The sequence below is a fragment of the Tachypleus tridentatus genome, chromosome 10, assembly GCF_004210375.1.
Source record: "Tachypleus tridentatus isolate NWPU-2018 chromosome 10, ASM421037v1, whole genome shotgun sequence".
Classification (NCBI taxonomy): Eukaryota; Metazoa; Arthropoda; class Merostomata; order Xiphosura; family Limulidae; genus Tachypleus; species Tachypleus tridentatus.
In genome coordinates, this window is record NC_134834.1 from 101,099,404 (window position 1) to 101,387,761 (window position 288,358).

The 288,358-nt window shown below is 33.4% G+C and overlaps 2 protein-coding genes across 7 annotated transcripts; one reads left to right on the top strand and one right to left on the bottom strand.

Moving 5' to 3' along the window:
* Positions 1-22,842: 22,842 nt before the first annotated feature.
* Positions 22,843-167,817, top strand: mv (lysosomal-trafficking regulator mauve). Of its 4 annotated transcripts, none has more exons than XM_076462861.1 (56): positions 22,843-23,000; positions 27,874-27,980; positions 30,097-30,182; positions 33,425-33,617; positions 38,646-38,727; positions 50,352-53,026; positions 57,720-57,881; positions 59,021-59,156; positions 64,603-64,811; positions 67,100-67,166; positions 69,201-69,310; positions 69,933-70,371; positions 73,110-73,248; positions 78,628-78,763; positions 79,357-79,513; positions 80,655-80,842; positions 83,819-83,946; positions 85,051-85,204; positions 87,843-88,016; positions 89,997-90,278; positions 90,528-90,741; positions 91,612-91,692; positions 93,003-94,490; positions 99,041-99,183; positions 100,289-100,458; positions 100,772-100,901; positions 103,374-103,474; positions 105,971-106,060; positions 109,627-109,712; positions 110,952-111,083; positions 112,349-112,654; positions 113,597-113,682; positions 116,507-116,581; positions 118,862-118,993; positions 120,829-120,996; positions 121,553-121,629; positions 121,923-122,111; positions 122,508-122,653; positions 123,408-123,513; positions 125,515-125,576; positions 127,722-127,765; positions 128,603-128,755; positions 132,065-132,309; positions 135,108-135,174; positions 136,200-136,356; positions 137,318-137,458; positions 138,401-138,618; positions 140,629-140,787; positions 142,058-142,247; positions 143,173-143,309; positions 143,879-143,977; positions 144,896-145,035; positions 148,143-148,240; positions 156,580-156,730; positions 158,965-159,036; positions 162,814-167,817. In XM_076462861.1, the coding sequence occupies exons 2-56, from the start codon at positions 27,903-27,905 to the stop codon at positions 162,932-162,934; spliced, it is 11,769 nt and encodes a 3,922-aa protein (XP_076318976.1). In that variant the 5' UTR covers positions 22,843-23,000; positions 27,874-27,902; the 3' UTR covers positions 162,935-167,817. The 4 variants fall into 4 exon arrangements, with proteins under 4 accessions (XP_076318976.1, XP_076318977.1, XP_076318978.1 ...); XM_076462862.1 differs by having other exon boundaries at positions 22,885-23,039; XM_076462860.1 differs by having other exon boundaries at positions 22,954-23,000; positions 27,858-27,980.
* Positions 167,818-175,660: 7,843 nt separating this feature from the next.
* Positions 175,661-187,241, bottom strand: LOC143229967 (uncharacterized). Of its 3 annotated transcripts, none has more exons than XM_076462865.1 (2): positions 187,023-187,241; positions 175,661-178,193 (listed from the first exon to the last, which is right to left on the bottom strand). In XM_076462865.1, exon 2 carries the CDS (start codon positions 178,142-178,144, stop codon positions 177,776-177,778), a length of 369 nt encoding a protein of 122 aa, XP_076318980.1. In that variant the 5' UTR covers positions 178,145-178,193; positions 187,023-187,241; the 3' UTR covers positions 175,661-177,775. The 3 variants fall into 3 exon arrangements, 2 of the variants coding, with proteins under 2 accessions (XP_076318980.1, XP_076318979.1); XM_076462864.1 differs by having other exon boundaries at positions 175,661-178,221; positions 187,023-187,210; XR_013016142.1 differs by lacking the exon at positions 175,661-178,193 and adding an exon at positions 183,506-184,747 and having other exon boundaries at positions 187,023-187,210.
* Between the last annotated feature and the right edge of the window lie 101,117 nt (positions 187,242-288,358).

A 288,358-nucleotide genomic window follows, 5' to 3' on the forward strand; every position in this document is an offset into this window, starting at 1 on the left:
ACATTAAATCAGTGCAGAGCTGATCATCGAGTCAGTATTCTGAAACATTAAATCAGTGCAGAGCTAGTCATCGAGTCAGTATTCTGAAACATTAAATCAGTGCAGAGCTAGTCATCGAGTCAGTATTCTGAAACATTAAATCAGTGCAGAGCTAGTCATCGAGTCAGTATTCTGAAACATTAAATCATTGCAGAGCTAGTCATCGAGTCAGTATTCTGAAACATTAAATCAGTGCAGAGCTAGTCATCGAGTCAGTATTCTGAAACATTAATTTAATGTGGAGCTATACATCATGTCAACGTCCTTGAATATTAAATGTCCAAAGTTTTAGTGATTTAAGTTGCACTTTAATTGTTTTCAAAGAAAAGTCCATGTCTTTTGTTCAGCAAGGTCAAAGTAGTTAAACTCCTGATATAATTAACGTAAGTTAAATATACTACAATCCTTCGTTAAACGTTTTGTGACCTATGAAAACCTATTAGAGAACTCCGACAGTGGGACATGAGAGATAAATTGAGACTTCCGTGCTACGTGTATGTTAGATGTATTGCCAAGTAGCAGGGCATTACGAATAGTTCTAAAGTTGAAGAAAGTAGTGCAACAAATATATTTAATCTTTAAAACGTTAAGATATTAATTATAGATGAGAGAAAAGCGCGAAATAAAAGTCGTTTATATTCTGTACTTAACAGTTGCATCTTACTAATTTAGATTGGGAAACATGAAATAATAAATGTTAAATTGCACTCTTGTGCAAATTAATTGAAACAAATAGTCATTTTACAATATTTTTAGCATGGCGGCAGATGCAGGCTCGCTAGACCCGCTGATTTCCTTTAATAGTCATTTTTTCACACAGATGGCGTCATTAGCTGTGTTTTGCAGTACGGTCGATCTATTTTTGGGATACATGACGAAATTTTGAGGAATATTACGACATTCGAAATTACGTTAGAAGGGCAAGGAAACCAGTCGAAAAACAACTTCCTACCAACTCGAAGAAAAAACGGTATCAATGGCGCCTGAAATACAAGAACAATGGAGAAAGGTGTTATTTAGTGATGAGACTCATTTCTTTGTACAGGGTCAAAGAAGTCTGCATGTTCGCAGATCCCCAGGTGAGAAACTTTGAGGATCTCACATCAATCAGTTCATAAAACATCCCTTGAAAAAGATGTTTTGGGGCTTTTTCAGCTATTATGGCGTCGGAGGCTTACATATCGTAGAAGGTATGATGCGAAGACCACAGTACATCGAAGTTTTGCAGAGAAGAGTCGTTCCAGAATTGAAAAAGAAATTTCTAGATGGATCTGGCAATTTTGGGCAAGATCTGGCTCCGTGCCACACATCGAAACTTGTGAAGAATTTTATGACTACAACGCGAATAAAGGTGCTGGACTGGCGTGTAAACTCTCCAGACTTAAATCCTATTGAAAATCTTTGGGTGATTTGTAAAGGAGAACTTTGGGGAAAAGACTGTACTACGAAAGATAAGCTGATTGAGGCATGGTACCGCGATCCAAAAATTGGTAAAGATTCCAGTCAACTCGTGGACTCGATGCCAAAGCGGATTAATCATCTTCTGAAAAATAAAGGCAGTCATATCATGTATTAATTTGTGAGTAATTTTTGGATTCTCAGAAATAAAACGTAAAAAATTGAAAAAATCGTAAATTTTCGTCTTGTTTCAATAAATTTGCAGAAGTGTGAACATTTAACATTGAGTTATCTTATAAAGAAAGTAACGGTTCTTAAGGTGGAGAAGTTACGTCCTCAACTAATGTGTAACCGTTCTTAAAGTTATCTCCTCAACTAACGTGTAACTATTCTTAAAGTTACCTCCTCAACAGCCTCCCGCTAGTACAGCGGTATGTCTTCGGATTTACAACGCAAAATCAGGGGTTCGATTCCCCTTGGTGGGCTCAGCAGATAGCCTGACGTGGCTTTGCTAAAACACACACACCTCAACTGACGTGTAACCGTTCTTAAAGTTACCTCCTTAACTAACGTTCACTCTCACTTTAAAATAAGCGATAAACTCTCCCTGGGGCATCATAAAACTTCTCAGTAAAGAGACCACTATCTCCTATATAACTGGCTCTGTGGTACAGCGATCTGAAAAAATAAATGTTGTATTAAAGAAACATAAATTTTAAATAAAGGTTTAAGTTTTGCGGGTGGTAACAAAACTATCTTTGTAATAAAGTTTATGGATGTCCGATAGACTTTTTGGCGCAGATAGCCTAGTTGCTTTGTGCCATAAAACGCCTAAATCTACCCAACCTAGAGACTACCAGAGGACAAACTTACGAGGTGGAAAAAAAAAAACGGTATTTTTTGGACTATTGGTTAAAATGAATGGACGTAAGTTCAGAGACCATGATTTATTGTGAACCTTCTCCTGTGTTCATGCAACTACATCAGCAACCTCGTTGTACAAAATCTCAAAACTGTCAGCTTTTTATTAAATATGTTTTGCTACAGGACTGTGTTCTGAAGAGTACGATGAGATACTACTGTAGAAAAACGCAGCAGTTAACAAAGGATATTGACAGAGCAGTTAACAAATAGGCATGCGATAGTATTTTAATAAAAGTGTAAGAAAATTAATTTTACCCTCTGTACTTAATTTACCTTGTAAATGTTTATTATTTAAAAATAATAGAAACAATAAACATTTTACCCTAAATAAAGTAGATAATTTATTGGAATAAAGCTAAATATATTACGATTAAGGAGGAACATGTGTGAATTTTAAGTAACAGAAAAATGAATGTTTACTAGTATTTAATCCATGAGCATGGTAGTGTTTAGTATGCAAACAATCGTTGCCACAGTCAATATGTGGTGCTTACAATACCTTGGAAAGTTAAGTTACAGCTTTATTTGAACACCTAATAGCCATTATCGAATGCTTTATAACTTGTGAAACTTCCAATATTATTGAAAAGTGTTACTTTAATGGAGAACTTGGAACTAACTAATTCGCCAAAGCATTCAGCTTTCCTTTCCCACGCTAGTCAAAACATGGGTGAACTTTTCGCAGTGGCTTTAGCACGACCGAATATCACTTGGGACAGGCTTAGACAATTGTAGTTGTACTTGAAAGTATTTTACGTAGGATTAGAACAAATTAATCTATGATACCTTTTTCTTCTACTCATTGCCTATATTTTTGTACACCAGCAGAACGAAGCGTGAGGCGCGCGTGTACGAGATTCGAATTTCTAACTTATCAAGATATCTACCAGTCTACTATCAAATTGAAATTATTTCAGGCAGGATTAAAGTAAATTTACCTTAGAGACTTTAGGCATGGTTAAATATAGTAATAAAAAAGATTTGACCTCCAGAGTCCAAAACTGTTATTAGATTTCAAATTTCTGTAAAAGAAATGACTGGGCTATGAAAAAAGTTTGAACTTGAAGAAAATCAGAACAAATTCGGATCCATTCTATGAACCATGATGCAGAGGCTGAAAACATCAACATTCTAGTGTAACGATGTTAGAATGACCCGTTGAAGTTAGTTTCTTATAGAAATATGATGTTCCTTAAAAAGCTTTAATTGTACGATGAAACAAGAATTACCAGCCAATAATAGATGAACATTAAAATACTAGAACGTGTAGCATATTCAATGATTTGAATACCATTCAAATAGTGATTTTAAGGAGTCAAACCCTATACTGTGTATGAAGTTTATTACGTATTATAATTTAATATGTTACGTATTACGATGTCAAACAACTGGAATTTTAATCTAGGTGAATTGAATTTCAATATGTATCAAATTTATGATACTTGCCATCAAGATTGAAACACGCAATTTTCTTCCTTACGACAAATATATTTTAATATTAAAAAAATACAATTTATAATAACGATGACGGTTCATACAAAAAATTAATACAAATAATTATTTATATATAAATATTTTACAAATTCACAAACAATATTCAATATTCTATCTGGTCTCGAATTTAATATTTTATTAACGGTCTAGGGAATGCTAGCTAGCTCTGTTATTATTTGGCCTAACGCGGTTTACAAGCTCACTTTTTACCGAGTAAGAAATACTAAGTTCCGAAGTTAATTCTCTGAAATTGAATGGTTCGTAATGCTCTAAATCTTAAAATGTTTCTGATCAAGTTTTGAAATTTACCAACTAATAAGCATTAATCACAATTATAACTTCCGAGACTTATACTAACATGTCTGTAGTTGACAAAACAATAATATTCTGTTCTCTCTCTCGGTTTATAAAGTTTAAGGTGAGATTCTCGAAGGTTGGACAATGTTCGAAGATACACTAACGTTTGCGTAAAACAAATATTATTGATTTGATTCTTACTCTCGAGAATCTTTTAAAAATTTAGAGAACAGGCGGAACTTGCGCCATACACATCCAACAATGTACGTCACATGCATCAAACTGAAACAAACTTATGTATTAAAATAAACGTATAACAGTAAATCCGTTGCAAGTGAAGCAGTAAAAAAAAAATAACCATAATATTAAATTCTGTTACACACGTTCATCTAATACGGTAACTTTCAGAAACGAGAAAAACATCATAAGAAACAAATAATAAAAGCATTTTATAAATGTAAAATGATGTAGGGATGGCAGTGTCTCAAAGAAGACAAACATGAATATGGGAATTATACAGTCATATATTTTTAATATGTTCTTTCCTAACTGTAGGTTCCTTAACATTGAGTCTCAAGAAGTCAAGTTGTGAAAGTTTTTTGGTTTTGTACATTCATCCCCATGTTGTTTCTGTACTTTTTGGCATTGCCCTTACATCACACTTAAATGTTGCAAAATGAAAGAAAAAAGTCCCGTAAATATGTACAAATGAAAATGTACACAGTCTCAAGGCGCAGTATAAAAGATTAGTGTAAAAGACAAAAAAGGTAAGACTGGGAACAGTGATACACATGATATGGTTGCTTGTTTGTTGTTAAAAACAAAGCTTCACAATTGACAATATTGTGTCCACGAAACCCAGTTGTTGTTGTTGTTTTTGGAATTTCGCTCAAAGCTACTCGAGGGCTATCTGTGCTAGCCGTCCCTAATTTAGCAGTATAAGACTAGAGGGAAGGCAGCTAGTCATCACCACCCACCGCCAACTCTTGGGCTACTCTTTTACCAACGAATAGTGGGATTGACCGTAACATTATAACGCCCCCACGGCTAGTAGGGGCGAGCATGTTTTGCACGACTCGGGCGCGAACCCGCGACCCTCAGATTACGAAGCGCACGCCTTAACGCGCTAGGACCCAGTTATTAAAACTGAAGAGTTACCATTGATCTACTGCGGGAGTTACTCGAAATGTTTCTAGATTTTACACATGTTCGTGAAATATGACATCGTAACATGAACAATGTAAGAAACAACTTTCATTCTCACAATTCTATCTGGTAAATTACTGAGGAAATTGTATTTTGAAAGTGGGGACAATCTCATTTTAAATGTTTATTGTATGACATTAAACGTTGGTTTTCTTTAGACATCTGTGTTATTTAAAGCTAAGAATAAAGAAAATATAATATGTATTTACAAAATAATTTGTGAATTCAAAAATAGGTCAGACTAAAAGGAATCTAAAATACAGAATAAATGAAGGTTTGGTTTTGAATTTCGCGCAAAGCTGCACGGGGGCTAACTGCGCTAGCCGTCCCAAATTTAGCAGTGTTAGACTGGAGGGAAGGCAGCTAGTCACCACCACCCACCGCCAACTCTTGGGTTACTCTTTTACCAACCAATAGGGTGATTATACCACTACCAGAAATATTTGTGTGGGTAAAAGAATTGAAGAAAAATAATACTGTACTAAACAAGGGCGAGGTTATTAACGGAGTTGAATGTATGTAGGTGACATGATAATCTGTCAAAAACACGCGGATTAAAACGTCGCGTGACTGAACGTGCGTTACGAACACTGTGTTAATCATGTGATTTATACTCCTGAAGATGACGACACTTACAGTGTACGTCAGATGGTAGATCTAATAAAATGTCTTTTCTTGTGTAAACAGTGAAAGTAAAAGTCATTTTAATCGTACTTATTTAGGCACAAGTGTCTAAAATATACTAACACTTCAGTATCTCGGCTGTAAGTCCGAAAACTAGCTAAAAAACACTAAACATCTAATTTTGATACCCGTGCAGGGAACAACACTGGTAGTCCATTGTGTACTTTTGTGCTTAAAAATAAACAAACCAAGATAATTCTTATGCGTTATTTGGTTAAAGTTGTAATGCAAAAACACGTTACTAAGGAAAACTCTACTCATCTATGTGGACAATATCTTATCTCTCACTATTTCCTATCACACTGAATCGTGTTATAAACTACGATTTCTTATCACCAAAAGATTAAAGGCATCTGATTATAGAAAGCAGTTCGAAAAAATTATTTTCCCAGTGGATTAGCCATAAGTTTATTTGACTTAAAATGCTAAAATCTAGGGTTTGATCCCACGTGTTAGAGTACAAAAAAACCTATTGTGTAGCTTTGCGATAAATCTGTTTGTAGTAAATCATGAAATACACAATGGGCTATCTATGCTGTGCCCATCATGGGTACGGATATCAATATTCGGTTTCTAGTGTTGTAAGTTCACTTGGAGTACTTTGTGATAAAAAAAATCAATAAACTGTTTACATTCATAACCATATATTTTGGGCATAACCGTTGTGGTTATGAAAATGTGGTAATCTCAAGGTGAAAAAGAGCACATAGTATCCGCAAACAATAAGGCTTGATGTCTAGTGAAAAGTCCAGTTAGTTGTTACACCTGGAAATATTGGAGGTAAAAAAGAATGCCGACGGAAGAGTATTCACTTTGAAAGAATCAGTGGTGTAGAGGAAAATTTGTTACTACGTCTCAAAACGGAAACAACCCTCACCGCAGATCAGGTAAAATGTGACTTAAGAAACACCAAAAATTCACAATACACACTTTCTCTGTAGCTGACCAATCAGAAAACAGGCTGTAGAATGAAATATTTCTGCTATACGAAACACCTGTGAGTAGAGTCTGAGAACTACAGCTTGAGTAGAAGATACAATGTAATACAGCTTTTTGACTAGACACTCTACAAAGAAAGTAACAGTGCTGGGTGAATTTAGTACACATAGTAAATCAGATATAACCTGTTCTGAGTCAGAACATATAAATTAAAACGTTATAAGAAACAGGAGAGAATTTATTATCAATCTCTGGAAAATTTCTTTCTCTTACATTAGGTTTGTGTTTTTTCGTTAGAGCAAAGCCACATCGGGCTATCTGCTCACCCCACTGAGGAGAATCGAACTCCTGATTTTAGCGTTGTAAATCCGAAGACATACTGCTGTACTAGCGGGGGGCACATTAGGTTTGTCCTCGGAAATATATTTAACACCAGACAGGTCACTTCGCCGGAGAAGGCACAAAATGATAACATACAACACGAACCACGCATAGAAACACATCAACTACTAAGCTACAGGGCCCGGCATGGCTGGGTGGGTTAAGGCGTTTGACTCGTAATCTGAGGGTCGCAGATTCGAATCCCCGTCGCACCACACATGCTCGTCCTTTCAGCCGTAGAGGCGTTATCATGTGACGTTCAATCCGCTATTCGTTGGTAAAAGAGTAGCCCAAGAGTTGGCGGCAAGTGGTGATCACTAGCTGCCTTCCCTCTAGTCTTGCACTGCTAAATTATGGACGGCTAGCGCAGATAGCCCTCTAGTAGCTTTGTGTGAAATTTAAACAAAACAAAAACAAACTAAACAACGGACCTCGACTAACGCCCCACACAAAACTGTAGCTCTATACAACATATATATGGCCTCCGAAACACTTCCCCACACAAAACTATGGCTCTATACAACATATATATGGCCTCCGAAACACTTCCTTACACAAAACTATGGCTCTATACAACATATATATGGCCTCCGAAACACTTCCCCACACAAAACTGTGGCTCTATACAACATATATATGGCCTCCGAAACACTTCCCCACACAAAACTGTGGCTCTATACAACATATATATGGCCTCCGAAACACTTTAAAACAATCTCTAATAAAAGCTTCATTTGAAAAAAAAAACTAATGGTTTCTTATGTTTTTTCTTATTTCAACACAAAACAGGAAAAATAAATATCTGGAACTTGTCTTGTAAAAGTGGGTTTTCTCGGGGTATTGTCATTCTTACCCACTCCCACAGCAAATACAAATACACTTGTATTTACAGATCCCACGTGAATCTGATTACTAAAATATTATTAATTATTCTGTCGAACGTTCGTCGCCTTGCTTCTTCACTACAACGTCACGTTAATGGTCATCTATGCTCATCCTCTTTACCCTGGACCCAGTAACCTTTTATCTGCCTCACTCTCTCTTTTTTTTTTAAATACCACTAGTAAAAAGTAAAACCAACCTCTCCAAGGAAGCTTAAAAATAACTCACGAAAATAAAAAAAGTTACCCCTAGGGGGCGAAGGAGGACATAATATCCCCGACCACCTTAGTTGAGTAAAGTTTCTTTCATTTAAAAACTAAATTCCTGACACAAAATTATTATTATTTTTTGGAACCATGCGTACACTGATCAAAACTATATATAGTTCGTTTCATATGAGATGGCCGATTGTAAAGGTAAAAATTAAAACGCCATATTTTTAACAAACACCAATTTTTATTAATCCAAATGTGCTTCATTTGATGCAATGTTTTTCTCTAATAAGACACTAATGAAAATATTCCGTCTCTATAAAACTCGGTCGTTTCAGAGACAATAAAATCTTCAAAGGTTTTAACTATAGTTTCCTGATTCTTCAATGTTTTGTTCTAGAAAAAACAACTCCAAGTGCCGAAAAAGGGATAAACATTTGGAAACAGATCAGGTGATTATGATGGATGGTCCAAAATTTCATGTTTCAACTCCCTCACATTTGAAATGGTGGTTTGGGAGGTTTGGAGTGTTGCAGCAGAATTAGTCCATGCCTGTTCACCAATGATGGCTGTTTGGTGGTTAATTTTCTATGCAATTTATTAGTTTGTTGGCAGTAAAATCTTACTGTAATTATTTCACCTGATTACAAAGAGGTGTAATAGATAATTCCCTCTGCGTAGCACCATATTATCACCACAACTTTTGTGGGTGCAAATGCGGTCTTGGCGCATGTCTTGGATTCACTTGCATCTAACCACTGTCCTGATCCCTTCCGGCTGTCGAATGGGATCCACTTCTCTCAGCAGATAACAATTCGCTTCAAGAATTGCTCCCTCTTGTTCATAACCAGTTTCTGCCCTTCCGTCAATTCGTGGAGAATCCATTTGTCCAATTCTTTAACCTTCCCGATTGTAGCCAGGTGACGAGGATATTTCCACTGGGAACTTGTAAGTCTGCTGCAAGTGTCGTTTGTAGGCTAGCTTCCACAATAGCTCTTAATCTTTCTTCATTCACAGCAGATTGAGGCCTTTCTGGGATTCATATCATCAGAATAAAATTTCTGGAACCAACGCCGAATAGTCCGTTGAGAAGTAGTTCCTTTTCCAAACGCCATATTGATGTTTTTAGAGCCCCTCGACTGAATATTTTTATAATTTGAATTTATACAAAAAAGTAGTTTCAATTTTTTTGAAGGTTGGCTTGGCCACGTGGTTAAGGCGCTCGAGTCGTAATCTGAGGGTCGCTGGTTCGAATTCCCGTCGCACCAACCGTGCTCGCCCTTTCAGCTGTGAGAGCGTTATAATGTGACGTTCAATCAACTATTCGTTGGTAAAAGAGTAGTCCAAGAGTTGGCGGTGAATGGTGATCACTAGCTGCCTTCTATCTAGTCTTACACTGCTAAATTAGGGATGGCTAGTGCAGATAGCCCTCGTGTAGCTTTGTGTGAAATTCAAAACAAACAAACAAACAAGAGACTGATTGTACAGCTTTATTCAGTGTGTGTGTGTGGACCTTTTGATAAAAGAAATGAAAAGATAGCCTTCGTGTAGCTTTGCGCAAAATTGAAAAAACAAACAATTATTCTGAAGGCATCATCTTTTATAGGGTTCCAAAGAAACACAAAAAAAAATTATCATCAAACTTGGCATGATAGACAAACGAAAAGCATGGCACTCTCGTCAATAATGAATAGCATACAGTCAAATGACTGTATCCAAGTTATCCTAATCGCAGTCACTATTCAACAAAGCGAAAGTCGGCCCTTTCATATGAAACGACCTAATAAAAACACCCTCGCTGTCACAGCTCACTAGCTGCAGGGTTAACATTTAGTCAAACAAAGCGTAAGTCCTTCAGAAATCAAAATCACACTAACAAATCCCTCTGAAATTTTAAGAAAAAACCTTTATATATATATAAAACACAGTAGCAAAAAACATTCAAAACCTACAACATAAAAATGGAAACCCTTCACAGATACAAAACAAAGTGGCTAAAACCATTCAAAACCGATAATACAAAAATGCAAACCCCTTATGTGGAACATACATATTAATAACCAAATGCAAGTCTATCGTTTCATCACAAATGACGTATGAGGTGATAAAATAAAAGCTTTAAATACAAAATATCCAGGACAAAAGAATAGATAAATTATGTAACAAAATACCAAAAACAAAGTTTGTGTAATAAGTAATTAACAAAATAAAATCGATAAATTAGACAACAAAATGCAGCTCGTACCACAGCAAGTCATACAAAGTAAATTACCATGACAGTTGTCAATTAATTTTTTTTTTAATTTCGCGCAAGGCTAAACAAGGGCTATCTAGGCTAACCATTTCTAATTTAGCAGTGTAAGACTAGAGGGAAAGCAGCTAGTCATCACCACTCACTTCCAGTTCTTGGGCTACTCGTTTACCAAAGAATAGTGGGATTGACAATCACATTATAACTCCCCCGTTGCTGAAAGGGCGAGCGTGTTTGGTGCAACTGCGAATAGAACCCGCGACCCTCGGATTACGAGTCAAGTGCCTTAACCATCTGCGCATGCCGGACCCAATCAAGAGATGAACAACAACTCCAAATGCATAACTTGTCATACTATAATAAGAAAAACGTTTTAATAAATATAGGACATCAAATGTAAAATACATATTTTAAGTGCATTCAAAATTATTTAAACCTAACGTAAGATTGGAAACCCTTTCTATTCAAAATCACACGGAAAAGTATTTGCAAAATATAAAAAAATTAACATACGTTGGCAAATGCAAATAAAAAATACAAAATTTTGAAGGTCGTATATATATATATACATATATATAATTACAAACTCAAATTTACATATACATGACCCCTCAGTGGTCCAGCGGTATGACGGCAGACGTACACTGTTAGAAACAGGGTTTCGATACTCTGTTGGCAGAGAACAAATAGTCCACAGATACAACCATTAAGATGTTTGCTACATTACAAACAAATTGTAATTTGTACACAGTTTAAATGGTTGTCGTAGCTGTTGGCATACATCCTATGACAAATGTTTTGCTGCACGAAACGCCCTCTGACGAGGTACATGTAGTCTTTGTCTTATTATCCTTGGACTTCAGCTACATAGACCACAAAGGTTTCACTTGGCTTGCTCTTTCTCTGAAAGAAACTGGCTTGACAACTGACAAGTTGGACATCCTGGCTCATCTGAAACTATGATTTCTAATTCAGTCGTCGGAACTTCTAATACCGACTTATTAATTGGTATTTTCTGATGCTCTGGAATCTAGAGGATTAACCTTATACATCCATTTGCATCAGCATGTGTCTTCGCATATGAAGTCTCAAGTGTGGTAAGCAATGTCACAAATTTTAAAACACTTGAAAAGAAATAACTCATCATTAGTTTCTTCCATTATTCAGTAACGGTATGAATAAGTTTCTATACCGAGAATACAGGACTGAAATAAATCCAAACTGCCAAAAGGCTTAAGAACTGGAACATGGTTAGGAAACATCACAATTGAAAATACGAGTTAGAAAAATTAGGACTTCTCAGAAGAAAACTAGTTAAAGAGCGTGGGTTAAGGTAGTAATATACTAATTATGAAAACACTTCATCCTAAAAATTGCTCTAAAACTGAAAAACGCAAATACGAAAATAAACCCGTGACCAAGCTCTAAGTCTGCAAGCTTATGTGTGCTCATAGTTAATCTGTCAATAGAACATGGTTCTACTAATTTGGTCAATGTAGGTATATTTGAGTCTCTAGCTTGACCTGAACCTGAACCGTGCTGTCCAATGCCCCGCACCTATTCTGTAGCCGTGCCAAAGTCCCTACACTGCCATCTGGTTCACATGGAGCCAGAACATAGGTCCAGTGAGAAAGAATTTTTAAGTGTAGGACTGCGCAGTAGATACACACAGTAGTGACTGATTTCGATCAAGCTCTGCCCTAAATCTCCTAACAATGAAGACTCGTTAGTTTTACTTTCAACTTTCCTTAGCTACAAGTTCAGTATAGAAGGGAATGACCACACTTCACATGAATGTGTTACTTCGTACCTCTACTGTCATACACACGTTCTGCACTATAACTAGTTTTTTAATGTAAAATTCTTACAGATATACTCAGGAAACCGTGTTGTTTATAAATATTTCAGTCTGAATGATCAGAAATACTTTACATAGTCAAACACCGAGTGCACCAAGTTTACATTTGTTATGCTTAGTGTTTATGAATCTTACTTTCCCCAGCCACACTTAGCTCGTATTAACTGAATTTTATTATCTACATATAAAAGTCAAAATCTCTATTTGCCTGCTTGTCTCTGTATGAAACTCAAAATATCTTTGTTTGATTGCTAACTTGCTTATTCGCTTCTTTCACTGCGCAGGCAAACTTCCTTCATTTGACGGTTTGTTTGTTTTTTGAATTTCGCGCAAAACTACACGAGGGCTTTCTGCACTAGCCGTCCCTAATTTAGCAGTGTAAGACTAAAGGGAAGGCAGCTTGTCATCACCACCCACCGCCAACTCTTGGACTACTCTTTTACCAATGAATAGTGGAATTGACCGTCACTTTGTAACGTCCCCCCGGCGGAAGTGGCGAGCATGTTTGGTGTAACGGGGAATCGAACCCATGACCCTCAGATTACGACGCGAGTATCTTAACCACGTGGCCATGTCGGGTCTCACTTGAAAGTACGCATTTTTTTTTCGTAGATACACACGTCTATCATATGCTAGCCGAACCGGTAATTTTATCGTTAACATATACATTACACGGATAAATCCTACGCAAACATGACATTTTTTGATAACTTCAAGATAACATTTAACTTAGAATATACCTATTGAGTTATAGATCACTAACTATACATCCACTAATCTATCACACATTTAACCCCACATACACAAAACAAATATATGCAGAATTAGAATGTTGTGCGAGTAAAAGCAAACAATAGGCCTAGCCTATTAAAAAAAATATGTTATTAGCCATAAATAATACGTGAAAATAGAACGGTTAAATTATAATACTTAATGTGTTCAACGAGTTTAAATTCAAGTTACTGTAACTGGTGGAGCTCTAGCATGGAGTGGAAGATTTGTCGAACCTGGTGGAGCTCTAGCATGGGGTGGAAGATTTGTCGAACCTGGAAATTGTTTTTGTTTGTTTTTGCATTAGGATAAATAAAGATATTTAGTTATAGAATTTTGTTTTGAATTTCACGCAAAGTTACACCAAGGTTATCTGTGCTAGCCGTCCCTAATTTAGCTGTACAAGAATAGAGAAAAGGCAGCTTGTCATCACCACCCACCGCCAACGCTTAAGCTAGTCTTTTACCAACGAGTCACACCATAACGCCCCCACGGCTGAGAGGGCGAGCATGTTTGGAGTGACGAGTCTTCGAACCCGCGGACTGCGATTCGATTGCCATACCCACCTGGCCATGCCGGGACATTTAGTTATAAGTGATTAAATATACATCTACTAATAAATTATATATTTAACCTCGCACACAAAATAAATTTGTGCAGAATTAGAATGTTGTGTGTGAAAAAAGAAAACAGTAGGCCTGGCCTATAAAATAATATTTTGTTTTCTACTATAAAATAAACTACGTGAAAACAGTAATGTAAGCATTATAATACTATATTATATTATATTATATTATATTATATTATATTATATTATATTATATTATATTATATTATATTATATTATATTATATTATATTATATTATATTATATTATATTATATTATATTATAATACTCACTGTGTACATAATATTACATACATGTTAACGTTAGAAATTTTAATGTATGAAGAAGGATAGAGCTGGATTCAGTTCCCTAGAAAGGTTACTCGTATGTGCATAAGGAAACTAAAATATTCTTCACAATGGTCTATTTATTTTTGCCAGTGAAGGAAAAACAACAACAATAATAAAAATTCGTTCATAAGGAAGCCCCAATTTTAAAAAGGTTCGTAGTTTATTTTCAAAAGTCAAACCTGAGGTGTTTTCCCCACAGATTATTTTTACCTATCGAATATATGGAATGAGAAAAACAGAATTTAAAGTTTTCAATACTTCTAACTTTCACTATGTATTTATTCACAAAATTTGGCAGTATTTCATTTAATATTATAACTCTTTAATATATACCAAAAAATCATATTTTTTACTGAAGTGCTTCTAATAAAATAAAGATTTGTCCATAAATATATTGAGTATTTGTTTTGATTAGCCTGTGTACAAAGTAATTTTCATGTTAAAATTAAAAATACTTTTCCTTAACTCAAAAATCTCAAACTTCCTTTTTGTAATTCCCAAGACCTCTTACATACAATCAAATTGAGTTATATTTCTGTACAATTTAATAATTTGTACCTTCTCTTTCGAATCTAAATTCAAAACGGAAATTGTAAATCTGACCAACGTCGTAACCACAATAAAAAAATCGAAATAAATCCAAGTTACTCTTTTTTCTTTCCAAATGATTTCATATTGTAATATAAAACCACATTCGTTTATTCTAATTATATATAAGTTTTAAACAGTATACATCTACTTGTAATAAAATTTATTTGTTTTATTGCCCTTTGAACCGTGACTCACTACTGTCCGTGTGCTAAAAAGCTGTGAATCACTCGTGGAACGCTCAGCTCACGTTACGCTATCGAATTACATTACTCATGAGTGCTGTATTAGTTGTAGCACTCATTATAACGCCCCCACGGCTGAAAGGGAGAGCAAGTTTGGTGCGACTGGGATTTGAACCTATGATCCTTAGATTACGAGTCGAGTTCCTTAAACGGCCCGGCATTGCCACGTGGTTAAGGTGCTCGACTCGTAATCTAAGGATCATAGGTTCAAATCCCAGTCGCACCAAACTTGCTCTCCCTTTCAGCCGTGGGGGCGTTATAATGTGACGGTCAATCCCACTATTCGTTAGTAAAAGAGCAGCCCAAAATTTTTATCAAATCTTTTTTTTTTTCGTTCTCGGTTGTTGAAGAGAGTTAATCCTATTTTTTTTTAAATACTTCTTCTAGTGTTGAAAAATAATAATTTTTATTTAATCAAATAATGTTCTAAATAATATAGACTAATAACACACAAAATATAAAAATTATCTTACCGCTCAAAATTTTTCTGGCTTTCTAGCCTCGCGACAACAGTTTTTACAAACACGTCCAAGTTAGTTGTTAACTTTTCCCAGAGGAACGATATTCGTACTCTGAGTGAAATTGACATTTAACCATTCAGAACACAACCTAATGCAAAACGTCAATTAGCAGATGAAAACCAGGATGGATAGGGTTAACAAGCGTGTGTGTATGACATTACCATAGTAACCTACGTGGGATGTTAATAGTCATGGCCCAGTGCTAACATCTGTGACTGGTGACACTCAACAGTGTCTTACACGCTCTTACAAATAATTATTTCCTGGCTTAATTTAGATGAACTAGACTATTCAACCAAAATGTTCAACGGCAGAATGATCTGACATAGCTTGGAAGTTAGGACATTCGACAATCTGGAAGTCGCAACTTTGAATCTCTTCTTCAAACATGCTCGCCCTTTCAGCCTGGGGCATTATAAGTGATGGCTAATCCCACTTTTGGTTGATAAAGGCTCAAGAGTTGTTGGTGGTGATGTTGACTAGTTGCCTTCCCTTTAGTCTATCATTTCTAAACTAGGCTAATTCAGTTAGTCCTTGATCAGCTCTGCGTGAAATTCCAAAACTAGTAAACAAACTCCTTGCTTTGCTCGAATTAATATTAATTCAACACGCACCTTCTACATTAATACAGCTTCAACTTAGCCGTGGTTAAAACCGTGGTCTTTCAAGACACCATATCATCGTACAAGTTGACCAGCTTTTGTTGTTTGCCTTTTTCTCAAAGTGAATAATGATTACTGTTAACATTTATAGTCACCCAGTCCACTTTCTATGCTCACAGAGAATGAAGCTTCCCCACTGCAGAGTCATGCATAGTTTTCTCTCGAGAACACAGTGACCGGTACAGAAAAACTGACGCTACACTGATGTGGATCTATCATTTTATAAGAGAAATCACTAAATGCTAGGAAAGCAAACCTATTTCGTCGATTTTCCAATCACAAGCTTTCCTAGTACCCCCAGTGACATAGCAGACATATACTACCAGAAACCAGGATGTTCCAGGGCTACAATCGCCATGACACTACCAAATCAAGTTCCAAAATTTAGCTGACTGGTCAAATATCGGCCAGTAAAGAAACCAATGGACAATGACAGAAAAGTAACCATGAGTGACATATCAGATCCAGTTTACAATAATTTCTAAAGTGAATTAATGAAATACTGAAGAACAAACATTGAATGGCAACCCAGCTCAGAGCCATGACAGTTATTTAGGTTAATAGCTGCATTATCCCATAGTTTTGGAGAGACACACCAGAAGGAAATATTCGGATCAAGATTTGCAGAGTATTTGGAAAGATTTATCCAATTATTTTACCTAGATTATCGTCGTGAAAAAAGAATGGATTCCTTGACACATCACCAACTTATAATAAAAGAGGAAGGTATAACAGTTAGACTGTAAAGTATAAGTACATACTAATAATTATTTATCTAATGATTATTTATAGCGAGGCTCAGAAAATCGGCTGCCTATTTACTTGAGGTACGCCTCGTTTCCCTTTGAATCAATCCTACATCAAAGTTCCAACTCCAATATCTAAGATAAAACGTTTTGTAACTTTTTTCTGCTTCAATGACGTCAGTCTATTGCTAACAAGCTCACGCCTTGTCTTTCACTCACGCTTTCTCACAACTGTGGGAGTGTTGATTAATCTTTTAACTCTGGAACGTTCCACTCCCTCTATCTCTATTAAACAAGAGTTGTTATGCAACTTCCCTTGCTCTGCATTGCATAATATCATTTCTTATAATGCTTTTTCATGCCTTGCTTGAACTTTGCATAAAGAATGCATGTTTTCCTTAATTTCTGAAATATATGGCGTGTAGTTACTGCTTAAATATTCCTAAATGTTTCAATTGTACTAAAAAGCATCAATTATTTGTTTTACAGAATGCAGAAGGACAGGCGACTCAAGTCAACAGTCATCCATCATGATAGTCTTTGGAAGTATGCCATTGAGAAATCGATCATTTGGAGAACTCCAGAGAAGAATTTATTAGTGGAAACTCAATCTGCTGAAGAGTCAGGGATTCTTGTCTTCCATGAGATCATTAAAAATAGAACCACTAAAGTATTTACACAACTGCTTATCTAAGGAGATCCCCCAGTGAAAGAAAAGCATGTGATGACAAGGAAAAAGACGTATACCATTTGTATACCATATATTTGGCCCGTCATGGCCAGGGGGGTTAAGGCGTTCGACTCGTAATCTGAGGGTCGCGGGTTCGAATCCCGGTCGCACCAAACATGCCCGCCCTTTAAGCCGTGGGGGCGTTATAATGTTACTTTCAATCCCACTATTCTTTGGTAAAAGAGTAGCCCAAGAGTTGGCGGTGGGTGGTGATGACTAGCTACCTTCTCTCTAGCCTTACACTGCTAAATTAGGGATGGCTAGCGCAGATAGCCCTCGTGTAGCTTTGCGCGAAATTCAAAAATAAACCAGAACCACATATCTAGTTAGAGAAAACCACCAAAAATATAATTTTGGTGCCCTTGTTTTTGGCAATGTTTTCAGCCACAGTTCCATTAAAATGTCATGAGGTTTAGCCAGCTTAGGAGATTTAAAGTGTAACTGATTTAATATTACATATTTATTTTAATATCTATGTTTGTTTCAGTTTAATATACATTCAGAGATACATCTAACTTATCTTGTTAAATGTGTATCGCAAAAGTCCCGCCTGTTCTCTAAATCTGTAAAAGATTCTGTGACGTAAGAATCAATAATATATGTTTTACCTTGCTGTTAAATGAATTTTTGAAATTCTCGCCTAAATATTATAAATAAATCGACGCTCTAAGAGACAGTTTTCAGATTATTGTTGGGTTTGCCACAGTCAGTATACTATAAGCCTCGGAAGGTATAACTGTGTGTGTTTTATTGTTGTGTTTTTAATTTCGCGTAAAGCTGCACGAGAGTTATCTACGCTAGCCGTCTCTAATATAGCAGCGTGAAACTAGAGAGAAGGCAACTAGTTATCATCGCCTACACCAACGCTTAGAATTCTCTTCTACTAACGAATAGTGGGACTGACTTGACTGTCACATTATTTAGCCCCCACGGCTGAAAGGGTGAACATGTTTGGTGTGACGGAGATTCGAACCTGCAATTCTCAGATTGCGAGTTGAGCGCCCTGACCACCTGGCCATGCTGGACCACTATGACTGCGATAAACACTTATCAATCGAGAAACTACAGATAACTGACTAGGAACGTTTATAGATTTCGAACATTACACAGCTTTCAACTTCAGAGAATTAACTTCGGACATTAGATTTCTTTCTCGCTGAAAAAGTGTTGTTGAGCCTTGAATAGGCATAACTGCAATCCTCAGCAGAGGGAACGGCTAATAAAAAAATGTATTAAGCCTCTACAACGTAGATTCTCTTTTCAATTTTCTATTTTCCGTCAACTTTAAAAATAATCATCAACACATATATAGAAACTAAATCTATAATTCTAGCACAGCAGGCTCGCCTAAAGGTTATATGTAAGTGTCAGATGAATTTACGTATCAAAATAGAATTAATTTGCTCATAGTGAACCGTCGATAAAATATTCAATTCCAAACCATATAGGCTCCCAGTGGCACAGCGGTATGTCTATGGACTCACGCCGCTAGAAACCGTATTTCGATACTCGTAGAGCATAGACAGCTCCTTGTGTAACCTTGTGCTCAATTATCAAGAATCCATCAATGAAACAGACCAACTAAAAAACTCGACATTGTTTATAAGTTTATACAACTTTTGTATATCAATCATTTTTTTTATAATAGCTGTTATTATAAATTGTATTATTGTTTGTATATTAACATATATTTGTGTTAAGAAATAAAATTGTTTGTATCAATCTTATTGGTATATATCACGAATTTCATACATATCGACATTCAATTAATTTTTAAATTAAAATTAAAATATCAGGCTATTTGAAATCATAATACATAACATAAGAAATTGAAGACTCTTCGGGGATAAATTATAATACGCAACAAGGGCAATTCTAAATTTAAATTCTAATCTAGCAATGCAAAACAAAGTTAATAACTAAAATATAGTAGTAAACAATAAGTAAACATAAAAATAAATTACGTTAGATATATTGTTATAACCAGTTTTGCTAATAAAAGCAACAATAAATAAAATAGTATGCCTTAGTTTGGTAACGATCGACTCGTATTTCGAAAATTACGTGTTCGAATCCCCGTCATACCAAACATGCTCGCTCTTTCAGTCGTGAGGGCAATATAAAGTATCAGTCAGTCCCACTATTTATTGGTAAACGAGTAGCTTAAGAGTTAGCAACGGGCGATAATGACTAGCTGCCTCCTATTTAGTCTTACATTGCTATATAAGAAAACGCTAGCGCAGAGAGCTCTCTTGTAGCTTTACGCATAAAAAACAACAAAACAAACAAACGAATTGACTCAGAAAGTTAATTTACCAGAGTTATTAAATAAATGGCTTTCAAACTGTTGACGAAATACCCCTTTGAATTTTGCTGAAAGGAATAGTAGTGTAAATTGAATTATTTACGATAATAAACAAACTATTAAGACAACAATGATAAATATCAATTTTCTCTTTGAAAGCATTACACTAATTTCTTAGCAAAAAAGCCGCTATTTGGGAGACTATTTGCGCAACTAATTGTAATATTCATATCTCATTGAACAAAATTTTAGAAAAAGTGAACACTTTTTAATGATTTTTTTATTTTAGGAAATGCTGCATGGGAAAAGTTTTCGGGTTGCGCTCTTTAACCATACGCAACTTATTGCATCAGATAATTCAATACACAAAGCTTAAAAAATTCATAAATTTGATTATTATAAACTTTAATGCTGTGTATATTAAAAGTTATACTGTTTATTGAAATATAACGTATTTTTTAAAACAACAGAACTCCAGTTTTTCACATAACTCCAGTTTTTCAGTATAACATTTAAAAACTACATTAATAAAGATATAATGAAACCCTCATGCACAGTACTAATGAAAGTCGTGTTCTTGTTCTGAGAAGAGCACTTTTATTTAAAATTATGTGCTATTATAACGAATATTTGTTTGTTTGTAGTTAGGCACGAAGCTATATAATGGGTAACTTGTGCTATGCCCACCATAATATCGAAGCCCTTTTTATAACTTTATAAACCCATAGACATAATTATAAATGCTTCTTTGTTTGTTTTTGAATTTCGCGCAAAGCTACTCGAGGGCTATCCTAGGTAGCCGTCCCTAATTTAACAGTGTAAAACTAGAAGGAAGGCAGCTAGTCACTATTACTCACCGCCAACTCTTGGGCTACTCTTTTACCAACGAATAGGGGGATTAATAGTCACATTATAACACCCCACGGCTGAAAAGGCGAGCATGTTTGGTGCGAAGGAGATGCCAACCCGCGACCCTCAGATTACGAGTCGCACGCCTGAACTCACCTGGCCATGCCGGGCCATCATAATTATAAAAAAGTTGTCATTGCACAAATGAATTGTTTGAAGCTTGAATACCCGAAGTGTGAAATTTGTTTATGGAATTTTATTTGTATGCCACTCAATAGATGGTGTGCCACATTGTATTTACTATTTCGGTCACTTACACACACACACACACACACGCTACGTCCATTATAGTAAGATCTTTTTAATTTATTTCATATAATTATCTGTCAGAATTGACAGATTATTAGTTGTAACACCAGCGATAAACTTCTATTTGTATAGTGTTTTACGTAGTCTTGATATCCAAAATAATTTGGGAATCACATTGTAAGACTTAATACCATGTACATCAAAGTTGGATTAAACTGTAATATGTTTGTTTGCGACGATATCTTTATTAATGTTAACTACTTGCTCGATAGTTTTAATTTGTTCAAATTAAACCTTAGTTATTTACATACAGTTTTAATATAAAATTAAAACAAACTCCTCAGCTGCTTTATCTGTGGGAGTAGTGACATATCTGCTATGTAAATAATCTAGTTTCTCCGTGAAACAGAGTTAAGTCTACGTAACGGACTTTCAACGATAAAATTCAGAGTTCGATTTCGGGGACACAGCAAATTGCCCAAAGTGCATTTTTACTAAAACAAACAAAACTAAATAATCTAAACAATCGATCAATAATTTTATTTTTTCACTCATGACACATAAGATGTTGCTAAAAGTGAAATTCTTTAAGTGCGTTTTGTGTTTATTGATTATGTTTTAAACTTTATTTATCCAATTTCTGAATGGCGCTGCTCTTATACTCTCCTTTTTAATCCATCTAAGTTAAAATTTAATGAATGATGTAATAATTAACTTTTTTGTGATTTCATTTAATTTTTGGACATTCCTGGAATTTTGGACATTTACTCATAAATAGTTGTAAATCTTCCTTTGTCGTAATATTAAGGTAAACTTAGAGAATAAACGTAAGGGGTTGTTTTACATTCATTTAGTGTTTGTTTGTTTGTTTTGAATTTCGCGAAAAGCTTTGTTTGTTTGTTTGTTTTGGAATTTCGCACAAAGCTACTCGAGGGCTATTTGTGCTAGCCGTCCCTAATTTAGCAGTGTAAGACTAGAGGGAAGGCAGCTAGTCATCACCACCCACCGCCAACTCTTGGGCTACTCTTTTACCAACGAATAGTGGGATTGACCGTCACATTATACACCCCCACGGCTGGGAGGGCGAGCATGTTAGGTGCGACTGAGATTCGACCCCGCAACCCTCAGACGAAGAAGGTCGGAACGTTGTTCGCTCCTCAATTAGTGGCTTCTCTACCCATTACAGGCGTTTTTTAAATGTGTAACCATGTGTATTTTGCCTTTTTGGGGTAGGTATTTCTGCTGCTTTAGTGATACACTCAGTTATTACTTGACAATGTCATCTGTCTTGTGGACACAATGCAATTGATATTGTCGAAGTTGCCAGTAATTCACTTTGGTTTGGTTTTAGGCTTCGCGTTATTTTCACCAAATCATTTAAATTTTAAAAGTACCCGCCTAATGAAAGAACTCATTATTGATAGCGAATTATGGTTGTGAAAAACAAAAAGAGAACCCAATCACGCAAAACAAACTAACGATATTTGACTTTTTTTTTTAAGCATACCTTGGTCTTCTACAAGTGTAGATTATTTTAAAAGTTTATAGTTTCAAAATGAGGCAAACTCTGCTAAACCATTGCTTTTCAATGAGATGGTAAAAGTCACATGACTTCATCGGGTCTAGGGTGTTGCTTCTTTTTAGGCTTACGCGCTGGTTCTATGACGTGATAGTGGTATTGAAGTAGAGCGTGTGCATTTCAGTTGTCGCGTGATCTGTGTAACTCCTGGGAGTAGTAAATGGAGCTCAATGTAAGTCTCATGTGGTCGTTTTATGGATTTGTATTGTAGGTGAGTTTAAAGATTAAAGTGAAATAAGTGTACTGTTAGATTTGAGAAGGGATATTTTGATGTTACTCTAATAGCGTGAGCATAGGATAGTGTTAACCATACGATAAATGAAATAGTAGCTGATATTATACGTAGTAATTATATTATTTATTAATAAATGTGAAATAAACTCTTCATTATTGATTTGGCTTTGCAGAAGTCATAAAATCTAATCTTTTATCTTTGTTTTTAATAGAGAATTATTAGGCTGTGACGGTTCACATAGTTTTAATGTCTCACTGACTAATCCGTTTTCTACTTTGTGTTCGTTTGTGAAAAGTGACAAATGATAAAATGAATAGGATTTTCGTTCTTATAGTGTCTGCTTAAGTTTTCCATCCTTTTTGTATAATGTAAGCTTTTCCTATCGTCCTTTGGAACCTTAATTTTTTCCCTTATTATACAAATATAGAATTTAATTAGATTTTGTTTTTAAAGGCTGTTATAAACTTTTATGAAGGACTTTATTTGATTTGTTTTTATGTTATTAGGGTTTTGTGTTAACTAGTGATAAAGTATATTGGAAGTAAAATAGTTGGAGACTGAAATACAGTAAATGTAAGTGATAGTAACTTTTTTAAAAAATACTTTCATGCAAAATATTTTTGTGGAAAAGATTTTCTTGATAATAAAAATTTGCCATGTTACTTTCAGTATGTTGAAACATTGTTATGTATCTATCTTGGTATAAATTGCTATAATTTAGACTTTTCCCATGTATCATTTTCATCTGTTTAGCTAGTAGATGGATGGATGACCTTCTTAGACCAAATGTATTGGTTTGGTTATTCTGCTTGTTTTTATCTCAGCTGTCAGTGTGGTTTTTAATTGTTGGGTCAATTATTATCACAAGTCTCTGGCTATGTATTTGGTTTTATAACTGAGAGATATCAGTTGGGTTGTTTTCTACTGTTTTGAAGTGGTAAACTTACTGTAAAGTTTTTCATACTTTGGCCTAAAGTTTGTATAAATATACCATACTGATGAAGTAAGTGCAATTACCATATCCACTAATGCTTCTTATGGTTTTATAATGAATGTTTTGTTCAATAAAGTGAGTTCTCTTCCAGTTATATAAACTCATTTTTGTCCCTGAAATATGCATAATTTTCAGTTGTATTTTTAACCATTGAGGACAGGAATTTCATTGTAGTTTTTTGCCATTAAACAATTTTCCCAGTGTTCTTAACCAACTTACTGCATCAGTAATATCTAGTACTCTGTGCTGTCAGTACCATTTCTATAAATATAGAATTGTGAGGGACACAAGTTTTAACTTCAGGAATACCATTAGTCAAACTTGTATATTCTGAAACAAAACTGATTTTATTAACTTTTTAGTTATTTTGTTCTGTATTTTTAATTTTCACACTTCAGTAAACAGATAAGACTGAATCCATCATTCATTCTCTCTTTTTGTTTTACTCTGTTAAATATTTGAATTGTAGAAAATTCCAATACTCCATATTATAAATGTGCAAACTTAATGCATTCCCACTTAAGATTTCACATGCTGTTTGTCTGAAAACAATACATTTCTAGGTAGGTCCATGAAATACAATGCAGTGTATGTCTTAATATGTAAATAATTTATGATATCATTGTACCACTACTGTGTATCTTGAACACTAAGTTTTGAAATAATGTGGATTTTCATGGTAACTTGCAGGAGGCTGAATCATTATAAATAGTGACCATATCATTGTATTTCTATTATGACCATTTAGTACCAGCTACGTAGTTATTATTTGTCTAGTTTAGAAATCATAGTTAGTATAGATAACTTTGTTTAGAAATCATAGTTAGTATAGATAGCTTTGTTTAGAAATCATAGTTAGTATAGATAGCTTTGTTTAGAAATCATAGTTAGTATAGATAGCTTTGGGAGAATTAAACATCAATATTGAATTGTTAACAGAAATCAAATTTGGTTTTTGACAGTTTTTAATTCTGAAACAAATGTGCTTCATGAAAACTTTTATTTGTAATGTGAATACTTGTTTCCTGGTAACCACTGTCAATTACACAGCAAATATGACATTCATTATTACTGACTGGTGTTTGTTTCTAAACTGTTTGCATGTATGGTTGTAATGGGCTTGATGACTGGTCACAGTTGGCCTGATGAGCTTTCATTCAGTGAGGTGCATTCAGGACATTCATTGCTGTTGTTATCAATGTATTTGTATCTTTAGTGAGAATGTGGTAGCTGACTGTCACGCTGCTGTTGTTACCACTGTATTTGTATCTTTAGTGAGAATGTGGTAGCTGGCTGTCACGCTGCTGTTGTTACCACTGTATTTGTATCTTTAGTGAGAATGTGGTAGCTGGCTGTCACGCTGCTGTTGTTACCACTGTATTTGTATCTTTAGTGAGAATGTGGTAGCTGGCTGTCACGCTGCTGTTGTTACCACTGTATATGTATCTTTAGTGAGAATGTGGTAGCTGGCTGTCACGCTGCTGTTGTTACCACTGTATTTGTATCTTTAGTGAGAATGTGGTAGCTGCTTGTCACGCTGCTGTTGTTACCACTGTATTTGTATCTTTAGTGAGAATGTGGTAGCTGCTTGTCACGCTGCTGTTGTTACCACTGTATTTGTATCTTTAGTGAGAATGTGGTAGCTGCTTGTCACGCTGCTGTTGTTACCACTGTATTTGTATCTTTAGTGAGAATGTGGTAGCTGACTGTCACGCTGCTGTTGTTACCACTGTATTTGTATCTTTAGTGAGAATGTGGTAGCTGACTGTCACGCTGCTGTTGTTACCACTGTATTTGTATCTTTAGTGAGAATGTGGTAGCTGACTGTCACGCTGCTGTTGTTACCACTGTATTTGTATCTTTAGTGAGAATGTGGTAGCTGACTGTCACGCTGCTGTTGTTACCACTGTATTTGTATCTTTAGTGAGAATGTGGTAGCTGACTGTCACGCTGCTGTTGTTACCACTGTATTTGTATCTTTAGTGAGAATGTGGTAGCTGGCTGTCATGCTGCGGTTGTTACCACTGTATTTGTATCTTTAGTGAGAATGTGGAAGCTGGCTGTCATGCTGCTGTTGTTACCACTGTATTTGTATCTTTAGTGAGAATGTGGAAGCTGGCTGTCACGCTGCTGTTGTTACCACTGTATTTGTATCTTTAGTGAGAATGTGGAAGCTGGCTGTCACGCTGCTGTTGTTACCACTGTATTTGTATCTTTAGTGAGAATGTGGAAGCTGGCTGTCACGCTGCTGTTGTTACCACTGTATTTGTATCTTTAGTGAGAATGTGGTAGCTGGCTGTCACGCTGCTGTTGTTACCACTGTATTTGTATCTTTAGTGAGAATGTGGTAGCTGGCTGTCACGCTGCTGTTGTTACCACTGTATTTGTATCTTTAGTGAGAATGTGGTAGCTGGCTGTCACGCTGCTGTTGTTACCACTGTATTTGTATCTTTAGTGAGAATGTGGTAGCTGGCTGTCCGCTGCTGTTGTTACCACTGTATTTGTATCTTTAGTGAGAATGTGGTAGCTGGCTGTCACGCTGCTGTTGTTACCACTGTATTTGTATCTTTAGTGAGAATGTGGAAGCTGGTTGTCACGCTGCTGTTGTTACCACTGTATTTGTATCTTTAGTGAGAATGTGGAAGCTGGCTGTCACGCTGCTGTTGTTACCACTGTATTTGTATCTTTAGTGAGAATGTGGTAGCTGGCTGTCACGCTGCTGTTGTTACCACTGTATTTGTATCTTTAGTGAGAATGTGGTAGCTGGCTGTCACGCTGCTGTTGTTACCACTGTATTTGTATCTTTAGTGAGAATGTGGTAGCTGGCTGTCACGCTGCTGTTGTTACCACTGTATTTGTATCTTTAGTGAGAATGTGGTAGCTGGCTGTCACGCTGCTGTTGTTACCACTGTATTTGTATCTTTAGTGAGAATGTGGTAGCTGTTACAATGATTTTTGTTATACTCTAGTGAAAGTGTGATAGTTGTCACAATGCAACGTTAATTGTGGTCTTGTCTGAAGATGCTGTGGGTGCTACTGTATTACTGCAAAGTCCAGATATTATTTAAGTTTGTTAAAATTAATGCTTTAAAATATTTAATTTTTGTGTATAACAAAGCAAGCGAACTCCAACTTTACTGTTAGATATATATATATATTTGTAATAAAAAATACTATATGGTTTTCTGTTATTAATGTTATATAGCATTAATATATAATGGTATGTCCTTGTTTAGAAAAGGTAAAATTATGTAATATAAATGTGCAAAAATTCATTTTTAATGGTTTTAATGAGTCTTAATTCAGCTATTTGTAATAAATATAAATGTTTAAAGTATTAACACAAGTTATTATCACAATAAAAAGAAACATTTTTTAAATTTATTGGACAGGAAATAATTAAATCACTTATTTTGACATTTGTATATCATAAATAGGTTGACTGATACATTTGTAGTATCTTCCCTGTATAAGACTTTCTTTACTGTACGAGTTTATTTTGTACTCGTGGAGATCCAGATATTAGTGTGAAAGATTGGAGTTATAATGACAGTTTGTTGTAATGTGCTTTCTTACTTTTACTTTTGTTTTTCATTTTCTTCTCTAAAATTAAATAAGTGTATCTAAGGTTTGGATGATTTGTCAGATTCCTACTTTTGATGCAATGTTTTATGACTTGTAGTGTTTTACTTAACCCTTAAATGGCAGTCGCCATCAGTTGATGCTGCTTCCTACATGCTTTGCTGTTTAACAGTTAAACAATTAGTGTGTATGTGTAACCTGGACCTTTCTAATTAAAGGTGATTTCTATAATAGACAATCGTATAGTGGATTTTTTCCTTAAAATGGATGAAAAGACATTTGACAAAGAACTAACTGATGCATGGGAGTGTTTTCTCAGTTCTCCATCTTCAAACGAAGAGGTACGACAGTTTTTTATGTATGTGTTTGTAGGTAGAAATAATAAAACAATTTGTTCTGTGATCTTCAGCCTTATAATACATAAGGACTTTCATAAGTGTTTAACTTGTTGGCTCTTGAGTATATTTTCCTGATACTTTGAACTAGTCTTTTTTAAGGCAGAGCATATATGTAGCTATTGTGTCCCAGCCAATAAGTGGTCCTTTAAAAAAAAAAAAAACGCAACTCACTGGTGGGTCCTGCGAGTCTTACTGAAAAACTGTCACGATTCAGAAGTGGGTCGTGTGGGAGCCAACATGTTAAACATAGAATTTGACACCAATATATATTTATCATAGAATATAGCTGTTAATTGTATAAAATGCTTATTAAGTAAATGTGTATTCTATGTTTTTGATGTTTAAGTATTTTTGATTTATTATTTACATAGTTGTGAATTTATAATTGAAGTAATGTTAAGTGCATGGAGACCAAAATTACTAGTAAGAAGCAGCCTTATAAGACTATCAATCACATATGGTAAATCAGATATTTGTTTTGTGGGAGGCTTGGGAATGTGGATAAGTTGACTGTTTTTGAATTTTAGGTTAAATTTTTGAGTGTATGCACTAGTTAACGTACCACTATCTCGTGGTAAGTGGAAGTGTACAGAGAAATGTTTCATTACTGGCACCTACGTAATGCATTACAGAACAATCTATTTTATTCTTCAGGTATCAGTAAGCTTTAGTTCTATTTGTTGAAAATCTTGTTTCTTTCAGGCTAATTTCATATGATGTTTATTCTAATAAACTGTATTTTCTCTGAATTACAAATTGATTAAGTTAAACTAGTAACTTGTGATTTTTAAACTCCAACATTTTGAGGAATTTTTACTATCAGTTCATGGATTCAAGGTTCTATAATGGCTGTTTTTCAGCTCAACAGTAGGTTATTTGTCCACATACAGTATACAACTGTTGAGTTTTAAAAGTCTGGATGTAGTTTCTGTTTATCTAATCTTGTGGATGAGTACCCTTTATTCCTTTCACCCAGACTTACTTGGACCATCTTTGGAATAGGAGTATTCTGGTCACTGTAGCCTCAAGATTATTCTGTTTCCTTGTTTATTGAAACAAGTGTAGGTTTACAAAGCCACAGATGTATGGAGAATATTTTACTGATTAGTTGTTTTGCAAATAACCGTGATGGCCTTGGCCACTTTTATTCAGTGTGTATCATAAATTTACACAATTTTTTTTTTTTTTTTTTTTTTACAAGTTTCTATAGTATGATACTTTAATATTGTTAGCTTATAGGAGCTTTAAATATGCTTAAACTGTTTCTTTACTTTTTAGTATTTTCTGAATGTGGTTAATCTTTGTAATCTATAGATATATATTTTCCAAGCACAATAATTTCTTATTTTGTATGTTTATCATTCCTTTACATTGGTGAGTTTCTGTATGTGTTGTGTTAAGCCCTCAGTTATTTCTAGACTAAAAATTAAAGCTTTTGTGTTTACCTGGACAGTAATTGTTGTCTTGTTCACAAATGGGTGATGCCTGAGTGAACATCTAGACAATGCACTTTGTGGGACTAACAAAAGGGCAATATTGAGATGTGTAGTTAATGTGAAAAAGCTTGAGATAATTTAATGTAGTAGATTTTGGTAGAAGTTATTGAAAATCCAGATGTATTCATATTGGGCATGTTACTATTCATGTATAGTACTTGGAAACTTGTATTAGGATTCATTGCATGGTAATTAATATTAATTTTTACAAGTCTCGTTCGGCAGTCTGAATTTTGTTTAAAAACTTTAGGCCCTCAAGTGTTTGTTTACATAATATTATGAACTGCAGGCTATACCATGTTTATAAAATTGGAAGGAATTCAAAATTGCTTCAGTGAATAACGTATGACCTGATGTTTTTTTAAAGGAAGTAGCTCGTATTTAGAAATGGGTTTTATTGCTTAGTCTGTCTCCCTTTTTAGTTAGTTCTAGCTGTAAATTCTGTTTTCTTATCCAAGATATTCTCATTGATAAACCTGTAGATAAACTTGACTTTTAGAGATGCATGTGTAATTGGTAATGTGTACCAGACAATATTTTGAGATAGTCGTATCACTTTTCAGGAAAGAAGCCACCTTCTAGATATCTTTTTAACCAAATTTATATGGATTGAAGAAAATGGTGGAAGGCATGAAGATGCACGTATGTGGTAAGCAATTAATTGTTGAAGATTCCATGTTGAAGGGTGTAAGATAAATATATATGTACTGGGAATTCAATTGGTAAGTTATAAAGCTGTTTCATGCATGCATGTATCTTCACTATGTGTACTGCAAGGTTAGAATTGTTGGATAAACTTTTTATTTAAGCCAAACCAATGGGCTAGGTAAAGTGAATTGCTGTGACTATGAGGTCAAGAAAAATAAACAACTCAAAATTTGATCTAACATTGAGTGCAGAGGAAGGTAAGGTATTTTAGTGGCCACCAAGTTGAATAAAATATATTGGTGACACTTTTTATGAACTGAGAGACCAAATAATCTATTTGGTGTTTATTTAGTAAGATTTGTTTGTAACCTCTTAAGAGTACTTAATATGTAATGTTTCAGGCTGCAAACTGTAGTAGGAAATCATAAGTATATAGTATATATATATATATACAGTATGAGTCTTTTTAAGTTATTTTTTCTCTTGTCTCTTTCTCTTAGTACTTAATGTGCTAAGCCTTGATTTTATATTTTATCAGTGTCACTGGATATTTTCTTAAAATGGTTTTCATAATTTTGTAACTTTCTTGTTCATAACAGAAACTTTTTAAAAACATTAAATAACCTGTTGTCATAAAGCTTAAGTTGATTTCTTGGTGTAGTGTAGACTGTGAAAGTAGATGTATTATAAGCAGTATCTCATTACCATTACTGGTGTTGTGTGAATGATGAAATGTGTTACGAGTAGTTTCTTGTTACCATTACTGGTAATATTGGTCATGTAGATGGTAAAAGCAGATGTGTTATGAGCAGTGTCTTGTTACCACTGCTGTCTGTAACTGTTTAAGAACCTTAATTTCATTATCCTTGGTTGGATCAGTTAAGTGTGATATATCTGGCTTCTTTAATGATGTAGATGTTGTTTATGTTGAATTACTTGTGTAAATCCTGACTTAATTATTAAAAGTAATGGTATACTTTTATGTTGATAAAATAACATTTAAAACTAATCTTTATTCTGATGAAAATTAAAACTAGGATGCATTTTCATTATTACAGACAAAATGAATAAGTTTGTATCTTTAACTTTTATTTTCCTTAACTTACTGACAAATAGTGGTTAATTAATGCTGAAATACTGCAGCAAAAGCAAACCTATGGCTTAACTTATGGGTAGGATTTACTTTGTAATTACTGTGAGAATTTGTTGAATATTTGATCTAAAAAAAAGTTCTAACACTGTGAAACCTAATATATTTTATGCTTAGATACTTTAATAAAGTATCACTTTGATCTACCTTTTAAAATAATGATCCATTTTTCTATCTAAAAGAACATTGCAGGAGTCTTTAGGATGATCCTTTCCATTGAATGATGGCTTTTTTTTTTTTTTTGTCCTTGGAATGAATGAGAATTTTCTGAAATTAATTTTCCCTTCTTCACAGGGAAATATGAAATGAAAAATTTTGTTTGTTTGTCGTCATGTGATTAATTTTTACATGAACTGAAAAAAATCTTGTTCCCTTCTTTTCCCATTGCAAGGGTGGGTGTGGCTTTTCTGATGGTTACAAAACACCTCAGTGTAACTGAGGGGACATTGGTTATGTCCTGTTACAAAAAAAATTGCTTTGCACTTTTGAGCCATAGGTGAGCTATAAAAGTAACAGTCAAATTCCACTATTCTTTCAGACTAGAGTAGCCCAAGATGGTATTGACTAAATACTTTCATTCTAGTTTAGCAATTCAAAATTAAGGATACCTTTTGTGTATGACTTAATCTAAAAATTATAAAGAAAACTAATGGTCTGGTTAATGCTCAACTTTGTGTGTCCAAGCAAAGTTTCATAAATGATTAAGCTTCTCTCTTGTCCACTGTTTTACTCTATAAATGTTTTTAAATTTGTAAGTAGTATTTCAGTTAAGTGATTTTTCTGGCAGTTTCCAAAATCTTTACCTAGTCCATCTAAGTGCATTGTGTTACTTTCTCTTCCTTTAAAACTAACTAGCAAAATTCTCAATGTACAGTGAGATAGTCTTAATTATGGAATAGTGAACAGTACCATTTTTTCTGGTTTAAATGGATTTTTTTTCTCTTGATTAATGGTTGTTATTTTCACATCTCTTTCAATTAATATTAGTTTTATTACTGTAGTTCCTATCTACTGTCACAATGGCAGGTCAGGTCATTAGCATGTAGCATAACTGTTATCAAAGTGTGTGACCTACATGATCTTTCTGATGTGTGTGTGTGTGTGTGTGTGTGTAAAATAGGCTAGCACAATTTAAGTTTGCAGGAAAGTTGCTTAAAAATTGCACAGCTTTCAAATACATCTTTTAGAACACACAAAATATTGGATACAATAATACAATCTCCCAAATTACTATTATTTATCTAGCTTTTTGATTTAAGTTAAGTACAGGCTAAACATTTCTGTTTTGAGCAATGGCATTAGTCTGCACATACTGATATTTTGAGCTGTCGGCTTTGATTGCCAAAAATAAGCAGACATCATCAAATTCAAATTCTTCAGAATATTTTGTGTTGGTTAAAAACATCTACAAAGAAGTAAAGTGTGTGAGTAAATCAGTGATAAATGAGTACTGTGGTGAATGTAATAATTTTTTGTTTTCAGTGTTTGTAATTTTTCTTTCTAACTGGATGGACATTCTGAAACCTGAAAGTAGTGGAGAAAAAGCATTAAAAAATGCGTTATGACACAGTGAAACAAAAACCAAGGATTTCTTTCTAAGTTTAATAAATTAAAACTTATAATTGGAAGTTTTGTATCTCTCGTGTCAAAATGCCATAATAATTGACATACGTTGATAACAAGGATTAAAATGTAAATGTGTAAAAAACAAAGTCATGATGTAGCTGGTTGAGATAATAGGGTTAAGAAATGGATAAACTTTGATAAAATGGGAGAGTTTCTAGGTTAGTTTTATTCTTCATAGCATGGATGCTTGGAATTTAGAAAGGTAACTTTCTATTTTAATAGTTCTGTTCAGGAATTGTTAAACATAACATACTTTGTCAATGTTTTAAAATATTGTTACTTGGTATTCATTCTGTTCTTTTGTTTCTTCCTGTCTTAAGTTTTCCTTAAAATTAGTCTAGTGGCTGTGAGCATAACTTTAAGTTCGTTTTTAGGTCCATTGTGTATATGTAAGTGTAGTTCTTATACTGTTACTAATTTTATTCTACTTTCAAACTTGTTTCTGAAATGTGTGTTGTGATTTACAGCGATTGGACAAGTATAGCCAATATCCTGGCCCACTATTTTCTAACGGACATTAACAAGGCTTGTCATAAGGTCAAAGATGAGAGTACACCTTCAGAGGATAGCGAGGACAATGAAGTGGAACCCTTGAGGATATATTTGTTGCAAGAGAGAGGGTGGAGAATTGTCAGAGTTTTGAAAAGCATTGGTGTCAAGGTATGACAGTTTTATTGTGATTTAAGTCTGATCCTATGATATCCTATGTTTGGAGGCATCAGTGGTATCTTTCTTTTAATGTAATAATTAAAATCTTTTGGAACTGGAACATGTGTTACGGTTGTTTTATGAATTAAATTGAAGTTTTTTGTTTATTTAGAAGGTAATAGTTTTAATAATGTGAATTTTTTTTGTACACAAGTAAATAAATGTTAAGTATTTGTTATATCTGTTAATTCACAAAGTTTGTCTTGGACTCTGACAAGTTGGAGTGTAAGGTGATGTCCGTGTTAAAAAAAAATAATGTAGTTCATTGTACAGTTTGCCATTTGTATTTGCTTAACTTATGGAATTTCCAAAATATACATCTACAGTTATTCAGTATCCCTGTAAACTGTATTTACTATCCTCAACCATAAACTGTTGTTAAATTAACAATGTAGAGTGTCATGAGTAGTTTATCACTAGCATCAAATGCATAATATGATGTTAAGTGGCATTTCAAATAATTGTTGAGCCTTCCTGCATCTTGTACGCCACTTACAGTTTTCTACTTTCTAGAAACTTGACCACTCTTATGTATGAGACCTGTATACTTCGAAAAGCTACTGCTTGTCTCGCAACTGAAGGTATTTGTAAAACCACAAATCTGAACCTGAAATAGGAGTTAGTCATTCACATGGCAGTGGTGTTTGTAGAAAGTATTGAAACTACCATAAAGTTTCAGGAAATGTGGAATAGTTTTAGAACTACTGTCAGATGCAACTTTTCCAAACTATATATTTTTTAGAAGTTAAATTTTGCACAGCATGAAAGAAATTTTTAAAATGGGTGCAGCATTTCATATGTGGTTCATTCTTAACTACACAAGTTTTAGCAAGATAGGTTTTTATATTTAAATCTTTTTAGCAGTCTGACGTATTTAACTTGGAGATCAAAAGTGGTTACTTATGCATGTTTATATAAATCTGTGTGAATTTACAGATTAGTTTTTTCTATTAAGCTATGAGTAAATAAAGTGAATAAACATGAACATGTAAAATTTTGTGAAAGATTTGTTTAACCTGTTGACTGCCAAGTATTTCAGCTGCTACAATACAACTCTAATGTTTCTTTATTTTGTAACTTTTTTCGTGATGCTATTTTGGATCGAAAGTGAAACAATTTGTAAGTAGGTCAAATGCATGTATGGTACTGACATCTATCGTTGAAGTTAGGTATTATTGAGAACAAATTAACTCGTCCGTGGCACCGTGTTACCAATCGGCTCGGACAAGTTATCTCATCTTCAGCACTGAACAGGTTAATGTGAGTAATGTTTGGGAAATAATACTCGGAGATAGAGATGTCTAGGTAGTTTTAATAACACTCGGAGATGGAGATGTCTAGGTGGTTTTAATAACACTCGGAGATGGAGATGTCTAGGTGGTTTTAATAACACTCGGAGATGGAGATGTCTAGGTGGTTTTAATAACACCGGAGATGGAGATGTCTAGGTGGTTTTAATAACACTCGGAGATGGAGATGTCTAGGTGGTTTTAATAACACTCGGAGATGGAGATGTCTAGGTGGTTTTAATAACACTCGGAGATGGAGATGTCTAGGTGGTTTTAATAACACTCGGAGATGGAGATGTCTAGGTGGTTTTAATAACACTCGGAGATGGAGATGTCTAGGTGGTTTTAATAACACCGGAGATGGAGATGTCTAGGTGGTTTTAACACTCGGAGATGGAGATGTCTAGGTGGTTTAATAACACTTTCGGAGATGGAGATGTCTAGGTGGTTTTAATAACACCGGAGATGGAGATGTCTAGGTGGTTTTAATTACACTCGAGATGGAGATGTCTAGGTGGTTTTAATTACACTTTCGGAGATGGAGATGTCTAGGTGGTTTTAATAACACTCGGAGATGGAGATGTCTAGGTGGTTTTAATAACACTCGGAGATGGAGATGTCTAGGCGGTTTTAATAACACTCGGAGATTGAGATGTCTAGGCGGTTTTAATTATGCAGTGGTTTAAATTTATTAAAAATGCATAAAAAGAAAATGGAAAGTAGGGATCGTTGGTTGTTTGTAAAATTACTGAAAGAAGTACCAAAAATAAATGTTGCAATAAAAATTTGTGAAAGTAAAATAGTACTAGTTGAATACAATTGTATCACTGTACATGTTTGTGTACTTTTTATTGTAGTATTTATTGTGTTAGATGCTTCTTATAAGAGTTGTATGAATAACTGATGTTACCAACTCTTTTAAAGTTTTTCTATTTATTTGTTCAGTTTATATATAAATATCCATGTAATGAACATGTCCCTAAACTTCCTTGATAGCTATAACTTTTACAAGGCCTAACGTCACAATTACACATTTATACAATTCAGTGCTTGCTTTGGGTTACAAACGAGAGTATAAGGCTGTCATACTGTAGATTATGTATTGTAAATTTATGACTCTAGTCTTAATTCTTGATTATTTTTGTAACAGAATCCTCATTTCATGTTTTTAATATTCGTGTTTAATTGTTGTTATACCTGTATAAAATATACTTCACCTTTAGAAATCCTCGTGTCTATCCGTCAGCATGTAGCACCGCTGGGTTTAAGGTATTTAAGTATGTATGTGACATGTTTACCATTTATAATTATGTAAGCTAGAGAAATCATGCAGAGATAGTTAACTGTCTGGACTCTATCCCCAACCAATATCTTCTTAGATGAAAAAGTTGCTGTTTTTAGAATAGTTTGAATTAATGCTAGAAATGTTATGACTTTTTTGTGTATTATTACTATATATGCACATGATATATTGTAACCAATACTTTGGAGAGTTTTTTACTTAGGGATTCAGTAAACTTTTTTTTTTGGCATTTGAATTATTTGGAAACCTTTTTCAACCCCATACCGGTAAGTAATACCAAAGTTAATATTAAATCTTCTGATTTTGTTTCTTCACATGTTCATGAAGTTTGGAAGGGAGATTTGAGTGTTATATTAACCTGACAATCAATTTGTCCTATTTCTACTATGTAAAGGTCTGGAAAGTTTAATGTTTTTTAATTTTCATTCTACAGGTGCAAATGAATCTACTTGTTAAGTTTGTGCTGGTCTTTTTCAGATTTGATATAGGTATTCTTATATTTTCTGTATAAGATAGTGTGTATGATTAGTTTTCCTTTGTTCTGCTAAGTGTTTGAGTTTCTTTCCAAATACGTCTTTCCTTTTAATTTTTTTTTCAATTCAAAATAGTTTGTGCAACTACTATAATATGGAAATTGTTCATGTTAGTACAAAATGTATCTCAGGATGCCTGGTATGGGTATTAAAACTTTTATTAAAATAAAGCAGAGAACAACGTTTTGACCTTCTTAAACTCTGCGTTAACCTGGAGATGACCAAAGAAGGTTGAAATATTATCTACTTTATTTTAATAAAAGTTTTAATACCTGTACCAGCCATCTTGAGATGCATTTTTACTTCAAGTAGATTTCTTGTGATCATGTTTTATTGAGTTGATTATGCAACAACTTTATTGATGTTTTCTTTGTATATAGTGTTTGCTAAATTTAGGAGACTTCATAGAATGTTTAGTTTGATAGATTACATAATTAGAAAATCAGCTTAGGGGATTTCTACTAAGTGTTTTCTTTATGAACTTCAGTGGTGAAGTCTTTTGGGAGGGGGGATTTGTATAATGTTAATAAATAATTTGTCATGGAGTTGTGTGCTTATTCAACTGTAAATTGTAAGTTTGTGTGTTGGTTGTTTGTGTTAATTTTTGTATATTTATCTGAGGCAGAACTGAAGCTTGTATGAGGAATTGATGATGGCACTTGTTTTTCTGTGCAGTGTAAGCAAAGTGGCCAAAATACCTGGTAATGTTTGAAAATTGCTAGTGACTAAACTGTATTACTAATTAATGAACCATGAATTTTCAACATGCATGCATTGTTCTCTTAAATGTATGAACAATAGTTGTGCTCTTTGAAATGTATAGAGATTTTTTTTGTACAAATGAAATGTATTCTTGATTTTGTGGTACATTAAGTAATAAATGCATTCATGTGTATTCATGTTTAAAAACAAGGAAATTGTTTTACAAATTAATAATGGCAAGGTTTGTTTAACATTCTGTATACATAGAGGGACACTTAGTGTTCTGTTTAGACATACAATTAAAATGTAGATTGTTTTATACACTTGTAAGAATGTAAAGGTAGACAAACACTTTTTCTTAAAATGTGTTTTGTGCTCAGTGCTATGAGAAATTTCCTTGTTTCAATTGAAAACCTGTTGGGTTTCTTCCATGTAAAAAGTAAGTCTTTGTCCTGTTTTGTGTATAATTCTAAATTTTACATACAAGTAGTTTACACTTATTAGAAATGTTTTTTGATTTTAAGGTGTAAAAGTCTATACCCATGTATTGAAGAAAATGTTTGTTTGCAAATACATTATTTATTTGTTCTATACACGTGGGGAGAATATTTTAAGTATTGTTTCATGGATCTAATTTTACATAGGAAAAAATGTGTTTTTATGTACCCACAGAGAATCTTTTCTGTTATAGTAGTGTCTTTATAGAAATATTTGTTTCTGTCATCTGTAATAACTACAAAGATGTTTTTCTGCTTATGTTTTATTGGTGACACATCCAAAGGATACAATTGGCAAGGAAACTAAAAGCAAGCTTATTCTATCAAATATGCATGGAAATATGAGTATTTCATCTCAGAAATAACTCTTTTAAAATAGAAATTTGAGCATGTCTGTGATCAATATGTATGTGATGATGCAAAGAATAACTGACTGTTAGTGTTATTTGTTTAGTGTGTGGGAAAATATTGCTATCACACGTCCTTATTTTATAATTCCCAAGGGAATGACCGACTTTGTTAGTATTATCCACATATTGCAATTTGGGGCAACATTTGTTACCAAATCATTTATATATTGTATTCTGACATTTATTTTTACTCATTAAAACATTTTGATTGTTTCTTCCATTCAGTAGTTATCAAAACTTTTTCAGAACCTTGTATGTGGTAAAGAGCTGGCTGCCTTGTTCATCTCGCTTCTTCCTCTGTGTTTCAAGTTTCCAGTAGAGCAGACAGGTGGGTTTTCAGATTCTTTATATAAAACAGCCCTAACTGTTGTTTAACTACACTATCTAATCTGATGCTAGATATGCATTTTACAGAACAGTTGTAGTGCTGATATGAATTAGAGAAAACTAAACACTCGGTTTTGTTTTTTATTTCTTTTCATAGTTCAACTTCTCTTTCAACTTATCAGCTTTCATAGATCTTTTTGAGTTGAAAAATCTTAGTGAATATTTTTCTTTTTTGTGTGTTCAAAATAATGATGGTAACTTTCAATGAATTGTCACATTTTGTTATCATTTTGTTTGTAAATGGAAAGTCGGTTAAAAACAACAACAAACCAGCATATTTTTATGTATATTGACCACATTTCTATCATTTGAGATGCATGTATCCTGTCTAGACAAAATAGGAGATCTCTTATTTCATATAAGATGGTTTTTGTTTTCTTTCTAACAAACTTTATTGTTTTAATTCATGCTTGGCTACTTGTGGATGATGGAATATTTATTTGGTTAAAAATATTTCTTCAATGATTTCAAAGTAACTTAAAGTACTTGGAAAGTCTGTGAAGAGATACAGTTCATAGGGTGGATGTAACTTGTAAACATTCCAAAAATGATCAGGGTGTATCAGATGTTTCATTATTTTTTGTTTGGACAAATGTGAAGATGATAGTCCTGTAAAGGAGATATTCTTTATGTAGTAATGCAAGCTAGGTGGCTGCGATGATGGGAAATAGTTTCATGTATTAATGTGAAAGTTATTTTACACCTAGGAAGACTTCCAGTCTTCAGATTCCAACACTTTTGGTACTGCTTCGGAGATTGATATACATGACAACTGCCACTGTTTGGTTTTTAGTTATGAACATTTTAATAATTTAAAGTAATGTCAAATAGGATATTTATGGGTAGGTATACTTCTTTAACTAAAAGCTGTGCTATGATGCACACGTGCATCTATTTTTATATTTTGTTATGGTTCTTGTAGTATGTTTCAAATGTATAAGAAGGGTAAACAGTAGTCATGGGAATATGATGTCACCATGTCTATGGATCTTTGAAGGAGAATTATTGTTACCCATTTTATAAAAGCCAAACAGAAAATATTTCCAAAATTAAGAAAACGTAAAAATCAAGTAAAGTTTTTAAAGTCCCTTATTCCAGTGCCCTCACACCAGACCTGACTCCAATATAATACATTTTCCTCGTGCTTTTAGTTGATGCACACGTACATTGATGGTATTTGCTAACCTGCCTTTGGATGCACATGTTTGTTTCGTAGCAGAGAGAATGTGTTAATTATCTTAATGACTATATTTTAGTGAGCTACCTGTTGTTATTGAATATTTAAGTATTCATTTATAAGTCTTAACAGCTGGAGCTTAGTGATAAGTCTATTTGCAGTTGATAGTCACAATGTAAATCTCTGAACTGACAATGTTTACTTATCAGTAACATTAAACTATCTATAAAATAAGTCAATTTTGAGTTATGTAACAGTTTTTTCCGAGTGTTTGTACACTTTGATCGTAAAGGTAGGCTTAGTAATGTTAGTCTCCTTCCAGATGGCTAGGGATCAGATGGCGTGTCATTCTGTTTGAGATCAGATGGCGTGTCATCCTGTCTGTAGATTTACTTTAAAGATTTTATTAAACTACTATTTTATGAATGTCTAGATTTAGCATAAAACTGTAGTTCTTATTCAAATATAATGTTATGCATTGCTTAATTTTTAAATTTAAAAGTAAATATATTTAAAAAAAAGGAAGCTAAGTGTATTGATGTTTGTGCTACATATATCTTCTGTTTTCAGTCTGGTTAAATTGACATTCACATTACAATGCTTAGTCTTTTACAAATTGGAAACTCAAATTACCAATATTGACAAGCTAAAATATGAACAATGAACTTCTTACATTCTCTGTTTATATCATTCTACCTACTGAAACTGCCACAATGGATCTCGCTCACCTCTTCCATTTTTGAAAGTACTTCTCTATGTACATTTGCTTTGTTCCATTGTATGTTTTATAATAAATCTCAATTTTTCCCCATGTGATTTTCTTAGCCTATTTGATGCAGAAAGTTTCCATGACTACATTCTTTCCAGACTTGTTTATTTTAATTTTTTTAGTTATAGGCTTTAAAATATAATTATTGCACTTTAATTCCATTTGTTTGTTTTTTATCTTGCAATTCCTATTCCACATTTCTAAATTAATTTTTATTGATGTTTCTTAAATGTGCATTAGTCAGTTTATGGAGATTAAACTTTAAGCTGCAAATGTATGTGTGCATTCAATTGAATATTACAAGTTCTTCAACAGTAAACTGCTGCATTGGGTTTTATTTTTCACCCAACTAACACTGAACTTCTTCAAATTAAATAAGAAATGTACAACGAAGAATATAGTTATTCTCAAAGGACTCTTGCAGTAAAAAATTGTATCATATCACATTATTTAGTAAGAGATTACCATCAGTTTCAACAGTGTAATGTGACAAAAGTTGAGCAGCAGCAAAGCATTCTTATTAAAATAGAACAGTTTCTTTAAAGACAGTACAACACAGGTTAATGCAGTGTAAACACACTCAGTAGTGTGGTTATGCACTCACAATTTCAGCTAAGTATAAAACAAACCTTAGAAAGAATGACATACAGCAGAAAATATTGGGAACTTTTCACATGGCAGTTTCCATTTCATGAGCTAGAAAATGCACTAGAGGTAGTTTTCAACTGATTTATTATTAGGAAAACATCATTGTTTGTTTTTGCTATTTATGTGAATTACTTAAATTTCGCAGCATGCCTAATTCCTATGTGATCTCATATCGTGGTAGATATCACTGGTTAAAAAAAAAACTAGTGTAGTTCTAATAGGGATAGCCCCCTGCTAATATAGCGGTATGTCTACAGATTTACAACGCTACAATTAGGGGTTCGATTCCTCTCGGTGGGCTCAGCAGGTAGCCCGATGTGGCTTTGCTATAAAAAAAAAAATAAAAAAAAAATACACACACTAGTAGGGATATATAGTTTGAGCAAACTGTCAGTAGTAAATCTCCAGGCTTGTTTGCTTACTTTGTCATGATTTACTATTGGTAGATTTAAGTTCTGTTTCTAATTGTATGTTGACATTTTAATGCACACCAATGAGCAAATGTCTGTAGTAAGATAAAAGAAATGAAAAAACTCTTAAGCACATAAAAAAATTTGAGCAGTAGAAAAGCAGCCTCTTCAGATAAAACAAGTAAAACCTCTCTTTTTAAATTGCATATTTTTAAAGTAATTTTTTACTTATAAAGGTGGCTTTGTCTCGGACTTCATGTAAATACCATTAAACATGAGTTAAAAAAAAAAAAAGCAGACTAGAATATAACATCTCTTATGTATTTATTACCACATTAATGAACTTTCAGTAAGATAATCAGTGCTTTACATAATATATCTAAAGGTTTTTGTGCAGAAGACCCCAATGATTTCGTTGTAAGTTTGTGAATTAATAACTTTAATATGAACAAATGGGTAAATTATGGTTTTGTCAAACAATTGTGAAATCACTTATTTTTCAGTGTGTGGGTATGTATGTAATGCATGGTAACTGAAATTGTATTTTACGAAATATTGGTATGCTAATATGGTAGGCCAGTTTTATGTATTCATTATGTATACTATGTGATTTAGAACTTGCACTCAGTGGCTGCTTTATCAGGTATGTCTGCTCTTGAACACAAGTAGCCAAAAAGGAAATTGTGGCTGCAACTCAGTATATAAGATATTCAGATTTGGTTAAGAGGTTCATTTGTTATTTGACCAAACATTAGAATGGGAAAGATGCATAATCCAAGCAACATTGACCATGAAATGATTGTTGGTGTCAGGTGTGATGTTTCCAGTATCTTGGAAGCTGCTGACCCACTGATGGGAAGGCCACAGATCCTCAAATAAACCACTCTTTGCTACAGTGGTGAGTAGAAGGGCATTTCTGAACAAACAATGCATTGAGACTTGGGGTGGATGGGCTACAGCAGTAGAAGACCATGCCAGGTTCCACTCCTGTCAGCTAAGAACAGGAAGATGAGGCTAAAGAGGGCATGGGATAATCAAAACTGGATAATTAATGATTGGAAAAGCATTGCCTGGTTTAATGAATCACTATTTCTGCTGTAACATGCAGAAGGTAGGGTCAGAATTTGACATAAATAGCATGGATCCATCCTGCTTTATCAACAATACTGGCAGTGGTGTAATGGTGTAGGATATGTTTTCATGGCACATTTAGGCCTCTTAATACCAACTGAGCATCAGTTGAATGCCACAGCATACCTGAGCATTGTTGCTGACAATGTGTATCCCTTTATGAACACAGTCTACCTGTTTTCCAGTGGCTGCTACCATAAGGATAATGCACCATGTCACATAGCACGTATCATCTCAAACTGGTTCCATGAACATGACAGTAACTCTAGTGCACTATAATGGCCTTACACATTCCCTAGATATCAATCCAATAGAGCACATTTGAGATGAGCACCTTGTTGAATCTATGCTGCAATAATTTCAGGCTGTTCTCCAGGCAAAAGGGGCCCTACCCAGAACTAGATAGATGTACATAATGTTAATCAGATATGGCTTAACCTTTTTGCAGTATGTATGATTATAATATACATGAGTTTATGTATATGTTTACACATGTTAAGTATTTATGCTAACATTTTATGCAGTATGTGCATCTTCACAGAATTTGGTAAGATATTTAGTGAAGATCAAGTACACAAAAGTCAGATTCATTTAACCTACTGGACTGATTGATTGTTATGATTACAAAATATATTCATCCCAAAAAATATCAAATGTTATTTGTGTAATCTCTAAAACATTCTAAATACATTTGAAATGTTTCTTTTCAGTAAGAATTTATATTTTATTTTCAGTGCTCTAACCATGTGAGGGGGTAGGTCTGTCAACTTGACCAACCTTGTAACCATCATAAGAGAATTAGCAAATATAATTTTTTTTTTTTAATTGTGCTACAATAAATAGAAATTATAACATGAAAATACAAATATTTAGTCTTAGGTTGCTTAAATGCCATAATGTTATATATTTAATTTGATTATTGACCTTTCAGTCATGCCTTGCTAATATAAGATGATTTGCATTGGCAAGGTGCATGTATAGTCATGTTATGTATCCTATGATATAAAATTGACCTTTTGTGTATACAAAGTGACCCTTTTTTTGGCTGTTTTACTTTTAGTGGACTAGTGTTTTGTAACACTGTCAGATTTCAGTTGTTATATTAAACACAGATTATTACTATTTAGAAATAAATTATTAAACTTGTTTTTCTTTAGAGAAATGTAGAACAATAAAGAGGTAAAGCAAACACTTCTCTTCTAGCTTTGACCCTTGAACTTGTTGCTGGATGAAGGTTGTTAAGCCTCTTAAAATTTTGCACGTGGAGGATATCAAACAACTTTTTTATTTTGTTTTTATACTCATAGTTCAGTAACAAAAACAAAACAACTATACTTGTACCATAGATTTCCTTTAATTTAATAAGCTTAATAACTAATATTTAGGTAAAAAAAACCAACAAACTTTGAGCAGACTAAAGACAATTTACTTCCTTGAAATCTTGGTTTGAAAGAATGTTAACCATTTAACAGATTGAAATAGTTGAGAAAAATTACTAGGGGGACATTCTAAGCTGTTGATTGATTATTCATGTTATATATAAAAGTATGTAGAAGGGACCATTTCAGAAAATGGAAAAACCGAGTGGGGAAGGTAACTGTATTCAGTAAATAAAGTAATGCACTGTTGGCCAAAATCTTAAGGCCAATGAATATAAAGAAAAATATACATTTTGTGCTGTGAGACTCAGCCATTTATTTGAGCAGAGCTTCAAAATATGAATATAAGAAAAGGGAAAATAAAAATAAACTTTTTTAGTATTTAATAGGAAAAATGTTAACACTATAAAATTAGCCTAAATACCAGCTGGTCAAAAGTTTAAGACCATACCAAAAAAAAGTCCTAAACAGGGTAGGAAATGCCCAACAAGAGGTCTCAATAGTGAGTTGCACGGTCATCATTGCAAATAACTTCAAACATTTGCTTTGGCATGGTCGGTATAAGCGTTTGCAGAAGGCTGGCTGGAATGTTATTCCAAGTGTTGAAGATGGCTTCACGAAGATCATGCACTGTTTAGAATTGACGTCCATTTCTATAGACTTCCCTTGCCATTCACCCCCAAACATTTTCAATGGAGTTCAGTTTGGGCGAACACGCTGGATGGTCCAAAAGAATCATGTTATTCGCCATGAAAAAGTTCTTTGTTCTGCGGGCATTGTGGAAGGCAGCATTGTCCTGCTGAAAGATCCAGCTATTTCCACATGAGTGAGGGCCTTCAGTCAATAAGGATGCTCTCTCCAACATGCCAATGTAGCCAGCTGTTGTTTGCGCCCTGTATAACCTGAAGTTCCATTGTTCCATGGAAGGAGAAAGCACCCCAGATCATGGTGGAACCTCCTACACTGTGTCATGTAGTGAATGTCTCCAGTGGGTTATCCTTATCATGCCAGTAACATTGGAAGCCATCTGGACCATCCAGGTTAAACTTTTTAACATCAAAGAACAAAAGATTTTTCCACTTTTCTACATCTCATGTTTGGTGCTTCTCAGCAAAGTTTAGTCGAGCTGTTTCTTGGTGTGGAAGGAGGCGTTGCCTTTGAAGATGTTTGTGGTTTTTAAAGTATTTCTATCGTAGATGCTGTCTTATTGTTTTTGATCTGCATTCTGCATCCATAAGAACCTTAATCTGGTTCAACGATCAGCTGGTGTCTCACCTGAAAACTTGTCGAATTTTCCTTCTCAATGCTGGAGACATTTTCTTGGGTCGACCACTTGAAATTCTTGTTCCATATCCCTCAGGGTCTTTTAAGAAATTTGCAAAAGCAGTTTTACTATGCCCATTCTCACCAACCATGGCACATTGAGAGAGACCTTGCTTTTGCAGCTCGACAGTTTTGCCACGTTCAAACTGTCAACTTTTTTAGCCTTTGTCATGTTTTTACCCAATGCAACACAGGAGATGTCAGTGGGAGATGTTGACAACGCTAATGCTTGAACACAAATGACTAAATTTCGTTACGTGTTTACTGATTAATGCTTCATTTCAATATGGTCTTAAACTTTTGACCAGCTAGTTTTTAGGGTAATTTCATAGTGTTCACATTTTCCCTATTAAATGCAACAAGTTTTTTATTTTCCCTTATTTTTCTCTTTCGAAGCTCTACTCAAATAAGTGGTTCAGTCTAACAATGCAAAATGCATATTTTTTCTTTATGTTCATTGGCCTTAAGATTTTGGTCAGCAATGTAGCTCAGCAAATATAAAATATTTTATATTATAGCCTGTCAATATCTAATTTTAGTTCCTAATATGTACAAACTATAGACATTGTATTTTGAAATCACGAACATGTAATTTGAACCAGTGCTGCATTTAACATACCATGTCACAAAAACTTGATAGTTATTTTAGCATTTACTTTTAAATTAAGAATTTAACTTGTATAGTATTGAAGTTTGAATTATAATTTACAGTTTGATACTAAATATATTTAAACAAATTCGTAAAATAGTTCAATAAAATTTTGAAAGCAAGTTGACAAACATGATGAAATGGCCTTTTGACCTATGACACTTCACAACAATTGTTTTGAAAAGTGTTGCTTCCTGAAAAGTTTTTGCTGATTGTGACAGGTACTTGGTAGGTATGCACAAATATAGTTTTGGTTTTGCTTCATCACGTAGGAACTCTGAGAAATACAGTTAACTGTTTACCGGCAATAATGTATTTAATTGCGTTTATGTTTCTAATATGCTGTTAAGTTCAACATAACCAAAATGTGTTTTGCTCCTGATTTTTGTTTGCAACGTGGTGCACTGGACATTGAATACAGTGTCCAACAGTAGTCAGCAAGTATTGATGGATTCCAGTTGCCCTGATATGGTTTTCCCATTGTAGCAATGTCCTGGTGAAACCTTTTACCATGTTGATCACTGACAGCACCGAGATTTGCGGAGAAGAAGTCCAAGTGTGAGTGGAGGAAATGAATCTTGAGTGACATGTTGCACTTCATTGTTTTGTATGCTTTGAGAAGTTTGTCTACAAGCTGAATGTAATGTGGGGCTCTGTAAAGTTTCATACCTGGAGACAGCAAACACCATTCCTGCAGTCTCGAACCCAGCAATTCAGCTTTTGCTTTTGACAGACCTAAATCTCTGACCAGATATTTTAATTCTGACTGCTATGAGATGTGGATCATCTGAGGAGCACGGTTCAAAATCCAGATCAATGTCACTGCCAGTTCCCTGCATTGCAGTTTCTTCATCTGGTTCGTCTAAGGTCCATTCCTCTGGTGGTTTCGGAATTGGAAGACTATTGTCACGTGGCACGGGTCTCATCGCTGAAGGCAGATTAGTGTATTCAATTGACTTCTTGTTTTTGGCAGAGAACCAGACACATTAGTCAAACAGAAGTAACAGTCCGTCACATGGTCTTTCTGTTCTCGCCATATCATTGGGACAGCAAACAGCATTGTCTTTTGAGTGCCTCTGAGCCAAGCTCTCAGACAGACAGAACATGTTGCACAACAAACGTAAGGCGCCCATTCCTGGTCTTGATCACCAATTTTACAGTTGAAGTAGAGATGATATGCTTTCTTCACAAGAGCAGTCTTTGAGCGTCTCTGATGAACAAGCGTATACTCGCCACAAATATAGCAGAATGTATAGCAGTTGTTACAACATTAACAAATCATATTAACCGACACCAGTCGTCCTGTAAAACGTGTGTAACATCTAATTTACTTGTTACAGTGCAACTGAGGCAATGCTATGTTCTGAAACAATACGTACACACTATAAGGTCTACATTAATCCAATGAGCAGCATCTGTGAATGCAAGCCACTTTTATAGCCTGCTGAGACAGTGTCAAGCTGGCTCTGGCCTGCCTGGGCTGCATACTTCCACAGAACAGCTTCCAACCTGGCCTGATTTCATGCCTGGACATGCCCAGACTGCGCAAAACATTGTTCGTAGGTCTCTTACAGAAACGAAAATTTTTGGACACATATACAAGAAAAAACATGATAAAACTGAAGATTTCGATGAAATGGTACATGGTGGGCAAATTTGGATGTGAATTTCGTGATCAGTGGCCAAAAATCTATAAGGAACAGCCAGCAGTGTTCAAGAAGCAAAAACTGTTGTGCAGTGTGACCTATCATGAAAAAGCTAGGTGTCAGAAGAAATTGATGAATGTGTATACTGGTATTGCATTTAAGCTATTTAGAAAAGCAAGTTTTGGTTTTCTGTTACAATTTGCAGTCAATTTAAAATGGAAAAAGGGGTTATTTATACTTAATTTTTTTATGGCAATTATGAGGTTAGTCAAATTGTCCATCCTTATATCCAGTAAAACTTGTCTAAGGCAGAATTGCATGGGACTGAGTACGATTTCCAGCTTAAGCGGGTTTTCTGGCTTAGACGGTCAACATGCATTTCCTCAATTACATGAGTTTTGAGTGGAACATTATACTTGCTTGACTCTAGATGTTTGTGAATAAAATTATTGTACTGTTTATGTAATATTTATTAGAATAAGAACAAAAATAGACATTCAAAATATACACAAGTTCACAAAATCTTAATTTATTTGAGGAAAGTGCCCAATTTCAAATGTTTCATTTTTTAATGGGCTTTCTCATGCCGTTAAAACAGAATGCCAATTCTGCATCCTTTTCATAAAATTCATTTTTCCCCTTCATTTCTGCATACAATTTGATAGAGTTAATATAACTTAACACTGGCGATGAAGTAGGAATTTCTATTTCCTCACTATCTTTTCCATTTGTTCATCTTCTGAATCTCTCACACTGTTACCATCTTGAGATTCTATTATAGATTATAAATCAGTTTCTGTTAAAACATTCTTGTCAACGTTCACAAAACTTTCCGCGTTCACAGAATCATCTGCTTCAATCTTCTCAGAGTCTGGATTTCACTAGAATCGTCACGACAAACAACTTCTCCACAATATCCGCCATTATCAAGAATAAATCCACAGTTTCGAAACCAATTTATTACATATTCATTTTCTACGTATTTGACTGAATGATTTAAAAATGCAATTGTGTCTAACATGTCAATTTTCATGGTCATTTCAGATGCTCTCTTACAGTTGTCCATGTTTGTAATACTATGCTGAAGCATCAGTTTTCTGTATTTCAATTTTATACACTGTATAATTCCATTATCTAGTGTCTGTAGAACTAATGTTATACAGGAAGGTAGAAAGACTAAATGAACATATGAAAGTTGAACTTTTGGGTGACAAGTTGCAATATTTAGGAAAAATAGAATATTCCTATTTTCTTGTTCCATTACTTTGTTTAATTTGTTCAAAAATTCCTCAAATATAACACTTGTCATCCTTGCTTTATTATGTGCTTTCCATTCCACAGGAAGTTTATTCTTAAATTTTTCAAACTGTACGGATTTTCACTTTTACCTTTTACCCATGGTTTCTCTAGTTTTCCATCTGCAAATGCAATCAAAAGTAGTCAATCATTCTTTCTGATAGCAACCTCCTGAATAATGAAAGAATATATTTAACCAATACGTATTGTAACAAAATGTCTGAGAATTTATTAATATTTAATCAAAAACATTTTTTCTGCCTTACTCAGGTTCTAATTGTACTTGTTGAAAGATGAGGTAGGTGAAAGATTTCTGTCCATGTAACACAAGTTCTACCATATAAAGGGCCTTTTATGAGAAAAATTTTAAGATAATGCTTCAAAATGTTTATTTCTGGCTTGTACAGGTTTCTGCCCTATGCATTTTCTGGCTTAGACAGGATTTACTGTAGTTAAGGTTTAGAGAAAATCAGATTAACTTTCTATTTGAAATAAGTGTTATTAATAAAATCAAAATTACCATTTAAACTGTGTATGTGATACACTTGTTCTCCATTAATTTATCAGTTTAAATCTAAAAACAAACATTTTGATGAATTTTCATACTTGTTTTATTATGATTTTTAATGAGATTGTAAATCTTTTGGTACTTTGTAGGTGAAACATATTAAAGTACAAAAATGTTCCATACCTCTTTTGTTGTTGTTTTCACCTTAATTAGTCTTCAGAGCAAATGAGCAGTTTTACAAGATTGGGAATAAGTCACACTTTAAGAGTGAAGATACTGAATGTTTTCTTAAACCTGATGGTTAAATATAAAATTCCCAGAAACCTTATGATACAAGATAGTCTCTGTAGTCACTTTTCTCCAAGAAAAAACTGAGGGTGAAGTATGATCAGTAATAACTGTTAATATTTGTATCATTACCTAAAATCTGAGAATTATGTAAATTGTAAAACCACATTTTTAATCCAGTAAGAAAAATATAAAGTAGTTAATGAGGATAATGTATTTTTATTTCCCTAAATTTGAATATTGATTAGTTGAAGGAACTGCAGCTGTGAATACATGTATAAAGAGTTTTAAATTTTACTAAAATATAACGTAATGAAACTTTTCTTTTTTAATTGTTTTAGAATGTCAGTGGTCTTTGTCTGATGTAGAAGATTTGGAGTTTTGTTTCAAGACTTACCAGCAAACCAGAAGTTTAAATGACAGTTTGATCAGAAAACAGTGGAAATCCTTAAAAATAAAACCTGTTCATGTGAAAAACCTTCATAAAAAGAGATTCTTGTGCAAAAAAAATACTTGCACCAAAAAACCAGGTGACTGTTCCTCTTCAGAATCTGAGGAAGAAGATGAAACTGTGATAAGCTCTTTGACTTGTCGAACAACATCACAAAAGGTTGCTCTTTGTAAACATTCTGTTGACTTTGATTACTTTTCAAAACCATATGCTGAATCAGAAATTGAAATGTGGCTTCAAAGTGCTCATAATGAGACATTAAATTATCAGGAAGAGGATCGGGGGTTTGTGGATGTACTTAAACGAAAGGTTTCTGTGATTGTATTCTGTGATAATATCTTGAATATCTTGCAGCAGATTTGCTTAAGTGAAAAGTGCCAGCTTTGGAACCACCACTCAAGTGCAACAGTGGAAGTCTTTCCTTTTGCGTTAGAAACACTCCAATCTATATATAAGGGGACATTTTTACCAAGTAGTTGGACATCTGAAAATGTTCACCAAATCCAAAAACATTTATTGAGAATTTTATTTACCTGTGCAGAATCCTTTATTGTTTCCAAAGGGTGTCAAGAACCCTTTGATGACAGTGCAACTGTGAAGTCACTCTTGTCATGTGTGAAGGATTTGCTTCTAGATGTTGAAGGTGAAGCAGCTGAAAACTGTCATCAAAATCAACAACATGCACATGTGTCATTTACTGTAGAATTTTGTTATGAAGTAATGTGTGGAATCTTCCTTTTTATACTTTCACTAATAGAGACTACATCTGCATTGCAGAACTTTGCCAGATTAGTCTGTTTGATAAGAACTCTTTCAGAGGGCAGTGTAACTGCTATATGCTGTAAGATTATTACAAGTTTAGAATCTCAGATGGATAAGGACAAAATTGATAAGTTGATTTTCCATATTCGAGAAGTTGTGTTATCTTTGAAAAGAATCAAACTGCTTCATGTTCATCAGACTACATGTAGTAGTCGAAGGCACCACAACTGTGATCTTTCCTCTTCACTTTATCATCATGATGATGTCATTGGATTTCACATTAATCACAGTATTACTAACATGTCTCCCCTCTGCTGCATTGCTACTGTAAATTATCTTCTCCTATACATCTTCAATGCTGCACAGGATGAGAAAACTATGTTGACTGTTTTACAATCAATAGGCAAAGTGGGAATTTGTTGTTGTTTAAATGTTACTAAAGTGTGGCAGCTACTTCTTTCTAAGCTTTCAAGCCAGTCTCATTGGGTTCAAGTTGCAATTTTCTCCCTGATGGAAAGGCACTTAATTTGTCAGCTTGGTGGATCAAACATTAGTGAACAAAATCTTTGTAATGTATGCTGGGATAGAGTGCATGTAAAGTTGAAAGATCAGAGCTATCAAGTGGGAAGTGAACTACTTAACTTTAACAGTGCTCATTATATAGGTGAAAGTATTATTGAAGACCACACATCTGAGCTAGAGAACCCGTGGTTCATTGTTGAAATGTACAAAAACTTGTTGGAACTGAGCAACATGGAGCTCACAGTTTTAATTACAAAACATCTGTTGTACTTGGTTAAAACTGGTACCGAAGTTCTGAAACAGCAAATCTTTTTACAAGTTGTTCTGCCTTTGTTTCTGAATGCAGATGTTACAGTCCACTACACTGTGAGTACATCACTCAAAAAACAAAACATCATTCTTGAATGTTGTATGTTAGCTCTTCCTTTTCTCTTGAGAGCTCAAAAGACTGTCTGTATATTCCGGGAGACTGGGTGTTTACGTAAGTTATGCTGTTTACTTCAAGTGCCAGCTTTCAGGCATATGGCATTGCAAGCTTTAGAGGTAATCATCATCTTGGAAACAGAACCTTCCATAGATCAAAGTACTAGCAAAAGTTTGGACCAAACCAGTTCTCAGTTAAAGTTAAATGAATTTACAGCTTTTTTAGCATTCCAAGAGGTTTTAGCTCATTACAATGTTCAGTTTCTAAAAGAATCTGCCAGAGTCTTTTCAGCAGAGAATCATTCTGAGGAGCAGCTGCAGTCGTTGAAAACTGCTTGGTTAAATTTACCAGAGTTGGAAAAAGAAAATGTTTTGACTGAAGACTATTCTAGTAATAATGATACAGAAGAAGGCTTAGTAACTAAACCAGATGAGCAATTATCGGTTTTATCAGCAGAATTTCATGAGGGAGAGCATTCATCTTTAGACAGTGTGAAACATAAGACTAAAATAAGTGATAATGGGACTCTTAGACATGCAGAAAACTTTCAAATCAAAAGTTTAAAGAACTTGGCATTTGTTTGTGATCTCTGGTCAACATGTCACCATCTGGTCCAGAAGAGTTTGATATATAGAGAATGTCTTCAGTCTCATCCTGTTGCTTGTATGAGCTACAATCTTCTGGTTGCCACTATTCAAGAATTCATTGAAAGTACCTGTAATGAAAGAAAACCTAACTTCACATCTCCTGTTTCATCTACAAATAGATTATGGAAAAAGTACTTGGCTAACCTCATTGAGACACTTCTGTCAGTTAGTCTCCACTTGGGTCCCATAAAGTTGCAAGACACTGATAAGGTAAATTTACTTATGTATAGAACAGTTAGATACATTAATGTGTTCTAATGTTTGATATGAAGACCTTAAAATATTTCTAAATTACTTCAGCAGCATCAGTAGAACATGTTTTTTAGGTAACCAATTTAAGTTGGTTGTAATTAAAATTGTTAGAATTACTTTTCAAAGCTTTTGTAAGGCTACAGGTCTTGGGTGTAAATGGCACTGTTTGTTTCTTCTGCAGTTTTCTTTTTTGCCAGCTCTCAAACAGAGGCATCTCCACAAAGCAGTACCTCTTGTTACACTTTGTGTTTTATGACTTTGCTATTTATCATCTACTTTGTTAAAGATAACCATCATTGACTGCTTCAAAACTTTTCACTACAAATGTTTGGAACTTGGACTCCACTTTTTGCAAGTTTTGTCCTAAAATAATTTTGTTCTTTTGGAAAGAGTAAACACTGTGGACCAAGACCTCATTTTCCTCTTTATTAAGTTCTTGTTTGATATAGCAGAAATGTAGGCTGTGGCAGACTGGAAAAACAAAACATTATTCTATTGCTGCATTGTCACATAGGCTTTCTAGGATATGGACAGATTTTGAAGGACAGTGTTTCAGAAACTGGCTGATTGTGTATGTTGTGAGGTTGTTTCTAGATTAATGGCTGTTCCATATATACTCTTTTCATATTTTTAACATGTTCTCAGACTATTTTGAGCTATCCCCTCCAATCTTTTTTATTAACTTGTTCAGTACTGACCTTTCTGTAATTTAGTGACTGAAGACTTTTTCTTGTCAGCCATCTTTGGGTTGGTTCTGCTTTAAGCCATTTTGTGTTTCATCTGATTTTGAGGCCTTTTCTTAGGAGCTTTAGGTATTTATTATTACTAATCTTTGATGCCAAAATATGACCTAAATTGTTTAAATGGGTAGTTATTTAAAAAAATAAATAAATTAGGAGTTTATCTTTGGTTGGGTTCCATTTTAGTGATGATGAAAAGTGGCTGGTATGGGTATTAACACTTACTTATAAGTCAGAGAACATTCCAACCTTCGTAGATCATCTTCATTTTTTAACCTGGAGGTCGAAACATTGTTTTCTGCTATATTAGTAAAAGTGTTAATACCCATACGAGCTGTCCTGAGATACATGGGTTCCCTTTTGTTTTTTCCAAATTGTGGTTTGTTTTGTTAATGTGTTGTAGTGGTTTGGATTGCTGCTAAGTCTTCTGTAAATCTGTCCCTCATATCTTGTAGTAGGAGTATTGTCTCTGTGGGACTTCAGATAGAGTAGATTTAATAATTAATAGACTGAAACTGCCTTTTGAAAGAGAAGGAAACAGTGTTTCAATATTTTTAATGAGATCTTGTGTAGTGTTTCATGAAGGTAAGTGTGGCATTTGTAGAGCATAACTCCAAAGTGGAATATGAAATTTTAGACAAAGCTCACCAGTGAAAGAGCAAACTAAGGGAAGGTATCTTTATCAAACTGAACCAACCTAGGTTTAACAGGCACAATTTCCACATCACTGACCTGTGGATACCCACTTTCAACATACTGTATATATAATATATTTGTCTTACCTTCAACCCCTGGAGCTTTAACTTTATCACATAATAAACCAAATAAACTGATAGTTTTAGGACGTTCTGTTCTATTGCCATATGTGTTTTGAAGAACATGTTTAAATGTTATGTGAATTATTCTTTGGAGAACCAATGTAAGAACAAAAAACACAACTTTATTCTTTGGAGAACCAATGCAAGAACAAAAAACACAACTTTATTCTTTGGAGAACCAATGTAAGAACAAAAAAAACACAACCTTTACACTAAAATGGAAATGGCCTAAAGACCAGTGTAAATCTTAAGGTTTGTAATTTTAGTGTCTTTTTTTTGTTGCATATTTTTTAACAAAGACAACTCTAATGCAAAAGTTAGGAAATTCTTAGGTTACATAAGATAAGTGGCCAAGCAACATGTGATATAACTTTATCCAGAGCTTTCTGGGTGATTTGTGATTCTCTTTCTAGATGTCCAATGAGCAATAGCACAATGTTAAATGAAAGCAGATGTAATATAGCTGGGAGCCTGTAATTCTAGTGAGGGAGAGAAGATATTTTTTGTTTTCAAATTTTGCTACAGTTAGTGTTAGGTTACAGAATTTTACAATTTTACTGAAGAAAAGCTATTGAAGGAGGCTTTTGAGGTTGTGGAAATGAAATGTGAAAACTATAAGACAAGTATTTTCATTTTGAGCATAACAATTTCTTATTCTCACTGACTATACAGAAAACATTGTTAATAAAGTACCTTATTAAAGATTTGTCTGAATTTAAATGTACATTGTAAAAAGTTCTGTAATGTTTTCTAAACACTTGCCAACTTTTGTGGAGATACATTTGGTAAATCTAGAGTTATGTAGTGGTTACTGGATTGGTCAGATGGTAAATCTGGAGTTATGTAGTGGTTACTGGATTGGTCAGATGGTAAATCTGGAGTTATGTAGTGGTTACTGGATCGGTCAGATGGTAAATCTGGAGTTATGTAGTGGTTACTGGATCGGTCAGATTGACTAATTCACTGGCATGGGGTTAAATAAATTTCTTATTTTCTTTGCCCCCTGATGATGAATAATTATTATAATTATCTGTGAGCATGAGAGATAAATCATGACTAGTATAAACTTGTATCCATTCACACATGATTGTTAAATGTGTGGCCACAATTCTATCATCCAGGTTCTCTTAAGTGTGGAGATATGTTCTTAAAACAATTGTGTGCAGTTAAATTTATGTTTGTGCATTTTATAACTCAAAGATTTAAGGAAGCTTATTAATACATGGTATGAAGTATTCTGAGAAACTTGTTTTTTCCACATTCTCAACACTTGGTGTATAAAAAATTGTGTTCTGTTTTGACAAACCTACAAGACATGAAACCTTCTTTCTTAATGTCTGCCGAAACTGAAACCTAAAAACTAGTATGATTTAAAATAATGCTGTACCATTGTTGTAGGCTAATATCGCTCATGCTATCAGTGATAGAGCACTTCCACAACACATCAGCTAAATGTTAAGTGTGAACACCAGGAGGCTACATTGCTAATTGTTGAGAAACTACATTGAGGGTTAATTTTCTTGACCTTGATATCTAATTCCATTTTTGAAATTATAGACCTTAAAATTGTGTAGAACAGTGACACACAAAGGAAAAAAAACTGTAAATAATATCCTGACGTTATATACGATAGTTAGACTTTTTCTAGAAATTTGAAAAGTTAAGAAATTAGTGAGTAAAAATAACATTGAATGTAAAATATGTTTAAATCACTTAAACATTAATAATAACACAGAAATTATGAAGTATTCTTTCCTGATAGGGGGCTGAAGGCTACATGGAAGGGTAACCTGTTTTAACTTTTGTACCATTATACAATAGTGTGTTGTTAGTCAGTAGACTCTGAAATGATGTCACGTAAGACAATATTAGTATTTGAACTGTTAGATGAATCATGAAAAGAATTGTACACTGCAGGCTATAACACAGCATGACATATGAACTTGAAAAACAAGAAGTGAAATATCTATTTTTCTTAATTTTGGTTTTATTTATTTTTGAAACAAGACACTTTTCGGATCTGTGAAAGTGCATCTGATTCAGCTTCCTATGTAGGAAGAATGTAGTAGCAACAGAAATGAATTTTTAGTACATTATGTATTTTAAAGATCTTTTTTTCTCTAACTCTTCAATCAAAATAATAATTTAATTCAGGAGTGGGCTTTTCACCATTAATAAAAACAAAGGTTTGTCCAATAATGTCAAATTTAACCATTTATTTCAATTTTAAGCAAAATTTTGTACATGCATTTAATGTAAATAATATTGAAATTATGACATTGGACATCTTCCTACACACACACACACACACACACACACACACACACACACACACACACACACACACACACACTTTTTAATGTCATTATTATGAAGTTGAATTGGAAATTAAACTATCCTTGCTGTTGGCTGCATGAACTTGAAAGATGGCGTAATACAATGTGACATTACTTGCCTATGAGAGTTTCAGCAGGTGAGAAGCTGTTATTGGTTAAACTTGTGTATTATGTTAATTTATAAAATGTAAAAATAAGAGAAAATAAGGTAAGAAATATTAGTCTGATACATTAAATACTAAAAATAAGAGAAAACAAGGTAAGAAATATTAGTCTGATACATTAAATACTAAAAATAAGAGAAAACAAGGTAAGAAATATTAGTCTGATACATTAAATACTAAAAATAAGAGAAAACAAGGTAAGAAATATTAGTCTGATACATTAAATACAACTTTTTATTTATTTTTATTGAATACTAAAGTCATTTCGAACTCAGTTAGAAGGAATATATTTAAGTACATCTAATATGTGTATATTTATGATATCTATTGCATGTTTTATAATATTTGGTGTTATTTAACAAATTTATGAACTTACAAAAAATAACTGGCCAGTCGAGTGGTTATTTTGACATAATTGACTGACTTGCTAACCTTAGTGTAAATTTATAAAGTTTCCTGATCTGAAAATTCCTATTTACTATTTTACTTATGTAGCAGATAAGTTTTGACAGCTTATTTGTTACTTTTGTGAAAAGCTTTTAAACTGATAACTTACTGTGTGGTAAATATTACCAATTTATGAACTGTTGTAGATTCTTTCCCAAGAGGATATGTTGGATTCCCTGAAGCACTATTTATTAAAATTCTCTGGCAATGATGCTAAGGACCTCAGGATGTTGTATGAAACACTTATACATTGTGCAATGGAAAGTCTGGATGTCTTGTATAAAACTGAGAGAATGACAACTAGAAGTGTAAGATTTTTATTTTTTTTCAACAGAAAATGAAATTGCAGAATTTTTTATTTTTGTTTTACAAGAAATATGCATTTGGTTTACAGGCTAAAACATTGTGTAACAGAAGTTTTAGTTAAGTAATTGAAGCAATTTAAATAAAGGTATTTCAGTGATGCTTTTTTGTTGCTTTGGGAAAATTATTAATATTGGTTAATCTATTTAATATTGCATTTTTATATTTATTTTTACAGTTTTCATTTTCAGTGTATTGAGTTGTTTTTGATTTTTCAGAACATTAAAGTTAATTATTGGTATTAGAAAGTGTTCATTTGAAACTGAAAAGTACTTTATCTTTATAACCATACTGTAATGGGACATAATTTAGTTACAATATTGTGAGACATTTCTTGTAAAAGGTATGGCTTTTGTACTGATTTGTTTATGGTAACTTGAAAAAAAACTAAGTTTTTATACTTTTTAGATAAATTTGTAAAGACTTCAACATTTTATACTTGTATTAATTGGTTCTTAATTTGGCTTTTTAGATAACTAGGCATTAAAAACTGCTTTTCTAAAGCTAAATTGATTGTAAAAGGAATAATGATGAGTGGTTTAGGGTTAAGAAGTGCTAGAACAATCTGCTGCACGACTGTGTAATGTAAGATTCATTTGGAATAATGGAGATGTGGTGTTCTGGCCAATCAACTTCCACCCCACTACAATGTTGATAATGACGAACATGAAATACGTTGTAACATGAAATTGTCATGTTGATAATGACAAACATGAAATACGTTGTAACATGAAATTGTCATGTTGATAATGACGAACATGAAATACGTTGTAACATGAAATTGTCATGTTGATAATGACGAACATGAAATACGTTGTAACATGAAATTGTCATGTTGATAATGGCGAACATGAAATACGTTGTAACATGAAATTGTCATGTTGATAATGGCGAACATGAAATACGTTGTAACATGAAATTGTCATGTTGATAATGACGAACATGAAATACGTTGTAACATGAAATTGTCATGTTGATAATGACGAACATGAAATACGTTGTAACATGAAATTGTCATAGTTTATATATCTTGCCTGAGCTGCTGGTGTATTGTAAATGCATTACTTTAAAAATCTGTGAGTAGGAAACATCACCTGTCCACAGTATGGAACATGAAGGGCTTGATATGTTGTCTTCCTTGGATGATACTACCAACAGTGAATTGGAAGACTCTGATGGCTATGAAGCTGATATTGAGCACCAAATTTTCAATCCAGTCTGTAAGTATACTGATTTTTTTATATATGTTTGGAAAGGCTCCTTGTAAGTAAGATATTAATGAGGAAGCTACTTGTGTCAGCTGAAGGGAATAAGTGTGTCCATACCCTGTTATAATGGCATAAATTTGAAACATGTAACTACTGTGAGATAGAATAAGTTAAATATTTACATTGAATTAGAGTGAATAAAGTGGTGTTAGAAGTAATTCATAATTCCATATGAATTTGAGTAGAAAATTCTACAAAGAGTAACTGAATCTTAATGGTAAGTGCAGAAGACGTTTGAACAACCACATATCTGGGAATTTTTAAAAAAATGTTTAATGTTATTTTATTTCCTGAAAACATTTTAAATCAAGTTATTTGTCTGATAATTAAAGAAAATTTCAAGATATCACTGATACTTATTTAAGAATTAACTTCAATCCTCACAATAGGTAGATTGAAGTGCATACCATGATCTTGTACAGAGTTAATTTCAAAAGTAATTAGGCCACTTAATTAATCAATTTATATAAATAAACTTAGCATCAAAATGTAGTAAAATAAAATGTTAATATTACACAAGATTTTTTAAATTCCTTCATTTTATAAGGAAATATTTTTAACCCTATGACTATTGACAACTAATTTGTTTTGTAGGTAACATTACCCTTGTCATATTTTATTTCAAAAAATAAAATTAGTGGATGAAAGAATTTTTAAAATGTGACAATGTTCCCTAGAATATGTACTTGCAGAAAACATAATATTTAATTTTTACTTGTTTTGCTACACCTAATAAAAATTCATTATTTCATTTAGTTATTTGCACTTGAACTCTGAATAGTTTACCAGCAAGGTGACTTGTATTATCTTAGTCTTCACACATCACTTTATGTAATCTCTAGAACATTATAAATATCAAGTTTTGTTAAGGTAAACACACTGTGGGATTAAATGTTGAAAATTAACAATTAGAAATATATACACATCTTTGTAGGAATCCACAAGGATAATTATGATTTTCTTATTTAATCTCACACCTTTCTGTTAGATTATTTAACTTTGATGTCCATACATTAACTGGTGCCTGCAGAACTTTTAAAAGGTATCATCTGCAAGCATAAAATTTTGTTTATATTTTAAAATCCACAAGACAAGTTTAATAAAATTTGTTAAACCATTCAAATGATTTTTAAGATGGACCAATACATTTTTAATTAAAATGTACAAGTAAGAGTTAAATACAGTTTAAATGTCTAATTATAGCATATTCAGGGAAACAATCACCATGTGCTACAGTTGATCAAGCAGACAACTATACAAACAGCAGTTACATGTACATAGTAATGAAATCTACATGCCAATTTGAAATTAACTGTTAATATAGTATAGTGCAAACTGAGATCTTTCTAATGACTATATGAGGTCTGTTCAATAAATATGTGGACTGTTTGAATTGCGCGGCTCCAGTTGGTTCCAGGGAATCCGCTTGGTGTCGTTAGGTTTGCACAGATCAGCTGATTACGACGCAACTTCCCGATTGCAGATATCTTCATTTGTGTATTACCTACGCGGTTTTAAGTGAAGTGCGATTTTTTTCGTTTGGCGGATTTCAGAATGAATGACCTGAAGGAGCAACGACTTGCTGTGAAATTTTGTGTTAAACTTGGAAAATCTGCGACTGAAACTATGCTTAACACGGCTTACGGTGATGTTGCTATGAAGCGTACGGCATGTTTCAAGTGGCATGAACGTTTAAGGATGGTCGACAGTCCATTGAAGATGATGAGCGTCCTGGACGTCCTTCCACGTCAACTGATGACCCACACGTCAACAAAATCAACACCCTGGTGCGGGCAAATCGACATCTGACTGTCATGGAGCTTGCTGAAGAGTGTGGGATATCAGTTGGATCTTGTTATGAGATTTCAACCGAAAAATTGAAGATGCACCTTGTTGCTGCGAAATTCAGCCCTCAGAACTCGTGAGTTTTTGGCCAAACACTCGATCACTGTTCTTCCCCACCCACCCCCTACTCACCTGACCTTGTTCCTTGCGATTTTTTCTTGTTTTCCAAACTCAAAAGACCCTTGAAAGGAAGAAGATTTGAGACGATTCCCGAGATTAAGGCAAATGCGACGAAATAGCTGGAGGACATTACAAAAGAAGCATACCAGGACTGTTTCAACAAGTGGAAACACCATTGGGATAACTGTGTGCGTTGGGGAGGAGAGTACTTTGAAGGGGTCCCAGACCTGTAACTTCTAAATAAAGTACATTTTGTTTTATGACGTCAGTCTGCATATTTTTTGAACAGACCTCGTATACACTTGGGTCAGTTAATTACATCTACTCAAGGCAAACTACAGAAAATTTCATGGCAACTGTCAAGGATGAGAAGATTTGCATCTTATCAAGTTAATACAGTTTTAGGAATTTAGATCTCAAATGTCAGTTGCACACACACAGTTGCCATGTAGAAGAAGCTTGGTTTTATTGCTAGCTCATTCAGCTACTGATATTTAGATGTTTCCAAGTGTAGATCACATGATATGAGAGCTGTAGTTTTAAATATTTTTGGAAAGGTGTTCTTTGAAACAAAGTAACTAAACGCTTGATAAGATTTTGAATTATAGCATACCTTGTAATCTTACTTTCACTGAAATGTGTTTGTTGTGAAGTGGTGTCTTGAATGTATCGCTGTGTGTTTGTTGTAAAGTGGTGTCTTGAATGTATCGCTGTGTGTTTGTTGTAAAGTGGTGTCTTGAATGTATCGCTGTGTGTTTGTTGTAAAGTGGTGTCTTGAATGTATCGCTGTGTGTTTGTTTAAAGTGGTGTCTTGAATGTATCGCTGTGTGTTTGTTGTAAAGTGGTGTCTTGAATGTATCGCTGTGTGTTTGTTGTAAAGTGGTGTCTTGAATGTATCGCTGTGTGTTTATTGTAAAGTGGTGTCTTGAATGTATCGCTGTGTGTTTGTTGTAAAGTGGTGTCTTAACATATTGGTGATTATTATATTCTTTTTGATTTTCTCATGACTGGCATTAGTGATGTTGAGTTGAATTCTCTGAAACTGATGTAAATCTGATTAGTTGTTGGAGGTCTGAAGAAAATCAGATTGCAAATTATAAGACAAAAATTGTGTTATGAAATGTGAAATACTGTTGTCAAGCCTTAAATACAAATTGTAGAATGTAACACAGCACATTATTTCAAATACTGTTGTGAAGCCTTAAATACAAATTGTAGAATATAACATTATTTGTTTTGTAATCTTTCTTAGTGCATGACATTTATTAATGTACAAGTTTAGGTAGAAGATTATTAAAGAGGTTTGAAATGGTGTTTAAAGTAAAATTAAACATTTTACTCTGCAATATGCATTTCATCCACAAGTGTTATAAATTTTGTTTGAATTTCAAATTGCCCTTTGACACTGTCTTAGAATAATAGATAGGATTCTGAAAATCCAGTGCCAGGGAGATTAACATTTGCAGATCACAAGGAAATGGTGCAATGTGTTGGCTCTGTGATTCATTTGTTATGGGCTTGCACCAGAGAGAATGTGCAAGTTGCGTTGCAGTTCATCTGGTGCTGTTTGTCACATGGCTGTATTCTAACTTGCTAAGACTTTTGACTCACCTAACGTACGAGATGAAAATGTAGTTTGCAAATACTTTCATTTAATGAGTTTCAAACCTGTAAAATTTTTACATTTAAAAATATTTAATTTGTTCCCACACTCTAGTCTTCAAGCATCTTAATTCTGTACTAGTTTTATCCTTAAAATTACTACAGATGAACTTGGACATGATACTTATTCAAAAGTTGAACCCTCTATCAAAGAATCATGGTTTCAACTTTTGAATAAGTATCATGTCCAACTGTCAAGGATGAGAAGATTTGCATCTTATCAAGTTAATACAGTTGTAGGAATTTAGATCTCAAATGTCAGTTGCACACACACAGTTGCCATGTAGAAGAAGCTTGGTTTTATTGCTAGCTCATTCAGCTACTGATATTTAGATGTTTCCAAGTGCAGAGCACATGATATGAGAGCTGTAGTTTTAAATATTTTTGGAAAGGTGTTCTTTGAAACAAAGTAACTAAACGCTTGATAAGATTTTGAATTATAGCATACCTTGTAATCTTACTTTCACTGAAATATATTTATTGTAAATATATTTATTTTTCTCTCAAATATTGAAACAAGTGATAAATTTACATTTCAGTATGTGGTCTGATAATGAAAATGCAAGTTTTAATGAAGACTGTGTATCCATATAATGCATCCCAGTGTGAATGAGGGCTGATAGGAGTTTGTGTGTGGGTTCTATATAAAGTAATTTGTGAATTACAGTGTGAAGTTTATTATACAGATAGTCATGTTATATTTTTGGTTATTTCAGTATAAATGTAACATTGTAATTTAAACACTTAACGACCCGTGAAGTATTGTAAACTAGGGGATAAAATTCTTATTCAAATTACTGGTGGAAAACCATGGTAACAATGATTCTTACCACAAATACTAGACCTAATGGTTTATAACATATTAGTCTTTCTTGCAGATGAAACTGTTGGTATAGTTCCACCAAACATTACAATGTATTTTTGACATCAGAATGTCGGGTTGTTCTTGTCATCCATCCAATGGACACAAACATACCGTGTCAGTATGTTCTTGTGTTCTGTCCAGTGGATGTTTTACTGTTCAGAAATATTTTCCTCATTCTTTCTCATCTTAGGAAGGAGGATAAATAATGCAATTTTAATTTAATTGTAGTGAATATGACATTTGGCTTGGATTATATTTCTTTACATATATATTAAATTTAATGTAACTTGTTTTAGATGTATTTTTTTAATATACAAGGGATCCTAGTTCTGACTTGGCATTGCAGTGAAACTTGTATTATTTATTTGAATAAAAAATATTCTTCTATTGCAAAATCAATGGTGTTAGGTGCCCAAACTGTTTTTTCTATGGGGAATGGGTAGTAACACTGAGTTACAGCAAATTATGTAATTTTATTTTACGATGCATCAGTCAGTATGGAAAGGTAATATTAGCAGTAACAAGAGTCAATATTGATGGTATTGGTTCTTCCTAATTCTAGATATATTTTCTGTAATTGACTATGTATTTTCTAATTACAATATTTTTAAATTCAGTTGTGCCTTTTAAAAAGAAAAATTCAAAATTGAGTATTGAAAAATACTGTTAGAGAATATTTGGAATAGTCCTAAAGTGTTTTTTTTCTCCTTAAACAAAAATTTTGATGCAAAAGAATCTATCATAATTTTTGAGTGATCATGAAACTGACATTGTGATTTGTATTGTATATTAGAGGGAAGATTGTTATAACTAGCAGATTAGTGTATTGCTAATCTAGGCTTGGTTTAATCAGGATAAAATTTTGGAGTGTCTGAAAAGGAATTAGTGAGAATAATTATCTTTCAGTGAGAAAATCAGCAACTATAAGCAAGAAACTGGATACCGGTTGCAACAGTTTAGTAATGAGGGTTATTTTAGACATGTTACTCTACTATCATAATAACCCAGGTAAAATGTACAGTTCAGACTATGTTGAGGTTGCAGCCTATGTCATTCAGAGACTTACCACCATGTGTCAAACCCAGAGTGGGACCTGTTCAGTCCTGTATAAACAGGTATGATACTTTGCTAATAATTGGAAATGTTGTGAATGTTCTTTCATTTTGTATATTTCTTGCATCTTAATATTGAATACAAGCTAAAATACCTGTTTAATTGATGGAGATTGTATAAACAAAGATAAAATAATGCAAGTTGAACAGCAATAGAGTATTTTTAAAGTCCTAACTGAAACATAAACTTTAAGTTTAAAAATTCTAACAAAGCTTCTTTAAACATTTTCAGTTTTTTTTCTGTTTGCCAAGAGATAATGATTTTGTAGTGATCTTTCTCTTGGATATCCAACATTTCACTGTCCATTACTTCACTGAGAATTATAGTTGTTTGAGAAATGGTTTCATGCTTTAGAAAATATTGAATATTTTAAATAGTTGAGGTTAAAGTTGTCAACCTACTAAGATTGTTTAAGATTAACTTGAGATTAATTAACCAACAGGCTTTACAAAAAACGGTTAAGTTCAATATTGACCCTATTAGGACCTTACCCATAACTCAGTGTTTACATAACTTTTGAGATTGGCTCAAGTAGGCTCGGAGCAATTATTGTGCGAACAAACATGCGTTTTGTTTTCTCTTTTTCTCATATATTAAGAAACCATATATTAATATAACAATAGGTAGACAAACAATGATTTATAAGCATAAGAGAAGTTTAGTTGAATATGGAATGTATATTTCAGGGAACATTGGTCTGTTGGATCAGCACTAATTAATACAAGATTTATGTTGCAGTACAAAGATGATGTATTTTAAAGACAGCTGATGTGGGTATTAATAAAGTACAGAACAACATTTGACCTTCTTAGGGTCATCCTCAGGTTAACAGAGAGCTTGAAACTGTCATTTCTGGGCACATCTTAGGGATAAGAGTGTAAACAGCTACAGGTTTGTAATATCTTACTGCAAAGCCCTGTACAGTCTTGTAGTTTATTCACACATTTGTCCCTGTTTGTGATATCTTGCTACAAAGCCCTGTACAGTCTTGTAGTCATTCACACACTTGTCCCTAAGACACGTGCCCAGTAATAGTCACTTGCAAATTTTGTTGACCTGAAGATGACTTAAGAAGGTTAAAATGTCATTCTGTATTTTATTTTAAAGTTTTAATACCTATACTAGCCATTTTTAAAATACATTTACTTCAACTAGGTTTCTCATGATCATGAAAGACAGTGATTAAATGTGACAAAAATGGTATCAGCAGGTTGCACATTATAGATAGGTCAAGTCTGGTTGAGTGCATGAGTGGTGAATGGTTGAGTATTGCTGCAGCTATTGTCATGGTTTAATGAGATTATTTGCTTTGAATTCTGTAGTTTCTAAACATTCTTGTTTAGTTTTGAGTTGGTGTAGAAGAATTTCATCCTAAAGTTGTGACCTGTTTCATGATGTTGATATATTTAGGTAGATAACTGGAATTCACTTATGTATGTCATCTTGGTGTTTTTTTTACATCTTATTTCTAAGGAACATGACATTTTTCCTGTGTCTCTTTCCACATACACACTGGGATACTGTATATGCCCTGGTTTTTTTGCTTTTTAAATTTTATTTTAATTATAAATCTTTCACACTACATAGAAATATGTTAATTTTGTGTGAAGGTGTGAATACAGTTGTTACATCAACGCCTAAGTTGTTTAAAAAAAACTAGTAATTTCTCTAGCAGTATTTGTCACAAAAGGGGAACAAAACAATTTATTAATATTATTGTTGGTTGGCCAACAGTTAGAGTTAATATAGCAAATGTAAGTAGATGGAGTGTCATAAGAATGTAAAATAACCACTAGTATGTTTCGTAGTAAACAGGATACAAAGGGCTCTTGTAGGTAAAATACATTTAAAGAGATATACTGAGTACGATAGATTGACTTGACGGTAGGATTAAATGAACCCAACGTGATATGCTGGAAAGTTAAGTGGTGTGAAGTGAGATGTGATGGACAGGTTCAATTGATATTTGTAGTGTACCAGTAAAAGAACACAACAGTTTGCTAACAGTGTTGGCATTATCAATCATGTTCCAAGATTTGTACTTACTGGAATAAAATTGTTGGATTGTAAGGAGGAATGCATTGAAATATTATACAGACTGAGATATCTCTTCTGGAACATGACAGGATAAAGTAGTATTAGTAGAAGTGTATACAATAAGGGAACTTAATTGTGAAAGGAAGATTTTCTGTTTAGAATGTAAAGTGTGTTTGTTTTGTAAATAAAAGCAAATGTGTGAAATCAATGAAAATTATTTATATTGTAACTTCACAGTTTATTTATATTTTAGGGTATCATTTCTGTCATCTGTGAAGGATTTAAAGATGTGTTGACTTCTTCAAGTTCAGTGTTGAAAGGTAATTCTGGAAACTATTCATTTATAGTTGTATGTTGAGATGTATCACATGTTAGCGATAACATTGTGTGCTGAACAGGTTTACATTACCAAAATACAATTGTTTAATTACTATAATGTAACAGTGAAGTGAGAGTAATTTGCAGAAGTGGGTATTTCAGAACATTTTGGTGAAAGTTATTATATAAACATTAATATAGCAGCTGTGACACCTTCCATACTAAAGTTTTGAAAAATTAGGATTATTAAAAAATATTGCATTGTTTAACCACTTTCTAAAAATGTATAATGAACATGGTAAACTTGTGTTATGGTGAACATGACAGATTGAATAACATTGACAGCCATTAAATAGTTTTGATGGAATTGTTTAACCTAACATTTGAAGGAAAGTAACATATAGTTCTCAGTAGTACTACATTGAAGGAGTGCTTATTCAAACATTTGTCTACTCTTCTTTCCATCTGAAATTACCTTTTCCATATACATAATTTGAAAAGAAACTAAAACTTCAGCAAATTTATGTTGTGAGAAACAAACTTTTGCTTTGTTTCTCCAGAGGTTTCATCATGTAGTGGAGAATTGTAATTGGATGCTAGGTATGCATGTACAGTATTTATTTAGAAGGTGTTATACAGAAAAGGTTCTGTCCAGATTTGATGTAATACTACAGAATATTTTTTGGGAAAAAATAATTCGCTAAGGTATGTGTGCTATTCTAGGATTGTTTACATCAGATTATAAACATCATTAATGTGAAGGTGCTGCCATGCTAGGATGAAGGTGTTGCCATGCTAGGATCACTTGCTGAAAGTTAATGTCAGTATTGATCTGCATGTCCACAAAATGTCGAAAGTACATTGGAAGTTTAAGTAGTAGAATAGAAGACCTTGTATGGTACTTCCACATTTATTAAATAGGAAATGTTGGAGGTGAAAATGGCAACAAAAATTCAATAAGCCTTATTTATTGGGCCTCAATATTCAGCTTTTCAGGCAGCTCTCTAGTTTAAGAAATACTATTGGTTAATTTGCTGCACAAGGATCTTTCTTGAACTACGAAGATGGTGCTGGACTGCTCTGTATTTTAAGGAGTGCTGATTTCAACACCATCCACAAACTGACCCCATGAAATAGTGCAGCTTGCTCTTTTGCACAAACTGCTTATCTTAATTTTTAGTATAATTGTTTTGGAGATTGTATAAGTAGCAAGTAATCCATTAAAAACATTTTTATCCAAGAAACTTCTGGGTGAAAGGCTAAATTTTAGTGGAGATGTTTAAAAATATTTTTTGTACAGTTTGGTATTTCCTACTTTACAGAGTTGAATGTGGGTCCTGTTGGAGCCACATTTATATGAAAGAAGCATATTTAACAGTATGTCCAACAATTTCAGCATACAACTAGCTTGACCTTGCAGTACCACATAATGTAGAACTGACACAGACTGAAGTGCCTTGGTTTATGTAGTTGCTACTGCAGCATTGGAGAATATACAGAGCTTAGTTCATTCTCTTGCCAAGAAATCCTCATGAGGATCATCTCTTGTTGAACAAATTTAAAGTTCATTAGGCAAGATGGTTTACTACATTACCATCACCAGCTTCTCTTGTATAGTATAAAGTTCCACCAGAAAATAGTAATTGTGTTGGGGTACTGTGGAATATGTTTATTAAGAAGGAAATGAAAGTAAACCAGGATGTTTCAGGGTAAAAGTAAACACATGATATTGTAGGCAGATTTGTGTAAGACAGTAGCACTAACATGCAGAGTTTTGGTGTTTTATAGGTTAACACAACTTATAAAGGTGGGTTAGACTACTTGTACAGCATCAGCAAAAAGCAGATGTGAGAGTATTGTTAGTACTAGTATAGGCTTACTTGAATTTAACATTTCTGTATCTTCCATACATACATGTATACCCATGTCTCTCTTGAAAACAGTTTCTTTTTCCTAAAGTTTTATGTCTCTACAAGTGACTGTAAATGAATAATTGTGAACATGTTTCAGTGATATTGTGCTGTTCTTGGTTGCAGATTTTCAGAGTGCTCTAGTTGATCTGTTGGCTTTTGTAGGACAGTATTGGCTATCTGCAGATGAACTCCAGAAGCTGATTGACCTTTTTAAAATGGAGACTGCTCCTGTGGTATTTGACTTTTGTAATTATGAAATAAAGATCTATTTTTCTAAAATTATACAAGTTGCTTTGTAAAGCATTAAGTTCACTGAGTTGAAGTGTGTATAATCATAGTTTTTGAATGGATTTACCTTGTAAAAGGCACCATGTGAATACACATTTGGTGCACTAATTGTTGAAATGTTTGAAATCTATGATGAGGGATTATTACAATCGGTGCAATGTGGTTTCTTTATGCTTGCTTTTAAAACACTTGAGAATTAATTATTAACAATATTAACTCAGTAATACCAAATTATTTAACAGTGCTTTTGTTGTTATATCATACTTTAAAAAGAAGTTTGTAGTATGTCTCTCTCTCTCTCTCTTTGTGTCATAGAATGTCTATACGTGTCACTGGAGGACTTTCATCACAAGTAATGATTTTTCTATAATTATTGAATTTGGAAGCTACATAAAGCTTTGTAGCAGCCACAGTTCTCAACATAAACTTTGCAGATTTAGTTACAATTTTTTGTGCAGTTTTATAATTTTATAAATATTTTAAACTTTTTATTTTATTATTTTAGCAAGAACTTACAAAAGCGTTTTGAAAAAATTCCATTTTTGTATTTTCCTTTTTTTTTTTCAGAGTGTTATCTTAAAGGGCTTAAAGAAATTATTTGAAAACCTTCCAATTCAGCCATCATATTTCTTGAGCTTCCCAAACCCCATCTTTATACCAGCCTTGGAATGTGCTAACAACAGTACCAATGGTAATGAATCGTATTTCATCAACACAGCATACCCAGAATCGAGCCACACTTCAGATCTGTCTGTTGACTTGCCTCGATTAATGCATGCCCAGTTCATGAATCTCCAAAATCAAGGTGATCAATGCAAAACAATGTCAGCATGGTCTGTGGCTGGAGCAGTTCTTCCTTTGTCCCAAGAAAATATTTGGTCTCCACGTACTAAAGGATTTTCTTTTGTGACTTGGCTTGCTGTTTCACCAATGGGTGGTGTAAGAAACAAACGTAATGAAGGTCACAGTATAGGCAATAACCCTGGCCATGTGGCTTTAAGGACAGGTATTTATTAATTCAAACATTATAGAAAGTAATAAATTTTGAAGTTTGTAGAGTAGACTAGACCAAGAATTAAAAAGAAGCCAATTTTGTGTACTTTACATTTTTTATCCAGTTTTTGGGGATTTAACTCTTTCCCCACAAGTCCATTACAGGTTTTATTCTATAACTTTTAACCCTTTTGCAATAGGTCAAAGTCAAATGAGATGACATTGCCTTTAATTCCATATTTTATTGAATTACTCTTTTATTAATATATATCAATTTTGGAATGAAGTTGTAGATAATTCAAACTTTAATATTATTCATGAGTTAATTTCTTAATTTAAAAGTAAATATTAAAAGAATGTATCTAAATATAAATTTTAGCAAGTTGTATGGTATGTTAATGCAGTACTGTTTAAAATTAGATGTTTGATTTCAAAATACTGAGTATGTAGTTTTGTTCACATTAGGAACTCAAATTACTAATATTAACAAGCTAGGATATAAAATAACCTTGTATTTCTATTTTGCTGAGATATGGTTTATGTACTGGATTGAACACAGTAGCCCCATTCATCTCTTTCCATTTTTTTAAATGGTTCTTTGTATACACTTACTTTGTGTATGAATAACCAATTAAAAGCTTGCAATACCCCCTAGTGGTTTTCTCAACCATTTTAATCTGTGAAAAAGCTACCACATTCTTTCAAACCAAGAATTCAAGAAGGTAGGTTGTGTTTTTAGTCTAGAAGTTTCACGTTTCTTAAAATCTAAATACATCTTGGTTACTAAGCTTAATGTATTATAGTGGAATTCTATGGTGTCAGTGTAATTATTTTGGTTATTTAACTAATATGTGAAGGCATGTATGTATATAAACCTAAAAAAACAAGTTTGACATACTCCATGTACAAAATTTTAGAAGGTTTAGCAACTTGTGTCCAGCAGCAACTGAATTTAAAGGCCATAGCTAGAAAAGATAGCTGTTTACATTATTTATTGTTCTATATTTCAAGAAATACAAGTTTAACCTATAACTGTGTAATGTATAATAATTGAAATGTGTATTACTAAATACCTGCCCCCTGCTAGTACAGCAGTATGTCTTTGGATTCACAACTCTAAAATCAGGGGTTTGATTTCCCTTGGTGGGCTCAGCAGATAGCCTGATGTGGCTTTGTTATAAGAAAACACACACATACTAAATACCAGTAGACCAAAATGCAGCTAAGTTAGGGAAGATTAAATGTCAGTTTTATATTATAGGATATGTAACATGCGTGCATGTGCACTGTCAGTGCAAGTTATGTAATGTTAGCTAGGCATGACTGGAAGATCAATAAATGTATATTGCGAGATTTAAGCTACTTCGACTAAACATTTGTATTTTCATGTTATACTATGTGGTCTTTCTAGCACAAAACAAACATAATTTATATTCACTTAATTTTTGTCATGATAATTAAGAGGTTGGTTAACTAACAGACCACACACAGTATAGAAAATAAAATAGTCTTACTGAAAACAAACATTTGAAATGTAATTAGGAGGTTTTAGAGATTATGCAAATAATGTTTATCATTAAACAAACTATTGTCCCAAAAATTTCAATATTAAATCACTTTGAACTGAGGCTAGTAATAACACTATTTTCATGAACAAATCTTTAAACAAAACATTCATCCACCCGAAGTGAAAGTCTCAGATTCAATTATATAAAACCTCATCCATGCATCATTCTAGCAACTTGAGCTACTGTATTAACCCCGTGACAAACTCTTTTAAATTCTAGATTTTAGTAATTATTACACTGACATATTTTTAACTTCATTAAGAAAAGATAACTAACAGCCACTAGAGAACATTCGATTTGACTTTAGTAATAGTAGTAGATATGATTAAGATGCATTAAATTTTCTTGCACATTTTCTCTAAAAGAAAGATACTGTATTTCTAAGGTGCATTCCGTATGTTCACCTTGTAACTTATTTATTACTTTTTCCTTGAATTTTATATTGCACGTTTTGCAAATTCAAAGCAAGTAAATTAATTTTTCTTTGGAACTGTTGTGTACCATATCTGTTGCAACCAGGAATTTATTGGGGTGATCAAGATATTAGAACTTCTATATTAATTTTATATTCAATATTTCATATTTTTTTTAATGTAACTTGTAAAATATGCCCTTCACCATTGTTAATAGTTTGAAGTTAAGTGTTCAATAAATTATTTCAGTATTGTGTTAATGAACAGTCACCATTTCATCAGAAGGAAAGTAATTTTACATTAGATATCTTGAGTTTTTGGCCTGTAGGCAACAGATAATTAATTGTACTTTAATTTTCAATTAATATCAGATTTTTAATTATGAACTATTTTTATTTTGTAGATCAAACTAAAACAAACTTAACTGTTTTGTTTCTTACAATCCAATTTATGAGATTTATAAGCTTGAAAGTCAGTTTGATTTATTAAAGAACAACTTTCTAATGTTTCTTTTCTCTCAGACGTTTTGTAAATAATGGTTTTGAATGTTTTATATTAAAATGGCATACAATAGCTTTGTTGCAGTTAATAAAATAATTATGGATTTAGTTTCTTTTCACAGATTAAATTAGAATTTTGTAGCACATCCATTCCACAGTACTTGAGGATTAGATGTATGTTTTTAGTAGTATAAAAATGCTTGGATGAGAACAAATGTTTAGAATTGTCCAGACTTAAATTTTAGCTTAAACCTTCATTTGTTCTTGTAGAAAATTTTTCAGACACTGACAGTGTAGAGGTAAAGTGGGAACCAACAGAAGACAAGGTGTTGCATGTCCTTTCTGTGTCATCAGATTTGCTGCTGTTCGAGATGTGGGTGACTCCAGAACGAGGAGATTTAATTTTCAGGTGTTCTAACATGTATTTTTCTGACACATAAAACTAAGCTGAGCAAAATTATTATTTTCTGAACTTTATTTTGTTGTGTATGTAGTTTGTCTTATGGTTAACAATAGCCTAGTATGTTTTGAAACATCACAAACGACAAACAAGATTCAATTTTGAATAAGTGTAGATAGGTTAGTTAATCTTGTAGAGTAAACACAAGTACAATTAGGCTTAACACTGGAAACTTTGGGTAATAAAAATATAACAACTAAAAGTTCAAGGTTAGCCTTCTTCCTGCTATGAAGTTCCTTTAACTTTGGGTGGAAAACTAACATAAAGTTTTGCTTCTCAGGGAAATATTAAAGGCTTTGAGTTAGTTAATCATGTGGCTAAACTGAGTTTGCCTATATATAATATAATGGTAAAAATGTGTGAAAATAACTGGTTACTCAAAGGGAGCTTTGAGTGGTTGGAGTATGTTAATGATATATCTTAATTCTATGTATAAGGACTTAATCATTTTGACCACCCCTGTAACTATGAAACAAGACTTACTATAACTGGATGTATTAAGTGTATCTTCTGGAGATTTGGTAAATTTTTACATATACAATTGAATTCTAGTGTTTACTACAAATACATTTTTAATAAAGTTTTCTTACTAGAGATTTGTTTATGAACTTAAATCTTTTATTGAAACAGTTATTGTGAAAGATTATTCATTTTTAAAATAAAAACATTTATATTTTAGTTTCTGATTTCATTTGCATAACGTGTAGAACCTCGTAAATTAAGTTTCTGTATGGAAAATGCTATATTTTGTCTGTTGTTAAAGTTGAAAAATATGAAATAAAAGGGCCATAGATTTTATCAGACAATTACAATTATTTATTCAACATTTCTGCAGTAGCTTTCTTCTTGAGTGCAGGAAATTTTGAACAAAGCAATATTCCAGGTTATGTCACGTTGATAGTTAATTACATGTAATCTTCATGCTTATCTTAGCCCTAGGCTGTTTTGTACTTGAGTGCCTGCTTTTATAAGCCTTGTCTCTGTAACTGTTTGTAGTCCAAAATTTAACTTGTTTGGTTTTCATATATTGGACACTAAAATACCTCAAAACCACTAATGTATCTGGTTTTCTAACTAAGCTAATTAAAAAAAACAAGAACAAAAGAACAAACTTTAGAAGACTGACTTCAGTCTGCATGCCTCAAGATCTTTTAAAAGCATGTGGAGTTGGAGTTTCTGTGATAAGTAAAACTTACTAATAATTTAAAATGGTTAGTATCCTGTCTGTTAGTATCCATAACTGGTGTAACTAATTAGGGGACACCCTAAAACCCATGTTGGGAGGGGGGATCTTGCAGAAGAGTGTAGTCCCTGTAAATAGGGAAGTAGAGAATTCGGGTTTGTTAAAGTATTTCATACAGGAGTTAATAAAATTAAAACTTAGTTTGCATAAAATTCTGAATAGTAAAGAACATGTCAATGCCAAATTTATTAAAGTGTACTCCAAATAATGTAATTCAACTTTTGAATAACTGTAGAAAAAAGTTATGCACACTTTGACCCCAAACCCCACCTATATATCTAGTATTAATCTCCTACTAACTATTGAATATACTGTAGGAGAAATAAAATGGTAAATGAAATTTATTATTATTATGGAGTCTAAGCAATGTACCAAGTTTTTACAGTTGAATGCTTCCTTGACACGTGTAATGTCTGTGTAAGATTATCATGATAATTGACTTGTTACAGGCTGCTAATTGTTTAACTTTACCATTACATAATTGTTGATCTTTGGACCTTTCCAGCACTGGATGGCAGTAATAAAAGTTTCTGTGATTCTATTTATTGACAATTGTACATAAACAATACTCTTCTGTAACTATAGGTTTTATAATTCCAAATGAAAATTCAACTAATGTGGTTAAACCCTTTCATGTTGGGTAGGTCAAAGTACACATCTAAACCTTTTACAGGCTTGCATTCAGATTTTGATTAAACTACTTCAGTTTAATGCCAAGGCTATTCATATACATTAATAATGTGGCCATTAAATGTAAGTTTTAAGTTCTTAATTTCCTATGGAAAAATAAATAAACAATCCATTACATAACAATTTTGACATTTGGTCTTTAGGTTTTCCATCTTTTCTAGTTTAATTACTACCCCTCTCTAAGTATAAAATTAATACAAGTTACTTGTTATAATAGTTTTCATAGCCTTCAATCTTATTTGGTTACATAAACTAGACAATCTTGTTATTCTTATCTGTAATGTCCTCTTACATGAATTGTCACTAGTTCTCATTTGGCTGCATAAACTAGAAAATCTTGTTATTCCTATCTGTCATGTCCTCTTACATGAATTGTCACTAGTTCTCATTTGGCTACATAAACTAGAAAATCTTGTTATTCCTATCTGTCATGTCCTCTTACATGAATCGTCACTAGTTTTCATTTGGCTGCATAAACTAGAAAATCTTGTTATTCCTATCTGTCATGTCCTCTTACATGAATCGTCACTAGTTCTCATTTGGCTGCATAAAATAGAAAATCTTGTTATTCCTATCTGTCATGTCCTCTTACATGAATCGTCACTAGTTCTCATTTGGTTACATAAACTAGAAAATCTTGTTATTCCTATCTGTCATGTCCTCTTACATGAATCGTCACTAGTTCTCATTTGGTTACATAAACTAGAAAATCTTGTTATTCCTATCTGTCATGTCCTCTTACATGAATCGTCACTAGTTCTCATTTGGTTACATAAACTAGAAAATCTTGTTATTCCTATCTGTCATGTCCTCTTACATGAATCGTCACTAGTTCTCATTTGGTTACATAAACTAGAAAATCTTGTTATTCCTATCTGTCATGTCCTCTTACATGAATCGTCACTAGTTCTCATTTGGTTACATAAACTAGAAAATCTTGTTATTCCTATCTGTCATGTCCTCTTACATGAATCGTCACTAGTTCTCATTTGGTTACATAAACTAGAAAATCTTGTTATTCCTATCTGTCATGTCCTCTTACATGAATCGTCACTAGTTCTCATTTGGTTACATAAACTAGAAAATCTTGTTATTCCTATCTGTCATGTCCTCTTACATGAATCGTCACTAGTTCTCATTTGGTTACATAAACTAGAAAATCTTGTTATTCCTATCTGTCATGTCCTCTTACATGAATCGTCACTAGTTCTCATTTGGTTACATAAACTAGAAAATCTTGTTATTCCTATCTGTCATGTCCTCTTACATGAATCGTCACTAGTTCTCATTTGGTTACATAAACTAGAAAATCTTGTTATTCCTATCTGTCATGTCCTCTTACATGAATCGTCACTAGTTCTCATTTGGTTACATAAACTAGAAAATCTTGTTATTCCTATCTGTCATGTCCTCTTACATGAATCGTCACTAGTTCTCATTTGGTTACATAAACTAGAAAATCTTGTTATTCCTATCTGTCATGTCCTCTTACATGAATCGTCACTAGTTCTCATTTGGTTACATAAACTAGAAAATCTTGTTATTCCTATCTGTCATGTCCTCTTACATGAATCGTCACTAGTTCTCATTTGGTTACATAAACTAGAAAATCTTGTTATTCCTATCTGTCATGTCCTCTTACATGAATCGTCACTAGTTCTCATTTGGCTACATAAACTAGAAAATCTTGTTATTCCTATCTGTCATGTCCTCTTACATGAATCGTCACTAGTTCTCATTTGGCTACATAAACTAGAAAATCTTGTTATTCCTATCTGTCATGTCCTCTTACATGAATCGTCACTAGTTCACATTTGGTTACATAAACTAGAAAATCTTGTTATTCCTATCTGTCATGTCCTCTTACATGAATCGTCACTAGTTCACATTTGGTTACATAAACTAGAAAATCTTGTTATTCCTATCTGTCATGTCCTCTTACATGAATTCACTAGTTCACATTTGGTTACATAAACTAGAAAATCTTGTTATTCCTATCTGTCATGTCCTCTTACATGAATCGTCACTAGTTCACATTTGGTTACATAAACTAGAAAATCTTGTTATTCCTATCTGTCATGTCCTCTTACATGAATCGTCACTAGTTCACATTTGGTTACATAAACTAGAAAATCTTGTTATTCCTCTATCATTTATAATCAGTCAAAAGCCAAAGTTTTGGTCTGTCAAATGATGTACAGAAAATTATCTGCTTTATTTGAAGTTCATGCTGTAATACCCACCAGAAATGCATAAAGGACATAAGCTGTCTTTTTTTAATAGCTCTTATTTCATAATTAGAAAGCAAAAAAATGTGGTGCCTGAAACACATTGTTTATTGTTCTTTGGTGCATTAATTAACTAAATTTATTGTGATAATAATACCATTAATATATTAAAAGAAAAAAATTAGGGTGAAATTGTGACAGTCAACAACAAAAAAAAAAACTGATTTTTATTCTGTATTTATTGTTATAAAAGTAACTAAAACACAATTAGAAACTTGTCAGGCTAGGTTAAGCAAGATAAATTCAAGGTACGTTTGTGAAAAGCTTGTAACATAAACATTTATCTCGCATTTATCTAGAGTGATTTTTAACTTGTATGGTTGGCTTATTAATTAGAAATAGTTCAAAAGGCAATAAAACAAATGTAAGTATAAATATAGATGTATACTCTTACAATCTTTTAGTTATTTTAGGGTAAACAATTGTTGTTTTCTGTTGCAATTTCCAGTCTTTCCAGAGGGAAAGAGAGGGTTAATTAAAATTTTCTTTCCTGGCAGTTACAAGGTCAATCAAACTGACTGACCCTGTATAAAGGTATGGTATGAAAAGTAACATAACTTAAGTTTTTCTGACATAAAATATTTAGAATGTCTTGGGATTACACTAATGAAATTTGAAAGTTTTCAGGTGAAAGGCATTTCTTTATTCTTAACATGAAAATCGCTTTTTGTTAGAGTAAGTGAACACTCTCACACCATTCAATTATGGACAGTTTTTTAATAAAAATATTTAATTAAAAATTATTTTTTGTCTATTGAAAGCTTGCCAGATTTATTGGAGATACATTAAGAATTTCCTGTTGCAGTTATACGATGTGGCTTCAAGTTCAGATAAAATACACGTGTGTTGTAATTGGGTTAAGGAACTTTAATTTTTTAATAAATTATAAAACAAATGCAGTAACTTAATTCTTTGCAAGTATAACCTAACCCACAAGGTTTCTCTGAATGATCTCGTTAAACAATATGCTGTGAATAATTTTCTGTGAAGAGTTGTTTTCTATCATTTGTTAAAAATATTTAGTTTTGTATCTCAAACTATAAATTTTCCAAGTTTCCACATGGATGCTGAATGTGATGTGACTTCACAAGTTCTTTATTTAAACAGAATCACAAATGCTACAAGTCAGAGTTACTTGTGTTTGGCTGAGGGTACTTGTAGACGTCTCCTAAAACCTGAAAGATGGCATTGTGTTGGAGTAAATTGTAAAGAAACAAGTGTTCGAAAGACTTCAAATGTTGTAGTAAGTAATTTGGTGTTTCGTGTTTTAATCATGAACATCAGTGTACCAAAGAGGATTTATTGCACTTTGGAGAGTATTTCTCTAGGGAACGATTAAACTGGCGAGTGTTTCTCTTGGAATGTTTGAAACCTAACCAGTTAAGAATAATACTGCTGTTGGAATTCATTCTGTAAAAGAGACCATTTATGATTGGAGAATTTTTGAGGAATGGCTTTTTTCTTATGTTTTGAGTTTTGATTTTTTTATCAATGTCTCTTGCCAAAAGTTTTTAATTTTCTTATCTTTAGATCTAATGATATTTCACCATAAAAATAGCTGACTTGTTTTGGATTCAAGTTCTTATTAACATGAAATCACATATTTTTTTAATCCTGTGAATAATAGTCAAATCTAATGTTTTATTGTAAAAGGTTTAATGATGTGTGATTCAGTTTGTTGATCAGCTTGGTTTTGTAGTGTTCAGTGGTATGTGTTTCCAGGTTTCATTTATTATGTATGAATCTCTTAATATCTTTAAATTTTAATTTGTTTTTATCTAGCTAGAATTTTTTCTATTTAGAATGTGCATTTTATTAAAACACTGATTTCTCTAGATCTCTATATTTGTTGATGGATATCAAGAGAAAAACTTGTCGCTGAATTTCAAAAATCCAGGGAATAAAAAAAACCAAACTTCATGTATTCTCTTGGGACATTCAGTAGAGGTCACTGACAGGATCCTGGGACTTGGTACACTCATGCTATTTAAAGGTATCTACTACCTTGTGGTAAACACCCAGTGAGTGTTTGTCTTGCTTCTTAAAAATGTTTGATTTACTAATTTTTGTGTTTTTATTTTATTGATGGTAAATTTTCTGAGGATGTTTAAACCTCAAACTTTCTTTGGAACCACCGACCTCTTCTTCTTCTTTTGTGTCAGTATTTTTAATTCATTACATTTAAAGACTTTAGATGGTTTTTTGGTATTTCTTTCCCAATACTGGCTTCCTTACTTTTATCACAGGACTGCAATTTCTCATATATTTCAGCACATTGACTAATTTTGGCTTGTCAAACACTATTGATTGTGTAAATATTTTTGTTTGTAAAGAATAAAAGCTGAAATTTTAAATCTGCTTAGAAAACAGATAAATAATTGATAAATAACGTGATGAGAATTTTAAAAATTAAGTGTTTAAACTATTAGCTACTAGAGGGCACTAGGCACAACATTTGCACAGCTATAACAAATGTTCAAAGTGACTCCCATTCAGGTGCAGCATTGCTTTTATGTATAACAGAATGTGATACACACCTGTCTAAATTCCATCAGTTGAATGTTACTTGATTTTGTATGTTTCCTGGTATGTTAGTATGGCAGGCATTTAACAGTAAATCAAAGCTTAGGGATTGTGCTGATTGATAAATGCTTGCTGGTTGAAATCGTGTCTCAGTAATGTCATGACAGTTCGTGTGTTTCATTCAAAACTTTTTTGTATATACACACGTGTGCATGCATGCATTTATTCTAGTGGAAAAATCTGGATGTGTTACATGCTGTTTCCATGCTGATTTGAAAATTGAATTATAATGCCTCATGAGAATTTTTTAGTACTTGAATTGCAATTTCTACCATCTCATTACTTCGTCTACCAGATGTTATAGCTCTGTGGTGCTTAGGTTAAGTAACTTTGCAATAACCGGAAATAGGATAATGTAGACAGTTCCTGAATGTCTTCACATTCATATATAGTGATATGATATGGATGTTTCCTGAATGTGTTCACACTATTATATACATACATAATTTAAAATGTACACACTTGTTTGTTCATTTATGAAATACTTGTACATTCAATAGTGATAAAATAGTTTTTGAGGAATTGTATTTAATTTTATATATTTGTTATAGATGTAGTTATGACAAAAGAACTGAGTTTTCACCTGTCCAGCCTAGGACCTGACTTTACTAGTCTAACAGACTGTGAATTGGGAAATGAAGTCTGGTGTCCTCCACATTGTGCATCCCAGCTTGTCCATTCTGGTCTCAGTCAAGAGATATTAAGTGGTTTAAAGATGCCATCTCTAAGACCTTTACAGGTTTGTATTATATTGTAGTGCTTTAAACTTGTATGTAACATATTTATTTATTCTACTTTTGTTTTAGGAGGACTGTTGTATGCAAGTCTGCACGCATGGAACTATAAATCTTTCCATAACCATGTTGACGTAAAATATCTTTGCTTGGTAGATGGCTTAGAAAGAGGAAAGTATGTTTTGTAGAGTACTGTTAGTCGACTACACCTAGCTAAAAGTCCAGGTTAATGTTTTTATCTCTGTGTGTAGATCTTTTATCAGGTTATAAACAAAATTTACTCTAGGTTACTCTTAATGTCTTTGTAACCATATACACTGATATGTCCATTTGCAACTGTAATTATCTGATTCAGTCTTAGCATAGCACTAAAGCAGAATTGACTTGTAATAATGATCATCTTGTGTCACAGATAATGGTGTACCTGGTCGGGGTGTCTACACAAACATATAGTTGGTTTGAAATAGTTTCACATTTTGTTGCTAATTATCATTCAAAACATTGGTGTGATTAACTGGTTAAAACAACTGATGCAGATTTAAATTAAAAGCACTATGTTATTCACAAAATGGTCATGATAACTCTGACAAAGTTATAGAATGTTATGAAATACAATGAGAGTATGAGACTGATCAATAATTGATTTAACTCTTAACATGGCCTTTGTTGATATATCTAACTATGTGACCTCTTTTGAATTCATTTAGTCTTTATGTATAATACTTAGTTTTAATATAGTATATAAATCATTTAGTCTTTATGTATAATACTTAGTTTTAATATAGTATATAAATCATTTAGTCTTTATGTATAATACTTAGTTTTAATATAGTATATAAATCATTTAGTCTTTATGTATAATACTTAGTTTTAATATAGTATATAAATCATTTAGTCTTTATGTATAATACTTAGTTTTAATATAGTATATAATTCATTTAGTCTTTATGTATAATACTTAGTTTTAATATAGTATATAAATCATTTAGTCTTTATGTATAATACTTAGTTTTAATATAGTATATAAATCATTTAGTCTTTATGTATAATACTTAGTTTTAATATAGTATATAAATCATTTAGTCTTTATGTATAATACTTAGTTTTAATATAGTATATAAATCATTTAGTCTTTATGTATAATACTTAGTTTTAATATAGTATATAAATCATTTAGTCTTTATGTATAATACTTAGTTTTAATATAGTATATAAATCATTTAGTCTTTATGTATAATACTTAGTTTTAATATAGTATATAAATCATTTAGTCTTTATGTATAATACTTAGTTTTAATATAGTATATAAATCATTTAGTCTTTATGTATAATACTTAGTTTTAATATAGTATATAAATCATTTAGTCTTTATGTATAATACTTAGTTTTAATATAGTATATAAATCATTTAGTCTTTATGTATAATACTTAGTTTTAATATAGTATATAAATCATTTAGTCTTTATGTATAATACTTAGTTTTAATATAGTATATAAATCATTTAGTCTTTATGTATAATACTTAGTTTTAATATAGTATATAAATCATTTAGTCTTTATGTATAATACTTAGTTTTAATATAGTATATAAATCTTCACAAAATTTGACAGTCTTTCAATTAATATCAAATTTTCACGTACAAAAAAAAAATCATTTTTAGTGAGGTATTTTTAAGAAAATGAAGATTTGCCCATGAATATATTGAGTATTTCTTTAGAATATTTTCTATGCGAAATAATTTTCACGTTAAGATTTAAATAATTTTTCTCATCTTAAAAATTAAATTTTTCTTTGTGTAACACAGTTCATGATTTTCTGTAATATTTAACAGATTATATATAATCTCAAAATGGAATTGGTAGATTTCACTGACCTTGTAATCACCCCCAAGAAATGCACCATTATGTTGTAAATCAGTGGGAGATGCATCGCTCTTGTTACTGTAACACATTACCCACGAACTATATGACAATCTGTATGCCTCATGAGATATTTATTTTACCTAATCTAGTCTTAACCAACTTAATTCCTAATTATACATTTTAGTTGGCTTTATAATTATAAATGAAGAATAAATGTGATAAACAAGAAATAAACCAAAAATAATATACTAATAATATGCAAAAAGTAGACACATTCCTTTACCTCTCAATTTAACTGGTTTACTAACTATGCAACAAGTCATTACAGATCTATTCTTTACTTTCCCATAGCAACAGTGTCGATAATTTAGAATGAAACTGATGTTTAACCATTCAGAACGTAATTCATTATTTAGTAGGAGAAAACTGACTTCCTATTGGTTAAAGGTAATATATAATCAAATGAAAGAGAACTATTGATGAATTATAAAAGAGAATATGACAGGTGGGCGTGGCAGGTTTTTCAATTTTGTTTGGTTACAAAGCTGTCGACTGGAAGATTGTATATTAAATTCTCTCAGCATTGTTGGTTTTATATAGAGTAATTTACATTTAATTTTAATACTTGTTTGAAGGGTGGTAAAGAAGAGGGAAGATGACATACTAACAAAGTATTGTGTGTGGCACTAGAGGAAATTGAGGATATTCTTTATTTCCTCTTAGATTAAAAACTTGTATTATTAAAATATGGATTATTAACTATGGTTTTATGCTATTCTAATTTGTATAATTTTGAGTGTAATATATCAGAGCCTTTGTGTTATGCAGTGAAGGATATCTATGGTAATAGGGACAGTTTTTGCAACAGTGAACACTGTTGTTATATCTAATATTACAATTATAGAAATTGTTTGTTTATTTTTATTCATTGTAAATTAAATTGTTTAAAACAATCAAGTAAATGTTTTGTATTTTTCTGAAGAGAGAAAAATGACAAATTATGATTTGTTTCTGACAAGTTGGTATTGAACATGGAGAATGATGTAATAATGTAATTTTTGAACTGACTTGTGCTCCTTATTTTATTTCAGCATTTATTTTAATTATCCATATTTTAGGAGGCTTTATTAGCAGTGTATGTTACGAAGAATCCAAACACCTTTCTACTATATCCTCATGTTGTGGGGTCATCTGGGTCAATTCTTCAGCCCCTGAGTTCATTTTCACTGGCATCTGCAGGATTCAGGTTTGTAATGTTTATCACAGTTATGTAGGGGAATGAATTTATGAAATAAATTTTTATAATCTATAGCAGTATGTCCTTTGCAAATAGTAAAGGTAAAATCTTGTAGGTTTTATTCCTATCATCCAATTTTTAAAATATGAAAGATATAAATTCAGATAACAATTATTTCTGTTTAAAGAAAATTAATACTGTGCAAGTTTTCTCTTCTACCTTCTATAAAGTTCATAGTCAGTTGTAGTATTTTGTGTTCCTTTAGAAACAGACTATACAAATCAAATCTTGATCAACCTAAGGATAAAACTATTTACATGTCAAGCAAATAAATTTTAACTTTGGAATGTGTTTTGCTTTTTGTAATGTTCAGTTTCATAAACACACACACACACACACACACACACACACACACACACACACACACACACACAGAGAGAGAGACAGACAGACAGACAGAGAGAGAGAGAGAGAGAAGCTGTCTGCTCATCCCAAAACCTAAAAGAACCACCATGATTGATCAGGTTTTACTACCTGCTTGTTGAATAAGTTGTTGTGAGAGAGAATTGTCTACAATGACAACATTTAAGCATATGCTACAATCTCTTTACAAAGCCATTACAATCACATTTCTAATCTCGCTAACTATAAGATAATTTGTTCTGTTTGAAAACATCAGATATATCAGAATTAGTAATTTATATTTATGATTACTATAACTGGTCTACAGAGTGAGTGTAACGTTTGTGTTAGATTTCCACTAATTCCAGCTTTTTTTACTCATAATTACTGCACTTCTGTAAAGGCTATGAAAATACTTGGGTGATAAGCACTATACTAGTAAACATCTCTAAAATAAGCTGTTTCTAATTACTGTTTAATATTTCATCTCTAGCTTTTCTTACAACTTTATGATGAACAGACTGATTTAACATTGTTAGTTGGCTTACAAACACTGCCAGAGTCTCAGTTTATCAGCAGATTGACACATTTCACTAACATGTCAGTAAAATGTACTAGCTAATATTTAGTAGATATTACTTTAACTAGTATTTTGTATTCTATAAACTTAATACTTGTATGTACTAATATGAGTAAAATATTTATGAACAGGGTTGTGTCTGAAGACCAGCGCTCATCCCAGCAACAGCCAATCCAGAAAAAAGTTATTGCTTTTGTTAGATTAGAACCGACTTGTAAGCACAGTTTGCATTTCACAGTTACTCAACTAGGGGGAACAGCAGTCTTCATCTTTCTTCTTGCAAGAGTAAGTTTTTAATAATCTCTTAGGTTAGTTTATACTGCAGAAATTAGCATACAATAATTGCAAGGAAAGTTGCACATTATTTCAGTAGTATTGTAATAGACTATTTCATCACAAAGTAACTGCAGTTCCAAAATTATTTAGCAAATAGCTTTGCTTTAAGAATGAATGTAAACTAAACACATGTTGCTGTTTTTCCCCCAAGGTTGATTATATTAAGAAATAATTTATTGTAAGTTACCTGATAACTGCAACCTAACTAAAAATTGGAATAACATACATCAAGACATTTTTGATACAACTCTAATTTTTAGGCAGTGTTATGTCAATGTAAATTCACTGCTTTGAGGAAGGGTGCATAATCGCTCTTTTTGAAGTAAAATATTGCTGTGTTTATATCAGAAAGATGTATTCAGATAGGAAATGTAAAATTTTCGAGAAGAAAAATATGTGTAATAGTGTTGAAAAACAAAGGAACATGGATCAACATTGTGAACAGAAAAATTAAGAAATAGATCTTTCACAGTTCACATTAAAGCTAAGTAAAGTAAAATAGAAATTTATGAAAACTAAGATCAGTCGTAAAAACCATTCACTGATCTAGGTAGTAGCATGCAACATAATCAAGAAAAATCTGAACAACATGGTACAAGATCCTGTTATACACTGCTAGACAAAATCTTAAGGTCAGTGAACTTAAATAAAAAATATGCAGTTTGCGTTGTTAGACTCAACCACTTATTTGAGGAGAGCTTCGAAAGATGAAAATAAGAACAGGGAAAATAAAAATAAAAAACTTTTATAGCATTTAATAGGGAAAATGTGAACATTATGAAATCAGCCTAAATACTAACTGGTGAAAAGTTTAAGACCATACCAAAAAGAAGTCCTAAACAGTAGTGAGTTGCACGGCTGTCATTGCGAATAACTGCAAACATTTGTTTTGGCATGGTCGGTATAAGCGTTTGCAGAAAGCTGGCTGGAATGTTATTCCAAGTGAAGATGGCTTCACGAAGATCATGTACTGTTTGGAATTGACGTCCATTTCTATAGACTTCCTTGCCATCCATCCCCAAACATTATCAGTGGGGTTCAGTTCAGGCAAACATGCTGGATGGTCCAAAGAAATCACGTTATTCACCATTAAAAAAGTCCTTTGTCTTTGTGGATTGCAGCATTGTCCTGCTGAAAGATCCAATCATTTCCTCACAAGCGAGGGCCTTCAGTCAATAAGGATGCTCTCTCCAACATGCCAATGTGGCTAGTTGCTGTTTGATGCCCCTTTACAACCTGAAGTTCCATTGTTCCATGGAAGGAGAAAGCACCCCAGATCATGGTGGAACCTCCTACACTGTGTCGTGTAGTGAATGTCTCCGGTGGGTTATCCTTATCATGCCAGTAACGTTGTAAGCCATCTGGACCATCCAGGTTAAACTTTTTAACATCAAAGAACAAAAGATTTTTCCACTTTGCTGAGAAGCACCAAACATGAGATGTAGAAAAGTTTAACCGAGCTGTTTCTTGGTGTGAAAGAAGGCGTGGCCTTTGAAAACGTTTACGGTTTTTAAAGCCTTTCTCTCGTAGGTGCCGTCTTATTGTTCTTGACCTGCATTCTGCATCCGTAAGGGCCTTAATCTGGTTTGACGATCGGTTGGTGTCTTGCCGGACAACCAGTCGAATCCCCCTGCTCAACACCAACAAAATTTTCTTGGGCCGACCACTTGAAATTCTCATTCCGTATCCCTCAAGGTCTTTTAAGAAATTTGCAACAGCAGCTTTACTATGCCCAATCTTACAAACAATGGCACTTTGAGAGAGATCTTTCTTTTGCAGCTCAACAATTCTGCCACATTCAAACTCTGTCAACTTTTTAGCCTTTGCCATGTTTTAACCCAGTGTAACACAGGAGATGTCAGCGGGAGATGTTGACAAGGCTAATGCTTGAACACAAATGACTAAATTTCTTTACATGTTTACTGAGTAACGCTTTGTCTCAGTATGGTCTTGAACTTTTGACCAGCTAGTATTTAGGCTAATTTCATAGTGTTCACATTTTCCCTATTAAATGCAAAAAAGGTTTTTTTAGTTTTATTTTTCTTGTTGTCATCTTTTGAAGCTCTACTCAAATAAGTGGTTGAGTCTAACAACTCAAAATGCATATTTCTTTGTTTATGTTCATTGGTTGGCAGTATACCTCCCATTCCACTGTCTCGTACTTTAAGCAGCTGGTGAATGAAATGGGTATTTATCCTATCCTATAGGAGGATGCACATTTTATTATTACTTGGTATATGACATGCAATTTGATACTATTATAAATTAAATATATTTAGGAATGGTATGTAACACATTTTTGAAGCAAAATATTCATGCACTTGGACCATAAGTGTGTGTTCAGATGGTACCAGTCAAGCAGCTGGATGTAGTGCATATGGAATTTAGTATCAGTCTGTAGAAATGGGTGAAGGAAACTGTCTTTTGTGCACTAGGGGAATTATGTAAAGTTTAGATTGTGGAGTGGTGAGCTTTGGGCATGACAACTTTTATATTTTTCGTCAATTTACTCAACCCATTGTTTAACTGATGCATCATTTAGGTGTGAAATTAAACAGTAAAATGCAAGATTTATATTTCATTTCAGGTGGTTGAAGTTTCTGATGATGAAGCTACACATGCTGCAGCCCTGGAGCTACTCCTTCAAACAATTTCCAAACATCAGTGTTATAGAAAACAGTTTTGTGATGTTGATGGAATGCAACTTCTGAAAAGAGTATTGTCAAGTAGAAAGTGTAAAAGTGGATATCTCATGTTGCACGTTAGTATTTCATGGAATTCTCTTATTAACTGTTGTGATGTCAGTGAAAAATGGTGTAAGGGCCAACATGATAAGTAGAGTAATGAATGACTTATTAGAAGAATAAAGGAAAGAGATGAAGTCTGGGTTAGAAATTTAAATAAAATATTTTTTTCTGATAATCATGAGTAGCACACTTGCATGTGCATGTTTAATCACTGAAATAGGAGGTTAGACTAAATACTAAGACCTCTCATACAGAGATGTAACTGGTGTGGGAGGGGGGGATTTCTTACCCAGCGTCAGGTAGCTCAGAAAACAATAAATCCCAAAATCAGGGTTCAAACTTTGCAGCAGACACAGCGAGATAACCCCTCCCCAGTTATATGGCTTTACAGTAAAACAAAAGTAATATAAGCCATTAGAATTTTATCAGCAGTAAAATGTATGAGATTCTTATGGTGTCATATTATGTTTCTCTAAGGTTAACTTTTATGGGTGTTTTATTGAATAAATACTAGTTTAAAGATAAACTTTGACTTTTGCATATAAGAAAATATTTACTTAATAGTAATTTCTTATGTACAGTTTAATATAAATACTTGGAGCAGTGAAATGTGGTAAAGAAACTATCACAATTTTCTGGCTTTTTGCCTGAGACAAAAGCTGTTAAAACTGCATCTAAGCTTGTAGTTGTGTTCCTTGCAGGAATCGAGCTTTAACTAGAAGTAAAATTGACAATTTTTTCTGTAGAAAGCAATAATACATCATTTGATAGATTAAAATCTTGGGTTTCTGTTGGTTGTAAATAATATAATACTGAGTGAGAGTGAAAACTCAGTTTCTGAAGAAGTGTGGCAGGAATGGTCTGGTTGCCTATTTTGTTACGTTAACCAAATAAGATTGAAGGCTATAAAAATTATGTATTGTTTCAACAATGAAAATATTGTAAGTGATTTACAGTAAATTTTATACTTCTTGGATGGGTGGTAAATTGAATATGTAATTCCTTGAGTAACTGTGAAGATTTTCATGCTAGATGAAATTAAAGATGTTTTTCAGTATTACCTTATAAATGTAAGGACCTAAAACTTTTATACTATTAAACTATGGATTATTAGCTATGTTTTATTGCTGAATTTATTGATATGAAATAAGGTAGTTTGAGTTCTGAATGTAATTTGCCAAAACCACCTGAGGTGCAGAAATGGATAACTAGCAAGAAGGTTAAGTTGTACTAAATTTTATACTTTAGCCAAATTTTAAAATTTGTGCTTTGTCATTCATTTTGGTAATATGACCAACTCATTCAGTGATTTTAAAACAGTAAAACTAAGTATAAACAGATGCTAAAACTATTCAGGATAAACTTACTTTCTAGAAGGTCTGCAGATTGTAAGAAGTATAATTTAAGTTGTTGTTTTTAACATAGCCTACTTGACTAACCTTGCAATCACTGATACTATACAAAAAAAATATTCCTACAGGAAAGAAAATTATTTTTTTATTTTGGAAGTTTTGGAGGTTATGCAAATGATATTTGATAATTTTCAGAAAGAGAATTGTTAATCCAAACATGAAAATCACTTTGTGCTTGAACTGGTTAAAACTTTGACTCTCTATATTTATGGATAAGTTGTTAGTAAAAATTAAATTACAAATCAGATTTTTAATGTACAAAAGACATAATATTAATGAAAAAGTAACTTTTAATACATTGTTTATCTTCACAAAATTAATGTGGAAAATCTTATTGTTACATTGAGGTTACAAGATTGGTCACATTGACCCAATTTGAAAATGTAAAGAATCAGATATGTTCCATGGAGGGCTGAAAGTTTTTAACTTGTAATAAGTTGTAAGTATCAGTGCAGTAACTTTCTGTTCAGAGCAGGGAAAAGGGAATTACTTCAATAAACAAATTCATTTAACTGTGTAAATACTTAAAGTACTGATAGTCAGGGAAAAATCTTGGCATTCTATAATTTTTATTTTTTGCAGGTTTTTGTGAGTGCATGTGTTAATATTCCTGTGACAGAAGTGGAAAGACTCGCAGGTTCTGTTGCTGTTGATCAACATTCAGATGCTCTCATAGTTGATCCCGAACTTTTTGCTACAGCAGTTTCGGTTTGGTCTGTATGGGAGAAAATTAATGAGAATGTGTTGAAAATGTTCCTTGCTGTAATGGAAGTTCTTGTAAGAGAAAGACACCCACACCAGATGTTCAACATCAACCAGATGCTGTCTGTACAAATTTTTGATAAACTCTTGTTAATGTTGAAGGTAGGAAGCAACCACTTGCAGAGATGGGTAAATTAGTTTAGCTGTGAATATTGGAAAATATCCAATTTGTATATCAAAACTTGTGAAACATTTAGTTTTTGTTTGTAGTTTCTTAAAATGAAAAATATATATTACCCAAGTCAATTTGAATATCAAATTTTGAGGTTTAGAAATTCTCATCTTTTCTTTATTTGTTCAATGATGTAATTTATTAGAATGTTTTATTTTATTTGCTTTTTCTCAACACAGGAAAAGTTTATACATCTAGAGAATGGGAGATTATCAGTGGATGCTGTAAATTCAATGACAAGTGTTATCTGTTACTTATTGGGAAGCCCACCAGACTTGGTGTTGCTTACCTCCTTGTGTGACTGTATACTTCTCTTGCACAGAGCTACAAGTACTTATGTCTGCCATGCTAGGGCATCATTTTATTTCCTTATATCTCCTCATGCACGATCTCGTAAGTAGATTACCTGAGAAACATTTTCAGCTTCCCATTCTTTTCATAATATAAATCAATTTTGCAGTTGTCCTCTGAAGATTATTTCACTTTTTGTACAAGTTTAAGTCTAAAATTGCATGACCTAAAGGCTGACAGTGTTAAGTCACTTTGTTCTGCAGCAGACCATGGTTAGTTTTTATGAATATAAAGTAAAACATGTTACAGGATGGATTTTGCTCATTACTAAGTTTTGTCAACCAAGCTAGACTCATGTCAAAAATTTTGTTTTACATTTTAGCTACTTTTTGTTTTTTAATAAGTATTCTTTTTAAAAAAGAAATGAGTTAAATGAGTCTTGTTTAGCTGTTGACTCAATGACTTTAACCTTTCTTTTGTATATCAGTGATACTACAATATTAAATAATTTATTAAACACTACAGGAGAGGTCTAGTTTAATTTTATTTTATTGCATTATGAAATAATGGTTATAAAAAAATTTTATTTGTCTGAGCAATGACAACCTTATAATTGGTAATTTATGTTAAGTTTAGTAATTCTTGGAGAGGTGGTAAATAAATTAGACAAGAGAGAATATCTAGATAGCAAATGCCAATTTTTTACACTGGGGAAAATTGAAATTATTTTGTTATTGCCTTGTAAAATTAAGAACTTATTTAATGTTAACTTGGATTATTAGCTACATTTTTATGCCATGTTTATATGCTATGATAAGAAAGTAGTTTAACTTTTGAATGTAACTTGCTAAAACCTTGTACATGCAAAAAATGATGCCCATTCCTAGAGTTAAATTATATATTTCTGAGGCCTAATATCTTCAGATTTGCCAACTATTTTCCTGTATGAACAAAAGCTAATTTTTTATTTAGGATGCACAGTTCCTATAACAGAAAAGAAAACAGTTTTAAGATCTGGTTCAACTACTGCTTCTTCAAGTCAAGTGGACTTAGGTAGTGAAACAAGTTGTTGTTTTTACTTTATTTTATGTAAACTTTGGTATTGTTAACAGAACATCTTGGACATCAGAAATTTAAACATGAATTTGTGTAAACTGTCAACTAGACATACAAGTTTGAATGTAGTAGAAACAGCTAAATAACAGTTGAGATTGATTATTTTCATGTTTCATTAAATAAAAGGAGAATTATGCAGTGTTTTCTAAATATCAGCTTTATTTATGAAGAAGTCTAGCATGGTTGGCAGACATTGTAGTATGTTTTCTTATTAAGGTTTTACTATTTCTGGGAGGAAAAGTTTCTCTGGTGGCAATCTCAAGTTAAAGATTCTTTTTTGTTGTTAGCAGTTCTGTATGTAATAACTGTAATCAGTTATTTCTGCCTTATTTAGTTTTTATGTTTTTTAAATTATTCTTCTTACTTAGTTCACATAAACGTGTATAACATACATTTGTTTACTCATTTTACAATAGAAAAGAATCACTCTATGAAATAAGAATCAATCAGTATTGCAATTAATCCAAATGACAGCTGGTGGTAGTTGTGTTTGTAGAGAGAAAATAAGTGGCTTCAGACAGTTGTTTGTCAGTTCTTTGTATTGAGTGTTAAAAGATGCAAAAAGTTATTTAATGTGACACAAAATGTGGACCTCTAATAGTAGTGAATGATATAAACAACATCTGTAATGCAAAGATTAATGGTTATTATTACATGGTATGGTTTGAGCACTTTTCTGTATTTTTATTTGTGGAACAGCCATAACAATTGAACTACAAAAGTTATCTTTAGATTCTCCTAATTTTCCTCCATGTCTTTGGAAATTATATAAACATCAATCCATTCTCATCATCTGTTTTTATCTTGTTGTTTTCAGGTATTATGGGAATATCATTTCTTATCTTTTGAAATTTTCTGTATTTTCAATTAGCAATTTTTTTTAGTTTTTGTATTAAATATTTTGGCTGACTTAACCAGCTGTGAATCTTTTTTCTACTACTTTTGTTTCTTGTTTCTTCCCAATAAATTCTGAAGTTGTCTTTTTATGTTTTGATTTTATGATCTATGTTGGTTATTAACCATTCACTTACCACTCTGTTCTGGAAGGTAGCTTCTACCTTGAGATTCTTCTCTAGTCTTTTTCTTTTTTAAAATGTACATTACCAACTTTTAAGGATGTTTTTCTACTTGTTATATTTCACTTCCATCTTTGTTTTTTTTTTAGTACAGGAAAAGGGAAATATTGCTATTTTAAATTTTGTGACTGAAAACACAGGCACATGAGTACTTTGATACTGCATTTTCAGATGTAAAGGAAAGACAAATAAAGGCAGACAGAAGTAGCAACTTTGTTAAGAACTCCTCTGAAGCTCAACAGCTAACGAGTTCAAGTGAGCATTTATCAGCAGTTTGTGGTACTGCTCAGTCTAAGAAGCTGAGGAAGGCCCTTACAAACTTGAGAATAAAACAAAGTTCCACTGGAATGGAAATGTACAGAGAACATGTTGTGGGTGATTCTAAAACTGAAGTTTATCAACAACAAACAATTCAGAAATCTGAAAAAGGCCATCAGAAGCAAATTCAAGATGACAGTAGAAAAGAGGACCATCAGAAGGATGTGACACAAGACACTAAAAAGGAATGCTATCAGGAGAGTGTTTCAGATGATTCTAAAAGGATAGGGTATGACAAATACATTTCAGGTGATTTTGAGAAAGAAAGCAAGCAAGAAAATATTTCAGAAGATTCTGAACAGGAAGATTATCAGGAACAGGTGATGCAATATCCAGAAAAGAGAAGTTACCAAGAAATTACAAATAAAATTTCTCTCTCAGAAGCTTATGATGATCAAATAACTCAGCATTGTGAAATGGATAGTCCTAAGAATCATGAAGAATTAGTATCTGGAGTTGAGAATTATCAAGTTAATCAGTATGAAAATGATGAGAAATGGAAATTGGAGAAAGAGGGTCACAATGAAATTATAAATTGGTGTTGTGAAGCAGAAGGTGAAGATATTCAGAGTAAAAGTCAGATTCAACAGTCTGAAGACAGGGTTTATGGTCATTTTGAAGAAGAAAAACTCCAATCTCTTGGCGAAGGTCTACCTTTAGAAGCCAAAGAAGTTTCTAGTTTGGATATATTTCAGAAGGCTTCTGATAATTTGTCTGTTGAAGATGTCATACAAGATAAAAGTCCTGCTTCAGAGATTATTGAAGATTTAAATTTTGATTCTCTTTTCACTGCTACTTGGCTAGATAATAAGAATAATAATTTGATAGGTGGTGGAATATTTGGAACAAGCTCCTTGTCAGCAGTAACTGGTACAGATGATCTGCTTATTGAACCACCTAGTCTCAAAGAACAAAAACCTAAGGAAGATAGTGACATGCATGAATATAAAGTTTTTACAAAGACAGAGTCAAAGCATTTAAAAGATTGTGAAGTTAAGACTTCTGAGAGAGATGTTGTTACAAAAGGCCTGGAAAGAGAAGAAGGAAATGGAAATACAGAAAATACTGTTTTGGTAGAAAAGTCTAAAAAGTGTGAAACAGATCAGAAGTCCATCACTACACTATTAAATGAATTTACTGATTTAATGGTTGCTCAAAACAACTGGACATTGGCTGAGAGTGATATTATAAAGAATGAAGATGACCAAATGTCTATAGGATCTAGTGTAGAGATAATTTCTGAACCTGAATCTATAGATGATCAAATTGGGGAATGGGAAGTAATTTCAGATGTAGAAGAGAGTGACTCTGATTTTGATGGCCTAACAGTTGTGTGTGTAGGTAAGTTTTGTTCTGCTTCAAGCAAAATCAGAATGTTAAGATTTGTATTATGGCCTTAAATAATTTTGGAGGTTTAGAAAAGTAGCCACTACTGATATTTTAACTTTTTCACACCATAGCTTTTAATGTTTTGTATACTTTTATGAAATCTGAGATTTCTGCATATAATATAGGTCTTTTGTACACTGTAAATCACATTCCTAATTGAGTATTCTTGTTAATGAATTTTCCAGTGGATGTATAACACTGCACAACAAAGTTTTTGCTTCTTGAGCACTGTTGGGTGTTCCTTGTAGATTTTTGGCTGCTGATCATGAAAATCGCATCCAAATTTGCCTATCAATTACTGTTTCATTGAAATCTTCAGTTTCACCAGGACTTTGCTACAATGGGAAAACAATATCAGGGCAACTGGAATTCGTCAATGCTTGCTGACTACTGTTGGACACTGCAACGTGATGCACCGGACATTGAATACAAACAAAAAACAGGAGCAAAACACTTTTATGTTAAACTTATTATAAACTTAGCTTATTATAAACATAAATGCAATTAAATGCATTATTGCTGGTAAACAGTTAACTGTCTCTTCTGAGTTTTTACGTGATGAAGCAAAACCAAAACTATTTGTGCAAACCCACCAGGTACCTGTCAGTCAGCAAAAACTTTTCAAGAAGCAAAACTATTAAAAAACATTATTGTGCAGTGTAATCATTGTTTACTTTTTTTTTCTTTCAAGGATGACTTCACATTGTAACATAGAACTACAATTGTTTATCCTAACTGTCTGTCTATATTTGTACTTAATTTTATTCTGTTATTACCCTTTGAATTGTTTACTTCATAATCTTGCCACTAGTTGTAAATCACATGTGTAGCTCATATTACAAGATTATTAATAAGTTAAGGGAAAATGGAGATAAAGTACTGAAACAAGATAGGCAGCTTAAAGTGAAAAAACAACCACATAAAATTAAAGGTTTATAGTTTGAGTCAATAACAAGTCTTAATTTTGACTCCACGTGTAAAACTGTGATACTTTGTTAACTTAAAAAGGGGAAAATAAGAGTTTTCTTAATAATATGAAGAGCTTAAATAGTACTAGATATCTTAATTGTTAATTAAAACCAGCACAATAAAACAATAATTAACTTCATAGAAAATATGCATTAGAAGGGATCTCAAAAAATTCATTTTGAATCTCAGTTGTCACATTAGTCACAACAGTCTATAGTAATGCCTTCCAAATTCTGGCTGTGATAAGGATTCTGCTGAGTTACAAATGGATTTAGATCACTTAGTGAGTTATGCATGTAAATGGGAGATGGGTTTTAATTATAATAAATGTACGATAATGCATGTTGGTTATCATAATCTGAAATATAAATATAATTTGGATGGGAATAACCTTAACAGTGTTATGAAGAAAATGGATTTTTGTTGTAATAGTTTATTAGTCTCTTAAGCCATCCAAGTAGTGTGCTATTGCTAGTGGTAGGGCAAATAGGATTTTAAGTTGTATGTCCAGAAATATTGAATACAAGACCAAAACAAATTTTCATTTGTATAGGTCACTGGTTAGGCTATATTTGGTGTATTGTGTTCAGTCTTGAGCCATAGGAAAAACCTTTTAATTGCTGGAAAGTGTTCAGATGAGGGTTACTAAAATTGCACCTGGGATGGAGGGGTTTGTCATAGGAGAAGAGGCTGGAACCCCTCAAATTTTCTTCTTGAAGAAAGAAGAGTTAAGGGGGATCTAATTGAGGTGCTTTAGATTGTAAAGGGAATTGATGCATCGTAAGAAACAGTGAGAATAGCAAGACTATGGGACACGTAATAAACAGTGAGAATAGCAAGACTATGGGACACACGTAGATTTTGGTAGGATAGGAGTCATCACACACACGTAAATTTTGGTAGGATTGGAGTCATCTGACACACGTAAATTTTGGTAGGATAGGAGTCATCTGACACACGTAAATTTTGGTAGGATTGGAGTCATCTGGCACACGTAAATTTTGGTAGGATAGGAGTCATCTGGCACACGTAAATTTTGGTAGGATAGGAGTCATCTGGCACACGTAAATTTTGGTAGGACAGGAGTCATCTGGCACACGTAAATTTTGGTAGGACAGGAGTCATCTGGCACACGTAAATTTTGGTAGGACAGGAGTCATCTGGCACACGTAAATTTTGGTAGGACAGGAGTCATCTAACACACGTAAATTTTGGTAGGACAGGAGTCATCTGGCACACGTAAATTTTGGTAGGATAGGAGTCATCTGGCACACGTAAATTTTGGTAGGATAGGAGTCATCTGGCACACGTAAATTTTGGTAGGATAGGAGTCATCTGGCACGTAAATTTTGATAGGATAGGAGTCATCTGGCACGTAAATTTTGGTAGGATAGGAGTCATCTGGCACGTAAATTTTGGTAGGATAGGAGTCATCTGACACGTAAATTTTGGTAGGATAGGAGTCATCTGGCACGTAAATTTTGGTAGGATAGGAGTCATCTGCACGTAAATTTTGGTAGGATAGGAGTCATCTGACACACGTAAATTTTGGTAGGATAGGAGTCATCTGACACACAAATTTTGGTAGGATTGGAGTCATCTGACACACGTAAATTTTGGTAGGATAGAGTCATCTGACACACGTAAATTTTGGTAGGATAGGACTCATTTTCAGCTAAAACAGTTTTATTTTTCTGACAGGGTGGTTGGCTTTCAGAATTGTTTTCCTTTTGATGTTTTGTAAAGGCTGTAAATGTATGAGTTTGAGACATAAATATATGAATGATAAGGAATGGCTTTAAATTTAGTTAGTTTTTTTGTGGAATGGCCCAGATGGACCAACAAGTAACATATGAACGATAAGGGCTGGCTTTAAATTTAGTTAGTTTTTTTGTGGAATGGACCAGATGGACCAACAAGTACCATGCTGTCTTAAAACATTGTTAAATGTTTAGTGAAATTATTTCATTAAAAATCCTGATTTTTTTTTCATCCACAAAATACTTCACCCTGGAATTCCTGCATTTAAGTTTTTAATCCTGAACACCAGCTAGTATAAGGTTGTAGACTCATGCTGGTATTCTAGGGTTAAGCTAGTATAAGGTTGTAGACTCGTGCTGGCATTCTAGGGTTGCTAGTATAATTCGTGCTGGCATTCTAGGGTTAGCTAGTATAAGGTTGTAGACTCATGCTGGCATTCTAGGGTTAAGCTAGTATAAGGTTGTAGACTCGTGCTGGCATTCTAGGGTTAAGCTAGTATAAGGTTGTAGGCTCGTGCTGGCATTCTAGGGTTGAGCTAGTATAAGGTTGTAGGCTCGTGCTGGCATTCTAGGGTTGAGCTAGTATCAGGTTGTAGACTCGTGCTGGCATTCTAGGGTTGAGCTAGTATAAGGTTGTAGACTCGTGCTGGCATTCTAGGGTTGAGCTAGTATAAGGTTGTAGACTCGTGCTGGCATTCTAGGGTTGAGCTAGTATAAGGTTGTAGACTCGTGCTGGCATTCTAGGGTTGAGCTAGTATAAGGTTGTAGACTCGTGCTGGCATTCTAGGGTTGAGCTAGTATAAGGTTGTAGACTCGTGCTGGCATTCTAGGGTTGGAGCTAGTATAAGGTTGTAGACTCGTGCTTTCATTCTAGGGTTGAGCTAGTATAAGGTTGTAGACTCGTGCTTTCATTCTAGGGTTGAGCTAGTATAAGGTTGTAGACTCGTGCTTTCATTCTAGGGTTGAGCTTACTGAAGCTTGAAAAATATTGTAATGCTACACAAAACATTTTAGAAGCTATGGTATGGAAACTTTTAAAGGTTAAATTGAGGTTATGAACATGGCTGATTCAGATGTGTCCCAGAAAGAGAATTAGTGTCATTTGATAGATTAACATTTTAGCTTTCTATTAGTATAAACAATATGATTTAAAATGTAAGAGATATATAATCAATTTGTGAAATAAAGAATGACAGGTGAGTGTGTCAGATTCTCCACTTTGATTCTCCACGTCATAATTTTCTTAGGAAGGGAGATTGAGGATTTATTAAAATATTTCCTTATAACATTACAAACCTAAAATTTATATAATATTAAAATTTGATACATGAGCTACATTTTGATGCTAACATTATTTGCATAAATTGATAATAAAGTAGTTTAATTAAATGTTAAAAGTAACTAAGGTTCTAGAATGTGCACTTTGCTCTATCCATAGTTAAGAGGGTTAAGAGCTTTCAGTAAGTAATTAGTTGTGTTGACATCTTAACAGATTTAGACAAGTGTAATTGTGTTTGCTTTTTCTCAATTCATAAATTATGTCCATCACTTGAACTTTGCAGAATGAAATTTTTCACTTAAAATTTCCTGGCACAAGTTAATGTAAAAAATACAAGAAATTAGTTTACTTCAACAAAATTTGTAAAAATATAATTTAGCCAGCAAAGAGTTAATGTACACTTCTTTTGTAATTTTTATAATAGAACAGGTTATTAGTTTTTATTTCTTAATAGAAAAGAAAAAGTGATACTTTGTTTTTTAATTATTTTCTAGGATTGTTGAATCTTTTAGAAGACGTGATACTTACCATCCCGGAGTCACTGGTGTCTCAGGTTTTAGGAAATATTATACGACCTGATATGTTAATTGTTCTGGCTCACCACAGAAGTGGGTATATTCGCTCAACAGTTGTGAAGGTTAGATTTTTCAATTCTCTTATCATATGTTTTGATGTTTTAACTTGCAAGTATTCACCTTCCTTTTTTGTTCCTATTTACTTCATGTCTAAATACACAACTTTTCCTCTTTCTGTTATTTTGCAGTATTTAAAAGAACAAATGAATGAAAGTAAAGACTATAAAATGTTAGCCATACTTGTATCTGTTATCCTGAGCATGCAAGGCCTTTTAACCAATACCAGGGCTTATCAATCTTCCTGGGTTACAACAGACATGTAAGACCTAACAGTCTGTGATGACGAGAAAACCACAACGTTTCAACCTTCTTCAGTCATTGTCATGTGAACCTGACGATGACCGAAGGAGGTCCAAACATTGTTCCCTCCTCTACATATTGCTTTCTCTATCCATACCATCCATTTTTACATATATGACCTAACAGCTTGACATACTATGCTTTGAGTGGAAATGTCTTTCAAGAATGAAGTAACAGATTTTGAGGGAAGAATAATAGCAAGGGTATCTATAACCAAGATTGTTTAAAGTAAGAGATAAAAATCATAAGGATCTCTGTACAACAAACTACTTTATAAAGGGAAACAATTAGTATAGGCTAGAGTTCAGTGTGTAATTTGGAACAGTGGTGAAGGTTGTTTGGTTAGATTTTTCAATACTCTAATTGGATGGTTCAAATGACCTTTCTTAAAGAAAGGGTGAAAACTAGTCATTTCAAAAACATCCTCGAAGACTAAGTTCATACCAGGACTGCCACTTTTATCAATCGTGATCTTTAGAAATGACAGTGTACGCACAGTCCAAATATATTGTAGATTTATTTACATGTAAATCGTTAAATAAAAAGTCAAATTCAAGATTTAATGAAAATCAGTTTATGCTGTGGTAAATAGTTTTTTTAAAAGTTTTAATTAGATTTTAGTATGTGCTTTCTAAACAGTGACAACTCAATTGAACATCTTATAAAAGTAGGACAAAATGGAAACTTGTTTCTTGTTAACCCTGATTTTTGTCACTAACTTAGAATTTGCTATGATGTCCATTGTGGAACTAGTTTGACCTTGTTTGTTCAACTGTTTTTGAATTTAATTAGCACTTTATTATTCAGGTGATAAGTGCATACCTTCAGACAGCATTTGATGAACAAATAAATGGATTTTTGAAAATGAAGGGCTTCCACCTTCTTGCAAACCAACTTCATCAGTACAGTGTTACATCAGGGTTAGTGGACGCTTGTTTCACCCTATTAATTGGCAGAAATTTCACTTTTGATGGGGAGTAAGTACAAATACATTGAAGACAATTTTTGATTTCAACTTAGAACTTAAATGTTGTTTGCTTAGTTTGTAAATGTTATAATTGGTATTTATATCATATTTCTGTTGTTCTAATGTGTTATTCACACTAATCTTAGTTGTTGCACTTGTAGCGTGTGCATCACAATTGTTTAATTTTTATATTATACTTGTATCTTATACCACATTCTCCACAAGATTTTAATAAATGTTGTAATGGGAGAGATATTTTTAACAAAAGTTCAAAATCGTCAAATAAACAAAGGTTTGATAGTTTGCTGTAACTGTTCTTACAGATTTCAGTTAACCCTTCCATTACAACTTAATTCAGTCCAATTGATGGCTTGTGTTCCATTGATGGCTCTTCTTCCTAACTGTGCCTCAGATACTCCACTGTGTCATAATGTTATTTATGGAATATCAAAGGTAATTAGTGTTCAGCACTATCGTAAACTTGTAGTTTACTTTATTCTATTTACAGTTTTTATATCTTTATAGTATTACATTATAGTTTACATTATAAACTATGTAAACATCTGTTACTTTCAACTTTTGATGATAGACGAAAAAAAATAATCTTATCACACTTTAAACAGTGAGGAAATATTTATCATGTTATTTAACTTGTGATAACCGATATTTGCAAGGAAATAGTTTGCTGTGGCAGAATTAGATCATATGATTTAGTATAAATTATGTTACTGTTTTCATATCTAAGTTTATATGTGCTGTAATACTGTTTTCATATCTAAGTTTATATGTGCTGTAATACTGTTTTCATATCTAAGTTTATATGTGCTGTAATACTGTTTTCATATCTAAGTTTATATGTGCTGTAATACTGTTTTCATATCTAAGTTTATATGTGCTGTAATACTGTTTTCATATCTAAGTTTATATGTGCTGTAATACTGTTTTCATATCTAAGTTTATATGTGCTGTAATACTGTTTTCATATCTAAGTTTATATGTGCTGTAATACTGTTTTCATATCTAAGTTTATATGTGCTGTAATACTGTTTTCATATCTAAGTTTATATGTGCTGTAATACTGTTTTCATATCTAAGTTTATATGTGCTGTAATACTGTTTTCATATCTAAGTTTATATGTGCTGTAATACTGTTTTCATATCTAAGTTTATATGTGCTGTAATACTGTTTTCATATCTAAGTTTATATGTGCTGTAATACTGTTTTCATATCTAAGTTTATATGTGCTGTAATACTGTTTTCATATCTAAGTTTATATGTGCTGTAATACTGTTTTCATATCTAAGTTTATATGTGCTGTAATACTGTTTTCATATCTAAGTTTATATGTGCTGTAATACTGTTTTCATATCTAAGTTTATATGTGCTGTAATACTGTTTTCATATCTAAGTTTATATGTGCTGTAATACTGTTTTCATATCTAAGTTTATATGTGCTGTAATACTGTTTTCATATCTAAGTTTATATGTGCTGTAATACTGTTTTCATATCTAAGTTTATATGTGCTGTAATACTGTTTTCATATTTAAGTTTATATGTGCTGTAATACTGTTTTCATATTTAAGTTTATATGTGCTGTAATACTGTTTTCATATTTAAGTTTATATGTGCTGTAATACTGTTTTCATATCTAAGTTTATATGTGCTGTAATACTGTTTTCATATCTAAGTTTATATGTGCTGTAATACTGTTTTCAGATCTAAGTTTATATGTGCTGTAATACTGTTTTCAGATCTAAGTTTATATGTGCTGTAATACTGTTTTTCAGATCTAAGTTTATATGTGCTGTAATACTGTTTTCAGATATCTAAGTTTATATGTGCTGTAATACTGTTTTCAGATCTAAGTTTATATGTGCTGTAATACTGTTTTTTTCATTATCTAAGTTTATATGTGCTGTAATACTGTTTTCAGATCTAAGTTTATATGTGCTGTAATACTGTTTTTTCAGATCTAAGTTTATATGTGCTGTAATACTGTTTTCAGATCTAAGTTTATATGTGCTGTAATACTGTTTTCAGATCTAAGTTTATATGTGCTGTAATACTGTTTTCAGATCTAAGTTTATATGTGCTGTAATACTGTTTTCAGATCTAAGTTTATATGTGCTGTAATACTGTTTTTCAGATCTAAGTTTATATGTGCTGTAATACTGTTTTCAGATCTAAGTTTATATGTGCTGTAATACTGTTTTCAGATCTAAGTTTATATGTGCTGTAATACTGTTTTCAGATCTAAGTTTATATGTGCTGTAATACTGTTTTCAGTTATCTAAGTTTATATGTGCTGTAATACTGTTTTCAGTATCTAAGTTTATATGTGCTGTAATACTGTTTTCATTATCTAAGTTTATATGTGCTGTAATACTGTTTTCATATCTAAGTTTATATGTGCTGTAATACTGTTTTCATATCTAAGTTTATATGTGCTGTAATACTGTTTTCATATCTAAGTTTATATGTGCTGTAATACTGTTTTCATATCTAAGTTTATATGTGCTGTAATACTGTTTTCATATCTAAGTTTATATGTGCTGTAATACTGTTTTCATATCTAAGTTTATATGTGCTGTAATACTGTTTTCATATTTAAGTTTATATGTGCTGTAATACTGTTTTCATATTTAAGTTTATATGTGCTGTAATACTGTTTTCATATCTAAGTTTATATGTGCTGTAATACTGTTTTCATATCTAAGTTTATATGTGCTGTAATACTGTTTTCGTATCTAAGTTTATATGTGCTGTAATACTGTTTTCGTATCTAAGTTTATATGTGCTGTAATACTGTTTTCATATCTAAGTTTATATGTGCTGTAATACTGTTTTCATATCTAAGTTTATATGTGCTGTAATACTGTTTTCATATCTAAGTTTATATGTGCTGTAATATTTTCTTCTGCAGGTGTGTCAGCACTCGTCCTCCGACTTGAGAACATTACTGGAAAATGGACTAGCTGAGAGTGTGTGTAACTTGATTGTAGAAATCGGTCATTCTGAGCCAAGGTAAGAAATGCTAGGTGTTGGATGTACAAAACTGTTTAGCATAAGAGTTATTGTTTTTCATTTAGTGGTATGTAATGATTATTTAATTGTCATAACAATGGTGGCTAAAGTTAATTATATTAAAAGTGATAGTTGTGACAAATTATAGTACACAACTCTATAAAAGTTGTAAGTTGTGTGTGTAGTTGTTATGAGTTGACTTCGTGGGAGCGTTCAAAGAAAAACCCACTTTCACTAAGCATGTGCCAAATGATCAACCTGTCATTAACAGGTATAAATCATGAAACTTAGGTTAAGGTTATTTGTAACTTAAGTGGCTTGTGAATCAATATTCTTAAAATTTTCAGTCAGTTAAAAGGTATCTGCTCCAGGAGGCTATGATTTGAGAGTATTCTTGTATTTGTAAGGCGCAGTTGTAATAACAAAATACTAACTTTAATAAATGTTCTATCAAGTGTGCTATGACTAAAAATTAATTTGGGTAATTGAGTAGTGAGTCTGTGGGCTATTTTAATTGTCTATTATGAAGGTTTTACAACTCTTTAAATTGATAGTGTGACATATTACCATATTCAAATAAAGGTCTAATACAAGCACAATAGACAGTAATGACTATTCTGACACTACAACCTTTATCATGATACACCCTAAGTAATTGATTCTGTTACTTGTTTTCATAATGATCTCTTTAAATCTGTTGAATTCCAAGGTTTAACTTTCATTTTAGAATAGGATTACTGCTATGTAGTGAACTTAATGTTAACCTTATTTCATCCATCTGTGCTGTTAGAGCGAAGATATCCCTCTTGTCACATTTCTTTACAAAAATAAAAGTAGTGAGTGAAAATGTTTGAAATTTGACAAAAAATTTTCAAACTGTATGTAGTTTCAGAAAACAAAATATTTAGCTATTTTTCTAATAATAAACATTTTCATTTAGTTTATTTGCTCTTGGACTAAAAACTTTCAAATTATTCAATGAAGTATAAAAATACTGTTTTTAATCTTAGTTTCAACATTTCATATGTTTTATTTCTAACACTCTGTAAGTGAATATAGTTTTTTGATTAAGGTAAATATTTCTATCTTATTTTTCATTTTTTATACTATATCATTAACTTTGTCATCAATGTACAGTACAATTGAATGTTTAAAATTAACAAATGGAAATATGTACATACCTTTCAATTCTTTATATTTGTCCACTAGAATACTTGTATTTTCCTTTTCTTTAATTTCCTGTCTTTATCTTTTAATTTATTCTTTATGTAAATTTTCCTTTTAAACTATTTGTCTATCATATTTTATGCCTACACGTTATCTGATGCCGCAGACTTTATGAAGCTATTTTGGCAGGCCCCCTGTTGCCTAAACAAGGAACTTGTGCATGCCATTTTGTTTATATTTTATTTCAAAATCCAGATGACAAGTTAAACTTCTTAAAATTAAGTAACTCAAATGTGGATTTGAGAACATACAAAATATATATTTAAAATATAAACATATGACCTGAATAAGTCAATGCCAACCTTGGGCTATATCAATTTCTTTGGGAGACACGTGCAACCTTTTGACAAAATATTTGTTCAGTGTTTACCACTGTTAAACTTTGAAATGGATAAAAAGTTTGTGTATTTAAATATGTTTGAACCTTTTAACTCTGCATTTTAAAATCTAACTAAAACATAATTAACTAAAACATTACAGTAGGCTTGAAATACAATTTGGCTGTCTTTATATTATATTCAGGTAAGAAACCACTGTGTGCTATAGTCATTCAAATAGATAATATGAATGACAGTTACATGTACACAGTAAGGAAACTGCATGTCAATTTCAAATTAACTGTAGGTAGTGTGTAAACGGAAATCTTTCTAATGACTACATTCACTTCTGTCAACTAACGACATCTACATTTTACATCTCAAAATAATGTATAAAAGTTAGGTATAAAGGGTTGAGAAACTTGTTTCCCATACATGTTATTTTCTAGATATGTACATTGCTAAAGTCTATTGTTTTGAAACAAAGTAATTAACATAAAAATTCAAATAACATACATTATAATACAATTCAAGTTTCAATTTTATTGACACATATTCATAGTTAAGTGGTTTCATTAAATTCTAAATGTCATGCGAGTACCACATGCAGACTTTAATTTTTAAATTGGCACCAAAAGTTATATGTTTAACTAATTTCTTTTGATAAATGTATAGTCCTTGTGAATGTGCAGCAAGTTGGTTTGCACATTCACAATTTAAATCAAATTTATATAGTTATGAATATTAAAACTTTCTATAACAATTGTTCATTGGTGTGGTTTTAGTGGCATAGTTAGACCTATTTCAGTGACAGCTAGAATAAAATTCCACATACATAATGGCACTTGTTACTTAAGAATTGTATATCCTTTTTTGCTGTAATTAGCTTATCTGAACTTTTAAAACTTGAATTGCAATATTTGCATGTAATCCTGTTTTATACTGGGTTTAGACCAACCGATGTAGAGTGTGTTTGTGAACAAGATCTTCTCAAGGATGATGTCTTCCAGCTCCTTCATCTTATAGCTTCAACTCTTTTTGGGTAAGGTACAATGTTATTCTCTTTATTTGATATTTGAATAAGTACTTCCTGACTCGTGTATTTATTTTTGTTTTTGTAATTGGGCAAATTGTAACTAATTGTTTTAATGATATACCTTGTATAGAGTCTTGTAATTATTTGCAATGCTTCATGCTGATTCAATACTACAATAAGCTAGTCATCAAACACACAGGGAAAGTGAATGAAGACACAAGACTACATCTTGATGAAAAGGTAATCCAATAATCAAAATGCATCAATATAAGACATGAAATGATCCTACAACCTGGTGCTTTTGAAAGGTGGACCTTTTGTCTTCAGGATAAAAAAGTGAATGGTGGTGTAACTGAATCTATGATATATAGATGAGTGACTTTGTAGAGGTCATCTGGGCTTCCAGGAAGCTTTTGTTCATTGTACTGTTGTGTGTGTTGTTTCTGGTGCCACATGATTGTAAATGAGTGTTTGGTCCTGAATAAAGTCAACTTTTGAAAAGTGCTCAATTAATATTTTTATCATTTAATATTAAAACTTTTTAACTTTTAATACCATATGTCTTGTATCCATGATGTTAGAAAAATACATAGGTTCAAGGAAAGAGATTGGTAAATGGATAATTTGTTTCCAAAGGTGGTATAATAGCTTTCTATTATGCTGCATATTATTGTTTAAGGGTACTCTATTTGTTTGCAATTGGTGTTACTACAGTTGCCAGTTGTAGTATGCATGCAGAATTTGAAGTATTCAAAGTGCCACTGAATTCATGACTTAACATTTGTTAGCCGAAGTTGAACAACTTTATTTGATAAAGCTGTTTGTGATGCATACTTCACTGACAAGATTAGCTTTTCTCTTTGTGCTGCTCTCTATTTTCAAACATTTTTGAATGCACGCTACAAGCCTTCAACATTCCTTTTGTTGGACTCAAGTTCCAACTTGCGTATATCACTGTCACTTCTCTCAGTAAGAGTACTACAATCATGTGACTCCCCCTATACATCACTAGCATGTGAAGTTTGGCTATACTGAAGTGCAGATGTTTTTGTTTAGAACAGTTATTACCTACAAAGGGCTCAACTTTTCTAATATATGTAAAAACGGCTGGTTTGGGTTGAAAATCTTTTTATGTAGAGAAGCGAACAACGTTTTAACCTTCTTTGGTCATTGGCAGGTTCACAAAGAAAGAAAGAAGTAACTGACCAGTAGCTGACCACATGTTTTAAGAGGGCTGTGTAAATTGTCTGAACCCAAACCAGCCGTTTTTACATATTTTTCTCTACAAGTGGGTTTTCTCGTCATCACTGATTAACTTTTCTTAATTTTGTTCAAATTAACTTCATTTCCATCTTCAGTCTTTAATTTTATTAACTTTGTTTCATTTCTCCAAATATTTGTATTAATCCTACCTATGCCCTGATTTCCATCCCTTCTTCCAATTTTAGGTTGTTTTGTGGTAAATCCTCGGGGCTTATGAAGGTGTTTCCCCCTCTTCTTTTCAACTGTTGCCTACAGATTGCTTAGCTATGGTCCCTATATACATGGTTGACTTCTCTTTAGTGTTTTTTTTGCAAGAAATCTAGAATTTAGTGTTTTTTTCAGGTGTGGCTCAAAGTTCTATTTCCTGACCTCAACGTTTCTGGTCTTGTCTATAACAATTTCCTGTGATACCAATGTATGCTGTCTTTAGCAGCAGTATGTAGTTTTTTTACCTTCCTTCTCCACACGATCCCTGGCCAAGCCAATGTTTATCTTACACAGTCCTTGTTCTCCTGCCTGATGTGTGATATACCTTCTCCATGAAGGTTTTACTGGTGCCAGTTTACCCATTGTGGAATTTTATACTGTTTTAGGGCCTTCTCAGTTTGCTTCCTTGCCATCTGTTTTTATCAAATGTGCCCTCATGTGACACTCGTATCCTGCAATCTGTGCATCCACAGACAACTGGCTTCTTGCCATTTCCAAATGGGAAGTTCTGCTGGTCAGCTCCATCTGATAGCTGTGCTGGCGGGATGATTGATCAGTTTGGAGAGGTCCTTTCATCCTCCACATTACTTTGTACATCTCTGTTTGTTTTTTAAATACCTATTTTGGCAGGTCTCTATCCTCTTTTCTTGGATTCCATTTTATGGAGCTGGTTGTGTGTGGACTGCCCTATCTGCTACAGATAGGAAACCAGTACTTTCCTACTGGTTAAGTTCTATGGCTTTAGGGGTGGTGATCACCTCTGACACTTGCCAGAGCTGGGCTCAAGTTTGCCTCAGTAGACCCTTCATGATGAGTGAACTTTACAGGGGATACTTTGGATGCTCCTATTCATCTTGCTTCCCAATTGCTTGTTGGTTTTATTGGTGTTGGACAAGACCCATATGTTGATGGAAGGCCTGCTTCCTTCTCTGTAGCCCGAGTTACATCTATTTGTGGATGTTTCCTTTTAAAGTTAGGGCGTAATGTTTATTGCCAAAAGGTTTCAGGTTATTGGTCTTTGTAGAAGATTTCTCTCCATTCCTCTCAAATTCCTGCTGTTCTTTGTGCTTTGGATAATTTTTCAGCTTGTATACAGGTAAGAAGCATTCTAATATTTCTACTAGGTGGCTTCTATCAATCACCCAGGGGACACGAGATCCCATTTCCTGTGTTTTTGCACTACAAGTCTATGTGCACGTGCATGCACACAAAATACTCATAATCCTTACTAAAACTCCATCAAATTTGATGAAGATACACATGCTATATCAAAAGTTAAAGTACATGATGTGTGCAAAAGTGCAGATGAACTTGTGCATATTATACCAAGCCTGTCATGAAAGGGTTAAGGTGTGTCCTTCAGATGCTTTTGGGGAAAATACACCTGTGTTTCTCCCACACACATTCTATCCTTCAATTCATTTGTGGGGTTCAAGCTAATCTTGTGAGAACAGAGAGTACCCTATTAGAAGTTATAATTTTTCTAAAGGAAGTTATATTATTGCTCAGTACTTTGCAAGGTTATTATACCTGCTAAAGTTTTAATTGTTCAGATTGGTTTTTAAATACACTCTTATAAAGCTTTGACTTGTACTTTATAATAATAATGTCATTGAAATATGTATAAAGTGAAGTGGCTTAATTAAAAGTTTGAATATAAGTGGTAACATGCACAAAAAGGGGATTAAAAGTGCCATCGTTATCACATGGTTAATGCCCTTATTTCACCATTTTGTTTTCACTTTTATATTTTGACAGATTTTTTTTCTACCTGTTTATGTTCAGGAGAGTTAAGGTGACCAAAACTACAGTACTTAGCATGTCATATTACAAAACCCATATCATGACAAGTGGGAATACCCTGTTATTGTCACTGACTTAGACTGATCATTACTGATTTTGCTCGAGATTGTTGTATTCTTCTATAAGCATTTTATAATGTGGGTTTTTGTTTTATAATTCATTTTGTATCTCTCAGCATCCCATATCATAAATTACTTACTGTTTAATGCTGATTTTGCTATTTAACCTCTTATTTGTTATTTTTGTGGTTGAAAGGCAGAGTTTGTAGATATTTAGTATATTTTCCTTTTCCTTTCTAGTGGGATTGGAGCTGCTAGTATTCATATGTATTTTGATCTCTTGACACTACTCTATTCTGTTGAGCAGCAGTCACAAAAACAGTGTGGTAAGTAATATTCTGTTGAATGTCAGCCACTATATTCACATGGTAAATAATCATTTTGTAAGATGTAAGCCATAGAAATGGTCTGGTTATTTGTTGTATTCTGAATGTCAGCCACAAGAAGTGTTTCAAGTTTTAATTACAACTTTCTGTTCATAATCTTTCAGTTTGGTTTATTTCAAAATATTTCAGGTTAGTAAGACAGGTTGTTATTTCCTTGTATTTATAATCACTGTTGCTTGAGTTTTGCAGACAGTAAATGCTTGCAAAGAATGTACTCACTTAAGAATAATTAGTTTTAGTATTTCTGCTTGTGTTGTTCAATCACATATTAAAATATCTATTTAGTACTTCTAATACAGGTGAATTTCACTTGTTCTACATCCATAAAGGAGGTATACTGTAATGTTTTCAAATGTACATGTGTTCATGAAATTTTGCAGGTTATCAGTGAACATTACAGATCAAAACTGCTAGAAACAATACATTTTGTAAGATTTAATTTACATGCTAAATGTTCAGTGACAGTGGGAAAGTAAAGTGTTCATAGCTAAAATAAAGAATTTTGTTGTCTATACAGTTAATTATTGTTGTATTGAGGGGTTTAATTGAGTAAAATAATGAAGTTACATCTTTGATATTAAGGATCAGTAGTATTAGAAATGTCTCTAGAGGTAAATTATAAGTTATTTTTACTTTTCATGTCAGATGTTTAATTTTATTTATTATGCTTGGCTCTTTGGTCCTGTAAACATTCATAAATATGAACATTGTGATTCTAAACAAGGAACAGGAATTCAACATGATGACAGTATTTAAAACAAAATCAAGAGCTGCTTGCTATCTTAGATACAACAAAATATTCACTACATGAGAAGAGTCTAAAAGTTGTATGTTAATGCCAAGTAAAATTTATTTTAGGAATGTCTATTTCAGAAATAAACACCTAACATACCTCTAAGTGCAATATTTCTATAAGTTAGGTGTAGTATGTCCAGAATTTTAGTATTTTGCTTCCAAAACAAGGTAATATTTTACTATTTGTCAGTTTTACTCAGAAAAGATGAGTTTCTGGATAAGACATTTTTTTTTTTATACCAGTTAAATGTTTTTTCTTCCAGAAAATTTTGTAAAACCCTGCAAAGTTTTGACAGATTTCAAAAATGTAGGTGTACTTGTGTGTATGAATGTCTTATTTGAATTAGTTTCATTTAAGTCTGATATAAAATTCTATTTTTTCAGGTTCACAGATGGGATGTGTTCAGTTACTGAGAGAATGCCAATGTGTAGTCTTCCAGGCAGCTTTAGACTTTGTTTACCTTTACACTAATGTCCTAGCCAGTCATTCATCTGATGAAAAATTAGCTAAAACTGGTAAAAACAATGTTTTGTAAGATTTAATCTGCATATTAAGCATGCTCAGTGACAGTGGGAGTATATAGTGTTATATAGCTAAAATAAAGAACTTTGTCCATACAGTAAATTCTTATCAGGGGTTTCAATAAGTAGAAAATAACTTTCACATCTTTTATAATTTACCTCAAAAGATTTGGAGGCATTTGTAATATTGGGAAGACCACTTATTCTTATTACCAATAAGTTTTATTTTGTGGAATCTATCATTTGATGCAAAATTATGCTGGGCTATTTTGTTCTGTTATTTGTAAGAGGTAATGCTAGTTCAGCATTGTACATGTATATGCGAGTTTTTTTGTATTTCCAATTAGTAACAAAGTTGGGTTTATCGGTTCCCTTTCAGCAGATGCCAGAGATTGTTTTTATTAGTATTATAATTGATCAAAATCTTGTTACTTTTCAATAAACAATAAGATATACAATGTAAAGTATCGTTCTAATCAGTCGGGTATGACATCATTCATTGTTTAACTGGTCAGTGAAGGCAGTTAATGTTGTACACTTATTTTTCAGTATTTGTTAGCTATCCTTTTGTAGATACAGATTAGAATTCCAAAGTGATGGCTGGAATTATTTCACCCTGCAAAACTCTGGTATTAAAGTAATGAATGTTTGTTGGAAACTATATTTGATTCTCTTGTTAAGGTTTCTGTAATGTTGGAAGCATTTCAAAAAGGTTTTTGCATCCTTTTTGTAAACATAGATTTTGTTTTATAATGAAATCTTTTGTGTACAGACTTTATGGTATCACCTACTTCCTTAGTATTGGATAACAAATTTTTTTCATCAAACAGTTAAAAACATGAAAGAAACTTGCTCTAAACATTTTAATGTAGTTAAAAATTTGACTTCATAAGAATTGTAAATGTTTGTTTACGGATGACATTTCTCAGCAATGCAGGTTTTTTTTTTTGTCACTATTGTAAAAGACTTAAGTTTTTATACCTCCATTTTATGATTTACACCATTCAGTATAGCACTCAGATAAACTATAGTAAATAACTAACTTGTAAATCATCTGAAGCACAGAACACCTTGTATCATCTGTATATACCCCTGATGAACCAGTGGATGATGACTTGTAGCACATTGTTTCATTTCTCTGAAAGGGCATCTCTCCCAGTTCATGGAGATTCCTGGGCTAAATAATGTGGTATATGTAGGTAGCTTGTTATGGACAACATGAGTTTTACTGTTTAACTTGGTTTTGATTTTTATTACAGGAAGCAGGACAGCTGAAGCATTTTTTAGTTTAATGACCATTTTACCGGAAAGCTTGAACCCATATTCTATACGAACACCAGGTGAGATAGACTATCCTGCATCAGTTTTACCATCACTGTCACTAAGTGTTCAGGATATGAATTCCTCCATAATGCCGTATTCAGACAATAGGCGGTTTTCTTTAGGTGGTGCATCTCCTACAAGTAAACAAAAATCCACAACAGGAAAGGAGCTTGGTGTCACAGATGCTACTGACCGTTTTCGTCGGATGTTGATCAGAGCATCAGATTTTGTGATTTATAGAGGTGGGAAGTAGTCAAGTAAACCTAAGATATTAAAAACTTGTTGTAATCTTGTAATTGACACTGACAGGGCAGATTGTTTTACTTCTTTGTAATTGACACTTTGACAGATTGTTTTTCTTCTTTGTACCACTTAAATTTTAAGAAAATGCTGAAAGCTTGTTGTTTTTTGAAAGATAGTTTCCTTTGCATAAAAAACACTTAACTTTTAAATTCAGAAAATTTGTTTTAGGAAAGAGCAAATAATATATATTAAAATGTGTATATTTCATTTTTTACTGAACACAAAATTATATAAACTCCTTTTAAAGGAAAATTTTCATTTGTTCTTGAACATAAGCGGTTGTGTATTTATTCACATTGAGATTTAGAGTAGTACACTAACTAAATTAAATTTCTTTCTAACAGAAAGAAAACAATATTAGCTACTTTATAAACAAACTAAAACCTGAACAAAGTTCTTGATAACCTGTACCCCATGGTGTTTCATGCACAGGTGGTCAATTTCACACACCAGTTATATCGTACAGGTATATTTATGCATGAATAATTAATAACAATTAGTTTTAGTGTTTTTTAATGCTGTTACTGACTAGTGATATCAAATACAACCGTATTTTGAGATGAGTGTTAGGTACATTTATGTAGTAAATAGTCATGTAAACAATAGCTGAGTTCATGGATGTCATGGTCAGATGTTGAGTACACTTACGTAGCAAATAACTATGTAAGTGGTAGTTGGTAGTGAGTGTCAGTTTTATTTTCTTTTATAACTTGTTTTGAATTTTGTTTTGTAAAATAATATTTTTATTAAATGTGTTAATTTTAACCTAAAGTCCTTAATAAACTAAACTTTTATATATGTACAATGATATATTTGTTCTCTTTTATATTTAAGGTACACCTTCAGTTTTCTTTTATTACATGTTGTCTATTTTAATAAAGATGCAGACATAGCTATATCTCCAAAAGAAAAGTCATTTACTAGAGGACTATTGCAGTGCACCATTCAAGGGGTTGTTACTGTTCTGGTAAGTTTTCATTGGCTTTTTATTTTAAAGTAATGGAATTTTAACCATGGAATAAAAGTGTAGAACTTGTTTGTACTAATTTAGGGATGTTGCTTCACACAAAATTCTGCTCTACATTGTATAACAATTCATAGCATTGTTCACAAACATGTCTTGGTTTAGTACTGTTGTCTTTTTGTGACTTCAATAGAATATCAAAGAATTTATAAAGAAATTGATACAAAATTGGAACATTTGGTGGTATAAATGTGGGTATTGGAAAAATGGTTATCTTGATTATATGAGAATAATTCAATGTGAAAAGTAAATACAAGGAAAGTTATTATAGAATACGTCTTATTTCTACAAAACGTGTTCATTGTACCAGTTTAAAAACAGGATGCTATGACTGAACAATTCTTAGCCAAGAACCCAAATATCACATCTTTCTTGATATTACTGTTAAGTTGTAGGCAAGAAATCAGATGATATTCTTTATGTGCATACTTTCTAGAGTTTGATATTGAATTTGGGTCATTTTGACTGCTGCAAGGTGGACACTCACTTCTTAATTCATACAAGAAAAGGTTGGAGATTAAACACTGCTTGTAATGATGCTTTTCATATATATTGTTTTTAAATACTTCAACATACAGATATTTAAGTGTCATGGATAACACAGGCCTGCAATGGTTTTATATTCTTGATTTTTAAATGTTCTATAGTAACTCCTATACACTGAATCTGAAAATAATCATTTTTCTCCAGCATGTATGGACGTTCAGAAACATCATATGTACATTTATGCAAATGAATCATTTTCACTGATATCTGACCACATCTTGTTACACTCAACACTGACAACCACTGGCTATAGATTTCTCAAGACCAATCATTCTAGAACCCAAATGTAATAATAAAAAATGTTCATTATGGTAAATGAAATAACAATTTGATCTTAAAGTTTTTTTTCTTCCACCTTTGTAAAACATTCTTTTCTGATAGATTTTGAAAATATTTTTTTTGTGTAGCTGAATTATGGAAAATCTGTTATTCAAACTAACTTTTATCTTTAAATTCTCAAGACTGTATAATTTGTACCTTCAATAGAGGGATGATGTCTGCCTATTCATTATGATATGTATAATTTGTACCTTCAATAGATGGATGATGTCTGCCTATTCATTATGATATGTATAATTTGTACCTTCAATAGAGGGATGATGTCTGCCTATTCATTATGATATGTATAATTTGTACCTTCAATAGAGGAATGATGTCTGCCTATTCATTATGATATGTATAATTTGTACCTTCAATAGATGGATGATGTCTGCCTATTCATTATGATATGTATAATTTGTACCTTCAATAGAGGGATGATGTCTGCCTATTCATTATGATATGTATAATTTGTACCTTCAATAGAGGGATGATGTCTGCCTATTCATTATGATATGCATAATTTGTACCTTCAATAGAGGGATGATGTCTGCCTATTCATTATGATATGTATAATTTGTACCTTCAATAGAGGGATGATGTCTGCCTATTCATTATGATATGTATAATTTGTACCTTCAATAGATGGATGATGTCTGCCTATTCATTATGATATGTATAATTTGTACCTTCAATAGATGGATGATGTCTGCCTATTCATTATGATATGTATAATTTGTACCTTCAATAGATGGATGATGTCTGCCTATTCATTATGATATGTATAATTTGTACCTTCAATAGAGGGATGTCTGCCTATTCATTATGATATGTATAATTTGTACCTTCAATAGAGGGATGATGTCTGCCTATTCATTATGATATGCATAATTTGTACCTTCAATAGAGGGATGATGTCTGCCTATTCATTATGATATGTATAATTTGTACCTTCAATAGAGGGATGATGTCTGCCTATTCATTATGATATGTATAATTTGTACCTTCAATAGAGGGATGATGTCTGCCTATTCATTATGATATGTATAATTTGTACCTTCAATAGAGGGATGATGTCTGCCTATTCATTATGATAATTACAGCACTGTGGAAGAACTCTGAATGGAGTTTTTTTTTTTTTTTTTTTTTTAGTCTTATATAAATAGTTAGGTGAACATACTCTGGGAGTTGTCTAATCAAACTGCTCATGGTCAGGTTAGGATTGTTAAGCAAATGTCCAACAATATCTTTAATGACTTTGCACTTTTGATGCTTGGTAATAATTTATCTTATTTCTGTGTTCAAAACACTTAATGTATCCAAGTCTGATGTTAAGTATATATTTTTCAATTCACTGGAGAGAGATCTGGCTGACTTTACAACCTGACATTAATTAATCTAAATGTTGCTATTAGTTGGTTTTGTTTGTGTGTTTTCATATGATAACAAACATTTGTTAAATTCATTTTTATATTTTTACTGATTTCAATAAACTAATGAACATTATATTTGTGATGTAATTTGAAATTTTCACGAGGGTTGTCTTCATTTATGGTTTAAAATAATGTTCAGACCAACTGATACAATAACACATTCTAATGTTTAAATATATGAGTGTAAGAAAAGTACATTTCATTAGCTGTATTCACTGTCAAAAGTAGATTTTTATCCAGGTAGGTTGCTTGTTCTTATCAGAACTTAATAATGAAGCATCCATTTATTAATAGCTTTGATAAAATAATACAAATTGATATCTAACTTGTATGAAATGTCAGCACTTCAGTTTTTTGTTTTTAACTATCTAAACACCATCACTAAAACTGATGTATGCAGGTTTGTTAAAGATGTGAACTTCTATTTATTAGAGCTATTTTTATACTAATATCACATTTTCTTTTGAAAGGAAAGACAGAAGAAAACCCAAGGTTCACATTGGTTCAACATAATGTGGTCAGCTAAAGATACTGTTCGGGCTCAGGTAAATTTCGCTGCTTTTGTTTTGGTTCTGTGAAATGTGGTCAGCTAAAAATACTGTTTGAAGTCAAGTAAATTTTGTGACCTTTATTTAATTCAGTGTAATGTGGTTGGTTAAAGATATTGTTTTGGTTGAAGTAATTTTCATTACTTTTGTTTGGTTCATTGAAATGTGATCAACAAAGACAGCTCAAGTAAGTTTTATGGTTCATTATGGTCTGAACTCAATTCTTCATTTCAGAATTTTAAAATTCTAAAATATTTCTAATTCTAATCATAATTGTAACCAGTATCTAAAACATTAATATCTTACCTTTTCTTTTGCTGAAATATTGCTAAATGTGTCAAACTCACCAGAGTAACTCCTCTCTCTCTCTGACTTTTTTGATGTTTCTTGATTAACATTAGGTAGTTGATGGACTTGTTTATAACCAATAAAGATTTTCCTCCATACCAAACTTAACAATCTTTTTAAATTTGACAGATAGAATATTCTCTTGATAGAAATGTCTTATTATTTTATGATCATGATTTTACTTCTCTTAAAAGCAATAGAATATTTTAACCTTGTTTATGCCTCATTTAGAAAGCTTTATAAATTCCTTTGTCCTAACATTGTTGGATGTTTAAATTAGTAAGGCTTAGGGGAGAATGTTGTTTTTACATAAGAGAAAATAGCTCAATATTTTGTGTATAAGAAAATCATGCTTATTTACACTTTATTAATAAAAGAACTAAAATATTAAATTTATAAACTTTTCAGCTTAGCCTAATAAAACCAGTAAAATCAAATGTTTAAAATCACACTAGCTTATAATTATGACATGTGATTACTAGCTGTTACCACTAGGGGGAACAGTTTGGTGGGAGGTTCTGTGATTTTTGTAAGGATTATTGTTACAGTAGTACAAATTATGACAATTAAAATAATGTGAAAGAGTTAACAGTTGAAAATGATAAGAGAAGTCATTTGACACTTTCTGGTCTAAAGTGCAATCTGGGCAGAGGAGTGAATGGTAAAATTAATTTTATTTTATAACTTCCAACTTCAATTTTCTAGGTAGAGAATTTTACAGAAGTAAATTTAATACTCTTTTCAGAAGCTAAGTTATGCAAAGATATATCAAAACTGTAAAATCAAATGAAATATATTTTATTCTTAACATGAAAATCACATGCTATCTGTGGAAATTCTTGTATGATTAGTGTAGAGGAAAGAATATTAATTTTATTTTATAATTTGAAACTTTTAATTTTTTAAACATTGTTTTCTCTACAGTTAGTGTTAGGGAGAGAAAATGAGTTTTACAAAAAGTGATTTAGTTTGAAGGCCAAAGGTTGTTTAATGAAATATGAAAACTCAGAGGAAAAGTATTTATATTCTAGTAAAGACTTTGGAAATTCATATCAGTTTTTAGTAGAAATGTTTCAGCAAGAAATCCTGTGAAAATGTGTACTAATAGCTTGCCAAATTTTATTGGGATGCACTTAGTAAATGCAGAGTTATGCATAGTTTCATGGTCTGAAGATTGGTCAGCATTGGTGTAGTTTCATGGTCTGAAGATTGGTCAGCTGAACCAACTTTGTTCTTATAAAGGTTAATATTCAACTTTACCACATTTTAAAATGTGGTACATTTCAGTCAGACCTATGGTAAACAATCAATTCAAGTAAGAGTAACTTATTAACACAGTGAAGTGTTTTAGCTGATTCTAAATTTCTAGTATATAAATCACATATTCAGTCAATCAACCAAACAGCAGTGATTGTTATACTAATCAGTGTGCATATTTGTAAGTGTAAAATTGAGCCATAATTAAGTGGTGTATCTATATGTGAGTTGTTCATTTGGGTACACTATTAGAAGTTTTAACTTTTTCATTAAATTCAAGACTTTTAGTGATGGATATGCTGCAATAGAACGATTCCTTTTAACCACTAGTTCATCACAACCACCTTGTCAAACAGTGGGATTTCATGAAAACAAAAGTTAACAGAATATTCCTATGTAAATTGTGATGGTTTTTCACTAAACTTGAATTTTAGTAGTTCACAACAGCTTAGGGATGCAGTAAGCTAGTTTCTGGTATTGAATGGGTTGAGAAATATTGCATTAGACACATGCAGTCACCTCTACTAATTAATAATCTACTACTGTATAATGAACCATCACAGCAGAGTAACAGAAGTTTAACCCTTGTAGCAATATACAAACTTACAAAACAATCAGCTTTTAATAATTTATCAACTATTGTGTGGATACCTAATTTTAAAACTCTTGCAGATGGGTCGATTGTTTCTAGCTTTAACTGCTCCATCACAACCAATAGAGGAGAGATTCTTTTGTGTGGAATGTGTGGTCAGAGAGCGCCGCTGTTTGGACATAACTCATTCTATTCTACATAGTTCACAACAGGCAAGTTTTTAAAACCTTTGTGTTCTAAGATGAATCCACAGAATGATGTAGAATTTGAAATCAAAGTTTTTCACTAATTAAGACTGAGGACAAGTAATTTAAGGAGAAATGTAATGGAAACAACTAATTTAATTAACATATAAGTTACCTATCTGTGTTGGTTGAACTTTTAGTGTCATTCATTGTTGTTATGGTAGTTTTCATTTCCTTTAATTATTGTATTATTCTTTTGTAATAAATTATTAGGTTTTCTAATTACTTTTCAACAGATATCTTGGATGCTTAGTATCATGTTAAATATATTAAATAAAAGTTTGGGGAGTTTCATTATGATGTTAAAAATTAAAACAGTTTTTCTAATATATGGAAGTGTATAATGGAAAAGAGTAATGTGTTTATTAGTGAAACAGGTCAGTGCCTCACAATGCATTTTTCATTTCTGTGGTTTATTCAGCAAGAACAATGGGTTGGTTAGCAATTTGTTTGTAGATTATTTTAGTAAGAGGAAATTTAATGAGTAAAGTTCTTTCAGAGTTACATACATCATTGTGTTCTGATGTTGCATTTCAAGTTGGGTCTATTGACATATTAGTAACCTATGGTGAATGATACTGAAGAAATGAAATAATTCTTTATCATTATGCACACTGGACTTTTACTAAACATTAAAAACAACAAACCCTAATAAAAGAACACATCACAGCAGTGTTGTCACAAGCTAGATTAATTTGGTGACAATAAAACTAAATTTCAAGATGACAACCTAATCACAAAGTGAGATTGAAACTTTGCTAGGAAACAGTTGAAATGGAATTGTTAAACCTGGTTATTAAAGCTAAGACTGGGGAATCAGCTATTCACACACCAGGGGTCAATGCCCTAAGGATGTCTTCATGCCTAATCAGATCAAAAGAAAACAAAATGGTTAATCAGATATGAATTATCTGGACTTATGGGTTAAAGTTCAGCTGAGAATATTTCATTTGCTCCAAACAGCACAAGATATTCATTGTCTGAAGGAACCAGTCCATGTGTTTATTTACGGGAGGCCTTTAGTCTGTCGATTGAGCCTGGTTTTGTTAATAAAATTGTTTCACCACAGGGATGCAAATGCAAGACTGAGTTATAGCTTCAGGTAGTTTCATGTTATTACCAGGAAATCCATGTGCAAAACATGGCATTTACTATGCCAGGGGTTAAAATTCCAGTGACATCAAGGAAGAAATCCATTTTCACACCTAGAAGTGAAATACTAAAATGAAGACTTCTTAGGAATAAATTTGCATATACTAACTGCACTCTAGTGGAATGAAACATTGGCACTTTCTGATTGAGTAATGATTGGAAAAGTTTCTGTATTTTTGGAATAAAGATGTCATCATTAGAGCCATGGACATAACCCACCAAAGCATTTGAATTGAGTCTGGGTGGGATATCACAAGATGTGAAACTATACTGTTATACTTAAACATTAGAGTAGTCACCATTGAAGCAAGATCTGTTAAGAAGTCTTTATGTAAGGAGTTGTATAACCAAAGCTGTGAAGCACTTAACCAAGGAATGACAGTTTGTACTGCTACTAGTAATATGCACCAATGAACTGCATTTGTTTGTTCTCGATACTGTTACCAATATCCACTAAGGAATGACACATTATGTATGTTTTAGGCATTACTAATAGGTGAATTATATTTTTAGCTCTAAGATTAATTCATGACCACTTGTGAGATCACTATCTCTTCAGTATAAAAAAGTCTGTAAAAACCAAGTTACCTATATGTTTATATTTTTAGTTCAACCCAAGAATACTGATAATTTTAATTTTTCCTCTTAAGAATGATCCACGAATCGTGTTATTCATCTGTGATCTCCTCTACAACCAAACAGAAAATATGAGTGGAAACCAGTTAGAGGATATTTCAACATTTCTTCGTTTTCTTCACAAAATGGGAGCATCTGTTCTGTCCACCAACAGGGAAGATATCAAAGCTGCCTTAGAAAATGTTAGTTGTGCTATTAATAAAACTGTTACATATTAAGCCTGTTTTGTAATAGATAAAATAAGAACAGATTGTTCTGTCCATTTAAGTAGTTGAGTGTTTTGTTATGTATATTTACAAGTGTATACAACAGTATTATATGATCCGAAGAATACACTGATTTTGTTTTTTTATTTAAGAACCTATTAAGTTTTATCATTCAATGTAGTATACAGAATATTTTATTTTAAATATATTTAAACTTTAATACTGTGGTTTAATTTATTTAGTAGAAAGTAGTTTTATGTTGTGTGTTTTGGAAGATGTTTGCTTATTAGAAATATTCATGATACAATTAAGTTTTATCAGGAAAGTAGATAGAAAGTAGGTTATTCGTTCAGTTTTTTTTAGTGTGGTGTTTATGTTTGTGAAGAACTGTTTAGAGTAGCTGTTCACTTATATTTTTTGAGTGGTGTGTGAAGTGGTTAAATAGACTTTTTACTAAGAATTTTAACATTGGTGTGTTTATAAAAAAAAATACAGCTTTTATTATTATATGCATATGATTTTCTCCTGTCAGGAAATTCTAGCTTGGAAGCAGATATTAAATAATGAACATGAACAGTGGATCCAAACCAATCGTGCTTCAGAGTGCAGGTAAGGGAAGTAGATCGTTGTTTGTATGCACGTATTTTCCTGTTTTGGAGTAGTAAAACTTCCTGTTTTGGAGTAGTAAAACTTCCTGTTTTGGAGTAGTAAAACTTCCTGTTTTGGAGTAGTAAAACAGTAGATTATGCTGGTTTATCACTTAGTATAAATCTGTGTTTGTGCTGTTGCTAATACTTATTTCATAATAATGAGAGTAACTGAAAACTAGTAATTAACTGAATATTACTTAGTGAAAATATATTTGACAATTACTAAAGTTTTTGAATCTTTAACATGCACAGGGTTCTGCAAAGACATGAAAATCTGACAAAGTTGGTGTCCCAGAATGCAATGTCTGTGACACGAACAGTAGTTGAAGCCCAGAACATGGAGAGAAAACTCTTTATTGAAAACATCAAAAGCATGTATAGTCAAGGTTTGGCAGCCAAAAGAGCATGGCTTTCCATGATCACCCAGCTGACACATGAAAGGTGATCAGTCTTCTGTTGTAAATATATTGTATACTTTTATGAAAATTTGACATTGGGCAAACATACATTAGATAACTGTTTTAGTTCAAGTGTCAGATCCATTGCATTAGGGTTAACTAGATCAAATATTAGAGGAATATAATAAGTTTACTTCCCACTAGGGGATCCCAGTGAAATTACACTAAATATTTTGGTTCCCTGAAGTCTGATTTGTTTTGTGAATGTGTGCAGTCAAACTGGTGAAAGTTAATACATTTTGAAGTTTTTCAAGTAACTTACTTTCTGATTTTATAAAACATACTACCAAATATTTATGTAAAAGTGCATTTGGATTTAATGTGGACATATCACCTGTTGACATTTAGTGGTTATGGATAATTTTATGTCCTTGCTCAGAGCTACTTGGTTTTTTGAAAAGTCGTATCCACAAAGTTGGGAATTGGATCCAACAGAAGGACCCCAGCGGGTAAGACGTCGGATTCGCCGTTGTCATCTTCATGTGAATCCACGTTTTTTGATGCCAGAATATCAATATAAACTTGGTAAGTAATAGAAATAAGTGACAGTATTAATATAAATCCATGTGAATACTGGAATCTCTTATACTTGTTTCATTCTCTATAAACTGAGTATACCTAGTCTCTACAGAAACAGTTTAAGGAAGAAGATAATTTTTTGTTTATTTGAAACAAAGTGAAACATGTGTGTGTGTGTGTGTGTATGTATTTACTGTTTTGACATTCACTGAAAGATGAATTGCTCTTGTAAACAAGTTAATCTAAGGACTTTTAACTGTCTTTGAATTTAAAACTATGTATAGTAACTAGTTGCTTAACCATATACTTGTCCTGTACGTTGCATGTGATTGACAGTACATAATACTAAAGGTCTCGTATATATATGATATACAGATGTTTGATATATAGCTAATGCTCAGGAAAATGAAAATAGGAACTGGTTTTTTGGTTCAATATACAAAATTAGAATAGAACTTTATATCAGCATTACATATTGATGATAGTTTATATTACTTTAATTGCAGAGGAAATGGAAACCTGGGATAAATACAAGTTTTTTAATTTGAATACTCATTACATCATTTGGTAACAAATGAGTAGTGTCTATAAAAACACAAACATTACCATTAAATAACAGGAAAGGGTTAAGCTGCAGTGTTAACTGTAGGATTTACTTTAGATTTTATTTGTTAAAGTATAGAGATATCATAACTAGCAAACTACACCTGATGAACTGTTTAAGATGTATGTTCCAGTCAGGTGTTTGTTTTTTTCCAAGACCCAGCGAACCATCCACCACCTCTTGCTTATTTGTTTGAGGAATATGATATTGCAGCAGATTCTGCATCTCTGATCGAAAAGCTACACATGAATGAAAGAATCAGGTAAGCTGGTCCAGCTTGTGTTTAATGGTTTTGTATTAAAAAATGTTTTATATACTACAGTTTGCTCTTATGGCCCAGCATGACCAGGTGGTTAGGACGCTCAGCTCGTAATCTGAGGGCTGCAGAGTCTTGCCTTTTCAGCCATGTATTTGTTATAATGTTATGATGAATCTCACTATTTGTTGGTAAGAATAGCCCAAGAATTGGTAGTAGGTGGTGATTAGCTGCCTTCCCTTGTCTTGTACTGCTAAATTGGGAACAGCTTGTGCAGATAGCCCTCATGTAGCTTTGCATGAAATTCAAACAGAGCAAACAGTTTATTTTTTGTTTAGAAACTGATTTTTGTAGTGTTTTCAGAAGTACGACTAGCATTATCGGTGGTCAGTGTCTACTGAACCTTCTAATGATGGTTATTTCATTTAAAAGATAGTGTGATTTTTATTTGAGCATTTGTTTTGTCAGAATATGCATGTATAATGTTCAGGTACTTTTCAGATAGTGTATATAGGATATGAATACATGAGATTGTTGCATAGTAACCAGATTATTATTAACATTAATGTCAATAACATCTTTGAATTATTGTACATCTTAGTGGACACTTTTGTTATATATAGCTGTTTGATTTTTTTTCTCCAAAGTTGTTAGAAACATTTACTATCAGCAACACACAGTGACTGCTATAATTTTTACCAATGTGATATTATGAGCAAAAGCACCATGTCAATTTCTCACTTTATATAATGACATTTTAGATAGAACTACAGGTGGATTTTTCCCCACAATTACAAAAAAGATCTTAAATAAAGCATGTCATATCCTTTTATCTCTATAGCTTTTGTTGTACCCTCATTTTAAATTCTAATTCTTTTCACACTTGTGCAGTGTGAATGTATACTTGCAAAATAAGTTTCATCAAATTTAGTTTTCAAAATATTTTCCATTTATCAGCTAAATTTAAAAGTGGACACATGGTAGTGTTTGATAAGAATTACTGGGATAAGTCTGTTCAGGGAAACTGTGTAGGCTTTTTTGTTTTTCCCTACATATTACTTTATAATACTGCTACACTGCCTTTTGTACAAAATCAAACAGATTGAGTATTTGAAGAGTGAATGATGTTATAAAACCTTTTTTGAATTTGTCATAACACTACCTGACACTAACTCAAAGTTTGGGGTTATCTGGAGTGTACTTGTTTGTTATGTGAATAAAGTGGTGTTGATTATGTCGTACTATTTAATTATTTGAAACTGATTACTGTATTCTTTTCTTTAAGCACTTCAGATACAAAAATATTTCTTAAAAATGGTGGTGGCTATGCTAATAAGGAAATAAAGTTTTTCAGTAGTAGCTACTATCACCTGCTGCTAAACATGGTATTTACCACTCCTGTATTACTATCACCTGCTGCTAAACGTGGTATTTACCACTCCTGTATTACTATCACCTGCTGCTAAACGTGGTATTTACGTGGCGTATTTTGAAGTAGTACTCCTGTATTACTATCACCTGCTGCATGGTATTTAACTCCTGTATTACTATCGTGGTATTTACCACTCCCATTATTACCATCACCCTGTATTATATTTTAAGCTGTGGCTTATGCTCTTGTACATTTGATATTTGAAAGATAAATTATAGCACCTATTCATTGTATGCCATGAATATGGCTGTTATTGTATTCTAGGTAGATTAAAAATTACATGTCAGTTAGATTTTCTCAACAGAAAATGAAAGAAACATAAACCTTGTATTAGGTAAATTGCCATTGATCTTTCAAACAAAAAAATATCCAATGAGGGATGTTAAAAAGGAGTCTTCATTTTTATCTTAAGTTATGCAGGGGGGAACTTATAACAGCTTCAGTAGAGGAATAGTGGCTTATTTTAAGTTTAATATTATTACTGTAAGAATCAACAGTTCTTCTCTGTCATAAAAGTTTGAATATCCCTGTTAGCAGTGATTTTAAGAATATTGTTGGTTTTTTTTGTGCTGTAGTTACACGTGCACTTGTACTGTTATTACACCATCACAAGAAACTCCGGGAGAAGTTCTTATAGGTGAGTGGTTTCACGTGGGAGAAATTCTTATTCTATAGTTCAGATAAATTCTTTTGTTTATTACAGTATTTCTCTACTTGTTTACTGTTCTCATAAAAGCATTTTATTTTATCAAACTGGCATCAGCCTTAAAATATACAAGTTTTTGTTAAACAATACTCAAACCTGGCATGTTTTATTCATAATTGTTGTTCCTTTAGTACTGTGATTATTATGTTGAGGTAGTTAGACTTTATAACATGTGTTCTTTTAGATTTGTAAACAAAATTAATGCTTGATCCAATACAATAGATATCAGTATTTTATAACCTTCCAAATAGTTTAGTTTGACAGAACAGTTTGTAATTCATATCCACTGTATGATCTTAAGCTGAGAATTAAAGCCACTTTTTGTTTTAGGTTACATATACTCAACAGTATTTAATAATAACCGATTTTATTTCTACTGTTAGTATTCTGCATTCTTATACACAGCAAGCTCTAGACAAGCTACTGTTTCTTAGTATGTTTACAGATTTAGATCTGTATGAGGTAAACAAGCTGCTGTTTCTTAGTATGTTTACAAATTTAGATCTGTATGAGGTAGACAAGCTACTGTTTCTTAGTATGTTTACAGATTTAGATCTGTATGACGTGAGCTGTTTTCTTTGATTTTAAACTTGTACGTACTTTTATTCTAAACTTCTATGTTTTTGTTAATGTTGATAAAGGGATTCTAAAGTTTACTTGGGTGGATGTTATCCATTCACATCTTTTATTTGAGAAATGAACATAGTCCACCCAATATTTTTTGGTAGTGTCATTTTTTAAACTTCTGTATTTTATCTTTAATAGTAATGTAAGAAGGTTCATATTTTGCTGTCATCTTGTGTACTTCTGTAGGTCATCCTTTTTTGTTTCAGGAGTTTAAACATGGGACAATATGCACATCAGTAGTATCTTTTCCCATGTAAAGTTAAAATTTAAATAAATTTTGAGTTGTGTGACAATAGATCTTTTAAAACAAGAAAGGATGCTGTGTTCTATATTAAAATGTAACCACACTTCCTCATCTTCACTTCCATGTAATAGGCAGATTTCTCCATCTGTTTAGTTACAAGGACTTCTCTCAGTATTGGGAAATGTACATGTTTAGAATTTTACAAACAATTGGTGTTAATTTGTTTGCATATCAAGAAATATGTCTTGTTCGAATGAGATGCACTGTGAACTTTGTGAATAGATAATTTATACATAAATTGTATGTCAGTTACTAAATCTGTTTTTTTTGTCAGTATAAAAACACATTCAAACTTATTGACAGTAAAAGATTAATTTTAATTTTAAAGCATGTCTATTGTGATGCAACAGTTATGTTCTGGATCTGTTTGTTGAAACAAAGAGATGGTTCTGATTGTTGCTATAACTATTATATAAGAGATGAAACCAAGTTGATTTTTAGACTTTATTTTAATTTTTACTGATCATATAAATATATAATCATATAAAAAGAAAATGTCTGACCACGAAGTGTCAGGATGTTCTAAAATGTACAGTCACAAAATGTCTAATCATATGATGAAATATAATTTTATAGTTGCAAAATTCTAACTTGTATTCAAACTATTATAAAAGCCTTGATCTGAAAAGACTATTAAATCATATGGGAAATGTTGAAATACTAGGTCAGTGAATTGTCCCACAGTGGTTATGGAAACAAAGTGTGAGGGGTCTTGGGCATGAAATGCTAGATCACTGATAGATAGCATAGTGGTTTCAAGTAACACTCTGAGCCTTTCTCTATTTTATAATAATATTTCAATCACTACTTTGGCATTTATCATTCTTTCTAAGTTGTTTTGGCCTCTTGTTCTGGATCTCTAACTACTCATTTAATTAAACTGTTTTGCTGGTTAAGATACAATATTCCAGTTCATCAGCATGCTTTAGTATTCAGTGTACACTACAGATTTATGATATCCAGTATTTCTGTGTTACTTAAAATTATGTGCAAGAAGTTACTTTGTTTTACAACTTGTGAATACTGGTTTTTTAAGTTAATCTGTGGGCGAGTTAATTTGTGTCTTGCAACTTGTGAACATTTTCATATCTTAAGTTATGGATGAGTTGTTCTATAAATTTAATACAGTGTGTATGTTTTTATAGGAAATCGCTGCATTCACTTTGTGGGAGAAGAAACTGCTGGACAGGTAATTCCTTTCTCTTCCTGTAGAGTTTGAGTGCAAAATTTCTAAATGTTTTTCTTAACTTCTAGATAAGTCTTTTACAATGTTATGTGAATTTTGAAATAATTTCTTTGATTTTAGAAAAATCCTAAAGTCATAGAAAATAGTTTAAGAAAAATTGTCACAACTCCAGAAAAAGATGTTCTGCTTAGTCTTTAAGTAATATATATTACCTCTTGTGATCTGTGTAATGTTTATTACAGTACTATGGTGGAATAAGCAAGTAAGATGTATTACCTCCCAGACAGTAAGAACTAATGCCAGCATGAATCTGAAACACCTTGTGCATATTTAATACTGTATACAAGTTTTAGATTGTTTGTTTAGATGTTTGTTGTTTGGCCACAGGAGGGTTGATGTAGAAGGACGGGTGTGACTGAATGACAAGAACCTAGTTCAAAGCGGTTACTGACTAGTATAAAACAAAAGTTAAGCTGGAATAGAAACTTAATCATTTTTGGGTTTATAAACAAGTTGCACAGGATCTTAAACATTAAGATTATCTGTCACTATTATTAAACATTAATATTTAAATTTGTATTTAAGCATTTGTATTATCTTTATTTTAAACCTTAAGTAACTAAACTTTTGGATTATAGTTCAGCTGAACTTAACACTTTAATGATATAATTAATTTTGTTACAGTCTTTGTTATTTTATCACAAATGTATTTTAACCCAATTTTATTGTTGATGTTGCTTTGAAATGTGTTGAAATTACTTAAGAGTTAGTTAACTGATAGTTTTACTGACATGTTAAGTACTGTGATATGATTATAAGGCACCAGACATTTTGTCACAGGTTGTTCGAGGAGACAGGGCAGTTGTTTCTCAAGCCTGGCCTTTTGACAACATCAAAGAAATTGTGAAGAGAAGGTTTCAACTGCAGGATAATGCCCTGGAAATATTCCTAACCAACGGTCTAACTTACTTGGTTGCTTTTCACTCGACAAGGGTAGGTTTCAGTCATAATGTGATTTTACTTGTTAAATTCTAAAGATACATTTCTACTGCACTACATGCATCATTTTTGCTTTATTAAATGTTTAAATAATAAAGACAAAGTTTTGAAGTTGCTTTTGTATATAATAATCTAAACATAAATTAATTGCTTTCAGTCATTGAAGTTTGCAGGAAGAAGACAGTAATATTCTGTCAAAACATGTAATATGGTAAACTCTTCAGGTAAGGGATAGAGTGCTGTTCTGTCAACTTCTAATATGGTCCCCAAAATTTGTTTTAAATAGTTTTTACCATTTATTATTTTAACATAACATAATATTTCTCCAAACACAAATAATAAGAAACTCAATTCTTATTAAATATCTATCTTAGATAAGAAAGTATTGGTGTAAATAATTTCAGCCATGGAGTAAGCATTAATTTTCCAAATAAGGAGGAATGAAAAGTTCAACAGGAGGCTACTACTGTGTTTAAATAACACACAACTTCTTATAGTGTTTGTACAACACTGCATTTCTCACAACTTTCATATGCAACACTTTAGAACTTTAAAAAAAGTAACTTAAACCTAAATTGTTTTGCTGTAGGGTTGTTTGGAAAGATATCTGAGAAAGTCACAAAACAAGCTGCAAATTGGAAGGTTATTCTTATGAAAACATTTGAATGCAGGACATTAATAAGACCAGTGGTTATCTGATTGGCAGATTCCACTGTTTGCCAAACTTTGGTCACGAGTCTCAACTTCCAGATGTTTAACACCTGACAAATTGCACAAAAGATTAGAAAAAGAAGAAAAGTTTCAATCGAAGCTCTGGTAGAGAAGGATTTCTCTCGTGTATAATTATCTTATGGTAGAGAAGGGTTTCTCTCGTGTATAATTATCTTATGGTAGAGAAGGGTTTCTCTCGTGTATAATTATCTTATGGTAGAGAAGGGTTTCTCTCGTGTATAATTATCTTATGGTAGAGAAGGGTTTCTCTCGCGTGTATAATTATCTTATGGTAGAGAAGGATTTCTCTCTCGTGTATAATTATCTTATGGTAGAGAAGGGTTTCTCTCTCGTGTATAATTATCTTATGGTAGAGAAGGGTTTCTCTCTCGTGTATAATTATCTTATGGTAGAGAAGGGTTTCTCTCGTGTATAATTATCTTATGGTAGAGAAGGGTTTCTCTCTAGTATAATTATCTTATGGTAGAGAAGGATTTCTCTCTCGTATAATTATCTTATGGTAGAGAAGGGTTTCTCTCTCGTATAATTATCTTATGGTAGAGAAGGGTTTCTCTCTCGTATAATTATCTTATGGTAGAGAAGGGTTCTCTCCTGTATAATTATCTTATGGTAGAGAAGGATTTCTCTCGTGTATAATTATCTTATGGTAGAGAAGGGTTTCTCTCTCGTGTATAATTATCTTATGGTAGAGAAGGATTTCTCTCTCGTGTATAATTATCTTATGGTAGAGAAGGGTTTCTCTCTCGTGTATAATTATCTTATGGTAGAGAAGGATTTTCTGGGTGTATAATTATCTTATGGTAGAGAAGGGTCTCTCTAGAGAAGGGTTTCTCTCTGGGTGTATAATTATCTTATGGTAGAGAAGGGTCTCTCTCGTGTATAATTATCTTATGGTAGAGAAGGGTCTCTCTCGTGTATAATTATCTTATGGTAGAGAAGGGTCTCTCTCGTGTATAATTATCTTATGGTAGAGAAGGGTTTCTCTCGTGTATAATTATCTTATGGTAGAGAAGGATCTCTGTGTATAATTATCTTATAATTATCTTATGGTAGAGAAGGATTTCTCTCTGTGTATAATTATCTTATGGTAGAGAAGGATTTCTCTCTCGTATAATTATCTTATGGTAGAGAAGGATTTCTCTCGTATAATTATCTTATGGTAGAGAAGGATTTCTCTCGTATAATTATCTTATGGTAGAGAAGGATTTCTCTAGAGAAGGGTGTATAATTATCTTATGGTAGAGAAGGATTTCTCTGGGTGTATAATTATCTTATGGTAGAGAAGGATCTCTCTCGTGTATAATTATCTTATGGTAGAGAAGGATCTCTCTCGTGTATAATTATCTTATGGTAGAGAAGGATTTCTCTCGTGTATAATTATCTTATGGTAGAGAAGGATTTCTCTCGTGTATAATTATCTTATGGTAGAGAAGGGTTTCTCTCTCGTATAATTATCTTATGGTAGAGAAGGGTTTCTCTCGTGTATAATTATCTTATGGTAGAGAAGGGTTTCTCTCGTGTATAATTATCTTATGGTAGAGAAGGGTTTCTCTGTATAATTATCTTATGGTAGAGAAGGGTTTCTCTCGTGTATAATTATCTTATGGTAGAGAAGGGTTTCTCTCTGTATAATTATCTTATGGTAGAGAAGGATTTCTCTCTCGTGTATAATTATCTTATGGTAGAGAAGGGTTTCTTTCTCGTATAATTATCTTATGAGAAATGTTTGCATCGCAGCATGGGAGGCCTCTATAGTAATGTTTTTAATGGTGCTAGGCAATCTGTTGATTATCTAATTAAGCAGTTGCTGAGGATGTGTAATTTTGTTTAAAAAAAAAAAACGTAGAAAACTTGACAGTAAAAGCTTATTTGCTGTCAGCTTAAGCTTAATATGAAACAGCTGTGCCATAATCCTAAGGTGTTACAGGTAGCAACAGGAGTTGAAGATGAACAATGTAGAGCTGTATATATTGCATGGAAAATGTTATGTAGTTCCATCTACAACTTCCTTGAACATTTGAAACTTTGCATGCTTATAACATCACATTGATTCTAGAACTCTATGTAGCCAACCATGTAAACATCTAAATATTTTAAAGCTCAGTTTAAAACAAGTTATAATTATCTTTTCCTGAAACTATGGCTTCTGAAAGTTGACAGCAAAAATTAAAGTATTACTTTCCGCAAACATCTGGAAAAGTCTTTGCCATTCTGATAATGACCTAATTGCAAAGTCATTTCAAAACGTAAGATGCTACTTTGGTTTTGTTCATATGTTAGTTCATCTTTTATATATATCTTTAAAAACTTGTAAATGTTTAATTTTATGATAATACAATACTATCAAAAATAAAGTACTGAGTGTTATAGTTTACAATCAAAGCACTAATCACTTAAACTCGCCAGCTTCTTCACCCTAGGATGTAATGCAGCTAGACCTTGCACCCCTAATGCAAAAGTTTGTTTTTAATATTTTAAAGAAATCTGTAAATAATATATTTTAAAACCAAGTTAAATGAACACTGTCTTTTATCTTTTTTTAATGAAACAAATCTGTACCTCTTTCTCTAGGAACAGGAAGAATTTTTCTCTCACCTAATGAACTGTCCACTCCCACAGCTTGTAGAGGCAGAAACTTTAACAGCACTGACACACATGTGGCGTGAACGGACTTTGACTAACTTTGAGTACTTAACACAGTTAAATAAACTAGCTGGCCGTTCTTTCAATGATTTGATGCAATACCCTGTGTTTCCATTTATCCTGTGTGATTATTCCAGTCCAACTATAAATCTGAAAGATCCTGATACATACAGGTGAGGCAATAGAGGTTCAACATGGTCATAGTTTTGTTAAATATGATATGGAGACAACATTTTTATTCTTTGGATATCTATCTTCATTGCTCATAGCTTCATTGTGTCTTCTGTTACCTTAACTTTTTCAGAATGGGCATAATTTTGTTACATATCAGGAGGTTTTAGTGATTTACATTCAAATTTTAAACTGCTTTCTCATCATAAAATAAACAATACATAAAATGTAACTAATAATCCAAATTTTAATACAAATTCTTAATTTAATTTTATTAAAACTAAATCCTTGATCCATAATATAAACACTGAAATTTGCTGTCTAGGTATTCTGTAACTAATTTACCACATTTATGAGAAATATGATACGTCAATTACTTATTGTAATCAGTTGAGGAAGTGTAATTTTTCCAGTTTATGGCTATTGTAACCAAATAAGATCCAGGCTCCTCTTATAAAAATGTTTGATTGTTAATATTACATTATTTATAATTGGTGGAAACCAAGATTTTAACCTATCAAGTGATGTATTATATTACAATGTTTTCTATACAAAGAATTGTGTACTTCTGAATCAGACTTGTTTCCTCCAGGAAATGCATCCAGGAACTTAGCTGAATTTGTAATTACTCTTGTTGATTAATTAAAATAACAGAAAAAATTGTGGTGCATGTGGGACATTGTCTTTTTTGCATATTATTACTGTGTTTTTTTATTTAATTAAATAATGAACCAAAGAACAAATTCAGTGCAGTAGTACTGTGTTAGTATGAAAAAGTAGGGTTAAGTGTAATTCACAGTAGACAGGAAAATAAGGGAGATAATTGTGTATACTTCAGCTATTATACTGTAAAATTTACTGAATCATAAAACAATCATTTTAGGTTAGATAATATTAATTAGGTAAAATAAATTTTTCAAGATTTGTTTAAAAGTACCCTGTGCATTACACTATAACACAAATTTTGTTCCTGGATAGTATGTTATTACACTATGTAACACAAATTTTGTTCCTGGATAGTATGTGTTATTATACTATGTAACACAAATTTTGTTCCTGGATAGTATGTGTTATTTCTTAATTGCTTATGTTGTAAAAGAACAGAAAATGGCCATTATTCCCTTCAAACTTTGCTTTTGTGACCTGTTTAATGAAATTTAGAAACTAACCCATAAAAACGGGCAGATTTGCACATGTTCATTTACATAAGGTCTGAATAAAACAACATATGAATCAAGATTTACATGTATTTATACTAAAGTTATATAAAAATGTTTAGAAGCGAGTAGTTATTCTAGATTTGCGACCATAATGTAAGTCACTTTCACATATCAGCCCCCAAATATAGTCTCCCATTATGTTTTCGTTATATGCTCCCAGGTCACAAAAGCAAAGTTTGAAGAGAGAAATAGGTCTTTTCCTTTTACTTTAGACATAAGCAATTGTGAAATAACACTTTCTATCCAGGAACAGGAAAAAGTAAAGATTGACAGTGTTATAATTAAGTGAGGTATCGTGGTGCACTTGTATTGATCTCTTTGTCACTCTGGTCTGTATAAAGACAATAAAGGGTACTAATATTAATTATTCTAGTTTATGGTACAGTTATTTATTCTTTATGTAAATTTTTTTTTTTTTAAATTAAGATCTGAGTTATAAGTATCAAAATGTTAAAATTGCATTTTGTAATTTTTTTTGAGGATTTTAACATGTAACAGGTTATTTGGAATTGTAATGTGCAGTATGAAACCTCAAAGTAATTCAAATGTATATTTTTTTTAAGTTTGCTAGATGTTTTAAACTGTTATTTGCACAACATTACACATTTAAATATTACACACATGAAATGAGATAATGTTAAAACTAAACATTAGTAACTGCTAAGTAGGGAATGATATGGTAACACTCTTAATTATCTTATCACAGTTAGGTCAGTAGTTGAGAAATACCCTTTTTTAAGGATTAACTTTTCTTGGATAAAGATCTAATGGAGAAAGTCACCATTAGGAATGTCTTTGAGAAGCACAGCTCTAACCATCTGGACATTTTAAAATTTCTGCTAATAAATAGTGTTACACTTAATTCAAAACATAAGTTCAAAGTGAACTTTAATTGTGAAAATATATTAATAGGCAAGACTTTAAGATCCAACATGACGAACATGAGTGACCTTTGAAGTAAGGTCATACATCCCAGTGAACTCGAGCAGCATATTTGTAAGATTAATTAGCACAGTGTGCCTTTTCACATTTAAAATTTTCTTCTACTTCATGATTTTAAACGTATTAACTTTGTTCTACAGTAACTCTTTTCAACGTTAATTTAAAAATACAGCAACTTTTACACTTCTAATGTTAATGAGCATATCATTTCAATCAATAGTATTGATAATTGCTTTGTCAGGTGACAGCAACTCTTACTTAAAGATAATCTGGTACTATGGATCATAAAACAAACAAATAAAACATCTTAGTATTAAAATCAAAATGCAACTGTTGTAGACATTACTGTTATTGTGCATTTCAGTTAATTATACAGTTCAGCTGGTTCTGTACTAAACATTATTCACAATTATTTTAACACATCTGAACATGTAAGGAATTAGTATAAGTATTATAAAACTTTAGCATATCAGAAGTATTTGATTTTTCACTGATCTGCAAAAACACACTAATGGCGTTTTTTTAAACTAATGTTGCTGTTAATGTTTATATCTGTACATGTTTATCACAAGTAACATTGTGCAAGTTTTTGTGACACTATTTTGTGCTGTATAAGTAAAAAGTAAAATTCTTTGCAGATGTTTGTCGAGACCAATGGCAATTCAGGACAAATCCAAGGAAGAACATTATGTGAAGCTATACAATGTATGTTTTTAATTGGTACATTATGTGAAGCTATACAATGTATGTTTTTAATTGGTACGTTGTGTGAAGCCATACAATGTACGTTTTTAATTGGTACGTTGTGTGAAGCCATACAATGTACGTTTTTAATTGGTGCGTTGTGTGAAGCCACACAATGTACGTTTTTAATTAGTGTATTATCTATTATGAAAATATCTCTGAGCAAGTTATTTATTTGTGAAATGCTCTTTAGGATTTAGTTTTTAATTAGCATTTATATTAGACTGATACACAAGGACATTCATGATATATGGTAATAATTCGAGATGAGTATCTATGCCTTAAAACCTTTTCCTGCCACCATTGAAGATGTTTTGTGATATTCTGCTGCAGAGCAATAGCCCATAATTGGGACTATCAAATGTTTGTTTTTCAACATCTGAGGGCATATTTATACTGTTTATCTTTGCTTTCTAAAGTCCATTAGCTATGTGCAGATGATGGCTCCTCAGTGCTTTTTTAAGTATCTTTAGAGGTGCAAAGTCTGTGTGAGATGTAGATAATATAACAAATTCTCATTTGTACCTTCATTTTGAAGAGAAGCTGACATGCAGAAATGGGCACATGGATGTTTTTGTTTTTTTAGTGATGGAGCCACTTATTTTGGCATCCAAATCACACAATGACAATTTAATACAATGATGAAATGCTTAGGTGTACAGCTGAAATGGCTAGTTACAGAATGTGTTGATTTAGGACCTCTTACAAATGGTCTGTGGTCAATGTAAGGTAGTGTTGTATCTGATAATTATATGTACCAACTTGAAAATAGCAGTTGTATGTTTGGAAGTTGGCTGTTGGTCAATTAATCTTTATTGCTAGTGTCTTGTTTATAAGAAATTATGGATTCATTGATAAACTTGACTGGTATTGTCCTGTTATGATGTGGAAGTTATTAAACAGTATACATGCTGTGTGTTGAATGGGTGAATTAAATATTTCCACATTTTATGAACTAGATTGAGAATTGTTTTTATTTTATTTAGTATTTAAAATCTGAGGAAGAACAAAGTACCTCTTCAGATATGATGCTACCAGCAGCAGGCTCGTATCACTATGGGTCTCACTACAGTAACAGTGGAACAGTTCTCCATTTCCTGGTTCGTCTTCCACCTTTTACTCAGATGTTTCTAAGTTATCAAGGTAAAGCTATATTTTATTACAAACTTCTTCCATTTGTAGAAATGTCTATTTTATCATAAACCATTACTAGCTTGAAGATGAAAATTGTATTCTAAGATGAAAAGGTTTTAACCAATAGGAACAATTTATTATAAAGTTTCTCAACTTGTAAGATAGCATGATAAAAAAAGAAACATTTTGATTTTCTCAACTACCAAAATAAGTCTGTAGGAATTTGTCAGATTCCAACATAGATTTTTATCATCAAGACTTACCCAGTTCATCTGAATGTCTGCATTTTATCATTAATCATTCTTCAAAATAAACCCTTGTTCTATCGTGATGCTTTTCCCCTGGTGGGTGAACAGTAAAGTTATTGACTTGCAATGCTAAAATCAGGGTTAAACTCTCAGTAGGTTAGAGTGCACATGCTCCATTTTGTTGCTTTGTACTAAAACATCATGATCGTAATGTATTTGTCAGTTTCAAAGAGAAACCTATATTCTAATGTGCTTCATTTCTTAGCTTGCAAGTTAAACCTGTATTTTATTGGGATAATTTTGAGTGGCAAAGCATAGTCGTTTGTGAAAAAGAAATCAAATTAATTAGCTTAAAGGCAGTAAATATATTTTAAACTTGCTTATGCTTTTATTAATTTTCTTTTAGTTGAATTGTGTTAAGTACAAAACTAGATTTTGGTTCTTTTATTTGTGATGATACAGCTGATGCTTTTTAAAACTGAAAACAAAATAAATCTGTAATCCTTAACATCTTCCAACATATCAAGTTCCTCAAAATTGTTTTAATATCTGTTTTACATATTTGTTTCTGAAAACAAAGTTTATGTACTTGTGATGATGAGATATTTAAAGATATATTAGTTATTATTCCAAAAGACTACAGAAATAACAATTATTGTTTTCATCATTGTTACTTATGATGAGTTGTCAACTGTAGTTATTCAACTGTCTCTCAATATAAGATCACAATTTTGACATACCGGATCGGACATTTCATTCCTTAAGTACCACATGGCGACTATCCAGTGGCGATTCTACGACAGATGTTAAAGAACTGATTCCTGAATTTTTCTTCATACCGGAATTTCTCATTAACTCAGAAGGTAAAAATGTAGTTTTAAAGGTAGCTTAACAATAATATTAAAACTCATGAGCAGTAGTATAGCATTTTAGCTTCAAAGTAAACAGGAATTTCTAAATTTATATCTTTAAATGACTTGCTGTTTTGATTCTGTGGTTTTAAAAAGCTTGGTTTAAAAAATAAAAATACAGTTGCATTTAGATAAACTGTGTTTGAACAATGTGAAACAATGACAGAAAAAATTGGCATGATCCATGCATAGAAGAGCATCAATACATACAAAAATTGAAGCAAAATATATAAGGTTTAATTTATATTTTTAAATTTAAATTGATGAATATATTATGTCTTAGTTCTAAGCAGTGTTTACACAATCAAATAACATAAAAGGTCTATTTATTACTTTCTGGATTTTGGTTTTATTGATAAATGTTGTTCCTTACTTTATCTGTAATTGTCAACATCTGATTTGTTTTGAAGTTGTTCATCTGTGCTTTAAGAGATGATGTACAACTGCATTTCCCTCCTGTCTTCTCTGTGAAACATGTTCTTGAGTGAAAGGCATTATTTCTGATACAAGATGGCTTCACATTATATATAAAATTGTACATAAATATTATAATATAAAAGATACTAGGTCCATATTACTCGTATATTGTCATTCCACTGCTAAGTTTAATAATTTATTCAGTGAAATGAATATATATAATTTTTGTATGTTCTGTAAAAGTTTTATATAACTTACTTTTGTATTGTTCTGTAAAAGTTTTATATAACTCACTTTTGTATTGTTCTGTAAAAGTTTTATACAACTTACTTTTGTATTGTTCTGTAAAAGTTTTATACAACTTACTTTTGTATTGTTCTGTAAAAGTTTTATACAACTTACTTTTGTATTGTTCTGTAAAAGTTTTATACAACTTACTTTAATAGCAGTTTAAACATTATATTTTTTTTCCACCAGGGTTTAATTTTGGAGTTAGACAAATGGGTGAAAAAGTTCATGATGTGTGTTTACCACCTTGGTGTAGAAATGACCCTCGTCTCTTCATTTTGATTCATCGCCAGTCTTTAGAATCAGATTATGTCACAGAAAACCTTCACAGTTGGATTGACTTGGTGTTTGGGTACAAGCAGACAGGAAAAGCTGCAGTAGAAGCTATTAATGTGTTTCATCCTTCTGTGAGTCTACTCTTTTAACTCCAGTAGGACCTGTTAATGTGTTTCATCCTGCTGTGAGTCTACTCTTTTAACTCTAGTAGGACCTGTTAATGTGTTTCATCCTGCTGTGAGTCTACTCTTTTAACTCTAGTAGGACCTGTTAATGTGTTTCATCCTGCTGTGAGTCTACTCTTTTAACTCTAGTAGGACCTGTTAATGTGTTTCATCCTGCTGTGAGTCTACTCTTTTAACTCTAGTAGGACCTGTTAATGTGTTTCATCCTGTTGTGAGTCTACTCTTTTAACTCTAGTAGGACCTGTTCATGTGTTTCATCCTGTTGTGGGTCTACTCTTTTAACTCTAGTAGGACCTGTTCATGTGTTTCATCCTGTTGTGGGTCTACTCTTTTAACTCTAGTAGGACCTGTTCATGTGTTTCATCCTGTTGTGAGTCTACTCTTAACTCTAGTAGGACCTGTTTGTGTTTCTTTTATACACATCTACATTTTGTGACACTAATACTTTATTAGAGGAGTAATATCTTGCATACACAGCTATGTTGTATGACACCACATTACCACTTCATTACAGAAGCATTAGTACTATCTGCCCTGGGTATCATTTACTGCATGTGCTAAGGGTTTATAATAGCTTACATTCAGAATTTAAACTACTTTGTTTCTTATACTGGTTCTTGTTTCTTATACCTGTTCATGTAGTATAAAGTCATTGCTAATAATTTGTATTTTAATAGTTTATAAGTTTTAAGTTCTTCATTTTATTAGGTAATGTTTAAAGAAACACATTAATTGCTCATAGCTTGAGAAAGAGTTTCTGTAGTTATCCCTTTGTCTGTATTTTATTCATCACCCCCTCTAATAAGTATGAAATTTAACTTAAATTATTCATAAAATCATAATTTCTTAAACATACCATGTTTTTGTACAGCTTTAAATTTGTTTCAATTACAAAGCCATCAAATACAAAATTAGATCCCTCTTGCCACATCCATGTTTCAAATCCTCTTTTAGGATTTATTAATAATTCTTTTATATTTAATTCTTTATTTATAACAAATAGAAAGACAATATTTTCATCTATCAAATGACATGTTATATCACGTTGCTTTTTGAACAGAGAAATGCCATTTTTGGTTTTAGTACAAGGTTTGTTCCTATAGGAGAGTTAACAACTAACTTTGGTGAATTTGTAACAGTTATCATAGTTATAAAGCCAGAATAATTATGATAGTTAGAAGAAAATGTCTGCACTGTGTGATTATATTTGGTGCATTACTACCATTAAAATTTATAAAGTGACATCAGTCAAGAGCAAAACAAAAACCACAAACAAAACACATTGTACTTTATGTTTTGTTTATTTTTATAAAAGTAACTAAAATATAAAAAATGAGTATCTCTTTAGGTTAGTTAAGGTTACATTAGGTAAAATAAATATTAAAAAATGTTTCACGAGGCACTCGAGCTACTCATGTAGTTGTCACATTGTAGTCATTACAGGAAGAAAGAGGGTAATTTAGATTTTTGTGGTGGTTACAAGGTTGGTCAAATTCACCAACTTTGTATAGAGATAGGGTAGACAAAATAACAAACAACTATACTGAATATAAACATTTGAAATGAATTTTTGAGGTTTGATATAACAAAGATAAAATCTGAGATGAAGAAAAGTATTTTTAATGTTAATATGAAAATCACTTTAACACTGAATATTCAAAATATATACAAATTCATAGGTCAATTTTTTTATTGGTTTATGAAAAAATATTTCACTAAAAATATATTTAGACACTTATAATATTTTCTGAAAGACTTTAAAATTCCTGAAGACAGACACACTATATTAAAATTTAGTAGCATCAAATCTATAAAAAAACAGATAATTAATATCTTTCATATACAGCTACATATTGTGAAACTACATTTATTGTTTTATTATGGCATATCTTGCAACTACATTGCATAACATTTCTTTTTATTGTTGAGGTTAATAACATTTTTCTTGTTTTTCAGACTTATTATGGTATGGATGTTAACAAGACGGAAGACCCTGTGAAACGTAAAGCCCTACAGACAATGATCAAAACATTTGGACAAATGCCACGTCAGTTATTCAATTCACCTCATCCTCCCATAGCTCCATTTGGAAGTGAAGAAATTGTTCATACACGTGTAAGGTTATTTAGAGAAACGTCTCTTATTGTGATGTGTAGTATATTATATGCTGCTTAATGTTCTGTGAGATTGGATATTTCTTCTGTGTATGTTGTTGCCAATGCAATGACCTGACTGCTGGTATGAGGAAAGGAACAATGTTAGATAAATAAGCAGGTAATGGTACCTGAGTTATCAGTGTGCAGTTTTTGGTATCAGTTTCTCATAGAAGTACAGAGAGTAGCAGTATGTTTTGAATTTGTACTAAGCAGTAGTCTTCAGGTTATGTAGGGTTGCATACGGCATGAAATCGTGTAGTTTCCAGCTGTCATCCTGTGATGTGGATATCATCAGTTCATAAATGTTGACTTAACTGGCTCGTAAAAAGCCTTTTAGGCCATTAAAACTGGTATGTAAAAAAGATAGACAAACTTGTTTAAATAGTCCTAAGAAACCAGTATAACCCATTTATGGAAATTGCATATTGTTTTTTAGGTCTGTGGGTTCTCCAGATGTGGACTCCACAGGTGCAAGCTCTTCTACACTAATTTGTTTAGTAATTCATTAACTATAGGGTTCGAATCCACCTGCTACCATTTTTTCTGGCCCCGCATGGCCAGATGGTTTTAAGGCAATTGACTCGTTATCTGAGGGTTGCGGGTTCGAATCCCGGTTACACTAAACACACTCACCCTTTCAGCTGTGGGAGTGTTATAATGTGATGGTCAATCCCACTATTCATTGGTAAGAGTAACCGAAGAGTTGGCAGTGGGTGGTGAGGGCTAGCTGCCTTCTCTCTCGTCTTGCGCTGCTAAATTAGGTAAAGCTAGCTCAGATAGCCCTCATGCAGCTTTGCACAAAATTAAAAAAAACAAACACCGAGTCCAAGCATTATCGCCCTTAATTGGTTGTTTGTGAACAACCTCTGTTATCTTTGCAATATCATCATGTTGAATCTTCCAGCTGTGGTGTTATAACACTCTGAAGTGGGGTGTTTTTGTGTGTTAAATTAAAACTTATATGTTGATCATTGTTTGAAGGTAACATTATGATATGCCACATGAGGTTTCACATATCAGTGTAAGACAGACTGGTGCTAAACAGTCTCTACCTATTATTTTGCAAGTTAGTAAGCCACTGTTACAAAATTGTATGTATAGTATTGTAATAGTTTTTTTATATTTTCAGGTGTATTGGAAAAAGTCTGAGCTTTGATTGAAATGTTTGTGTGAAATGAAAGATTTATTTATTTCTCTGAGAACGAATTTAATAGTACCTTTTTTTTCAGAGTGCATTATCAGAGGTTCAGGGCTTGAAGTGGGGAGGCTATGTTGGTTCTTTATGTGAAACTGAACCTAATCTCATCTGGAGAAGGTCACATCCTGCACCTATTGCTTGCTTGTTGCCTCTCATCACCAATGATGTTTTTGGATTGGCTCTCAACACCTGTTTGATTCTGAGCTACAAAAAAGAAAAAGGTGAACTGTTAGAGTATCAATAAACAATTGATAAGATTATTGTGAAGGTGTTAAAGAGTGTCACTAAACAATTGATAAGATTATTGTGAAGGTGTTAAAGAGTGTCACTAAACAATTGATAAGATTATTGTGAAGGTGTTAAAGAGTGTCACTAAACAATTGATAAGATCACTATTGTGAAGGTGTTAAAGAGTGTCACTAAACAATTGATAAGATTATTGTGAAGGTGTTAAAGAGTGTCACTAAACAATTGATAAGATTATTGTGAAGGTGTTAAAGAGTGTCACTAAACAATTGATAAGATTATTGTGAAGGTGTTAAAGAGTGTCACTAAACAATTGATAAGATTATTGTGAAGGTGTTAAAGAGTGTCACTAAACAATTGATAAGATTATTATGAAGGTGTTAAAGAGTGTCACTAAACAATTGATAAGATTATTATGAAGGTGTGAGTATTTTTCATTGTTGGATTATGTTAGAAGGTCATGTTTGATTTCTAACAAATCTTATTCTATTTTATTTAAATAGTTGTTCACCAAATCCACTTTTTCATTCATGGTTTTAAGTATTATATGACTTGAATTTGATTTTTCAGACTATAACAGTTTGTTTGTACCATAGAGTATATATAAATTTTTATATTAAACAATTTTATTGTATATTCTATGTAATAACCAAAACATTTATTTCACTTAATAATCACAAATGTAATTGATATATTATTTTGGTTATTTAGTTGGAATAATTTAATTTCCTGCTTGCTTTCCTTGTTTCTTGGAAAGTGTTATTTATGTGCAGGATTTTACTCAAAATGATTTTTTTTATTTTGTCTACAGATTCAATTGTTTTTTTTTAATCTTTCAAGAAAGTTTTTTTATTATAAAAACATTGAGTATGAATACGATTTATCCTTCACATCTTCAAGCTTCTGGTGTAATGAATACAACCTATGTTACTTCTGCTGCTTTGATCACATGGGGCTATCAAGATGGTGTTGTTCGCATCAAACTACGAAAGGATCATCCTACTATACCATTAATACAAGGGAATATCCTTGATCCAGTAAGATGGCAAAATTTAAATAGTGTAATATTTTGTTAACGTCTTGTAGCATTTTAGTGATATGTTTATTTCCACGTAAGTGGTTCAAGAAGAAATCTTTGGTAAATAGTATGGTGTATGTTTTACACACATCTTAGTTTTAACATCTATTTTCTCTATTTTTTACTTCCATGTATTTTCCTCTAGAGGGGTGTCACACGTGTGTGTGTGTGTGTGTGTGTGTGTGTGTGTGTATATATGTATTGTTTTGATCTTGTAATTGTGTGATTTCTTTATCTTTTAATATTACTTTCTGTGTGTCTTGATTTGTTTATATTTTTGTTTAACTGTGTACATTTCATGATCTTTGTTTATCATTCTGTTTTTGATGTTATAGTTACAAACATTTCTGGATGTTCCATATTTCTCTGTTTAGACATCTTAGTTTTGTATTTTACAAAATGGGTAGGCTTATTGTTTTATACTTGTACGTAAGTCATCCTTTTTTATAAAAAAAACATTCTTAATGGTGAATATTCTTTCTCCTTCATGTATCAAAGAAATGTTAAACTGTTTAAAACACCTTTCAGATCTGTATTTGTGCATCTGTTCCTGATTGTAACCTACTGTTTCTGGGTCACACGTCTGGCATTATCAGGGTACATCAACTGATCTGTGACTCTGTTAAGGTAAGGTAACCTATAAATATATAGTTCATTGTTATTATAAAGTTTATTAAGGAAAGGTAACCAGTAAATAGTTAGTGACACTTGTTCATATAGTTTGATATGGGATGAACAATGTTCAGTCTATACCCAACAGCTTTAATGCACCTTTTAATAACAAATATAAATTTTAACAGGGAAGAAATTATTTATCTTCAGCTCAGTTTGTTTTGTAATAGGATGGTTGGCCTCTGGAAGAGGTTACTGTTTATGATGTGGTTAATTTAAGGGAAAGCTTGATAAATATTTCAGTTATAAAGGCTGGCTTAGTTTGTTTATTTTATAGTGTAGTGTAGAAGACAGCCTAGATGGAACAAAAGGTCTTTTTATGTTAGGATATATTCTGTACATTTGGTTGCCACTAAAGGTTTGCTCATTTATTTTAATATAAAAGTAAAATTGTTCTTCTTTATTTGAGTAATAAAAAAGTTTTTCAAACCACGTTGCATTTTATAATTTAAATTTGACATCAAATTATTTTTTCTACCATTTAAATATATATATCCATGGTGTTACTTTAATTTTGAATTCTAATTTTGGAAATATTGAAATACAATGGTTATTGAAAGCAAAAAAATAGGAATTGGTGTTTAATAAGGTATGAAGCAGCTTGTAACTGTGTTTCTGTTTACTTTGTTTACATGTGTGATTTACCATGAAATGAAGCAGCTTGTAACTGTGTTTCTGTTTACATTATGTTTACATGTGTGATTTACCATGAAATGAAGCAGCTTGTAACTGAGTTTCTGTTTACATTATGTTTACATGTGTGATTTACCATGAAATCAGATTTTCTATTTTAATCCAATAAAAGCAATATTATTAGTTATATGTTACGTAGTGATCATTAGTTTCCACACTTGTTTTGGTTATTTATTACAGCTACAGGTAGAAGAAAAGAAACCCTTTGTACAACTGTGTGGCCATTCTGGCCAGATATCTACTATTCAGATCTGTAAAGGTTATAGCATTGCAGTTAGTGGAAGTGATAATGGACAATGTATTATATGGGATCTCAATAGGTAAGACAGAGTTCTAGTTGTGAGATTATTGCTGAAGCATTGGCTCTTCAGATTTGTAAAAAACTAAATTAGTTGATGAAACTACAGACAAGTTGTTGTTGAAGTTAGTTGTTGAGGGCTGAGCACGAAGCATTACAGTTGTGAAGTGTTAATTGTTGAGGGCTGAACATGTACATTTCAATAAAACAACTTGAACATTTTTCATTCTTTTGTTAATTATATTTTTGAAATATTTTATTTACTAACTGATTTTTATGAAATAGCTAAGGTTTACTTGTGTTTGGAAGTGAACAATAAGGTTGTACTGGTTACACTGAGATTCTCACAAGTGTGGATGGCCAACTGTCTTTTCCACAATGTTTTTAATGTGGTTACACTGAGATTCTCACACGTGTGGATGGCCAACTGTCTTTTCCACAATGTTTTTAATGTGGTTTCACTGAGATTCTCACACGTGTGGATGGCCAACTGTCTTTTCCACAATGTTTTTAATGTGGTTTCACTGAGATTCTCATACGTGTGGATGGCCAACTGTCTTTTCCACAATGTTTTTAATGTGGTTACACTGAGATTCTCACACGTGTGGATGGCCAACTGTCTTTTCCACAATGTTTTTAATGTGGTTACACCGAGATTCTCACACGTGTGGATGGCCAACTGTGTTTTCCACAATGTTTTTAATGTGGTTACACCGAGATTCTCACACGTGTGGATGGCCAGCTGTGTTTTCCACAATGTTTTTAATGTGGTTACACTGAGATTCTCACACGTGTGGATGGCCAACTGTGTTTTCCACAATGTTTTTAATGTGGTTACACTGAGATTCTCATACGTGTGCATGGCCAACTGTGTTTTCCACAATGTTTTTAATGTGGTTACACTGAGATTCTCACGCGTGTGCATGGCCAACTGTGGTTACACTGAGATTTCCACAATGTTTTTAATGTGGTTACACTGAGATTCTCACACGTGTGCATGGCCAACTGTGTTTTCCACAATGTTTTTAATGTGGTTACACTGAGATTCTCACACGTGTGCATGGCCAACTGTGTTTTCCACAACGTTTTTAATGTGGTTACACTGAGATTCTCACACGTGTGCATGGCCAACTGTGTTTTCCACAACGTTTTTAATGTGGTTACACTGAGATTCTCACTGCGTGTGCATGGCCAACTGTGTTTTCCACAACGTTTTTAATGTGGTTACACTGAGATTCTCACACGCGTGTGCATGGCCAACTGTGTTTTCCACAACGTTTTAATGTGGTTACACTGAGATTCTCACACGCGTGTGCATGGCCAACTGTGTTTTCCCCAACGTTTTTAATGTGGTTACACTGAGATTCTCACACGTGTGCATGGCCAACTGTGTTTTCCACAACGTTTTTAATGTGGTTACACTGAGATTCTCACACGTGTGCATGGCCAACTGTGTTTTCCACAACGTTTTTAATGTGGTTACACTGAGATTCTCACACGTGTGCATGGCCAACTGTGTTTTCCACAACGTTTTTAATGTGGTTACACTGAGATTCTCACTGCGTGTGCATGGCCAACTGTGTTTTCCACAACGTTTTAATGTGGTTACACTGAGATTCTCGTGTGCATGGCCAACTGTGTTTTCCACAACGTTTTTTAATGTGGTTACACTGAGATTCTCACACGCGTGTGCATGGCCAACTGTGTTTTCCACAACGTTTTTAATGTGGTTACACTGAGATTCTCACACGCGTGCATGGCCAACTGTTTTCCCAACGTTTTAATGTGGTTACACTTTTCCACAACGTTTTAATGTGGTTACACTGAGATTCTCACAAGTGTGCATGGCCAACTGTGTTTTCCACAACGTTTTTAATGTGGTTACACTGAGATTCTCACAAGTGTGCATGGCCAACTGTGTTTTCCACAATGTTTTAAATGAGTAGAGAACAGTAATATTAAAATATTTGGGATAGAGCACAACTTTGTATTGTTCTTCCTTGCACCTTTCTTACTATGTTTAGAACTAACAATTTTATCATTCTGCATGCAGATTCTCAAGGATTTTGTTCACCCAGTTCTTGATAGTGTTTTAATAAAACTTCACAGATCACTTTCTTTGGGGATTGTAAAGAATCCATTTGATTGTGGTGTTAAAGGGTCAAACGTGAAGATTACCATTTTGAAGAAAACAAATTTTATATGCATAAGAAAGCATAACAACAAAATGCATATATATGTATACACATTTTTCAAGACAAAAGGGCTAAATCAAACACGTGAAACTAATGGCTGCAGTAGGTTCAGTTTTATCTTGAGGTGTGTACTATAACATTACTGAAGTGAATCACCACAGTAAAGGAACATCTGTATTTATAGTCACAGAAGTCTTTCAAAATTTAAAGCTGCATTTCTTAGTGTTTGTTCTGTGCAAACACTTAATGTTTCTTTATTCATGGGAGGCAGTGTAATTTGTTGAGTCTTAAAGTATTTAATGTCAAAGACACTGGATAATTCAGCCGCAGTTTATCAGTAGATTTCTCCATTCCTACACATAATGAAAGGTTCCTTTTGCATCTCATAAGTAAGAATTCCAAGAAGTAGTGGAACAGTCAAACTTTATTGGTTAGTGTACCCAGATTGTGATTACATAAAGATTTGGACTTGCATCACTTTTCTACAAAAACATTCCACATTTTGTGACTGTAGTTGTATTACAAGTGACAGTTAAGTATACTATTTGCTAAGAGAAGAGCACTCATATTTATCCCAATATGCCAAGAGGCAATTAGCTAATCCAATCTCCAACTCTCAGGCCAGGCAGCCCTCGTGTAGCTTTACATATATTGGGATGGCCACTAGCAGACAGCCCTCATGTAGCATACAAATTAAAGGAAACTAATGGAACACTAGTAAGCTAATTATTGCCACACTGGTGTAAGTTTTAAGTAATTAGCTAGAATGTATTAAGTGATTAAAGTGGTAAAAAATGCTAATTCAGCTGCATGGTGTAAGTGTTGTAACTTTTGTACATTCTAATGTAGAAGTTAACATTACATTTCTGTTTTAAAATATTACAGATAACATTCATTTGTTTAAATGAGTAATGAACCCTTTTGATTCCTAAAGGTTATCGTATGTTCGAACTCTCCAGAGTAATGGCCAACCTGTATTGTTGATTGCTATCAGTGAAACCTTGGGTGATGTAGCCGTTGTCAGTCATGTTGGTAAGATCACGATTCTTCCAAGTAATTTGTGTGTTATAGTAGCCGTTGTCAGTCATGTTGGTAAGATCACGATTCTTCCAAGTAATACGTGTGTTATAGTAGCCTTTGTCAGTCATGTTGGTAAGATCATGATTCTTCCAAGTAATTTGTGTTATAGTAGCCGTTGTCAGTCATGTTGGTAAGATCATGATTCTTCCAAGTAATTTGTGTGTTATAGTAGCCGTTGTCAGTCATGTTGGTAAGATCACGATTCTTCCAAGTAATTTGTGTGTTATAGTAGCCGTTGTCAGTCATGTTGGTAAGATCATGATTCTTCCAAGTAATTTGTGTGTTATAGTAGCCGTTGTCAGTCATGTTGGTAAGATCATGATTCTTCCAAGTAATTTGTGTGTTATAGTAGCCGTTGTCAGTCATGTTGGTAAGATCACGATTCTTCCAAGTAATTTGTGTGTTATAGTAGCCGTTGTCAGTCATGTTGGTAAGATCACGATTCTTCCAAGTAATTTGTGTGTTATAGTAGCCGTTGTCAGTCATGTTGGTAAGATCCGATTCTTCCAAGTAATTTGTGTGTTATAGTAGCCGTTGTCAGTCGCGTTGGTAAGATCCACGATTCTTCCAAGTAATTTGTGTGTTATAGTAGCCGTTGTAAGTCACGTTGGTAAGATCACGATTCTTCCAAGTAATTTGTGTGTTATAGTAGCCGTTGTCAGTCATGTTGGTAAGATCACGATTCTTCCAAGTAATTTGTGTGTTATAGTAGCTGTTGTCAGTCATGTTGGTAAGATCACGATTCTTCCAAGTAATTTGTGTGTTATAGTAGCCGTTGTCAGTCATGTTGGTAAGATCACGATTCTTCCAAGTAATTTGTGTGTTATAGTAGCCGTTGTCAGTCATGTTGGTAAGATCACGATTCTTCCAAGTAATTTGTGTGTTATAGTAGCTGTTGTCAGTCATGTTGGTAAGATCATGATTCTTCCAAGTAATTTGTGTGTTATAGTAGCCGTTGTCAGTCATGTTGGTAAGATCACGATTCTTCCAAGTAATTTGTGTGTTATAGTAGCTGTTGTCAGTCATGTTGGTAAGATCATGATTCTTCCAAGTAATTTGTGTGTTATAGTAGCTGTTGTCAGTCATGTTGGTAAGATCATGATTCTTCCAAGTAATTTGTGTGTTATAGTAGCCGTTGTCAGTCATGTTGGTAAGATCCACGATTCTTCCAAGTAATTTGTGTGTTATAGTAGCCGTTGTCAGTCACGTTGGTAAGATCACGATTCTTCCAAGTAATTTGTGTGTTATAGTAGCCGTTGTCAGTCATGTTGGTAAGATCACGATTCTTCCAAGTAATTTGTGTGTTATAGTAGCCGTTGTCAGTCATGTTGGTAAGATCACGATTCTTCCAAGTAATTTGTGTGTTATAGTAGCTGTTGTCAGTCATGTTGGTAAGATCACGATTCTTCCAAGTAATTTGTGTGTTACAGTAGCCGTTGTCAGTCATGTTGGTAAGATCATGATTCTTATAAGTAATATGTGTGTTATAACATTATAACTCCTTTAATACTGCAACTTTCGGAGTGCTATTTGGATCTCAGCTTTTATTAAATTATTCACTTGTATTGCAGTACTGGGAGTGTTTATTTAGTCTAGTAGTATTCCAAAGTATTTATTTAACATTATCTCAATGGGCTGTGTATAAAATATGAGAGTTCATCTACACATTCATATTTCAAATACTTAGCATGTGTAAGAGTTCATCTACACATTTACACATGCTAAGTATTTGCACTACAACTTTTGATACAGCATGTGTTTCTTCAAAGTGTTGTAAACTTTTAATAAATATCACAAGTATTTTGGACAAACAAAATTAGGTTTTTGATGAAATAGACAACTAAGGAAACAAACTCTATATTCACAAACAAATCTTTAATACAAATTAGTGCAAAGTGATTTCATGTTATGATTAAAAGACTTCTTTATCCCACAATTCTCGTATTACTGATATAGTTATGTAATCTCTTACAACCTTCTAATTTTGTTTTCTTCACTGTAACTGTGGGATATGTTAGTTAACCAACCTGCAAGTATCATAAAAGATTAGGAAATAAATATAAATTATGCTTTTGTGTATCAGACTGACTACGTATTATAACACGAAAGTACAAATGTTTAAGCACCTAAAGTCTCGTAACACTATATATTTATTATATCAACCTTCCAGTTATGCCTAGCTAACATTACATAGCTTGCAGTGATGTGGTTCTAGTGTATTTATGTATCCAATAACAAACTGATATTTATCTTCCCTATCTTTGCTGTGTTTTAGTGGACTTCTATTTTGTAATAATCACATTTCAGTTATTACTATTTAGAAATAAATTATTAAACTTTCTTAAAATATAGGACAATACATCAGGAAGTAAAACAATTATCTTTTCTCTGTATCACCTTTGAACTTTTGAATTTTTTAGGTTTTATATATACAGATAAATAACCAAAAAAAATCATATCTGCTACTACCGCAGAATTCCACTGTAATATGTTAAACTTAGTAGCGAAGATGTATTTATATTATAAAAAATATGAAACTTGAGTAGACGAATGGCATAGTCTCTTTCATTGAAATATTGGATCAAAAGAATGTTGTAGCAGTTTCAAAGATTAAAGTGGTGGAAAAACTACTGTGGGGGGATTATAAGCTGTTGATTTGTTATTCACATGTATATTGAAGTAGGTGTGTATAAGGAACAGTTTCCAAAGATGGAAAGAGGTGAATAGGGGGGTAAGGACTGTTTGATACTGTACGTAAGTCGAATAGGGGGAGTAAGGACTGTTTGATACTGTACGTAAGTCGAATGGGGGGGTAAGGACTGTTTGATACTATGCGTAAGTCGAATGGGGTAAGGACTGTTTGATACTATGCGTAAGTCGAATGGGGTGTAAGGACTGTTTGATACTATAAGTCGTAAGTCGAATAGGGGTGTTAAGGACTGTTTGATACTATACGTAAGTCGAATAGGGGTTAAGGACTGTTTGATACTGTACGTAAGTCGAATGGGGGTGTTAAGGACTGTTTGATACTGTACGTAAGTCGAATGGGGGTGTTAAGGACTGTTTGATACTGTACGTAAGTCGAATGGGGGTGTTAAGGACTGTTTGATACTGTACGTAAGTCGAATGGGGGGGTAAGGACTGTTTGATACTATACGTAAGTCGAATGGGGGGTAAGGACTGTTTGATACTATACGTAAGTCGAATGGGGGGTAAGGACTGTTTGATACTGTACGTAAGTCGAATGGGGGGGTAAGGACTGTTTGATACTGTACGTAAGTCGAATGGGGGGGTAAGGACTGTTTGATACTGTACGTAAGTCGAATGGGGGGGGTAAGGACTGTTTGATACTGTACGTAAGTCGAATGGGGGGGGTAAGGACTGTTTGATACTGTACGTAAGTCGAATGGGGGGTAAGGACTGTTTGATACTGTACGTAACTTTTTATCCAAAGCTATTCACTTAGTATTCCAGTTTTGAGAATATTATTTAGATTCTGACTTTGTACTGATCAAACTGTATCTATTCAAATTTTAGTCATGAGAGCATGTAATGAAGCTTCATAATCTTTCCTCCATTCAGCCAGTGTATAGCTTAGATAATTCTTGTTCTCCATCCTGCTAAACTATCAGTCTGTTGCATATGTAATATGAATGATACAGTGGTATGTGTACTGTGTATCAGTTATAGCTCAGTAATGTATCTGATAGGTATGTTACAGTATGAGGTACTGATGGTACAGTTGTATATATGTGACGGGTCCATCTGTTGTATGATATTAATGGTACACTTGTATTTTTGTATTGGATCTGTGTGACATAGAATGTTAGTGGTTTGTTTGTATCAGATCTGTGCTGTGTGTGACATTAACAAAGGTACCCCTTTAAATATTTTTCTGCACAAGCTGATGAGTTATGTTCAAAATGTTTGTGAATGAAATTAATACCATAACGTTTGTTATTGTTCAAAGTTTTATCTAATTTACAATTCATTTAATTTTTTTTAATGTATTTTAACTTCAGCAGTCTGTCATGACTTGAACTGTGAAAATTCTTAAGTTTTGTACTTGTTATCTTGTACATCCAAACCTTCTACAGGTATAATGTTAAGTGTATTTAATTGTTTACAGTTATCTTTATAACCTCTTTCTACTGCGTTCAGAAAGTTTGTCAATCCCAAAAGATGCCACACCAACTATACATATAATTGAATTTTATGTATGAAGTGCATGCATGTTATGTACATTATTAAAAGGAGCTTGTTTTACAGTATAATTCAGTAATGGTCATTTTGAAGTTGGTGCTTTGTTGTTGAGATCTTGTAGATGTAACTGCCTTATTGGCTACTTTATCTATAATAGCACTTAGTTTTTCTTAGTTAAATATGTTATACATAATTAGCTAAGATATAAAAGTAAAACCTAAATGCACTTCAACTTTCTCTAACTATAAGTTTTAAGATGTTATTAAAAGGTATAAAAAATTTAAAAAATTGCCTCGTGTTTCCCTAGTTTTTGAGGATTACAATCATGTGCAATTGTAACATAATTTTGCTGAATCTTTGTGGGTCACTCCCAAAGACACTGTAATGATATACTCCAGAGGGTGGCATTGGTTTTTGTTCAGAAAAATGAATGGTAAAAGACAGTAAAGAAAGGTAAAACATTGGTAAATTAGTATATGTCGAAAGGACAAGACCTGTCAGTATAAATATTACCAAAACGTGTGTACTTTCTAATGTTAAATTTCATTGTACTCTGTTGATGGTGACATCTAGTTAGTGATATGATAGAGAAAATGTAATATGAGTATAAACATTTACTTTAAAAACACTTTTTTATTTAGGAGGTTCTAGAGGTTATGCAAATAAAATATGAAAACTAACCAAGTATTCTTATACTTAGAATGCAAGTCACCTTTTACTTGATTTGTTAATAGTTTGAATGCAAGTAATTTCAAGAGATAGTGTTTGTACTAAAATTTACTTAAGTTAAAGTAATATACAAGCTACTTTAACAAGATCTTACCAGTTTTTGTGAGGATAAGTTACAAAAAAAACTTTTACCTTGTGTGTTGCATAAGTGAAAATCCAGTATGGCCTCCTGCAAAGTTCACAGTCCTGTGCCAAACAGGATTAATCATACAATGATACAGTGGTCTCTGTGAGGTTCATGTAGTGCATGGTTCTGATAGTACAATGGTATATATAAGGTCTGTTTAATGTATGGCAGTAATGGTACAGTGGTGTGTGTGTGTGGTGGAACTTATGGTACAGTGGTGTGTGTGTGTGTGGTGGAACTTATGGTACAGTGGTGTGTGTGTGTGTGGTGGAACTTATGGTACAGTGGTGTGTGTGTGTGTGGTGGAACTTATGGTACAGTGGTGTGTGTGTGTGTGGTGGAACTTGTGGCACAGTGGTGTGTGTGTGTGGTGGAACTTGTGGCACAGTGGTGTGTGTGTGTGGTGGAACTTGTGGCACAGTGGTGTGTGTGTGTGTGGTGGAACTTATGGCACAGTGGTGTGTGTGTGTGTGGTGGAACTTATGGCACAGTGTGTGTGTGTGTGTGTGGTGGAACTTGTGTGTGTGTGTGTGTGGTGGAACTTATGGTACAGTGGTGTGTGTGTGTGTGTGGTGGAACTTATGGTACAGTGGTGTGTGTGTGTGTGGTGGAACTTATGGTACAGTGGTGTGTGTGTGTGTGTGGTGGAACTTGTGGTACAGTGGTGTGTGTGTGTGTGTGTGGTGGAACTTGTGGCACAGTGGTGTGTGTGTGTGTGTGTGGTGGAACTTGTGGCACAGTGGTGTGTGTGTGTGTGGTGGAACTTGTGGCACAGTGGTGTGTGTGTGTGTGTGGTGGAACTTGTGGCACAGTGGTGTGTGTGTGTGTGTGGTGGAACTTGTGGCACAGTGGTGTGTGTGTGTGTGTGTGGTGGAACTTATGGCACAGTGGTGTGTGTGTGTGTGGTGGAACTTGTGGCACAGTGGTGTGTGTGTGTGTGTGGTGGAACTTGAGAATCCTTCAAGAGTAGCTTACCCTTGTTAGTTGTCTTTATGACTGATCATGAATTTTATTTTAATCTTTAAAAACATTACTTCATCTCTGCAAATTATCTAGTTTGGTTTTCAATGTCCTTAATACAAGGGTAGTTGAGTAGAGGTATAGCTTTACAATAAATACATAACCTTTTGACTTGTACATTCCAAAGTTCTCTGAATAAATAGTTCATTGACTGTAACACTTAGTTGTATCTTACCTAAATATGGTAGAGTTAGATACAATTTAAATTGTAGTTACGTATTACTATCAGTTTAGTTAATTGTGTATTACTATCAGTTTAGTTAATTGTGTATTACTATCAGTTTAGTTAATTGTGTATTACTATCAGTTTAGTTAATTGTATACTAGTTGTTTTAAAATTCATAATTTAAGGTTTTAAACTTTTTTAAATATACATCACAGTTTGCACCCATTCTCAAGGCTTATGGTATTACACACTAAACTAAAATTCTGTCAAAGGGTTGTACATGTCTCCTAAGGAAATTAATATGCCTTGAGGATACTGACTTGTGTTCTGATGAATAATAAGTGGTAAAAGGAATGAAAGAAAAATACAAAACATTAAAATGAACTGTATGTGAAAAGGAAAATACTTGAAATAAGTAGTTAGTGATATGGTAGAGAAAATGAAATATAAAATAAATATTTACTTTAAAGACTTGGTATTCATTTAGAAGGTTCTACAGATTATGCAATGAAATCTGAAAACCATAAGATGAAGAAAAGTGTTTTTATATTCTGAAGTGAAAATCACCTTGCATTAGTTTTAGTGCAAGTAACCACAAAAAATCTTTTAGAAAATATATTTTGTTTTGTATACCAGATATTTGTAATCTTTAACAAAATATTTTCAGTTTTTGAGAAGATGGTTAAATCCGATTCTCGGTGAATGTTTTACAAGTGAAATTTAAAATTCAACTTCTGAGAATTGTGTAAGCCTAACATGAAGGGGTTCAAGAGTATCGTTAAACTAGACATGTTTATGCTATATATATAAAAAAAAAAAAAAAGTTTTGCAAATTAGCATCACCCACTCATTTATTGTTTGTGTAATGTTTTCATTGCTTCTCTCATTATAAGCTAGTTATAGTCATCATTATAAGCTAGTTATAGTCGTCATTATAAGCTAGTTGTAGTTGTTGAAACAATTTTCATACCTTGGAATTTTCTGTGTAATATCACTTTTTCATTTCTACATTAATGCTTCATTTATTATAGATTGAGGCATTACATCATTACATCTTTGCATTACATCTTTTTAAATCTAAATAAATATATATTTTTTAAAACAGTTTTAACACTATCAGTTCTATATTCTGCAGATGTGATTATTTTCTCATCTTTGGATAGTGGTTTCTGTTGCTACATCTTCTTGTGGTAGTTGAATATGTTATTGTGAGAAGTGTCCTGTATTCTGTCAGCTGTGTCTTGGAAGATAAAATTTAAGTCAGTTCAAGTAATCATCATTTGACATAAATATTTTTTGTTTTTAAGTGCAGTACTTTATTGGAGGTAAATTTTATTACCACTAATGTATATAAATTGTTTCAAGATATGTAATCAAAACAAACTGTTGTGTTGCTGGTCATTTTGATAGAAATCTATAACTTGCAAAATTGATAGTGCTATAGGACGTTTAAAATAAAACTGTTAATTGAATGTTGACAGTAATATAAATTTTGATGGTTTAATCTTGAATTTTCTTACTAATTAAGTATATTTTATTCTCAGTTACAGCTTTAACAGTAAGGAAGATTTAATTTTAGGACAGGTGTTATGTTTCAATCACTGGTGTTGTCAGTTGTAAACCTTGGTTACTATTGTTCACTTCAGAATAATCACACCTGTGATTGAAACATTGTACCTGTATGACTTCAGTTCTGCTCTATTAGTGAAATATTAGATCTGTTCCCATAAAAGACAACTGTTTTGTTGTTTTTTACCCTTAACTATAATTATCTTTTGGCTGCTTTCAATGTGTATAGACTAAATACAATTTTAACTTAAACTGTTACAGCTGATTAATTTTTGGCTAATATTTTATTCTGTTGATCTACCTGTTAAACAGTTAAACAGCCAATTTCTAACAATATGTTTATATATAAAGTTCCTTTAGTTGTATGTTTAATGAAAATTGGATTGATTCTTCCTTATATCAGGATAAGTAATTATGCTGTTTACAAATATACTTCAGTGTGTATTAATGTAACAAATCCAATCTCTCTCTCTCTAGATACAAAAAGTCTTCTGAAGGTGTACACAATAAATGGTAAAACTGTAGGTGAAGCTTATGCTTCTCGTATTACTGCCCTCTGCTACTCCTCAGCTCCTGAAGGAATATCCATCAATGTAATAGCCACTGGTCATTTCAATGGAAATATCAGGTGAGTTGTTTGCAGTTTAATCCTGATTGAGAAAGTGTCAGTAATAAATTATATGTTAACAAAACTTGATTGATCATTCAAATTAATTTAGTTGTTAATTAAGTTGTAGAAGTCATTAATTGTGTTTTGCATCTGAATTTTTGAGTCCAAGACAATGGACTTAATTCACATCTTGTTTTGTTGGATCTAATACTGTACAGTTAAATGTACAATATATAAAGGTTATGTCTCAAGTTTTCTGTAATGTTATAGTTCTGTATGAGACTAATCAAATGTATCATACAGCCCTTAACCTCCAGTATCACAACAATGAGACATTAAAGAAACAAATTTGTCATTCTTGTCAAATCTATGCTCTTCCTGTTGATGTTCAGCCTTCAGTTCAGTGTTAAATCTGAATAAAATAGCATAAACTAGTCCAGTATCAGTAGTGGTTTGGTGTTACTTTTCACCATTCTTCTGTAACCAACTGAGAAGTGAATCAGTCCGTTGTCTTTATGAACACAATATAACAGGAAAAAAACAGTAAACCTAAGTTTGCATGTTCATTGCTTCTTATTTGAACTCCTTTAATTTTTGTTCTTTTGAAAGATGTTAAAATATCTGGATCCATTGTTATATTTTGTGGCTTGATTATTTCTCTTGTTTACAACAATTTTTAAAAGGTTTTGGATCTGAATCTGTGTTTCACTCCTTACATCCAGTAGTGTGAAGAGATATTTCAACTGAATTGTTATTATTATTGGAGTAAAAGATCACTCATAAACTTGATAATAAATAAAACTTCATAGTCCATGTTTACTTGCATAGTTCTTAAAACAAAGGAATGGTTTGTCAGTATTAAAACGGGTAATTCGTGTCTGAACCACAGCTCACAAAACATGAATAGTGATATCAAACAAGATGAATACATTAATTCTGAGCTGGTTAAGAAAGAAAAACAGTTGGAAAGTTTTAAAAAACAATAAGGTTTCTGTGCCAGATGATATTTTCCAAGGTTTTTGAAGGAAGTTAAGGATTAGATATGTTAGCCACAATTTACTGCTTTCTGTCAACTGTGGACAGATACGAGAAGATTGGAAATCAGCTAATGTAACTCCTCTTTTCAAAGGAATTGATAAAAATTGTTCTACTAATTACCTGTTAATCTTGCATCAGTTGTTAAAAAAAGGTTTGAAAAATTCTCTTATTAGGTGATTTGCAAAATTGTTTAATAAAATTGACTGTCAAACAACGTTTAATCAAGTTTTCACTAAGGGAAACATTTGTTATGAATCTTTCAATATTCTTTGAAAAAGCTACTGTTTATGCAGATAAGGGTAAAGGTGTATAACTAGTTTATCTGGATTTTCACAAAGCATAAGACAAGGTGCCACATGAATTATCTATATAGGTGTTAGAAATAAATTAGCTTATTGCATTGGAAAGTGTCTGGATTGTAAAAGTGGATTTTACTGCTAGACTCATTGGCCAGGTATTGATTACCTTGTAGCGATGTAAGTACAAAGCATCATTACTACAAACTTTTAAAATCATTCTTAGATTCACCAGTTCAAATTGACCATCTACTTCTGTCCTAACCTTTACTTATATTACATGAACATTCTGCCTGAAGTGTCCCTAACATTTAAATGTATAAATAACTACAGAATGCTACTGTTAAAGTTTTTCCTTTGTTGCAGACACTATAACATAGGGACACATTTAAGATCATACATCATTAATCATTACAGAGTGTAATATCTTATAAAATGTTATTGTATGCAGATTATTCCTGTATATTTAAGTATTATAAAATCAAATAAATCTCTGTTATGACATCTCAGAATAATTCAAACTGCTCATCCATTGTGACATCCTTGGAAAAGCTCTTCAGTACATGTCAGTGTGAGTGACATTTATGTGGAAGTGAGTGTTTGAAGGTAATCTTGGAAACTATATTTTAGTGGTTGAAGTTTATGTGTTTCTTCATAATATTTAGTGTATGTTACAAAAATAATGTTTGTCAGTGTTTGTGAATTTCATACTTAGGTCTTTCAGAATGCTTGTGAAACACTACATTGTTGAGTGGAAGGAAAAAAACATTGTAAATTGCTCACAAAGTAAGGATGTCCTTAATGAATTAAACGTAATAATCAGTCAACCTGTGAAGGTTTTGTTTCTTATCATATAAAATTTCTTTTAGTTTTTGAGTACACACATGCTTGAGTTAATTGGATAATAATTGTCTCTAGGTTATGGAGTTCGTGGGATTTGAGTCCTGTCAGACTGATTAAGGCTGAACGATTCTCCTGTCCTGTAGTTTGGTAAGGAGACAACTTTATTTGTTGTTTTCATGTGTCCAACTGCATATTCAATACATCTGAGCTTTGTACAGTAAGAGACATGTTTAAAACTTTCATCAAATTGTTTTCTCAGTCCACCTGTTTATTATTGTAAGAATCTTGTATATTTACAAATGATTGAAGTTTTTCTGTGGAAACCTTACACTAAAGATACAATTGTAGTTGTGGTTAACAACTAAACAACTGAGTGGATATTAATTTAGTAATATATCTGTTTCTCTGTTTCAGTTTTATTGTGTTAATAATAACTTTATATATATAGACAGACAGATATACACACAAACAAGAATATTTCTTTTTGAACTAAAATAAATTTGAAAAACCCAACTAAATCTATTACATTCTTGTTTTAGTTGTAATAATATGATTTTAAGACTTAGCTTTATTGTAAAAGGATCTTCACTAAACTTCACTGTGGCATTGGTCAGAATACATCTAAATAAATATATGTATTACCTAACAAAATCAACATAATGACAACCTGAGAACTGTATTATGTGGTAGTTTAAGTTCTAGTCAGTCCAACATTACATTAAGTTTACATAATTGACAACCTGTATACTGTATTTTTTGGTAGTGTAAGTTTTAATTGGCCCAGCATAACACAATAAACAATTTAAAACTGGAGATCTTGTATCATGATGAAATTATAATAAAATGAATTTTGTTTTCTGCATTACTAACTGTACTATCAAGATTTTATGTTGTTTAATTACAGTATAATTGTATTGTCTTTATTTTTATTTCTCCCCCTTTTAAAATAAAAGTATTAAACATTTGATTGTTATGCTGAATTATGTCTCTTGTGATTTTAAATCATCTTGCAGACCACTTTAATCTATTAAAGTGTGCAGAATAATTTAATCACAAAGAATATGCTAGGCAGCAACAACATTTTCTTTGCTACTAGCAACAAAATTCAACTGTAATTTGATGTTGGTTCTAAAACTTGTAAAGTTACTGATTGCTTCTAATTATAAAGTTTTAATAGATTCTTGTATGTACTGCTGTTATTGAAACAAGTCGTGAATCAAACCATTTAGCTATTTTTGTGTGATCAGATGATAGTTTATTTTGGGATGCCACAGGAATAAAGTACTAGACAAAATGGATGAAAATGATTTATTGTCCTCTTAACAAAATAAATCTTCTGTTTTCTAATTTGCTAATGGATGTGGCACCAGAAAACCATCCCAATGAGGCACTGGTTTCATTGCACGTGTAATATCTGGGTATTTGATGTACTGTTTAGTTTCACCTGACTATTTAGAAGCATTGGTGATGTAAAAATAACAATTGGTTAGATGATCTTTAGACTTGCACTATATCATGGGAACTACAAATAACACACATTCTCAGTTCTTATTCAACCATTATGTCATGCCAGATGTATAAACTGTTTGACACACATGGAATCTCATGTTTCTTGAACCTTAATTTTACACCCAGAATAGTGGTGGTAAGCTACCTTTACCTTGTATGTAATAGTTTTTCCTCACAAAACTGTAATATATTTTCCACAAACCTGGCAGACACAGTTTGTGATTTTTCATTCTCAAACTTAAACTGGAGGAAAACTGCATTTCAAATGATTTTCAAAAAATGCAAAAGAATCTATATTTACAGAACACTAGTTTTGCAGAATTTGATTATATTGTGTGGGAAATCAGATATGGTTTTGACTGTGTGTGGAGTGAAGGAAAATGACCAATGGAGTAAGAGACAGAGAAAAGATATCCAACTTTCACTCCTTTTATGTTCATTCAAGGGTTGTCTTCAGTGTTCTTGCAAATTAAGCATATGATTTCATGATTCCTAAGTAGAGCAGATAAGCATCAGAATGAGGCAAAGATAGTGAATTTGCTACATTTATATAGAACAGACAGCATATATGACTAATATACTTGATACTTAACACTAATACAATGTATTCAATGTTTGAAGTAATTGAAAATGTATGCCTTTTCCCAATTTTTACTCTGGGTCTTTTTTTGTGTACGTGCTGTAAGGGAACCTGTTTTGTAATTCATTGGAAGTTACTTGTGCCTGTAGTTTATGTATTGGCTCTGTCATTAAATACTACTGTGAACAACAAGAATCACATATTGTTAATGTGTATCATGTTTCTTTATTTGTCCACTTCATAATTTATTACAGCTGTCATCAGAGATGAAAAACAATGACAGCAAGTCACTGGGAGAAAACAGAAGGTGGTACAAACTAAGAGAGGAGATTGAACAACCTTTATTGTCAGGCTTTTCTTCTATTTTAGGGTTAGAACAAGATAAAAAAAATTATCTTCTGGCTACAGTTGTTTTTATATAAGATATTATAGTCCACTGAATTGTGCTACACAAATAATATCCATTGGCAGAATGACAAGTTTTACACAAGTGTCTTGTTTAAATCACCAAAGTTAACTTAAAGACAACAAGGGAGCTTATTTGTCCATCTAGGTTATGCATTCGTTAAAAAAAACAACTCCTAAGCCAGCTTTTATCATCCATTTAGATATTGGGCTTTTTTTTAAACTTATAAATTGTAAGTGTTATAGCTGAAGATGGCTTCTACAGTTTACCCTTCTGTCACCTAGACATGCCATTCTCCCTATTAAATAGGAAAAAATGATGCATCAACACTATCAGTTACCTTAATCTTACACTTCAGTTAGATCCCTTCTAACTTGTTTCTCTTGGAAAAAAAAAAATTAAGTATCTTTATCTCTCATGACAACCCCTCCATCTTGGTACCATTTTAGTAACCCTTTCTGACAAGGCAATATCCTCTCTAAGGCAAGGACCTGAAGATTGGTAATAATATTCCACATATGGCCTAACCAGTTAAATGTACAATGAAATTATGACATCTTTAGACTTATATTCAACATTTCTGTAGATACAACCTAAAATCCAATTTGCCCTGCACATTGCTTGGATGGCATAAGAGACTGGTCAACTATTATACCAAGAACCTTTTATTTCATGACAGTGTAAAAGCTATTCCTTTCCAAATTTACTTAATGCATTTATAATTCAAAATTATGATAATCTATCTTTCATTTGTTATAATTAAAATCTGCCATATATTTGCCCAACTCAATACATCATCTAAATCCATTTGTAATCATCATCCTCCTCACAGCCAGCAACACCCCTAACCTTTATATTATCTGCAAATTTAAATAATGTATTAACCACTCCATCTATCATTGTTTTAAGTCAAAAATGGCAGAGGTCCTAAGCACTGTTTTTTATTATAATCCTGTAAACAGCTATACAAAAAACTGAAGTAAATATTGTTCATTGAGTATTCCATGATTGTTTATTTAATCTTCAAGTAGATATAGCGTTTTATAGTAATCACATTGAAATATAACTTTTTTTGTGTGATTTAATTACAAATCAATTATACTGTAGATATTTTATATTGTGGCTTAATTACAATATAATTGTATTGTGAGATTTTTTCCTGGTTTGATCACAATATAACCACAAGATAGATATTTATCTTGGTTATCATAGTGCTATTTTGGTGTAGATATTTTCCTCTGTAGGTTTTCACAGTACTGATCTTAAGTATGTCTTAGCTTTCAGCACTCATAAGAGTATTTGTCAAACATCACACATTTCTGAATACGTTAAACAATTTCATCTGAAAACCACCACCATAGAAGCTGTAGGGTTAAAGTTGTGTATCTGTCTATAAAGTAGTTAACACTTTGTTTTTTTTTATTTTCAGTTTGACATACTCTTTCGACAATCAACATCTTTATGCAGCTAATTCAGAAGGAACTGTACTTGTTTGGGAGAGACCAGTTAAAGGGTTGATGAAGACACCTCGGTTTCTTACACTGATCTAAACAACTCTGGCACTGATTAGTTTCCAGTGCATGTGAATTACTTCAGATTTCTCATTTTTGAAAGTTTAATGTGATGTTTTCGGAAAACAATATCTGACATGTCATGTTTTAAAAGAATCTTCATTTAATAAGCAACTATTTATTGTCATAAGAATTGTGAATCTGAGTTACTATTGGCCATATTTAGGTTTAGTTTGCTTTCAATTTGGGACCAAATAGTTCAATAGTGTTTGTAAGAGCAACAAGTCTATTTAGCTTACACACATTTTCTGTATTAGATAAAATATACTTAATTCTACAGGATATCTTGACAGATCCTGTTGTCAGCCAAGTTGTACAATATAGTTTATCATTTTTGTCACCATTACATTACTCTTGGATTCAGAATCCAGGAATTGTTTCACCTCTAAATGTTGTGAGAACTACAAAACACCTACATGTTTATATAAATATATATATAATGAATATTGGGCTTTGAGGAAACACGTTTTTGGTTTTAGTTTTGTTGTATCTCTTGAAGCTGCATTACAGTATGAAGTTGAAATGACCATGTTGAGTGATGTGAAGTACATTGTTTTCTAGTGTTACTTTAATTAAATTTATAAAGATTTTCACAGCTCTGCTGGTGTTCAGTTAAACAGTCTAGTCACCAGGAATTTATATTTTCAACACTAGTTTAATGTGTTTTTTTGCAAAGTTTGAATTTGTTCATTTACAAACTGAATGTATTTTATTAGCAAATATTTAGTGCAGAGGTTAATTTTTGTTTTCTCTGAAAAAAAAAATCTATGTATACTTTCTGATGTTCCTACAGTTTCTCTATTCATTACAATTTTTTAAAATCAAAGTTAGCTTGAGGAAAGAGCAGATTTTTAATACTGAAGTTTCATTGTGAATATTTTTCTGTGAAAAGAAATTTTAAAATATTTTCTTATGTGAGTTTTAGATTTTTCCAACATAAAGTGCATGCTACATTTATTTTTAGGATATAAATTACAAGGCACAGCATATATCTTGAGCTTTAGGTCAGTAGCATGTAAATTGGCAAATTCTGTCAAGTTTATTGTTAAGATGTGTGGTCGTACAATTCTTTTAGTTCCATGCAACGCTTTAAGTACACATTTCTTAGCATCTAGTTTCTGTTTGTATGTAAACATAGAACTGTTACTACTAAATACAAGAGGTTAAGTGCTCTTCTGTTGATGGGATCCTTTCAGTGTATGTATGCCTCGTAAGAATTGTATTCACAGTAGTGTTCATAATACTTTTAATATTTTTATAATTCAAAAGAAATGCTGCAAGTATACTTTTGTCAAATATTCTCGTGTTTAAAATGTAAAACAATAGTGTTCTATACTCCCCTATACAACAAATGTAAAACAATAGTGTTCTATACTCCCCTATACAACAAATGTAAAACAATAGTGTTCTATACTCCCCTATACAACATAGGACTGACTGGCACTCTATATTTTTTAAACTTCTGTATTCATGTATTATATGAAATTTCAAAATTTTGTTCTTCAAAAGAAATGGATATTATATAACACACATTAATACTGACGTAATTTTAATGTAATGGTTTGGCAACAAAAGCTATGTATAAACTACTTAATATCAAGTGCATTCTACATTTAAGACATATTTAATTCAAAGATGTGTGTGTTAGGCTAAGTCTATTACTACAGCTTTTACTGTTTTACTCACAGGTTTGAAACTAAGCTTGAAAGGTGGTGAACATGATTGTTGGTATCATGTTATAGCAGCATTTTGACACTTGTACAACACTAAACTTAATTTGATGTTTTAAAGAGCTTTGTTAGTTTTTAATCTGTTGTTGAAACTATTGTCTGCTAAGCTATTATGTATTAGAATGTGTCTGAATAGTTTAAGATGACTTTTGTGCAAAAACATTTAGTCATTCTTGGATGACTACTCAACAGAAGATAAGTTTAAGGGTGGAGATGTGCTTAAGAACTAGAATGACTTATAATTATACCAGCTGTGTAACTAGATGTTGGTTTACAGTACTGCTTTGTCTTAAGATTGACCACAGCTGACTGTTTATTATAATTATACCAGCTGTGTAACTAGATGTTGGTTTACAGTACTGCTTTGTCTTAAGATTGACCACAGCTGACTGTTTATTGTTTCATCTATACAAGTTGTCTTCATCTATCTTAAGATTGACCACAGTTGATAGTTTGTTTAACGTATGTAGTTTTAAGTAAACTTCTCTATCTTAAGATTAAATACAGTTAACAATCTATTTAACTTGTGTGGTTTTGAGTACACTTCTCCTCTATCTTAAGATTAAATACAGTTAACAATCTATTTAACTTGTGTGGTTTTGAGTACACTTCTCCTCTACCTTAAGATTAAATACAGTTAACAATCTATTTAACTTGTGTGGTTTTGAGTACACTTCTCCTCTATCTTAAGATTAAATACAGTTAACAATCTATTTAACTTGTGTGGTTTTGAGTACACTTCTCCTCTACCTTAATATTAAATACAGTTAACAATCTATTTAACTTGTGTGGTTTTGAGTACACTTCTCCTCTATCTTAAGATTAAATACAGTTAACAATCTATTTAACTTGTGTGGTTTTGAGTACACTTCTCCTCTATCTTAAGATTAAATACAGTTAACAATCTATTTAACTTGTGTGGTTTTGAGAACACTTCTCCTCTACCTTAATATTAAATACAGTTAACAATCTATTTAACTTGTGTGGTTTTGAGTACACTTCTCCTCTACCTTAATATTAAATACAGTTAACAATCTATTTAACTTGTGTGGTTTTGAGTACACTTCTCCTCTATCTTAAGATTAAATACAGTTAACAATCTATTTAACTTGTGTGGTTTTGAGTACACTTCTCCTCTATCTTAAGATTAAATACAGTTAACAATCTATTTAACTTGTGTGGTTTTGAGTACACTTCTCCTCTATCTTAAGATTAAATACAGTTAACAATCTATTTAACTTGTGTGGTTTTGAGTACACTTCTCCTCTACCTTAAGATTAAATACAGTTAACAATCTATTTAACTTGTGTGGTTTTGAGTACACTTCTCCTCTACCTTAAGATTAAATACAGTTAACAATCTATTTAACTTGTGTGGTTTTGAGTACACTTCTCCTCTACCTTAAGATTAAATACAGTTAACAATCTATTTAACTTGTGTGGTTTTGAGTACACTTCTCCTCTACCTTAAGATTAAATACAGTTAACAATCTATTTAACTTGTGTGGTTTTGAGTACACTTCTCCTCTATCTTAAGATTAAATACAGTTAACAATCTATTTAACTTGTGTGGTTTTGAGTACACTTCTCCTCTATCTTAAGATTAAATACAGTTAACAATCTATTTAACTTGTGTGGTTTTGAGTACACTTCTCCTCTATCTTAAGATTAAATACAGTTAACAATCTATTTAACTTGTGTGGTTTTGAGTACACTTCTCCTCTATCTTAAGATTAAATACAGTTAACAATCTATTTAACTTGTGTGGTTTTGAGTACACTTCTCCTCTATCTTAAGATTAAATACAGTTAACAATCTATTTAACTTGTGTGGTTTTGAGTACACTTCTCCTCTATCTTAAGATTAAATACAGTTAACAATCTATTTAACTTGTGTGGTTTTGAGTACACTTCTCCTCTATCTTAAGATTAAATACAGTTAACAATCTATTTAACTTGTGTGGTTTTGAGTACACTTCTCCTCTATCTTAAGATTAAATACAGTTAACAATCTATTTAACTTGTGTGGTTTTGAGTACACTTCTCCTCTATCTTAAGATTAAATACACTTTGCTGTTTATTGTTTGATGTAGATAGTTTTTGCGTACAGTCCGTCTCTATCTCAAGTATATCTAAGTTGGCTGTTTGACATGCATGATTTTGTGTAGAGTATTCCTCTATCTCAAATCTACCACTGTTGGCTGTTTATTTGACTTCTATAGTTTTACTGAGCCTACACCATAATATGCTTTAGTTGATAACGTAATACACTACAGATGTGGAGGTTACTGGTGAATTATACTTTGTGTTAAACAGCAGTTTGCATGATTTATCAGTTTTCCATTGATAAGACCTTTTGCAGTGGGAAAACATGAGAACTGTCTGCAGTGTTGGTAGAGATTTGGGGAGCATCATTTTAATTACTTATTGTATTACACTTCTATAAAATAAATGTCCTCCTTATAGTTTTTGCAAGAAATCTATGGAATGTTTTACAGACTGATTGGAAATCATAATTTGTATGTGTAGTCTTTTCAAATACATCAAACTTGGGATTAATTAATCCTTCTAGCACTTAAATTACAATATCAACACTGGCAGTATTGTTGAGCTGGTTACTCCTTGTATGTCAAATCTACAAGAAAAGGACCTGAAAATAAATTGTGTTTAACTTCAAGATATTTACCGGTGAAATATTTCTCCTTTTATGTAAATATGAGTGTTTTTGTGTAAATATGAGTGTTTTTGCAAAAATTAAAGATGGTTAGATATTTGTGATAGAGATATATAAATTGATCATTGTAACAAAACATTGGAAAAATTAATGTGCCAGACCGAAGATTTCGTTTTCTTCCATTTTTTGATCCTAAACCACACAAATTTGTGTAAATAGTGTTTTATTTTACAAGTGTGGTTTTGAGAATACTTAGAAGTTATTTTACTTGTTAAAATAAAATTTGTGGCATTCAGAAAATAGCTGTGTGGTCCTTCAGCTTAATGCGGCTGTTAATAAAGGTTTTAGAATAATTAGTGCTCTCAAATTTGTCTGTGTAATAACTTTTGTAATGAAAATAAAAGTTTAACTTCACAAAACATTCTTTAAATGTTTATGAATAAACAATACATTTGTTGGTATTCATTTCTTACCTGTTTGAGTTTGGTATAAGTCACTGTCAGTTAAGATGTATAGTAAACTTTATTGTAGATGTTTGCTATAGCAGGAAGGTGTTATGGTTCACTTCTCAACAGATACCTTCACTACTTGAACTTTTCTTTTTCCACCCAATTTACTGACCGATGCTCTCAACATGGGTAAATAATATACTCAGTTGAGATGTGGTGTGGGTTCCCATCAGTGTTCCTCGAATAAGAGAAATTGTATTCCATTGACATTCTTTATACACACTCTGAAGGATGGTTATCTAAATAAATTTTCACAGGTCCCTCAACCTAGTCAATGTGGGATTCTAGCCATTATGTGAATAGAGATAAGGTATTGGAAGTTAATACTTTTTTCAATATTAACATTTCTGATAGATACTTATTCTGTCAGCCTTCATTACTGTTTCTGGTTCTTCTTTTCTGCCTAGTCTCAAAGTTAAGATTGGAAGCTACAGTTTAATGAATTGTAATTATTTGTATATAACAATGCAGGTGAACCAAGATGAAACATGAAGTTTCAAGGTTAATAGTGAGAAAAAAAAACAGTTGTACATGCAGAGAGCATCAATGAATAACAAATGAGTTAAGGTAGCATATCAAATATATTATGGTAATATATGTTTTAAAGCATATAAGTGATCTATCATGCTGTATGTGTGTATGGTTCATCAAAGTGTGAAATGTTTCTGAATGGTTGCTCAATAAAACACTTTGAGAACCCCTGTTACAGTGGAATAAATTTATGTAATACACTGTTAATTCAAAATGAAATAGATAAGCTAATAAGTCCAAACACACATTTAACTACAAAATGTTTCAATATTCTTGAGGAATTTGATCTTTATGTAATTACACTAGGAGACATGTTAATCTGCTATCTCCTAAGTGTCTTGTAATAAGGTTTCTGTAAATTACAAATTAACATATAAAACCAGATTAATAAGTAAGGTTGAAAAAAAATTTGAACTCGAAAGACCCAAGGATGGTATCAAGATTTCTAGGAAAGAGCAATGGTAACGTAGGCTGTATTCTTTAATACATTTCATGTTTTAAGTAGGAAGGCTCAGTAGAAGTCCTTCAAAACAAAACAAAGTATGTGAAGGATCAAGGTACAGGTTCTAGCTCATCTTATGCCTGATTCAAATACTAATTGAAGATATGGTTTGAGAGAATGGTGACAGGATGAAGAATCCACTTAAAGTTCTAAGGAAGAAAAAGCAAAACATGCAAGATTAAGTTCCACATCGGGCAATGTCTAGAAGCTTGGTATCACTGAAGATATACAGCTTTCAAAATGTCTTTGAATAGGGAGGGCAGAAGATAATGTCATGGTATCTGAAAGTGGCAGATAAAGGAACTCTGTAACCAGTTTTGGATGAAGCTGACAATCGTAAAAGAATTTATTGAAGAGTTGGAGATAAGATATGTTTCATGTGCCAACTCTGGAAGGTAGCCCAATAAGACTGTTGTGCAACTGGGCAATAGGATCTTGCTATTGAGATATTGAAGACCTTTTATCAAACATTTGAAACAACTTGTTAAATGGCTTCACAAAAAAAAAAAAAAGAGCTATTCTATATGTAAAAAAAAAGTCTGTACCACATCAGTTTTGAACTACAAGTCTACCATCAAATTTCAAAATGAAACATTTTGGGTAGATTCTTCTGAATGGCATTTAAAATTATTTAAAAAGATCATCCAAATCAGAAAAAACTGATTGTTGTCTGTTTTGTATTTACATTGAGGATGTTAATTTTGATTTCCAAAATGGCCACCATTTTCTCAATGTAAAGTTGTGTTTTCTATCATACATTCAGGTCTTCATATGATTTAATATTTTTTATATAGAATAAAAGAAATATTCTGTCCTTTACATGATAATAAATAATATGATACTCTGTTTTATCATAATCTCTCATCATTTCATGACAGACCTGTTTGCATTCATGTAAACATAGTTGTTTTCTTATAGCAAAGCCACATTGGGCTATCTACGGAGCCCATTGACGGGAATCAAACCCCTGATTTCAGAGTTGTTGATCCATCGATATACTGCTGTAGGCATAGAAACAAGCTTCTTACCTTTCCAAACATTGACTGGATGTGATACAACATGACACAAGTATGCCAGTTAATGCCTTTTATCACTATGTTTTTCAAAGACTTAGTTAGTTCCAGTCTGATGATATGATGATGCTGATTTGTTCCAGTGATCAAGAGAGTACTGGGACCAAGTAATGTTCTGTGCAGGGACAACAACATAACATCAATGTCACGTAAATAAAGATGAAATTAGCTGACCTCAGCTCTCCCTTGAAATTATTCATTGTTCTGATCAACAAAACCATGGTATACCCTTGCATACATTGAAAAGGCATCATTATTGCCATGTCTAGTTAGTAAAACTTAGCAACTTTATATTTCATTTCGTACATGACTGGATCCCTAATGTCTTATTTCCATACAAATGGTCTGAAATAGCTGAAAATGACAGCCATTTTTAAATTCAAAATAAATGCCCCAAACATTAACAGACAACGTGACAATAATTACTTTCTGAATTGGTGTCCAATTTATATAATTTGTAGACACAGTTGGTAAGTATCTAGAAAAAATGTAACTGGGAATTTATATTTATAAAATGTTTGTGTGATATGGAAATGATTTGATATGATTTACAGTTGCAATAATTGGATATATCTGTTTGGGCCAACCTGAATGTGAATTAGGCTATAGTAAAAACTTATTCTGTGATATGGATTAGGTAATGATTAGCTGAAATGTTTTCAGTTTTATTATCAAAAATAAATTAAGAAACATCTGATTAATTTTCTCATCTCTTCATGTATTTTCCATTCTTTAATACAATTTGTACAAAATGTAAAGCTGGTTAACAGACACAAGTAATTAATTCATAACTTTAAGAAAATCAGGAACTCTAGTAATGGATGTTCTAAATTAAATATTTCGAGCCAATGTGTATATTTAAAACTAACAGTAATATATTGTACTTTAACAAATACACTAGATTTTCAGGAGTAATATATATATATATATATATATATATATAAACAATTACTGTAACCTTAAATATAATGTCTGTACATAGTTACTTATGCACTGAACTGACAGTTGATGCTATAAACAAATGTATTCTTTCTACTGGACAGCAAGTCTCTTTCATCAAGACACCTTTTAACAGAACAAGACTGTGATGCTTGATCTGTGAACATATTTTTGCATCAACAGCCTAACCATAGATGAACCACATCAAGCATTTCTCCTGCTGTTAAAAATGGTCATTAGAATAGAAACACTAAACCAAACTTTTTTTTCAAGTGGGTTTCTTGTCATCAAGAAATGACAAAATTATTGCAGAACAGCTGGTATGGATATTAACACTATTATTGATAGGTAGAGAACAATGTTTCTTGTCATCAAGAGATGACAGCTTGCTTCAGGTTTTGTTAACCTGAAGATGACCTTGCATGGTCAAAATGTTCTCTGCTTCTCAGTAAAAGTGTTAATACCCATAGAAGCTGTTATTTCTGCCTGAAAAGATTATTGCAGGAATTTTAAAAACACTTTTTTTTTTACTCAAAACTCTTATATTGATAATAACTTTGGTGCACTTTGCAAGCAGTCTAGTATGTTAATTCACTAATAAGATAATTTATATCATCTTAATGTCACTTAAGTACTAAATTCCATATACACGTATGTGTAATTAAGTTATAAAATACATTGCAGTAAAAAACTGAGCAAGTGGAGAATTACAGTTATTTCACATTACATTATTCTGTACATATTCATATTATTGTACTATATAAATAAATTTCATAATTAACCAACAGTACACAGAAAATCATATTCATACACAAATAGAAGTTATACACAAACAAACAAAACTAATATTAAATTTGTACACAAATACACTTGCTATACTATTGTTAGCATCATATCAAAATAAATAATTTTTCAGTTTTATATTACTAGTGGAGACATTATTACATCCTAGGTGGCGCCCACTGTACTAAGTAAAAGCTAATAGTGGTAATTGTTCATTCTGTACAGAATACTGTATTCCACAGTCTTCATTACCTGTCACCATTTTTTATAAGCTTCTTCATAGTTTCTAAATTATATTAAAAATCTGCAGAACAAACATTTTTATGTGATTTTAACTGATCTACAAGAACAGATATCGTCATAAAGGTACATTATTTATATTTATAAATCTAAAACATATTTCCGTATATATGTATAATAAACTACCTGATTATATGCTTATACTTTTATATATGGCATGAAAAAGATTGCTTATTTTGAAGGAAGAATTTTCACCAATGTCTGAACATTATTTTCTCATAACTGTTTCCATATCAAAGGCCAACTTGGATTAGTAAGTTTACTTTTGTTACCAATATGGTGCAAATTTTTGAAATTTTCTTAACATATGGTTAGCTTCGTTTATTCTTTTGCTTCTCAAAAAAGCATCAGATTTTACCATTCAGCAAATAACTTTTTGAATATTTAACACGTTGGCTCCAACAAAACCCTCTGGTAGGTCGTGACAGTCTTCTAGTAACACACACCAGTGAGTCGTGCTCTATTTTCTTTTCAAAGGGCTACTTAATGGCTACATATACATTCTTACTGAAAAAGTACTTGTAAAATGAATAGAGGGATCCTTCAAAGTGTCGGCAAAATAGGCTTGTGAGCCAATGTGTTAATTTATATTTTTATAAATATTTATTCATAACTGCTGTGCCAATTTTATTATGGAACGATTATTAAACAACAGAAAATAGTGGGATTTAACTTGTAAAAATCATGTTGATTAAAATATGTTTTTCAAGCTGATATTTTCCTTGTATTAATTTGGTGTTCTGCTTTCAAAAGGAGAGAGTCGTTATTAAAAATTCATAAATATGTAAAAAATTCAATTACATTCCATTAAAACCACAAGCTTACTTTAAATATGCCACAGTAATGTTTGTTTAAGACTCCAGAAATTTTTTTTATCTCTGCTTAATTAGACATTTAGTCTATACATCACCCACCTTCCCATATTAAACCTTTATTATTGTTTCTTTTGAGAAAGTAAAATAAGTCCAGGTATGTAACTATAAACTCCTTAATTTTAACTTGCATTTTAAATGGGATGGTAAAAAGAACAATTTTAAAGTACATATCGTAAGCAAACATATTTATAACAACTACAAGAAATACTGTTACTATCAAGTGGCTATTTTGTAGGTACATTTATACATTATACATATAGCATTTGACCACATGCTGAGCTTTGCCATCTCTGCTGAGATCCACAATTATGGGAGCCATTGGTATTGTAACGAATATAATATATAATATTTATATCAAAATAATAAATGAAGACTTTCAGAGAAACGGGTTGTTCAATTTTTACTGTGCTGTACTTACTACGTGTTGTAGTACTACTAACAGCATTAAATTACAAAAATTGCATCAAGAAGTGAAAAACAGATAACCTTAACTTTCGGATCTCATTTGTCAATGATCATGCTTTAAACACATAACATGAAAATATAGTCTGAAGTTCTGAAAAAAACGGGACATGATTTGTATGTAAACAGAACTGTGTAATGAACAGCAAGAAACTTTTAGTAACTTTTTACAAATTGCTAAAGTACTATTAAAAGTGGCCCGACATGGCCAGGTGGGTTAAGGCGTGCGACTCCTACTCCGAGGGTCGCGGGTTCGCATCCCCGTCACACCAAACATGCTCGCCTTTTCAGCCGTGGGGGCGTTATAATGTGACGGTCAATCTCACTATTCGTTGGTAAAAGAGTAGCCCAAGAATTGGCGGTGGGTATTTGTGGTAATGACTAGCTGCCTTCTTGATAAGAGATGGGAATTCTATGTTCTTTTTATTGCTTTTCGTGAATATGTGAAGAAACACAGTGTTACAAAGATATTTATTAATTAGAACTACAGTGCCATTAAAAACTAGTTTACTTTACCTTTTGGTAAAGTAGTCTTACATTGTTAAATTAAGAACGGCTAACGCAGATAGCCCTCAAGTAGCTTTGCGCGAAATTCTAAAACAAAAACTATTAAAAGCTTATAGCTTCAATATATTTATATAAGGCCAAAAAGGAACTGGAAGCTTCGAATCAATAATTGCTACAATTGTAATGGCATTTAAATTTTCTTTATGAAAAATGCTCCAGTTTTTTTAACAATTTCAACAAACTGTTCTTTATTTTGGGGCTATTTACATGCTCCAGGTTTCCTAATTTAACATAACAGATATTCACAGTGAAAATTACCATCCTAACTCTGCGCCATATTATCAATTACATATCACTATTACAGTCACTAGATGGCAGGTAATTACAAAAAAAATGTATTTTTTTTTCTCAAAACATTTCAGACAACAAATTTAACATTCTTAAGTTTAGCACAACAAGTATAAATTTCATGCTAAGAATTAATTTACCTAAAGAATATTATACTTAAAAACGTATAAAAAGAAATTTAATTATTCAATAATAAGGATGAAGACGATTAACAAAACACACATTTAATTTGCATGGTTCGAAAATCTTTTTTCTTCTTCAGCGAAATTCCAAAAGGTAAAGCAAACTAGTTTTTAATGGCACTGTAGTTCTAATTAATAAATATCTTTGTAACACTGTGTTTCTTCACATATTCACGAAAAGCAATAAAAAGAACATAGAATTCCCATCTCTTATCAAAAGTAAATATTATGATAAACAACTCTTAAGATCATAGATAACGATTTCATAATAGATGTTCCAATTTCATTACTAGTTTTCTGTTTAATAAATGTCACAAAAACAAAGATAAAATAATCTACAGAATATAACTTCCAAATAACGCCAATATTAATCCATAATTATAATGACATTCAACCTTTCTTGATTAAAATAATTTGTAATTTCTGAAATCATTCAAAAATCTTTTTCCAGTAAATATAGAAAACATATTCGTTTTCTTCACATTTGTAGCCCCGCGCTAGTACAGCGGTAAGTCTACGGATTTACAATGCTAAATTCAGGGGCTTGATTCCTCTAGAAAAATTCAGTAGATGGTTGGGTGTGGCTTTGCTATAAGAAAACAAACACACACTCGTACATGTATGCTATAGCTTTCATAATTTAAAGAACTTAACATAAGCACGAAAATTCACAAACAAATAGAACAAATGTTCACTTTTTACCATCTTGTCAAACTCAAGTCATTATTACCATCACGAAACGGCATGTAATTTATAAAAAAAAAGTTAGTTTTTCTTGTCAGAATTTATTTTGCGCACTACAAATATATAAGTGTAACACAACAGATTTTTCCTGTTACAAGTATATGCTACTAGAAAAGATATAATTTACCTACATATTATTTTTTTAAAATTATCAAAAGAAATACAGTTATTCAATAATTAGGATGAAGACCGTTAATAAAAAACAAATATTTTATTTACAAAGTTAATAAATAACTTAGTAACACATTTTTTGTGTGTGTATATATATCTGTTATCAAAATTTAAAAGTATGAAAAACTCCCTGTAACGCAAAATAGCTTTCAAGACACCTGATAGTGGTATATGCTATTATCTTTTTCTTTCTTTCTGAGGCAATAGACGAAGGTAATGCATTTCCGAATTCACAAAGAGTTTTCTACATAATATAGATACAACAAAACAGAAAAAAAATATTTTTCTTTCAATTGTTTGGAATCTAAATAACCGCTCTACGCATACTATTTGCAATGATATTTAAATACTGTATTAATAATTTTATTGAGACTAGATTTTAACACAATTTTGAATTTATTTCAAATGGGCTTACATACTAAACGTGTATAATATAAATTATAAAGCCTGATGTTAAGATATGAAAACTCCCCTTGTATTATTTGGCATTTATTTTAAATAGATTTAAATATTTGATGTATTTACAAAAAAAAATAAAAAAATACAGCTACTCAATCCTAATTCTAACAACTTTTTCGTCATGATATATATATATATAAACAAAATTATAAATATTTCTGTAATATTTTGTTAATAAAGCGAGTTTTGTTCATAATTAGTATTAAGTTGCAACGTATGGGAACTCAGTTTGCAATGTCATTTATTTTGAAGAAATTAAATTTGAAACTGTATTACATTCCATGGAATTAGTGAAACTTATTGTGAAGATAACTGTCTTGATTTCAAAATTTGTATTTTATTTTACATGGATTTGTAATTTTCTTGTACTTGTATTAAAAGCGTATATCTTTGTGAAATGTTGAACAGGTTGTTTAAGTGTAAGGATTGGGCTATACTTTATAATTAGGTTTGTAGCCCAATTTCTAACATTATGTCTCCATGGGCTATATTGGGTAAACTTTTCACTACCAGTTATAGAATTTTGTTCCTTAATATTTTTCCTGAAGTATTATTGGAAAATAACAAGAGTAATAGAACTGTTTTTGCTTATATTTGTTACAGATTATATACTTGTTACGTGTCTAACAAAAGTAAAGTTAAATAACAATTTAATCACAGCTCCATCAGTATACCTAAAAGTAATCGAGTACAAACTTTCAGAACAACTGTAGGTAATAACTCAAACGTGTCATTTTGAAATTCACTTGTACTTATATCATCCTCATGACTTAATTATATACGTATTGTGTTCTTTCAAATTTTTTATTGTTGTTTCTTGTTAACTTTGATATGGTGGAATTTATCTCCATATTAAATTATTAACAGTAAACATTTTGGGCAAAAAATAAAAAAAATACAGCAATTTTGTAGACATATTTTTCAGAGCTACATCTGGACACTATACATTTTTGTACATAAAACATCTTTTCATTTTTAACACTAATTTGTTATATCATTTCTTCATATCATTATGGCCGATTTCATCTAGAATCAAAATAAGCTTATGAAGAGAGACTGTTGAACAAAATTAAAATACATATTTATGTTTAAAGAAATTATAGCTTTCTAAAGAGTTGGGACAATTGCAGTGATTTTTTTTGCTATTAAGTTCTTTATTATTTGACTTAAATTGTAGTTATAGATATTTGTATATATGTGTTAAACATCTCTTTTTTCACCAGAAGTAAAACTGAAAAAACAATTGTGATATACAGGCCTAATGCATTCTTTAACGGGTCATATCCTCTACTATAATAGAGCAGTTTTGCTTGTTCCACAAAATATTGCTTCATTCATTGTATACAGTATAGAATTTACTACCATATAATATTCATATATATCTTTATTTTAAATATTAACAGTTTCCTTTCTTTTTTCTTCTAAGTTTTTATTTATTTACTGATAACAACATCTAAATAAAATGCAAAACAAACGAAGTTTGAACAAAAGAGATAAAGCAGTGTTTCTAAACTGAAAATAATGTTAAAGATAAATAGATAGGATAATTCAGATGGTCATACAAAGGTAATAACACAAATTAAATGGATGATATATAAGAGAGAAAGAGACATTTTTCTGGATTAAGCTCAATATTAAGGTGTTACATTTTACCATTGTGTTTGTAAATATAACTATTTTTTATTAAGTATAAAGAGTTTAATTTGTTATAACTTTAATATCTTAGATTTCATTTGGACACAGAATGGCAGCATATTTTACCTAAAGTTTAATAAAAAACCAACAAATGTAATAAATACAAAGTAAATAAAGTTTGAAATGAATAAAGTAGAAAAAAAAAGCCATTTGTTGAGATTGGAAAAAGTTAAATCATCTTATGCTTGTCCAAATTTGTTTTATTTATTTAACTTATCTTTGCTTTTACACATTGAATTATAATTAAGATAAGAGAACAGTAGAAGAAACTGTATACCATGTTAAGTTTTTAATTTTATGAATATCTTTTGATAGTTCGGCTATTTGTGAATTTCAACTTAAAACACCTCGGTGTTGATTCCTGTACGTGGTGAGTGGATCTCCCAGGGAAGGTTCTGTTCTTTCAGTTTACCTCCTCTGAGATCTAAACATTCATCCACATGTTTGCTGTGCATGGTAACCCTTGAAGGGGAGGAGAGGATCCTGGTGGTTGAAGGGTCCAACCCTAACACATACCACTTTGGCCTTGAATTCCTGTAGATGGACAGCCTTGGGGTGGCCCCCTTGGGACAGTCAGCTTGTCCACTTGGGTTAGGGTCAACCTGTTGGATGCTCTCAACAGGTGTTGTGAACATTGTATCTGATGCTGGTGTTTGGATATAGTGCTCACGAAACCATGGCATTGCTGCAATGTCCTTGCATGACATTGTAGTGCGTCCCCTCGTAGGGCTCCATGGTGGGTGGGGTCAGTGGGCACTGAAATATTCCATTTTTTATTATGGATCTGCCAAATAAAAACATAAATAAAATAGTTAAAAAACAGTCCATAGGTAAACAACCATGTTTTGAAGATTCTGAGCAGCAATTTTCAACATCTGTAACACCTGTTGTACCTCATTTTCTAATACTACATATCTTTCAGACAAACCTTTAGGAGAGATGTCTCCATTTTTCATTCAGAAGAGATTAGAGGGACTTGCTGTCTCTCCAAAGTCAGTAAAGAAGCTTCGATCTGGTGAGATATTGATGGAAGCATCCACATCTTAACATCAACACAGTGAACTCTGGTGATCAGGGATATACCTATTTAGGTTACGTTATACTACTTTGAATACATCACAAGGAGTTATTGTTGAGAGGGATTTGATTAACATCCCCCAGTCAGAGATTCTCGTTGGTTTCTCTACTCAAGGAGCTACTGCAGTGAGGCATATCTTCACTCACAAAGATGGAATTACAATGCCAACCAATATCCTCATTCTGACATTTACATCACCACATCCACCTGCCACCAACAAGGCAGGTTATCTTAATTGCAGGGTATGGCCATACATTCCAAACCCTCTCTGATGTTTCCAGTGTCAGCGGTTCAGTCACTCAAAGACATCATGTCGTGGTTCCTTGACGTGTGCTTGTTGCGGTATCAAGGACTATGATGCTTATGAGTGTGAAACGGATCCTCATTGCGACAGTTGCAATGAATCTCACCCATTCTACTTTTGTTCTTGCCCTAAATGGTTGGAAGAAAAAATGGTGCAGCATTTCAAACCATTCATAACATTACTTATCCTGAGGCTCAAAAGTTGCTGTCCACCACTTCATCTTGGACATATGCTGCTGCACTTTTTTCCAGTACTACTGTGGGAGTGAGACAGATCTCTCGGTGCTTCCAAAAGTATCATTCTTAAAACAAATGAAAAGTCTTTTGACCTCCATGGATAAAAAAGTTGATGAATCAACTTCAACACCAATCTATGTTCCTTACATACATTCCAACAAATCCCAAGATCCACTTTCTTTGGTTCCAGGCACAGGCATTTCCTGGGATACATTTTCTTCTCCCACCCCAAGATGCAAAACGATCATTAGTTCACTTCCTCAGTCACTGGAATCCTCTTCCAAGAGCAAAGACCTGGTCATTCGACCCAGGGCAGGATCCATGGAGGTCGATAGATCTCCCATGAATAAAGATAGTAAAGAAGAAAAGACATGGTCATAAACAGAAGGGTTCTCCACCCAAGTCACCTACGAGTAATTAAAAATGGCCACCTTGATACTATGGAACTGTCAAGGTTTACGTTCTAATTTGGATAACATCAAAACACTGATTGCTTCCTACCATCCTGTATGTTTTTCATTACAGAAAACATTTCTGAAACCTGCTGATACAGTCATCTTTTGGCAATTTTCTTTGTACAGAAATGACAGGCTGTGTGATGGATGAGAGCATGGATGGGTGGCACTATTGGTTGATCAGCATGTGCCCACCCTGTCTTTGCCACTCAACACACCCTTGGAGGCCGTAGCCAGCTTGAGTCATACCATCACTGTTTGTTCTCTCTGCCTGTTGCCTGGAGAGACTTATGATATATCAGAAGTTGATGCTCTCGTTGAACAGTTGCCGTCTCCCTTTCTAATCCTGGGAGACTTTAATGGACATCATCCCCTCTGGGGAAGTGCTGATATTGATAAGAGGGGTCACTCTGTAGAGTGTACGCTCTCTGATCACAACCTTTCACTTTTCAATACCGGTTCTTCTACATAGTCAGTCCTTTACTGTTATTGATGTCTCAATTTTCTCCCATTTTACATGGAGGGTTAAAAATAATCCAGGAAGCAGTGATCATTTTCCTATAATTTTGAGAGAAACTAGCCGTGAGCAATGCCACCCGACCCACGTGCCATGGTAGAATCTGGATTCTACAAACTGGCCCTCTTTCACTGCTCTCACAGAACTTGATCCTATCATCATCTGTAAGTCATCAATAGATAACTGTGTAGCAACAGTAACTGACTGTATTATACAGGCAAATGCCCAATGTATTGCTAAAACCTTGACATATCCACCACGATATCCTTGTGCATGGTGGAATCCTGCCTGCCACATAGCACAGAATGCTCAAAATCGGGTCTGAGATACTTTCTGTAGATATCTCACACCCTCGAACAGCATCGCTTTCCAGCAGACTTGTGCATGTGCTCGATGGGTAAGATGTCAAAGCCAGAAGGAATCTTGGATCAAGTTCACAACCAGCATATAATTTACTACCAGTTTCAAAGTCATATGGGACAAGATTCAAAAGGTCAGGGGCAGTATAATTCTGTCTCCATCTTGATCTGATTCCCAGGAAATAGTTGATACCCATAGCATTGCCAATACTCTAGGTGAAGGTTTTTGCCAGGTATCTAGCACTTCTACTTCTTCCTCCACCTTCTTAGCCATCAAGACTCGGGTAGAGTGATCACCTCTTTCCTTTCTAGCTGATTGTCTCTATGACTGTAATCTTCCCTTTACACTGGTGGAACTCAAACTGGCCCTTCGTCCGTCTGGCAGTACATCGGTTGGACCTGATGATGTACACTATGAGATGCTGTGCCACCTATCTCATGCTTCTCCTGTTATTATTCTGATTGTTTTTAATTGGATACAGCAGGATAATGTTTTTCCTGATGCCTGGCACCAGGCTATTGTCCAACCTTTCTCTAAGCCTGGGAAGGATTCCAAGATTTCTTCAAAATATTTCTTCAAGATTTCGTCCAGTTGTTTTGACGAGCTGTCTCTGTAAGACCTTAGGGAGGATGGTTAATGCTCATCCTATTTGGTTCCTCGAATCAAACAACCTCTTCTTACCCACCCAGTGTGGATCCCAAAAACAGCACTCCACCATGGACCACCTTATTTGACTTGAAACTTCAATCAGAGAACCCTTTCTCAAATGACAACATCTTATATCAGTATTCTTTGACATTGAGAAGGCTTATGATACAACATGGAGTTATGGCATTTTGCCAGACCTTCATATATATGGTTACGTGCCTATTTTTATTAAAAATTTTTCAATGGACAGGAGATTCCAAGTTCTTGTGGGTTCGACACTTTACCATTCTTTTCTACAGGAACTTGGAGTCCCTCATGGCTGTGTTTTGAGTGTCACACTTTTCAGTATAAAGATTAATGACATCACTGAACAACTCCCTCTTACTGATGCAAGCGGGCTCTATGTTGACGACTTTCACCTCTCATGTCAGTCGTTGAATATGAGGTGTATTGAGTGGTAGTTACAGACTGTCCTCAGTCGTTTACTCAAGTGGACCCCAACAAATGACTAACTTCTCTCGTTCTAAAACTTTTTGCATTCTCTTTTGCCACCAATGGGGTATTCACTCTGATCTTGAACTCTGTATCTGTGAAGTTATGCTGCCTGTGGTCTCTGAGACAAAGTTCTTGGGGCTTATCTTAATCTGATCTTTATACCACACATCAAGCAGCTACGGTTCAAATGTACAAGAGCACTGAACATCCTCTACCACTTGGGGAGCAGATCAATGTTCTGTGCTAAAGATATATTCTGCTCTTATTAGATCAAAACTCTACTTTGGATCACTGGTCTATGGCTCTGCCAGGACCTCAGTCTTAAAGATGCTGGACCCCGTTCATCATCTAGGACTTCAGCTCTGCACTGTGGCTTTCTGCACTTCTCCAGATCAGAGCTTATACATAGAGTTTCTTTGCACCTCTGCCGTCTTTACTATATGCTTGATACTTCTTTCCTTACCAAAGCATCCCACCTGGGTTTGTGTTTTCCTTCCTCGGTGGGCGTACTTTTCAAAACAGGCGATCTGCCATTGCTCCTTTTGGCCTTCATATCCAGGCACAGATGGATGAATTGGTCTGCCCTTGGATAACATTGCTGAATCTACTGGTCAGCCCATCTAACCATGGCTTCTTACAGTCCCAAATGTGACCTAACTTTAAAGTCATCTGAGAAAAGCAGACACTCCCAAATGAATATACTGCCTGTTATTTACTGAACATCTTTCGATCCATCTTTTCATTCCTATTTATACAGATAGTTCAAGATCAGGTGACTGTGTGGGCTCAGTTATGGTTTGTTGTGGTTCGGTGGTTGCACACAGAATCCCCTCTACAGTTTCTATATTCACTGCTGAACTGTATGTCATTTCTCTTGCCCTGGATCACATAGAAGCTAAGCAGTACTTAAACTGCACTATTTATACGGACTCGCTTTGTTCTCTACTGGCCCTGAAATCGCTTCACATTAGTTCACACCCTGTTCTCACTGATATTCAAAACTGACTGGCCCATTTTTCTTCTAACATTTACTTCTACCAGTTTTTCTGGATATTGGGCCACGTTGGTATTCGCGGGAACAAGATCCCTGACACCGCAGCTAAATCTATCCGTTCTGGCACTATCACTGTTGTGCCTGTCCCACACATGGTCTGTGGTCCTGTATTTAAGGCTCGGCTCTGTGCCAGCTGGCAGTCAACTTGGAGTGAGCAATGCGAAAACAAGCTTTTCCAAATAAAACCCTATATTGGATTTTGGCCATCTTGCTTCTGTAACGATTGGAAAGAGGAAGTTGTTCTAACTAGACTACGCATTGGTCACAGTTTTTTAATTCATTGTTTTCTTTTATCTCTAACTGATGCACCATTGTGTAGTCTGTGTAACACTCAGGTCACAATAAGCTACATTTTTCTTTCTTGCTGTTGTTACGACTCTCAATCACAGAATCATTTTAAACATGTTATCTCCCAAGGTTTGTCCATAACGTTAGACAGTGTTATTGGTGATAATGTCCACCTTGTAAATGTTTTTAGTTTTTTAAAGGCCATTAATATTTGTAATGTCAGTTTTTAATTTATACATTGGACCTTTTTTGATGTGATTCCCTTTTAAGAAACAGTCCATCTAGTTCAATTTGAAATTAGAAAATGGCCATATCATATAACTAGGACTGGAATGGCCAACTTCAGGTGACTAAGGGCTGCTGTTTGAACTACCCATTAGTTATCCTAGTGAGTTATTATTAAAATTTTGCTATAAGTCTTTTAAAAGTTTTGATACTTTTTGAAAATGGTCATAATGTCAAATAACTCTGAACCCAGACTGAAAAGGCCAACTTCAGGTGACTGACAGTGGCTTTTATACTGACCTGTTAGTCTTCTTGGCGAGTTATGATAATTACAATGCCACAGAAAATCCTTTACAACTGGTGTTACTGTAGTTTTTCTCTTAATGTTGTAGATTAGATGTAAACATTGGTTTTATGCTATTTATCTGTTTTTTTAACTTTGTTTTACCTCAATTTCCTTTTTGAATTTTACTAAATTTACTTTAACTTTTTACTGGATGTTTGGCGCAGATAGCCAAGCTGCTTTGTGCCATAAAACACCAAATCAACCAACCAACCAAGCATTATTTGATGGTATAGTTTATAAGTTTTATAAACTTATACTAACACTGCACTTAAAACTGTAAAGTATGAAGTCTGTACTGTGTATTAAAAGCCATGTCAACAACTTATTGTTTTTTTAACTAACCTACTTTCATGCTGTATGCATGTGTAATTTCTAGCTTAGCACAATATATATATATGTATGTGTTTCTATTTATTATAAACAAATAAAGCTAACATTTATCAACTAATTTTCATGCCCAGTCAACACCAGTAGTTTAAATTTTTTTCATTTTACTACCAAATCTTGAAGACTCATAATGTATAATTGCCACTCTCTACTTGGTGTGTTTTAATCTTGAAACCAGACAGTATCACCCTACTTGAATAGATAGGGTACATAACAAAAACGTTCAAAAGCAATAGCCATATAAACCTGGGAAGAAGGTCACTAGCTTTTATTGTATATTATAGCAAATAAATACTCAGTTGCTTTTCGTTGTGTCAAATACCATGTCTAACTAGCTGTCTGTTGTTAAATTTTATTTATAAGAATGAATGAATGTGTATGTATGTGTGTGTTTATATGCATGTACGTATGTTTATATATATAATGCATGAAGACATTCAGAAAACATTGCTAGTTATTAAATTTTTTATGGAGGCAGACAGTTATTTTTAAATATTTACACTTTGGCCTTTAATTTTTTTTTCCAAATAAAATTAAAATGTATATAAATATATTGGGTGTTTTTTGTGTTTTACTGCTTTCTCTGCAAGTCCTGGTACTATAGTATGTCAGACAAAAGCTAACTGTTGTAAAACCACATCAACCCGTATGTTATCCCAGTTTATTATTTTTGTTATAGAAATATTTTGTTTGGACCTTTTCTGTTAGAATAGAATATTTCACATACTGAAGGCACTTAAAGATTATCAAAATGTATCATAAACTAGCAACAAATATGGAATTACAAGATAAGTGGGTCCTGGGATTTCATCTTTCTATTTTGCTGCAGGATACTCAATTTCTGTATCTCTCCTCATGAATAAGCTGTCTGAAACCATCCATGGTTTATATTTTGAGACTGTATTCACGTCTTAGAACTGTACAAACAAAATTCAGTAATGTATATGTTATGAGCTGATAAACATTTTATAAAAAGTAGCAAAAATTCTGTGAAATACAAATTATTCTTTATGTTCATGTATTGTAATCTTAAGGTTATACCTAACACAGATGTATTTAATCTACACAGAGTCTAGAGGAAAGTAAAGTCTGTGGTATTTGTATATTAAATATGAAGAACTTAGCAACATAATTCAATCATAACTAGAAATTTAGTGTTTCAAAATTGATGTATCATTGGTTAATTGCATATTGTATGTATTTGTATCTGTTGTGAGAGCAAAATATTATCTCACAATGTATTACATTTATTATTTACCCATGAAACATGTTACCGGAGTGATTACATTAAACACTTGTAAACACATGAATATGTCAAATTTTGTTAAAAGTTACAGATCCAAACTCTGAGAAATTGTTACTCAGGAGACAGATTCAAGATGTTGTAATGTTACAACTAGATTTTTAATAGCACTGGTGATAAATTTATATTACTTTCATGGTTTAATTCACCTCTAACTACACCACTAGTAACTTCAATAACAAAACTGATTAGAAAGCTTATAAGACTACTATATCTCTTTCTCCTGTGGTGTTTTTAGCCATGTCATAGCAGCTTACAGAATGACTGTGTTTTTTGTTTGCTCTGTCAAGTAAAAACTTGTAATCCAACCTATAAGAATCTCAATTTAAGGGTAAGCTAGTAGAGATCCTGATGAGTAATAAAATTGAATTGACAACACATGTGCTCCATGCTTGGTATTGCTGGTGCAGAAGAGTATAGCTAATAGAAAGGAAAAATGGTCTCTTAAGATTAATTTGTTATGTCTGAAAGACTTTCAAGTACCATAGCTACCGAGGATATCCTCTTGTTATTGGTTACTAAAGTTTACTTATCTGTAGTGAAAACAGTAATATTTAAAGTAAGAACCTCCATAAAACATTTGTTGAAAACATTGATCGTGTATTTAATGTACTTTCAACTATTCATTTTATTTATTCAGGTTGTATGAAGATAAGTATTACCAAAAAGTTTTGTTATGTGGACTGTATTCAGCCACTGACTGACCAGAAACAGTAGGAGAAAAACCTATTAATTTTGAGATGGAAGAAGAAATGTAACTTTCTACTTACAATCAATAATATTGATCTTTTGTCTTGATTCTAACTTTTTCATTAAAAATAAATTTTAATAATAAATATTTTTTTTCAATAAAAATAGGCTTTCTAACATCACTGGAAGTTAGTGAACCTTACATATTTTTAACTGATTGTACTGTGCAGTCACTTGTATAAGCTTGAGTTTCATGCCTTTTTAAATGTTTTTAAATAGCTGCTACATGAATTACTATATGCCCCTCATGAATAATTTTATATATATAGTGAGACAAATACTATCTATTCGTATTATATTTGATACCTTAGGTAGTTTTTATATGAACTGTTTCTTTTAACAAAGTTACCTACCATATGGTCCTTAGCCTAATTATTTTTGTGTACATGAACACTGCATACAAAATCTTCCAGTAAATGGCTATGTTAGATTGTGGTTTTTCGTCATCCAGTATTTTAGAGTACAGATAATCAAGTGACATGAGTCATGGTGCTCTATTTGATATTTCAGAAATTTAACCAGTTTCACGTCAGTGGTTAACGCACAGAGTGTTGCTTTCCCTTGGATATTGTAAATGGAGAACTCGTATAGATTCACCTGTTTCAGCATGGGTCTGTTTGACCGCTCACATAACGTCTTTGTCTCACTCACACTTTTGATACTAATGACTTTTAATGTAGTATACACATCTTCAAAACAATTGACAGACTTTCAGTAAATGTTATAAGTGTTTCATATTAAAAAAATTATTTTTGGTGAAGTGGTTTTAATAAAGTAAACAGTTTTTCTGTGAATATATTGAGTACTTTTGTCACTAATTTGTGTGAAAAGTGATTTACATGTTAAGATTTAAAATAATCTTCATCTAAAAATCCTAAATTTTATTTGCTTTATCTTGTATACAATTGTTTGTGTTTAGTAAAACTTTATATTTTATCTGTTATTTTCTTTATACAAGGTTGGTCAATTTGACCTACTTTCTAACAAACAAGATAAATTGTGATAATTAACGAAAGTTGTCTACTTTCTAATATTATTATTGAATGCTCATTACAACAATACCACGATACACACAGATGATAAAGCTAAACTCTTAATACAATATTACACACCACATTCAGCACACCCAATTAACTCACCTTTGACAGACAATATTACATTGATGTCGAGAAACCCACTTGTTGAGAAATTTATATGCAAAAACGACTCGTTTGGGTTGAGAAAATATTTTACGTAGAAGAGCGAACAACGTTTCGACCTTCTTAAGTCATCGTCAGATTCACAAAGAAAGAGGTAACCGACCGGAAGCTGACCACATGTTTGAAAGGGGTTGTGTAACTGAGTGTCGGAATGTAGAGTGCGGTATTAGATGTTTGAATATATAATTTTATTTATTTTATTATATTAATATAGGTATAAAGGCGTTCCTTTATATTGGTTTATTTTAGGTTTAAGTTGTTGTATAAGTAAGGTTTCTTTAATTTTGCGTTTGTTTATGTTTGTTTCTTTATTTAGTATTTGAGTGTTTTCTATGGTTATGTTGTGTTTATTTGATATGCAGTGTTCGAAAACGTGTGAAGGTGACTTTTTATGTTCTTTGAATCTGGTTTCCATTTTTCTACTTGTTTCTCCAATATAGAAGTCGTAGCAGTTATCACATTGTATTTTGTAAATAATGTTGGTGTGGTGTTTGTCAGTGTAGTTTTTACATAATATAGACCTCAGTTTTGTGCCTGGTTTTCGAATAAATTTGGTATTAACTGGAATGTCATATTTTGTTACTAATTTTTGCCAAATATCGGTTATTTGTTTGCTGATGTCAGGAATATATGGTATACAGCAGTATATGGTTTCCTGATTTTTTGATTCGTGAGATATATTTACTTGAGTTGGTTGATTTTGCTTTCTGTCTAGGTGTGTGCGTATAATGTTTTCTACGGTTTGTGGGGGAAACTTATTGATGTTGATGAAGTATTGTTTTATTTTGTCTACTTCATCGTTAATTTTATCTGGTGAGCATAGTTTTGTGGCTGTGTTTATTTGGTTTCTTAGTATGTTGAGTTTTTGTTTTGTTTCATGTGCTGAGTCCCAAGGAATGTATAGTCCAGTATGGGTGATTTTTTGGTGGATTTCTGTTTTGAATTGTGTGTCGGTTCTTGTAATTTTGACGTTAAGAAATGATATTTGATTGTTTTCTTCCAGTTCACATGTGAAGTTAATGTTGGGAGGTATAGAGTTAATGTGATTGAAAAGATCAAATATGTTCTGTAGATTTGAATCCCGCAACCGTGTCATCTACATATCTGTACCAGTATAGTGGTGGATGTAATGCTGTGTTAATTGCTTGTGTTTCAACTTGTGTCATAAAAATATTCTACAGAACACATACTTAATTTTTTCAATCACATTAACTCTATACATCCCAACATTAACTTCACATGTGAACAGGAAGAAAGCAATCAAATATCATTTCTTAACCTCAAGGTCAGTTACCTCTTTCTTTGTGAACCTGACGATGACCGAAGAAGGTCGAAACGTTGTTCGCTCTTCTACGTAAAATATTTTCTCAACCCAAACGAGCCGTTTTTGCATATAAATTAGACAATATTACACTTTCATCACAAATAGTGTCAACAGTAATCACTATACACGCTATCATTTTCTATCAATATAATAGACTGTCAAAACCAGCACACAATTTCCTTATCATAACTTAAAAAACCAAAAAACCCAGAAAAGATGGTATCAACAACTGTATAGTTAGAAACCTTTCTGATAGGAAACTTAGTAACCTTATATAATTTATCTATATCAGCCGATCATTATCCGTCAATCTAGGAACCTGCAGTAATTAAAGTATTCCCGAATAAGACACAAACCTTAAATTACCAAACGGCCATAGACCCAATAGTTTTCTTAATACATTAGGTAAAATGTTGGAAAAAAAAAAAACATTTATAAACCCTTACTGCACTTCTAGAAAGTAATAACATTCTAATTAATAGCAAAAATACCAGCAGAAAACAAAGACAAGCAACTGACCGTCTGGCTGGAATAATCGAGTCAGAATATAAAGGATGTAACCGCAAACATACAACAATAACCTTTCATTTCTAGGTTCAAATTGTTTAAATATACTTGAAGATCGTATCGTGCATAATATTATGCAGCGAGAATGAGGGACAGCACACATATACATAAGATATATAGATGGTTAGGGGCTTACGGGTCACCTTGTATTTAAAAAAAACAAAAAAACACTAAAATTAAAATTAACAACCTCATTATCCACACGGTCCCGTTAAAAGCACGAGTTCTACAAGGTTCCGTTCTCGGTTCACTACTACATGTCCTATTTGTAAATTAATATAACATACCATTACCTCAGCAATCTCACCGATGCACCAATAATATAAAACCAATCCATAAACTAAAGAGCGATAATCAACAACTGAGGCACAAAATGTTGTGAGAATGTTTCATCGAAAGTAAAACAACAACACTGATACGTCATTACGTCAAAAGTAGAACGTTCCCGTACCTAAGCAACAAGTTTCATTCAAAAGAAAAAAAAATCATGACAGAGAATTTCCGCAGTTTCAATAGTAAACTTATAAAAGGTTTATTAACATCTTCAGAGTAAAGTAGGTTGTTCTTTTAAGCACCATCTCTTATTGTTTTAAACTATTTTGCCAATTAACGTTTAGAATTGGCTGTGATTTATGATAATAACTTTCATCTCTGTAATGATTTTTCAACTTAACAGTCAAAAAATAAGGGTTAATTTGTCGAACACCTACTCTGAACCTTTTTTGCCAAAGGCAAATGTCCCATAAGGACATATAGTTACTCCTATACCAGTTATCATATATGTTAGCGAAATATCCCTAATAGATCAATTTTTATTTTTTTCCCTAATTTCGCAGATAATGCGTTTACGCAGAAGAGTTCAAAAACGTAGGCTATAATAGAAACGGTGCTTTAGGCCTAGGTATATTTCAATTCACTGGTAAATCATTAAACGTGTTAAAAATCGTAATCTTTAAACTAGTTTATTCAAATTATTGTGTTTTTTATGATTCATTATCAGAACTAAAAGCACTAAATTTAATTGTAACTAGCCGATTCTATTGAGCAACAACTTTGAGCCCTTGGCTTCTGCAGACCAAGCACTCGTGCATTTGGAGGGTTTGGTTTGTTTTGAATTTCGCGCATATCTACATGACGACTTCCTCCGCTAGCCGTCCCTAATTTTGCAGTGTAAGACTAGAGGGAAGGAAACTAGTCATCATTACTTTCTACCAACTCTTGAGCATACTTTTTTACCAATGAATAGTAAGATCGATTGTTACATTATAACGACCCCACGGCTGAAAGGGTGAGCTGTTAGGTGTAACCGGGATTCGAACACGCGAACCTCAAATTACGAGTCGAGTGCCTTAACTTCCTGGCTGTCATTTGGAGGGAAGGAAAACAAAAAATTCAGAGAAGGGAGGGGATGATAAAGAGATTATAGTTATAAGTGATTCATTGACAACACGTGGGTAAATAAGGAGAAAAGAATCATATTATGCTACCCGGGAGAACAGATGAGGGATATAACTGGCAGAACAGACGATATAAAGGGGTTAGCAGATATAACGTTTTTGCTCTGTATGTATACTAGATGCAAAAATAGAGACAGAGAAAAGCTTAGCATAGGAAATGAGTGTAGAAGTAGTTATAATGGTAGATGTATAAAAAATAAAATTGATGACTTCAGGACAGTGCCTGGTTGGGATAGAGAAATTTGATATGAGATAACTGAAAAATGGTTTTCATGACACAAAATCTTTGAAATATAGGGTTACAGGCTATTTAATAGGAATAGAGTACAAAAGACGGGGAGGGGTGGCATTATATGTAAAATATGATTTAGATCCTGTAGAAATTGAGGATATTAAAGACAATACCAAGGATATTGAATTAATCTGGGTTTCTATTAATCATTATAAAGCGAAATAAACTTAGCGAGAATCTGTTATAGACCATTAAATGATACTTAAGAAATTAGTGAGAAACTATGCATTGAAATTAAGATTTCAACTGTGAACTCTACCAACAGTTTTGTTAATATATATATATAAATATTCGGAAATTCTATTGAAAATAAAAAGTTAAATAAATATTGATATGTATCAAATTTATGATATGTGTTAACAAGATTGATAAAAACATTTTTTTTGTCCCAACACAAATATATTTTAATTGTTTGTTTTGAATTTCGCGCAGTTACATGAGAGCTATCTGCGGTAGCTGTCCCTAGTGTAGCAGTGTAAGATTAGAGGGAAGGCAACTAGTCATCACCACCCACCGCCAATTCTTGGGCTACTCTTTTACCAACGAATAGGGGGATTGATTGTAACATTATATCGACCCCACAGCTGAAAGGGCGAGCATGTTTGATGTGACAGGGATTCGAACCCGCAACCTTCGGATTACGAAACGAGTGCTTTAACCACCTATCCATATATTTCAATATGAAAAAAAAATATAATAACTGTTATTACTGATAGTTATTGCAAATTGTGGTTTATATACAACAGTTTTACAAACTTGTAAACAATACTGAGTTTTATATCCGGTCTAGAACTGAATAATTTATCGACGATCCAAATCCACGACGAGCAGGTCAGTCCTGAGCTGATACTGTCACGCCTCGCTTTAAATAGCTGGCTTGATTGGTCTCATACCACTGACTGTTTACCGAGGTAGAAATGCTAATGTCCGAAGTTAATTCACTAGACTTGAAGAGTTTGTAATGTTCGAAATCTGAAAACGTTCCTGGTCAAATTTTGTAGTTTTTCGATTAATAGGCGTTAAACACAATTATAGCTTCCGAGATCTATAATACACTGTAGCTGTCCAATAATGTTCTTGTATTGCTATCTCTTGGCTAATTGCTCTTATACGAATCACGCGAATCTCACGAAGTTGGAACAAACGCGCTAGTATTTGCATTAAAAATATCGTCGATTATTGTTTTCACGAATATTTTTACAAATCAAGAGAACAGGCGGGACATGCACAATACACAGCCAACGATACACGTCACAAGCAAAAAGAAAATATGCTGAAATAAGTGTAGGAATTAAAATAAACGTACAACGATGAATCCGTTACACCTCCCTCCTCAGATATTTAAAAATCGGCATTAGTTTTAAACTGATGTATATATATATATGTGTATGTTAAATACAATACATTATGAAAGAATTGTACATTTTCAAATATCAAGACAATTAATAAAAATAACCATATGAGACTAAATTTATACAGCACGTGAATGTGCTTAAACACAAATGTTATCTTATTGGCCTAACGTAGTCAATAATCATATGATTTAGATGTTTTTCGAGAGTTGGGACAGGTTTTGAAGGAGCAATGTGGATTTTCTGGCCAAGTGGGTTAAGGTGTTCAACTCGTAGTCTGAGGGTCGCGGGTCCGAATCGTGGGTGGTGATTACTAGCTGCCTTCCCTCTAGTCTTATATTGCTAAATTAGAGATGGCTAGCACAGATAGCCCTCGTGTAGCATTGAGCGAAATTCAAAAACAAACTCTCATCAGAGCTAGTTTGACACTTCATGTCGTCTCTCATTATCCGACATATTGACATTCACGACATTACAGATTTCTGAAATTCCTTTATAAGTCTCCTTCTATCTCCTGTAGTCTTCCCTGTGACATAAAACCACTTTATACTTAACCACGATTTACATAAAACTTAACTATGTGACTCGAACAATTATGTAGAAATACTGAATTTAAACTGAGTTTAACAAAGAAGGAATAAAAGTTGATTTTTTTTTAAATCAAGGACAAAAACTCCGTGTTCTGAACAATGAATGTCGTTACTTACCATGGGCCCAGCATGGTCAGGTGGTTAAGGCGTTCAACTCGTAATCTTAGGGTCGCAGGTTTGAATCCCGGTCGCACCAAACATGCTCGCCCTTTCAGCCGTGGGGGCGTTATAATGTTATGGTCAGTCCCACTATTCGTTGGTAAAAGAGTAGCGCAAGAGTTGGCGGTAGGTGATAATTACTAGCTGCCTTCCCTCTTGTCTTATACTGCTAAATTAGGGATGGCTAGCACAGATAGCCCTCGTGTAGCCTTGCTAGAAATTCAAAACAATTCAAACCACTTACTACAACCACATGCAGTCAGGAATCTTTATCTCCCACTCTACAGAAACAGATTTTTAGAGTTTTAAGTTCTCAGACTTACGGCCCAACTACCTGATAATATTGTAGTTTTTATTAATTGTTACTCTGGTGGAACAGATTTCAAACCAAATTAATTATTCTTATTTAAGTTATTTCACTCTGCTACTGCTAGGAGGATTAATGTACATTTTTTCTTTGTTTAAAAAATAAACTGTTGGTCTGAATAAATAAAACACATTAAGATGTTATATGAAATTAAACATTTTGTGATGTCCTTCGATGGGAAGTCAGCAAGTCCCCGAACTTATAACGCTACTAAAATTCGGGATTCGATTCCACTATTGAACACAGCAGATATAGCTCAAAGTGGCTTTGTTCTGAAACGAACAAATTTTGAGATTTTTCGTTTTTATAAGTTTTGTATTTTATAACCCCCCAAAAAGACTAGGAAGGATTCGAACCCAAGATAACACACAAATGAGAGACGCGTTTACACTAAGTAGTTGTAACGAATCTCAGTTTTCAATATATGGTCAATGGAATAGGATATTGTTTTTGAAACTGTTAACATAAATTAAAAACACATTGAATTTCTCGAGAGTAACAGCACTAAACTGATTTTCTGCACATGGAAGATACGTTTTAATACAGTGAATGTTTCATGATATACGAGGAATATTTCAAAATTCCACCAGCAGAGGCAGCACAGGTATTACATACTGTTGTAACCTAAAGAAATATTGTTCGTGACAACTAATAGGAATGGGTTGTGTAATACACACCACACACTGTTGTAACCTAAAGAAACATTGTCTGGGACCACTACTACGTGTGGGTTGTATATCCTGTACAAGCGACTGTTGTAGCGTTAAGAAATATTGCGTATGATCACCAGTTGTTGCGGGTTGTGTGATACCATACTCTGTTGTAGCGTTAAGAAATATTGCGTATGATCACCAGTTGTTGCGGGTTGTGTGATACCATACTCTGTTGTAGCGTTAAGAAATATTGCGTATGATCACCAGTTGTTGCGGGTTGTGTGATACCATACTCTGTTGTAGCGTTAAGAAATATTGCGTATGATCACAAGTTGTTGCGGGTTGTGTGATACCATACTCTGTTGTAGCGTTAAGAAATATTGCGTATGATTACAAGTTGTTGCGGGTTGTGTGATACCATACTCTGTTGTAGCGTTAAGAAATATTGCGTATGATCACCAGTTGTTGCGGGTTGTGTGATACCATACTATGTTGTAGCGTTAAGAAATATTGCGTATGATCACCAGTTGTTGCGGGTTGTGTGATACCATACTCTGTTGTAGCGTTAAGAAATATTGCGTATGATCACAAGTTGTTGCGGGTTGTGTGATACCATACTCTGTTGTAGCGTTAAGAAATATTGCGTATGATCACAAGTTGTTGCGGGTTGTGTGATACCATACTCTGTTGTAGCGTTAAGAAATATTGCGTATGATCACCAGTTGTTGCGGGTTGTGTGATACCATACTCTGTTGTAGCGTTAAGAAATATTGCGTATGATCACTAGTTGTTGCGGGTTGTGTGATACCATACTCTGTTGTAGCGTTAAGAAATATTGCGTATGATCACTAGTTGTTGCGGGTTGTGTGATACCATACTCTGTTGTGGCGTTCAGAGATTGATTTTCAATTGAATCATTGTACTAGACCTAAATACTTTGTTTCACGGTTACTTAGTCAGATAACTAAAGACGAAAGAAATGAGGATACATTTATCTCGTACGCGTGTGTTTTGTAACTATACACATTATTTGAGGACGACTTGAACAACATCTTAAGCTATGCTGAAAGCATGTGATGCCAAATATTCTGTGAAAATTGATGTTATTATGAAATGATACCTCTTGGCGACTATTTTAAGCGCTGTGAAATCTGATGTTGCTCAGGGCATTGTGTATCACATCTCCATAGTGTGTTCTTCCGGATGTGAATTTTGCTTTCAGTTTTATCAAGATTAATAAAATAATCAGTAACAAAAAGATAAGGGTGTTCATGGACCACTCAACACAGATATAATGAATTATAAAGATAAGGGTGTTCGTGGACCACTCAACACAGATATAATGAATTATAAAGATAAGGGTGTTCGTGGACCACTCAACACAGATATAATGAATTATAAAGATAAGGGTGTTCGTGGACCACTCAACATAGATGTAATGAATTATAAAGATAAGGGTGTTCGTGGACCACTCAACACAGATATAATGAATTATAAAGATAAGGGTGTTTGTGGACCACTCAACACAGATATATAATGAATTATAAAGATAAGGATGTTCGTGGACCACTCAACACAGACATAATACTGATGTATTTAAATATAAATAAAAGTGTAGACAACGATAGAAGGGAAAGAGAATAAAAACTTCGTGGAACGAAAGAACTTGATGATCAACTTATTACAACAAGTATTCTTTTCATGAGAAATTTTACATTTAAATTACTTCCACGTTTTACAAGTTTTTAAAAGCTTATAAAATACACAATTACTAGAACCGAAGAGTGCCTAATTATCATGACGTGTTCGAAGAAGTAAGAGGATTTCATTTATAGATTGAGAAATAGTGAATTTGGTTATGTCCTTCTACCATATTGGGAAATAGTGAATTTGGTTATGCCCTTCTATCATATTGAGAAATAGTGAATTTGGTTATGTCCTTCTACCATATTGAGAAATAGTGAATTTGGTTATGCCCTTCTACCATAATGAGGGCTGGAAAGCTAACAACAAGATGTAAGGTTTTCATCTTACCTACTCCCCCCAAAGTGGTACAACCTAATTTTACTTTTTATTTCAATTAATTCTGTACTTGGGAGAGCAGTTACCTTCCCACAACTGTTTACATGCAGAAAAGGGTGATATATGTAGGGCGTTGTGGGCTTGAGCACCCACATCTCGCCCTCCTAATTTTTATTTCTAATTCTATATTTATTGCTACTATTTATTTCTTATGCGAGACTACCGAATAGAGATTAAGACTGGTAGATGGTGTATCCCCATCGCAAAACCTAGGGTATATTTTATAATCCCACATTGTATGTAGCTTGCACCTTTGGTTCTTTTCAGTTGATATTGCGTTTTTTGTTTAATTTGGTTTTGTTTCGGCTTGTTTTTGTGTTATAACAAACTAATATATATGTATTTACACACACATACACATGTTAAATCAAGATAGTTTTAGTTTTTGTAGAAGATAGGACCACAAACGTCTTATATTTCCATAATTTTGGTCAATACTAAAAAAAGTTATTCTGATTTGGGTAATAATTATCCATTGTCATTATATTACCTTTAGATACACTTCAAGCTATGTGATGAGTTTAGTAATCTCATGATAAAGGAATCTGTCTTGTAGGCGTATTTGAAAATGACCAAAGTAGGCCTAATTGAAAACGGCCAATTTATTTAACAAGAAACAGGAGTCTGTGTTTAGGGTCTTTAGTTATATAGAGTTACTAGAGACTTTATTGGTCTACATAAACTTAGCAACCAGCTCAATATTTATTGAAGTATAAATGTTAACCAGTTACTTGAATTAACGGTTCACGTAATGTAACATAAACTCCTTAAATTATATTCGGGTGTAAATGTTACTTACTACTATGATTCACCGCTTGTTGTACTATAACATGACTTTGAGTGAATCGGATCAATAAAAATGATATTTCTAATAATTTATCTAAGAACGGCTGGTATGGGTATTAAAACAACGTTTCTTCAGTCATCTTCAGGATAACCCGACGCCTTCACACATTAAAAATCATTTATAAATTAATATACTTTCAAGAATATGAAATAAGATTAATTAGGAAAGTAATAAATTTCAAATATAACAATATTTTGCTACATCAAATGTACGCCAACTGATAATTGTAAAACATAAATATATATAACAGCAAACAGCCTCTAAACATTTACGGTCAAATTGGTGTCTTCACCGCAATAATACTTCTTGAAACAGATGATTTCTAGTATAACAGAAAATAATTCTAATCGGAAACACCGTAGTCTGTAAGTCCACTGATCTTAGGCTTAACACAAATCAGGGCTTTACAAAGTACGCCTATATTCGATAAAGAAATAACACTAACTTGGGTACATTTTCACTTTAGTTTAGTTATTGTTAAACTTTACTCTACTTAAAATTAGCAAGAAATAAATATTTAAAAGTTTTAAAAATATCTAACGTTAGGTTGTCGAGCAATAAGTTTTTAACACATTGCTGTCTAATATGTATGATCAAGTATATTCACGTTGGTTTGTACGCATGCGCATTTAGATAGTAGGTGCAGGTACATTTTCGGAACAAAAACTCATTTTTAGGCCTAGCATGGCCAGATGGGTTAAGGCGTTCGACTCGTAATCTGGGGATTGCGGGTTCGAATCCCCCATCGCACCAAACATGCTTGCCCTTTCAGCCGTCGGGGCGTTATAATGTCACGGTCAATCCCACTATTCGTTGGTAAAAGAGTAACGCAAGAGTTGGCGGTGGGTGGTGATGACTAGCTGCCTTTCCTCTAGTCTTACATTGCTAAATCAGGGACGGCTAGCGCAGATAGCCCTTGAGTAGCTTTGCGCGAAGTTCAAAACAAACAAACTCATTTTTTGAATTATTTAAAATGCCTTTCCCCCTCGCCCAGGGCCTGAGCGACAAGGCTGTGAACGCTAACAACAGGTACTAATTTAGCAGTGTAAGACTAGAGGTAAGGCAGCTAATCATCACCACCCACCGCCAACTCTTTGGCTACTCTTTTACCAACGAATACGGCTGAAAGGATGAATGTTTGGTGCGACAGGGATTCGAACCCGCGACCCTCAGATTACGTGTCGAACGCCTTAACCCACCAGGCCATGCCAGGCCCAACCGGTATTTAACTACATACTAAAACTATTTTAAAAGAAAAGGAAAACAAGAACGCGATTTGTTAGCTTCGACGCTCGATTTGGAATCCTTAAAAACGAAATTCAACGATGCGCCTTTTGGTGTAAGAGATTTTACAGCTGTTCCAGTCTCAATTAACGAATCGTCAAAAGAAACGGGTATCTTTATTGTATATTAATTAAAGTAATATATGTGACTTGTTTGTATAGCTACGTAATGTATATTATAACTATACTATAATAATATTTTATTCACTGTTAAACACGTCACGGAAGACTCGACAAACAGATCATAACAAACAGTTTTATAATTTAACGAATATTTTAATATCAGTTAATTACGTATATTAACGCCGAAGAAGCCGCAAAGGCGAAACATGGTTTAAATAAAAATATATTATTTTATATTTATCTGGAATGTAAAGGTCGTTTTTTTAAAACCTTTATCACAGCATTAAAATACAAAAGTGCAACAATTACCCAGTTTCTCATAACAAGGCCTGGCATGGCCAAGCGCGTAAGGCGTGCGACTCGTAATCCGAGGGTCGCGGGTTCGCGCCCGCGTCGCCCTAAACATGCTTGCTCTCCCAGCCGTGGGGGTGTATAATGTGACGGTCAATCCCATTATTCGTTGGTAAAAAAGTAGCCCAAGAGTTGGCGGTGGGTGGTGATGACTATCTGCCTTCCCTCTAGTCTTACACTGCTAAATTAGGGACGGCTAGCACAGATAGCCCTCGTGTAGCTTTGTGCGAAATTCCAAAAAAACAAAAACAAACAATTCTCATAACAACAATTATCTATCTGATATTGTTGACACGTTATGTTGCTAAGAGTAAAACCTTAGAATCCAGTTCCACAGAAAACTAAGAGATTATAAAACATGTTCTAGAGCAAATGGAGTTGTTTTGTTTTTTCGCATTCGTCGTATAATTTTGGTCTACTCTTAGCAGATGGAATAATCGTTACCACTCGAAAAGTTTATCTACTTTGGGCTTGTGACATTTTGGTAGTGTTAGTTCAATTTTTTTAAGACACAATAGATAAAATTCCATAATATACTTACCGCAAACCACTAAGTTCATTATATTTTTCATGTCCGCTATAATTTTACTAATTGTGGGCACACTTCTCTTTGAAATCGTGCTACTCACATATATGCAAAAAATAACAGATGGTGAAAATAACAATGGCTGGAAATTAAAAAGCTTTCTCACCTCATTTATGAACAAGAAATATCCAGATTTTGGGTAAGTCAAGAAACTTCAAAAAACTACTTTTTATACTTTTATAAATAACACAAATCCTTGATTATCCTATGTTAGAAGTATTTCAGAGTGAAAGATACGTCGAATCAATTGGACTCAAGTGTCCTAAACTCTAAGTAAGAACTAAGTACAGGGAAGAATCGTACACTATTAGTGGATATTCAAAAGATGGAAGTGTCCTACACTCTTAAGTAAAGAGTAACTGGAAGGAAGTGTCCTACACTCTGAGTGAGAAATGCCTAGAATAAAGAGCCCTAAACTCTGGATGACAAGAAATTGGAAGGAAGAGCACTACACTCTGGATGAAAAGTAATTGGAAGGAAGAACCCTACACTCTGGACAAAAAGAAACTGGAAGGAAAAGCACTACACACTGGATGAAAAGTAATTGGAAGGAAGAGCACTACACACTGGATGAAAAGTACTTGGAAGGAAGAGCCCTACACTCTGGATGAAAAGTAATTCGAAGGAAGAGCCCTACACTATAGATGAAAAGTACTTGGAAGAAAGAGCCCTACACTATGGATGAAAAGTAATTGGAAGGAAGAGCACTACACACTGGATGAAAAGTACTTGGAAGGAAGAGCCCTACACTCTGGATGAAAAGTAATTGGAAGGAAGAACCCTACACTCTGGACAAAAAGAAACTGGAAGGAAAAGCACTACACACTGGATGAAAAGTAATTGGAAGGAAGAGCACTACACACTGGATGAAAAGTACTTGGAAGGAAGAGCCCTACACTCTGGATGAAAAGTAATTCGAAGGAAGAGCCCTACACTATAGATGAAAAGTACTTGGAAGAAAGAGCCCTACACTATGGATGAAAAGTAATTGGAAGGAAGAGCCCTACAATATGGATGAAAAGTAATTGGAAGGAAGAGCACTACACTATGGATGAAAAGTACTTGGAAGGAAGAGCACTACACTATGGATGAAAAGTAATTCGAAGGAAGTGCCCTACAGTCTAGAGTAAAAGTACTTGGAAGGAAGAGCACTACAGTCTAGAGTAAAAGTAACTGAAAGGAAGTGCCCTTAGATTTGGAAAAAAGTAATTGGAAGGAGGAATCCTGTACTCTGAATGAAAAGTAATTGAAAGGAAGAGTTCTACATTCTGAGTTAAAGTAACTGAAAGGAAGAGTTCTACATTCTGAGTTAAAGTAACTGAAAGGAAGAGTTCTACATTCTGAGTTAAAGTAACTGAAAGGAAGAGTTCCACATTCTCAGTTAAAGTAACTGAAAGGAAGAGTTCTACATTCTGAGTTAAAGTAATTGAAAGGAAGAGTTCTACATTCTGAGTTAAAGTAACTGAAAGGAAGAGTTCTACATTCTGAGTTAAAGTAACTGAAAGGAAGAGTTCCACATTCTGAGTTAAAGTAACTGAAAGGAAGAGTTCTACATTCTGAGTTAAAGTAATTGAAAGGAAGAGTTCTACATTCTGAGTTAAAGTAACTGAAAGGAAGAGTTCTACATTCTGAGTTAAAGTAACTGAAAGGAAGAGTTCCACATTCTGAGTTAAAGTAACTGAAAGGAAGAGTTCTACATTCTGAGTTAAAGTAACTGAGAGGAAGAGTTCTACATTCTGAGTTAAAGTAACTGAAAGGAAGAGTTCTACATTCTGAGTTAAAGTAATTGAAAGGAAGAGTTCCACATTCTGAGTTAAAGTAATTGAAAGGAAGAGTTCTACATTCTGAGTTAAAGTAACTGAAAGGAAGAGTTCTACATTCTGAGTTAAAGTAACTGAAAGGAAGAGTTCCACATTCTGAGTTAAAGTAACTGAAAGGAAGAGTTCTACATTCTGAGTTAAAGTAATTGAAAGGAAGAGTTCTACATTCTGAGTTAAAGTAACTGAAAGGAAGAGTTCTACATTCTGAGTTAAAGTAACTGAAAGGAAGAGTTTTACATTCTGAGTTAAAGTAACTGAGAGGAAGAGTTCTACATTCTGAGGTAAAGTAACTGAAAGGAAGAGTTCTACATTCTGAGTTAAAGTAACTGAAAGGAAGAGTTCTACATTCTGAGTTAAAGTAACTGAAAGGAAGAATTCTACATTCTGAGTTAAAGTAATTGAAAGGAAGAGTTCTACATTCTGAGTTAAAGTAACTGAAAGGAAGAGTTCTACATTCTGAGGTAAAGTAACTGAGAGGAAGAGTTCTACATTCTGAGTTAAAGTAACTGAAAGGAAGAGTTCTACATTCTGAGTTAAAGTAACTGAAAGGAAGAGTTCCACATTCTGAGTTAAAGTAACTGAAAGGAAGAGTTCTACATTCTGAGTTAAAGTAATTGAAAGGAAGAGTTCTACATTCTGAGTTAAAGTAACTGAAAGGAAGAGTTCTACATTCTGAGTTAAAGTAACTGAAAGGAAGAGTTTTACATTCTGAGTGAAAAGTAACTGAAAGGAAGAGTTCTACATTCTGGAGGAAAAGTAACTGAAAGGAAGAATTCTACATTCTGAGTTAAAGTAATTGAAAGGAAGAGTTCTACATTCTGAGTTAAAGTAACTGAAAGGAAGAGTTCTACATTCTGAGTTAAAGTAACTGAAAGGAAGAGTTCCACATTCTGAGTTAAAGTAACTGAAAGGAAGAGTTCTACATTCTGAGTTAAAGTAATTGAAAGGAAGAGTTCTACATTCTGAGTGAAAAGTAACTGAAAGGAAGAGTTCTACATTCTGAGTTAAAGTAACTGAAAGGAAGAGTTCCACATTCTGAGTTAAAGTAACTGAAAGGAAGAGTTCTACATTCTGAGTGAAAAGTAACTGAGAGGAAGAGTTCTACATTCTGAGTTAAAGTAACTGAAAGGAAGAGTTCTACATTCTGAGTTAAAGTAATTGAAAGGAAGAGTTCCACATTCTGAGTTAAAAGTAATTGAAAGGAAGAGTTCTACATTCTGAGTTAAAGTAACTGAAAGGAAGAGTTCTACATTCTGAGTTAAAGTAACTGAAGGAAGAGTTCCACATTCTGAGTTAAAGTAACTGAAAGGAAGAGTTCTACATTCTGAGTTAAAGTAACTTGAAAGGAAGAGTTCTACATTCTGAGTTAAAGTAACTGAAAGGAAGAGTTCTACATTCTGAGTTAAAGTAACTGAAAGGAAGAGTTTTACATTCTGAGTTAAAGTAACTGAGAGGAAGAGTTCTACATTCTGAGGTAAAGTAACTGAAAGGAAGAGTTCTACATTCTGAGTTAAAGTAACTGAAAGGAAGAGTTCTACATTCTGAGTTAAAGTAACTGAAAGGAAGAATTCTACATTCTGAGTTAAAGTAATTGAAAGGAAGAGTTCTACATTCTGGAGTTAAAGTAACTGAAAGGAAGAGTTCTACATTCTGAGTTAAAGTAACTGAAGGAAGAGTTCCACATTCTGAGTTAAAGTAACTGAAAGGAAGAGTTCTACATTCTGAGTTAAAGTAACTGAGAGGAAGAGTTCTACATTCTGAGTTAAAGTAACTGAAAGGAAGAGTTCTACATTCTGAGTTAAAGTAATTGAAAGGAAGAGTTCCACATTCTGAGTTAAAGTAATTGAAAGGAAGAGTTCTACATTCTGAGTTAAAGTAACTGAAAGGAAGAGTTCTACATTCTGAGTTAAAGTAACTGAAAGGAAGAGTTCCACATTCTGAGTTAAAGTAACTGAAAGGAAGAGTTCTACATTCTGAGTTAAAGTAATTGAAAGGAAGAGTTCTACATTCTGAGTTAAAGTAACTGAAAGGAAGAGTTCTACATTCTGAGTTAAAGTAACTGAAAGGAAGAGTTTTACATTCTGAGTTAAAGTAACTGAAAGGAAGAGTTCTACATTCTGAGGTAAAGTAACTGAAAGGAAGAGTTCTACATTCTGAGTTAAAGTAACTGAAAGGAAGAGTTCTACATTCTGAGTTAAAGTAATTGAAAGGAAGAGTTCTACTTTCTGAGTTAAAGTAACTGAAAGGGAGAGTTCTACATTCTGAGTTAAAGTAACTGAAAGGAAGAGTTCTACATTCTGAGTTAAAGTAACTGAAAGGAAGAGTTCTATACGCTATTTGAGAAATAACTAGAATGAAGAGTCCTACATTCTGAATTTGAAATAACTGAAACCAACAATTAAACCAAACAGTAGCCAAAGATGAATTTGTAGTTCTATAGAATATTGAAGAAATAGAGAAACACAAGAGTAATGAATGAACTGGACACGCTATGTAACAATAACTGAAAATTGAGATCCAACTGAGAAATAAGGGACGTCCGAGGTTTGACATGAGCAAATCCTGCAGGAATGACTTTGTGAAATTAAGTCATTATACCTTGACCTGTGTTAATCCAAACTCACATGTGTAACAAATACTGCTTTGTACCAAATGGATGAAAAAGTCAATTATCCATATAAAATAACATTTGATAGTGAATGAATAGAGAAGAACAAAAACACAACACTAAAAACATGGAGGTGGGCCCAAGGAACGGGTAATGTCAGAAAATAGAAATGAAAATTAAATATGGATATGAAGATAAGCATTCTGTATATCCACCATTGACATAGCATCTCTTATAACATACTCGAACTCGCGACCCTTAGTTTCCAACGAACATTAACCCACTTGACCATGCCAGGTCAGTAGGTCAACCAGAAACGTATTTGAGTTACTGTTTTTAAAGTAAATGAAAACTTCATTTCACTTTATAATTTCACATTTTATTATTGATCACACATTATGTATCCAGTTTAATAATGTGTGTTATCTTAACACGTAACTACATCGACTGTCTGCCGTGTCCACCAAGTAAAATCGAATCTTACTATTACAAATATCTAAACTCAATGCTATCCAACCGACAAGACTTAGTTTGATTGATATTTGTAGCTATATTTCGTTTGGTACTTTACTTTATTCTACCAATTATCATCACTTACAGAAATTTAGCAACAAAATCCACATTAAAAACTTACACAGATTTATCAGTGTCCAAGGATCTGGCCTTCCAGGAACATTATTGTCTATTTCACTAATATTTTGTTGAAAATATTCTTGATTGAAACAAATATCGTTTCATGTCAATAAAAATAAGGTTTTTGTTTATTGTAATATTGAAGTACAATAAACTAAACAACGTTCAATAATAATGGATAATAATAACAAGTGTGTTTTCCTGCTGCTGCTGCTGCATAGTCTCTAAACATAATCCGAGGGTCGAGGGTTCGAATCCCCGTCACACGAAACATGCTCGCCCTTTCAACCGTGGGAGCGTTATAATATTATGGTCAATCCCACTATTCGTTGGTAAAAGGATAGCCCAAGAGTTGGCGGTGGGTGGTAATAACTAGTTGCCTTCCCTCTAGTCTTACACTGCTGAATGAGGGACGACTAGCGCAGATAGCCCTCGTGTAGGTTTGCGCCAAATTTAAAACAAACTAAACCTAATTCTTCTAGGTTCCCATGACATTCCTTTGTTTATACCTAAATAGTTCCACATAGTAACTTTCCCAGGAAACCATAAATTACAGGTCTTACCATATAGTTTTACTCTAAACTGATATAAATATTTCGTAATTTTCTCTGTACAGTCACATTCAAATGTTGTCTAAAGCTACTTTCAAAGCTGTCGTTCATTGGTAATTGTTCAGATGAAATGCTGTGATGTAATTAGAGGGTAAAATAATAATAATAATATAAAACTGTGTTAAGAAAATTGCGTGAAAAGCAAGACGTAGGTAATTAATATTTCAAGGAGTGATACCATGTTAGCACATATAATCCTATACTTTAGGGTTGAGAAAACAAAACCTTAGAAACCAATAGCTATATTATTTACTGTAGAAAGACTCCTCTGTTCTTCCGTGCACAAACACAAACTGAAAGTCTGGATTTATTTTTCATTTTTGTTTGTGAATTGCATTAAATGAAATCTCTAAAATTATGAAACACAGAATCTAAAACATTTCAGAATAAAACTGTTGGTATCAATTATTCATTACTTAGTTAAAACTTTCAATAAAAGTTTGAAGTCAATACCAGAAACAACACGTGAGAGCAAGGTGCACGTAAGTCACGGTATGTTTAAAAACAAGTAGGTTTAAAAGACCATAGGTGGAAAAACAAAAAGGAAGAACAATAAAGTGACGGGTAATAGATCCCAAATTAAGTTTGACTTTCAGATGAGTTGTTAACCTCGCATCATGCGTGCAGGATTTTTCTCTACACTAAAAGTCGTACAGAATTGTAGAGTCTTTGTAAAGTCCCTTACATTAGTAAAACCAAACGCCACCTTCAAGTTTAAGCCAATGAACGTATGCATGAGAACTACCGTGAAATTCGCTAAAAGTTGATTAACGCGATTGTTTTATCTATACTAAAGCATGGTGAAGAAACAAGACACGAACTGAAGTTGTCAAGTTTCAATATCCAACCCTGATCTATACTGAAGCATGGTGAAGAAACAAGACACGAACTGAAGTTGTCAAGTTTCAATATCATGGTGAAGAAACAAGACACCTGATCTGCTAAGGTCCTGCTGATCTGCTAAGGTCCTGGTGTGATCATATGGAAATGAATCGCCGCATATATACCGTGCCTGTGATAACTGAAACTATGATTTTTACTGATTTTCATTACCGTCTTGAGCCAATAGGAACCCCTTGAACACCTTCCTCTGTAGGTAAAGAACTTTCAATCTATCCAGTGATTATTTCATTACAAAATAAAAACTTTGCTTTTACTATGTTTTATCATTTTAATTCTAGGACACATCTTAATCCTCTAACCTATGAGTAAGTCTACGCCTCAAAAGAACTACCACTAAATATTCATGTTACACAACCTATAAAAGGCAATGCTACCGGTAGGCACGGCATGGCCGGTTAAGGCACTTGACTCGTAATCTGAGGATCGCGGGTTCGAATTCCAGTCCCCCAAATATGCTCGCCTTTTCAGACGTGGAGGCGTTATAAGTCACGGTCAATCCCACTATTCGTTGGTAAAAGAGTAGCCCAAGAGTTGGCGGTGGGTGGTGATGACTAACTACCTTCCCTCTAGTCTTACACAGCTAAATTAGGGACAACTAGTGCAGATAGCCCTCGAGTAGCTTTGCGCGAAATTAAAAAACAAACAAACCAAATATAAATTAACCAGGACCAATTAATGCTTACTATCCAACGTAAGGAAAAAATCGACCTTAGATCACTTAAAAACAAGTGTTATAAACAAATGACAAATTATGAAAAGACACCATCATACACTGTTACGTCTCATAATTTATCTCGGACAGTCTCCGATGTATCATATTGGAACTTTCGATTTTAACTGAGAAGTTATTTAAATTTCGTTATGTATCAACACACACGAAATAAGACAATAAAATTTATATAACGGTTATTACACAAAATTATTTATATATCAAAAATTTACAAACTCGCAAACAATATTCAGTCATCTAACTGGTCTAGAACTTAATATTTTATCGACGGTCCAAGTCTAAGAGGCGCAAATTATTTTTGTTGATACACAAATATGTTCATGGGCAACTTTCAATAATTCAGAATGATACGCTTTTGGAACAACAATTTGATCAAGTTTTATCGCGACTGTCAGAAGATTTCGAACAAGAAAATTGTATTTTTATAAAAATCCTCAGATTGAACAGATACAGGTTTTGTCGAAATGGTAGAAATTTATTTTTTATGAAAAATGGTTTTATGTGTTAAAGTGTAATCATAATTGATACAATATGTGTTAAAGTGTAATCATAATTGATACAATATGTGTTAAAGTGTAATCATAATTGATACAATCTTCTAGAGAAAGCGCAGCATAAGCTTCTTTGACATTACCAGTGAAAACACTGTAATAATAATGACTATTTTTCGATGGGGCATTCCATGGTTCGGGTAACCTTCTCAAAATTTCGGAAACATTTATCAACTTTATTTACGTTAAACGGTGGTATTTTAATACATATGGTTTGAGTTTAAAGTTGTCATTTTGCCGTCGTCAATCGAAGGTGAGTCTAATTTCCGTTTCTTTCAGCCTAATTTATTTCTCGGCTTCGATACGAGCTTGTTCGGTCTCGATCCATTTACTCTCTCTTACAGCTTTGATACGGGCTTGTTTGGCCTAGAGATCTTTACTCTCTTTTTCGGCTTTCATATGGACTTGCTCTTTCTGGTATTCAATTCGGGCTTGCTCAACTTCAATTTGTTTAAGTTTTAACTGGATTTCTAACTTGTCTTTATCATTACACTCTGATTGGCTAGTGGAGACACTAGATTAGTCCCTCAATGTTTTTCAGACAACAAATCATCAACGACTAATATTTCAATAATACGTTTTAGTTCATTTTTTATCATTTATTTATTAGCTTAGTATTCTAAAATGTTGGCAATTTGAAGCAATTCGATTCTGTTATATGTTTCTAGCTGCTCGAGAGAGGGTTATTTAAGGAAAGCTTGATAATTAGACATGATCAGATCTTGTTAGCACTGATAAATATAAACTCAGGTAAGAACGAACCTTGTCTCTGATACAGAACTTGGACACGAGTCCTCAGTATATTATGCTACACATTACGATTTATACCAACTGAGTCTCCGATTTATTACATTAGGCACATGACGTATTCCAATTTTAAATAGCCGGAAATGTTAATATAGAAGTTATTTGAAATTCGACATGTATCATATTTATGATATATTCCAACAAGATTGATAAACAAAATTTCTTTGGTGGACTCAGCAAATAGCCCGATATGGCTTTGCTATAAGAAAAACACAACAAACGATTTTCTTTCAAACAAACAAATATATTTTAATATACAAAAAAGATACAATTTATAATAACGGTTATTACAAGTAGTTACTACATATAATTAGTTATATATAAGCATTTTACAAACTCAAAACAATATTCAATCTTATAACTGGTCTGGAATTTAATATTTTATATATGGTTCAGGTCAAGGCGCAAATTACTTTTATGTTGACACACAGACATACTTCGCTTTACGAGAATGCTCTATTCTTGTTTGGCCTGAAGCGATTTACAAGCTTACTTTTCACACAGGAAGGTAGGTATCTAACGTCCTTGTGCACAAACTGATGTCCAAAGTTAATTCTCTGAAGTTGAACAGTTCGTAATGTTCGATATCTATAAACATTACTGGTCAAATTCTGTAATTTTCCGATTAATAAACGTCAATCACAATTATAGTTTCTAAGTCTTATAGTATACCGCCCGTAGCTGACAAACAATATTATATCATCGTCTCTCGGATAGGTTTTATACCAATTAGGCGAGATTCTCGAATGTTCAACAATATTCGAAGATATGTTAGTATTTTCGCAAAACTTATATTGTTGCTTCATGCTCTCGAGAATCTTCTACAAATTTAAAGAACAGGCGGGACTTGTGTAATACACATCCAACGATATACGTCACATGCATCAAACTGAAACAAACATTGGAATTAAAATAAACGCATAACAGTAAATCCATTACAATATACAGTACATAAATTGCAACTGTAGGTTATATAAATATATTTATCTAAACTTCACTAAAAGTAATAACTAAAGTCAGAGTATGTTTTACTAATGCAACAGCATAGTTAATGCTATATTTTAACAATTGCAGCATTATATAATATTCAAGATATTTTGTTAATAACGCCCGCGTCGCGCTAAACATGCTCGCCCTCCCAGCCGTGGGGGCGTTATAATGTTACGGTCAATCCCACTATTCGTTGGTAAAAGAGTAGCCCAAGAGTTGGCGGTGGGTGGTGATGACTAGCTGCCTTCCCTCTAGTCTTACACTGCTAAATTAGGGACGGCTAGCACAGATAGCCCTCGAGTAGCTTTGTGCGAAATTCCAAAACAAACAATTTTGTTAATAAATCCAATATAAATAATAAACTACTTCAACTCTCCTAATATTGATAACTAAGGTTCTCACAGGTTGTTCAGTAACACGGAATTTACTTATACGTATCTATCTTTTGCTTCTCGTTTCAAAATTTTAATTCAGATTTGTAGAATAAATATAAAATTGAAATATTTTATGAAATAATTAATACATTAAACTTACATGTTTTACTAGCCAATACACGGTGAGAGGTTTTTTTTATTATAAAATTGTGTTGTTTTTTTCCCTCTTGCGATAATGTTGTCATTTTATAACCTCGTTTTTATTATTACTTTTTGCAAATGGTCGCCAGTATTATGGATCTATTTTAATATTATTCTGCTACGCCTAATTATTGTTAGAGAAAATGCTTGATTTCGATATGGAATTAATAACTATTATTATAAAAATCTGTTTGTTTTTGTTCAAAATAATATGTGTGTGTGTGTGTGTATAAAAAAGCGTACTTAGATGTAAGTGTATATCCAACCAATAGGAGTACCTGACATGCGCAGGTGGTTAGGGTGCTCAACTCGCAATCGGATGGGGAAGAAGTGTTAAAAAGTGGTAAAACACATGTTTATAACAAAAACTTTATTATTTTTTGCAACGTTTCACGTAGAAGCCATTCGTCAAGTAGTTCAAACCGTCTTACATTAAAAAAACAAAAGGCTTTGACAGAATCGTTGAAGGCTTAGAATATGGAAATTCTGAATTATATACAGGAGTACGTCAACAAAAATAGTTAGAAGGAACATTATTGAAGCGGATCTATAGTAGATACATATAGTTAAAACCACATAAACGACGAAAATGTAAAAATAAAAAAGGTTGAGTAATTACCACGTTTTTAAATATTTTTATTTAAATCAACAATATTGGCCAACCCATTGTATCTGAATGCAGTTGCACTATAAAGAAAATTTCTGGTTACGTTGCCGAACTTTTATTACCATTTGTCATCAAATTACAGACAATTATAAAGTACACACATTTAACTAGTAAGTAATACCCACATCTTCACTATGGATATAAGATATACATCTATCCCATACAAAGAAGGTTTAGTTATAATAAAGCATTTATTGGACCAAAAACCCATATCGGTCCTTCCAACATACACACTTACATGCGTTTAACCAAACTTGTACTTGCATTTAGCACCTTAACTTTTAATCGTAACTACAGACAGATCTGTGGGGTTTTATTGGATACACCGAAAATCTTATATTTAAACAATACAATCGTTCGTACATTGACAACATACAAGGAATCTCATCCACGTCTAAATCATATTTAGAACGTTTTCTACCCCTCTTTAAAATTTACTTCCGAAATATCCGCCCCAACAATCCTCTTGATCAACATTAACATATACATACATATCTGACCACTAGTATACATTACAAAGAAACTCATTCACACACGTACAGTAACAAAAAGACAGTTTCTACAACTATGTTAACTATGTAGTGACGATAACAATCATAAACCTAAATTCAAAAACAATAAGTTTTTTTTTATAAGACAACCTACGAAGAAAGAACCCACTGATCGTATTCCACTTGTTCTAACACCACCACCTGACCAACAATAAGATCAAAGATATACTAAACCATTACACAATAGTTGCAAAGAACCTACCAAGGATCCGCCCAATATTTCTTACGTGACAAAAACCTAAAAGAAATTCTGGTACAAAGTGTCCTTGAACAACAACGACACACGTACAAACAGATGTGTCACCTGCTCATACATATATAAACAAAACTACAGACATATAAGGGAAGGACATAGCTTTCGATCTCATAGTTCTTTACATGTACAACTTAATGTATTAATGTCGATATAACCTGTGAAATATTCAATAGTCTATACGTCACACAAACAGGCCACCGACTCGGTGATCAAGCACGAGAACATCTAAATCTTTTTAAACTGCAGAACTAAGTTACACCTACAGGAAAACATTTCACCAACAACAACCATACAGTTGAGGACGTTTAGACTATTGGACTTACTAGTGCTCCAACAGACATTCACTAAAAATAACGAGTTTAATTTATATGTGATACACATAATATCCACGCTCAACATTCCACATACTACGTACGCGGGTTCTTTGAATTCTGCGCATGCGCCCTGTTGTAAACTGTAATATCTGAAGAAGAGCGCTAGTTCGAAATATCATTCTTCTTTAAATAAATATATATATATATAAAACTAGACGATTGAAAACTTTTTATTTAATTTTGAAGCGGACTTGTAAACATTTTTAAAACGGAAAATAAGTGTTAAAGTGAGAAAACTTAAATTTTAGAAATTAAAATGGCAGGGAAAGTAAAAAACGCCAGTTCGAAAAATTATAAAACAGTAATTCAATATTAATAATAATCATGGAAATATAAGTAGACGGTGTCGATTTAATAGGGGTGGTAAAGAGATATAGACGCATAGAGTTATAAATAGAGAGAGAAATCTGGTCACTTGACCGTGAGACGACACGGGGAAGTCGCCGCCATTGCCAAAAAGGAAATAGGCGTTCGGATATCACTGGTAGATAACTGCTAACTTGGCCCGGCATGGCCAGGTGTGTTAAGGCGTTCGACTTGTAATCCGAGGGTTGCGGGTTCGAATCCCGGTCGCACCAAACATGCTCGCTCTTTCAGCTGTGGGGGTTATAATGAGACGGTCAATCCCACTATTCGTTGGCAAAAGAGTAGCCCAAGAGTTGGCGGTGGGTGGTGATGACTAGCTGCCTTCCCTCTAGTCTTACACTGCTAAATCAGGGACTGCTAGCACAGATAGCCCTCGAGTAGCTTTGTGCGAAATTCCAAAACAAACAAACAAAAAAAAGGCTTTGACGCTCGAGCAATTGCAAACTGTCGTCTATTTTGCGTCTGTCAAGGCCGAGAGGGCCAAACTGTATTGTAATGTACTAACTTCTACCAGATATGCTAGGGCAAGGGTGGGCAATTCCATGGTCAGTTCGAGTTTAGGAATAAACTTTTTCCATCATTCATTTTTTATCACAAATTTGGTAATCAGCAACTGAATTTGCTCACGTCATCGTTAATGTCACACGCTTCATCACTGCCACAGACTCCACCCATTTTGTAATGTCAATTTGGTTTATATGTTTGTTATTGAATGTGTGTTGTTTTGCATGTGCTTGCAAACATATTTTTATTGTGCAACTTTCAAGTGCTTAACTATATTTTGTTTTTAATTCCATAATATAGATAAGTGGATAATTCGAAAACGAAAGAATCCACATGATGGTGAACACTCAGAAAATAAAGACAATTTAACTGATTCTGGCATTACTGTCGAAAAGAGAATGGCGCGTGACTGGGAAAACGCGAAACGAGAATTTCATGAAAGTTGGGATTTGAAATTTGTAGTGATTGAAGTAAATAATAAACCAGTGTGTCTTTTGTGTAACAAAGTGTTAGGAATATTAAAGTATACAACCTTAAGCAATACTTTAACAATTTTCATAACGAATTTGATATAAAATTTCCAACTGATAACAAAAATCGTATGAATGAAAATAGCCGTCTGAAAGCACTTCATAAAGAAAATGGAGGCCTAAAAAGATTTGTATCATCGATAGAACTAGTTACGTTAGTTAGCTATAAAGTAGCTTAGATTCCACCTCAAAAAAAAAAAAGAAAACATTTTCTGATGCTGAACTAGTAAAAGAAATATTGATTGTCGTCATTGAAATTCTGTTGGAGAATTATGATTTAAAAATAAAGGATGATATTTTTCAAAAATTAAATAATATGCAATTAAGTCGAAGAACAACTGTCTGCAGAATGCGAGTTAGCAAAAGACATAGAAAGTCAGTTGCTTGAACAACTAAAAGACTGTTTGTATTTTTTATTTAGCATTAGATGAGTCAACAGATGTTAGTGACATTGAACAGTTTATATTTTGGGTTCGATATGTAACTTCAGATCTTCAAGTAAGGGACGAAATGCTTGGCTTTTGTGGATTACGAGATCGAACATGTGGAAAAACATATTTCAAAAATTCCCTTAAATGTCAAAAAAATTCAATCTGGGTTTTAAAAACTGCTTTCTGTCACAACAGACAGTGCTCCCGCCATAACTGGAGCGAAATTAGGATTTGTTTCGCTTTTGAAGCACATTTAATTTAAAATAATGTAAAGTCCACACTGCCATCTTTCAATTGCATTTTGCATCAGGAAAATTTATGTGCTCAGATGTCTAAAATTGATGAAATGAAAAATTTGATGGACATTGTTGTAAAAATTGTGAATTATATTAGACGTGGAAGGTCTTTCACCCATCGACAGTTTGTTAAGTCCTTGAAGAAAAGCAGTGACTGTACTTTTGATGATCTTACTGATTTTGCAAATGTGAGATGGTTAAATAGAGAGAAAGTCTTAGAATGATTTACTTCCTTATTTCCTCAAGTAAAAGAGTATCTTGTTGAACAAAGTAATGTTGAAAATTTCCGTGAAATTGAAACTTTGGCAGTGTGATTTGTACTTTCTGTGGGATATGATGGCTCACTTGAATAAATTGAATACGAATCTTCAGGAAAGAGGTAAAATAATAAGCGAATAATCACAGTCTATTCATGAATTTCAATTAAAGCTAAACCTCCTTGCGGAATAATTACAAAAGAATAATTTGACACATTTTGCAAAGTTGAATAGTTTTCTAGAAATTAATGACTATGATTTTTCTGATGCTAATGTTATGGTCAATTCCACTATTCGTTGATAAAAGAGTTGGCGGTGGGTGGTGATGACTAATTGCCTTCCCTGTAGTCCTAAACTGCTAAATTAGGCACGGCTAACGCAGATAGCCCTCGTGTAGCTTTGCGCAAAATTTAAAAGAAACCATACTTTCCAAATGTGCAAACATATAATATAGTCCATGTGTAAATTAAAATCATTTTAAAAATAAAGTTAGTCAATATACTTTTCGTTTTTAAGTTAACATCTTATTCTAATTATACTTTTTTTTATTATAACAAAAACCCAATTTATTTATCGTATAATTTTATATTTTTACTTTTTCTATAGGTTAATGAGTAAACGTAAAAAGAGATTTTTCTAAAAAAGTTATCTTCACTTGTAACGTAAAGAACTGTTATTTATGTTGCATGAAATATATAAAAATAAAGAACAATTACAAAGAAGTTTTGTTTTACACTAATAACTCATTTAGTTGTAATTATAAGAACGTAAGATATATTTTAAAGTGTGTAAATTGTGGTGAATTATATATTGGTGAAACAGATAATCTAAGATTAGGGATAAATATACATAAATTCCATGTTAGGTGTCCTGAAAAAGAGTTCATTGTATGCCAGTAAACAATTTAATTAATTAATGTATTTTAAGAAAATTCTAAATTATAAAAGAGATACATTTGTATGTTTCTCCCTTTTGAGAAGGAAATGTAGAACATAAAAGGATGTATTTCGAAAAATATTTTATAATATGTTTGGCCTAATTTTAAATAAACAGTAGTATAAGAAAGCGGTAGTAACAGGTTGTGTAAAGTTAGGAACTGTGGAAACGGTGAAAAAAATGTTACCAAGACATACAGAAAAGAAAAATTAAGATAAAATATGAAATTATAAGATAAATAAATTGTATTTATATTATAATTATAAGAAGACGTATAATTAAGATAAGATTTTAATTTTAAAGGAGTATATATGGACTAGTTTTATTTACTTTCGATTTTCTAGCACTGAGGGCGATGTCGAATAACACTTCTTCATGTACTTTAAACAACAAACAAAATATTCAAGTAATTCATTCAGTAGTAGCAGCAATCTAATAATAATGTTCCTGATAAATAATCATCTACTTTATAAGATATAGAAATAAACTTATTCCCTTCACCAGCTTTTAATGGAACTCTATATCCGAGACCCTAATCCATCAATGGACATTCCCAGTAACCAATTATCAACCCTCTATTCTATGAATTCACCACGATGAAGACAAACTTCATGTTCAACAACCACAACTATATACAAACAAATGGCCTGAGCATGGGCAACCCAGTATCACCAGTTCTAGCCAATATTTTAATGACATAAGTTGAAACACAAGCAATTAACACAGCATTACATCCACCACTATACTGGTACAGATATGTAGATGACACGGTTGCGGGATTCACATCTACAGAACACACTTAATTTTTTCAATCACATTAACTTTATACATCCCAACATTAACTTCACATGTGAACAGGAAGAAAGCAATCACATATCATTTCTTAACCTCAAAATTACAATAACTGAAACACAATTTAAAACAGAAATCCACCGAAAAATCACCCATACTAGACAATAGATTCCTTGGGACTCAACACATGAAACAAAACAAAAACTCAACATACTAAGAAACCAAATAAACACAGCCATAAAACTATGATAAACAGATAAAATTAACGACAAATTAGACAAAATAAAACAATACTTCATCAACATCAATAAGTTTCCTCCATAAACCGTAGAAAACATTATACGCGCACACCTAGACAGAAAGCAAAATCAACCAACAAAAGTAAATATATCTCACGAATCAAAAAGTCACGAAACCACATGCTGCTGCGTGCCATATATTCCATATATTCAGCAAAAAAATAACCAACATTTGGCAAAAACTAGTAACAAAATATGACATTCCAGTTAATATCAAATTTATTCAAAAACCAGGCACAAAACTGAGGTCTATACTATGTAAAAACTACACTGACAAACACCACACCAACATTATTTACAAAATACAATGTGATAACTACCACGACTTCTATATTGGAGAAACAAGTAGAAAAATGGAAACCAGATTCAAAGAACATAAAAAGTCACCTTCACACGTTTTCGAACACTGCAAATCAAATAAACACAACATAACCATAGAAAACGCCCAAATACTAAATAAAGAAACAAACATAAACAAACGCAAAATTAAAGAAACCTTACTTATACAACAACTCAAGCCCAAAATAAACCAATACAAAGGAACACCTTTATATCTATATTAAAAAAATATAATCAAACATCTAAGCACGCCATCTACATTCCTACACTGTTACACAACCCCCTTCAAACATGTGGTCAGCTATCGGTCAGTTACCTCTTTCTTTCTTTTTGAACCTGACGATAACTGAAGAAGGTCGAAACATTGTTCGCTCCTCTACATAAAAAAAATTCTCAACTCAAACCATCTGCTTTTACATATATTTTCTCTCTAAGTGGGTTTTCTCGTCATCACAGATTTTAATTCTAACTTCATGTATGTTAGTCCACCCATTCATCGCATGCAGTTGTCAAATACATTTATTTGAAGCAAAACAAACATTAACACATACCTGTATTGGCGGAGTACAATTTCGAGAGGCTTATTGTATTGAAATTAAATAATAACTTAAAAAAACAATAAAGTTAAACAAATAATAAGTGATGTAATATCTTCTAATATTAGAAATGTATTATTTAATATTAGCTCATTCATTCATTATTGTTATTACTGTCATTATATTTACTGATTTATATTTTGACGTTGTATTCATTATGTGCTTCACTGAATGTATCGAAGACTGTATGGTTGTTAGCTGTTTTCATCACAAATATGGATAGGCTGTTCTTAGAAGTTTGTTTTACGTTCTTGTAGCAATAAAGTACTACCCTTTACCAATAAATGTGTGTTTTTCGTTCTTACATTATCCATTGACAAGAAACAATTATATATATATATGAAGGCACTAAAAACGTGGTATAATAATAATATACGATAAGGTAGACCTGGACACAGCCTATATAGGCAGAAAATCTATTTCCAAATTACAATACCTTTTAAAAGAAATGTGAAGAACTATTTGTGTGTGTTTTCTTGTAGCACAATCACATCGGGGTATCTGACGTGTTCACCGAAGGGAATCGACCCCTGATTTTAGCGTTATAAATCCAAAGACTTACCGCAGTCCCAGTGGGGGACAGAGGTATTAGTATTCACGTCTCAAATGTTTGTTTTCTTGTATTAACAGCAAACTTATTTGCTGTCCTTAATTTTAAATTACTGGTCAGCATCAACCTGCTATTCACTCTAAGGGAATGACTGTCACGTTTATAATGCATCAGCAACTTGGAGTGTAGGCATTATCAATAATAGAATAAACTCATTTTAAATTTGCTTTAAAACTTTGAATAATATAGCTACTGAAAAAACCACAGTAAATAACACAAAGCGTCAAAATGACTTGAAATTAAACAAATTTCCACACATCCGCACTGCTTCTGCAATGTAACATGGAGCGAAAAGGACGCACGAATATGTCGAAACTTGTTTCTCTCATTTCAAGCCATGTAACCGTTTGTTCCGTGTACTATAGCTTCCTGTTCGCGTTATAACTGTTACACGCGAAGTTGTGTACCGTAGACACAAAAACCGGAATAACTTCATTAAATAATTCCTTATTGTACACTGTACCGTAGACACATAAAATACTGGTATAACTTCATTAAATAATTCCTATATGTACACTGTACCGTAGACACATAAAATACTGGTATAACTTCATTAAATAATTCCTTATTGTACACTGTACCGTAGACACATAAAATACTGGTATAACTTCATTAAATAATTCCTATATGTACACTGTACCGTAGATACATAAAATACTGGTATAACTTTATTAAATAATTCCTATATCTACACTGCACCGTAGACACATAAAATACTGGTATAACTTCATTAAATAATTCCTTATTGTACACTGTACCGTAGACACATAAAATACTGGTATAACTTCATTAAATAATTCCTATATGTACACTGCACCGTAGACACATAAAATACTGGTATAACTTCATTAAATAATTCCTTATTGTACACTGTACCGTAGACACATAAAATACTGGTATAACTTCATTAAATAATTCCTATATGTACGCTGCACCGTAGACACATAAAATACTGGTATAACTTCATTAAATAATTCCTTATTGTACACTGTACCGTAGACACATAAAATACTGGTATAACTTTATTAAATAATTCCTTATTGTACACTGCACCGTAGACACATAAAATACTGGTATAACTTCATTAAATAATTCCTATATGTACACTGCACCGTAGACACATAAAATACTGGTATAACTTCATTAAATAATTCCTTATTGTACACTGTACCGTAGACACATAAAATACTGGTATAACTTCATTAAATAATTCCTTATTGTACACTGTACCGTAGACACATAAAATACTGGTATAACTTTATTAAATAATTCCTATATGTACACTGTACCGTAGACACATAAAATACTGGTATAACTTCATTAAATAATTCCTATATCTACACTGCACCGTAGACACATAAAATACTGGTATAACTTCATTAAATAATTCCTTATTGTACACTGTACCGTAGACACATAAAATACTCGTATAACTTCATTAAATAATTCCTATATGTACACTGCACCGTAGACACATAAAATACTGGTATAACTTCATTAAATAATTCCTTATTGTACACTGTACCGTAGACACATAAAATACTGGTATAACTTCATTAAATAATTCCTATATGTACGCTGTACCGTAGATACATAAAATACTGGTATAACTTCATTAAATAATTCCTATATCTACACTGCACCGTAGACACATAAAATACTGGTATAACTTCATTAAATAATTCCTTATTGTACACTGTACCGTAGATACATAAAATACTGGTATAACTTCATTAAATAATTCCTATATCTACACTGCACCGTAGACACATAAAATACTGGTATAACTTCATTAAATAATTCCTTATTGTACACTGCACCGTAGACACATAAAATACTGGTATAACTTCATTAAATAATTCCTTATTGTACACTGTACCGTAGACACATAAAATACTGGTATAACTTCATTAAATAATTCCTATATGTACACTGCACCGTAGACACATAAAATACTGGTATAACTTCATTAAATAATTCCTTATTGTACACTGTACCGTAGACACATAAAATACTGGTATAACTTCATTAAATAATTCCTATATGTACACTGTACCGTAGACACATAAAATACTGGTATAACTTCATTAAATAATTCCTTATTGTACACTGCACCGTAGACACATAAAATACTGGTATAACTTCATTAAATAATTCCTATATGTACACTGCACCGTAGACACATAAAATACTGGTATAACTTCATTAAATAATTTCTATATGTACACTGTACCGTAGACACATAAAATACTGGTGTAACTTTATTAAATAATTCCTTATTGTACACTGCACCGTAGACACATAAAATACTGGTATAACTTCATTAAATAATTCCTATATGTACACTGCACCGTAGACACATAAAATACTGGTATAACTTTATTAAATAATTTCTATATGTACACTGTACCGTAGACACATAAAATACTGGTATAACTTAATTAAATAATTCCTTATTGTACACTGCACCGTAGACACATAAAATACTGGTATAACTTCATTAAATAAATCCTTATTGTACACTGTACCGTAGACACATAAAATACTGGTATAACTTCATTAAATAATTCCTTATTGTACACTGTACCGTAGACACATAAAATACTGGTATAACTTCATTAAATAATTCCTATATGTACACTGCACCGTAGACACATAAAATACTGGTATAACTTCATTAAATAATTCCTTATTGTACACTGTACCGTAGACACATAAAATACTGGTATAACTTTATTGAATAATTTCTATATGTACACTGTACCGTAGACACATAAAATACTGGTATAACTTTATTAAATAATTCCTATATGTACACTGCACCGTAGATACATAAAATACTGGTATAACTTCATTAAATAATTCCTATATGTACACTGCACCGTAGACACATAAAATACTGGTATAACTTCATTAAATAATTCCTTATTGTACACTGTACCGTAGACACATAAAATACTGGTATAACTTCATTAAATAATTCCTATATGTACACTGCACCGTAGACACATAAAATACTGGTATAACTTCATTAAATAATTCCTATATGTACACTGCACCGTAGACACATAAAATACTGGTATAACTTCATTAAATAATTCCTTATTGTACACTGTACCGTAGACACATAAAATACTGGTATAACTTCATTAAATAATTCCTATATGTACACTGCACCGTAGACACATAAAATACTGGTATAACTTCATTAAATAATTCCTATATGTACACTGCACCGTAGACACATAAAATACTGGTATAACTTCATTAAATAATTCCTTATTGTACACTGTACCGTAGACACATAAAATACTGGTATAACTTCATTAAATAATTCCTATATGTACACTGCACCGTAGACACATAAAATACTGGTATAACTTCATTAAATAATTCCTTATTGTACACTGCACCGTAGACACATAAAATACTGGTATAACTTCATTAAATAATTCCTTATTGTACACTGCACCGTAGACACATAAAATACTGTTATAACTTTATTAAATAGTCCCTATATGTATCGTCGAGGCGTAAAATAATGATATAACCTTATCAAATAATTTCCATATATACACTATAACGTAGACAAATACAATAATAGCATAACTTCATTAAGTAATCCCCTGAAGTACATTATATAGTAGACACATAAATATAATAGCATAGCATCATTAAATTATCTTATATGTACACTTTATATACACATAAGTTAATGATATTACTTTATCAAATAATCCCCATATACACATTGTATCTACTTTTGAATGTCTGTTTAAATAGAGTCAGTAAACAGTAAAGTGTTAACATTTTATATACATGTTGAGGGGAATATTGTTAAAAAACAACGACATAAATACACGTGAATTTGTTTCTCTGTGAAAGTAGCAAGATTTTGTACGGTTTTAGATGTTAAAGTGGACATTTCTCAAAGAAACAAATACACGTGAATTTGTTTCTCTGTGAAAGTAGCAAGATTTTGTACGGTTTTAGATGTCAAAGTGGACATTTCTCAAAGTTACGCAAGACTTAAAAAACAAACAAACAAAAACAAGTAGAATTACACAGCATTAAAATTACCTGTTACACTTACATTAAAATTATCTGTTGCACTTTCAGGATAGAAAGGAATCGATGTGCGATTATATTACAGCTTAAATGCTACTGGCACGTGTCTGCAGCTCGCACAATGTCGTCAGAGTAAAATTAATTTTGTTTACGGCTGTGACGAAATGACAGACTTCAAATACTGGACAGATAGAAATAGGCGTAGCACTTCTTGCCTATAATAAATAACCTTGGAAACAGGACATAATGAATATAATCAACACTAAGTCAACGCAACATTCACTTTCTTGCGAGATATGAGTTAATAAATAAGTTCACTGAATATTTCATTTATAGAGGAATTAAGCCCTTTATGAGAACCTATCTCTTAACATTCAGCATAGCCAGCGTTTTCTAGCTACAGCAGCAAAAAATTATTTAATATCACTTACAGACTGTAGCTAAACACGCTTATTTTCGTGAGTAAATTGCCAGTTTACGGTCACACAATAACTTGTGTGAAGTACAATATTTCAAGTACCCTCGCCAGTGTTTAAGATACACTGTTGGCCAAAATCGTAAGGCCAATGAACATGAAGAAAAAATATGCATTTTGCGTTGTTAGACTCAACCACTTATTTGAGTAGAGCTTCAAAAGATGAAAATAAAAAAAGGGAAAATAAAAATAAAAAACATTTTTAACATTTAATAGGGAAAATGTAAACACTATGAAATTCGCCTAAATACTAGTTGGTCAAAAGTTTAAGACCATACCAAAAAGAAGTCCTAAGCAGGGCAGGAAATGCCCAACAAGAGGTCTCAGTAGTGACGTCATTGCGAATAACTTCACAAATTCGCTTTGGCATGGTCGATATAAGCGTTTGCAGAAGGCTGGCTGTAATGTTATTCCAAGTGTTGAAGATGGCTTCACGAAGATCATGCACTGTCTGGAATTGACGTCTATAGACTTCCCTTGCCATCCACCCCCAAACGTTTTCAATGGGGTTCAGTTCGGGCGAACACGCTGGATGGTCCAAAAGATTCACGTTATTCGCCATGAAACAGTTCTTTGTCCTGCGGGCATTGTGGATTGTAGCGTTGTCCTGCTGAAAGATCCAGTCATTTCCACACAAGCGAGGGCCTTCAGTCAATAAGGACGCTCTCTCCAACATGCCAATGTAGCCAGCTGCTGTTTGACGCCCCTGTATAACCTGAAGTTCCATTGTTCCATGGAAGGAGAAAGCACCCCAGATCATGGTGGAACCTCCTACACTGTGTCATATAGTGATTGTCTCCAGTGGGTTATCCTTATCATGCCAGTAACGTTGGAAGCCATCTGGACCATCCAGGTTAAATTTTTTCCCATCAAAGAACAAAACCTTCTTCCACTTTTCTACATCCCATGTTTGGTATTTCTCAGCAAAGTTTAACCGAGCTGTTTCTTGGTGTGGAAAAAGGCGTGGCCTTTGAAGACGTTTACGGTTTCAAAGCCTTTCTCTCGTAGGTGTTGTCTTATTGTTCTTGAGTGTCTGCGATGCAGTGTACATATAGGAATTATTTAATGAAGTTATATCAGTATTTTATGTGTCTGCGATGCAGTGTACATATAGGAATTATTTAATGAAGTTATATCAGTATTTTATGTGTCTACGGTGCAGTGTATATATAGGAATTATTTAATGAAGTTATACCAGTATTTTGTGTCTACGGTACAGTGTATATATAGGAATTATTTAATGAAGTTATACCAGTATTTTGTGTCTACGGTACAGTGTACAGTAAGGAATTATTTAATGAAGTTATACCAGTATTTTATGTGTCTACGGTACAGTGTACAGTAAGGAATTATTTAATGAAGTTATACCAGTATTTTATGTATCTACGGTACAGTGTACATATAGGAATTATTTAATGAAGTTATACCAGTATTTTATGTGTCTACGGTACAGTGTACATATAGGAATTATTTAATGAAGTTATACCAGTATTTTGTGTCTACGGTACAGTGTACAATAAGGAATTATTTAATGAAGTTATACCAGTATTTTATGTGTCTACGGTACAGTGTACATATAGGAATTACTTAATGAAGTTATACCAGTATACAATTATACAGTATATAGTTATACAGTTATACAGTGTACAGTAAGGAATTATTTAATGAAGTTGGCCCGGCATGGCCAGGCGGTTAAGGCACTCGAATCGTAATCCGACGGTCGCGGGTTCGAATCCCTGTCACACCAAACATGCTCGCCCTTTCACCCGTGAGGGCGTTATAATGTACGGTCAATCCCACTATTCGTTGGTAAAAGAATATCCCAAGAGTTGGCGGTGAGTGGTAATAACTAGCTGCCATCTTTCTTGTCTTACGCTGCCAAATTAGGGACAGCTATTGCAGATAGCCCTCGTGTAGCTTTGGGCAAAATTCAAAACAAACAATTTGAATACATATCAAACAGAAATAGACAAAACATTAAAATAATGTCAAGAAGAAACAGACAAAAAAAATAAAATAAGACCAAGAAGAAACTTTTAGAAAATTCAGAAGAAAAAACCGTAATATTTAATGAAGAATTAAAAACAAAACTAAGTCTTACTGAAGAGAAGATGAAACGAATGGTTACAACAAGAAGACATAAGAAGTAGAGAAAGTCTGTAATGACAGAGTTGAAGTTGTGAAAAATTGACAAGAATGAAACACAAAGAATGAAACATAAAAATAATAGAACAACATGAAGAAAGTGTTAAAGGACATGAATGACCGAATAAAATATTTGGAAAGTAAACTGGTAAATGTAAAGGTTAAACCAACCATACCTGTTTCCGCATCCGACCCAGAATTCAAACCTAAAACTCATTTACTGTAAAATATGGAATAAGATAGTCTATTTAATTTATACCTGTCATTGTTAATACTGGGTCACTCCAGTCGTATCACTAGTACATCCATTTCCTGAATTTAACTGGACAGTTAGTTCAACAACGTTACCAAATCTAAAAACTAAAACAAGCCAGCTTGTTTAAGCAACTTTCCAGCTGAGAGACAGACGACTATCAAATATAGTCTTATATAACGAGTGTGAAACGTAACATAAAAAGAAAGTATACACAGTGAGGTCCAAAACAGGATGAAGGCAACACATATTTGTTGAAGATGCAGAGCATTTGGAAGGGCATTATTTGTACCGAATACCACACACACACAAAACTGTCATAGGATAAAACGTTACTTCAACTTGTTCGTCATTTACAACTACGTCATGTACGTTCACTTATTAGATATTTTATATTCATTCGTTTGTTATTTACCACTAGGTGATTTGTATTGATTCCTTTATTTGCCACTAGGGAATTACAGAAGTGTTTATAAGCATTTATAAAAGCAGAACGGCACCCGTTTGATATTTACATATTACATGTATTATTCTTTTATATTCTATTACAATGAAATGAATAATTTTTCATGAATATCAATTTTTGGAATTTCGCACAAAGCTACTCGAGGGCTATCTGTGTTAGCCGTCCCTAATTTAGCAGTGTAAGACTAGAGGGAAGGCAGCTAGTCATCACCACCCGCCGCCAACTCTTGGGCTACTCTTTTACCAACGAATAGTGGGATTGACCCTCACATTATAACGCTTCCACGGCTGAGAGGGCGAGCATGTTTGGCGCGACGGGGATGCGAACCCGCGACCCTCAGATTATGAGTCGCACGCCTTAACGCGCTTGACTATGCCAGGCCATAGTAATAAAACTAACCAAGCAGTTGTTATTTTAACACGAACACCCGAGTCGTATATTAAGGACTGATTTATTTCCTTTCGGCTGACATCAAAGTTTTATGGCCTATACGTAAAGCAAAATTTGAAGATTAGAAAATATGATAAACTGAATAAAATAAGAAAGACTCTTTTGACTAGGTGGCGTGAGATATTTATATTATTGTTATCGTTTAGAAATGTTATTTGCTTCAAATGGCAAAGTTTGCGAAATATTTCACAAACTATTTGTTCAAACAATGAGATCAGAATCACACAAATGTATATCATAATAAACTATTAATTGCTAATAAACAAATAATTCTTTTTACAGGTAATAGTATTGAAATAATTTTAGCTTCATTTTTATTTTTCTAAAATAAATCAAAGTTTATTTTGGAAAAGTTTCATTCTCCTAAGTCAATAACCTTCGTTCCGTTACAATTAAACAATTTCTGATGTAGGCTTTTGGTTACCATGGCATCACACATTTGATTTTTCTTATTGGTTAACTTAGTTGACGTCACAAAAATATATGGTTTTGACTAAGTGTGTGCACTGAGGTTACCTGTAACAAAATCATATCACTTGCCGAGTGTGCGACATCAAATAATATAGAAACAGTATGTTGCTGTTAACCATTATTTCTTTAATATTTCCTGTGTCCCAAGCAGCTATCTGCGAAGATCTCCAAGGTAAGTACAAGTGTATTGTTCCAAATATATTAACCGCAAAAATTTCTTATTTCCTTTGAACTACCTATATCAAAACAGGTTCTACGTAACATACAAGCTACATGAAAACATACTACATTCCCACCTTTTTATATTGCTAGGTTAATTACTGCTCGAAAGGCCTTAGCCTTGTAATTGTGCATTACAGCCAGACAAGCTATTGTACATCACAGTAAGATTAGTAGTGTTCATAGGCCTGTAATTGTTTGTTACAGCCGCCATTAGAAAGCTTTTAGCCTCTCCTATATAATTTACAGCGAGATTAAATACTATCATCAACCATCCAGCCTTACAAGTGCTCACTGCAGATCAATTAGTTATAGCCACAATGTTCCTAGCCTTAGTAGTATACATTACATTAAAGTTAGCTATTCAGACAAAGACCCTAACCTTGGTAGTATACATCACATTAAAGTTAGCTATTCACACAAAGACCCTAACCTAGGTAGTATACATTACATTAAAGTTAGCTATTCACACAAAGACCCTAACCTTGGTAGTATACATTACATTAAAGTTAGCTATTCAGACAAAGACGCTATCCGTTGTAGTATACATCACATTAAAGTTAGCTATTCACACAAAGACCCTAACCTTGGTAGTATACATTACATTAAAGTTAGCTATTCACACAAAGACCCTAACCTTGGTAGTATACATTACATTAAAGTTAGCTATTCACACAACCTTGGTAGTATACACATTAAAGTTAGCTATTCACACAAGACCCTAACCTGGTAGTATACATTACATTAAAGTTAGCTATTCACACAAAGACCCTATCCTTGGTAGTATACATTACATTAAAGTTAACTATTCAGACAAAGACGCTATCCGTTGTAGTATACATCACATTAAAGTTAGCTATTCACACAAAGACCCTAACCTTGGTAGTATACATTACATTAAAGTTAGCTATTCACACAAAGACCCTAACCTTGGTAGTATACATTACATTAAATTACATTAAAGTATACATCACATTAAAGTTAGCTATTCACACAAAGACCCTAACCTTGGTAGTATACATTACATTAAAGTTAGCTATTCACACAAAGACCCTAACCTTGGTAGTATACATTACAATAAAGTTAGCTATTGACACAAAGACCCTAACCTTGGTAGTATACATTACATTAAAGTTAGCTATTCACACAAAGACCCTAACCTTGGTAGTATACATTACATTAAAGTTAGCTATTCAGACAAAGACGCTATCCGTTGTAGTATACATCACATTAAAGTTAGCTATTCACACAAAGACCCTAACCTTGGTAGTATACATTACATTAAAGTTAGCTATTCACACAAAGACCCTAACCTTGGTAGTATACATTACATTAAAGTTAGCTATTCACACAAAGACGCTATCCTTGGTAGTATACATTACATTAAAGTTAACTATTCAGACAAAGACGCTATCCGTTGTAGTATACATCACATTAAAGTTAGCTATTCACACAAAGACCCTAACCTTGGTAGTATACATTACATTAAAGTTAGCTATTCACACAAAGACCCTAACCTTGGTAGTATACATTACAATAAAGTTAGCTATTGACACAAAGACCCTAACCTTGGTAGTATACATTACATTAAAGTTAGCTATTCACACAAAGACCCTAACCTTGGTAGTATACATCACATTAAAGTTAACTATTCACACAAAGACCCTAACCTTGGTAGTATACATTACATTAAAGTTAGCTATTCACACAAAGACACTATCCTTGGTAGTATACATTACATTAAAGTTAGCTATTCACACAAAGACCCTAACCTTGGTAGTATACATCACATTAAAGTTAGCTATTCACACAAAGACCCTAACCTTGGTAGTATACATTACATTAAAGTTAGCTATTCACACAAAGACCCTAACCTTGGTAGTATACATTACATTAAAAGTTAGACGCTATCCTATTCACACAAAGACCCTAACCTTGGTAGTATACATTACATTAAAGTTAGCTATTCACACAAAGACCCTAACCTTGGTAGTATACATTACATTAAAGTTAGTTATTCACACAAAGACCCTAACCTTGGTAGTATACATTACAATAAAGTTAGCTATTCACACAAAGACCCTAATCTTGGTAGTATACATTACATTAAAGTTAGCTATTCACACAAAGACGCTAACCTTGGTAGTATACATTACATTAAAGTTAGCTATTCATACAAAGACCCTATCCTTGGTAGTATACATCACATTAAAGTTAGCTATTCACACAAAGACGCTAACCTTGGTAGTATACATCACATTAAAGTTAGCTATTAGACCCTAACCTGGGTAGTATACATTACATTAAAGTTAGCTATTCACACAACGACCCTAACCTTGGTAGTATACATTACATTAAAGTTAGTTATTCACACAAAGACCCTAACCTTGGTAGTATACATTACAATAAAGTTAGCTATTCACACAAAGACCCTAATCTTGGTAGTATACATTACATTAAAGTTAGCTATTCACACAAAGACGCTAACCTTGGTAGTATACATTACATTAAAGTTAGCTATTCATACAAAGACCCTATCCTTGGTAGTATACATCACATTAAAGTTAGCTATTCACACAAAGACCCTATCCTTGGTAGTATACATCACATTAAAGTTAGCTATTCACACAAAGACCCTAACCTTGGTAGTATACATTACAATAAAGTTAGCTATTCACACAACGACCCTAACCTTGGTAGTATACATTACATTAAAGTTAGCTATTCACACAAAGACCCTAACCTTGGTAGTATACATTACATTAAAGTTAGCTATTCACACAAAGACCCTAACCTTGGTAGTATACATTACAATAAAGTTAGCTATTCACAAACTAATCTTGGTAGACCCTAACCTTGGTAGTATACATTACATTAAAGTTAGCTATTCATACAAAGACCCTATCCTTGGTAGTATACATCACATTAAAGTTAGCTATTCACACAAAGACGCTAACCTTGGTAGTATACATCACATTAAAGTTAGCTATTCACACAAAGACGCTAACCTTGGTAGTATACATTACATTAAAGTTAGCTACTATTAGAGAGACTCTACTCCTGGTAGTATACATTACAGCAAGGTTACCTAGTGTTAGAGAGACTCTACTCCTGGTAGTTTACATAATAGCCAGGTTACCTACTGTTAGAGAGACTCTACTCCTGGTAGTTTACATAATAGCCAGGTTAGCTACTGTTAGAGAGACTCTACTCCTGGTAGTTTACATTACAGCAAGGTTAGCTACTGTTAGAGAGACTCCACTTCTGGTAGTTTACATAAAAGCCAAGTAAGCTACTGTTAGAGAGACTCTACTCCTGGTAGTATACATTACAGCAAGGTTAGCTACTGTTAGAGAGACTCTACCCTGGTAGTTCACATAATAGCCAGGTTAGCTACTGTTAGAGAGACTCTACTCCTGGTAGTTTACATAATAGCCAGGTTACCTACTGTTAGAGAGACTCTACTCCTGGTAGTTTACATTACAGCAAGGTTAGCTACTGTTAGAGAGACTCTACTTCTGGTAGTTTACATAAAAGCCAGGTTAGCTACTGTTAGAAACATTTTACTTTATTTTCACGTTCTACAACTTATTTAGTAGATGCCCAATTGAACATTTCAAAAGGAAGTTTCCCTGTTAAGTGCATTAGAACATGACTGCTTCCATTAAAAGCTCTTAACCCTGTTGAAGTATATTAAAAGAAATCTCACTGCCACTAGAAAGCTATTAGGCCTCTCTGTTTGTATTTCATACAGACTAATTTTTGTCAAAAATTCCTTAATCTTCACTAATTATGAGTTTAAAATTAACATTAATTTAGAACTGTGATACCTGTCTTATGAACTGTTAAACTTGTTATATTATGACTTACAAGCAAAATTATTTGGACGTAGAGATGCCAGATTTTTCGAGAAACATTTGATTTTTACCAATCTGGGGTTAGAACTTAAAAAGGGTTATGAGCTATAACTGAAGGATGTCTTTAAGATAATGTAGTACTAAAATGTTTCGGACCTAGGACTGTAATATCCATCTAATGTAGCGATTTAGAATCAATAGGATTTATATTTTGAGATTTTTCTAAAGAATACGCGATGCCGAGAAACCCACTTGAAGTTTTATTTTGATAAATGTGTTTATATCCATACCAGCCGTCCTGATATACATGTCTAAAGAATAGATGACTATATTAAATTGAATTGACAAGAAGAAATATTCGTAACGAGGACTGCAAGATCTGTGCAATAAAAAGAAAAAAAAATATTGAATAAAGATTTAGAAGCAAAATTATTTTAACCTGATCCTACTGATATGGTCTAACACGTGCATAGCTTTATCCGATAGATATCTGGATTTAAAAACGTCAGATCTATCTAATAAACAAGCTACTTTATAAATATGTATTCAGAGTCAAAAGGAATTTGACCGATAACTCTCAGGTACGTTTAACGACTATGTGACTTTATAATTTATGTATTTAGTAGTAAAAAGATTTGTACTCTAATATCTATCTGAGAACAATATTGCTTTACCAAATGGGGATTTAACAGTAAAAGGATTTGGATTAAAAACTCCGAGAATCGTGTAACAAACTAAGAAAGAAATGATTTCATTAAATTATGTTTTAGAATCAAATTTATCTACACATGAATATCTGTCTAACAAACCGATTAGTTTATCAGACAAGGATTTAGTCTATAACTTTAGATCCCTCTAATGAACGGTTGACTTTATAAAATAACGATTAAGTTTGTCTTTTCAATTTCATCTTTGGTGCAACAGAAATCTTTAACATACATACAGTATCGTATAATGAATTAGGTGCAGTGTTCTGACAGTACTCACACACATAAATTAATTTAGGTTACTGTGTGGTGATTTAAAAGCATTCAAAATCCCATAGATAAAATTAAAGAGGTTTTAGTCTACTAATGTGAAATATTTCCATTTGACAGATATGATGAAATATGGATTTAGTGTTAAAAGAGTTTGGACATTTGATATAAAGAGTACAGAGAAATCCTGCCACCAGTAATAGACAATAAAGAAAAAACAAAAAAACATGGAAACTGAGGTTTTAGAATATAACATGGTATAACAAGGTTTTAACTTAACTGTAAATTAAGATGTATCAAAAAAGATTTAAAAACAAACATTTCGGTATAGTTTTTGTGCGATTGTTTGAAGTTAAACACAAACCTACACAATAGGCTATCTGTACTCTGCCCACCACTGTCATTGTAACTAGATTTCTAGCGTTATAAGTCTTTAGACATGCCACTGGAAAGCAGAAACATAGCTTTGAAGGATGAACATCAAATTAAATCGAAAACCGAAATAAAGACAATAGCTAACCTTCCACCTATCGGAAATAGGTGTAAAGAGTAAATTATTCAAGTTCTCACCATGGCAATTGTTGTCAAGGGGTTTTCTAAATAACGTCCATACACTAATTTGTCTATCGTTTTCAGCCAGCTGGAGTGCCTTGGTACTGGGTGACAGGCTTCGTTGTCACTGGATGTAGCATATATTATATGTTTAGCGTATTATTATACCTTGTATTTTCACTGTGATATTTATATTAATATTGAAATAGAATAAACAAATAAAATTTATGACGTTTCTAATATATCGGAATAAACTGTTTATCAGAGTCATGAAGCAGCTTATAACTATATTTTAATTTTTTTATTTGATACACTTGATAGGTCTTTGTAACTGCTGCGATTTGGAACCGCCACCTGTCGGCATGATCGTTGACTTGGTTAAGCGTCTACCACCTAAGGCTATTTTGATTTTGGTATTCGACCCTGAATGTTGTGAGTAAAACACATTCTCCACATTTTTCTGTATCGTATCATCTTAATGATAATCGTCTGGATTAAAATCTTACTGTCGGATTATTTCGAGTTACTTTATGGAACACAATACAACATTCAAAGACTCGGTTCAGGGCCCTGTGGTAAACTTTAATTTCATATTCTGTTGTTGTCCACCTACTCTCGCTGTCTGGAAAATCCAATCTTTGTGACCACCTGATATAATGCTAGTAATTTTCCATGTTAAACCAAGACCATAACTAAAACATGTAGTTCTAACTTTGGCTAAACTACTTCGCACACAATGCTTTGACATCTTATTAATTATAGTTTTCTTTAATTCCTCACAACTCGCGCGCCCTTCTTGACACAGTACATATAGTTCCATGTCGAGCCTATAATCCATACCTCCAGCATCACCGTCCGCTTTCCTCTTACGATTATATTACTTCTTGATCTCTGAACCTTTCTCTACAGTCATATGCCATCTACTCTAATGTCCTCTAATGAATGACGTATTATTGGGTTTTCTTTACTTGTTTACCAAACACAGTTTTTAACATTAGGACTAAAACTATTTGTGACCTGATTTAGTTAGACAAGGTATGTTAAACATTTCTGCAGCATTCAGTTCACTATATATAGCTATTGCTAACTGAATTTTACCGGGAAATCGTGAAAGTAATATAACACTTGCTATAAACCAACTGTTTTGCTACAACTGGTATCACTACAGGGAACAATAATTTATTATTTAGAGTTTAGCTTTAACAGTAATAAAAACATCCTTAATTAGAATTACTTGACACTTTACAAACACATAATTTATCAGCTAGAGCAGTGGTTTCAAAACTGTGTTCTCCCGCACCCCTGGGCTCTACCGGATATTTCAAATTTTCGAGTGGAACAGCGACATTGACATCTGTCGGACACCGCGCGAACTACTAGCTCGAGGTAGTTCACAGTTTCAACCTTAGACGCGCTACATTTCTTTCGATGGTATTCTCGAATGCTAGATATGTTTTTGTTTAATTGTACTTTCGGCTGCTCCAGTAACTTCTCGTTCAGTAACAAAGTTCAGTGAATTATTTTGTTGATTTTTAGTCCTTGTGCATAAAAACTGAAAGATTTTTGAACATTAATAAGAAGTATGGGAGTGAAGAAAAGGATGGTGAACCACAGACCAGTGACAAAGTTGTGAAGAAACGGAAATATTGGAAATATGAGGACAGTTATCTAGATTTCAGTTTTACTTCAGTAGATGTCAATCATGAAGAATGTCCACAGTGTGTATTATGTCTGAAAGTTTTGGGTGCGTGTTTCATGTAAATTAAAACACCACTTAGAGACCAGTCATCCTAACATGGTATAGTAAATTGGTAGTAAATACTGTGATTATTTTACCAGAAAGGTAAAATAATTGAAAAAAAAAAAAAAGGTACATTTTTGAAACCAGCATCAATACTAAGCAATGTTTTGCTAGCATCCTACATGGTGGCATATGAAGTCGGGAAATGTAAACAGTCTCACACCATCACAGAAGAACTTATTTTACCGGCTGCAGTGGATATGGTGAACATTATGGTTGGTGGATCTGCGATGCCTTTATCTAACAATACTATCAGTCGTAGAATCCAACACATGGTCGAAGATTTCAACAATCAGTTAACTGAAAAAAATGAAAGGGAAGGAATTCGGGTTACAGCTGGATGAGGTTGTTATGGAGGATTGTAGGCACTTATAGGAAGCAAAGCTCTTGATACACTGTGGACCCACCTCATAATCCATAGGGAAAACCTTGTATCAAACCAGCTGAGTCTTCTGCTGAACCTAGTCTCGGAAAGTGTGTTGAAAGTGGTGAACTTTATAAAAACTCAGCCACAGAAGGCGAGTTTTTTTTAACTGTACGAGAATATAGGTTCTAAACACACGTATTTGTTGTACTACTGTCGCTCGCAATGGCTCTCCCGTGGGAATGTACTGTCTCATGTGTTTGAAATACGACAGAAACTGCACTCTTATCTCGAAGAAGAACATGAATGTTATAACATTTCTTGGATACTGATTATTTGTTAAAATTAGGATACCTGTGTGATTTCTTCGAAAAACTGAATGCATTGAATCTCTCTCTGCAGGGAAGCAACACGCACATTCTGAAACTCGCAGAGAAGCCTTCAGAAAAAAGTTACTACTATGGAGAAGAAAAGTGGATGAAGATGGTGACAAAGACTGTTTCTTCCTGTTGCAGCAGTTTGTTACATTCAATGAAGTTGATGTGACCCACAAACTAATTCCCTGTTATAGCAGTTTGTTACATCCAATGAAGTTGATTTGACCCACAAACTAATTCCCTGTTGTAGCAGTTTGTTACATCCAATGAAGTTGATTTGACCAACAAACTAATCCCTTGTTGCAACAGTTTGTTACATCCAATGAAGTTGATTTGACCCACAAACTAATCCCCTGTTGTAGCAGTTTGTTACATCCAATGAAGTTGATTTGACCCACGAACTAATCCCCTGTTATAGCAGTTTGTTACATCCAATGAAGTGATTTGACCCACAAACTAATCCCCTGTTTGTTACATCCAATGATATTGATTTGACCCACAAACTAATCCCCTGGTTCAGCAGTTTGTTACATCCAATGAAGTTGATTTGACCCACAAACTAATCCCCTGTTGCAGCAATTTGTTACATCCAATGAAGTTGATTTGACCCACAAACTAATCCCCTGTTACAGCAGTTTGTTACATCCAATGAAGTTGATTTGACCCACAAACTAATCCCCTGTTACAGCAGTTTGTTACATCCAATGAAGTTGATTTGACCCATAAACTAATTCCCTGTTGCAGCAATTTGTTACATCCAATGAAGTTGATTTGACCCACAAACTAATCCCCTGTTGCAGCAGTTTGTTACATCCAATGAAGTTGATTTGACCCACAAACTAATCCCCTGTTACAGCAGTTTGTTACATCCAATGAAGTTGATTTGACCCACAAACTAATCCCCTGTTACAGCAGTTTGTTACATCCAATGAAGTTGATTTGACCCATAAACTAATTCCCTGTTGCAGCAATTTGTTACATCCAATGAAGTTGATTTGACCCACAAACTAATCCCCTGTTGCAGCAGTTTGTTACATCCAATGAAGTTGATTTGACCCACAAACTAATCCCCTGTTGCAGCAATTTGTTACATCCAATGAAGTTGATTTGACCCACAAACTAATCCCCTGTTGCAGCAGTTTGTTACATCCAATGAAGTTGATTTGACCCACAAACTAATTCCCTGTTGCCTTAGTTTGTCACATCCAATGTAGTTGATTTAACGCACGAACTAAAATCTGTTTTTGAGGAGCACCTAACACAGCTCAGTGATTGGTTTGAAAATTACTTTCCAAAGATATGGAGAAGTTTGCATGGATCCAAGACCCATTCAAAGCTAAGGCCCCATCTATCTGAATTTACCTCTGCAGAAGAAGAAATTTTTGTTAAACTATTTTGTGACATAACTTTAAAAACAAAATTTGGCAGCATGGAACTAACTGAGTTTTGGATATCAGTAAAAGATGAATGTCACCTGCTAAGTGCTAAAGTTCAGCGAATACTATATCCGTTTGCGACGTCATATCTCTGTGAAACTGGGTTTTCGGCGGTTGCTGTGATAAAAAGCAATTATCGCGCAAAAATCAACGTGGAACAGGAAGTAAGGAGGGCGGTGTCCAATCATATTCCAAGGTTTGAGAAGCTGTGCAGTGACCAACAGGTACACACATCCCATTAGTAATTGTGGTTATTTAAAAATGAAATAAAAATATTGTGTTTACTTTCAATTTACGTGTATTATTATTTCAAACAGCTCCAAAGTTGTTAGGACATAAATACTTATCAAGTATTACAAGTTGTTTGGACCTAACTACTAAATAAACGGAACTGTTAGATTTTCCTTTTTACTTAGGGCCGTTGTGAAAAAAATTGCTGATACACAACTAGAATTTAGTTTCAACAGTCACAAAAACCGCCTAACCAGATTTCCTGAACACTTTACAAACACCCGTGTTACACAATTTATCAGCTAGAGTTTAGTTTTAACAGTCACAAAAACCGCCTAACCAGATTTCCTGAACACTTTACAAACACCCGTGTTACACAATTTATCAGCTAGAGTTTAGTTTTAACAGTCACAAAAACCGCCTAACCAGATTTCCTGAACACTTTACAAACACCCGTGTTACACAATTTATCAGCTAGAGTTTAGTTTTAACAGTCACAAAAACCGCCTAATCAGATTTCCTGAACACTTTACAAACACCCGTGTTACACAATTTATCAGCTAGAGTTTAGTTTTAACAGTCACAAAAACCGCCTAATCAGATTTCTTGAACACTTTACAAACACCCGTGTTACACAATTTATCAGCTAGAGTTTAGTTTTAACAGTCACAAAAACCGCCTAATCAGATTTCCTAAACACTTTACAAACACCCGTGTTACACAATTTATCAGCTAGAGTTTAGTTTTAACAGTCACAAAAACCGCCTAATCAGATTTCTTGAACACTTTACAAACACCCGTGTTACACAATTTATCAGCTAGAGTTTAGTTTTAACAGTCACAAAAACCGCCTAACCAGATTTCCTGAACACTTTACAAACACCCGTGTTACACAATTTATCAGCTAGAGTTTAGTTTTAACAGTCACAAAAACCGCCTAACCAGATTTCCTGAACACTTTACAAACACCCGTGTTACACAATTTATCAGCTAGAGTTTAGTTTTAACAGTCACAAAAACCGCCTAACCAGATTTCCTGAACACTTTACAAACACCCGTGTTACACAATTTATCAGCTAGAGTTTAGTTTTAACAGTCACAAAAACCGCCTAACCAGATTTCCTGAACACTTTACAAACACCCGTGTTACACAATTTATCAGCTAGAGTTTAGTTTTAACAGTCACAAAAACCGCCTAATCAGATTTCTTGAACACTTTACAAACACCCGTGTTACACAATTTATCAGCTAGAGTTTAGTTTTAACAGTCACAAAAACCGCCTAATCAGATTTCCTGAACACTTTACAAACACCCGTGTTACACAATTTATCAGCTAGAGTTTAGTTTTAACAGTCACAAAAACCGCCTAATCAGATTTCTTGAACACTTTACAAACACCCGTGTTACACAATTTATCAGCTAGAGTTTAGTTTTAACAGTCACAAAAACCGCCTAACCAGATTTCCTGAACACTTTACAAACACCCGTGTTACACAATTTATCAGCTAGAGTTTAGTTTTAACAGTCACAAAAACCGCCTAACCAGATTTCCTGAACACTTTACAAACACCCGTGTTACACAATTTATCAGCTAGAGTTTAGTTTTAACAGTCACAAAAACCGCCTAACCAGATTTCCTGAACACTTTACAAACACCCGTGTTACACAATTTATCAGCTAGAGTTTAGTTTTAACAGTCACAAAAACCGCCTAATCAGATTTCCTAAACACTTTACAAACACCCGTGTTACACAATTTATCAGCTAGAGTTTAGTTTTAACAGTCACAAAAACCGCCTAATCAGATTTCTTGAACACTTTACAAACACCCGTGTTACACAATTTATCAGCTAGAGTTTAGTTTTAACAGTCACAAAAACCGCCTAACCAGATTTCCTGAACACTTTACAAACACCCGTGTTACACAATTTATCAGCTAGAGTTTAGTTTTAACAGTCACAAAAACTAATCAGATTTCTTGAACACTTTACAAACACCCGTGTTACACAATTTATCAGCTAGAGTTTAGTTTTAACAGTCACAAAAACCGCCTAACCAGATTTCTTGAACACTTTACAAACACCCGTGTTACACAATTTATCAGCTAGAGTTTAGTTTTAACAGTCACAAAAACCGCCTAACCAGATTTCCTGAACACTTTACAAACACCCGTGTTACACAATTTATCAGCTAGAGTTTAGTTTTAACAGTCACAAAAACTAACCAGATTTCTTGAACACTTTACAAACACCCGTGTTACACAATTTATCAGCTAGAGTTTAGTTTTAACAGTCACAAAACCGCCTAATCAGATTTCTTGAACACTTTACAAACACCCGTGTTACACAATTTATCAGCTAGAGTTTAGTTTTAACAGTCACAAAAACCGCCTAACCAGATTTCCTGAACACTTTACAAACACCCGTGTTACACAATTTATCAGCTAGAGTTTAGTTTTAACAGTCACAAAAACCGCCTAACCAGATTTCCTGAACACTTTACAAACACCCGTGTTACACAATTTATCAGCTAGAGTTTAGTTTTAACAGTCACAAAAACCGCCTAACCAGATTTCCTGAACACTTTACAAACACCCGTGTTACACAATTTATCAGCTAGAGTTTAGTTTTAACAGTCACAAAAACCGCCTAACCAGATTTCCTGAACACTTTACAAACACCCGTGTTACACAATTTATCAGCTAGAGTTTAGTTTTAACAGTCACAAAAACCGCCTAATCAGATTTCCTGAACACTTTACAAACACCCGTGTTACACAATTTATCAGCTAGAGTTTAGTTTTAACAGTCACAAAAACCGCCTAACCAGATTTCCTGAACACTTTACAAACACCCGTGTTACACAATTTATCAGCTAGAGTTTAGTTTTAACAGTCACAAAAACCGCCTAATCAGATTTCCTGAACACTTTACAAACACCCGTGTTACACAATTTATCAGCTAGAGTTTAGTTTTAACAGTCACAAAAACCGCCTAATCAGATTTCCTGAACACTTTACAAACACCCGTGTTACACAATTTATCAGCTAGAGTTTAGTTTTAACAGTCACAAAAACCGCCTAATCAGATTTCCTGAACACTTTACAAACACCCGTGTTACACAATTTATCAGCTAGAGTTTAGTTTTAACAGTCACAAAAACCGCCTAACCAGATTTCCTGAACACTTTACAAACACCCGTGTTACACAATTTATCAGCTAGAGTTTAGTTTTAACAGTCACAAAAACCGCCTAATCAGATTTCCTGAACACTTTACAAACACCCGTGTTACACAATTTATCAGCTAGAGTTTAGTTTTAACAGTCACAAAAACCGCCTAATCAGATTTCCTGAACACTTTACAAACACCCGTGTTACACAATTTATCAGCTAGAGTTTAGTTTTAACAGTCACAAAAACCGCCTAATCAGATTTCCTGAACACTTTACAAACACCCGTGTTACACAATTTATCAGCTAGAGTTTAGTTTTAACAGTCACAAAACCGCCTAATCAGATTTCAAAACCGCCTGAACACTTTACAAACACCCGTGTTACACAATTTATCAGCTAGAGTTTAGTTTTAACAGTCACAAAAACCGCCTAACCAGATTTCCTGAACACTTTACAAACACCCGTGTTACACAATTTATCAGCTAGAGTTTAGTTTTAACAGTCACAAAAACCGCCTAATCAGATTTCCTGAACACTTTACAAACACCCGTGTTACACAATTTATCAGCTAGAGTTTAGTTTTAACAGTCACAAAAACCGCCTAACCAGATTTCCTGAACACTTTACAAACACCCGTGTTACACAATTTATCAGCTAGAGTTTAGTTTTAACAGTCACAAAAACCGCCTAATCAGATTTCCTGAACACTTTACAAACACCCGTGTTACACAATTTATCAGCTAGAGTTTAGTTTTAACAGTCACAAAAACCGCCTAATCAGATTTCCTGAACACTTTACAAACACCCGTGTTACACAATTTATCAGCTAGAGTTTAGTTTTAACAGTCACAAAAACCGCCTAACCAGATTTCCTGAACACTTTACAAACACCCGTGTTACACAATTTATCAGCTAGAGTTTAGTTTTAACAGTCACAAAAACCGCCTAACCAGATTTCCTGAACACTTTACAAACACCCGTGTTACACAATTTATCAGCTAGAGTTTAGTTTTAACAGTCACAAAACCGCCTAACCAGATTTCCTGAACACTTTACAAACACCCGTGTTACACAATTTATCAGCTAGAGTTTAGTTTTAACAGTCACAAAACCGCCTAACCAGATTTCCTGAACACTTTACAAACACCCGTGTTACACAATTTATCAGCTAGAGTTTAGTTTTAACAGTCACAAAAACCGCCTAATCAGATTTCCTGAACACTTTACAAACACCCGTGTTACACAATTTATCAGCTAGAGTTTAGTTTTAACAGTCACAAAAACCGCCTAATCAGATTTCCTGAACACTTTACAAACACCCGTGTTACACAATTTATCAGCTAGAGTTTAGTTTTAACAGTCACAAAAACCGCCTAACCAGATTTCCTGAACACTTTACAAACACCCGTGTTACACAATTTATCAGCTAGAGTTTAGTTTTAACAGTCACAAAACCGCCTAACCAGATTTCCTGAACACTTTACAAACACCCGTGTTACACAATTTATCAGCTAGAGTTTAGTTTTAACAGTCACAAAACCGCCTAACCAGATTTCCTGAACACTTTACAAACACCCGTGTTACACAATTTATCAGCTAGAGTTTAGTTTTAACAGTCACAAAACCGCCTAACCAGATTTCCTGAACACTTTACAAACACCCGTGTTACACAATTTATCAGCTAGAGTTTAGTTTTAACAGTCACAAAAACCGCCTAATCAGATTTCCTGAACACTTTACAAACACCCGTGTTACACAATTTATCAGCTAGAGTTTAGTTTTAACAGTCACAAAAACCGCCTAACCAGATTTCCTGAACACTTTACAAACACCCGTGTTACACAATTTATCAGCTAGAGTTTAGTTTTAACAGTCACAAAACCGCCTAACCAGATTTCCTGAACACTTTACAAACACCCGTGTTACACAATTTATCAGCTAGAGTTTAGTTTTAACAGTCACAAAACCGCCTAACCAGATTTCCTGAACACTTTACAAACACCCGTGTTACACAATTTATCAGCTAGAGTTTAGTTTTAACAGTCACAAAAACCGCCTAATCAGATTTCCTGAACACTTTACAAACACCCGTGTTACACAATTTATCAGCTAGAGTTTAGTTTTAACAGTCACAAAAACCGCCTAACCAGATTTCCTGAACACTTTACAAACACCCGTGTTACACAATTTATCAGCTAGAGTTTAGTTTTAACAGTCACAAAAACCGCCTAACCAGATTTCCTGAACACTTTACAAACACCCGTGTTACACAATTTATCAGCTAGAGTTTAGTTTTAACAGTCACAAAAACCGCCTAATCAGATTTCCTGAACACTTTACAAACACCCGTGTTACACAATTTATCAGCTAGAGTTTAGTTTTAACAGTCACAAAAACCGCCTAACCAGATTTCCTGAACACTTTACAAACACCCGTGTTACACAATTTATCAGCTAGAGTTTAGTTTTAACAGTCACAAAACCGCCTAACCAGATTTCCTGAACACTTTACAAACACCCGTGTTACACAATTTATCAGCTAGAGTTTAGTTTTAACAGTCACAAAAACCGCCTAACCAGATTTCCTGAACACTTTACAAACACCCGTGTTACACAATTTATCAGCTAGAGTTTAGTTTTAACAGTCACAAAAACCGCCTAAGCTAGAGTTTAGTTTTAACAGATTTCCTGAACACTTTACAAACACCCGTGTTACACAATTTATCAGCTAGAGTTTAGTTTTAACAGTCACAAAACCGCCTAACCAGATTTCCTGAACACTTTACAAACACCCGTGTTACACAATTTATCAGCTAGAGTTTAGTTTTAACAGTCACAAAACAGATTTCCTGAACACTTTACAAACACCCTACACAAATCAGCTAGAGATTTCCTGAACACTTTACAAACACCCGTGTTACACAATTTATCAGCTAGAGTTTAGTTTTAACAGTCACAAAAACCGCCTAACCAGATTTCCTGAACACTTTACAAACACCCGTGTTACACAATTTATCAGCTAGAGTTTAGTTTTAACAGTCACAAAAACCGCCTAACCAGATTTCCTGAACACTTTACAAACACCCGTGTTACACAATTTATCAGCTAGAGTTTAGTTTTAACAGTCACAAAAACCGCCTAACCAGATTTCCTGAACACTTTACAAACACCCGTGTTACACAATTTATCAGCTAGAGTTTAGTTTTAACAGTCACAAAAACCGCCTAACCAGATTTCCTGAACACTTTACAAACACCCGTGTTACACAATTTATCAGCTAGAGTTTAGTTTTAACAGTCACAAAAACCGCCTAACCAGATTTCCTGAACACTTTACAAACACCCGTGTTACACAATTTATCAGCTAGAGTTTAGTTTTAACAGTCACAAAAACCGCCTAACCAGATTTCTTGAACACTTTACAAACACCCGTGTTACACAATTTATCAGCTAGAGTTTAGTTTTAACAGTCACAAAAACCGCCTAATCAGATTTCCTGAACACTTTACAAACACCCGTGTTACACAATTTATCAGCTAGAGTTTAGTTTTAACAGTCACAAAAACCGCCTAACCAGATTTCCTGAACACTTTACAAACACCCGTGTTACACAATTTATCAGCTAGAGTTTAGTTTTAACAGTCACAAAACCGCCTAACCAGATTTCCTGAACACTTTACAAACACCCGTGTTACACAATTTATCAGCTAGAGTTTAGTTTTAACAGTCACAAAAACCGCCTAACCAGATTTCCTGAACACTTTACAAACACCCGTGTTACACAATTTATCAGCTAGAGTTTAGTTTTAACAGTCACAAAAACCGCCTAACCAGATTTCCTGAACACTTTACAAACACCCGTGTTACACAATTTATCAGCTAGAGTTTAGTTTTAACAGTCACAAAAACCGCCTAATCAGATTTCCTGAACACTTTACAAACACCCGTGTTACACAATTTATCAGCTAGAGTTTAGTTTTAACAGTCACAAAAACCGCCTAACCAGATTTCCTGAACACTTTACAAACACCCGTGTTACACAATTTATCAGCTAGAGTTTAGTTTTAACAGTCACAAAAACCGCCTAATCAGATTTCCTGAACACTTTACAAACACCCGTGTTACACAATTTATCAGCTAGAGTTTAGTTTTAACAGTCACAAAAACCGCCTAATCAGATTTCCTGAACACTTTACAAACACCCGTGTTACACAATTTATCAGCTAGAGTTTAGTTTTAACAGTCACAAAAACCGCCTAACCAGATTTCCTGAACACTTTACAAACACCCGTGTTACACAATTTATCAGCTAGAGTTTAGTTTTAACAGTCACAAAAACCGCCTAATCAGCAGATTTCCTGAACACTTTACAAACACCCGTGTTACACAATTTATCAGCTAGAGTTTAGTTTTAACAGTCACAAAAACCGCCTAATCAGATTTCCTGAACACTTTACAAACACCCGTGTTACACAATTTATCAGCTAGAGTTTAGTTTTAACAGTCACAAAAACCGCCTAACCAGATTTCCTGAACACTTTACAAACACCCGTGTTACACAATTTATCAGCTAGAGTTTAGTTTTAACAGTCACAAAAACCGCCTAACCAGATTTCCTGAACACTTTACAAACACCCGTGTTACACAATTTATCAGCTAGAGTTTAGTTTTAACAGTCACAAAAACCGCCTAATCAGATTTCCTGAACACTTTACAAACACCCGTGTTACACAATTTATCAGCTAGAGTTTAGTTTTAACAGTCACAAAAACCGCCTAACCAGATTTCCTGAACACTTTACAAACACCCGTGTTACACAATTTATCAGCTAGAGTTTAGTTTTAACAGTCACAAAAACCGCCTAATCAGATTTCCTGAACACTTTACAAACACCCGTGTTACACAATTTATCAGCTAGAGTTTAGTTTTAACAGTCACAAAAACCGCCTAACCAGATTTCCTGAACACTTTACAAACACCCGTGTTACACAATTTATCAGCTAGAGTTTAGTTTTAACAGTCACAAAAACCGCCTAACCAGATTTCCTGAACACTTTACAAACACCCGTGTTACACAATTTATCAGCTAGAGTTTAGTTTTAACAGTCACAAAAACCGCCTAATCAGATTTCTTGAACACTTTACAAACACCCGTGTTACACAATTTATCAGCTAGAGTTTAGTTTTAACAGTCACAAAAACCGCCTAACCAGATTTCCTGAACACTTTACAAACACCCGTGTTACACAATTTATCAGCTAGAGTTTAGTTTTAACAGTCACAAAACCGCCTAACCAGATTTCCTGAACACTTTACAAACACCCGTGTTACACAATTTATCAGCTAGAGTTTAGTTTTAACAGTCACAAAAACCGCCTAACCAGATTTCCTGAACACTTTACAAACACCCGTGTTACACAATTTATCAGCTAGAGTTTAGTTTTAACAGTCACAAAAACCGCCTAACCAGATTTCCTGAACACTTTACAAACACCCGTGTTACACAATTTATCAGCTAGAGTTTAGTTTTAACAGTCACAAAAACCGCCTAACCAGATTTCCTGAACACTTTACAAACACCCGTGTTACACAATTTATCAGCTAGAGTTTAGTTTTAACAGTCACAAAACCGCCTAACCAGATTTCCTGAACACTTTACAAACACCCGTGTTACACAATTTATCAGCTAGAGTTTAGTTTTAACAGTCACAAAAACCGCCTAATCAGATTTCCTGAACACTTTACAAACACCCGTGTTACACAATTTATCAGCTAGAGTTTAGTTTTAACAGTCACAAAAACCGCCTAACCAGATTTCCTGAACACTTTACAAACACCCGTGTTACACAATTTATCAGCTAGAGTTTAGTTTTAACAGTCACAAAACCGCCTAACCAGATTTCCTGAACACTTTACAAACACCCGTGTTACACAATTTATCAGCTAGAGTTTAGTTTTAACAGTCACAAAAACCGCCTAATCAGATTTCCTGAACACTTTACAAACACCCGTGTTACACAATTTATCAGCTAGAGTTTAGTTTTAACAGTCACAAAAACCGCCTAATCAGATTTCCTGAACACTTTACAAACACCCGTGTTACACAATTTATCAGCTAGAGTTTAGTTTTAACAGTCACAAAACCGCCTAATCAGATTTCCTGAACACTTTACAAACACCCGTGTTACACAATTTATCAGCTAGAGTTTAGTTTTAACAGTCACAAAAACCGCCTAATCAGATTTCCTGAACACTTTACAAACACCCGTGTTACACAATTTATCAGCTAGAGTTTAGTTTTAACAGTCACAAAAACCGCCTAACCAGATTTCCTGAACACTTTACAAACACCCGTGTTACACAATTTATCAGCTAGAGTTTAGTTTTAACAGTCACAAAACCGCCTAACCAGATTTCCTGAACACTTTACAAACACCCGTGTTACACAATTTATCAGCTAGAGTTTAGTTTTAACAGTCACAAAACCGCCTAACCAGATTTCCTGAACACTTTACAAACACCCGTGTTACACAATTTATCAGCTAGAGTTTAGTTTTAACAGTCACAAAACCGCCTAACCAGATTTCCTGAACACTTTACAAACACCCGTGTTACACAATTTATCAGCTAGAGTTTAGTTTTAACAGTCACAAAACCGCCTAACCAGATTTCCTGAACACTTTACAAACACCCGTGTTACACAATTTATCAGCTAGAGTTTAGTTTTAACAGTCACAAAACCGCCTAACCAGATTTCCTGAACACTTTACAAACACCCGTGTTACACAATTTATCAGCTAGAGTTTAGTTTTAACAGTCACAAAACCGCCTAACCAGATTTCCTGAACACTTTACAAACACCCGTGTTACACAATTTATCAGCTAGAGTTTAGTTTTAACAGTCACAAAACCGCCTAACCAGATTTCACTGAACACTTTACAAACACCCGTGTTACACAATTTATCAGCTAGAGTTTAGTTTTAACAGTCACAAAACCGCCTAACCAGATTTCCTGAACACTTTACAAACACCCGTGTTACACAATTTATCAGCTAGAGTTTAGTTTTAACAGTCACAAAACCGCCTAACCAGATTTCCTGAACACTTTACAAACACCCGTGTTACACAATTTATCAGCTAGAGTTTAGTTTTAACAGTCACAAAACCGCCTAACCAGATTTCCTGAACACTTTACAAACACCCGTGTTACACAATTTATCAGCTAGAGTTTAGTTTTAACAGTCACAAAACCGCCTAACCAGATTTCCTGAACACTTTACAAACACCCGTGTTACACAATTTATCAGCTAGAGTTTAGTTTTAACAGTCACAAAACCGCCTAACCAGATTTCCTGAACACTTTACAAACACCCGTGTTACACAATTTATCAGCTAGAGTTTAGTTTTAACAGTCACAAAACCGCCTAACCAGATTTCCTGAACACTTTACAAACACCCGTGTTACACAATTTATCAGCTAGAGTTTAGTTTTAACAGTCACAAAACCGCCTAATCAGCAGATTTCCTGAACACTTTACAAACACCCGTGTTACACAATTTATCAGCTAGAGTTTAGTTTTAACAGTCACAAAACCGCCTAACCAGATTTCCTGAACACTTTACAAACACCCGTGTTACACAATTTATCAGCTAGAGTTTAGTTTTAACAGTCACAAAACCGCCTAACCAGATTTCCTGAACACTTTACAAACACCCGTGTTACACAATTTATCAGCTAGAGTTTAGTTTTAACAGTCACAAAACCGCCTAATCAGATTTCCTGAACACTTTACAAACACCCGTGTTACACAATTTATCAGCTAGAGTTTAGTTTTAACAGTCACAAAACCGCCTAATCAGATTTCCTGAACACTTTACAAACACCCGTGTTACACAATTTATCAGCTAGAGTTTAGTTTTAACAGTCACAAAACCGCCTAATCAGATTTCCTGAACACTTTACAAACACCCGTGTTACACAATTTATCAGCTAGAGTTTAGTTTTAACAGTCACAAAAACCGCCTAACCAGATTTCCTGAACACTTTACAAACACCCGTGTTACACAATTTATCAGCTAGAGTTTAGTTTTAACAGTCACAAAACCGCCTAACCAGATTTCCTGAACACTTTACAAACACCCGTGTTACACAATTTATCAGCTAGAGTTTAGTTTTAACAGTCACAAAACCGCCTAACCAGATTTCCTGAACACTTTACAAACACCCGTGTTACACAATTTATCAGCTAGAGTTTAGTTTTAACAGTCACAAAACCGCCTAACCAGATTTCCTGAACACTTTACAAACACCCGTGTTACACAATTTATCAGCTAGAGTTTAGTTTTAACAGTCACAAAACCGCCTAACCAGATTTCCTGAACACTTTACAAACACCCGTGTTACACAATTTATCAGCTAGAGTTTAGTTTTAACAGTCACAAAACCGCCTAATCAGATTTCCTGAACACTTTACAAACACCCGTGTTACACAATTTATCAGCTAGAGTTTAGTTTTAACAGTCACAAAACCGCCTAATCAGATTTCCTGAACACTTTACAAACACCCGTGTTACACAATTTATCAGCTAGAGTTTAGTTTTAACAGTCACAAAACCGCCTAACCAGATTTCCTGAACACTTTACAAACACCCGTGTTACACAATTTATCAGCTAGAGTTTAGTTTTAACAGTCACAAAACCGCCTAACCAGATTTCCTGAACACTTTACAAACACCCGTGTTACACAATTTATCAGCTAGAGTTTAGTTTTAACAGTCACAAAACCGCCTAACCAGATTTCCTGAACACTTTACAAACACCCGTGTTACACAATTTATCAGCTAGAGTTTAGTTTTAACAGTCACAAAACCGCCTAACCAGATTTCCTGAACACTTTACAAACACCCGTGTTACACAATTTATCAGCTAGAGTTTAGTTTTAACAGTCACAAAACCGCCTAACCAGATTTCCTGAACACTTTACAAACACCCGTGTTACACAATTTATCAGCTAGAGTTTAGTTTTAACAGTCACAAAAACCGCCTAATCAGATTTCCTGAACACTTTACAAACACCCGTGTTACACAATTTATCAGCTAGAGTTTAGTTTTAACAGTCACAAAAACCGCCTAATCAGATTTCCTGAACACTTTACAAACACCCGTGTTACACAATTTATCAGCTAGAGTTTAGTTTTAACAGTCACAAAAACCGCCTAACCAGATTTCCTGAACACTTTACAAACACCCGTGTTACACAATTTATCAGCTAGAGTTTAGTTTTAACAGTCACAAAAACCGCCTAATCAGATTTCCTGAACACTTTACAAACACCCGTGTTACACAATTTATCAGCTAGAGTTTAGTTTTAACAGTCACAAAAACCGCCTAACCAGATTTCCTGAACACTTTACAAACACCCGTGTTACACAATTTATCAGCTAGAGTTTAGTTTTAACAGTCACAAAACCGCCTAACCAGATTTCCTGAACACTTTACAAACACCCGTGTTACACAATTTATCAGCTAGAGTTTAGTTTTAACAGTCACAAAACCGCCTAACCAGATTTCCTGAACACTTTACAAACACCCGTGTTACACAATTTATCAGCTAGAGTTTAGTTTTAACAGTCACAAAACCGCCTAACCAGATTTCCTGAACACTTTACAAACACCCGTGTTACACAATTTATCAGCTAGAGTTTAGTTTTAACAGTCACAAAAACCGCCTAATCAGATTTCCTGAACACTTTACAAACACCCGTGTTACACAATTTATCAGCTAGAGTTTAGTTTTAACAGTCACAAAAACCGCCTAACCAGATTTCCTGAACACTTTACAAACACCCGTGTTACACAATTTATCAGCTAGAGTTTAGTTTTAACAGTCACAAAAACCGCCTAACCAGATTTCCTGAACACTTTACAAACACCCGTGTTACACAATTTATCAGCTAGAGTTTAGTTTTAACAGTCACAAAAACCGCCTAATCAGATTTCCTGAACACTTTACAAACACCCGTGTTACACAATTTATCAGCTAGAGTTTAGTTTTAACAGTCACAAAAACCGCCTAACCAGATTTCCTGAACACTTTACAAACACCCGTGTTACACAATTTATCAGCTAGAGTTTAGTTTTAACAGTCACAAAAACCGCCTAACCAGATTTCCTGAACACTTTACAAACACCCGTGTTACACAATTTATCAGCTAGAGTTTAGTTTTAACAGTCACAAAAACCGCCTAACCAGATTTCCTGAACACTTTACAAACACCCGTGTTACACAATTTATCAGCTAGAGTTTAGTTTTAACAGTCACAAAAACCGCCTAATCAGATTTCCTGAACACTTTACAAACACCCGTGTTACACAATTTATCAGCTAGAGTTTAGTTTTAACAGTCACAAAAACCGCCTAATCAGATTTCCTGAACACTTTACAAACACCCGTGTTACACAATTTATCAGCTAGAGTTTAGTTTTAACAGTCACAAAAACCGCCTAACCAGATTTCCTGAACACTTTACAAACACCCGTGTTACACAATTTATCAGCTAGAGTTTAGTTTTAACAGTCACAAAAACCGCCTAACCAGATTTCCTGAACACTTTACAAACACCCGTGTTACACAATTTATCAGCTAGAGTTTAGTTTTAACAGTCACAAAAACCGCCTAATCAGATTTCCTGAACACTTTACAAACACCCGTGTTACACAATTTATCAGCTAGAGTTTAGTTTTAACAGTCACAAAAACCGCCTAACCAGATTTCCTGAACACTTTACAAACACCCGTGTTACACAATTTATCAGCTAGAGTTTAGTTTTAACAGTCACAAAAACCGCCTAATCAGATTTCCTGAACACTTTACAAACACCCGTGTTACACAATTTATCAGCTAGAGTTTAGTTTTAACAGTCACAAAAACCGCCTAACCAGATTTCCTGAACACTTTACAAACACCCGTGTTACACAATTTATCAGCTAGAGTTTAGTTTTAACAGTCACAAAACCGCCTAACAAACAGATTTCAGCTAGAGTTTAGTTTTAACAGTGAACACTTTACAAACACCCGTGTTACACAATTTATCAGCTAGAGTTTAGTTTTAACAGTCACAAAAACCGCCTAACCAGATTTCCTGAACACTTTACAAACACCCGTGTTACACAATTTATCAGCTAGAGTTTAGTTTTAACAGTCACAAAAACCGCCTAATCAGATTTCCTGAACACTTTACAAACACCCGTGTTACACAATTTATCAGCTAGAGTTTAGTTTTAACAGTCACAAAAACCGCCTAACCAGATTTCCTGAACACTTTACAAACACCCGTGTTACACAATTTATCAGCTAGAGTTTAGTTTTAACAGTCACAAAAACCGCCTAATCAGATTTCCTGAACACTTTACAAACACCCGTGTTACACAATTTATCAGCTAGAGTTTAGTTTTAACAGTCACAAAAACCGCCTAACCAGATTTCCTGAACACTTTACAAACACCCGTGTTACACAATTTATCAGCTAGAGTTTAGTTTTAACAGTCACAAAACCGCCTAACCAGATTTCCTGAACACTTTACAAACACCCGTGTTACACAATTTATCAGCTAGAGTTTAGTTTTAACAGTCACAAAAACCGCCTAATCAGATTTCCTGAACACTTTACAAACACCCGTGTTACACAATTTATCAGCTAGAGTTTAGTTTTAACAGTCACAAAAACCGCCTAACCAGATTTCCTGAACACTTTACAAACACCCGTGTTACACAATTTATCAGCTAGAGTTTAGTTTTAACAGTCACAAAACCGCCTAACCAGATTTCCTGAACACTTTACAAACACCCGTGTTACACAATTTATCAGCTAGAGTTTAGTTTTAACAGTCACAAAACAAAAGCCTAATCAGATTTCCTGAACACTTTACAAACACCCGTGTTACACAATTTATCAGCTAGAGTTTAGTTTTAACAGTCACAAAACCGCCTAACCAGATTTCCTGAACACTTTACAAACACCCGTGTTACACAATTTATCAGCTAGAGTTTAGTTTTAACAGTCACAAAAACCGCCTAACCAGATTTCCTGAACACTTTACAAACACCCGTGTTACACAATTTATCAGCTAGAGTTTAGTTTTAACAGTCACAAAAACCGCCTAACCAGATTTCCTGAACACTTTACAAACACCCGTGTTACACAATTTATCAGCTAGAGTTTAGTTTTAACAGTCACAAAAACCGCCTAACCAGATTTCCTGAACACTTTACAAACACCCGTGTTACACAATTTATCAGCTAGAGTTTAGTTTTAACAGTCACAAAACCGCCTAATCAGCAGATTTCAGATTTCTGAACACTTTACAAACACCCGTGTTACACAATTTATCAGCTAGAGTTTAGTTTTAACAGTCACAAAAACCGCCTAACCAGATTTCCTGAACACTTTACAAACACCCGTGTTACACAATTTATCAGCTAGAGTTTAGTTTTAACAGTCACAAAAACCGCCTAACCAGATTTCCTGAACACTTTACAAACACCCGTGTTACACAATTTATCAGCTAGAGTTTAGTTTTAACAGTCACAAAAACCGCCTAATCAGATTTCCTGAACACTTTACAAACACCCGTGTTACACAATTTATCAGCTAGAGTTTAGTTTTAACAGTCACAAAAACCGCCTAACCAGATTTCCTGAACACTTTACAAACACCCGTGTTACACAATTTATCAGCTAGAGTTTAGTTTTAACAGTCACAAAAACCGCCTAACCAGATTTCCTGAACACTTTACAAACACCCGTGTTACACAATTTATCAGCTAGAGTTTAGTTTTAACAGTCACAAAAACCGCCTAACCAGATTTCCTGAACACTTTACAAACACCCGTGTTACACAATTTATCAGCTAGAGTTTAGTTTTAACAGTCACAAAAACCGCCTAACCAGATTTCCTGAACACTTTACAAACACCCGTGTTACACAATTTATCAGCTAGAGTTTAGTTTTAACAGTCACAAAACCGCCTAACCAGATTTCCTGAACACTTTACAAACACCCGTGTTACACAATTTATCAGCTAGAGTTTAGTTTTAACAGTCACAAAACCGCCTAACCAGATTTCCTGAACACTTTACAAACACCCGTGTTACACAATTTATCAGCTAGAGTTTAGTTTTAACAGTCACAAAACCGCCTAACCAGATTTCCTGAACACTTTACAAACACCCGTGTTACACAATTTATCAGCTAGAGTTTAGTTTTAACAGTCACAAAACCGCCTAACCAGATTTCCTGAACACTTTACAAACACCCGTGTTACACAATTTATCAGCTAGAGTTTAGTTTTAACAGTCACAAAACCGCCTAACCCGTGTTACAGATTTCCTGAACACTTTACAAACACCCGTGTTACACAATTTATCAGCTAGAGTTTAGTTTTAACAGTCACAAAACCGCCTAACCAGATTTCCTGAACACTTTACAAACACCCGTGTTACACAATTTATCAGCTAGAGTTTAGTTTTAACAGTCACAAAACCGCCTAACCAGATTTCCTGAACACTTTACAAACACCCGTGTTACACAATTTATCAGCTAGAGTTTAGTTTTAACAGTCACAAAACCGCCTAACCAGATTTCCTGAACACTTTACAAACACCCGTGTTACACAATTTATCAGCTAGAGTTTAGTTTTAACAGTCACAAAACCGCCTAACCAGATTTCCTGAACACTTTACAAACACCCGTGTTACACAATTTATCAGCTAGAGTTTAGTTTTAACAGTCACAAAACCGCCTAACCAGATTTCCTGAACACTTTACAAACACCCGTGTTACACAATTTATCAGCTAGAGTTTAGTTTTAACAGTCACAAAACCGCCTAACCAGATTTCCTGAACACTTTACAAACACCCGTGTTACACAATTTATCAGCTAGAGTTTAGTTTTAACAGTCACAAAACCGCCTAACCAGATTTCCTGAACACTTTACAAACACCCGTGTTACACAATTTATCAGCTAGAGTTTAGTTTTAACAGTCACAAAACCGCCTAACCAGATTTCCTGAACACTTTACAAACACCCGTGTTACACAATTTATCAGCTAGAGTTTAGTTTTAACAGTCACAAAACCGCCTAACCAGATTTCCTGAACACTTTACAAACACCCGTGTTACACAATTTATCAGCTAGAGTTTAGTTTTAACAGTCACAAAACCGCCTAATCAGATTTCCTGAACACTTTACAAACACCCGTGTTACACAATTTATCAGCTAGAGTTTAGTTTTAACAGTCACAAAACCGCCTAATCAGATTTCCTGAACACTTTACAAACACCCGTGTTACACAATTTATCAGCTAGAGTTTAGTTTTAACAGTCACAAAACCGCCTAACCAGATTTCCTGAACACTTTACAAACACCCGTGTTACACAATTTATCAGCTAGAGTTTAGTTTTAACAGTCACAAAACCGCCTAACCAGATTTCCTGAACACTTTACAAACACCCGTGTTACACAATTTATCAGCTAGAGTTTAGTTTTAACAGTCACAAAACCGCCTAACCCGTGTTACAGATTTCCTGAACACTTTACAAACACCCGTGTTACACAATTTATCAGCTAGAGTTTAGTTTTAACAGTCACAAAACCGCCTAACCAGATTTCCTGAACACTTTACAAACACCCGTGTTACACAATTTATCAGCTAGAGTTTAGTTTTAACAGTCACAAAAACCGCCTAACCAGATTTCCTGAACACTTTACAAACACCCGTGTTACACAATTTATCAGCTAGAGTTTAGTTTTAACAGTCACAAAAACCGCCTAACCAGATTTCCTGAACACTTTACAAACACCCGTGTTACACAATTTATCAGCTAGAGTTTAGTTTTAACAGTCACAAAAACCGCCTAACCAGATTTCCTGAACACTTTACAAACACCCGTGTTACACAATTTATCAGCTAGAGTTTAGTTTTAACAGTCACAAAAACCGCCTAATCAGATTTCCTGAACACTTTACAAACACCCGTGTTACACAATTTATCAGCTAGAGTTTAGTTTTAACAGTCACAAAAACCGCCTAACCAGATTTCCTGAACACTTTACAAACACCCGTGTTACACAATTTATCAGCTAGAGTTTAGTTTTAACAGTCACAAAAACCGCCTAATCAGATTTCTTGAACACTTTACAAACACCCGTGTTACACAATTTATCAGCTAGAGTTTAGTTTTAACAGTCACAAAAACCGCCTAACCAGATTTCCTGAACACTTTACAAACACCCGTGTTACACAATTTATCAGCTAGAGTTTAGTTTTAACAGTCACAAAAACCGCCTAACCAGATTTCCTGAACACTTTACAAACACCCGTGTTACACAATTTATCAGCTAGAGTTTAGTTTTAACAGTCACAAAAACCGCCTAACCAGATTTCCTGAACACTTTACAAACACCCGTGTTACACAATTTATCAGCTAGAGTTTAGTTTTAACAGTCACAAAAACCGCCTAACCAGATTTCCTGAACACTTTACAAACACCCGTGTTACACAATTTATCAGCTAGAGTTTAGTTTTAACAGTCACAAAAACCGCCTAATCAGATTTCCTGAACACTTTACAAACACCCGTGTTACACAATTTATCAGCTAGAGTTTAGTTTTAACAGTCACAAAAACCGCCTAACCAGATTTCCTGAACACTTTACAAACACCCGTGTTACACAATTTATCAGCTAGAGTTTAGTTTTAACAGTCACAAAACCGCCTAACCAGATTTCCTGAACACTTTACAAACACCCGTGTTACACAATTTATCAGCTAGAGTTTAGTTTTAACAGTCACAAAACCGCCTAACCAGATTTCCTGAACACTTTACAAACACCCGTGTTACACAATTTATCAGCTAGAGTTTAGTTTTAACAGTCACAAAAACCGCCTAATCAGATTTCCTGAACACTTTACAAACACCCGTGTTACACAATTTATCAGCTAGAGTTTAGTTTTAACAGTCACAAAACCGCCTAATCAGCAGATTTCCTGAACACTTTACAAACACCCGTGTTACACAATTTATCAGCTAGAGTTTAGTTTTAACAGTCACAAAACCGCCTAACCAGATTTCCTGAACACTTTACAAACACCCGTGTTACACAATTTATCAGCTAGAGTTTAGTTTTAACAGTCACAAAACCGCCTAACCAGATTTCCTGAACACTTTACAAACACCCGTGTTACACAATTTATCAGCTAGAGTTTAGTTTTAACAGTCACAAAACCGCCTAACCAGATTTCCTGAACACTTTACAAACACCCGTGTTACACAATTTATCAGCTAGAGTTTAGTTTTAACAGTCACAAAACCGCCTAACCAGATTTCCTGAACACTTTACAAACACCCGTGTTACACAATTTATCAGCTAGAGTTTAGTTTTAACAGTCACAAAACCGCCTAACCAGATTTCCTGAACACTTTACAAACACCCGTGTTACACAATTTATCAGCTAGAGTTTAGTTTTAACAGTCACAAAACCGCCTAACCAGATTTCCTGAACACTTTACAAACACCCGTGTTACACAATTTATCAGCTAGAGTTTAGTTTTAACAGTCACAAAACCGCCTAACCAGATTTCCTGAACACTTTACAAACACCCGTGTTACACAATTTATCAGCTAGAGTTTAGTTTTAACAGTCACAAAAACCGCCTAATCAGATTTCCTGAACACTTTACAAACACCCGTGTTACACAATTTATCAGCTAGAGTTTAGTTTTAACAGTCACAAAAACCGCCTAACCAGATTTCCTGAACACTTTACAAACACCCGTGTTACACAATTTATCAGCTAGAGTTTAGTTTTAACAGTCACAAAAACCGCCTAACCAGATTTCCTGAACACTTTACAAACACCCGTGTTACACAATTTATCAGCTAGAGTTTAGTTTTAACAGTCACAAAAACCGCCTAACCAGATTTCCTGAACACTTTACAAACACCCGTGTTACACAATTTATCAGCTAGAGTTTAGTTTTAACAGTCACAAAAACCGCCTAATCAGATTTCCTGAACACTTTACAAACACCCGTGTTACACAATTTATCAGCTAGAGTTTAGTTTTAACAGTCACAAAAACCGCCTAACCAGATTTCCTGAACACTTTACAAACACCCGTGTTACACAATTTATCAGCTAGAGTTTAGTTTTAACAGTCACAAAACCGCCTAACCAGATTTCCTGAACACTTTACAAACACCCGTGTTACACAATTTATCAGCTAGAGTTTAGTTTTAACAGTCACAAAACCGCCTAACCAGATTTCCTGAACACTTTACAAACACCCGTGTTACACAATTTATCAGCTAGAGTTTAGTTTTAACAGTCACAAAACCGCCTAACCAGATTTCCTGAACACTTTACAAACACCCGTGTTACACAATTTATCAGCTAGAGTTTAGTTTTAACAGTCACAAAAACCGCCTAATCAGATTTCCTGAACACTTTACAAACACCCGTGTTACACAATTTATCAGCTAGAGTTTAGTTTTAACAGTCACAAAAACCGCCTAACCAGATTTCCTGAACACTTTACAAACACCCGTGTTACACAATTTATCAGCTAGAGTTTAGTTTTAACAGTCACAAAACCGCCTAACCAGATTTCCTGAACACTTTACAAACACCCGTGTTACACAATTTATCAGCTAGAGTTTAGTTTTAACAGTCACAAAACCGCCTAACCAGATTTCCTGAACACTTTACAAACACCCGTGTTACACAATTTATCAGCTAGAGTTTAGTTTTAACAGTCACAAAACCGCCTAACCAGATTTCCTGAACACTTTACAAACACCCGTGTTACACAATTTATCAGCTAGAGTTTAGTTTTAACAGTCACAAAACCGCCTAACCAGATTTCCTGAACACTTTACAAACACCCGTGTTACACAATTTATCAGCTAGAGTTTAGTTTTAACAGTCACAAAACCGCCTAATCAGATTTCCTGAACACTTTACAAACACCCGTGTTACACAATTTATCAGCTAGAGTTTAGTTTTAACAGTCACAAAACCGCCTAACCAGATTTCCTGAACACTTTACAAACACCCGTGTTACACAATTTATCAGCTAGAGTTTAGTTTTAACAGTCACAAAACTAACCAGATTTCCTGAACACTTTACAAACACCCGTGTTACACAATTTATCAGCTAGAGTTTAGTTTTAACAGTCACAAAAACCGCCTAACCAGATTTCCTGAACACTTTACAAACACCCGTGTTACACAATTTATCAGCTAGAGTTTAGTTTTAACAGTCACAAAAACCGCCTAACCAGATTTCCTGAACACTTTACAAACACCCGTGTTACACAATTTATCAGCTAGAGTTTAGTTTTAACAGTCACAAAACCGCCTAACCAGATTTCCTGAACACTTTACAAACACCCGTGTTACACAATTTATCAGCTAGAGTTTAGTTTTAACAGTCACAAAAACCGCCTAACCAGATTTCCTGAACACTTTACAAACACCCGTGTTACACAATTTATCAGCTAGAGTTTAGTTTTAACAGTCACAAAAACCGCCTAATCAGATTTCCTGAACACTTTACAAACACCCGTGTTACACAATTTATCAGCTAGAGTTTAGTTTTAACAGTCACAAAAAACCGCCTGAACACTTTACAAACACCCGTGTTACACAATTTCAGCTAGAGTTTAGTTTTAACAGAACACTTTACAAACACCCGTGTTACACAATTTATCAGCTAGAGTTTAGTTTTAACAGTCACAAAACCGCCTAACCAGATTTCCTGAACACTTTACAAACACCCGTGTTACACAATTTATCAGCTAGAGTTTAGTTTTAACAGTCACAAAAACCGCCTAATCAGATTTCCTGAACACTTTACAAACACCCGTGTTACACAATTTATCAGCTAGAGTTTAGTTTTAACAGTCACAAAAACCGCCTAATCAGATTTCCTGAACACTTTACAAACACCCGTGTTACACAATTTATCAGCTAGAGTTTAGTTTTAACAGTCACAAAAACCGCCTAACCAGATTTCCTGAACACTTTACAAACACCCGTGTTACACAATTTATCAGCTAGAGTTTAGTTTTAACAGTCACAAAAACCGCCTAACCAGATTTCCTGAACACTTTACAAACACCCGTGTTACACAATTTATCAGCTAGAGTTTAGTTTTAACAGTCACAAAAACCGCCTAATCAGATTTCCTGAACACTTTACAAACACCCGTGTTACACAATTTATCAGCTAGAGTTTAGTTTTAACAGTCACAAAAACCGCCTAACCAGATTTCCTGAACACTTTACAAACACCCGTGTTACACAATTTATCAGCTAGAGTTTAGTTTTAACAGTCACAAAACCGCCTAACCAGATTTCCTGAACACTTTACAAACACCCGTGTTACACAATTTATCAGCTAGAGTTTAGTTTTAACAGTCACAAAACCGCCTAACCAGATTTCCTGAACACTTTACAAACACCCGTGTTACACAATTTATCAGCTAGAGTTTAGTTTTAACAGTCACAAAAACCGCCTAATCAGATTTCCTGAACACTTTACAAACACCCGTGTTACACAATTTATCAGCTAGAGTTTAGTTTTAACAGTCACAAAAACCGCCTAACCAGATTTCCTGAACACTTTACAAACACCCGTGTTACACAATTTATCAGCTAGAGTTTAGTTTTAACAGTCACAAAACCGCCTAACCAGATTTCCTGAACACTTTACAAACACCCGTGTTACACAATTTATCAGCTAGAGTTTAGTTTTAACAGTCACAAAACCGCCTAACCAGATTTCCTGAACACTTTACAAACACCCGTGTTACACAATTTATCAGCTAGAGTTTAGTTTTAACAGTCACAAAACCGCCTAACCAGATTTCCTGAACACTTTACAAACACCCGTGTTACACAATTTATCAGCTAGAGTTTAGTTTTAACAGTCACAAAACCGCCTAACCAGATTTCCTGAACACTTTACAAACACCCGTGTTACACAATTTATCAGCTAGAGTTTAGTTTTAACAGTCACAAAACCGCCTAACCAGATTTCCTGAACACTTTACAAACACCCGTGTTACACAATTTATCAGCTAGAGTTTAGTTTTAACAGTCACAAAACCGCCTAACCAGATTTCCTGAACACTTTACAAACACCCGTGTTACACAATTTATCAGCTAGAGTTTAGTTTTAACAGTCACAAAACCGCCTAACCAGATTTCCTGAACACTTTACAAACACCCGTGTTACACAATTTATCAGCTAGAGTTTAGTTTTAACAGTCACAAAAACCGCCTAATCAGATTTCCTGAACACTTTACAAACACCCGTGTTACACAATTTATCAGCTAGAGTTTAGTTTTAACAGTCACAAAAACCGCCTAACCAGATTTCCTGAACACTTTACAAACACCCGTGTTACACAATTTATCAGCTAGAGTTTAGTTTTAACAGTCACAAAACCGCCTAACCAGATTTCCTGAACACTTTACAAACACCCGTGTTACACAATTTATCAGCTAGAGTTTAGTTTTAACAGTCACAAAAACCGCCTAATCAGATTTCCTGAACACTTTACAAACACCCGTGTTACACAATTTATCAGCTAGAGTTTAGTTTTAACAGTCACAAAAACCGCCTAACCAGATTTCCTGAACACTTTACAAACACCCGTGTTACACAATTTATCAGCTAGAGTTTAGTTTTAACAGTCACAAAAACCGCCTAATCAGATTTCCTGAACACTTTACAAACACCCGTGTTACACAATTTATCAGCTAGAGTTTAGTTTTAACAGTCACAAAAACCGCCTAACCAGATTTCCTGAACACTTTACAAACACCCGTGTTACACAATTTATCAGCTAGAGTTTAGTTTTAACAGTCACAAAACCGCCTAACAGATTTCCTGAACACTTTACAAACACCCGTGTTACACAATTTATCAGCTAGAGTTTAGTTTTAACAGTCTAACCAGATTTCCTGAACACTTTACAAACACCCGTGTTACACAATTTTAGCTAGAGTTTAGTTTTAACAGTCACAAAACCCAGTGAACACTTTACAAACACCCGTGTTACACAATTTATCAGCTAGAGTTTAGTTTTAACAGTCACAAAACCGCCTAACCAGATTTCCTGAACACTTTACAAACACCCGTGTTACACAATTTATCAGCTAGAGTTTAGTTTTAACAGTCACAAAAACCGCCTAACCAGATTTCCTGAACACTTTACAAACACCCGTGTTACACAATTTATCAGCTAGAGTTTAGTTTTAACAGTCACAAAAACCGCCTAATCAGATTTCCTGAACACTTTACAAACACCCGTGTTACACAATTTATCAGCTAGAGTTTAGTTTTAACAGTCACAAAAACCGCCTAACCAGATTTCCTGAACACTTTACAAACACCCGTGTTACACAATTTATCAGCTAGAGTTTAGTTTTAACAGTCACAAAAACCGCCTAATCAGATTTCCTGAACACTTTACAAACACCCGTGTTACACAATTTATCAGCTAGAGTTTAGTTTTAACAGTCACAAAAACCGCCTAACCAGATTTCCTGAACACTTTACAAACACCCGTGTTACACAATTTATCAGCTAGAGTTTAGTTTTAACAGTCACAAAAACCGCCTAATCAGATTTCCTGAACACTTTACAAACACCCGTGTTACACAATTTATCAGCTAGAGTTTAGTTTTAACAGTCACAAAAACCGCCTAACCAGATTTCCTGAACACTTTACAAACACCCGTGTTACACAATTTATCAGCTAGAGTTTAGTTTTAACAGTCACAAAACCGCCTAACCAGATTTCCTGAACACTTTACAAACACCCGTGTTACACAATTTATCAGCTAGAGTTTAGTTTTAACAGTCACAAAACCGCCTAACCAGATTTCCTGAACACTTTACAAACACCCGTGTTACACAATTTATCAGCTAGAGTTTAGTTTTAACAGTCACAAAAACCGCCTAATCAGATTTCCTGAACACTTTACAAACACCCGTGTTACACAATTTATCAGCTAGAGTTTAGTTTTAACAGTCACAAAAACCGCCTAACCAGATTTCCTGAACACTTTACAAACACCCGTGTTACACAATTTATCAGCTAGAGTTTAGTTTTAACAGTCACAAAACCGCCTAACCAGATTTCCTGAACACTTTACAAACACCCGTGTTACACAATTTATCAGCTAGAGTTTAGTTTTAACAGTCACAAAACCGCCTAACCAGATTTCCTGAACACTTTACAAACACCCGTGTTACACAATTTATCAGCTAGAGTTTAGTTTTAACAGTCACAAAACCGCCTAACCAGATTTCCTGAACACTTTACAAACACCCGTGTTACACAATTTATCAGCTAGAGTTTAGTTTTAACAGTCACAAAACCGCCTAACCAGATTTCCTGAACACTTTACAAACACCCGTGTTACACAATTTATCAGCTAGAGTTTAGTTTTAACAGTCACAAAACCGCCTAACCAGATTTCCTGAACACTTTACAAACACCCGTGTTACACAATTTATCAGCTAGAGTTTAGTTTTAACAGTCACAAAAACCGCCTAATCAGATTTCCTGAACACTTTACAAACACCCGTGTTACACAATTTATCAGCTAGAGTTTAGTTTTAACAGTCACAAAAACCGCCTAACCAGATTTCCTGAACACTTTACAAACACCCGTGTTACACAATTTATCAGCTAGAGTTTAGTTTTAACAGTCACAAAACCGCCTAACCAGATTTCCTGAACACTTTACAAACACCCGTGTTACACAATTTATCAGCTAGAGTTTAGTTTTAACAGTCACAAAAACCGCCTAATCAGATTTCCTGAACACTTTACAAACACCCGTGTTACACAATTTATCAGCTAGAGTTTAGTTTTAACAGTCACAAAAACCGCCTAACCAGATTTCCTGAACACTTTACAAACACCCGTGTTACACAATTTATCAGCTAGAGTTTAGTTTTAACAGTCACAAAAACCGCCTAACCAGATTTCCTGAACACTTTACAAACACCCGTGTTACACAATTTATCAGCTAGAGTTTAGTTTTAACAGTCACAAAACCGCCTAACCAGATTTCCTGAACACTTTACAAACACCCGTGTTACACAATTTATCAGCTAGAGTTTAGTTTTAACAGTCACAAAAACCGCCTAACCAGATTTCCTGAACACTTTACAAACACCCGTGTTACACAATTTATCAGCTAGAGTTTAGTTTTAACAGTCACAAAAACCGCCTAAGCCAGATTTAGTTTTGAACACTTTACAAACACCCGTGTTACACAATTTATCAGCTAGAGTTTAGTTTTAACAGTCACAAAAACCGCCTAACCAGATTTCCTGAACACTTTACAAACACCCGTGTTACACAATTTATCAGCTAGAGTTTAGTTTTAACAGTCACAAAAACCGCCTAACCAGATTTCCTGAACACTTTACAAACACCCGTGTTACACAATTTATCAGCTAGAGTTTAGTTTTAACAGTCACAAAAACCGCCTAACCAGATTTCTTGAACACTTTACAAACACCCGTGTTACACAATTTATCAGCTAGAGTTTAGTTTTAACAGTCACAAAAACCGCCTAACCAGATTTCCTGAACACTTTACAAACACCCGTGTTACACAATTTATCAGCTAGAGTTTAGTTTTAACAGTCACAAAACCGCCTAACCAGATTTCCTGAACACTTTACAAACACCCGTGTTACACAATTTATCAGCTAGAGTTTAGTTTTAACAGTCACAAAAACCGCCTAACCAGATTTCCTGAACACTTTACAAACACCCGTGTTACACAATTTATCAGCTAGAGTTTAGTTTTAACAGTCACAAAAACCGCCTAACCAGATTTCCTGAACACTTTACAAACACCCGTGTTACACAATTTATCAGCTAGAGTTTAGTTTTAACCTGCCTAACCAGATTTCCTGAACACTTTACAAACACCCGTGTTACACAATTTATCAGCTAGAGTTTAGTTTTAACAGTCACAAAACAGATTTCCTGCCTAACCAGATTTTCAGCTAACAGAACATTTCTTGAACACTTTACAAACACCCGTGTTACACAATTTATCAGCTAGAGTTTAGTTTTAACAGTCACAAAAACCGCCTAACCAGATTTCCTGAACACTTTACAAACACCCGTGTTACACAATTTATCAGCTAGAGTTTAGTTTTAACAGTCACAAAAACAGCCTAACCAGATTTCCTGAACACTTTACAAACACCCGTGTTACACAATTTATCAGCTAGAGTTTAGTTTTAACAGTCACAAAAACCGCCTAACCAGATTTCCTGAACACTTTACAAACACCCGTGTTACACAATTTATCAGCTAGAGTTTAGTTTTAACAGTCACAAAAACCGCCTAATCAGATTTCCTGAACACTTTACAAACACCCGTGTTACACAATTTATCAGCTAGAGTTTAGTTTTAACAGTCACAAAAACCGCCTAATCAGATTTCCTGAACACTTTACAAACACCCGTGTTACACAATTTATCAGCTAGAGTTTAGTTTTAACAGTCACAAAAACCGCCTAACCAGATTTCCTGAACACTTTACAAACACCCGTGTTACACAATTTATCAGCTAGAGTTTAGTTTTAACAGTCACAAAAACCGCCTAACCAGATTTCCTGAACACTTTACAAACACCCGTGTTACACAATTTATCAGCTAGAGTTTAGTTTTAACAGTCACAAAAACCGCCTAATCAGATTTCCTGAACACTTTACAAACACCCGTGTTACACAATTTATCAGCTAGAGTTTAGTTTTAACAGTCACAAAAACCGCCTAACCAGATTTCCTGAACACTTTACAAACACCCGTGTTACACAATTTATCAGCTAGAGTTTAGTTTTAACAGTCACAAAAACCGCCTAATCAGATTTCCTGAACACTTTACAAACACCCGTGTTACACAATTTATCAGCTAGAGTTTAGTTTTAACAGTCACAAAAACCGCCTAACCAGATTTCCTGAACACTTTACAAACACCCGTGTTACACAATTTATCAGCTAGAGTTTAGTTTTAACAGTCACAAAACCGCCTAACCAGATTTACAAACACCCGTGAACACTTTACAAACACCCGTGTTACACAATTTATCAGCTAGAGTTTAGTTTTAACAGTCACAAAAACCGCCTAACCAGATTTCCTGAACACTTTACAAACACCCGTGTTACACAATTTATCAGCTAGAGTTTAGTTTTAACAGTCACAAAAACTAACCAGATTTCTTGAACACTTTACAAACACCCGTGTTACACAATTTATCAGCTAGAGTTTAGTTTTAACAGTCACAAAAACCGCCTAACCAGATTTCCTGAACACTTTACAAACACCCGTGTTACACAATTTATCAGCTAGAGTTTAGTTTTAACAGTCACAAAAACCGCCTAACCAGATTTCCTGAACACTTTACAAACACCCGTGTTACACAATTTATCAGCTAGAGTTTAGTTTTAACAGTCACAAAAACCGCCTAACCAGATTTCCTGAACACTTTACAAACACCCGTGTTACACAATTTATCAGCTAGAGTTTAGTTTTAACAGTCACAAAAACCGCCTAATCAGATTTCCTGAACACTTTACAAACACCCGTGTTACACAATTTATCAGCTAGAGTTTAGTTTTAACAGTCACAAAAACCGCCTAACCAGATTTCCTGAACACTTTACAAACACCCGTGTTACACAATTTATCAGCTAGAGTTTAGTTTTAACAGTCACAAAAACCGCCTAATCAGATTTCCTGAACACTTTACAAACACCCGTGTTACACAATTTATCAGCTAGAGTTTAGTTTTAACAGTCACAAAAACCGCCTAATCAGATTTCCTGAACACTTTACAAACACCCGTGTTACACAATTTATCAGCTAGAGTTTAGTTTTAACAGTCACAAAAACCGCCTAATCAGATTTTTTGAACACTTTACAAACACCCGTGTTACACAATTTATCAGCTAGAGTTTAGTTTTAACAGTCACAAAAACCGCCTAACCAGATTTCCTGAACACTTTACAAACACCCGTGTTACACAATTTATCAGCTAGAGTTTAGTTTTAACAGTCACAAAAACCGCCTAATCAGATTTCTTGAACACTTTACAAACACCCGTGTTACACAATTTATCAGCTAGAGTTTAGTTTTAACAGTCACAAAAACCGCCTAATCAGATTTCCTGAACACTTTACAAACACCCGTGTTACACAATTTATCAGCTAGAGTTTAGTTTTAACAGTCACAAAAACCGCCTAACCAGATTTCCTGAACACTTTACAAACACCCGTGTTACACAATTTATCAGCTAGAGTTTAGTTTTAACAGTCACAAAAACCGCCTAACCAGATTTCTTGAACACTTTACAAACACCCGTGTTACACAATTTATCAGCTAGAGTTTAGTTTTAACAGTCACAAAAACCGCCTAATCAGATTTCCTGAACACTTTACAAACACCCGTGTTACACAATTTATCAGCTAGAGTTTAGTTTTAACAGTCACAAAAACCGCCTAATCAGATTTTTTGAACACTTTACAAACACCCGTGTTACACAATTTATCAGCTAGAGTTTAGTTTTAACAGTCACAAAAACCGCCTAACCAGATTTCCTGAACACTTTACAAACACCCGTGTTACACAATTTATCAGCTAGAGTTTAGTTTTAACAGTCACAAAAACCGCCTAATCAGATTTCTTGAACACTTTACAAACACCCGTGTTACACAATTTATCAGCTAGAGTTTAGTTTTAACAGTCACAAAAACCGCCTAATCAGATTTCCTGAACACTTTAGAAACACCCGTGTTACACAATTTATCAGCTAGAGTTTAGTTTTAACAGTCCCAAAAACAGATTAATCAGATTTCCTGAACACTTTACAAACACCCGTGTTACACAATTTATCAGCTAGAGTTTAGTTTTAACAGTCACAAAAACCGCCTAATCAGATTTCCTAAACACTTTACAAACACCCGTGTTACACAATTTATCAGCTAGAGTTTAGTTTTAACAGTCACAAAAACAGCCTAACAAGCTTTCCTGAACATTTTACAAACACCCGTGTTACACAATTTATCAGCTAGAGTTTAGTTTTAACAGTCACAAAAACCGCCTAATCAAATTTTTTGAACACTTTACAAACACCCGTGTTATACAATTTATCAGCTAGAGTTTAGTTTTAACAGTCACAAAAACCGCCTAACCAGATTTCCTGAACACTTTACAAACACCCGTGTTACACAATTTATCAGCTAGAGTTTAGTTTTAACAGTCACAAAAACCGCCTAATCAGATTTCTTGAACACTTTACAAACACCCGTGTTACACAATTTATCAGCTAGAGTTTAGTTTTAACAGTCACAAAAACCGCCTAATCAGATTTCCTGAACACTTTACAAACACCCGTGTTACACAATTTATCAGCTAGAGTTTAGTTTTAACAGTCCCAAAAACAGATTAATCAGATTTCCTGAACACTTTACAAACACCCGTGTTACACAATTTATCAGCTAGAGTTTAGTTTTAACAGTCACATAAACCGCCTAATCAGATTTCCTAAACACTTTGCAAACACCCGTGTTACACAATTTATCAGCTAGAAGTTAGTTTTAACAGTCACAAAAACAGCCTAACAAGCTTTCCTGAACATTTTACAAACACCCGTGTTACACAATTTATCAGCTAGAGTTTAGTTTTAACAGTCACAGAAACCGCCTAACCAGATTTCCTGAACACTTTACAAACACCCGTGTTACACAATTTATCAGCTAGAGTTTAGTTTTAACAGTCACAAAAACCGCCTAACCAGATTTCTTGAACACTTTACAAACACCCGTGTTACACAATTTATCAGCTAGAGTTTAGTTTTAACAGTCACAAAAACTAATCAGATTTCCTAAACACTTTACAAACACCCGTGTTACACAATTTATCAGCTAGAGTTTAGTTTTAACAGTCACAAAAACCGCCTAACCAGATTTCCTGAACACTTTACAAACACCCGTGTTACACAATTTATCAGCTAGAGTTTAGTTTTAACAGTCACAAAAACCGCCTAACCAGATTTCCTGAACACTTTACAAACACCCGTGTTACACAATTTATCAGATAGAGTTTAGTTTTAACAGTCACAAAAACCGCCTAACCAGATTTCTTGAACACTTTACAAACACCCGTGTTACACAATTTATCAGCTAGAGTTTAGTTTCAACAGTCACAAAAACCGCCTAATCAGATTTCCTAAACACTTTACAAACACCCGTGTTACACAATTTATCAGCTAGAGTTTAGTTTTAACAGTGAGAAAAACCGCCTAACCAGATTTCCTGAACACTTTACAAACACCCGTGTTACACAATTTATCAGCTAGAGTTTAGTTTTAACAGTCACAAAAACTAACCAGATTTTTTGAACACTTTACAAACACCCGTGTTACACAATTTATCACCTAGAGTTTAGTTTTAACAGTCACAAAAACCGCCTAACCAGATTTTTTGAACACTTTACAAACACCCGTGTTACACAATTTATCAGCTAGTGTTTAGTTTTAACAGTCACAAAAACTAACCAGATTTTTTGAATACTTTACAAACACCCGTGTTACACAATTTATCAGCTAGAAGTTAGTTTTAACAGTCACAAACACTAATCAGATTTCTTGAACACTTTACAAACACCCGTGTTACACAATTTATCAGCTAGAGTTTAGTTTTAACAGTCACAAAAACCGCCTAACCAGATTTCCTGAACACTTTACAAACACCCGTGTTTCAGCCTGTGACATCGGAACCGAAATGAAACTTTGATTTCTTGAACCTCACCTTCCAGAAGAAACTAGTAGGCTCAACTGAAGCACATACAACCACATATTTAATACAAAATAAATTGACAAAACAGAAAAGAAACTTGAGGTATTGAAAAGACACAAGTTTATTTCACCGATTGTATTGTTTTTCTGGACCAATAGGATAATTATCCCAAGAAAAAACTGTAGCATATAAACACTTCATTAATACGTACCCCACTCTCAGCTGTAGTATACAAATAGATCATACCTCACATCACCTGTTTTATACAAATACGATACACAGAATTCTTAGCTGTGCTATACAAATAGGGCATACCACACTCTTAGCTACAGTATACAAATACTGCATACCTCACTCTTATCTGTAGTATACAAATACTGTATACCTCACTCTTATCTGTAGTATACAAATACTGTATACCACACTCTTATCTGTAGTATACACATACTGTATACCACACTCTTATCTGTAGTATACAAATACTGTATACCACACTCTTATCTGTAGTATACACATACTGTATACCACACTCTTATCTGTAGTATACAAATACTGTATATCTCACTCTTATCTGTAGTATACACATACTGTATACCTCACTCTTATCTGTAGTATACACATACTGTATACCTCACTCTTATCTGTAGTATACACATACTGTATACCTCACTCTTATCTGTAGTATACACATACTGTATACCACACTCTTATCTGTAGTATACAAATACTGTATACCACACTCTTATCTGTAGTATACACATACTGTATACCACACTCTTATCTGTAGTATACAAATACTGTATATCTCACTCTTATCTGTAGTATACACATACTGTATACCTCACTCTTATCTGTAGTATACACATACTGTATACCTCACTCTTATCTGTAGTATACACATACTGTATACCTCACTCTTATCTGTAGTATACACATACTGTATACCTCACTCTTATCTGTAGTATACACATACTGTATACCTCACTCTTATCTGTAGTATACACATACTGTATACCACACTCTTATCTGTATTATACAAATACTGTATACCTCACTCTTATCTGTAGTATACAAATACTGTATACCTTACTCTTATCTGTAGTATACGCATACTGTATACCTCACTCTTATCTGTAGTATACAAGTACTGTATACCTCACTCTTATCTGTAGTATACAAATACTGTATACCTCACTCTTATCTGTAGTATACACATACTGTATACCTCACTCTTATCTGTAGCATACAAATACTGTATACCTCACTCTTATCTGTAGTATACAAATACTGTATACCTTACTCTTATCTGTAGTATACACATACTGTATACCTCACTCTTATCTGTAGCATACAAATACTCTATACCTCACTCTTTATCTGTAGTATACAAATACTGTATACCTCACTCTTATCTGTAGTATACAAATACTGTATACCTCACTCTTATCTGTAGTATACACATACTCTATACCTTACTCTTATCTGTAGTATACACATACTGTATACCACACTCTTATCTGTAGTATACACATACTGTATACCTCACTCTTATCTGTAGTATACACATACTGTATACCACACTCTTATCTGTAGTATACACATACTGTATACCACACTCTTATCTGTATTATACAAATACTGTATACCTTACTCTTATCTGTAGTATACAAATACTGTATACCTTACTCTTATCTGTAGTATATGCATACTGTATACCTCACTCTTATCTGTAGTATACAAGGTACTGTATACCTCACTCTTATCTGTAGTATACAAATACTGTATACCTCACTCTTATCTGTAGTATACACATACTGTATACCTCACTCTTATCTGTAGCATACAAATACTGTATACCTCACTCTTATCTGTAGTATACAAATACTGTATACCTTACTCTTATCTGTAGTATACACATACTGTATACCTCACTCTTATCTGTAGCATACAAATACTCTATACCTCACTTTTATCTGTAGTATACAAATACTGTATACCTCACTCTTATCTGTAGTATACAAATACTGTATACCTCACTCTTATCTGTAGTATACACATACTCTATACCTTACTCTTATCTGTAGTATACACATACTGTATACCACACTCTTATCTGTAGTATACACATACTGTATACCTCACTCTTATCTGTAGTATACACATACTGTATACCACACTCTTATCTGTAGTATACACATACTGTATACCACACTCTTATCTGTATTATACAAATACTGTATACCTCACTCTTATCTGTAGTATACAAATACTGTATACCTTACTCTTATCTGTAGTATACGCATACTGTATACCTCACTCTTATCTGTAGTATACAAGTACTGTATACCTCACTCTTATCTGTAGTATACAAGTACTGTATACCTCACTCTTATCTGTAGTATACACATACTGTATACCTCACTCTTATCTGTAGCATACAAATACTGTATACCTCACTCTTATCTGTAGTATACAAATACTGTATACCTTACTCTTATCTGTAGTATACACATACTGTATACCTCACTCTTATCTGTAGCATACAAATACTCTATACCTCACTCTTTATCTGTAGTATACAAATACTGTATACCTCACTCTTATCTGTAGTATACAAATACTGTATACCTCACTCTTATCTGTAGTATACACATACTCTATACCTTACTCTTATCTGTAGTATACACATACTGTATACCACACTCTTATCTGTAGTATACAAATACTGTATACCTCACTCTTATCTGTAGTATACACATACTGTATACCACACTCTTATCTGTAGTATACACATACTGTATACCTCACTCTTATCTGTAGCATACAAATACTCTATACCTCACTCTTATCTGTAGTATACACATACTGTATACCTCACTCTTATCTGTAGTATACAAATACTGTATACCTCACTCTTATCTGTAGTATACAAATACTGTATATCTCACTCTTATCTGTAGTATACAAATACTGTATTCCTCACTCTTATCTGTAGTATACAAATACTCTATACCTCACTTTTATCTGTAGTATACAAATACTGTATACCTCACTCTTATCTGTAGTATACAAATAAGAGTTATCTCACTCTTATCTGTAGTATACAAATACTGCATACCTTACTCTTATCTGTAGTATACAAATACTGTATACCTCACTCTTATCTGTAGTATACAAATACTGTATATCTCACTCTTATCTGTAGTATACAAATACTGTATTCCTCACTCTTATCTGTAGTATACACATACTGTATACCACACTCTTATCTGTAGTATACAAATACTGTATACCTCACTCTTATCTGTAGTATACACATACTGTATACCTCACTCTTATCTGTAGTATACAAATACTCTATACCTCACTTTTATCTGTAGTATACAAATACTGTATACCTCACTCTTATCTGTAGTATACAAATAAGAGTTATCTCACTCTTATCTGTAGTATACAAATACTGCATACCTTACTCTTATCTGTAGTATACAAATACTGTATACCTTACTCTTTTCTGTAGTATACAAATACTTTTCACACCACACTCTTGGTTGTAGTATACAAATAATTCATACCTTAGTGTTGGTTGTAGTATAAAAATACTGTATACCTTATTTTTAGCTGTAACATTCAAATACTGGATACCTCACTCTTACCTGTAGTTTACAAATATTACATACCTCACTATTAGGTACGTGTTGAATACTTTAACAGAATACTGCACGTAAATTTAAGAGATAGAAACGTGTTCAAAACTTTGTCAGGAAGTCTTTGCTGTCTCTGTCACAAGTCTGCTGTTTTCAAAGTAAAAATATATATTTGTAAATCGTATTATCAAGTTTCCTTCTCTTCCTTTTTGCAGTTTACCTCGCGGGTTCGAATTATGTGATTGAACATGTTCGCTCTTTCAGCCATGGGGTCGTTATGAATGTCGATTAATCAAACTATTCGTCAGTTATGGAATAACCCATAGGTGGCATGGAATGTTTTTGACTAACCACTCATTTCTGAGTTTGTGACGGCTAATGCAGACAGCACTCGGTTAGCTTTTTACGTGAATTCGAAAACAATGTCTCTGAAGCTGCCTAATAATAAACGTGAACCACATGAATCTGGAAGTGTTCCATATGAAGTCGTTGTTTCAGCCAAAAGGTAAATTAGTATAGAACACGAATATACTAAGAAATGGTAAGCATACGACCCGCACTACATCTTCAGATAGTAAAACTTAAGTCATTATACGTGCAAACGCGGTTCGGTTTAGTAGCATTATCTGAGAAAAATATGATATCTAAAAATACATTTTTAAAGAAAATTCTAATTTTATTCCTGCTGTTAAGAGTAAAAAATATTTGAATATAAAACAAGAAAGTCTCTGAGAGAATGTTCGTCACAAGTACAACAGTTATGGTTTGACAGTGTGGGTTCTGAACGTTTGTCATACAGTTTCTGGAAATACATCTCAGCATTTCGTAACTGTCAAACGAAATGTTTATTAATGGTATGTGTGTACACGCATGGGTGTTTTGGATTGATGAGATTCGAACCTGAAACATTCGGTTAGCGTTCTCAAGTATATTGCGTGTTTCATATCAGTAAAAGTTCTCTAAATATGAGGTGACACGCGACAGGCGAGGATTGCATGTGGAATATCTCATTATAATGAGATCTCACCGTGAACTAAATAAATAGTGTTGAAGGTGTTAACTCTGGTGCCACGGCTTGCACGTGCCTTGTCGTCACTGTATTAGTACATGCAAACCATTCTTATAAAGTGATTTATTTTATGTAGCTGGAAAGTTATAAACCATTATAAAGAGTTACTTTGAATATATCACATGCTCGAGCTAAATATATATATATATAGTTAATCTTAATTTGGAAATATGAAACTTGGGAAAAAAACCAACAAAAACTTTTAGTTATGTACCAGGATGTCATGTACAGAAACATATTCAGGTGTGAAAAATACTCATTTAATTTAAACGCTTATAAGCACATTTAAGTGAAATTATATATATGTGTATATATAACGTATACATATGGTTGGTAACTACAAGAATCACCTTATATTTAAGTTATTATGCTTTATAATAAGTTTGTATTCAAATGTACTAAAGTAATATGTAATGTACTGATATAATATGTAATGTACTGACATAATATGTAATGTACTGATATAATATGTAATGCCATTATTTTGGTAATTCAATCATTATGTTTACCACGAGAAGAAATAACTGTAGCACATGTACTCCACACTAGTCTTCTAGAAATAACTGTAGCACATGTACTCCACACTAGTCTTCTAGAAATAACTGTAGCACATGTACTCCACACTAGTCTTCTAGAAATAACTGTAGCACATGTACTCCACACTAGTCTTCTAGAAATAACTGTAGCACACGTACTTCACACTAGTCTTCTAGAAATAACTGTAGCACATGTACTTCACACTAGTCTTCTAGAAATAACTGTAGCACATGTACTTCACACTAGTCTTCTAGAAATAACTGTAGCACATGTACTCCACACTAGTCTTCTAGAAATAACTGTAGCACATGTACTTCACACTAGTCTTCTAGAAATAACTGTAGCACATGTACTCCACACTAGTCTTCTAGAAATAACTGTAGCACATGTACTTCACACTAGTCTTCTAGAAATAACTGTAGCACATGTACTTCACACTAGTCTTCTAGAAATAACTGTAGCACATGTACTTCACACTAGTCTTCTAGAAATAACTGTAGCACATGTACTTCACACTAGTCTTCTAGAAATAACTGTAGCACATGTACTCCACACTAGTCTTCTAGAAATAACTGTAGCACATGTACTTCACACTAGTCTTCTAGAAATAACTGTAGCACATGTACTCCACACTAGTCTTCTAGAAATAACTGTAGCACATGTACTCCACACTAGTCTTCTAGAAATAACTGTAGCACATGTACTTCACACTAGTCTTCTAGAAATAACTGTAGCACATGTACTCCACACTAGTCTTCTAGAAATAACTCTAGCACATGTACTCCACACTAGTCTTCTAGAAATAACTCTAGCACATGTACTCCACACTAGAAATAACTGTAGCACATGAACTCCACACTAGTCTTCTACTGACTGAACAAAATGATTACACAACTTCACACGTGCTTTGATTTACAGTACGCTTCACTGTGAGTCATGTTTGATAACACGAAGTTACAGTACGCTTCACTGTGAGTCATGTTTGATAACACGAAGTTACAGTACGCTTCACTGTGATTCATGTTTGATAACACGAAGTTACAGTACGCTTCACTGTGATTCATGTTTGATAACACGAAGCTACAGTACGCTTCACTGTGAGTCATGTTTGATAACACGAAGTTACAGTACGCTTCACTGTGAGTCATGTTTGATAACACGAAGTTACAGTACGCTTCACTGTGAGTCATGTTTGATAACACGAAGTTACAGTACGCTTCACTGTGAGTCATGTTTGATAACACGAAGCTACAGTACGCTTCACTGTGAGTCATGTTTGATAACACGAAGTTACAGTACGCTTCACTGTGAGTCATGTTTGATAACACGAAGTTACAGTACGCTTCACTGTGAGTCATGTTTGATAACATGAACGTTGTCCACTAATACGTTAATACCGTTAGTGTTATCATAGCTGACGTCACACAAACTATTGTTCCAAAATGAAGGTAATTTGGGTCCGTTAGTAAATAACAGCGTAATTCAGTTTCGTTTTAAGTTTGGTACCCATTTAAACCACTCCAAGCGACTCACTATAAGTCTGAAAGCTTATAACACTAAAATCCGGGTTTCGATACTCTTGGTGATTCTGCCTAACAACAAACTACCTCAATCTTTTAATTTAGTTATCGCTAATTATGCCAATACATATACCAATATATATACCAATACATATACCAATATATATATACCAATACATATACCAATATATATATCAATGATGTTAAAACTTTACATATTATATATATCTCTACCAGATCGTGGTGTAGACATTTAACTCCTGTATCGCTACGGGTACACACACATAAGTATATATATATAAAATTCTCTACAAAATGCTACAGACACTTATATGCCCTTTCCTGTAGTACCGACATGAGTGTATACATATATATCTTTCTCTGTAGTACCGACTTGAGTGAATATGTATAGAGTTTTCTCTACAGTACCGACATGAGTGAATATGTATACAGTTTTCTCTACAGTACCGACGTGAGTGTAAACATATACAGTTTTTTCTATAGTACCGACGTGAGTGTAAACATATACAGTTTTCTCTACAGTACCGACATGAGTGAATACGTATACAGTTTTCTATACAGTACCGACATGAGTGAATACGTATACAGTTTTTTCTACAGTACCGACATGATTGAATATGTATACAGTTTTTTCTACAGTACCGACATGAGTGAATATGTATACAGTTTTTCCTACAGTACCGACGTGAGTGTAAACATATACAGTTTTTCTACAGTACCGACATGAGTGAATATATATACAGTTTTTTCTACAGTACCGACATGAGTGAATACGTATACAGTTTTCTCTACAGTACCGACGTGAGTGTAAACATATACAGTTTTTTCTACAGTACCGACATGAGTGAATACGTATACAGTTTTTTCTACAGTACCGACGTGAGTGTAAACATATACAGTTTTCTCTACAGTACCGGCATGAGTGAATACGTATACAGTTTTCTATACAGTACCGGCATGAGTGAATACGTATACAGTTTTCTATACAGTACCGACATGAGTGAATACGTATACAGTTTTCTATACAGTACCGACATGAGTGAATATGTATACAGTTTTTTCTACAGTACCGACATGAGTGAATACGTATACAGTTTTTCTACAGTACCGACATGAGTGAATACGTATACAGTTTTTTCTACAGTACCGACATGAGTGAATACGTATACAGTTTTTTCTACAGTACCGACATGATTGAATATGTGTACAGTTTTTCCTACAGTACCGACGTGAGTGTAAATATATACAGTTTTTTCTACAGTACCGACATGAGTGAATATATATACAGTTTTTTCTACAGTACCGACATGAGTGAATATATATACAGTTTTTTCTACAGTACCGACATGAGTGAATATGTATACAGTTTTTTCTACAGTACCGACATGAGTGAATATGTATACAGTTTTTCTACAGTACCGACATGAGTGAATATATATACAGTTTTTCTACAGTACCGACATGATTGAATATGTATACAGTTTTTTCTACAGTACCGACATGAGTGAATACGTATACAGTTTTTTCTACAGTACCGACATGATTGAATATGTATACAGTTTTTTCTACAGTACCGACATGAGTGAATACGTATACAGTTTTCTCTACAGTACCGACATGAGTGAATATGTATACAGTTTTTCTACAGTACCGACATGAGTGAATACGTATACAGTTTTTTCTACAGTACCGACATGAGTGAATACGTACACAGTTTTCTCTACAGTACCGACATGAGTGAATACGTATACAGTTTTTTCTACAGTACCGACATGAGTGAATATGTATACAGTTTTCTCTACAGTACCGACATGAGTGAATATGTATATAGTTTTTCTACAGTACTGACATGAGTGAATATGTATATAGTTTTTCTACAGTACTGACATGAGTGAATATGTATACAGTTTTTTCTACAGTACCGACATGAGTGAATATGTATACAGTTTTCTCTACAGTACCGACATGAGTGAATATGTATACAGTTTTTTCTACAGTACCGACATGAGTGAATACGTATACAGTTTTTTCTACAGTACCGACGTGAGTGTAAACATATACAGTTTTCTCTACAGTACCGACGTGAGTGTAAACATATACAGTTTTCTCTACAGTACCGACATGAGTGAATACGTATACAGTTTTCTATACAGTACCGACATGAGTGAATATGTATACAGTTTTTTCTACAGTACCGACATGAGTGAATACGTATACAGTTTTTTCTACAGTACCGACATGAGTGAATACGTATACAGTTTTCTCTACAGTACCGACATGAGTGAATATGTATACAGTTTTTTCTACAGTACCGACATGAGTGAACACGTATACAGTTTTTTCTACAGTACCGACATGATTGAATATGTATACAGTTTTTTCTACAGTACCGACATGAGTGAATATGTATACAGTTTTTTCTACAGTACCGACATGAGTGAATACGTATACAGTTTTCTCTACAGTACCGACATGAGTGAATATGTATACAGTTTTTCTACAGTACCGACATGAGTGAATACGTATACAGTTTTTTTCTACAGTACCGACATGATTGAATATGTATACAGTTTTTCTACAGTACCGACATGAGTGAATACGTATACAGTTTTCTCTACAGTACCGACATGAGTGAATATGTATACAGTTTTTTCTACAGTACCGACATGAGTGAATACGTATACAGTTTTTTCTACAGTACCGACATGAGTGAATACGTACACAGTTTTCTCTACAGTACCGACATGAGTGAATATGTATACAGTTTTTCTACAGTACCGACATGAGTGAATACGTATACAGTTTTTCTACAGTACCGACATGAGTGAATATGTATACAGTTTTTTCTACAGTACCGACATGAGTGAATACGTATACAGTTTTTTCTACAGTACCGACGTGAGTGTAAACATATACAGTTTTCTCTACAGTACCGACGTGAGTGTAAACATATACAGTTTCTCTACAGTACCGACATGAGTGAATACGTATACAGTTTTCTATACAGTACCGACATGAGTGAATAAGTATACAGTTTTTTCTACAGTACCGACATGAGTGAATATGTATACAGTTTTTTCTACAGTACCGACATGAGTGAATACGTATACAGTTTTTTCTACAGTACCGACATGAGTGAATACGTATACAGTTTTTCTACAGTACCGACATGAGTGAATATGTATACAGTTTTTTCTACAGTACCGACATGAGTGAACACGTATACAGTTTTTTCTACAGTACCGACATGATTGAATATGTATACAGTTTTTTCTACAGTACCGACATGAGTGAATATGTATACAGTTTTTTCTACAGTACCGACATGAGTGAATACGTATACAGTTTTCTCTACAGTACCGACATGAGTGAATATGTATACAGTTTTTTCTACAGTACCGACATGAGTGAATACGTATACAGTTTTTTCTACAGTACCGACATGATTGAATATGTATACAGTTTTTCTACAGTACCGACATGAGTGAATATGTATACAGTTTTTCTACAGTACCGACATGAGTGAATATGTATACAGTTTTTTCTACAGTACCGACATGAGTGAATACGTATACAGTTTTCTCTACAGTACCGACATGAGTGAATACGTATACAGTTTTTTCTACAGTACCGACATGATTGAATATGTATACAGTTTTTTCTACAGTACCGACATGAGTGAATATGTATACAGTTTTTTCTACAGTACCGACGTGAGTGTAAACATATACAGTTTTTTCTACAGTACCGACGTGAGTGTAAACATATACAGTTTTTTCTACAGTACCGACATGAGTGAATGCATATACAGTTTTTTCTACAGTACCGACATGAGTGAATATGTATACAGTTTTTTCTACAGTACCGACATGAGTGAATATGTATACAGTTTTCTCTACAGTACCGACATGAGTGAATATGTATACAATTTTTTACAGTACTGACATGAGTGAATATGTATATAGTTTTTCTACAGTACTGACATGAGTGAATATGTATACAGTTTTTTCTACAGTACCGACATGAGTGAATATATATACAGTTTTTTCTACAGTACCGACATGAGTGAATATATATACAGTTTTTTCTACAGCACTAAGAATAATTTAAGCACCGACTTACTTTTGTAAACTTAACATTTTACACGTTTAGATTTGCATTGTTTTCTGATATGTTTTGATTCAATGTTCATGAAATTATTGACTTCGAAGTGTACAGTTGTCGGGTCTTTTATTGTAATCTTTTCTGTGGATTCCGTCTTCAGTGAGTTCTAGTATCTCCACATTTATACACAATTTGAATCTACGTTCTCTCTTATCCAGTCTGTATCTATTACCATGGTCTTAATTGTCTGTCTTTTGGCTTAGCCGTTTGTGGAAATTATCTTCCACAAACCACTGTAAGTTATTACTGTGTAGCTTATATTTGAGATGTTTATGTATGGTGTATTTTTTTACTTTTATTTCTGTTGATATATTTGTCTCTAATACAAAGTCAAACACGCGTTTTGTTTTCCTTTTATTAAATATAATTCTCAATATTTATCACATCTGTTTCTTAAAACAGTTATCCTCTTATTGGTTTTCAATTCTTGTTTTCATCAGCGTCTCCTTACGGACGTGTATTTACAGAATTAACCATCAAAAGATTTATATAGCTGCACTGTTTACAAATGGTTCGTTATTGATTTCTCAAGTGGTTTTTCTGTAATCTGCTGTTCTTGAAATGATACAACTTATAACAGCTGATTACAGGAAGGGCAACCAGTCAGAACCCGCCGCCTACACCACTACCGCTTAATCTTTAGTAAAATGGTAATAGATTACTGTTTATAAGTGAGAGAACGAAATCTGACTGAGTTTTATTAGATGATCTGAATGTCATTAAGACAACTATTTAAGTTAAGAATGGAGGGGAGAAATATAGTTAACTTCGTCACGTTTATAGAGAGGGCAAGGAAGATATTGAAACTTATCTACAGCCCACTGATTCGAAGAGGACGGTCTACATAACAGTTTTTACATGTGTTTAGGTTACAGTAAAGTAAGTTGGAGTCTCACACGTCATTACAGTTCCTAATCTTCATACCAGGTAGGGTACGACTTGTTGTAGGTCTATTTCTGGATGGTCCAGGCATTTTAACTTGATTCATACTTTTATTTTTTCAATACCGTTAGGTAAAATAGACACCTCCATCTTGAACAATCTAAATCTTTGATATCAAGATATCTTTATAATTTTAAGACTGCAACACTCCTTTTCCAAAAAACAACATATTTTCGGTGATATTCAACTACTTGGAAAACGCCAGAGAATATTAAAGTGTAGTTCTGATGCATGCCATTCCACCGCGACTTTATATTGTCTGTGGTTGTCATATGAATATCCAACATTATTTTTATAAAACATACTCAGCTCTGCACTTTAGTTGTGTAAAAAATTCACAGTGTATCTGAAACGGTCTTAAACTGTATTGCAGTATTTCCTTAAACTGTATTGCAGTATTTCCTTAAACTGTATTGTAGTATTTCCTTAAACTGTATTGTAGTATTTCCTTAAACTGTATTGTAGTATTTCCTTAAACTGTATTGCAGTATTTCCTTAAACTGTATTGCAGTATTTCCTTAAACTGTATTGTAGTATTTCCTTAAACTGTATTGTAGTATTTCCTTAAACTGTATTGCAGTATTTCCTTAAACTGTATTGTAGTATTTCCTTAAACTGTATTGTAGTATTTCCTTAAACTGTATTGCAGTATTTCCTTAAACTGTATTGCAGTATTTCCTTAAACTGTATTGTAGTATTTCCTTAAACTGTATTGCAGTATTTCCTTAAACTGTATTGTAGTATTTCCTTAAACTGTACTGTAGTATTTCCTTAAACTGTATTGCAGTATTTCCTTAAACTGTATTGTAGTATTTCCTTAAACTGTATTGTAGTATTTCCTTCTTTGTTACACAAAAACTTCAAAAGCAATAAGATAGGTAGTCAGTACCTGGCTATTGTATTAAACAATAAGATAGGTAGTCAGTACCTGGCTATTGTATTAAACAATAAGATAGGTAGTCAGTACCTGGCTGTTGTATTAAACAATAAGATAGGTAGTCAGTACTTGGTTATTATATTCAGGAAAGGTAGTAGTTCATGACTATCGTATGCAGCAATACGACAGGTAGTCAATACCTGGCTATTGTATTAAACAATAAGATAGGTAATCAGTACTTGACTATTGTATTCAACAATAGGATAGGTAATCAGTACTTGACTATTGTATTCAACAATAAGAAAAGGAGGTAGTACTTGGCTATTGTATGCAGCAATAAGAACAGATGGCTACTACTTGACTATTGTATTCAACAATAAGATAGGTAGTCAGCAATTGGCTACAATATTCAACAATAAGAAAAGGTGGTAGTATTTGGCTATTGTATGCAGCAATAAGAACAGATGACTAGTACTTGGCTATTGTATTCAACAATAAGAAAAAGTGGTAGTACTTGTCTATTGTATTCAACAATAAGATAGGTAGTCAGCAATTGGCTACAATATTCAACAATAAGAAAAGGTGGTAGTATTTGGCTATTGTATGCAGCAATAAGAACAGATGGCTACTACTTGACTATTGTATTCAACAATAAGAAAAAGTGGTAGTACTTGTCTATTGTATTCAACAATAAGATAGGTAGTCAGCAATTGGCTACAATATTCAACAATAAGAAAAGGTGGTAGTATTTGGCTATTGTATGCAGCAATAAGAACAGATGACTAGTACTTGGCTATTGTATTCAACAATAAGAAAAAGTGGTAGTACTTGTCTATTGTATTCAACAATAAGATAGGTAGTCAGCAATTGGCTACAATATTCAACAATAAGAAAAGGTGGTAGTATTTGGCTATTGTATGCAGCAATAAGAACAGATGGCTACTACTTGACTATTGTATTCAACAATAAGAAAAAGTGGTAGTACTTGTCTATTGTATTCAACAATAAGATAGGTAGTCAACAATTGGCTACAATATTCAACAATAAGAAAAGGTGGTAGTATTTGGCTATTGTATGCAGCAATAAGAACAGATGACTAGTACTTGGCTATTCTATTCAACAATAAGAAAAGGAGGTAGTATTTGGCTATTGTATGCAGCAATAAGAACAGATGGCTACTACTTGACTATTGTATTCAACAATAAGAAAAAGTGGTAGTACTTGTCTATTGTATTCAACAATAAGATAGGTAGTCAGCAATTGGCTACAATATTCAACAATAAGAAAAGGTGGTAGTATTTGGCTATTGTATGCAGCAATAAGAACAGATGACTAGTACTTGGCTATTGTATTCAACAATAAATAAAGATGGTTAGTACTTTGCTATTGTATTCAGCAATAAGAACAGATGGCTATTATATTCAACAATAAGATAGGTAGTCAGTACTTGGCTGTTGTATTCAGTAATAAGAGCTTGTGATTAGTATTTGACTATTGTATTCAACAATAAGAAGTGGTGGTCAGTACTTAGCTGTTGTATTCAATACATACACCTTATAGCTTGTATGGCAGACTGTATATTCAGAGTGTAGGTGTTTGTCTGTTTTTATTATAGTAAAGCCACATCGGGCTATCTGTTTTATCAACTGAGGGGAACCAAACCCCTAATTTTAGCGCTGTAAATCCGAAGGCTTACCGCTGTCCAACCGGGAAACACATTCATAATTAAATTCTACCTATGAATATAGTCAGGTAGTGTAGAAAGACGTTTAAATTATAAAACCTGCAGTCAGACACTTCTGTAAAAACTTTCTACTATTAAACAGAGGTTTACTAAACCTAAACTATAACATATATAACCATACAAACACGTTTTACAAGAACAACTTGTGACCAAAACGTCTGTTGTGTTGATGAATACAATCTGTCTCAGAAAATAATGTTAAATGTAGTAAAGCTGTATCCACGTTACTTTGTTTGCACATGGGTGTCAAAACTCGGTTTTAGCGCTGAGCTACTGGGTGTGTTTTACTGAAATAATCATTTAGTAATAAAATGTCTCTTCTGTATTCTTTGTGTGTTAGTCTAAAAGGTTAATATTTTGTTAGTGGACGATAGGTCGAATTCCGTTGTTTCTCAACTCCACAAGGAGAGGATGGTTACTGTCTCCAATACACTTGTGTTTAAATCCAACATAGCTATTGAAGAAGGAATCACGAAACTTCTTGCGACTCTACAGATATTCGAGATGTCCCAGAATGAGATCTACGTATTTAGCATGTGTATTGACCATCCCTACTTACTGACCATAGTAAGTATCTTAATATATAGTCTACATTTTCAATGAGCAACGTTAAAATAGTATATATATATATATATGAAACTATCAACCACTCTAAAACACATAAGACTTGAAACCTGTAAAATATAGATGAAGTTAATTAAACATCAACTTACAGTCATCCTGATGTACAGAAGAGGTTAATTAATCAGCAAATAACAGCTATACTGATATACAGAAGAGGCTAATTATAGAGTAAATAACAGCTATAGTGATATACAGAAGAGGCTAATTACAGAGTAAATAACAGCTATACTGATATACAGAAGAGGCTAATTATAGAGTAAATAACAGCTATACTGATATACAGAAGAGGCTAATTACAGAGTAAATAACAGCTATACTGATATACAGAAGAGGCTAATTACAGAGTAAATAACAGCTATATTATGTATGCAAAAACGGCTCGTTTGGGTTGAGAAAATATTTTACGTAGAAGAGTGAACAACGTTTCGACCTTCTTCGGTCATCGTCAGGTTCACAAAGAAAGAAAGAGGTAACTGACCGGAAGCTGACCACATGTTTGGAAGAGGTTGTGTAACTGAGTGTCGGAATGTAGAGGGCGGTGTTAGTGTTTGAATATATAATTTTATTTTATTATATTTAATATAGGTATAAAGGCGTTCCTTTATATTGGTTTATTTTGGGTTTAAGTTGTTGTATAAGTAAGGCTTCTTTAATTTTGTGTTTGTTTATGTTTGTTTCTTTATTTAGCATTTGAGTGTTTTCTATGGTTATGTTGTGTTTATTTGATTTGCAGTGTTCAAAAACGTGTGAAGGTGACTTTTTATGTTCTTTGAATCTCAAATACTAAAGACTAAAGCCTTACTTATACAACAACTTAAACCCGAAAATTAAACCAATATAAAGAACGCCTTTATACCTATATTAAATATAATAAAATAAAATTGTATATTCAAACATCTAACACCGCCCTTTACATTCCGACACTCAGTTACACAACCCCTTTCAAACATGTGGTCAGCTTCCGGTCAGTTACCTCTTTCTTTCTTTGTGAACCTGACGATGACCGAAGAAGGTCGAAACGTTGTTCGCTCCTCTAAGTAAAATATCTTTTCAACCCAAACGAGCCGTTTTGCATAAATATTTCTCTACAAGTGGGTTTTCTCGACATCACTGAAGAGCTATACTGATATACAGAAGAGGTTAATTATATAGTAAATAACAGCTATACTGATATACAGAGGAGGTTAATTGTACAACAAATACTATCCATCCTGATGTACAGAAGAGATTCATTTTATCGAAAATTAACTATGTTTATCGTAATCTGTGGGTTAGAACTATACAAAAACAGGAAACTATGAACACATCTAATCTGCAGAAACGATTGTGCATGTAGGAAATTACATTAAACCTACTTAATAAATAAGGAAAAGTAACTTATGAGGTTTTTACACATGTTTAAAGTTCATAAAATGAAATTCACAGGTTCGTAATCGTGCTTAATAATGAAACAAAATTACTGAGGTTTTGCCCCTTTACTTAATCATCTGTACCTACACTTTCTTTACTGAGGTTTTGCCCCTTTACTTAATTATCTGTACCTACACTTTCTTTACTGAGGTTTTGCCCCTTTACTTAATTATCTGTACCTACACTTTCTTTTTCAACGTCAATAATAGAATAATCGTCCATCGTGGATGACAACTTGACGAAGCCATTTCGTACCAGGAGAAACTACAGCTAATAATTATACATCAATAGATAAGGTGCTTCTATTTAAACGCATACAGCACTTTGAACTCTACAAATGTAAAGATAAATCACATTTTAAAAAGTTTCCTATGAAATTTTAGAGTATAAAAAATATAAAAAATTAAAAACGAAGTGCTTAATAATTGTTGTAACACTCAAGTCGCACCAATTGTTGTAACACTCAAGTCACACCAATTGTTGTAACACTCAAGTCGTTCATAACAACAGTATGTTTTAGAGTCAGTTTGACCATACTGCCCTAGTGCTCGAGGGAGACACGTAGTTATGGTTTCGAAGTGATCTGACGTCCATGCAGAAGATTTTCGAGATGTATTTACTTGTGACTGGTTCAGTTCTGAAGACACCAAATCAACTTGTTGGTTATAAAATAATTATAAACTAAAACTACTGTGTACGTATCAACCGATACGATATGAAACAACGAAAGCTATGAAAGATATTGTTACAAGCTTTAATAACAAAACAACCAGTGCTAACAAGATTGTCCCCTGCTAGTACAGTGGTATGTCTCCAGATTTACAACCCTAAAATCAGGGGTTCAATTCTCCTCAGTGGGCTGAGCAGATAGCCCGATGTGGCTTTACTAGAAGAAAAAAAAAAAAAAAACAACAGCTAATAAGAATACCACTAGACGAACCAACCAGAGGTAATAAAACTATTAAACTAGATGTTAGTAAGGATACCATTACATGAGCAGACCAAATCTAATAATGATATTATTATATGAGCTAACCAGTGCTAATAAAGATACCATTATACAAGTACTAATAAAACTACAGTTACAAGAGCCAACAAGTGCTAATAATAATAATACTATTGTATGAACCAACCAATGCTATTTATTATATGAACCGATCCCAGTATATAAACCAAGCAACCAATAATAATATAAATCGACCAGTCCTAATAATGATCCCATTATTAAATCCAGAAACTTTAAATAAAATTATTGAACTATTCTGTAACAAATATAAGAATGTATTGAATAAAAATAGAGACATTTTACTTAAAACACTTAGTAACTATTTTTATTTATTAATAATGGCATTTAACAACTTGGCACTACTTTATGTGGATGTACACCTTGCCGCATATAAAGACTTGTTTAGAGCATTATAGTCACAGTCATTCCTTGACTAGTAGCTGAAGTGTCCAAACGTGTGAATTCATCGCTGCCATGTTGCCTTCCTTCTACGCCAACATCATCAGTATCCCCGGTAATTCTTGACGGATAACCGATGGACCTCTCCCTCGCCAGATTATTGCCTTCATCGACCAGTACAAACCCATCGTCTCAGTTTATCTTAGGAAAACAAGAATCCTTCGTCGAAGAGGTATACTACTGCAGCCTTCAACATTTCAGGATCACGCTTGCCTATGTAAACCATGGAATTCAAACATCAATGTCCAGTACTCTCCCACCAAAGGTTCCAGTAGCCTATACTCAGTATTCATTAAGAACGTTCATCTTTCTATAACTCCAGTCGAAACACATAATTCTCTGGAAATAACCACTTCCTCGAAACTCCATACAGCCCACAAAATCCACTCTAAGACCACAGGCCTACCAACTTATTTTGTGAAAGTTGTGACCCAGCATAAAAAGGTAGCTGACTATATACCAGACCACGGATGCACCCTACGTTATTTTCATTTTAGTGCCGAACGAACTCGACGTCGACCAACTCCACTTTAACATATCGATCAGATTACCCATCGTTCAGTAAGCTTTTCAACTCCATTGATGCCTATTATCTCTGCTGCCAGCAGCATATCCACACTCAACTCTAAGAAGAAAGACAAGGATACTCTGATCGACTTTGAAAGTAATCTTCAACAGCGACCTAATCCGAAGAAGACAGCTTTAAGCCAGACTCAACACACGAAAGTTAAGACTACAGAGACGTCAACCGCAACAGGCATCAATTTCACATTCAGTAAGACGACACAAACCAGATTAGCAAGAAGACACAAATCGTCCCAGACAAAAAAAAAAACATAATAACTCATCGAATCAAGTATTCACGTCCAGGAACGGCCTACCTATATCCTCCTGATGGTGCCCTAAGCTGGTTTGATGATCCATCGTTTCTCTAATTCATTTGTTGTTGTTTTTCCCTTAAAGCTTTACTAACCATGATTCCTTTTCAGCAACTTCCGGGCACGGTCAAGGAAGATTATTCGGCGCCCTGATCGTGAAAGTGGGTTTTCTCGGGGGTACTCCAGTTTTTCCCCACAGCAAATTCTGAGGCTTTTGAATTTACCGATCCCTATCCTCTTGTGTTTTTTTGGGGTCAATATTTAACCTCTTCCAGACCGGAACTTTGTCACCAGCCTGCAGTATAATCTGGTAGACTTAAAATTCTTTCGGTTTAGCTCTTAATCACTAGTCCAGCAAAATTTAACTTCATGAGTAAGGCGAAGAGAAGGTCCTTTCTGAGCGCCCTCGATTGCTTTGCGTTTCTTTCTGAAGCGTAAAGTGTTAAATCGGGATACCTGCCACGAATTTAATTTGATATAGTCACAGTAGACTTAATAAACGGGTGATGGTTGGAAGCTATACTAGTCTGTTTGGATAACTGGAGGGGACACTTCATACTGGTATAGTTCGTGTGCTATTCTGCCGGTTAGTGTCTTTCTACCATATTGATGGCTGGAATGCTAACTTCAAGAGGTAAGTTTTCAACTTACCACCAAATGGTAGTACCTTATTTTCTTATTCTTATTTCATTTTCTTTCTTTACTTTGGAGAGCATTCACCTTCCCACAACTGTCTGCAGGCAGTGAAGGCTGATATAAATGAGGGACGTTATGGGCTTGAGCACCCATATCTCGCTCTCATAATTTATATTTTTATATATATTGATATTCATTTATTTCTTATGTGAGACTGGTGAATAGAGGTTAAGACTGATAGACGATGTATCCTGCAGTCACCTCCAAAACCTAGGGTACATTTTATATCCCACATTATAACTTGTACCCTGGAATATTTTAAGTTAGTGCAGCGGTTTTTATTTATTCTTGTTTTTTTTTTAAGTTATAACAAACCATTTTATATACCCACACACCCACACCCACTTTTGGGTAGAAACCCCGACTTCTTATTCCGTTGTAAATAAAACCATTTTTAACTGTCTCATTCTTCTTTGTTCCAGATTGAAATTGCTTTTAATTCCTGCCCGTGGATGAGATGGGTGTTAATAAGAACGTATCGTGAACACAATGATATGCCTCTAGACTTGAAGGGTTACGAAGCTTTATCATGTAAACTACTTATAGCATTACCAGATGATAAGGTAAATAGCGTCTTAACACCACAAGTTGTTCTTGTTTGTCTGTTAGTATCTGAATTTGTTTTATTGAAACTCACACGTAGTTTTCCGTTTATGTAATTTCTTTCAAAAACCATATCGTTTTTATACGTATTAAACAATTTCAGATGTGGAATTATTTTCGTCATAGTTTGTCATCTGGTTTTGTTACCATAATTATTGTTATCTTGATACAGGGTAAATACGCTTTGACAGCTCCATCGAAACGGTCACTGTGTGTCGAAGAAAGGACAACCGTAGGTGTGTGGAATGAAAAGCGAAGGTCGTGGATGAAAACGAAGAACTTATCAGAACCATCAAAGGGGTTGCTTGACAAAGTCTCCAAGGGTTCACTAGCTGGGCATATGAGAGTTGCAGTACTCAACGTAAGACAAAAAATAATTATTACTCTTGTGGCCTAAAATGAGAAACAACTATTTCTTTATTCAATTCACAATTTCACACTAATTTACCCCGTCTATAAAAAAAATGTCTCTCCCCTGTTGTCATTTCTGGAGACGCCCATTACTATTTTTAATAACTAAAACTATTGGAATCTCTTCAAAGACATCAGTGCAGTGACATTCAACTATCTGGAACATTTGTGGCGTTGTTACAATTTTTTCCAAAGATTCAGTCCTCTTATAACGACAGAACTGTGATACTTTATCAATCTACCTTGGCTCGAGTTACATCCATATCTGTGCATAACGGTATCGTCCTATACATGGAATCATGTCTTTCGGTGTAAGTCTTTCCTTCTAACTTTGTTGTATACAGTCACGACAGTGTAAGGCCTTCCTTCTGACTTTGTTGTATAGAGTCA

Coding starts and splice junctions, on each gene's coding strand:
- mv (XM_076462860.1), top strand. Junction 57,882..59,020: donor AGAGAATGACAACTAGAAGT/GTAAGATTTTTA, acceptor ATCTGTGAGTAG/GAAACATCACCTGTCCACAG. Junction 64,812..67,099: donor GTTCAGTCCTGTATAAACAG/GTATGATACTTT, acceptor TTTATATTTTAG/GGTATCATTTCTGTCATCTG.
- LOC143229967 (XM_076462865.1), bottom strand. CDS start 178,144: ATGTCATGCAAGGACATTGCAGCAATGCCATGGTTTCGTGAGCACTAT.